Genomic DNA, 288358 nt, shown 5'->3' on the forward strand with positions numbered 1-288358 from the left:
AAAATAAAAATAACCACCTTACCTAAAAATGTGGTTAGTTACTTAACTGTTTAAAATATCTAAGATATTTTATGTAATAAATATAATATCTAAGATATTTTATGTAATAAATATCTTACTACATAACAGTAAAGTTACAATCAAAATAAACTAAATTGTGAAAATAGGCCAAAAACACAAATGGGGTTAAATTGTGTTTTGGGAATTTTAAAAAACAATTTTGCAAATCTTTAACTTGATAAACACAAACGAAGTTTAATGTCGTGTAAGAGATGTATTTGACAAAATTTATCATATTCAATTTCAATATGACAATTGTATTATAGCAACTTATTTAAAATTTCAAAAAGTTCTCATCTTTAAGTTAGTTGAAGATAAATGACATGAATATATAGTTTTATGCATTATGTTTTCATATTGGTTTGTTTTGAAGAAACATAAAACATTTAATTTTTTATTAACTTGATCAAGTTTCACCACTATCACTGCAAAATACAAATATTTTTAATCTCTAGTTCTAACTAAAAAAATAAGTATTATTTATATAATGAGTATCGATTGAGCACTATATGTATTCTTTGGACACAGCCAATTGCTAAGTTACAAATATTTTTTACATACAACCACTCCTAAATAAGTTACAAGAAATACTTGAAGACAATTACATTTGATTAAGTACAAGTATTATCTAGACAAAATCACTCAGTAGCTAAAACACTTTGATTATTTAAAAGATCACAAGTTACATACACTATACAACATCTTAAACATTTATCTCCATATTTGACAGAGGTTAAGGACATGTCACTAATCTTCTTTGTGTAATGAATAAGTATTTATAAATTTTCATTGTGTATAAGAAATATTAAAGGTTAGAAAAAGTATATAAATAAACCACTTGTGTCTAGTAAACATTTGATGAGACGCGATGTTTTTAAAAATATGTATTTATAGTTTATTGATTTTTAAGTACATAGTCGAAATCAAACAAAAAATTGGTTGAACTTTGATTTATTATACAAGATTTTGCTTATTTAAAGATATTCAAAACCATTCTTATCCATGCACTCGTAGCTTTTTGGAGGATTGTCTTTTTCTTTTTATCTTGGCTTTTGTCTTAGACTACCATCTTTGATGTGACCTAATTTATTTCACATTTTGGGAATTTTGTATGAGATGAAAGATAATGCATTTTAATGTGAGTTTGATGACTCTTATTCATGTTCTTATTCCACTTTGAGTATATTAGTTGGGTTGAGCTGGAGTGGCAAGCTTTAAAGATAATGATATTAATTTTCTTCTTGATGACACCATCTTATACGAATCATACAATAGGACTTTAAATAAAAAGTTGATAATACCCATGTCAATTGTGATGTAATAACGCGTCAACTATGCAAAATATAATAAAGTTAAACCTATTGAAATTGACAAACACACGTAATGAAGATAATGCTTATGCAAATTTGAATCTATATATCTGTACATTTGCTCACAAAAGAATTTTTTCATAAGATATTTCAAGACAATTGTAAATAAGTATCTTCAGTATGTAAGATAGTCATCGGAAAACGAATCTTTAAATTTTTCTATTCAATCTAGTATATATTTATTTGTTTATTTTTAAAAAATAATTATTAACTGATATAACAACAATTAAAGTGATGGTTACAAATAAAATAATTATATAGTTTTCCTTTCCAAGTTAAAGACATTAGAAACCCTGCTCGCGCATAGGAAAAAAAAAAACCCTAGATAAATAAATACACCAGTTCATCGTTATTTTATTAGAAGAACAACCAAAAATCGTTTCTCTCGAAGGTGGCTATGGTGGCGACGAACGTGAAGGCGGAAACCATGTCTCTCATGGACAAGCGTAGCGCGCTGGAGGCGGAGATGAACGCCGTCATCGCTCGCCTCTCCCGGCCCGGAGCTCCTGGTGTGTCTGGTGGTCTCGTCGATTCTGAGGTTTTCCCTTCTCTTTCTTTTCTCACACCACTAATTCCAACCATCTATTCATTCCAAAGTTTTGCATAAGCTTTTATTCATTCGTTCTTTACGAGACGCCGCTGCTACATTTTTTAGGGTTTTCCTCGTTCCGATATCGACATCCCCGTTGTTCGAGCCGAACGACGTCGCCTTGCAGGTTCGCAGATTTGGCTTCGAACTACTTTTATTTGTGTTCGATGGCTTTTTTACAAGCGTCAACATGCTGATGTTTTATGATTTCCGTTCTCTTTGTAGAGTTGCGCAATGACCACAAGGAGATAACTGAGAAAATAAACAAAAATATTCAAATTCTGCATTCTGCAAGACTTGAAAGTAGGTCATCGGTCTACAAGAATCCAGGTATCACCAAAGAGTTGGTGTTCTTGTGCATATAGATTTGCATGTTGGAACTTTGATTTTATATGCTACTATGAACTTAGGTTTTGTTTGTCAATAAGGTGATTCATAGTGGTCTAGCTGCTCCTTTTACCATGGAATTTGGGATTTTGAAATTCTGTTTCTATGTCTATCTTTTATGGGTTTTGGGTATTGCTAGCAGTGCATTTATTCTTTATGAATTATTATAGCATGAATTCATGATTCTTCTTGTTTTAAGGTTGTCTTTTTTTATGTATGATTTTTTCCTTGTGTATGTATGTGTCTTGCCTTGTAGCTTTCTTCTGCTTAGTCACCGAATGCACGTGTTAGGGTCAATTTTTTTTCTGGAGCAACCTTGCGCTCTGTCAAATTTGATGTTGGGTCCTCCTTACCCTGATTCCCGTGCCAATGCCGTAATTTTCTTTTTAATCTCAAATTATGACAACTTTTTATAGTCTATTTCTTTGTCATTAGCTTATGGGGCATAAATTGTTGTGCAAATAATTACTTGGTCTGTTTATTGTTTTAGGTATAATACTAATCATGTTGAAATGTTACTAAAATATAAAGTCTAAACCACTGTAGTATTTTTGTTGTTGAATCTGACCAACTTGAAAATTTTACGTCTATATGTTATTATCCATGATAGCACCCTTCTTTCCCCTGCTGCCAATTCCATCAGCATCAAAACTTTAACACACTCATAAAGAAGCCAAGCTACCACTCTATCTCATGAGAAGTTCCAGCATGTCCTACAATTACAAGCACATCAACCCTGCAGAACCCACCCACTGCAAAATCTTTCTTTCAAAGTCATGGGCATGCGTGTAAAATATTGGTCCAAAGAGGCTTAACAAAGCCACTCTTCCTTGAAGATGCAAAAAATCCCATTGCAAAGTTGCCTGTAAACCTGATGTAGGAAAAGATGATTGTTTGTTATTGTGTTTTGTTGTTAAAGTGACTAATCTTTGTTTGTGCAAAGCTATTGTTTTTGTTAGACTTGAATAAATGTAATGAAGTAAAACAGTGTATATTTCTTACACTGTTACAGCTTTACTACTGTATTTATAGAATGCAAAGGGCATAATACAAAGGGGCAAGACACTGCCTTAAAACCCTGACCCTAAAGTTGGGTTCCCATACATGAATAATAAAACAAAGTAAAACGTTACATTTCAGCACTCTACTCAAGCTGGAGTATATAGATTATATGCACCAAGCTTGGAACATATAAATTAAATTCTAGGCCTCCTTAGAGATTTAGTCAAATGTTTGCAAGTTGTTCATTAGAGCTGACAAACTTAATATAACATCCTTGCACAATAGCTTCTCTCTAAATAAATGACAATCAATTTCTATATGTTTTGTTCTCTCATGAAACACTGGATTAGAGGCAATATGAAGAGTTGCCTGGTTGGCACAATACAACTTTATCTGCTCATTTTCACAAAATTTCAACTCTTAAAGGAGTTGTTTAATCCACACAAGTTCACATGTAGCTAGAGCCATAGATTTATATTCAACTTTTGTGTTAGATCGAGCAATAACACTTTGTTTCTTACTTTTCCAAGATACAAGGTTCCCTTTTAAGGAATACAAAGTATCTTGTGATAGATCTTCTGTCAAATGGACAACCAGCCCAATCCGCATCACAATACCCTTCAATTTGAGTACTTCCCTTGTTCTCGTACAACAGTTCCTGTCCTGGGTTCCCTTTTACATATATGAGAATGCAAATCACAACATTCCAATGATCAATGTGGGGATTTTGCATAAATTGACTCACAACTCCCAGTGCATAAGAAAGATCAGGTCTTGTTATAACAAGATAGACGAGTTTTCCAACCAACCTTCTACATCTCTTTGGGTCTTAAAAAAGTTCACCTTGCTCTTTCAATGGGCTTGCAATTTGAAAGGTCTATCTCCTCCCAAATATCAAGAGCTATTTTCTTTGTGAAATGATGACACATTCTTTTTATTGTATCACTTCAATACCAAGAAAATATTTTAGACCACCCAGATCTTTGGTCTAAAAGTGGCGAACAAATGGTTCTTTACTTCAGCAATTTTAGTGACATCATTTCCTGTAATAACAATATTATCAACATAAACCATAAGATAAAAACATTTGTCAGGAGAAGTATGACTATAAAACGTTGAATTTCCATTCAAGCATGTCTTATAAGGTCTCAAAATATCTTGTAGTGACAATGGATTTCCACAAAACAACACAACTCAAAATCCAGTTTTTGCCACTAAGGTTTTTCTTCATCTGAACAGTAGAGACATTGTTTTAGATGATTATGGTATCCTTGACCAAGAAACCATAACTCCACAAATGCGAATCAAGATAAGTAATTTTTCCAATTGCGCTTTGTAGTGGTAATATAGGAGTATAGATAGAGAGGAAGTCATTCCAAAATAAAAAAGAACATAGCTTGGAGAGAAAACCCTAGGATTCCAAAAAACCTTAACTTTGAGAGGAAAACCCTAGGTGAAAGCTATTGCCACCAAAAAAGAAGAACAAGGACAAAAACACGTCCAGAAGGATGGGTTACCACGAAAGATGGCACGTGGCGGCGTGTCTGACAGATTTTGAGGTGGCGACCACTATGGATGGGTTGCGCTTCTCGAGGCACACCTAACCCTAACTTTGTCAAAGGAGATACGATGGTGGATGACGGACAACAATTGCGAACGGCGGATGAAAGACTATGGTGCTGATGACAGACATGAAAATGAACCAAAAAAGATGGTCTGAGTGTGATACCAACTTGAATAAATGTAATGAAATAAAATAGTGTATATTTCTTACACTGTTACAACTTTACTACTGTATTTATAGAACACAAAGGGGCAAGGCACTCCATTACATGAATAATAAAACAAAATAAAACATTACATTTCAACAATTAGTATTGGTATGAATTCTTGTATTAGTCTTTCTCCCTTCTTCTTTAGTTTGATTAAGATTACTCTCTCTATGAATAATAAATGATATTTATTATGACAATGTTTGACTTCATGCTAAGGTAATGTTGATGGTTCGGATAGTCAGACCTCATCAACTACAGACGCTGTTTCATTGATGACATCACAAAATGTCCTTATGAGACATTCCCCCAATTCAATGGATGTGGATGTGTTGATTAGTAGACCCTTTGCAATGGTAGACGAGATAGCAGATTCGTCTCCAGCAGTGGAGGATGGTTTACAACTTGGAGATCAAATTCTTAAATTTGGTGATGTGGAAGCAGGTGATAATTTGCTGCAAAGGCTTTCTTCGGAGGCTCAGTCAAATATGGGTCGTGCAGTACCTGTTGTTATTGTGAGGCAAGGCATAGTGATAAACTTAACTGTTACACCTAGATCTTGGCAAGGCAGAGGACTACTGGGGTATGCCTGTTCTCCCTCTATTTTTTTTTTTTTTTGCTTTTGTTTAGTCTGCCTAGTTAGTATCAATAAAGGTTTCCTTTAAGAAAGGTGATAAAAATAACGGAACGTAAACTACCTTTCCTTATACATTTTAAAAGAGCATATTTATTTATAAAATTTATCTTTAAACCTTAATATTTATCTTATACTCAAGTTTAAACCTTGGCACAATACCAATAAACATGTTGAGTAATTTAGAAATTACGCTCCTTTATTTTATGAAATCAATAACATTAAATGGATATAACTAGCTTTTTAATCTGTGTGAAATTTGATCATTTTTCTTATATTTAAGTCTAGAGGTTGAGTGTGTCTCTGTATATATATTTGGTTTTTAATTCTTTAAATTTTTAAAATGCTTTTTATATATTGAATTTATGATTCATTCATAGTATTTTAAATTTGAAAAAATGCATTTCTTTTTAAATTTAATCTTAGAAAAATAAAACGAATCAGCATTTCTTTAAATAAAAAAAAATTATAAAATTATGTTTTTTTGTGTGGATAAGTGAGATTTTAAAAAAATAATCTTAAAAAAAATTATAAATAAATTAAATCTTGAATATATAAATGATTCCTATAATATACCCACTTTTAACATTTTTTGTCTTTGTAACATAAAATTTTATTGTTTTGTTCCACCTCGTTAGTGTCATGGTGATGTAGTATTTTGATTATCATCTCATCATTTGAACAGAAGATATTGACAACGAGATAAAAATAGTAAAATTTTATGTTATAGGGATTAAATGGTCAACAAAGGCCAAAACGATAAGATCGATGTAATACAGGGACTAAAAATAAATTAATGCACTTTTTTTCATGTTATTAGGTTATTATTTCTCTTCAATTGATCTAGATACATACTATTTCTTGACTTTTTTCCCTTAAATTCTACATGTTTCTCCAACCACAGTAATCATACAATTGGATGTATACTTGATCTTCTTAGTATCATTTTTTATTTTTGGTTACTAAAGGAGATTATTGACATAAATGGAAGGGAGAGTAATAGAATATAATGTGCACAAGTTAAGAGACAATGGGATCGAATAGTTTCCAATAGTTACCATGATATTTAAAGTCTAAGTATTTTTGTGTTGATATTCTATCATCCGATTCTCTGTACCTGGGCTGATAGTTTGCTCATATAAGGTGGTGGTTAACTTTTCCTCAATTATAAATTAACTTTTCTAGGTGAACAAACTATATTACTCCAGGAGGAAAATGTTAATTTATGAATAATTCTTAATTGATCTCAATACAAGTATAAGGAATGATTGAATAGAGCTTAAAAGATTTTAACAAATGTATTGTTAGACTATGATGATTAGATGTCTATGAGTGATCGTTTGACAGTCAAATAATGTTTTAAGAGGGTTTTTGCAAGCTGCTTGTAAAAGACAGCAAAAAGCTGTTACAGGTGCAATACTTGAGGCAGTGGTGGTTAACTTTTCCTCAATTATAAATTAACTTTTCTAGGTGAACAAACTATATTACTCGAGGAGGAAAATGTTAATTTATGAAAAATTCTTAATTGATCTCAATACAAGTATAAGGAATGATTGAATAGAGCTTAAAAGATTTTAACAAATGTATTGTCAGACTATGATGATTAGATGTCTATGAGTGATCGTTTGACAGTCAAATAATGTTTTAAGAGGGTTTTTGCAAGCTGCTTGTAAAAGACAGCAAAAAGCTGTTACAGGTGCACTACTTGAGGCAGTGGCATACCTATGAATTTTATAACGATTTACCTCAGTACTGGGCTACGTATAGTTTCTCCTATTGTAAAGAATTTCACTAATCAATAATTGGTTACAATTATTCTAACTATCACTTCTGGCTTATAACAAATGTATAAAATCATTCTTGACTATCTCCTTTATCTTCCCAAGCTAAAGAACAAGTCTTTTTTTTTTTGTTCATGTAGCCACTTTTGACTTTCCCGAGTATTCTTTAAGTGTGACTTCTTGCTACAACAGAAGAGTTGTTTGAAAAGATTACTAAGATAACACCCAATAGAGAGGATACGGACTTAGTAAATTCACAAAGTGAAGGCTTTAGAAATAAGAAGCATTCTCTATTGTCGTGCTAGATGCTCCTAAGGTCTTGCACTAAGAGAAGCCTTATGACATTATTGCATGCAAAGAGCTTTAACTCACATAGAGTCATTTAGAATCGCTTGAATCATTATTCTTTTTCTGCTGCATGGGAGAACTTGTATATATAGATATATTGAATAAGACCGTAAGAGCTTGCTTGCAGATCTTCTATCTTTGTTTCAATGCTTTATTAGAGGTTGGTAGCCAGCCTTTTAGTTGACATGTGCTCAACTCGCAATGCTGATGGCAACTTTTTCTTTGAACATCCCTTCATAATACTGACAATACCAAATTAAGCATACGATCTCAAGATGAGTTGATATACTATGTTAGAATAAACTTGGGAACCTGTGTGTCCAGTTTGGTTAAGAGTAGACGGTCTAGTAAATCAAATTTGAGTCTTGTGTTACACATGGGTTTTCAGTGTCTACATTGTCGTCAACATCTTGTGATGGTTGTAGTCTAATCATTAAACGTGGTCTAGACTTTCTTGCTTTGAAGGGTTTGACGATCTTTGTGAAGGTTCATTTTGTTTTTTCTTTAAGAGTAAAAATTTGATTTATTTTGTTTTTTTGTGCATTTAATTAAGATCTTACTATTTATTATATGATCGAAATCATGGGTAGTCTTAACAAGACCATATTGATTGATGAAACTAAACTGTTTATGGTAGATTTTTTATCTACTTATCATAACATCTACGTCTTAAAAGTTAGTGCGGGTGGAATAATGTTACTTGACTAGCAATTGTTAAAATTATTCAATGTTCCATATGAAGTATGGTCAACTGATCATGTAGAGAAAATTTTCTCTTACCCCTGACATTAATTTAATTTATTTTGTTGAAATAATTGTTTTTTTTAATAAGCTTCTCGAGACAACTACTGACAATGGGGTTATATTCTTAAAATTTATTGTTACCCAATATGAAATGTAATTCCTTTGTTACTAGCTATATGTTCATATTTATTGCTAACATGTTTTCTATGTTGTATGTTGGCAGATGTCATTTTCGGATCTTGTAGGTGTCATACTTATTCTTCTCATGACGGTGGTGACGGTTGTTTCTTTTCCCATATGGATTTCATTCCTTTATCATATTTGTCTTGGCAAGACTATCTATTGTACAATTTGTTATGGTGCATTTCTCATACTCAATACCTAGTTACACTTTTTTTATTATCTTTCTTTTGGATCCAAATTAATTTTAGATCACCATCATACGCTTTTGCAACTGTCTCCTGACAGAAAATAATGAGCCTGGGCTCACACTGGGAATGGATCATATCCTTCATGTGACTTGTCTTGTTAGAACTCTCATTTCATACAGAGATTAAGCGGAAGTTGTTAGAATTTGTCAGGAGAGATGAAGCAAAATTTTCACCATGATCATCTAAAAATTCAGCATTAGGGAATTCATTCTCAGAAAAAGTCATACGAGAGAAATATATAACACTAACACAGCCCAACACCCTTTGATTATGGAGACTATAAGTAATAGCTTTCTAGGAGTACTACAAATTATAAACTATAAGTAATAATCATGTGTAGAGAAATATATAACGCTAATACGACCTAACACCCAGTTGAGTATTCACTCCACTTGAGGCTTTAAGTAACAACTTTTTGGGAGTCTTACAAATTATAGACTAACGTGTTCTTCAAAATTAATAATTATTACAATTGTTAAGCACTTATAATGGACTGGTAATTAAGGAAAATTTAGGAATTCAGAACTATTCTAAGTCAGGATGGATATTAACTGTAAAATAATTCTAGAAGGTTTAATTGATCTTTCTTATAATCTTCTACTTATAAGAATAAATTGATCAAGAATATATGATGAATAAGGTAATCCTATACACAATATGATAAATAGATTAATCCTGGACACAATATAATCATGATAAATAGGATAATCTTAAATATAATATAATCATGATAAATAAGGTCATCGTTGACACAATATAATGATGATAAAATAGGATAAATATCTTAAACTCATTTTTAAGTTTCATCATACAAATTGTATGTATCGAGCTTGGAACAAATAAACTCAATTCGATGATCTCTTAATGACGGTCAATACATTTACGAGTTGATCATTTGACCCAATCAACTCATTACATATTTTTTTAGTCAATAACTTTTCACGAACAAAATGACAATCAATTTCTATATGTTTAATCCTCTTGTGAAACAATGGATTTGATGCAATGTAGAGAACAATGTAATTGTTGTAATACATCTTCATAGTATGAGTGTCACAAAATTTAAGCTATTGAAGGAATTGTTTCACCCCACATTTAATGATTGATCAAGCTACTACATTTTGTTTCTAACTTTTCCATGAAATAATATTTCATCCTAGAAAAACACACTATCCTGGAGTAGACTGTTTATCAATATGTGAACTTGCCTAATCTGCATCACAATACCGAGAGACCTGGATGTTTCCTTTATCTTCATATAACAATCTTTGTCCTGACATACCTTAGAATGTAAATGAGAGTATTTCAATGGTCAACACATGGAGTCTGCATGAACTAACTAACCACTTCAACTACAAAGGATAGATCTGACCTTGTAATAGTGAGATAAATCAGTTTTCCAATCAGTCTCCTATACCTCTGGATCGGAGAATAACTCACTTCTTTTGTCTTTAATTTTTGGTTTGGGTCTATGAGATTGTCTACCGATCTGCAATCAATCATGTTTGTTTTTTGTAATATATCAAGAGCATACTTCCTTTGGGATATTATAACTCCATCTTTTGATTGCACTACTTCAATGCCTAAGAAGTATTTGAAACTTCCAGGATCCTTGGTTTGAAAATGTCTACACAAGTACTCTTTCAGTTGAGATATTCAACCAACATCATTTCCTATAATGACAATATCACCAACATATATTATTAAGTAAACACATTACCCAAGAGAAGAACGATAGTAAAAAAGATTTGTTTCATTTTGTTTTAGCTCAAATTTTTGAACAATGGAGCTAAACTTTCCAAACCAAGCATGTGGTGATTGCTTAAGGCCATATAGAGATTGATGTAGTTTGCATACCATATCAGATTCCTCTTGAGCAACAAACCTAGGAGGTTGCTCCATATTTCTTCCTCAACGTCACCATGTAGGAAGACATTTCTAATATCCAATTGATGAAGTGGCCAATGACGGATGACTATCATGGCAAAAAAGAGGTGAATAATAGAGTCATCTTAGCTATAGGAGGGAAAGTGTCACAATAATCAAGATCGTAAACCTAAGTGTAATCTTTTGCAACAAGTTGGGTTTTGAGCCGATCAATTTCACCATCAGGGTCAACTTTAACTGCATACACTCCTTGGCAACCAACCGCCTTTTTTGCTCGGGGGAAAGGGCATTGGCTCCCAAGTATTATTGTGGTTAAGAGCCTACATTTCTGCAATCATAGTTTGTCGTCATTTAGGATGATCAAATGTTTCTTTCACATTCTTGGGTATAACAACAAAAGACACTGAGGATAAAAGAGAAAAATAGGAGGGTGACAATCGATCATAGTTAAGAAAATTATAAATGGGATGAGGGTTTCGAGTGGAACGAGTACCTTTTCTGAGAGCAATAGTCCATGCTGAATCATTTGCACCAGGAGGTATGGGAGGAGGTGACGAGGGAGAAAAATCTGAAGTAGGAGATTCACCATTATCTTGGGGAGGTGGATTATCCATTGGGGCCCTGTGTGACATGATCTCAGTATGTGGAGAAATGGGTTCAGGAGGATTATGATCAAGACTTGGAATGATAGAGACAGTGAAATTATTTAACTCAGCCATTGGAATAAGAAGGACCTGTTGGAGGATATAAACATCTTAAACAGATGGAGATAAGTAAGGAGTTTGTTCAAAGAATGTGACATTGACAAACATGTAATACTTAGTTTCAGGAGAGTAACATCGATATTCTTTTTTAAGTCGAGAATAACTTAAGAAGACACATTTGAGAGCGGGAGCAGAGAGTTTGTCTAGACCTAAAGACATGTCATGAACAAAACATACATAACCAAACACTCGAGGAGATGTATGAAAGAGAGGATCATTAGGAAACAAAATGAGGAAAGAGACTTTATTATCAAGAGAGGAGGAGGACATTTTATTAATAAGGCATTCCCACAGTGATGGACAGGAATATGGGCACCAAGCAAAAGGGTATGGACAGTTTCAACCAATGTTTATTTTTTCGTTCTGATATATCATTTTGTTGCGGTGTATGAGGATACGTAGACTGATGAAAAATACCATGGGAACTCAAGATAGCAAAAAAAGAGGATGAGAAATACTCTTTTGCATTACCACTTCTTAATATTTTGATTATTTGACCAATTAGGCTTCAAGTGGCTAGTTTTTGCTTTCACTTGAAACAAGACAATCAGGCTTCACGTGGCTAGTTTTATGATATTCAAAGCATGTTGGGACAATAGATTATTCTTGCTTTTAGAATGGTCTCTTAGTTCCTTCAGAAGTATTGTTAGATTTATTCTTGTATTTCATAAATTTTGGAAACCTCTTTTATCATAAGATTTAATGCTTCATCTTTTAAATATATTCGGTTAGATTCAATCTTTCTGGTAGTATATTTTGCACAACCTTGGCAACAATTTTCAAGGCTATGGTATGCTTTTTTTTCTCCTCTTTTTTCCTCTTTAAGTTTTTCCAGTTCTAATTCCTGTTCTCTCAATTTTCCAAAGAGGATGACCATATTTAGAGTTGTAAGATCTTTTGATTGAGATATTGTTGTAACCTTGAGCTACCATGTTCTGTTTAAACTCGGTAGGATCTTGATGTTACCTTGAATAAACCTTTTCTAAACATCAAATATGTTCTCTCCAACCTTCATTATAAACATTTCGTATTCTTAGAAGATGTTGTTTTTTCTTGACCTATTGGCTTCACCTATGCCTTCTATGTCATCTCCAAGAAATTCCACATTTATTTGGCTATTTCACAAGCTGAGATAATGTAAAATTCATCCAATGTTAGTGTAGAAGATATGATATCTTTGACTCTAACATCATAATGTGTTCTCTTGTTTTCATCATGTGTTCATGAAGAAAATTCTTTAGGTATATTTTTATCATTTTCAATCTTTGTCGGTTGAAAGGTTCCATTTATCACAACATCTCATATATCTTTCTTGGTTAATTCTAAGAAGATTTTCATTATGAATTTTTAAAATAGGTAGTTTTTTTCTTCAAATAGAGGTGGTCTATTAATAAATGGTCCTTCAACAAATGTTTGAGAGATATTAGCTATAGTAGGATTTTTTAATTGATTAATTTTTTATTATTAGTTCTAGTGTCAATTATTAAAACAATATTCCTACCTAGTAAAAAGAGTGTAAAGAATGAAAAATACATAAAATAAAAGAAATGTATATACATGAAGTGTAAGCATTACAATCAAACAAGAATCCATAAAATTAAACTCATCTTTTTGTTTATGAATTTCTCAAAGACCTAGCTCTTACTCTCTTCAAGAACTTAAAACCACTTTCTTATAAGATTTAGAAAATTGTGTTGTTGAAATGAGAAGAAAACTTGTCTTTAAAAGAAAACCATCTTCATGATATTATTAATCGATTATAAAAATAATCTAATCAATTAATATAAGTTAGATTTGAATTCTAAAAGATTAGTTATGTTTTAATCTATTATTTAAGTATGTTAATTGATTAAAAGAATTGAGATGACAATTATGTATTTCAAATCATTCTTTTTGTGTTAAAAATGCTGTTAATTAGTTATACTTTGATTATAGAGAATTCAAACATGAGTTACAATCAATTTTGACCCTTGAACTGCCGGGTTGTTATGTTGTCGGTCTAGTAGCTAGGGACACTGTTAGTGTTCGGACTGGTCGTTAGTTGTTGAGTTCCAACATGATCAATAATCTCCTTCTTTCAACATTCAAAAGTTTTATTTCGTGAAAAAAGAAAATTAGATTGTATGATCTTGAAGTAATAAAAGTTATACAAAAAATATTTTTATATTGTAAAATTTTGAAATAATTTTTTTTTTTAGATTTTACAATTTGGAAGTTATAAATGTTTGTGGATTTTACAATTTGAAACTCATTTTTGGGACAAAAATTTATGCCAAAAAATGACGTATGATGTATAATCCATAAATACTTTCTAAGAACAAGGTGAAAAATTTCATATTTATGGGAGTACAGAAAAAAAGTATGGAATGATACGAAATGGTAACCATAACATCAATTAGAAGTTAGCCTATTAACGAAATAGGAAATTTGTCCAATTTTAGATTCTTGAATCAGAAATTTTCTTTTTCGTAAATACTTAGTTTTTTACAATGACTATTTATATGTTTTACTTATAGTACAATAAGAAAAAAAAAATAACCTTAATATAAAAAAATTTAGTTTTATTAATTTTGTTTGAATTGAGTAAATGATTAAACTAATTGTATGTGTGTTTGATTTTAGTAATTGTTTGTTATGTAAAACTTAAAGTTAAATATACAAATTATATATTACCATTAATATTTCTTTTCATAAACATATGTTACAATAGTTCAATTTTAAACATATGTGCAATTATCTTAAATTTTAACAGCTTAAATAAAATTAATAAAATTAAAATTCTATATTAAAATTGTAATTTTTTATTGTATTAAATATAAAATATGTTAAAAGTTATTGTATTGAATGATTATTTATTTATATATTTATTATATTATTATAACGTGGGCATGTTGCAAATATGGATGAACTCCTTTCAGTGCATGATCACCTGTCTAAAGAATTTTTAAAACCAACCTTAGTCGATATAATCACATTGGATGAGAACCGTAGGAAGCATAATGACGTGTTTATAAAATATTAAATTGTATTAAGCACCAAATAAACTTCATTAAAATAGATTTTAATGAAAAATGTCATTATCATATTTCCCCAGAAATGTTTATCATTAGTGAAAGAAATGTGAAAAATTATAAATCAGAGCCTCACGTGTATTAGAAGAAATGTGTTAAGTAATACGTTTATTAGAAGAAATATGATAAGGTGTTCACGTCACTCTTCAATATCATGTAATGACAAAATTGTATTAGCAATATCAAGTAATAACCAAAAATTGTGTTTGAAATATTAAGTAATGACAAAAAAAATGCATTTTAAACAGAAAACATTGACAAAATGTATTTAAAAAGTCTTGTAAGAGTTTTGTTAATAATTTTCATATTTAAATTTGTGGGAATCATTAAAGTAAAAGAACAATAACAACTTATATTACATGTTTTTGTTTTATTGAATGATAACATTACATATTATCTACTTTTAAATTAATAAATAATATTGTCCAAAATTTTGAGCATATAGGGTGAGTAATATCTTTTCAACATTATTTCATACTCAAAGTGATACTAAATCTCTGGACCATTTAATTAAAAACACAAAGTACAGTTTGCTAATTTGCTATTGAAGTTTATCTTTTTTAAGTATTATTCATTTCCAAAGTAATTTATTATTCCTTCATTTCACAAATTATTCAGACAGTAGCCTCTCAGCTTCGTGGAGTCTGCTTTTTACTCTGCGGGTTTCAAACTAGGATTCGGCTTTCGCTTCCTGCACCCCCAAAATTTCTTTTCACCATCCTCTAATTTTTAAAATAAGACTTCTGAAATATAAAATGCATTTTGGAATACTTCTCAGAACAAACTTTTGGAAACGTATATATTATATTTTGGAACGAGTTTTCTTCCATGTTCTCTCTGATGATTATTTTTCTTCTCTTTTTCTTCTTTTATAATGGCAACAATGATGACTGCAGCAGTGGAAGAAATATTTTAATCCTTTTTTACTAGTATGAGAGTATAGTTAGTAATTATAGGGGTACAGGAAGAAAACATGGGATGAAGGAAGAAATTCTCAGAAATATATGAAGGTGCAGGAAGAAAAAGCCCAACTTAAATTAAAGTATTTTGGCCCAAAAGCATTTCTTTTTTTATCCCTTAACTAAAAAAGCAGAAATTTAAAATATCATATCTACTTTCTACTCTTGCATTCCTTCTTATTTACACTCAAAACTATCAATGTGTCAGAAATTGAATGATAAAAAGATCTTCACCTATTCTCATTCTCCACGAGAGAATAAGATAGTAGTGAATTCCTAAACAAGCTGAACATGTGTTCAGTTAAACATAACTTCTGAACCAAAAAGCTAAACGGGTAAAAACACAACAAAGAGAAACATTGAACAGCACAAAAATTACATGAGACCGACCAATTAATTTATACATGGATAAAAGTTGCATGATTTCTGAAAGATACATTCAACAGGGTTAAATTTCAAAGCCAATACTTAAAAGAGTTCGAGCTGATTCGATTGCTTTCTCACCACCAAGGTCCAATGCTTCATCTTCTGTGTCCTCTGAGCATTGAGCAGAAGAAGTTTCCTGGTTTTGTACCAAACCACCTTTTTTGAAGTGCAAATTTTTCATTGAAGCAGGAGCTGCAGCAGCCACAAGGGAAGCCCTTGGTGGACCCTGTCGTTTCTTGGGCACAGGCATGTCATGATCATGCATTCCCTTGTATGTTATAATCACAGTTTTTGCGTTATCCACAGCAGTCTCAATGTGCTTTCGAACAGGACATCCAGCAGAAGTGCATCTGTAGTAGTTTCTGGAAATTCACATTGATAAGCACAGAAGTAAGATTTCAACAGTCATATTAAATAAAACAAAAGGGAAGTTAACATCTCACAGAAAAGTGGGTTTTTAAGTGTTTTTAAGTTAACACTGTACAAGAAAAAAGACAAATTTTTTGGGTTAAAAGTGATGTCAATCCTGATTGAACTTATGTCACTTATGTAATCCTTTATGTCACAAAAATTAAATTCAACATGTAAACACAGTATTTGAAGTAAAAGAGAATGAATACTAAAATTTAATTAATTATAAGTTTATATCTATTACAATTGATTTTTAAGTTATTGTATACATATAGTATCACTATTATTACTTGAAGAAAGATCAGATAATAATATTTTAGGGTAACATGTGTTCAATTAAAAATATAATTAATCATCTTCAATTTTAATATATATGTTTTAAAACTTGTTTTTATTTTTAAATAAATATAAAATACAATTATAAAAAAAAAGTACAATTTTAATGGACCTGTGCATACCAAGCATATCAGACTAGCTATATCTTGGAATATTAAAAGGAGACATGCAACCCTTGATTTAAAACAAAACACTCAAACACTTCTTAGCATTCCATTTATTGATTAACCAAAACAATGGCATCTATGAACATAAGCACGAGAGATTTTTTGTGAAACCAATATCTTCAATTGATTTGACCCAACAAATCAAACAGGAAATTTATTTATAAAATTCCACACTGCAGCTACGACTTCCATAGAAGAACAGAACTACGAGTAGGGGTATTATTTGAAATACAAAAAGAAAGCAAGATATAACCATGAACCTGAAATGTGGGTTTCCCTTCACCAATTTTTGTCCATATTTGCGCCATCGGTATCCATCACTTGATATCCCCATATCCTCTGCTGCATGTACAACAAACTTTGGTTTCTTTCCAGGTTTTATTGCTGAATCCAAGCATGTTAAATCACCTTTGTTCAGTCTAGTTATCATATTAAGGACAAGAGCATTAGACATTACATCCAGCCACATGTACAAGAAAAAGAGTAAATTCCTCAAAAATTTCCTATGAAAAAAATTAATTCATATGCAACTTGCCTTCTTTTTGGCTCAGGGTCATTAACATGCTCTTTTTTCAACAAAACTTTGTCATTCTCATCATGGGATGAGTTTTCTTGATTTTTATTGGCACTGCAAGGTGATTCATATAAAGGTTTTCTTGGAGAAGATGGATCAGAATCAATTTGAACTCTGCTAGACTGCTTTGGAATACTGCATTTTATTTTAGGTTCACTGTAAGGCAGGAATTTACTTTCCTTAGTAGAATCAACTATGTGTGGGGGATCATGACTATGTTGACTTTTGTAAACAATCTCTATCACATATCCTGAATGGTCACAAAATTTAATCTTCTTTGCACAACAATTTGAATGGGTACACCTGTAATAACTTCGAGAACCTGTAGGACTCTTCACTTGCTTCTGACCATACTTCCGCCAGTTGTATCCATCAGATGCAGATGTCCTTGAAACAGAAACTGAAGACAAGGTTGTATCACCAGAAGGAGTTCCTTTGTCCATTTTTTGCACTTTTACAGCTTTGGGAGATGGTCTCTGTTGTGGTACACTTGAACTAGGGGCAGATGATAAATACATTGATACAGAAGTTGGTGATAGTTTAGACGATGAAGTTGAACAAACAGACATCTGAAGTTGATTTTGTGTCTGTTTTTGAGGTGCCTCTACTGTCTCCTTTACAATAGTTTCCTCATCAGAATGCTGTGCTGACTGCTGTACATAAAATGGTGCATTTCAGTGCTGAAGAAATCAAATAAATGGGAAGCAGAGAAGGGAGAGCATGAATCAAAGTACAAACTCCGATCCATTTATTCATGGAAGATCTAATACCAAACATCAAAAACTGGATTTTGCAGCTGGATTCATGGCAGTTTTGGTCAAATTAATTTTTACTGTCAAGGAATAATTCTATAATTCGAGACTATTTGCTTCTTGTTTTCTTTTATAAGCTTCATGTAACCTCAGGTTTCTAAGCCTCACAAATACCTTTAAAGGCCAAGAAGTCACGAAACTTTCAAACAGTGACAGAAAAATACACTGAGGGTGTGTTTAAAGAGCTTAATCATAGCTTAATCGGGGTTATCTAATGACATGAACACTCATTCGGAAGAGATTACAACATAGCTTATGATACATTTAAGCTTATTTCAATAATACTAAACCTCATTTCGTCTTGGATTCTAGAAATATCTTATACACAAACACTGATTTAAAAAGCACTTAATAAAGCTGGGTAGCCATAGCCATAGTCATTCTAAACCTATATCTTCAGCACTCATAAGAACAAGAAGCAACAACAACGGCTCATAAACCACGTCCAGAATCCCTTTATAAGGTGACTGAGACCAAGCAGAACATTTCAAAATTAAAAAAAAAATAAAAAAAAATCACACCTTTGAAATTCACAATCTCAATGTTTTAATTTTTTTAAAATTAATAATTTAACACAGATGCTCTAACCTTACTCTCATCTTGACCAAGCTTACTTGCGGTAGAGCTTCTTTGCATATCTGCCGCATGAACACACCATTATTCAGTATTTACTACTATCAATACAATATAACAGAGAAGAGAAAAGTGTTATTGAAACGCAACTTACGAGCAGAAGAATGCAGAGATAGGGTTTCTGAGTGGAGTTGCTCTTCATCGGAAGCAGTGGAAGTTGATGAATGGGTGGTTAGCGACGAGTCTGTGAGCGGTTGCTGCATCGGTTCTTCCTTTTCCATGACAGTGCACGACAATTTTTGGTTTGTTCAGTTTACGATTCGATCACGAATTTTCATTTTCTGGTTTTGATTTGATCTTGTTTTGTTGATTAGCGAACAGCCGAGTGAAAGAAAACAAGATGTGTTGACTGCTATTGACCACTCTCTTTCTCTCTCTTTCAGGTGGGTTGTCGGGTTTTGCTGCGACTTGGAAACGGAGGTTGTCTGCACTGTTATTAACCGTTTGCCCGCGTTCGATGTTTGTCTTTTGGACCTGCTCATCTTCTATTCCATTTCACGGTATTTGTTAACGCCGTTTGTTTTATTTTATCGCACCTTCTTCAAACAGCATTTGAGTAAGGAACCTGTGAGCTGAATGAATGATTTATTTAAAAGTAAGAAAATGAATAAAAAGTTAATTAGTTTAGTTTAATTGAAAGATAATAGATTTGTTCAACATGCATAACATTAAACTATACATAGAAATCATTTCAAAAACTAATATGTCTTCCAATATTTAAACAAAAAATTAATTGTCATAATACTATTATATTATAATCAGCGTCATATACTTCATCATTTTAGACACCCTCATGAAAGTCTTGTTTGACTAATTTGAAAAGCATATATTCAACCTAAAAAAATAATTGCAGAAAAAAAGTGTTCTTGAACAAGATATAACTCTAATTGTTGTGTAAAAAATGGAAGAAAAAGTTACTAGAACTGAACAAAAAAAGCCAATACTACGGTGAAACTTGTACGTTTTGACCCTCCTTTTTCATTGAATAAACTATCATTCGCCACTTAAGAACTACAAATTGCAATAAAATTCTTAGATGTAATAACAAATTTTTACTTGCAAATATTTTTATGCAAGTAGATGATTTTATTAAAATCAGGTTGAAAGAACTAAAAAACAATTTATAGAATTTCATCTTAAGAGACAATAAACATGTAAAAAAATCCATATTTTAATCCTTACTTCATATAAGAAATTGTGCTGTAAACAGTAGTCATAACTTAACTATTAAGTACATATTTTTTCCAAGTTTATTCTTTTAAGTAACCATTTTCTAAACTAAAATAATTTTCTTACTAATTTTATTCTGACCATTTTTTTAAAATTTAACTGTTTTTCTTAATTTGGTTATTTTTTAAAATTAAAATAACCATCTGTGATTAAAAAAACATCTAAAAAATAAATAAAAACTATCTACGACAAAATTATTAGAATTATTTAAATTCATTTTCATAATTATAATAATGACCCTTTTATTTTTTATTATATTTAAAAGAATTAAACATACATGCACATAACAGTATTGATAAAGATTATTGTTTTATATTCCCTACCAATGGCTAGAACCATGTAAAGAACTTAAGTATCCTAAATGTATAATCTTACAAGATTAAAAGACTAATTTAAAAAAATCAAATTGTTATGTGCTTTTAAAAAAAATTAGGTTAGGAATTTGTTAGAAAACCAAAAAGTTGTAGTATCTATTACTCCGATCAGTTAAAGCAGATCTTATGTAACATTGTTGATCCTTCTTCATCCATTTTAGGAAGTTATTCAGTTTCCAGCCTAACAGTACATTTCGATTAATTGGTAAAATTGATTTCACCATCCTTCACGATTTAGAAATAAGAATACTTCAAATTTTAATCAAACACAAATTTGATACTGGTCATTATTCAACACTGATGTGTGCTATCTCAGAAATATCAATTTACATGTTTTAATTCCTGGGATGAAAATTTGAGTGACAACGCTGTCAAAATCTTGAATCAATAAATTGGCATTTCCCTCTACAACAATGGAACAGAATATTTGAGATATTCTTTTTCCCATCTTTTCTTACACCCAGACCTCTCCATCCGACCATCCCTTTTCACTTTTCTGTCTACATTACAACAGTGATGGATACACTTAATATATTGGCATATCATACAGTTGTTACCAGCGTAATGCAAGCATTTGATGATGTTCGCTTGCGTTTAGAGCCCCAACAGAAATCTAGCTTGCCAATCTTCTTTTTGGTCCCTAGAAAGCCTTGACAATTTGCTGCACCACAGTTGCATTTAACCTCTGGACCAAATTGCACAAATCTACAAAGCCAATAACCACATAACATTAAATCTCTAGTGTTGGAAGTTTCAGAGAAAAGCTACTGCAGAGTAAACAAAATTAAAATTATCTGATAGATCCTTTAGTTATTAGTTAGCTATGTTACTAGTTTAGTTAGTCAAAGAAATACAAGACATATGTTAGAAAGGAGAATGGGGCTGCAGCTAATTCACGACTCCTACTAGCTAAAAGTTAAGTGGGGACAGTCTTTGCTCCATTTTTCACTCAAGTAGTATTCAAAGACATTGGTATCTTCTCTCTTCAAGCAAGCTTTCTAACCTAGAGCATTTGAGTTTATGCCCAATCTATTGCATTCTGGCTTAGTTTCATGCCCAGGCAGGGAATTCGAAAGGAGTTTAAGCCAACATTGCACTTCAGTGAAGTATTTTACCAACCCATACCACTCTAATGGAGTCTCCAACTGCGCTTCACTGAAAGTAAGAAACTTTATTCTCTGGTCTCTTAACGTCCACATTTTATTTGTACAAACACTGTTTAACTTGTCTAACCCTTTTTTAATTAAAATTTAAAAACCTATTTTTTTGTTGCATTTACACGTCAACACCATGCAGACAATAGATGAGGTACATTGGTATTATTAAATGCTTATTAGTCTTTTAACTAGCAGAAGAGGAAGTACAATATAAAATAAAATAATGTCTCACTTTTTAGGTATGCAATCACAAGAAAAAATAAAAAAAATTTGAGTTCATCATCTTATTTTGTTATTCTACTCATTTCATTAGAATTTTTCCAATTGTATATGCAACTCTCGTCCCCTATAATTTAAACATTAATAGTGTCCGGTGTCCTGTATTTTCAATTAATAGTTTAAGCTTATAGGTCCTCATCCTTTGTGATGTGTTCTATTCATGTCTAAGAAGGGTCAGTACATTATTCTATATTCTTTCTTTCATGTATATAGGATGAGGAAGAATTCTTTTAAAGATATATATTATCATCATATTAGAATATATTTTTTTTTTATGTAAAAAGAAGTTTAATAATCTAAACTGATAAATTAAATAGAAAGACTGGATCAAAATACATACAATAAATTTTTTAAAAAAGTAATCAAACAAAAATATCAAACTCTAAAAGAACTCGATCATCTCATCACTCTTTCAAAATTTTTGTAAAACCACCACAAACATGTTCAACATCCACGGATTATTATTGTCTATCCACATTGATTATTACAAGATTATTATTATTGTCATTGTTATTATTCTCATTACAATCATCATTAATGTCATGATGATCAGTGTCACTTTTGCAAAAACCACTGCAACAACTACTGCTAACATCAATGTCATGATAACTATTGCAACCACCACCAACGTTCATACAGTGATAAATGTGGCAGTCATTGCATTGGCGGCAAATATGGGAATGGTGACACTAACAAGAACAGTGGTGATAAAAACAATCATGATTATAATTGTGATAGATTCATCACAATCTCGAAAAAAAAATAGCGTAATAATTGAAACCTTTTTATATTTTGATTTTTTTTAAAGAATATTATAGATATTCGATCTTATATATTTAATACAGGTTGTCCCTTTCAATTTAACAGTCAAAATCAGTCATTACCTAAGAAAGGCATGCTTAAGGGGAAGAAGATGGGCATCAGTCTATCAACCATCACCAATATTTAAACTTGGAAAGTGTAGTGATAAAATCAATCAGTTCCGATAGATCTAGAGGTTGTAGTAACTTCGATGTGGATTGAGTTTGGTAAATGTCGCGCCCTAACAAAAACATTAACTTCCACTTATGCCACACCAATAGACTTCATATCTACAAATAATTTCAGTATAATTTCTTTATTTCCTTACTCTTTCAACTCATCTATATAAGGGTATACAAATTTCACTACGTTTAGTTTTACTTCTATCCATCCGAACAACACTTTTCTTTATTTCTATCAAATTTTCCTTCATATTTATTTTGACTGTTCATTCCTAATCCAAACAACCCAAAATCCATTCACTATTTTTAACCAGACATGTTAAAACACAGTATATAAACTTTGACCCACAGATGGTATTTAGCCTAACTTTTTCAAGCTTTTTAAAAGGAAAAGTTAAACATAACATAATTGAAAGGAACTCTAGTATGTCACTTTTAATATTTGCCAAGTCTTGTAAACAGGATTAGCTAGACCCCTAATTTATTTCTTTCTTATTGATGGCCTGGACAGATTTGCGTACATTTGAACAGCTGATTTACTGGCTGTTTTATTTCATTGACGGATTTGCATAGTTGTAAACTAGGCAAAGTTTCCTTGTACAGTTATACACAGTTTCTATGCATAACATTAAAGATTCTCATTAAATGGGGTCTCTCAATGACGCGAGGTAATCAATCAGATTTGATATGGTACCAAAGCTTCAGAATGTGTTTGTCACTTTGATCATCTACTAATTTGATTTCAGTTGGATACCTAGTACATGATGATAACTACAATATCTTTTTCTCTAAGAAATGCTTATCCTGTACAACATCGAGTGTCACAGAAACTGATCATGAAGGGAGCTAAAGCGTGAGGACTATTTCCTCGTCCTATAACCTTGTTTTTGGCTTGTAAAACGATTGCTAATTGGATTGAGGTGCAGCATAAGAGATTAGACCACCCTAACACTCAAATTTTAAGATATTTGTTTCAACATGCCTTTCTTTGAAATAAAGACCAAACTTATGATCCTAAATTCTCATGAAATTTTCAACATTTCACGTCCTTGTAGACATCAACATATTGGAATGGCTGAAATAGATCTCTCACAATTTAGGGTAGAATAATTGATGTATTAAATTATGATGAGAATAGAATTATATATACAAGACTAGAAAGCTATTTTAGGAAGTATAATAATAGCACCTAGACAACTAGATCCCTAGGATTAAGGGATATTCCCATCATACACTATAATTGTAATCTGCTAAATAAGGAAACAATACAACTAATAAAACACAGATTCTGATAGAAATAATACAAGCTAATAAAACAGATTCTAACAAGAACCATCATTTTTATTGTTATGTATGCACTTTGCATCTACAGTCCTTGATGCCTTTTAAATTTTGGGTAGAAACTTTATAAATTGTTGTTTATCTTACGTTACCATCTGAATATGTGTCCCCATTGTTGGGAAGATAACAAAAAGCAAGCGGAAACCAAAACTCGGATCAAATCTTGCCTCAATAAATAATTGTAATGGTAAGATGCACAAAAAAGAGAAGGAAGAAATCAACAAGCACCAAAACTTTTAACATGGAAAAACTTGAATATAGAGGAAAAACCCAAGGAACCTAGTCCGGAAAAATCTTCCACTAATAATAATTAATATTTACAAATCTTGGAACTTCCAAGGATCAACAGAAAAAATATTCTTTTCACAAACAAGGTGGATAATGCAAGAAAGTACCCCAATGGGTACTTAATTAAACAATATAGAGAACCACTCTCTGATCTCACCAAAGGCACTCTCTAGTGACTTCTCCTTTTTCTTTTCTCAACACTCAAAGCTAAAGGAGTGGAGGATCAATTGCACACCCTATTGAATTTGGCTTGGCTTTTGAGTATTTACACAAATACACTGAACGAAGGAAAACCAGAAAGACAAGCTTTTGGTTGGTGTGCAAAGTAAGCTAATGCACTCACAAGTTGTAAGAAGGAACAAACTTTAGTTGATGTTGAAGTAGTTGGTTTGCTTTTTATGGAAACATTTAACGTGCAAACAAAACTTTCTTCTTCTTAAAATTAGTGTGGGCCCATAATTGGTGACCCACCTAACAAATCTCCCTTCACCAATTAATTGGAGCTATAGTCAACCAAACTGTCTTCTTCCCTAGAGTTTGCAATTTTTCTGCATGTAAAATCTTAGTCATCATATTGACCCGTTCTTGTTAGTATGGATTTCCCAACAATCACCGCCTTCAAGTGTCAATTTCTTCTCATTGGCACTTCCCTCTTGAACTAACCATGAGTACCACTAATTGTATTGTCGTTTATTATAATGAGACACGCTTGTCTGACTCTTGTCAAGAAGACTTTTGACAGAGGGACTCATCTAAACCGATCACCAACACTAACCATAGACTTTGATACCAATTGTTGAGAAGAGAATATTCTTTCTTGTCGATTCTTGAAAGTTCCAAAAGGAGTTTTGGTGGACTCATTAGTTATTATTAGTGGAAGACTTTTCTAGACTCGGTCCCGTGGGTTTTTGCTCAATATTCAGGCTTTCCCTCATTAAAAGATTTGGTGCATGTTGAATTCTCCCTTCTCTATTTTGTGCATCTTATCATTACACATATTATTTATTAAGGGAAGATTTCATCTAGGTTTTTGCTTTGGCTTGTTATTTTGTTATCATCCAAACAACAAGTATCAATGTCGATGGTTAGTGTTGGTGACTGACTTAGACAAATTCTTGTATCAAAAGTCTTCCTGATGGAAGGTCAAGCATGTGTGCCCCATTATAATGAAGGACGATACAAATAAAGGTACTAATGGTTAGTTCAAGGGGGAAGTGCCAATGTGAAAGGGCTCACACTTGGTGGAAGATTGTAGGAAAATCAATATTGACAAGAATGGGTCAGACATAATGAGAAAGATCTTATTTTTACAAAAATTTGCAATTTGAAAGGAGGAAGTTAGTTTGGTTGACTATGTCCCCAATTAATTGGCAAGGGGAAGATTTGTCAAATGGGTCACCAATTATTCGACCCATACTAACTTTAAGAAGAAAATTTTGTTTGCAAGTGAAATTTTTCCAAAGAAAGCAAACTAACTACCGCAATATCAACAAAAGTTTGTCCCTTCATACAATCCATGAGTGCATTAACTTACTTTGCACACCAACCAAAAGCTTGACTCTTTTTCCTTTCCTTAGTTCGGTTGTTTTTATAAATACCCAAAAGCCAAGATAGATTCAATAGGGTGTGTAATTCATCCTCCACTCCTTCAAATTTGAGTGTTGAGAAAAGAAAAAGGAGAAGCCATCAAAAGAGTGCCTTTGGTGAGACCAAAGAGTGAAAAAGAAGCCACTAGAGAGTGGTTCTCTATTGTTTAATTAAGTACCTAATAGGGTATTATTTTGTGTTGTTATCCGCCTAATTGGTGAAGAGAATATTTTTTTATTGATCCTTGAAAGTTCCAAGAGGAGTGAAGTATATTGATTAATTATTAATAATGGAAGATTTTTCTAGACTAGGTCCCATGCATTTTACTCCACATTAAGGTTTTCTCACATTAAAAATTTTAGTGTCAATTGATCTCTCCCTTCTTTGTTTTGTGCATCTTATCGTTACACATTATTTATTAAGGGTAGATTTGATCTGGCTTTTTGCTTCCGCTTTTTATTTATTATTTTTGTTATCTTCCAAAAACACCTATATTATTAGCTATTTGGTCAAGATTTGAGTTATCATAATTTACATCTATTAGTTGTTTCGTTCATCTATCGTCTTTTGAATGTCTTACACTCATTGAACAACCTGCTCAATGTGTTTTCTTGGAATAGTTCATGTGAAAAAGGTTATGTAGGTTATGATGATATGGTTAATCAAATTTGTATTTCTTTAAAGAACAGTACTTCTTTCAAAAACATATTTCACCTCACTTTGATCAAGTGTTGCTTCCTCAATTTGATTATATGCCCCTTCACATGAAGGCTTATAAAGAACATAATCATTTGGAAACAATGATTAAATCAATGATTGTGCCCTTTAGATCGTATACCATGCTCATGAAAAGTACAAGACATTCAATACTATTGACTAAGAAATGAGGTTACAAGGACAAGCATTGACAAGATGAATGTAATTTATGTTCAAGGAAGGAGAGAAGGAGAATTGACCAACTCCTTAAGAATCATGTTTGGACCTGTTGGCTAAAGTAATAAAAAGAAAAACTCTACAAGAGAAGAAAGCTTAGAAGTATTACCGAAAACATGATCAAAAGCATCTAAATCAAGAATACTAAAACTTTGGTTTTACCCAAAGATATTCCTAATATTCTTCATAAGAAAACTTAGGATCCACCATATTAGATTTGGAGACATTGGTTGTCTCCAATCCTCTTACAATAAGAGCATTAAGGATGACCACAACAACTTCATCCTCTTCTATATGTGTAGCCACCCTTCTGCGAGTACACACCATGACAAATGATTCAAAAAATCATGCAAATTTAAGGTAATGAGAGTGAGAACACGAAGCATTCATGTTATGAGACTTTCCATTGATGGAATTTCTTGACCAGTCAAGATTTGGTCTTGTACAAGATAAAAATTTGGGTGTGTAGCATGAAGAATTATAACCATGTAGAACTTATCCAACTTCTTAATCTCTTCTAAAGAATCAACTTCTAAAAATATCTTCAATTCCTCAATAGTTTATTGGGCTTTAGCAATAAGGAGGTCATGTCATCATGTATTTGTTTCAAAGATTCCAGTTTATGAGCATAATCATAAAGGTGTTGAAATCATTTGCAAGAAAAAACTCAGCCTTCTTCCAGAAGGAGTTACAAATTTTAATTGCTCCAAGAGTTCCCAATATATTGGGTAGCACAGGCTGTCATAGTAGGATACAAAGCTGAAAATCCATCTTCTTCCACTGTTCCACCTTGTCAAATGGTAATGATTATGGAAGCCTTGGCCAGGAAACAAGAGCTCAACTGATGAAGACCAAGACAAGTAATTTTCAACATAAGGTCTGAAGAAATTATTCGAGAACAAAAAAAAAAGTGGGCAGGTCTGCCAATAGCCATTTAAAAAAAAAGGCAGGTAAAAAGAAAGGAATCTGCAAGGTATTCAACTATGATTATGCGTGAACCAATACAAAATGAAGACAAGTTGGAAGAAAAGCAGTTAGTGAGAGCAAAAAGGGTGGTGTGAAATTGTTGTAGTGGTCAAAAGGTTGTGCATGGACAATACACACTGTTGCACGGGGAAGAGATGGCCTCCAAGACTGGTAGGATCCTCCATTGCTCAGATGGGCACTTCAGATCCAACTCTTTTTTGAAAAAAAGTCAGTGGGCAATAGCAACAGACAATAACATGTAATGGGTTTTGTGTTTCTAGACAAGATAGACACAACTGCTCAAAAGCAGCAAGGCAATGCAGCTATTGATGGTGGACAGCAACAGAAAGTGAAGAATGCACCAGATTATGACAAATTGAGCAAACTCAACCTGCTTTGATACAAACTTAAGACTGGAAAATATGAAAAATGACAAAGAGAGTTCAGTGATCTCTAAGCTAATTCATTCATTTATATGGATTCTTACATCAATAGAGAAATAAATATAATATGATGATCTACACATAGGTAATACAAGACCTATTCTAACAAGTTAACTCTTTTACATAAGCAATTATGGCATATACTTGGGTTGAAAAATGGATGTAAATATTGCACATTTACTGTACAATAAATATAGATAGATTTGTTTGTAAGAAATCCCTAAAATAAGGGATTGGGATTTGTAGATTTGCTCAAGATTCAGAGTCTTTACATCTGGAGATTTCTTTCCTTTATTTTAGCAGATTTATTTCCTTTTATTAAGGATTTCGTTTTTTCAAAACACCAATGCATTGTTTCTCTTTTATATCAAGAAAAGTAATTCCATATTACTGCTTACTACCTACACATTTTTTCACAACTTTTAGGAGTTAATCACTTAGGCTAGATTGTAAAATGCCAATTTTACCCAGACTCCCGTGGAAGTGAATGTGAAAGCACTATAAAGATGAAGGAAAACCCATGTCTAATCCTTCCCTATATAGTCAATGGGTTAGCAACATCAATTATTTAATTATTACTCATCTCAACCTTGCTTTTTTGTTCAACTAGTCAATTAATGCACTCTCCTCTTTTAAACTTGGTTGACGCTCACTGAATAAATTAGGTACTCACTAAGTACTCTTGCTCAAGGTGTTTTACTCAAAGTAGCCTGTCACTATATTCATGAAGCCTATGATGCCCACCTTATGTGTCTTCCTCATGTCTCCAACAATCTGAAGATTGTTGATGTCTTTTACTAAGGCCGTGTCTCACCTCGCCATCAACTTCTGGTAGGCAAATTCATGCTTCAAGATCCACCAGCAATATTTACTCAAAGAAAATTGCACAAATTAGAGAAGTTGGTTTAATTGCTTTATTTCATTGATTGACATATTTAAATGGCACTAAATTAGTTATGCACTAGGTAAAGTTTCCTTGTATAACATTAAAGATTATTATTATTAAATAAGATTCTCTTAGTAATGAGCCATTCAGTCAAATTTGACATGTCACCATTTTCTAGTCCACTTCTAGAGAATTGTCAACTCTCTCTCAACCATAGCATAAAAGGTAGGATCAAATTTACCTGTAATCATATGTTAATGGCTCTCCAGATTCTATTGAACGAGCAGCAAATACACCCACACGTGTTTCACCATCTACTTGCCTAGAAGAAACCAGATAAATTTAGACCTAAATATAAAACAGATGTTGCGACGAAATACATAAATAGATTCATTTTGTTAAATGGCAGTGAATATGCCAAATTATTCTAGTTATACAACATATCAATCAGCTGCAAAGAAGATTATCATAAAGTAGAAAACCTACCAATTAACAAGTTAAATGTCAATAACTTAAGCACAAAAATATAAACCACTTCATCAATAGCAGTATATGGCTTATAATAAAAACATTATTTTAGGGGAACATGGTACTTAGTACTAAAAATTTAATGGACGCCTAAGTCAGGAATTCTATATTAGAATACAAATTCTAAGCTGAGAACATACCAAATTAAGAACACAGTATAAGAAAAGAAAGATATGTTTCATACATGAGCATTAACAAACTCCTGTAGAACAATATGGAACACACAATTCACTTGTGCAGGAAATTGACTGCCTCATGCTCTCTATACTTCCTGCTAAAAGCATAAAGAAACTATTTCACTATATTACAGGTTGTCAAGCTACTAATTTAAGTTGCCTGTGCACTAACATGCCAAATCCTCCCATGTTGCATATATAACAAACTTTGGCCAACCTTCCTCCCTAAACAAATTTCCTACCTCCTAGGCAAACTGTTAGGCACAACCAAATACAACAAGTTGACAATAACACAAGATTACAGGTTTATTATAGGATAGAAGAAGGTTTAAAAATAATAACTAAGAATACAGTTGTAAGATAGCTTTGACAGCAATATTTTGTTGGCAAATAGGTTCCCTTTTATGGGAAGCTTAGAGGGAAAAGGAATTACTTTTGGGAGTTTAAAGAGTTTTGTAACTGGAATAATCTTAGTGAAAAGGAGAGTGCTTCTTTGTATCTTTTGTTGTACGTGTGGTGAATCAAATTTACTATTCATTGTTTTTCTCAAAAAGTGATGTTTCCTAACAATTTAAACTAACCTTCAAGATCTGAGTGCATAATGGAAAACGTAGTGGATACTTTGGAGAAATAGGCCAACAAATAGTGGAAGGAGACCTAAGAACAAACATGTCTTTGGTAAAAGAAAACATAAATGTTAAGGGGACTTTGAGTCTAAATCAACCTTACAAACTGGCTTGTAAAATGAGATTTACACGCATTTATATAATGTAAATTGGTATTATCTCTAGTCAATGTGGAACTTCTAACACACCTCTCTCACACCAAGACATATAAACCTGCCAAGATTAAACTAGATGATTTGGTATATTTAAAACTTTGACCACATAGACAGACCTCTATATCTAATCAACTTCTTCCCAAACTGTTACCACATTACTATGAATCATATTTGGTACTTTAGCAACTCAGTGAAGTGGCTTTCAAATTAGAATTACCACAACAAGCATGAATTCATCTTGTGTTTCAAGTATCTTGGCTTAAGAAGGCCAAAGGGAAACATTCAGAGGAAGTTGCTCTAAAATTGCAAGGAACTATCAAATTGTTCATTCAAGCTTACATCCAAGGAAGACGCAAGATCACTAAAAATGTTACTCCAGTACAACATGTGTTAGTCCAATGGAAAGGAAAACAATTGAGGGATTCACGTGGGAAGATTTATCTACTATTCAAAATCAATTTCTTGATTTTAACCCTGAGGACAAGGTTAATTCTAAGGAGGGTGGCATTGTTAGGGAAAAACAAATGCAACATGTTAACAATAAGACAGGATTACATGTTTATTACAGGAGGAGGTTTTAAAACAATAACTAAGAATACAGATGTACTGTTAGGATACAAGGTATATGAGAGAAGAAGCTATAGGAGAGAAGAAGAAGGCCGAACGGTGGAAGCAGAGAGAGGTTAGGCCGAACGATGGAAGGCGAAGAAAGGTCAAGCCGGCCGAACGGTGGAAGGCAGAGAGAGGTTAAGCCGAACGGTGGAAGGCGGGGAGAGGTAAGGCCGAACGGTGGAATGCGGAGAGAGGTCAAGCCGAACGATGGAAGGTGAGGAGGGGTCAAGCAGAACAGTGGAAGGCGGTGAGGAGTCAAGCCGAACGGCTGAAGGCGATGAGAGCTCGAGCCAAACAGTGAGAAGCATCAAAGAACCTAGGCGGGAAATATTTAGTATATTTAGAGTAATATTCTAGAGAAATATTTAGAGCGATATTCTAGGAAAATATATTCTAGGGAAATATTTAGTATATTTAGAGTAATATTCTAGAGAAATATTTAGAGCGATATTCTAAGAAAATATTTTATTTAGGGAAATATATTCTTGGGAAATATTTTATTTAGAACAATATTCCAGGGAAAGATTTAGCACAAGATGGGCGGGAAACAATTAGTATAAATAGAGGGAGAGTCTATTGTTAGGATTATGCTTTTGATTATTGAGTTTGTTGACAGGCGACTATGCTCCTATGAGGGAGGTTATGCTCCCAATTATTGTTTACTTTTGTTTATTCAAATATTACCATCAATAAAAGAGATTCATTCATCCATTATCATTCGTTCATTGTCTTTTCTACCTATTGTGATCGTGTTTAATTATGTCTCCTATTCGGATATGTAACATGTACGGTAGCTTGTACCACTATAGTTTCTTAGTAGCTAGGATCTCTTTTAGAGGAAGCTTATAGGGAAAAAGGAATCAGTTTGGAAGTTTTAAGAGTTTTGTAACTGGAATAATCCAATAGAAAGGAGAGTGCTCCTTTGTATCTTTTGTTATAAATTTGCAGAAATAAAGAGACTCAAATTTTTCTATTCATTGTTCTCTAAAAACAGTTTTGTTTAATAACACAAACAAACTTCAAAAATAATCTAATTAATTGGAACTTCAGAATCCAATTAGCCCATGTTTTGAATAAGACTTAAGCGAATTTACATCTTACAAATTGTGAAGCAAATTAGTCTTAATGGTCTTTATGAGAAATAGAGAAGATTGGGAGAGAATATCCCCTTGTGTTAAATACACACATAGGGTTATCTATTTATAATAAAAGAAATATGGGCTAAGCCCAAAATACAAATGAGAAATAATAACTAACTAACTAAAAGATATAATATATCTAACACTCCCCCTCAAGCTGGAGCATATAAATCATATGTTCCAAGATTGTTACAAAGATAATCAATTCTAGGTCCTCGTAAGGACTTAGTGAATATGTCTGCCAACTGGTTGCTTGAGTTAATAAACTCAGTCTTGATATCTCCGGATATGATTTTTTCTCGAATGAAATGACAATCAACTTCAATGTGTTTGGTTCTCTCATGGAAGACAGGGTTAGAGCTAATATGGAGAGCAGCTTGATTATCACATATAAGTATCATGTGAGTGACATCTCCAAATTTCAATTCACTAAGCAATTGTTTAAGCCACACAAGCTCGCAAGTAGCTGATGCCATAGCTCTATATTCTGCTTCTGCACTGGACCTTGCCACAACACTTTGCTTCTTACTTTTCCAAGATATCAGGTTGCTACCAATAGAGACACAATATCCAGAAGTAGACCTCCTATCAGAAGGGGAACCAGCCCAATCAGCATCTGAATAACAAACAATTTTTGTATCTTTGTTAGGGCCATATAGCAAACCTTTTCCAGGTGATCTTTTAATATACTTCAGTATGCGAACAACTGCATCCCAATGGTCTTCACATGGGGAGTTTAGAAATTGACTCACCACACTAACTGCGAAGGAAATGTCAGGACGCGTAACAGTAAGATAGTTTAATTTACCAACTAGTCTTCTGTACCGTTCAGGATCTGAGAAAGGCTCCCCCTGATTTGGTAGGAGTTTGATGTTAGGGTCCATAGGTGTCTCAACAGATTTACAATTCATTAACCCTGTTTCCTCCAAGATGTCTAACGCATACTTCCTTTGAGATATGACAATACCATCATTGGATTGTGCTACTTCAATACCCAAAAAATACCTGAGTTTGCCAAGATCTTTGGTTTGAAAATGATGACAAAGGTGTTGTTTCATCTGAGAGATGCCAAGATAGTCGCTTCCTGTGAGAACAATATCATCGACATACATTATTAAGTAGATACATCCAGCACTCGAGTGGCGATAGAACACTGAATGATCCGCTTCACTGCGAGACATACCAAATTGTTGAACAACACCACTGAATTTACCAAACCAGGCCCGAGGAGACTGTTTTAGGCCATATAAGGATTTGCGAAGACGACATACCAATCCAGATGACTCCCCCTGAGCAACAAAGCCAGGCGGTTGCTCCATATAAATTTCTTCATGCAAATCACCATTGAGGAAAGCATTTTTGACATCAAGTTGGTAAAGAGGCCATTGTCGAAGAGCGGCCATGGCAATGAAGAGGCGAACAGAGGTCATTTTTGCCACTGGAGAAAAAGTGTCACCATAATCCAAACCAAAAATCTGTGTGTAGCCTTTGGCAACCAGTCAAGCTTTCAGACGATCAATCGTGCCATCAGGACCAACCTTGATAGCATACACCCACCTGCAACCAACAACAGACTTTCCAGATGGTAATTGGACCAGCTCCCAAGTTCCATTTTCCTGTAAAGCACTTAATCATCCAGCATAACTTGACGCCAACCAGGATGAGTTAAGGCATCACTCACAGATTTGGGAATTGACACAGAAGAAATGGATGAGATTCAAGTATAAAAAGATGGAGAAGACAAAATGGGTGGAGCATCACCAGGAGGATCACATATAAGAGGAATATCAACAGTAGCAGGGAGAGGTACAGAACTAGAAGATAGATGTGAAAAGTAAAAAGAAGACTCATCAAAAGTGACATCAGCAGAGATAAAATGACAATTGAGGGAAGGGGAAAAACACTTATAGCCCTTTTGTGACCGTGGAAATCCTAAGAAGACACATTTGTGAGACCTAGGAGATAACTTATCAAGACCAGGACTAAAATCATGAACAAAACATGTAGACCCAAAAACTCGAAGAGGTAATGGATGCAGAGGATCTTGAGGAAATAAGATAGAATGAGGGATTTTGTTATCTAGGACGGAAGATGGCATGCGGTTGATAAGATAACATGCTGTGAGAACTGCATCACCCCAAAAACGTGAGGGTACTTGACCATGAATAAGAAGTGTACGAGTTGTTTCAATAAGGTGTCTATTCTTGCGCTCAGCCACCCCATTTTGTTGAGGGGTATAAGCACATGAGGTTTGGTGAAGAATGCCATGAGAAGCCATAAACTGTTTAAACGGTTGAGAAAGGTATTCACGGCCATTATCACTACGTAAATTTCGAATAGAAACCCCAAACTGTGTTTTTATTTCATTGAAAAAAGATTGAAAAATAGAAAACAACTCAGAACGATTCTTCATTAAAAACAACCAAGTACATCTGGAATAGTCATCAATAAAGGTAACAAAATACTGAAAACCTAAAATGGACTTAACACGACTAGGTCCCCAAATGTCAGAATGAACCAATGAAAAAGGAGACGACACCCGTTGTGAGACACTACGAGGAAAGGAACTACGAGTATGCTTCCCTAACTGACAAGGCTCACACGACAAACTTGATAATGTGGACAACCTCGGGACAAGTTGTTGTAATTTGGCAAGACGACATACCAATCCAGATGACTCCCCCTGAGCAACAAAGCCAGGCGGTTGCTCCATATAAATTTCTTCATGCAAATCACCATTGAGGAAAGCATTTTTGACATCAAGTTGGTAAAGAGGACGGGTTTGCTCGGTATACGCAAAAGAGCAGAACAAGTAGAAGTAAAGTTGGGTATAACAGGAGAACCCAAAATCTGATCACGGACATGAGAAACATCATCAGAGAGTCCGTATAATGCCAGCAACATGAAGAACTTTGATCGTTGTTCCAATTCTTCAGCAGGAGTGGAAGCAGGGGGTAATATATCATTAAAGTCATGAAGAAGGGCATGAATTTTACCCAAATATTCTGCCATAGGACCAGGATTACGCGGACCAATAACAGTTAATAGGTCCTGACAAACACCATAAAGACGCTGAGTGTCATTTGTGTATAACAAGTTCGCTTGTGCCCATACTTCTGAACATGTTTCATAGGATCGAAACATTTGTTTCAGTGAGGAGTGAATGGTGGACTTTATAACAATGCATAACTGAGCATCAATTTTCATCCAGCGGGAAGTGTCATCTATGGGAGCAGTAGTCACATTTTGAGTAAGATGATCTAAGTACCCTTGACTCTTCAACCAAAGTTTGATGTCAGACGCCCATGTTGCATAATTTGTGCCATCTAACTTGTCAATGGACAAGTGTACATTCACATAATTGGTATATATTGAAGGATCAGAAGATGAGCCACCAACAGAGGTGTTTGAAGACGCCATAGAGAAAGAGAAACCCTAAAAATCCAAAGTGCTCCGATTGAAGCAACGACCACAGATCCAGAAAGAGGGCGAGGAGGCGATCACGGCGGTGCTGATCGGTGGCGGAAAGCTCCGGCAACGCGCCGGCACGCGCGGCGGCAGCGGCGACTCTTGCGGCGGCGCGTGGAGGCGCGTGGGAGGTCCGTTCGCCGCGATCTTCGTACGACGATGGTCGCCCGGCCGAGACGATTCTGATGGTGTGGTCGCTTGTCGATTCTGGAACTCCGGCGGCGGCGGCGGCAGCGGCAGCGGCGATGGCAGCGACAGCGGCAGTGATGGGTGCCGGAGACCGTGGAGTTGACTGGAACTATTCCTGTGCTCTAGATACCATATGAGAAATAGAGAAGATTGGGAGAGAATATCCCCTTGTGTTAAATACACACATAGGGTTATCTATTTATAATAAAAGAAGTATGGGCTAAGCCCAAAATACAAATGAGAAATAATAACTAACTAATTAAAAGATATAATATATCTAACAGTCTTAAAGGGTCAAATACATCTTCAATCTCATTTAGAATATAGCAGCATAGCTTTATAGAAGACCAATTAATCAACAAAGCATAATATTGAACACAAATCACACCATATAGCAATATACAAGCTACGCTACAGAGAATGCTCTATCTACAAACTAAAAATAACAGTGTAATGAAGATGGGGAAATGGTAATTGTAGGATTGTTTTTCTCAATGTATAACAAGACTCCCACATCCTTTTTATAGACTTAACTAATTCATTAGGAATTAAAAAATGAATTAATTTGGTTACTATCGTAAATTTTATAAATTTATTGATTTTCCAAAATTATCCCCAACATTAACAAGACATTTTTTTCAAAACAATTGTTTTAACTTTTTTAATCTCACATCATGTATATATATACACACACACACACAAACAATATATTTCTTTAATTTTTGCTAGCTATGCATGTGAATAATCAAAGTAAATTTAAAAAAAAAAAATGATCTATACACAAAACGAAGTTAAACTCCCACAGAGCTAATACATTAACATACTTTACTTTCTATTACTTGAACTCAGAAAATGACTCGTAATTAAGGATATTTTTATGAAAAACAATTAATGTGGAAGACATACCAGATTGGTTTTATATAAAGGACCAAATCAAACACTATATTTGGTTCTTATAAAAAGGACCAAAGAGCATATTGGCTATTTTAGAAACACATCCGGACTCAAGATAGCTTATGGCATACTGAAGAATTCAAAAGAAATCTAATAATCTAAGAAACGCATCCCATGTCCTTTTGTCTTGATTAACAGAGATACACGATTGGCAGCATAAATGCTATCTATACCAGCCACTTTCTAAGAAGTTGAAATGAAAAAAAAAACAGTAATTCAGTATCTGATCTAAAAGCATGCATAGTAAGCATATCTTATTTGAGTACATGTTGTAATCTGGGATTGTTTAGGGCTTTCTTTCGGAGGCAATAAGGCAATAAGCACACCATTATAATGAACCTTCTTTTTCAGATATCGGCACATCTATGCCAAGGGTTGAGTTTCTATTAATATTCAGTTTGCCTGTAAAATAATATTTGATTACATCAAGGAAATCAAAGTACATAATATCAGGTCATACTTCTCACAAGTTTTTAATAATAATTTGGTCCAGTAGGAAATATCGAATATGTTGATTAGTCTCTGAAGAGTGAAAAAAAAATGCAGCCTAGGATGAGTATGATGGTATTTGACACTAACCATTTTTCCAAAACACAGTTGGGATCACAGCTATGGTTCAAAAAACGTGAAGTATTTCCTTTGAAAGTTGCATCAATTGTGAAGTCTTTCCGAATCTCACACATGTAAAAATTTTGTACACCCATGTATTTCATATCCCAGAGCCTCTTCTCACATAAAGCATCGTCAATTACTGCAGCATAAAATTTTCTAGTTAAATAGATTAAAGACGTAGCATAAAGACATAAGCTACATAAAACATGTGGTATAGAAGATCATATGCTTTTAAAACTTTCCTGATTAAATGACATTTTATATTTTATAAAGGGCACACTCAATTATGGTTACCAAAGAAGGGGACACAAATAATATTTGACAATATGAAACTAGAAGCCATATAGAAACTACCTTCTCCAATATACTCAACTATAAATCCACCTTTATCAATGGTTTCAGCAGCCTCCACTCCCCATCCACAATGCTCAGTCTATAAAAAAATAAGACATTTGATAATTTATAGCAATATTTTTTAATTCTTAAGATTAATAGAAGAGAAACCCACAAAAAAATAAAAACATGCTTCAAAATAAAAATATATTGTGTCCATCTTGATGCAGTAAAATTTCACACCTTGACTATCTTGATCTTTTTCTCCTTGCGAAATGGACGATTGTTGCAATTTTCAGAGCAGCGACACGCTTTTGAGCAACTTATGCATTGAACCCTGATGGATGATATGCAATAATTAATGTATAACCCTGTTGATTAAATCTTAATAAACTATTATATTAGTCTTACATGTTCACAACCAATTACAGTGACATGTCATATAATGTGCCACGTTATTTTAAGTGTGTAATTGTCAGTGTACAACACTACAACCTCTTCCATTAAAAGGGAGAAGGTGATCATAATTTTATAGACCACACAAATAATATTTCTCTATAATTTGTAAACTCAATAGGAGTAGCAGGCATCAATATTTCTATCCTTCATGTCTAGGATCAACAAATTTTCAACTGTTAAAAATCATTTATGCCTAGAATAAGCAATAGAAAAATAATTCATTGTCAACTAAAATTAAAAGACCTACACTATCTCTACATGATCCACATTTACAAAAGAAGTTTCATCCAAAAGAAAAAGACTCTGATACATGTACCTGCACACACAATCATCAGAACATGTAGAGCTGCAACTGGTGCACCCTGCACCATCATCCACATTACTACGTTTCTTCTTTACTAAGTATATATCTGATATTAATTCAGGCTAGCAACAAGATGAGCAGTGTAGTACTTAACTTCAAAACTATTAATTATACCAAGAGCAAAATCAAGTTGTTTGACTTAACATTCTAAAAGGACTACGCAAATTCTAATTTTATTGAATACAATAGCTGCTTCACTATAGCACACAAGAAAACATGTAGGATACTCCGTCTTATGTGTACATATGCTGGTGGCTGCTCCATCTTACTGTCCATGTCTTTCCAGGTGGAATCAATCTTAAACTCCTCACTGATAAACGGAAGAGGCAAGCGACAGAATACTTCCTGGAAAAAAGGTGAGTGGAAATTTTAAAAACTTATATTAGCAACATTACAAAAGGTATTATGCAAGTACCTGGCTTCACTCATTCAAAAGAAACCAGCATATATAATGAACAATCAAAGTCATTAAAATTAAAATTAAAATACAGATTCCTTCATAATTTCGCATTAATTAATTTAGTAATATAGATTCCTTTCTTTCTCAAACAAGCTATATATTTTTCATCTTACATCCATAAATATCACAAAAGGTCAGAACAGTAGACACACACGTACATAAGTGCATTAGATGTAAAATATTTTTCACAAGCCTTACCGAAATGTCACTTGTTGAAGCATCAGGCTGCTCATCCAACAAATACAACATTCCTGTCAGCCAGCCTAATCAATGAAAAATACCAATAAAAAAATAAAACTTTGAAAAGATATATCTAAATCAAGTGAGGCTCTACAAATATATTAATCCAAGCAGAAGCAGTAAAACCTTAAAAAGTATATTTTTGCACATGTGACAACTAAATCAATTTAGACATCAAGAAAGCTTATGACTGTGTAGAGCCACTGGAACCATACGCAATATCTAACCATCACGGTGAGATATTTATAAAAGGAGATATCCAAGTGGGTAAAGAAAGAAACGAAAAATTAGATATCCTAAGCAGAACAAATAACTGAATTTGAATATGGCCGGGAATCTAGCTGAAAGAGATACAGCAGTTTGCAGTATAAACAATAAGCAGAAACAGTAAAAGATTCTGGTGAAAAGAAAAAATTGACCTTCCTATCCAAGCGCCAATCAGAAGGATGCCTCCAGCAAACAGCTAGCCCAGGATGATCTTTTAGCGGCAACACTGCGTCTGGCCACGGTGCACATTTATTATGGAACGCAATTTTACAACGTACACACCTCAAGTGCTTTTTTTGCTTGCAAATGAAGCATACCTATTCATTGAAGAACTTGGTAAGAGAATTGCAAGACAAGGAAGACAAAAATAAAGAAAAAGACTGTGGTTGCAGTTCAGCAAACAGCTTAATTCAATAACTATTCACTAAGCTCTTGTTAAATGAGAGTTATTCATAAGTTTGACAGTGTACTTATGGAAGAGTTTAGCACACACACATCAACATTTTAGAACTGACCAGTCTCCATTTCCACGTGTGTTCATACCTCCCCGAGTTCATCATAAGAAACAAATACTCTAAAATTCACTCAGTGTGTTAAACTACGTATCAGAAAAATATAAATTACACATCCAATTAATCTTCCACAAATTTCATTAATCAGAAGAAAACCATAATTCACACGAGAAAAACCAATGCTGCATTCACTAAAAACCTACATGCTGTGGACACTTGTACTTTTTCAGACTGGTAGCTCCACCAGAATCTTTTGCACATTCAGAATGGCACCGCGCGTCGCATCCGCGAACCGAACACAACAATTCCTCCCCAGGGTAGATAAAATGGCGGCAAAAACAACACTCCCACTGAACCCACGCAAGTGACAGTCAGTTGCATGCAAAATCAATTAATCAAAAAAAAATTAAAAAGCTGGTTAAAAAAATAATACCAATTTGGGAGCGCCAACAAGAAACGGATGAGAGAAGGGATCTTTGAGGCGATCCTGAAAAGCTTTGTCGGAAGCGGGCTTCTTGACCCGATCCAGGGAGCCGCGGGTGCGTTTCAAAACCCGAGGCTCGAAGGCGGGCTCGGAAGCGAAGGCATTGGGTAGGGTTTTGACGGGAGCGTCGGCGACATCGGAGGAGCAGTGAGAGAGAGTGAGAGTGGAAGAGAGAACGAGGTTCCCTAAATCTGGCATTGCCGAAACAGTTAGGAGAAAGTTGCCGACAGAAGCGAAGGGAGAGTGAGGGAGAAAAAATGCAGAAAGAAAGAGCAAAAGATAGATGAAGAGGAGGAGGAGGAAGATGAAAAAAATGGGCGGGAAAGTCTGAATTTTCAGAGGAAGCGGTGAAATACCGAAGGATGCGTGTCACCAAATCTATATTTACTATTTTGCCAGATCCTTCCTTGCACCTTCCTCTCTCTAATATAAAGGGACAAAAGTGGCTATTCGACAGTTTTGGGTATAGAAATTAAATTTTATTTAACTTATATTTTTTTTAGAGAAACAGTTTGTTGAAAGGTTAAATATATATATATATATATATATATATATATATATGAAAAGGGAATTCTCTAAGTAAATTTATTTTAAAATTAAAATAATTATTTTATTAATAAGTGATTGTTTATTTAAATTTAATCATTTTTTTAATTTGTTATTTTTTTAAAATTAACCACTTTTTAGTTAAAAAATTGTCTACAAAATATATAAAAGTTACTTACAATAAATTTATAAAAAATATTTATATTTAATTTTATAATTATAATGATAATTTTATTTTTTTTATTATAAAAATAAATAAACACACATACAAAAAAATAAACATATAGCATATACGTTTTCACTTATTTTTGTAAAATAATGTAAAACATCTACCTGTATGTGTAGTGTTTATAATTATGATATAACAATATGAGTTTTATAAATGATTTAATATAGCTTTCACAATGTTTTACGTAATACAGGAAAAAATAATGTATATTTAATTTTTTTTAAATATTTTGGATATAAAAATATATTTAAGTCTTTATTTAATTATAATAGTGGAAACACGTCATTTGACAAAACATTTACCCATTTTTTACTTATGATAATGAAAAATAAAGTAGTAATATCAAAATAACAAAAATGCTATTAAATTTTGAGAAAAAAGTATGTTCATAAAAAATAATTACAAAATAGAAAAATTTATAATTTTATTTATCAATAACTTTTATCATATGTAATTAATTAAGATTAAAAAAACATAATTACAGTATTTAAAAGGTAAAATAACAAAATAAAATATACTAATGAGAAAAAAATCAATAATAAATTATGTACATTAAAATAATGGTTACAAAACGTTTATATAACAAAGTTATTGTTTTTAGGAGACACGAAGTTATTGTTTTGTTTATATATTTACATTAAAATAATTATATATAACAAGTTAATCTAACATATGTTGATGCGTTTATATTTATATGTTAGGTTGAAGAGTATATATTATTGCATATTTGTCAATATTGTAAACTCATGGACAAACTCACATATGTTTAACAAAATTGAAAGACCAAAATTTTATATTATATTTAATGTTAGCTTTTGATGATTAAAAAATGAAATAAAGCTTTTAATAAACTTAAATTTGTCATAGCATGTTTCTTATTTTAACCTTGTATTTAAATAAAGATGAATTTTAGATTTTGATGTCATTTAAATACATTGAAGTTTTTATCTTGTTGCAAATGTTTTATTTGGGTAATGATGGATTTGATAGCTTGAATATATTTAGTTGTTATGTGATCTTGAATGCAAAAGCCAATACTATGAGAAAAGTGTTTGACTGTCTTATTAAGCATTTGATGAGAAAAAACTTTATTTATAATATTTACATTGTTGTGAAGTTTTTTCGTAAAAATAAAAGTTAGTTTTTCTCTCTATGATAGTTTTTCTTTATATTTTAAAAATCTCTTTATTTTATGTTAAATAATGTCCATGTTCCTTGTTCTAGATAGGTAGAGGATATATATTGTATATTGTATAATATGTATATTGTTCATTGAAAATACTCGTATAATAATACGTATATTGTAGTGAAACTTTTCAAGAGTTTTTTGGAAGAGAAATGTATGTAGTTCATATTGAGTGATGTTGCTCTCTTTATTTACTTTACATAGGACTTGTCAAAACCTCTGTGAATATTTTTTTAACAAATAAATGTTGCTCATTTGGTTGCATCCTCTCACCTACAATGTGAAAAGCTTTGGAAAATATAATGAAAAGTGGATAATATGTTTAATAGACTTCATAGCGTATGTTAAGGCATAAACAATGTTTATATGATTAGACACAAGTCAAAACGTGGACTGCACTACCATAGTCTAATAATCCAACTTGAGAGATGAAACTTTCGTGAAGTTCGTAATGATGATAACTTTTAAATCAATTTCAAAGACAATGGTAACAAAATCCTTAGAGAATATTGATAGATTAACATGCATAAAGTATGAGAAAAAACTTGAAAATACGAGTAATATTCTTTTGTGGAGTATTGGTATCATGGCTAAGGATGTTTCATTAAATAAAAAAAACATGAATTTTTATAGGAAATTTATTAAAAAGGGTATGAGAAAAACTTTGACTAAAAAAATAAAGTTCTTAAGTTTGTCTATTGTAACTAACATTTCTTTCATATAAGTTTACTTAGCAAATTTTCAACAATATTTCTCTCTATAAAACTTCTATGCACCTCATTAGGTGGTTCCAATATCAACTTACACCATCATGTATTAAATGCTCAAAGCTTCACCAAAATCATCCTCATCCTTCCTCGTAGAAAAAAAGGGAATTACTCATTGCTAGTGTTTGGCAAGACAATACTTTGACGAGGAATAAAACAAAGAGGATAGTCACCTTGATCTAAACTTCATGTAAGACCCAGAAAAATTAAGTATCATAAAGGTGTTAGGCATTGACATTATTAATTAAAATCAGAAAAGATAAGTATTATAGATTAGGAGTGTAACACAGATGGTTAGAACTCTTAATTATAGATCGATGGTCATGCGTTTAATCTCTGTTGTGTGCATAAAATACGTTTATTTATTTTAATTATGCTACTTATTAACGTAATGCAAAAATGACATTTCATGTCTAGCATTCAACGTTTACATTGAAAAAAATCAATTTTAAAAATGACTGGTGGTATTGTTGTAAATAATTCTCCTATTTAGATGTTGGAAATTCCCACATTCATACGTCATATTAACTCATATGTTGCAAACTTGGTTTCCAACCTTTGAATAACTCAAATGGTGTCTTTAAGACGACCTTGGTTGGGACTCAGTTTAATATATACACAGTCGTCTTTAATGCTTCAGTTCACAAGAATTGAGGAATTTTTTTATTACTCCTCATACATCTCACCATGTCCATTAAAGTCATGTTCCTTCTCTCTGTCACGTCATTCTGATATGGAGAACCAGACATTGTGTATTGTGGCAACAATTCCATGTTTTTGAGGAAACTTCGCAAACGGACCAAGTGTTTGTCCATTCTCTGTGTATCTACCATAATACTTTTCACCTCTATCTGATCTCACAACTTCACCTTTAAAAACTTTAAAGGCATCCAAAGCTTCATCCTCAGAATAAAGTAAGTAGAGATACATATAGCTTGAGTAATCGTCTATAAAGGTGATGAAGTATACTTGCATTCATCTCTGGACAACAAATAATTTCCAACAGATTTGAACTCCTCTTGGCATCAATTTTAGACTTGTTAGTTTGCTTACCCTTTATGCAATCCACACAAGTCTCAAAATTAGTAAAATCCAAAGTATTAGGTACTCCTTCATTTATTAATTGCTTAATTCTCTCAATGGAGATATGTCATGATCTTCAATGCCACATTGTTTTAAATCGAATATGGGTCCTTGCCTAGTTCCATTCCAACCGGCAATGAAAACGAATACGGTGACATGAGAACTAGGCCAGGACCCAGGTTCAGTTTTGGATTGAAACGCTATAAGACATCCAAAAGACGCAAGTTTTTCTTACGAGGAAACTAGCAAAGGGAGAATGTGCTACTACGCTATCCAAAGACACGAGAAAAACTGCACCAAAACACAACGAAAACTCATTTTAATCGGTTCAAATGGAAGATAATCCATCAAAGACTAATTTAATCGAAGTAAAAGTAAGTTTAAACGGTTCAAAAGAGACAAAACACACCTGAAAATGCAATGTCGCGGAGAGAAAAGGCGAGAAGGAAGACAATGAAGTGCGCGTAACCGCATGTTCGATTTCTGTTTTAACAGCAAACAAGACGTCAGACGCAAAGGGGACATACGTCTATATGACGGAAAAAAAGAACTTTTCATCACTTGTCAGACATATACACGTCTGTTAGGAGGGACACTGACGTCTATAACATTATAGACGTCGGGTCCCCTTAACAGACGTCTATGTGTCCAACTTATTTACGAAAATGCCACCGATCAATTATTTAGGTTGATTATTTTGTGGTTCGACGTCTACTAGATGATGTTAAAGACAAATTTTGTACTAGTGATTGGAAGGTATGTCAAGTGGGTGACGGGTTGACGGCTAGGCTGTCGATAAAAAAGAAGAAAAGAAAAAAAGAGCATTGAATGAAGACCGTGCATCACAGCTGGGCTGTGAATAAGAAGAGAAAAAGAGAACAATAATGAGTAGTAGTGTTGACGAAGACGAAGACGAAGTGAGTGAATGAGTAAGATTATCCTCTGCGTTCCCTTGTTCATCTCGATATTCATTATTCTCTCTGAAAGGTAAGTAACTATGATCGGTTTAATTTCCAACAGGTTTCCTGTTCTTATCAATTTCTGCCCTTTCCTTTATTGCAGTACACAACTTCTTTCTCACCAACTCTTCTATCTTCTGTTCCATCTCTTGCTGGAATCTTCTATAGTTATCAACGACAGTATTTGAAAGAAGACGAGGTGAGCTTACCAATTTCTGCTCGTTTTCTATTTCCAATTCTTTTGGATCTCTCATCATTTAAGAGCCTTAAGAGAAATTCCAACAATAGATTGATTCCTAACTTGAGCAATTCTGTTTAGCAGGTGTTTTTAATAAAATTAAGTTAACAACTGATTCCTAACTTTAGCAATTCTGTTTAATAGGTGTTCTTAATAAAACTAATTTAACAAGTGAGTGTGATTCCTAAGAGCATATTAGCATATTTTATTATTTTTTGAATTGTTCTTTTTATTTGTTGAAATTAAAATATAAACGTGAGTAATTTCATTTTCAATTTTTTTTTCAGTGAAAAATGTTTTTCATTTCTAGTGTAATTTTCACATGTTTTTCTTCCTTTTTTTTATCCTCTTCTTCTACTTACTTTTTTTTATCAAACACATGATAAATTTTTGTATCAATTACATTAAATAACCTTTAGTTGCGATTAACTATTCCCGAAGTATTTGTATTCAAAGTATTTTAAATTGATAAATTGGTAAGTTTTGCGTATGATTTGAGAAATTAACCTGTTTTTTTACTAATAAAAATTTGTACTTATTTTAGTCCACAACTATTATTAGACAACTTTATTGAGTGGTGGAAAATTTGTTTGCCATTTAAGTATATTCACATTTGAATTTTTGCGTGGAGGAAGGCAAAACATTTTTTAAATAAATTTCATGCCGACAAAAAAAATCCATGTCAGAATAAAAAAAAGATAAAATAGTAGAAAATGTTATTTCATTTATAATTTTCTTTTAATTTTACTATAAGATTGTTTTTGGGCAATTTGAAAAACAAAACTAATCTTTTAATTTATAGTTGGTTTTTAATTGGATATAAAACTCATTTATTTTATCTTATATTTGTATTATCAGGTTAATTAAGTTGAATAGAGTGAAGTGAATTGATGGACATTCTGAATGATTTTTTGTCTGGAGTTTTGAAAGACGTGGCGTGTGGAGCGGTTAATCAATTGCAATACTCATTTTGCTTTAATAGTTTTGTTAAAGAGCTTGAAAAAGAAGAAGACAACTTGATCGAAACGAGAAGGAATGTAGAAGATCGTGTCATACATGCTCGAAGACAAACCTTAAAGAGTGCTCAAGTTATTGATAAATGGTTGGAGAATGCAAACATTGATTCAGAAAATGTGAATCGTTTGCTGAGAGAGACAAATGCCAAAAAGAGTTGCTTTTTTGGATACTGGCCAAATTGGATTTGGCGATACCGTTTAGGAAAAAAGTTGGCAAACAAAAAAGCAGACCTTCAAAAGATCATTCAAGAAGGCAGACAATTTATACAACTTGAACGCATTGCCTCAATTCCTTTGTTTAATGATGGAGGCGGATCATGAATGTGTCAAAATGCATGACTTGGTTCGTGATGTAGCGCATTGGATAACAAAGAATGAGAATAAGATCGTCCAGTGTGAACCGAAAAAGGATGTAAGTTTAGAGCAAGGTTCAATAAGATATTTATGGTGCGAGAAATTTCCAGATGGTTTGGATTGTTCCAATATTGAGTTTTTAACTATACAAACAAAATTGGAAGTATCGAATGGAATTTTTGAAAGAATGGGAAAACTTAGAGTTTTGATTATTACCAATAAATGCGACTATGGGTTGCAGTTGTCAACAACGTCTTTCAAAGCATTGACAAATCTGCGTTGTCTAGTGCTTCGATATTGGAAATTGAGAGACATCTCATTTGTAAGAGACATGAAGAAACTTGAAAGTCTTTCGTTTCATCGTTGCTCATGGCCTTCATTCCTTGACTTGCAAACTGATATTGCAGTTACACCACTTACAAACTTGAAGTTGTTAGAGTTTCAAAGTTGTGACATTAAAAGCAAGATTTTTGAAGAGATCAAAAGAATCCCATCTCTTGAAGAATTATACATTTTTAAACACACTTGGATGTATCACGAGGAAGAAAAGGTTAAATTATTCTTTAACTCGTTTAGTGTCCCCCAAACACTACAAAGGTATGGAATTATATTAGGATATGATTATTTTTATACTGAATATGTATGGCAAGAGTTTTCTTCTTATGAGAGAACTTTAGTACTTAATTATTTTGACATATCAAATGAGGTTATTAAAGGTTTGGCAAAAAAAAGCAAGAGTTATCTGTAGCAAATATTAAAGGAGGTGCAAAAAATGTAATTCCTGATATATTTCAAATTGAAGAAGGCATGAATGAGTTGAAAGAACTCATGATTCGTGATTGTGAAGAGATAGTGTGTTTGGTTGACACTAGCAATCATTTGAGTAAGATGGAAAATCTCTTCTCCAAGTTGAATTTGATGAGGATAGTCAACATGAAACATCTAAAAGCTTTATGGCATGGTTGTCAACCTGCCAATGGGTGTTTTGAAAAATTAGAGAAGCTGTATATAGAAAATTGCCCACAGTTTACATCTCTCTTCACATATGTCATTGCTCAAGGTCTGACAGAGTTGAAAATATTACGCATATGCAATTGTGACATATTGGAGTATATAGTAGCTGATGATGGCAAAACAAAAAAGAGTGAAGATAAATTCACAATTGAACATTCTGTGCAATCCAGAATTTTCCAGAATCTTCAACAAGTGGAGGTACATAAATGTGGAAAATTAAAACATGTATTCTCGGCCAGTGTTACAGGAGGCCTAACTCAATTGAAAATGCTTGAGATTATAAACTGCAATATAGAACAAATAATTGAGGATGCTTTTCCACCAACACACCATGAAGAAACAAATGAAATTGTTGAGGAAGATGACCATCAACGTTTTGAATCTAACCAATTTAGATTTTCGGCCAGAATCACTTCAATTCCATCAACACCCTCAGGTACCTTTTCCATATTGCATATCTCAAAAGAATGTTATTTTTTTCTTCAAATTCAATAAAGTTTTTGGTGATAGAATTAAATATCATTATTAGCTGATTATTTGATGTTTGAGTTTGTGATTTTAGTTCGTCAAGATCAATCTATTGAAAACAATAATGAAACTCTTAATTGACTAACATTTTTGTTATTAATTATAATTGTTTTTCAGGATCGTTTTTTCTGTCTAGCCTTACACTTCTTAAGATATATTCATGTCCAATGTTAGGCTCATTGTTTACGACATACGTAACTAAGACCATGACTTCATTGGAAAAATTGAAGATATTTGACTGTCATGGTTTGAAGTATATAATAACTCCTACAAGAGTCAAAAGAAATAAAAAGAAAAACATGGCTGAAAATGAGCATGAATTTGAAAGTGATCTTTCAATGTTCTCAAGTTTGAAAAAGGTAAGTATCAAGAAATGTGAAAATTTGGAAGTAATATTTCCTCAGTGTATGTTGAGATCCCTACTAGAGTTGAATCATCTAGAAGTAAGTGGATGCGAGGAATTAAGACAGATCATTGAAGAGGATTTGGAGGATAAAAGGCTGTCCAATATCGTTTCTCCAAAACCATGCTTCCCCAAACTAGCATCATTGCTTATTCAAGAATGTCACAAGTTGAAATGTTTCACCTCTGTATTTGTATGCAATGATCTTTCCAACTTGAAGATTCTAATCATAAAGGGACCCATTGAACTACAAGAGTTTATTTCATGCGAATACGATGAGACAGGAAAGACCGAAGTTAAACTTTCACAACTGAAACTTATAATATTTATGCATCTTTCAAATTTTCACCAAGAGACTATATTTTTAAATGTGAAGCATCGCATTATCCGCAATTGTCCAATACTCTCTTTGACTTCAACAACTACGCCAGAAGAACTCCAACAAAATTTTCCTTTGAAAGGTAAAATACTATGCATGGATATGTTGTTGCAAACATTACATGTTACTATGGATACTTCATATATAAACGATTCATAGTGATTTGTGCTTAAATATAGTTGTGAAATTTGAAATCTTCAACTAACATTTTAATTGTTTATAGAATTTGAGCATAACTACATTTCAAATAACCATCCTCAAGTGCCAAATCATTTATGTTTCTTTGTTCCACCTAAAGAAAATATGTACAAATTAACTATTTAATTCATATTTCAAACCAAATATTTGTAAAAAAAAATCACTAGTATTTTTAATTGTTTACACGTTAATTTCTTTTCCATTTTTTTTAATTGTGACAATATAATGATCATTCATGGAATATTGAACTTGCATTATTTTTTGTCCTTGATTATACACTTGAGCTACAGGTTTGGAAGACACTAAAATTTCTTCCTTGTATATTGAGTCACTGATGGATGAAATTAAGGAATTGGATAAAGTTTCTACAAGCAGCAATACCACTGAGTTGCCTTCTTCACAGGTCAGAACTAATCAACCTGTCCAACTTAACCTTGTGAATTTCAATCATAATAATAATTGCTTCACTAAAATTTGACAAACTTCATTTCATTTTTCTGAGACTCAATTCATTAATTGAAAAACAGTCTTTTCATATATAATTACTGTTATTCTAAAAAAACTGACTTATTGAGATGCTCCTTTTCATATACTTTATCATTGATTAGATCAATGAAAAGTCAGATAAGAAATTTATCGAGAAAGATTATGGTCCAAAGGAAGTGGCTCCTACAACTTCAATAAATTCAAAGGTGGATGGTAAGTCTAATCATGAAACATATTCACAGGTAAATGCACTTTATTAAGCTCTTCTAAATATTTGAGGAAGTGAATGACTCTCAACACTTTTTATCAGTTAACATTCATCACTTCATATAGGAGTTGTTGGGTGGAAAATCAACGACTGGATCATACTTCACAGACCAACAAATTCCACTTGGACAAACTCAAAGTACCATCAAAATGACATCAGACCCGCAAGCGATGGAGCAAAATTTTCCAGTCATTTCTTCTCCAAACATGACTCAGGTATTTACATATTTTCTTTTAATCTTCTGAAAATGATACATTAGTAAACTACATGATGGTAGAAATTAAAACAACCACAACTAAACTTCACTTACTAATCAATCAACATAACTTTTGGAAAAGCGTACTGATGAAATAGAGGCAAAAAACATTGAAAAAACTATGACATCTGATAAACTTGCAATACCAACTTCTATTTTAGAGGTAAGAAGTTCATCTCAAACTTGTATGGTAACTCCCTTGCATAAAATACTTTTACTTGTAAACATGGTAATATACACAAATGTGGTACCAATACATGATGTACATTATGAAACAAATGTTTTTAAAAAGTTATAACTTTAATTATACAAAAACATTACTTTTCCATTCATGATGAATAGAATACTGAGGAAAAAGGAAGAGAAAGGAGCAGAGGTGGACCTGCAACAGAGGGAGCTACAATTAAAACCTTTCCAATTGGTAGAGATAACATTAGCTTGGTTAATGGTGTTACAATTCACAAGTCAAGCGGTGCAAACATACTTCCACAAGATTCCCAGGTTGTTAAACAAGATAATGAGATGAATGAAGACAAGACAGAAATAGCACCATACAAAACTATCAAAATCCAAGAAGGGGTGAACTTGTTGGATAAAACAGAGGGAATAGGAATTGTTTCCCATATTGACGTTGTGGTTACTCCAGGTTATTGCTCTTTTCTTGTCTCCTGTCCATCTTATATATATATATATATATATATGTATATATATATATATATATATATATGTATGTATATATATATATGTATGTATATATATATATGTATGTATATATATATATATGTATGTATATATATATATGTATGTATATATATATATGTATGTATATATATATATGTATGTATATATATATATTTATGTATATATATATATATGTATGTATATATATATATGTATGTATATATATATATATGTATATATATATATATGTATGTATATATATATATATATGTATGTATATATATATATATATATATATATATATATATGTATATATGTATGTATATGTCACGTACTTCTCAAACGTTTTACAGCTTTTGCAGATACTCGTACAAGATTAGAAAAGTATAAGCACTTTGTTGATCTCAATGATTCACAAATTTCTCTGCTAGTGGAGGCGATGGAAGCATATCCTTATCTTTGGAATGCGTGTGAGAAGTTCACCGATCGCTTTCGAGCTTGGATGTTGAAAACATTGGCAGATATGTTGTTGTTCCTTCGTAGTGAAAGTGTTGCAAGTGTTAATCCTCATAGAGAAAAGGACTTCCTTAAACTGTGTGATGAAGTTGTTCAACTTGGATTTGAGAGGTCGTGGGTTGATGAAATGCGTCAACGTGTTGTGGGAAGGGATCCTAAGTTGGACCATGCAAGGGCAAAAATGAGTGAGCTTCTTAAGAGACATGACCATTTAACTGAGGAAGTAGATAGTATAAAGACGCCAATCGATGAACTTCTGAAGAGACATGATCATTTAGCTCAAGAACTACACGATATGAAGAAACAACTTACAAGTCTTAATGACTTTTTTGATGTTCCGAAAAAATGTTTCGACTTTTTGTGATTAGCAAACACTTTAGTTTTATGCATTTTATGTTTCTCCTTAGACATACATTTCGTCTTAGAAGAGTTAGAGCAAAGCAAAAAGTTGAACGGTGGTACAACACGTGAATAAAGGAACGAGTTCAAGCTCGAAGAAGCGAGAAAAGATAAATTTGAAAAGGTTTAATAGCCAATTTAGTCTCCACTTTGGTTGAAAAATCTCAATTTAGTCCCTCGTTATAAAAGTGTTTTACATTAGTCCTAACTTTTAAAATAGTGGGTCAGATTGGTCCTTTCTGTTAAATATAAGTTAACGAAATTAATGGATGATGATGTGACACAGCTTAAAGCTAAGCTTTAAGCTGTGTCACATCATCATCCATTAATTTCGTTAACTTATATTTAACGAAAGGGACCAATCTGACCCACTATTTTAAAAGTTAGGACTAATTCAAAACACTTTTATAACGAGAGACTAAATTGAGATTTTTCAACCAAAGTGAAGACTAGATTGGCTATTAAACCATTTGAAAATAACTGAGGAACTAGATAGTATATAGATAGAATTTGCAATTATTTAGTTCTGAACCCGGCCTCTAATATACTTAATTATAAAAATTAAGTATTTTAAAATTTTATTCAATTTTTTCTATATTTAGAAGTAACATTTTCTTTTGAATATATAAATCACTAGTATGTATAAATCATCTTCTCTTTCATACGAAAAACCCTATGATTAATTTCATAAAATAATTCTTTACCCACAAATATTTGTATGAAAGTATATGAATTCACCAAAAAAAGTTTAAACAACTAAAAGTTGATGGATTTTCATCTGAAAAGACAATATATATATATATATATATATATATATATATATATATATATATATATATATATATATATATGGAATATGTATGGAATATGTATGGAATAATATATAGCTTAATTATTAATAAAATATTTTTTTTTGTAATTATTTTCCAACCAAACAATTTTTTTATTTTATCTTTATCAATATATTCATTTTGTTATTTATATTTTATAATTATTTTTAATTACATATAATAAATCCATTTAAATTTGAAATTAGTATTAGAGTGTGAGTCACTCTATTTACTAAAAATTTATAATAATCACATTCTTTTATCAAGATATTTAACAACACCATGTGCTTTTTGTTTATTTTTTTAATTATTATTTTAGTCACTTATATTATACTATATCTACATTTATTTATTTTCCTTAACCTTAACACCAAATTTAATTGGACATAAAGCAAAAAGTAAGAAGCCATTATCAAAAGTGATTTTTGCATGAGCGGTGACAATACATTTCGTCACGCTTTAGAAACGAGCTCGTTAATTTATCGTTTGAAAAATGCTATTTCTTCGTTCACAGAAATCTCACTCTTCACCTTCTCACAAAACGTGATTCCCCTTTCCTTAGTCTAAAATCACAATCCCTAAAAAAAACACATTTTCAATTTACGGTAATCTTAGTGTATTCCACTAATCCCTGCACGCACGCAATCAAATTGCCTTCAAATTCTATTGCTTTGCGTCCACAACCAAACAATTTTTTTAAGCAAAGAAAAATGGTTCACACTTCAGATAGCATTGTCTTTTACCCGATGCGCATAAATAGAAGGAAGGGGGAAGAAAATGGATTAAGGCGTGAGGGGTGAGAGCGAAAACAAAGCGCTGTTGACCCACTCGCCGGAAAAAACGGTTAGTTATTTTCCGGCGAGCGTGGAGGAACGGTCGCGGGAAAAGAGGGAAGAGGAAGAGAATGGGGAAAAGGCGATTGGTGAGGTTTGAGGAGTTGCCGACGTACCTGAAAGACAACGAGTTCATCTTGGATCATTACCGGTCGGAGTGGTCCGTGAAGGAGGCATTGTTGAGCGTCTTCATGTGGCACAACGAAACGCTCAATGTTTGGACGTGAGAATTTCTTCTTCACTTGTTTATGCGTTGTTTATTGGGAATTTCTTCTTGCAACCTCTTTTTTCTTCTTGTTCCTTACACTTTCTTAAATTTTAATTATACTTACATCGAAATTAACTTGGGTATTTGGATTGTGTAATCCAGAAATATTTTTAATTATCATCATGATTCAAATGTACATTTTAGATTATGTGAATCGTAATATAAATTTAAAAAACATTCAATAATATAAATTATATTTTGAATAATATACTTTGTGATCAAATTTACATTCATAATTTTACATATAAATTTGAAATGCAAATTATGTTTCCTTGAAACAATATGTAATATATGTAATGTAAATTTATACTACAAATTCTACCCTCTGTAATACAAATTTAAAAAAAAAAATGTTTCAAATTATGTTTCACCAAATTGTAAAATTTTGAATTTATATTCCAGATTTATATAATCCATAATATAAATTTGGAAGTCATGTGAAATTTTTTAATAAGGGATAACTAAGTAAGATTATGGCACAGTGTTTTCTCGTCCAATCGTTTTGTTCTGCTGCGAACACAACATGTTTGTTTCTTTGTCTGTTATTGGTGCAGGCATTTGGTTGGGTTTCTTATATTTGCGGCGTTGGCAATGCTGGGATGTTGTTTTCCGAGTATCTTCAGGTATGATTTAAGGGTCTTTGTTTGGAGAGAATATGATAAAGATGAATGAATGAATGAAGTGATGCGATGCTACGTCGTATTGTAGGGTAGGGGCGATGGAGATGGAACTCTTTATTATGGGAAAGGAATTCAATGGTTCTCTTCCGATCACTACTGGATTCTTGGTTTGTTTTCTATTTATTTAGAGCCTAGTATATTTTTTTTTCAAAATTGAAAATAATTTCTCCAGTCCAATTTCAAATAAATAATTTACGTAAAATTAGTATTTTAATTAGTTAAAAGCTTTTAAGATAATTGGCTAGAGATGTTATAATTTTCTGATTTTGGAAACTACAATTGGATGATGTATATGTGGGGTTAATAGATTATTATTAACAAGGGCGGTGAAACACAAATCATCCATCTTTACCTCAACTCCATCTAACACCGACAAAATAATACTTTTAAATTCGGGAAGGTGCACAAAAGTTTAAAAGAGGTCCATGGAAAATTTTCCTATTAACAAATACTATAGAGATTTAAATTTAAGTTTGATGATATGTTTAATTTCTATATGTATTTTAAATGTTAAAATAATGTAAATTTATATTTTACTTAAGTTTTTAAAATCTCACATCTACGATATTATATTTATATATCATTATTATAATAATTGAATTAATATCTAGTCGATACTAGTATAGTTTTTGGTAACTAGGTTTTCTAACATATTCTTTAAAATATATTTTATCTGCTCCAAAACAACTTTAGTCTTTTAAGCCATTTTTCAATAACTACATAAAATTAGGAGTAACCAATGCAAAATCACTTGTGTTAAAAATAGATACAAAACAATAAAAGTCAGGAATAAATTTATATTAATTAAATATTTTTCTAATCAACGTGTAAAAGTTTTAAAACTATTATTATTTAAAAATAGAGCAAACACCTATTATTAATTTTTTTAAAGAAAATAAAACTGTGACAGTCACTCTTTACATGATAAACTTTTCATGCATAATTTTGTACTTTTTAATCGATGATAGTAGTGGATTGGCTTGGATGTATTAGAGAGTCTTCTGACATTACTAAATTGTTTTTTGCATTATGTTTGATTACTTTTATGATAAACTTAGTAATTCATTCCATGTTGGTGATTTTATTTATTTATTTAATTATTTTCAGAATTCGCATTTGAGCTACTTATTGGTACCATCTATCATTCCTGACCTGGGAGATGGCGCAGAAGCAGAAACAATTCCTAGATGGCCGTGGTTTGTTTTCTTAGCTGGAGGAATGGGCTGCTTGGCTTTCAGTAGTATTTCCCATCTAATGGCATGCCACTCAAAATGCTTCAACCTGTTTTTCTGGCGTCTAGATTATGTAGGAATTTCTCTCATGATAGTTTGCTCCTTCTATGCTCCAATTTACTATGTCTTTTTCTGCAATCCTCACATAAGGACATTCTACTTGACCTCAATAACTGTGTTTGGAGTCCTCGCCATCATCACCCTTCTCGCCCCTTCACTTTCTTCCCCTCACTTGCGACCCTTCAGAGCTTGTTTATTTCTCTCCATGGGATTTTCAGGTGTCATTCCTGCAGTTCATGTTCTTGTGACCCATTGGGAGCACCCACAGGTTGTTGTTGCACTAGGATTTGAGCTTCTAATGGCCATTCTATATGCCACTGGAGCTGTGTTCTATGTCACTAGAATACCAGAGCGATGGAAGCCTGGGGCATTTGATATTGCAGGTCATAGTCATCAGATTTTTCATGTTTTTGTTCTTCTTGGGGCGCTTGCACACACTCAAGCCACGCTGCTAGTCATGGAATTTCGACGGAGATCGCCCACATGTGCATTTTAGAAAAGTTGGCATCATTGTTATTTTTTGGTGATTGTTTCCGATTGGATCATCATCCTTCCAAAAATGGCTAACTTATTATAAGCCGCCACCAGTTGATGTAGATATTAATTCAATCATTCTGTAATGTTAGAAACAGAAAAGTTTAATACACAGCCTTTCAAACAACCAGTGCCAATAACGAAGTTTAAAAATGTGAACCTAATTCAAAACAGTTTATTAAAATAGGAATTTGAAGTAAATCATCGCTCCGTCACTATCAAACCCGGAATTTTAGTGCCAAACACTGTCACCGTTTAAAAATAAAATTATGGACAAGTTCGTAAGATCTAAGGGTTGCTTCTACAACTTGAAAAAGTTAAACACAGGCCTGACAAATGCAGCCTTAATTGTCCGGCAATTTCAACCTAGTGATCAGCCGTAAGAGTATTTCCATTTTGAATAAGCAAAAAGAAAGTAGCAGGAAAAATTAAAACAATTCAAGACATGGCCAATTAGCTACCAAGAAAGCCTTTCCCCCTCCATTATCATGGTGACCTTCACAAAATCACGCACTAAATTTGAACCTCCAGAGAGAAGTATGTACCGGCGTGAGGCCTTTCACAAATCCTCAAATAATCAGTTCTGCCTCAAAGACCTCCTCAGTCCAGTCTATTCTGGCATCCCATTTTGGTATCTCGATAGGCATACAAATCCCCTAGCTAAGAGGAAACGATTTCTTTTTTATTTTATTTTTATCATTTTAATAAGAAAAGCTTACCACTCCTTAGCTTGTGACCTCAATCATATCAGCTTCACTGTCACTGTAATCTCCCCAGCACTTGCTTTGCTTTTTCTGATCCACTGCATCCTTCTTGATCACTGTATCTTCGTTACTAAAATCAGACGGGGGGCTGAGATCTGCCTGCTTTTCTTCTACTTTAGGAGTAGAGTTTTCACTGCTGGCAGATAGTTCTTGAGGATTTTGCTCAACATGTTTCTTTTCAGAACTTACATCTGGAAAAGAACTTTTACTTTCCTCATCCAGAGTTTGACTCTTGTCTTCAATATCAGTTTCAACACATGCAACTTGTGATGAATCAGTTGAAATGGTTGGAGATGGTACAGGCCCGTTGTGATTCACTTGGATACCATTTAGAGTAGCAGGATATCCACTAGGTGACACTGGCATGGCATTGGGAGACACTGGGGCAAAATTATTTGGAGACCCTGAAATGGCATTTGGAGAAGTCACATATCCGTTGGGAGAAACAACATAGCCATTAGATACCCAATGTTGGCCTGGTACAAACTCTGTGGCATGTGGATTCATTATTCTAGGAGGACTATTGGGGTTACCATCAGGGGAGGGTTCACCTGAGAGGAATACAGCTTTATTCCGCGGAACACGGTTCCCATATCTGTTATAGCCACCAGATATTCGTGGACCATATGGAACCCTAGCCGTAGCTGACTGATGCGGTGATCTTCGGGGACTGACTGGAAGCAAAGGAGCAATATTTACTGGTGGGGGCAAAATACCTCCGTGATCCTTAAAGCCTGGAACAGGAACAGATCCAAAAACTGGAATTGTGGATGGATTAAAGGGTGGTGCAGCTGCAGAAAGTTTCTTGGTCGGTTCCTTTCCTGTTTCTGTTTCTTGCTTTTCTCCTTCTAATGGTAGTGGCTTACAGACTGCATTGCTGCTAGATTCATGTTTGTCATCTCCCTCGTTACCCGTATCTATCAACAAATAGGACTCGTTGTCAAGTACCTGTTTTTCGTCTTCAACTAAAATGGTTAGGGGGTTTGGATTGTCGGATGTTGCTTCACAACTTTCTTGCAGTAGTACCTCGGATTCACCTTTAGAGGTAGTCTTGTTTATATTATCTATGCAACCAGAATTCGCAATCTCGACAACTGTGATGTTTCCAACTTCACTTTTCTTCTCTATTATGGAAACAACGCTAGCTTCCTGGATTTTAAGTGCAACCTCGTCGTCGGCCTTATTGTTTACTGTTTCTGTATTACCGTTCACCACCGTGGTTTCCCTTTCTTTTTTTTCTTCACGGACAGGGATTTGTATTTTCTCAATAATTGATTTCTGACCAAAATCTTCCACGTCATTCGTTGCCACAATATTTTGAGTGTCCTTTATTGAAACTATCATGCCACTAATCTCAGAATTTTGTTGGATAGGATTTCCTTTTGGTGACTGTTCAGCCACCGCCTTCACAATTGTTCCAGGTGGGGCTAAGGCTACTTCTTTGTAGGAATAAAGTTTACCTGCTGATTGAACACTGACACCCGTGCTAGAAGGAGCTGGTTTAGCAATTTGATCACTTGGAGCAGGGGTGGCTGGAGCTGACTTAGAGTCTGTTACTGCTCCACCATCGGGGGCACTACCGCTATTCAGCTTTGGACTGAAGCTTGCACTCTTAACAAACTTTTTTGGAACAGAAGGAGGTGGTCCCACAATGGTCTCATTTAAATTTGTTCTTGGAGAAGAGAAGTTATTAGGCTTGGCTCGATATCTTGACTGAGAAACATTCATGAAGTTAGTGTTTAGTTTTGCTAGGGTGGGTCTTCTAGATGAAGATGACTTGCGCCCAGTGAGTGACCGACTCTTGGGAACAGCTTCCTGCCACCCTTCATCCGAGCTGTCATCCTGTGCCAGTTTATTATTACTTTCATTGACCATCGTTTGGTCTATGTGAGTGGACTCAACTTTATCAATCCCGTTGTCTTTAATTTGAGCTTCAGATTTATTTTCTTTATCACTAGTAGTCTCTGTAAATGAATAATCTTTAGACATGTCTTCATCCTTCTGATTTTCATCTGAAGCTGTTTCCCAGTTTTGGCCCGGTTTTCCCTTTAACTGTAAAATAGATGATAATTTAGTTTGTTTCACAACGAGATATAAAATTAATTTTACAAGTATTAAGTAATATAAGAAAGGCGAATGCATTTGCAGCCTGGGTAAAAAGAAGACATGTATTACCTTGGCACGAGCCTTTTTCTGTGCTTCCCGCGCTTTCTGATCTGCGTCCGGTGTTATGTAGTCCAAGAGGTCTGACACACTGGTAGAAGGCATTTTTTATTGTCATGAACTTTGAAAGGAAATGAAAAGATTTAATAAAACCAAAGTCATATAGGACTGGATGTAAACAGTGGTTAAATTTTTCAGTAGACATTAATGATGGGATTAGAAGTTATGACAGTTATTGGAAAAAAATAGGAGCAGTTACATATTATCATTTGTGTATTAATTTATTAGGTTTAGGAGCAATTATTTTAAATATGGTCTACGTAGGAAGTTATCAAGTTTTATGGAAGTTATTATGTTATTTGTATAAACGATAGACTGCAGGATAGGGGATACAGAAGTGTGTTCTTTTGGCAATGATCATTCTGAGGTTGATGTTCCTTTGGATACAGTTGACCAGATTCAGCAAAACATTGACAAAATTGGTCCTATAAAAAATCTGTTGGATGCTGAAAACTATGCTCTTCTGGAATTAGATAAAGTTTGCATGTTTGAAGAGGAATTAATGAATTAGATAGAGTTGGCATTTTTAAAAAGCATATATTCTCAACATAATGTAATCCTGTATTTCAAAATTTTGTTGTAAAATCAAAACATAGGAGAAACTGTGATTGAACTGGCATTGTCCATGTTTACTTTATTCATTTAAACGCTCAAGCACTCCACAACATTATCTTTTTACTGTGTTTTTTAAATTATAACAAATAAGCTTGCTTATTGTTCCACCAACTTATTAACCTTGGCCTGTGATACTGATAAGTGCATATGCTTACTCAACAGGAAGTCTAAACACATTCCAATTGGTGATTTTATAAAAGATGAAATATCTAGTAGAGGTCAACAAACACAGATCAGCTCTTATGTTATATCATTCAACCAAAATGCATAGAGTGAACCAGCTAGATTGACATAAGTGGATCTTGTTCTAAAGTTCGCATGTTTAAAAAGCATATATTCTCAAATTTTGTTGTAAAATCAAAACACAGGAGAAACTGTGATTGAGCTGCATTGTCCATGTTTACTTTAATCATTTAAATGCTCAAGCACTCCACAACATTATCTTTTTACTTTGTTTTTTTTCAAATTATAACAAATAAGCTTGCTTATTGTTCCACCAACTTATTAACCTTTAGCTTTGGCCTGTGATACTGATAAATGCATATGCTTACTCAACATGAAGTCTAAACACATTCCAATTGGTGATTTTATAAAAGATGAAATATCTAGTAGAGGTCAACAAACTCAGATAAGCTCTTATGTATAGATCATTCAACCAAAATGCATAGAGTGAACCAGATAGATTGACATAAGTGGAGCTTGTTCTAATTGTAATCACTACCTTAAATGACCTTTGCTGGAGATTGAGGCATCTGGCTTAGGTGTACCATTCCGTGCAGCCTCCTGTTGCTCGAGAGCCTTTGACTCGAAGTATTCCAGCCATGCTGCCGCATCCTATAATGAATTCAAATATTTGCATAAGTAACAAGGATTACCATTTATGTGACTTAATCCATCATCAAAAAGGGATATGTAAGACTACCTGTGTCCTTAGATCGTCAGAACCAAGTTTAGCCTGCAGGATCTGGAGGGTGGTCTGTTCATGCTGAACACTTAGAGAGTATGCTTCCATCAAAGAAAGAGCAATAGCTATTGCATGATAGCTTGCAGCTGTCTGAAAAGCCAAATATGTGTAAAACAAGTTAAAAATGCAAACTACCCTACTCTAATGCATATTTGTGAAAAAATCGAGCATGAACAAGTGCTTTCATGAACTTAATATTTAGCCTACACCTTACATAACATGACTAGTACTCAAACAAAATTGCATTTCATATGTTAAATAGTGGACTTTAAGCCTAACTCAACTTCACAAAACCGACTTGTAAGGTGAGGTTTGCGCCCACATATACTCTAAATGAGTCTTATCTCTAGTTGATGTGAGACTTCCAACACATTCCCCTCACGCTGAGGTATATATATCTCGAGGGTGCGACTAGACATTAGTGGATGGTTTAATAGTGGTCTGATAGCAGGTGGAATAATATACCCAACAAACATCAAATTTTGTTAAGATAGACTCTAACCCATGACTTTGATACCATATTAAGAATTGAACTTTAAGTCTAACTCAACCCCACAAAATTAGCTTGTAAAGTGAGATTTGAACCCATTGTGTACTAGGAAATTGTTTTATGTCTAGTCGATATGAGATCTCCAACAAAACCCCCTTACATCGAGATATATATCTCGAGTGCAAGTTTGAACAATAATGGGTGGTTCAATAGCGACCTAACAACGGGTGACACGATAGGCTCAACAAACAAGAAATATCTTGATAGCGGGTGGCACAATAGGTGGAACAAAAAATAAATCTCATTAGGATAGGCTTTAACTCATAAGTAAAATAAGGGAATTTAGTTATTTAAAATTGATTTCTTTTTGTAGGAAATTGTAGTATTAATTTGTTTTGAACTAAATGAAATTGGGGATGAGATGAATTGGTTAGGATGTGCATTTGGTTGACTTGATAGTATTATTAGAGTTTATTATTTGTAGTTGTTATTTGTTGGTGTGTTGGCCTCAAGGATTTTGTAAATTGGACTCAATTGATTTCAAATGGTGCATTTGATGAGGAAATTGACTGGGAAATCTATTATAGATTGGCATGTTATAATTGATTAACTCAGTATGATAAATAAAGAGTGATTGAATGTGAAATGTGTTACATGTTAACTTAACCTTTGATGTGTGAAATTTGAATTAAAATTGTAAAGTGATACCTTTGGCCGCTAATAAGTCATGTGAAGTGGTACGATTTTAGAGCCAAAGGTATCAATTTTGGGTGTTTGTGCTATGCAGACTCTTGGGCAAGCCAACCATTCGTTGAGCGAGTGCCAAATTTGAGTCTGGTAGAGAGGCAAGGGAGGCCTTCTCGTTGGGCGATGACTTAGGGTTAACTTTACCCTTTCTATTTTGTTTGCTACTATCTTAACAATATTGAAGTTATTATAGTTTAGTAGTGTTAATTTGATTGTGTCAACGACAGCATTATCACCTAGCAAAACCAAGCTCTGATACCATGTTAAGAAGTAGATTTTAAGCCTAACTCAACTCTATGAAACCAGCTTATAAGGTGAACTTTGCACCTACATATATATTCTAAATTGACCTTATCTCTAGTAGACGTGAGACTTCTAACATCATAGAATGAAAGTCACTATATTTGTCAAATTTTACACTACTCTTGATGCCAATCTCCTCTTTTGAAATTTCCAACAATACCCCCTGCTTTAGTGACTCCAACACAATCTCTTGTTGCAATCAAGCACTACATTATGTCAGTACTAGGCAAAAGTTACGCTAAGTTAGTCAATAGGTTTGAGACTAAGTAGTTTTTGAGAAATGATACTTTGATTCACACATATTTTTTAATTTATTTAACACTATCCTTTCTTACTTTTTTCTTTCTTCTTTTTTGAAAAAATACAAAATTCACTTTTCTATGACCATTTTACCTTTATAATGTGTGTCAAATGAATGTAAACGTGTGTTACCCTATCATTACTCATAATTTTTTTTAAATTTACAATGGGCCCCAATTGTTTTTTAAACATGTAATCTCCACAGTTTAAATTGTGTGTATGGGGTTGCTACAATGCTTTACATGATAAGTTGACACTAGGAACTGAATAGAAAATTCACACGATAAGGTTAACCTACATATGATCAGGTCAGGACAACAACTCAAATATGTTAGTAATTTGCTGTTGTAAGTTAAATAGTTCAACTGGTGACAGAACTATAAAGTTAAAATTGTCAAGTGAAATTCTTCAAAAATTTCCAAAGCATATGTTTCCTTCAACCAAGGCCAACTATACAAAAGACTGGGTTAAAAAGTAGAATACATCAGCTATTTGAAGCTGGGAGAGCAGATGTTAAACAATGTAAGATTTCATCCTAAAACTAATTTACATTACAGGAAGTTTCCCGGTAGATAATATATAAGATGCATTCCAAGAAGTGAGACACGTACAAAAATCAATTGGAAAGTTCCATAACTTCATTCAATGTAAATTAGTTTAAATATGAAATTGGATTTAGTATTGGAACCCATTATTATCTTGATAATTGCCTATTCTAGTAGGTTTGCCTAGTTTGACAAGAATCTGTGGAGGGAGGGGTATTGGAAAGTTCCATATTGCCTGGGTGAACTTTTGGGATGAGACTTATATGTCTATTGGAATATTTCATTTAATGACAATTGGTTTTAAGATGAAATATGACAACGGAAAAGAGTAAAGGCATGTACAAGACAAATAAGGTTGTATTGGTAGTGGTGTATAGCTAGTTTTCTGCTTTGAATCTTGAAATAATGCATGGGTTAACTGATCCACTATTTCAGCCAGTTGTAGTTCAATCAGCCTAAGAGCTCAGGTCAAGATGAATGCTGAAACAGTGATTTGTTCCAAAGAATTAATAATCAAGTTGAATAGAAATTTGAACTGTCATGACTGGTGAAGTAAAATGGATAAGTAAGTTATTGGCTTAGAGTCTTAAGTCAGTCACCAAGTGAATTTAGTTTTTCATTTTTTCCTTTATGATCTATTCATAAGTTATATTTATCATATTACCAGACCAACTTATGAACATGAAGTCTCATGCGATAGTAACCTGTAAGGTTCGTGCAAGGAATAAGGGAGAACCTGAATATGATCAGCTCCAAGTAATCTTTTGTTACATTTTAAAGCCTCATGAAGGTATCTGAGAGCAACATGGACATTCCCTAATCCTTCTTCCATCATTGCTACGTTAATGTAGGTGGCAGCCGTGTTTGGATGTGAAGGTCCGCAAGTTAAGTGCAGAAGATACAAAGCACGATTAACATACCTAGAAACAAATAAGATAAAAAGATTAGTGTAATTATTTACAGGAGTTTTCTTATTTGTTACGTAACTAGACAAAGGGAAATTTTTACTAAACCCGAACAGCATAGTATGTATCCATCAAGAAATTCACGTGTCCGTCAACAAATTCATAATAAATGAGATCCAATTCACGCGCTTTTTATCTTAAAAGCCCTATAATGATCTAAGATGAACGCAATTATAGATCAACAACACCAGCTAATTTTGGAATTTTCTTAATATTCTTTCATGAGACAATATATAACATAGGAAACTGGCCCAGTTCTGTTGACTTTTCTAGGATGTTTGCCTACTCATTTTTATCCAATAATATTAGTTTTGTTGATTTTTACTAATATTAATTTAAGTTGTGTTGCAATTTTGAAGAAAGCATTTTCATAGTAAAGCCTTCAGGAATTTCTGAAATGCATAGAATACTTCAATCAATTATGATCTCTATGTAACCCCACTATCAATTGTAACAATTTCTATCATCAGAAGTAGAAAGGGTACCAGATTCTCACATGAAGAACCGTGAAAGCTATTTCCATTATTACAATCAAACAGTTTATCTTACGAATATGATGTAAAGAAGCATACTTTAAAGCCAATTCCGTATGTTGGAGTCGATAATAGAAAACAGCAAGATCCCCATAACTTTTCATCGTATCAGGATGGTCCAGTCCAAGCTCTCTTTCGTTAATATCTAGTGCCTTTTGCTGATAAATAGTTGCCTAGGAAAAGCACATATAAAGTCATTACAATGATACTAATTTGATTGGAATTAACTCGGAACCTTTTTCAAAAAATGTTTCTTGATTATGTGAAGCCTCATTTATTCTTTGATAGTGTTTGCAGTTACTAAAATGTACTTCAGAAAATTGATGCCGTCCCCAAGGGATTCTCTGCACTGACCTAATATTGATTTTCTTTATTCACTAATGTCATGTTCTATCAAAACTAAGCAAAACAACCACCAAAAAAAGTGAAATATTTAGTTCGCAAAAATACTTTTAACACTTTTTTATGTATGATTCATAGAAGAAAAACAATATGTAACTAGTATTGATAAATTAACGGAGAGCACTTAAGGATATAAAAACATACCTGATTGAAATCTCCAGTATGGTACAGCACAACAGCCAAGAGACTATATGCTCCTGCTGTCATTCTATGGTAAGGCCCACATACCGACACTAATTTTGAGAGTGCCTTCAAGATTCAATGCAAAATGTGGGTAAATATAGTTGTTGGCTTCAGGAACAGATATAATCTGAGATGGAATAAATTATTTATACCTTTGTGCCATAATTGACAGCATCCTCCAATTTACCTTTATCCAAGGAAGTCTTGGATGATTCCAAAAGTGTGCGGCCATCAGCAGATGAGCAAGCTACATGCTGCGAAGATAATTCAAGTTGTAATTTAGTGATTAGGACTTTAGAAAGTATTAGTTTCCTGCGTAAAAGTGAAGGTGTTGTGTATTTCACCTTATATATGGGGACCATGCTTACAATATCCGTCTTTCTAAAAGGACATGATGTATCTATATCATAGTCCCTAGGAACCAGTTCAAGCCCCACCTGTTAGAGGATTTTTTTTTAATTGAAATAACAATGGAGTAAAGTGATCAGAATCAATCTATTACAGAATGGGCCTTTTATTTTACCTTATGGCAGAGTCCCCGAAGAATGGCAAACTTTCTTAAATCTTGACCATTTTCATCCTTCCATTGCCATCCAAACCTCTTCAGAAGAAAGTTTTCTACCCATTTCCATTTCAGTTCATAACTAGTAATAATATCTTCATCACTAGTTTCAGATGTTGGTGTTCCCAACAATATATTTAGGCATGATGCAATAGATGGAGCCAATTCAGAAACATTATCAACTGCAGCAACAACTGCTTGTAAGATATGCTTGTAGGCTCGAACAACCATCTCATGTATACATAGAGATTGCACATGAGGGAGTTTATCTGAAAGCTCAACCTGGCAGGCAGAATTTGAATGAAAAAATAGTATTGGATTATTAGTGAAGTTTCCTATTGTTAAATGGCATGTTTAATGTTAACATTAGAACATCACATGTTGATATGAGCTGCTAATAGTCAGGGATTTGATCGTATTATCATTTACGTCTGATTCTTTTTGTATAAACAGGGTAAGTATAAATACAGCTATGTGTGTTCTCCTTTTAGACACAATGAAACAATACTACACCTCTGTATATTTAAAAACATTCAACCTAGACTTCATAACACATGCACATGGGAGAGAGAGCATATAGTTCATTATTATATTTAAGGGTGTTCATCCATTTGGATCAACCAGACGAACTCAAGAATACAAATCAAACCAATTAAATTTATTTGGCATTTTAGCTTAATCGCATCTAATTCTAACCAAAGAAATAAAATCCAATGTTAATTGGTCCAAGCATGATGAACCAGAACCAAACCAAGGATGAATTTTTCTATTATTAATTGTTATATATCAGATTTTAAGATATAATTATATAATTTTTTGTTTTTATTTAGTTGATGTAAGTCAATTACACTTCAAAAATGTTGTTTATCTCTTTTAATTATAGAATTATTGGCGAATTTTGGACAAAATTTTGTATTCTGACATCTTCGCAAAAACAAAATTTTGTATATTTAAATATAATTGGATCCAATTGGTCTGAACCAAATCGAGAAGATCAAGAATGGGCAGGTTGGATTTCGATTTTGAATGTTTTTTTTGAAAAATTCAAAACAATGAAAATTAATTGGTTCAGATTTTACTTTCAACTAAATTTGGCCCAAACAGACCTGTGAAAACCCCTACATATATTTATGAACCTAATAAATACTGCAGAAAAAAATATATAATTAAAAAATAAAAATATTATTCTTTAGTATCCTAGGGAATGGGTAAGGAATCAATAACTTGGTTTTCTCATTGGATGTGGTGCATTTGTAGCATTAAATATTACACTTTCTTATAGAAACTTTCCACTTTTGATTCCTTGACCAATGCCTTAGGACATTAGTTAACATTATCGTAAGAATATTACCACTTGGCCTAAGGAAGACATTTGCAAGCCCCTAGTATGCATGAAATCAGTCAACGTCCTTCCATCAACAGGTGAGAGTTCAAGGGACGCAAAATCTGCCACCTATGAATTTGAAGTAACAATCACTAAACACATTCCAAAATAACTCAGTTTAAATATAAATAGGTTCAATGTTAGGAAACTCACCAGCTTTGGAAGTGCAGTATCAACATAATATTTATGTGCCATCTCCATCAATTCATCAGGTGACTGAGAATATGGAGAAGGTATCAAATAAAAATATATTAATAAAAATGAATACATAGAATAATAAGCACATTGCTGACTAGAAATCATAAAATTGACATATTCCTATTGAGAATAACATTCCAGTTACAGCGTCAGAAAAATAAAGCATCATTTAAGTCAAAAAGCAGAGATGAACCTTCAGATGAAGATCAGTTTTAGATTCTTTAAGACGTGTAAATGCAGCTTCAGAAAGTAGCTTTCTCCATATAGTTTCCTTTTCTTCCCCTTGTCTCTCTAATTCCTGTTTCGTGGCTTCTTGCTTGTTTATGTCATTGTCATTATTAGATGGGGAAATATCCTTTCCTACTTCAACTTTGGAGTTTTTGTTATCAATTTTTTTCTTTAATTCCTTTAGTAATCCACCTTGCCTCCCAAGACCTTTAACAGCTGGCTCAACCTTAGCCTCTTCTTCCTTTTTTGGCTCAGTTTTCCCAGTAGCTTGATTTTGTAAATGTTGTACCCAACATGCCCCAAGCTCCCATCTGATAGATTTTCTGTGTCTAGTGGTTTCTTCCTTCAATTTTTGTAAACTTTCTTCTAGGACTTTCCTTACCAATGATTGAGTTGAACGTGAATATTCAATGTCTGTGCCTTGGATTCGTTGACTTGCATTTGATGGTTGGAGTGTAGATGGCCTATGCAATATCATCCGTAAGCTGAGATAATTTTGAAAAGAAACTTTTATCAGGTGCTTTATAAAACCATATTTACCCAAAGAAAAAAAAAGTAAAAGCACCGTTAAGCTAAAGCTAATCATACAAAATAAATTACCAAAATAGATTAGTACTGCAGCATTATAAGTTCCAAATGCAACAAGTTTTCCCCGTTATTGGTGTATGAATTTTATAATTTTTATGATGCAAAAGTTTATTAGAAAGTAATGCAAGAACTAATTTTTAATTAAATAGTCCTCGTGATCCTCTAGTACTAAAATAAATTAAATGGTGCTAGAGAATAAATGACCTGTTAACATTCAATGCGTTTGCACCTCCTTCAGGCTGCTCTTCAACATCAATTTCTGACGAATTAGGACTCCCCTCCAAATCTCTGTCAGCGGAGACCTTTACAACAGCTGTGTAGCCACAGTGTTTTATAAGTACTGCACCTAGAGTAGGAGTATCCTACAACAAAAGGCAAGAACAATTTATCAAAACAAAAACCATTTAGTGCTACAATAGGTTCATGACACTTAGCTAACTTACATGAACAGTTGCACTCTCATCAGCAGTTATGCCTTTGAGAAGGTTTCTTTGAGCTAGTTCTTCTTCAGACAATCCAAGAACTCGATTTCCATCATTTTTGCAATCCAACTTCAAACTAGCGTCGGAAACATCTCTTGTTACTTTAATAGTTAAATCCCCAATACTTTCTTCATACGAAGTTGGCAAAGAAGAGTTTTGCTTAATATCCACTAAATTTTTTATTGCAGAAACAGCTTTGAAGACTGATACATCAACAAATAAACTATGAAGTAGAAAAGCTTTCCTATCCCGAATCTGTCTCTCCTCTGCAGTTTGACATGGCATTGCAGCTAGAATTGCAAAGTCTCTCGCCCACTGTCTATTTTCGTGATTACAACCTCTGCCTTGTCCACCCCCATTTCCTCCCCAAGTTTCATCTTCCACGGGAAGTGGTGGAAAGATGGATGAATTATCAGAAACAACCGGAGGAACAACCCATGTGTTTTCACGAAAACCGTAAGGAAGATTACCAAACTGAAAGGAGCCACTGTAACAGTAAAATCATCTGGTACAGTTAGAATAGTAATGTGAAAAATTGTGGGAAGTACTTACTTTGTTGTGTTCCGTGAACGCCTTCATAAGTGCCTTGTAAGCCTGCAAGAAGGGTTATTATTTATTATTTTCAATCATGCAATATAAATTATATACAACATTAAATATTGGAGGATGACCCCAGCATAGCAGTAAATTTGTGTCCTGGTGACCAGTTGGTCATGGCTTTTAATCTTACTTTTTATAAACGGTTACTACGAGAAAAGAAAAATGTTCTGGAATTGTTTAAAGCAGCAACAGTAACGAAACATCAATGAGTTAGAACTTACAGCATCAAAAACCCTGCTTATCTGCTGAAGCAGACCCACCAATGTATGACTCACAAGTGGATGTTTTCCAGCAGGATAGAATCCTATTCTAGAAGCAACAATTGTAGTAGGTTTTCCACTACAAACTCTAACCTGCATACGCGAAATGCACAAAAAAATCACTTCAAAGATAAATTATTTGCTAGAGCTCATTCAAGAGAAAGGAGCAAAACAGTATGTGCATAAAGCTTTATCTTTTCACAACTCAAATTTATTCTACCCTTATAGGTTCCTCTCCTATATCCTCCTTTTAACATTGCCTAACACATCTACTATTGATTATCTCTCTTTCCTCCAAAGGTATATCACATTCACCACCAGTGGTTGTGGAAATTCCTTTTGGGTTAAAAAATTTAGAAAACGCGAGACAAAAGTTAGCAAAAGAATAAATCTCACATCAATCTGAAAGAAATCATCTTCTGTTTTCTCCTCAAGGAAAGGTCGATTTGATTTCCGTATGTCTGCATCAAAACCAAAAGAACATTAATAAAAACAAGGTTTCCAGCTCAATTTACTATCAAGCATATTCATATTGCTTAAATAATTTGAATTATATCCAAGCTAACCGAAATCCACTGGCACAAACCACTATTCATGTATCTAATTGCAGTGTAACATATCCATGGAAGAGGAAACATAGTTTAACAAAAAATATACTCGGTCGTAAAGTTGTTGGAGCTAGCAGCTTGGCACAACACCATGTTTCTAGTTTGTTGAGCAAAAGAGCATTCATCACTAAAACAAAATACAAAAAGAAAATAAAAATTCCAACAGCATCGCTACAGTTCGAAGTATAAATTTTACCCAATTGTTTTCACAGAAGATTATTTCACCAAAGCAGAGGAAAATAACCAAAAACATAAATAGATTTCATTAAAATACGCATATAAGATGCACTATCACTCGAAACAACCAGTTCAAAAGTCACTTTTATAAGGGCAAGAAAAAAATTACAATGTATACTTTAAGATTAAACTCAACATAGATTTCCACAGCAATTGAATTAAAACTATAAAATTTTATAACTACGGTTGTACCGGTTTAGCATTGCAAAGCCCATACATTTCCTCAAGCAAATTTCATCGGGCTTCAAATAAGATGAAAAGGCAACTAACTAAAAGGAAAACACAGTGGACATTTAAAATACGGAATACACATTTTGCATACTTTTATACACACATACATTCTATATATATATATATATATATATATATATATATATATATATATATATATATATATATATTTACACACACACGCACACACACATATAACTTACATTGAAACGGCGGCGTAAGGTGAGAAAACGAAAAGAAATCGTAGAACTGTCCAAGCCTGGGAGGTGGACACATGGAGATGTCACCGTCCACTTTGTCGGTTTTGGCATTGCCCGAGTCCGAATTCGGATCCACGGGTTTGACTCTTGGGCTTGTTTCCGATCCATTTTCTGAACCCGGTTCGGTGGGGTCTTTGGACTTGCAGGCGGGAGGTTTTGTGGCGGAGGCAAAGGAGGTGGTGCAGGCCACGATGTCAAGGAGTCGCCGAATGTGTGCGACGGCAAGCTCTTCCGTGTAGTCCTCTGACAAAAGAATAAAAAAACTGTCAGTGGGCAGTGATAGTCAAAAGAGGGCTCTGGTTTAGTGCTGTTCGTTACCTTGGACGATGGTCAGATGGCAGGGTTTCAAGGAAACGATTTCAACCGTGTCTTTCAGCCTCGCGCCTCGTACCTGTCCAACTTATTCTGTTAGCCGTTATTATTATTTATTGTAGTTATTTTATTTTATTTTTCAGAAAGACAAGGGCATTGGGAGGGTTAAATAATTCGAGACTCTCTTACTCTTTGTAGTAAACTTACAAATTTTTATTACTTTAAAAAAAATATAATAAAACATTTCTCTACCTTTAATTAGATTATTTATTATTATTATCACTTAGTCGACGTTAGATTATTTATTTACAACTTCCCAATAATTGCATCGCGTTTTCTTCTTTGTTTTTATATTATTCATCATTAGTTTTATGTAAAATAGTTTATTAAATTAATCAATATTTTATGAGATTAGCTGAAGATTCCAATTTTTTAGAAATTCTACACGTAATTCTCTTTTATTGTAAAAGATTACAGAGTAAAATTGTTAAATAATCACAAGTTATCGTATGTGTGAATTTTTAAATAACTTTTGTAAACGTAAATACATCTATTACATACAATAATATTTTATTACATGTACACTGTTTTCGTAGAAAATTTTTCTTAAAAATTTCACTCAATCAATCAAATTTCCTAATTATGAAAAAAAAATTATGGTATATGAAAATTTGTAAATAAACAAGGATGTAATTTATATTATTTATCTATGATTTATTTTGACATAAGCTAATAAGGTATGGAGAAATTATTGCTTCGCCGTCCATGTTATACACATCTACAGAAAAAAAAAATGTTAACTGTCATATTAGGGGACGCCGCCGTCCATGTTATATACATCTACAGAAAACTTGTTAATTGTCATATTAGGGGACACGCATATGCTTCACGCATTTGTTTCCTTTCCTTTATTAATAATAATTAATTTAGTTTAAAAAACGGTTAAATTTAAATAAATAATTTTAAAAAAGATAAAATGATAATATAATTATTTTAATTTCAAAAAATAAATATTAATAATGTAATATATAAAAAAATATATACAAATATATATATATATATATATATATATATATATATATATATATAATTTTATGAATAATTAATTACAAATAAAGGAAATATAATTTAAAATATATAATTATTTATTTGACATAGGAAAATTGCGGATAAGTTAAGTTATAATACACTTGTGGAAACTCATACACTTAAATGTATCGACCAAAATTGTTATCACTAGCATTTTTTAAAACCTTTTCTAACAAAATTATAATTGTGACTACAACATCAAAAACTTTAAAATCTCGCTTTTAATTTTCCACAGAAGAATTGTACAGTTTCCACAAGAAAGAAAAAAAAAACACAAATGAAGTATATGGATGTGAGCAGTAAAAACAGCTAGTATAATAAAGAAAGGAAGATTAATTGAACATACAAAAAGAAAGAAAATAAATTAAACGTTTGTAAGAGTTTTATGAAATAACAGTTAAACAAGTTAACATAAACAGTTGTATTATAAAAAGATAAAATAAGAAAACTAAATGTGTATATAAAAGAGATGTATCTTTTTTTATGTAAATACAAATATTACAATTATTTATTATTATTTAATTTTATTATTTTTTAAGAAAAAATAGAATGATAAAATTAATTCAATTTTATATAAACACTTTTTGAAAGATATTTTAAATATGTAAAATATTTTCTTATTATATAGAAAATATATTGTTCCATTTTCAAAGTCATGATACATGTAATTCCCAATAACAAAAAAGAAAACATGTTTATATTACTGTAGCATTATAATCATGAATATGATTTAAGAGACATGCCAAAACAACTTGCAAAACACGAGTATGTATGCATATATGCATATGCAAAAGATGGAGAAAAACTGTCCCACGTTCCAAATCCTCGAGTGGTCACTAGCTATAGTTGGAGAATGGTAAGACACCAATTAATGCAACTGCACGTCGTCCTCGGCCATTCATTATCTTACCATTTTTTTCAATAAAATATTAAACTAAAATATCTAAATTTGGTTTATCAAAATAAATGTATTTAACTCTTGTACATTTTATCAATCAAATTGAAGAATCGATTAGAAAAAACAAAATGCAAATATATATTTTAGGAAAATTAGAAATATTTAGATTAAAAAATATAAAAGTTGTATTATTTTTATAATTATTCTATGTAAGACTAAATTTTTTTAAAACTGAGCCAAAATAACAAAATTTTCAATTATTATGCAAACAATGTAGTTTTCTATATATTCAATTGCGTGAGAGCAGTTATACTTTGATGTAAACAATTTATTTTGTTAGTAAGTCAGGACAAGATTTACCAGAAATGGAGTAGAATAAATGGCCTAAAAGGTAAAACTAGTTATTTAATCCTTCGTTTTATTTTTATATTTTCATCGAGTTTTAATTTGTAAAAAATAATTCATTTTAATATGATAAAATATTTAAAAATGAATTATGTTTGTAAGATAAAAGTTTGTAAAGTATGAGTAAAAAAATAGCTTATAAAGTCAAGAACTGAAATAATTATATTTACATTATCTTAAACAATATTTAAAAAAAAAAGTACAGAAGAAGCTTACCTCATGAGATAAGGAAAAATTGGTCAAGGAACAAGTCTCAACGTGTACCGCTAAAAGTTTTCTCACGTCTAGGATCCTATCCGTGGAGATGCCCTGCCACACACAAATGCAAATAATTGTTATTGAAAAAAAAAATACATGGTTTAAAATAAATTAAGCATACCATATACGTGAATAATCTTAACTTCCTGTGAAATTTTGCATGAATATACTATATCTAAATAATTTAAATATAAAGTGAATTTAAATATGAAAACATAATATTATACGAGGAAAATGTAATAACAAAATAAATGTGATTAATTTGGATTTAAAATAAAAAACACTTTTAGTTTTAACCATGACGTCATATAAAAAGAGAAAAAAATATAAGTGTTTGTTACAGAATAAAAAATGATTTTATTATTTAAGAATGATTTATAGGACCATTTTCAACTTCTTAAAATTTACAAACACTAAAACCCCGAGTTACACTGTGAATGTGTCAATATCAAAAATTAGGTATTCTTGAAACTTAAATCACAAATACATTTCGGAAAATAGACATTATCACAACCACCAAGTTGATAATGTGTAGGAAAGCCAAAAATATTTCTCAAACTTTTGAAAACAAATGTTGACATTTTGATATTTAGTTTGAAAGGTGAAATTAAAAGGAACAAAATCACAGTCCAGAAAACAAAAATTAAAAACGAATCTCTATTACACACACATATACGTACATACATATACATACATATATATATATATATATATATATATATATAATATCGATCTGACGAAAGAGCAGAAAATTAAGCGAAACGACTCCATAGGCGGTACCTTGAGAGTAACTTGTGATTCGTCTGGTGTTTCTACTGTAATTTCGATGACGGTGGGCAAAACTGCAGAGGGAAATGTAATTTATATGAGGAGAGGATAAGGTGAAGAATTTGGCGAACCAATGAGATTAAAAGATAAGCAATGCATTGGATACCAGAACGACGGCGTTTGAATGTTGATTCTGTTAGCACGTACGTTAATGGTAATGCAACAAGAAAAAGCGAAAAAAAAAACCGAAACTGATTTGATTCCGTTTGGATTGAAAGCAATATTTGAGAGTTGGAAATACGAATTAACCTTTCTCTTCTCTTTTCTTCTTGTCTCCCTTGGCCTTGTGCGGTTTGGTTTTGCCAGTTTTGGGAGCCATTGCAGTGGAACGGAAGGAATCAATCAGTCGAATTAATAGTGATTAGACGTTTCGGAAAATTTATACACCTTCGGCAGCTAGCTTCTCGTGGACGGAAATTACTAAGAAACAATAGTTGGATTCATCGAGTAGAGAAAACAGAAATATCTGTGCATGTGAAGTGAGAGACGAAATAGAAACAGCATCTCCGTCGTTTCGAGCTCTGGAATTTTTCTTTATATTAAAAGAAAGAAAGTAAGAAGATATATATATTGTTATTATTTGGATGGCGCAAAAGAAAATTAAAGCACCGACGAAGCTGCTGTATAAGAAGATTGATATATAGTGTGGAAATGAATGAGATAGAAGAGAGATGGTGAGGGAATTAAGAGAGAAGAGAAAGAGTGGTTAGGGAGAGAATATAGATTGCGAGAGAGAGAGAGATAGAAAAAGAAATAGCGTGAGTGAGGATAGGATAAGGTAAGCGAAAGCCTGGGATACGCAGGTTAGGGAGAATGTAAGGGTAGCGATTTGGGGCCTCATATATATTTTTGTTCTTTTACACCTCATCGTTCTCGATCTCGCTATAACAACCTTTCACCCTTGTTGACACGCATAAGAGTCTCATTTGAGGCTTTTCTTGTCCTCTTCCACGCTCTTTGGATTGGGCTGCCACCGTTCAGTGGCACCCTCACAAATCACCAACACTACACACGCCTTTATCTATCTATATAATTCTCGCAACAACTCTTCATTTTTTTTATGCCTTTTCTATGCTTTCTTAGGGATAATAATTACGGTTCTTGTGTCCTACTCTCGACCCAAACTAAATTGTCATTCTTCGTGTCTTTGTTCTTGCAAAGTTTGTTATTTATATACAAGTGGAACTTTAGAGTGTTGCTTCTCTCCATCAAGTGAGATGAAAGTTACTAAGGATAGTTTTATCTAGCTGCTTCTAATGTTAGTGTGTGTTTGGATTTTAAGAGAGAAAAATAGTTCATGTACAAAAGTTTTATTATTGTATAACTTTTTAAAAAGTCTTGTCATGATTAAATATTTTACTACACATGTTTTGAGCACACCTTTACCGTATGTGTATGAGTATTATTTTCTTCTAAATAACAATAATTTGACATTGATAAATTATGATTATGTTAAAACAAAATAGTCAGAGAGAGATTGACATATAATTAAGTCATGTTGTCTAGATCCATTAATAATATACATAAATAACACATTCTATAAGATACATTAATTATATTCATTAATTACTGTATTTATTGTCATCTAATGTATTGATTCGAGTATTGGAGTGTCTTTTATCGACATAATCTATATTTGACTTGGAAAATATGATATCTAAGGATTGACATGTGTGAAAGTTTAGATATTAAAATACAAAGAAATGATGGCTGAAACAGGGAATTTTATTTAACAGAATGAATAGTAAACTCTATGAAATTTGTTTACAACAGGAACAAGAATTAAACAATATAACATTATAGAAAAAATTTAATATTCTTCAAGCAAGAATTCCCCAAAGTGTATGATTCAACCTGAAGTAGAAGAAGAGAAGAAGGATGTAAAGGAAGGTGCATTTTCAGAGAGAAAGAGATTAAGTCAGATCTAGCAGAGGAAACAGAAAATAGATCATACCAGTCATGCTTTCCTCATCGAACAAAATCCTTTAATAGCACATTCTCTTTACGTGCTCTCACCCTTTTACAGGTGTCCATTCTCATAGTTCCTTCTTCCACGTGTCCCTTCCTAGCAGCTGCATTTCCCTCCACTTCTCCTTCACTCGTTAAAATACCCTCCCTTTTATGAGCAACCTTGTCCTCAGGGTTGAAGTGAGGATAAGCTTGTTGAAATTCATTAATATCCTGCGAAGTAGCTTCCTAGGGTGCAGTAAAGTGCCATTGAACCAACACATGTTGTATGTCAGTGGAGTTACACTGTATGACTCTTGTATCTAGCACTTTCATTGGACTTATAACAGAGCCAAACTCATTAGTGGTCAAAGGTAAAGGTAAGTATGGTTGAGATTGATTTCCCAAAAACTTTTTGAGCAAAGAAATGTGAAAAATAGGGTGAATTTGAGCTGTCTGAGGCAACTTTAACTTGTAAGCCATTGCACCGATCTTCTCCACTACTTCAAATGGACCAAAGAACCTCATGCTCAGTTTTTTATTCTTTCTAAGAGTCACCGAGTTTTGTCTATACGGTTGCAATTTCACTAAGGCCAGATCACCAATTTGTAGTTGCAACTCTCTTCTTTTTTTTATCAACTTGTATTTTCATGTAATTTTGAGCTCTCATGAGATTGTGCTTGGGCTGTTGCAGCAATTTATCCCTATTGCTTAGAGACTCTTGAATAAGAGAAGGATCTTTAGCATTAACTTCATAAGGAATAATCATAGGGGGTTCCCGAACAAAAACAACTTTAAAAGGACTCATTTTTATACTGTGATGGTAAGAAGAATTATACCAATATTGTGCCCACGGAAGCATAGAATACCATAGCTTGGGACTCTAAAAAACATAGCACCGCAAATACATCTCCAATGTCTTGTTAAATATCTCTATTTGTCCATCACTTTGAGGGTGGTATGTCGAGCTTATTGCCAAAGTAGTGCCTTGAGCTTTGAATAGGTGTTGCCAAAAAGAGCTGATAAAAATCCTATCTCTATCCGAGACAATAGTTCTAGGGAAACCATGAATCTTTGCCACATTATTAATAAAAGCTTCGACAACTGTCTTACTGGTATAATCAACTTTTAAGGGAATGAAATGCCCAAACTTGGACAGTCTATCAATTACCACTAGGACTGTAGAAAAACCGTGTGAAGGAGGTAGATTTGTAATAAAATTCATAGCTATGTCTTCCCAAATCTGTTGAGGTGTTGGCAATGGTTGTAATAACCCATAAGGCAAAGCTGATTGCAGATTCGGGCTATAGTCTTAATAGTTCCAGCATGACCCCCAACTTTAGAATCATGACACTACTGCAAAATTTGATTCTTCAATGTCGTGTCTGCTGGTATCATTAATCTTCCGCTTTTGAAAAGTATGTCATCTTTAACCACAAACTTCTGAGTAGGTAAAGTGCCTTGGGTATGCTGCAGCATCAACTTGCTCAAATCTGCATCCTCCTTTGTCATCTTAGCAATTTGTTCCAGCCATTTGAATTTGGACTCAGACCAAGCCAGCAAACAACTTCTAGACAAAGCATCAATTGGGATGTTCTCTTTTCCAGGCTTATATTGTATAGTAAAATCATAGCCTAAAAACTTAGGAAGCCACTGTTGCTGCTCTGAAGTTTGGAGTTGATGCTCAAGCAATTCTTTCAAGCTTTTCTGATCGGTTTTAATAATGAACTTATGGCCCAGCAAGTAATGTCTAAACTTAGCCAAAGCCTCTGTGATGGCATAAAATTCTCAGATATAAACAGATTGTTTCTGCATTCGAGGAAAAAGTTTCTTTGAAAAGTAAGCAATTGGATGTTGACACTGGCTAAGAATAGCTCCAATTCCTGACCCCGAAGCATCTATTTCCAAAACAAAGGGCTCATCAAAATTTGGAATGGCAAGCACAGGAGCAAATGTCAAAGCCTCTTTCAACCTTTCAAATGCTAGGGATGCATTTTGAGTCCACTAAAATGATTCCTTTTTTAGCAAATATGTTAAAGGTGCCGCTATTGTGGCATAACTCTTAACGAATCTCCTATAGTAACCCGTGAGGAATGGGAAAATTATCTTTAATTGTAATTGCATTCAGAGCACGATAATCATTGCATACTCTCCATGGGCAATCTTTCTTCTTGAACAAAATGATTGGAGAAGGAAATGGACTTTTGCTTGGTTGGATTATGCCTTCCTCAAGCATGTCGTGCACCAATTTTTCAATCTCAGCTTGACAGGTTGAGACCCATCCATCAAAGGAATAGAATGATCCTAGAATCTAGGAGGTGGCAAGGATGTAGGGACATAAAAAACCAAACTATAATTATGTAACAGCAAGGCCAAATCTGATGCAACATCCACAGGCAGAGCAAACACAGGGGACTAAGATGGATTGTCTTGGAGCAGTTGCATACTGAAAACCTCAGCAATAAAATCAGTGTTCACCATTCTTCTTATGTGATGTAAATGTGCTTGCGTAGGTGAAGAATCAAGATTGCCTTGTAGAGTGATAAATTTCCCCTCATGTAAAAAATTCAATTGCAATGCATCATAATCCGCAATATGAGATCCTATGGTTTTTAACCATTTGGCTCCCAAAATCATATCAACACCTGAAATAGGTAGCAAAAATACAGGTAATTCAAATCTTGCCCCTTGAACTTGAATATGCAAAGCTTTAATCAATCCTTCAGGTTTCATATAACTTCCATTTCCCACCATAACTTTGAACAAAGGAGCTGGTTCTATGTCCAACTTAAGAAACTTAGCGATCTGTGGCTGTAAAAAATTATCCGAACTGCCTCCATCTACTAATATCGTGACTGGCAAAGAATTAATGTGAGCAACAAAACGAATAGTGCCAACTCCCAAACCTCCCTTCATAGCATTTAAAGACAAATGATGAGTATCTTCTAATCCATCTTCACTATTTGTATGAGTCACAGATTGGAGATTTTCAGTCTCATTATCATGATCAAAATCCTCTTCTTCAGCTTGTAACATCAACAATTGTTTATTAGCACACTTATGATTGAAAGTAAACTTCTCATCACAGAAATAACATAAACCTTTTTCTCGCCTCAATTGCATCTCCGCAGGTGTAATTTTTTTTTACATTGGAATGGCATATTGGTGGACTGGTAGGTGTGGGAAGTAGCGGAGGTAATGATTGTTTCACTGTATTTTTTGCTGCAGTAAGATTTGCAATAGTAGATGATAATGGAGAATATTTATGAGTATATGTGGTAGAACGTTGCTGCACAACATGAGCATACTTTTCTTCATACAATTTGGCCAAAGACACTACACGCAGAAGATCAGTAGGACATTGAGCCACTACGTCCCTTCTAATATCCCTATTTAAATCACTTAAGAAACAATTTAACACCGCGCCATCAGTAAGACCCTTAGATCTATTAACTAGGGCCATGAATTTGAGGTAGTACTCTGAAACAGTAGTACTCTGAAACAGTGTCACACTGATACAGTTTGAACAATTTTGTAGTTGACGAGTCGAAAGGAGATGGTCTGAAATGGCTCTTTAAAGCTCTCGTCAAATCTGACCATGTACGAACTACCGCCATACGGTGTAACATTTGAAACCACGGAATCACATCCTTCTCAAAATGAATAGAAGCTATGTCGACTCTCTCTTGATCCGAGGTATGATGATAATTAAAAAACTGCTCGGCTTTGAAAATCCATTCTAAATCCAGTTTGTGCCATCAAAATGAGGAAACCCCAATGAGATGTTGCGTACCGACAGCGCAGAAGCGGAGGGAGTCACTAGCAACGACGACCCATTTGAGTTCGAAGCATCAATATGCCGATTGTCTCTATGCGTTAAAGAATCAAACAATTTATGCATTTGATCCATACGATCGTTGTTTGCAGTTTGAAATTGAAGGAGCAAATCTCGATTTGTTTTATCACGATCCAATTGTTTCTCGATCCAATTCAAAATGGAAGTGAGTTGGGTTTGCATGTCCTTCATCTGAGTATTCTCAGCAATTGACGTCAATGAAAGCATCAATGAAATAGGGAAGTTTATTTAACATAATGCAACATTAAACTTTGTGAAATTTGTTTACAACAAGAACAAGAACTAAACAATATAACAGTATAGAAAAATTCTAATATTCTTCAAGCAAGAATTCCCCAAAGTGTATGATTCAACCTGAAGTAGAAGAAGAGAAGAAGGGTGTAAAGGAAGGTGCAGTTTCAGAGAGAAAGAGATGAAGTCAGATCTCAGCTGAGGAAATAGAAAATAGATCATACCAGAGTCATGCTTTCCTCACCGAACAAAATCCTTTAATAGCACATTCTCTTTACGTGCTCTCACCCTTTTACACGTGTCCATTCTCACAGTTTCTTCTTCCACGTGTCCCTTCCTAGTAGCTGCATTTCCCTCCACTTCTCCTTCATTCGTTACAATGGCTAATGAATATATTTGTAAATTATAATTGATTTTACAAATAATAAATACAAAGAATTTGGAGATTATTTGGTTGATTCACTTATCTTTTTAAACAATATCTTTGTTTTTAAATTATGAACTAATAACTAAAATTCTAGTTGAAAAAAAGAAAATGTATTTTATAGTTTTTTTATTTATGAAGATGTTTAAGGAAAATTTTAGACACGTATTTTATTCTAATATTGTATGCATTTGTGTTGTAAGTCTTCTTTAATAGTTTTGATAATGTGTTTTAAACTCTTATTGTATTTATTCTCTCTTTTGCTTTTTGTACCAATTCATTCTCTTAGACCTTCTTTAATTAGATCTTATCATGTGTTGTTTCTACTATTCAGTCAAATGTTTTAAAATTTTACCAATACGATTATAATTATCATAATGTTTACCAAGCTTACCCATTATGATTTGAAATATGTTAAACATCTTTTTTTTGTGTATTTTTATTTTTAATGAATAGTGTTGAACTTGAATAGTTTATTTGATGTTTTGAACCCCTTTAAACAAGATGAAGAGTTTATGATTTTATGTATTTGTTTTGTTTAAATTGTAAGCCTTAGGCTTAGATTAGTGTGAGTGAGTAGATAACGTTTGATCTTAATATATAGTTTATGTTTTAAAATTGTGTCCGAACTAACTAAACTATTGATTTAAATTAATGTCAAATTATTTATCTAGTTAAAACTTTCTTTTAGCCGGTTTAAATGCTTACTTATAGCATGGTGAGATTTCGTTTTTTACATAGAAAACAAATAATCTTTTTTATTAAATAATTTTGTCTTCCACGAGAATTCTATAACTTATGCCTTGACTACAAAGAGAAAGAAAGTATTCTAACCTCTCATGGTTGATAAAGGATTTTTTTACAGAAATAGTATATACATACTTGTGTACACAAATTACTAAATTGGTAGATTCAAAATTAATTACAGAGCTTTTGAGTTCTATGAACACAACTTCAACTTTAAATTTTATAAAAGTCGTTAACAATTTTTAAAATTAGAAGTCGTACATTCCTTTTACGATAATTTTATGAACACGACTTTTAATTTCAGCCTTCAAAATTAGAAATCGTCTTGCCCTTTACGACTTCACTTAAACTGAATTAACACTTAAATTGTGTAAGGAACACAATGTCTTTTGATTTAAAAATAAAATAAATTAAAATTCGTTCTTTATCTTTATGACTTTGGCAATCACCTTTAACACAGAAATCGTGAAAGAGGTATACGACTTCTCGTATTATAACTATATTCAACGTTGAAGTCATATTCTATAAAATTCAAAGTTGAAGTCATGTTCATCCAGCATAGCTTATCCAAAAGTTGTAATTTATTTTGAATATGCTCATTTCAGTAATTTGTGTAAAAAAATACACTATTTCGGTAGAAGAAAAAAAACTAAATACCTTCACATAACTGAATACATTATCAATTTTGCATTTGGTATCACTTTGTAACATTTTTATAACACTTTGGAACATGCAAATATATCAATGTGTGCATTTATGTAAGATCATTATTTATTGCTCCATGGAAAGACACTTATATTTATAAGACTGAAAAACTTATAATTGTTGGTTGCATGTTTACGAGATACATTTATCTGAAAGTCTTTCAATACATAGAGCTGAAGAGATACAACACTAATAAAATGAGTTTAACTATATAAAGAATTGACATTACTTTCTACTAAAAACTTTGAAACAATGAGTTAATAAATATGCAATTTTATATGATGTTTTATTTTCTCAATTTTATCCAATATGGTACATAAACTCACATTTGGAATTCTAACCGTTAGTTATCATTGTACATAATTGGTGATCTTTTTACAATAGTTACTTTATTTGTAAACTTTAAAATAATTTTGTGATTTGCTTTTGATTTTAATGTAGTAGGTAAGAGGATTCTTTTTGAATATAAATATTATATCATTTAGATTACAATACCATTAGTGCGATTATGATTGATTATTTGATGAAAGTAATATATCCCTGCAATTGATTTAGTTTAGATTTACTTTCATGAGAATTAAATGTTAACATAAGTTATGCATTTGATTTAGTTTATATTTATTTTTATGAGAATTAAATGTTAACATAAAGTCAAATGTATAAGTTGTTTCATAATTAGACCATGAGGAAGATAAATAAGACAATATATTAGACAACTTATCTTCTTTAACATAAATAATAATTAAGTTTAATTACATTTTATTCGAATATTTGAGGTTTCTCTTATCATTGTTTGCAACACTATGTAGTTTAATTACAATTGTTTGGTTTTAATTACATCCTGGATATGTACGAGTAAACTTTTGCATGTTGTAGATGGTTTGATGTTCAAAAATGAATTCATGTTTTATGTAGGACGACATGTCTTGTAAGTTCTAACTTGCTCTATTTGGGTCTTCTTATGTTTTCTTTGTTGCATACAATTTGGGCAAGTTCTTCCCACACTCCCGTACATTTCTCCTTGCACCTCCATAAGCTAATTGAAAATATACTTTTGCCCTTATAAAAAGACATTTCTTATATTGTGAATTATACAATTTATAATGATTTTTCTTTTACATTTTAAAATGTACATTCCAAAATATATTTTTTATTTTATATTCTAAAATGTGTAATTTAAAACATTTTTTTATTTTATATTTTGACACAATTTAAAATATAAAATTTATATTCTAGATTACAATTTTTGTAATATACAATTCCAAATGCAATTCTAGATTAGATCATGTTTTTCTTTATTATCTCACTCAGATGAGATACTCATTCCATCAAAACTTACTATTATTATTTGTTATCATCGTACATTAATGGTAGATGATAATTAATATTAGACTCCAAAACCAATTACTTCAAATTTTCTTTGACTCGATGTTCTTTTAAAAGTAGCTTCTTCTATAATTATTATTTTTATTGATCTCTTTTATCGATTTCACTTTTAATAAAAAACAATACATATCACCATCTTTCATACTCCTTGATTTTTAAATCTCATAATACTAATAATAACTATATATATATATATATATATATATATCACTGAATTTAATTAAAAGTATGCTCAATATAACCATTGAAATATATACCATTTTTATACTTTTTTTTAAACTCTAGTCAATCACTGTTGCCAGACAACAAAGTCACCAAACAAAATTTAACAGAAATTAATATATTTCACAGATTGAGCATTAACAAATTGAAATGCTTAAAATAATTTGTTCTTATTTTCGTTGAATTTATTTAATTCAATAGTAATATTTTTTTTTTCAATTTAATTCTAAATTTTATTAATTTTATTCAATTAAAGTTAAATTAAATAAAATTAACAAAAAATAGAACTAAATTGATAGAAAAAATTAGAACTAAATTAAATAAATTTAATGAAAATATAAACCAAAATAGTATTTAAATTTTAAAAGAAATGGAAAATAAAAAAGGTAACTAGTAAAAATGTATCGAGAAGATATCAAACATGTATATTAAATATCAATGTAGCAGAGTTGTAAAAGGAAGAAAAAAAAATAGACAAATTGGTACAATTTTTTAGAAAAATTAATGAAATGGATGGATTTAAAAAAGTTACTAAGTTAAGTATATAGTTCTAAAACGATATGACTTTAATTCAAACATTTTATAACACATAATATTTTATATTGAAGTTGTACTAGCTTAATACCATCCAAATTTAAAAATATTTTATACTAAATTTGTGTGACCCTCCTTATATATACAACTTAACTTATTCATATTAATTTTTTTTAAAAATCAATAAATAGTTTTCAAAAAAATTATAGAAGAAGGATGCTTTTGTAAAAAAAGAAAAAAACTACAATAAATGATTGACTAAACGCGTTGCATAACTGCCATATTAAGAGGTTGGTCAAACATGAAAAACATACTTTGAATATTTGAAGCGATTTACATTTACTTCATGGTTTGACGTGACACTCATTCTCCTACAGTATCAAAAGTCAAAGTGATAAAATGAAAAGAAAACGACAACATTTGTTTATGGTGATGCTAATTAGAAGGTTCGATGTCTTTAAGAAGTCCAAGTACCTGCTGCATGCTGGGTCGCTTGGAAGGAAGATCGGCAGTGCAGAGATAACCAATCTTAAGGGCTTCTTCCATTTGCTCTTCTGCTCCAGTATAACGAATTTTTGGATCAATGGCTCTTGAACCTCTGTTCTCTCTCACTAACCCTCTCACCCAGCTAACCAAAGTTGCTTCCTTTACATCAGGATAATCATCTGCAACCGGTTTCTTCCCAGATAGCAGCTCAAAGAGAACAACCCCAAAGCAATACACATCAGATTTTGGAGTTGAGGTGCAAAATTCTTGTTGAGAAAACTCTGGTGGAACATAGCCAGGTGAACAAAGTGCACTCTCTTCATCCAAGCCACTCCCAAAAATCTTAGCCAGCCCAAAATCAGAGAGTCTTGGCTCTAAGTTGTAATCCAAATATACACTGCTAGCTTTAACATCTCTGTGAATGATTGGTGGGGAGCATCCATGATGCAGAAATGCCAATGCTCGAGCAGTGCCAAGTGCGATTTTATGGCGAAATCTCCAAGTTGTGAGACCTCCTTCTGATCCAGAATTTTCAATCCCATTACTCGCATCTTCTTCCCATGTATCTGTGCTCCAGTCATCTGTATTTTGAAGTACACCAAGTGGCAAGTCATAGAGCAAATTTTGCAAGTTTCCATTCTCCATGTAGTCATATATAGCAATTCTCTGATCCCCAGCTACACAATATCCTGTTAGAGGAACAAGATTGGGATGCTTTATTCTTCCAAGATACTCAAGTTCTCTTGCAGCTTCTTTATCCGTAAGAGTGGATCCAACCACCAGAACTTTTACTGCTACGTGAATACCACCTGGTAGAAATCCTCTATAAACTGGCCCGAATTTCCCTTCAGCCAAAAGGGTACCCCTATCAAAATTTGAAGTTGCGGCCAAGAGGTCTGCAAATGTGATATTTAATAGTGGCTTGTCAAAGATTACTACTGGGACTGATGTTGCTTGCTTAACATCAGCCACCCATGTTGTTGAATCAGTGTGGAATGAAAAGGGACCTGACATGTTATGCACTTCATTGTATGAAGTTTGTTTAACAGGCCATGGTTTTGTTTTCTTATGGCAACGAAAAGCTAGAAGCATAAGCCCAGCAATCAAGCAGATCATTGAGAAGGTCAATGCTAGAGCTAGCTTCATTCCCTTATTTTCGGTGGCTCTTTTTTTCAGAAGACTTGGGTTTGCAGCAATGGGGCAACTGTTCACTGATCCATAGAATGCTCTTTGGATGATGGCTGATTTGATTTCCAAAGCACAGAAGGATAAGTTATTATAAGAGAAGTTGTATTTCTGCATTGAAGGAAGTTTCTCTATGACTGATGATGGGATATCTCCACTCAGATTGTTGTTTGAAAGGTCAAGAACTCGGAGGTTTCTATTTTTTAGTGAAGGGATTTTCCCTGTTAGATGATTCATAGAAACATCAAGTGTACTCAAATTTCGAAGTTGGGAGATTTTAGCAGGAATGTAACCAATGAGACTAGTTTTGGACAAGTTCAGATATTCCAATCCAGATAGCATTTCAACCTTGGGGAATTTCTGTCTGCTAAATCTATTGTGGGCAATATTAAGGTGTTTTAGGTTCTTGTATTCAATCAAATTTTGGGAAATTTCTCCATCCAGCAGATTCTCTGACAAATCCAGATAAACTAAATAAGACCAATTGTAATTAGAGATGGAATGTACCTGAGAAATGCGACCTTCAAATTGGTTTCTTCTAAGATCCATGACCTCAAGCCTTCCCTGAAATAACTTCATCACAGAACCCTGAAAGGAATTTCCAGATATATTCAGACTCACAATGGACTTCAACCCAGAAATATCAGAATCACTGCCATTAATACTATTCCCAGCAAGGTTCAAGGTAACGAGATTAGGAAAAGCAGCACCAAAATCATCCGGAACTGTCCCACTTAGCTGATTTGAAGAAAGATCAATTGAAACAAGAGAACGACACTTAAGAATCCCAGAAGGTATTCTTTGCTCAAACCTGTTGTGGTCAAGTTTGATGACTTTCAGACTCACGAGGGAACTGATAGCTTCAGGAATTGGCCCAGAGAAATTGTTGCTGGACAAGTCCAATACTTCCAGCAAACCAAAGTTTCCTATGTTGTTAGTCAATGAACCAGAAATCTTATTGCCGGAGAGGTTAAGGTTGTTGAGCAAGCTAAAACTCCAGAAATCAGGAGTCAAGTCGGTGATTTTGTTGTGGCTAAGGTCCAAAGATCGAAGCTTGGTGAGCTTACCTATGGTGGTGTCTGGAATGGGACCAGAAAGGTCCATGCCAGAAAAGACTAACCCAATAACATGTTCTTTCTTGGCATCACATGAAACCCCTCGAAATGAACAGACAGAATCAGAAAAGTTGTAGACCTGGGAGGATGCTAAGCCCATCTTCTTCAAGAACTCAGACACAAAGAAATCATCAGTGTTTGGTTGCTGGGATGATAAGTGCTTGAAGAAGAGTGTCAGAACTAGAACAGAACCGAACACTCCCAAAGCCATCACCAAGGAGAGATGTCGGTTACTGAGAAATGATGCAAGATAGTTAGTCACTCACGGCAAAGCCTCCACCAACATGGAAAATGCCCCTCTCAGAACTTCAACACTAGAATAATTAAGCATACTCCAGTGCTTTTCTACATTCCATATCTCCATGCACTATCTGTAATACTCAGTCTCCGAAGGAAAATACTGATAAAACAGAAAAAAAAAATCATGCTTTATGTTTTTGCTGTAGTGAAGAATAGAGTAGAAGGATTAACTTACAACAGGGTTGCAACTTGCAATTACTAGTACGAAGATTTTTTAAGGAAAAATGAAGTACCTCTGATGTAACATAACACAAAGGTTGTGGACTTCTACAAAAAACATCTGAGAGACCCTTCTTTGACTGGATTTATAGAGTTTAAAGAAACAAAACCATGCTTTAAAAAGTCAATTTTAACTCCAACTCAATCCTATACCATTATATTTGTTGTAAAATGAGATTTGCAAAATTCCCTTCTGTAAATTGGTTTTATTTATACTCTATGTAAAACTTCCAAATACATTTCAATCACGTTGAAACATATAATTTGTATACGAGAATAGACATAATAATTAATTCAATAATAGTGATTCGATAATAGATAATAAATAATAAATTTTTCAATAACAAAATAAATTTTAATAAATAACAAATATTATTAAGGTATATTTAAATTTATGATTTTAATATCATTAAGAAATAAATTTTAAATCTAACTTCATCTTACATAATCAAATTATAAAATAAGATTTTAACTTAATTATATATGGTAAACAAGTGAATGTGTTCTAACCTAATGCAAGAAACAAACTATATATTGATGTCTTTGTCTTAAACTTAAAGCTAGGGTACTTTATTTCTGTGGCAGAGCATACGGAGCAAAGCTAGATCTCTAAGAAACAAAACAAGACTTTTTTAATAGATTTTAAATTTTTTGACTCAGTAAATGAACAAGGTAGAGACTGTGAATCATGCAGGACAATATGAATGAGTAAGGAAAAGTAAAGAGCAAGGTTGGGGTGTGGTCGGGTCATAAATGAGAGGGAATTGAATGGGAATAGCGTTGAGGAAGAGGTTGGTGAATGTATGAAGAAATGTTGGTGGGAATTCAATGATTCTTCATTGAGTATTTATCACTTTTTTTCTGGGTCCATTGGCTGTTGTTTCTCCGTTACGGTTCAAAGTAAGAATATAATAAAGCATGCTCTTCTCATAATGATTCATTCCTAGAAGGAATATAATAAAAAACATGTAAAATAAAAATATTTTGCAAAAGAAATTAGAAAATAGATGGAGACTTAAAAATGAGAAAGAAAATGCCTTCTTTGTAAGGAATTCCGAAGGATAACTCTAAGAAAATTAGCCACTTGAAATAGTATCTCAAGATAAGAATCAAGGTAAGGTAAATAACTCTCATAGCTTCGAAAGTGAACTCAAAAACCATAAAAGGAGTTGAATCTCTTTAATAAGGACATTACAGGAAAAACATCTATCTTTAGAAACATAACAAACCCAAATGCATATATAAGACTATTTAAATTAAAGTTAACTCAACCAATTTTACATTTGACATTTAGTTAATTCTTAATTAACCCTAGCATACGAGTGATTCTTTAAAATTAGGAAAAGACACATAACCCTATTAGCATGGTAATGGAATATAGTTTTTATGATTTGAGTATTTCATTTCAAGTATGCATGATGAATTTTATAATGATGATATGGTTTAGTTATGTTAGAAATAAATGACTTGGTGAAAATATTGTTTTGATTAAGTGAAATTAGGGGTATGATGCTCGATATATTTTATGAGTATGTGTATGATTGGATTAACCTTGTTGATGATAATTTAGTGAGATGGTACTGTTATTTTTGGTTGAATTGTTGAATTTAAAAATTTAGATTATAAAGATTTTAGATCATTTGGGTCAAAAGGGAAGGGTTGGTAGTTGACTTTTAGAAGATATGATAAAATGAAAGAAATGATAATTTGATATCTCTGGTGGGGTCATTTAGGACTGATTTGGATGATGATTGAACATATAGATGGTCTAGAATAGCATAGTAAATGATAAATTGTGTTGTTTATTGACTTTTAAGTATATTTTAAGGTTTTGAGTAATGAATTTTAGAAATAGAAGAGTTTAGGTAGAATGGAGAGTTTGGGGTTTGGTTTTTAGTCCATTTGGACTTGTTCAGACCCCTAAGTTGCTTGGTTATGAGTAAGAATTGATAGATTTGAATTTTAGTCTATAAAGTGGAAATTGAGTTGATTTTGAATGGGAATTTCATGGTAGAAGGATTTAAAACTTGTTTAGATTGGGTTATGTGCATATATACAGGTTTGCTGTAGCTTAGATTACCATTTAGAATTGTTAGAAATTAGTGGAAGTGCATGGGAGAGGACATGTGAGGTTGGAGTGGTGTCTTTGGCATAATTGAAGGCCTGCTGGTTTATGGAGAGGGGCTGAGTGAGCAAATTGTTCGCAGAACGAGTAAATAAGGGTTTTGGCAATGAGTTTTAGGGGCTGAGCGAGCTTCCTTGCTGGTTTATAGGAGTTCTCTGTTTTCGCACTACTTGAGCGAGTGATTTTGACTCGCTGGGCGAGTTTGTAGGGTATTAGGTGTTGGTTGCAGGAGAAGCGAACCAGTTCGCTTAGCTGTGAGAGCTCTCTGGTTTTTCTCTCGTTAAGCGAGCAAGTCTAGGTTTTCTTGCTAATTTTAAGAGTTTCTTTACTATGTTTATTTGTGAATGGTTTAATGATGTACCTTATATTTTGTGATATGATTGAAAGGTATGATGGCATGTGAATGATGGTTATAAGGAGTTCATGGAGAATTCCTTTAAATGGTTATGTGTGTAAGTGTAAATATTGATATAGGAAGCTAGTAATTAGAGGTTATCCTAACGCTCTTAATGACCTCTAGTCTCAAGAAGAGAAGGATGATTATGTGGTAGAGAGTAGTTGGACGTTCCTAGTCTATTAGTTATCTGTTAGCCATAGATGCTTGAAAGGATTAACCTTGGAGTGTGGTGATTGTTGATGAGGTTGTTGTTGTTGATATACCACCTCAAAGGTAGAGCCTCTATAGTTCGATATCGATACATGTATCTGGATGGTCAGTCTAGAGTTAGATGTTGAAATGTGTGTGAATATTGTTTAGTGATTGATAGTTGAATTGTTTGAATGATGGATATAAATGATGCTTATGTGTGTTTCTTTGATAAACTAACTTACCCTTTTTTTTTGTGTTTTTATTTGTTCATCTCTTGGGTTACAATGATCATATTCATGATGTGAGCAGATGATAAGCTATCTCTAGATTAGATGTTAAGTGTTTCTGAGTATTTTTTTATCAATTTTGTGTTTATTCTTATGAATTAATGAAAGACCATGGAGCAAAAGACTTGTCTTACACTTCTTAGTTGTTGATGTTGTATATATGTTTATATTTTAGTGTAGTTTCTTTTGATAAACTTCTACCTATGCTTTAACTCTCAAGTGTTACAGAGTTGTGTTGAATAGTAGTTTATCTCTTCTCCTAATATATGTTATACTATTATGGTTACTCTTGGATAACTATAAAAGTTCATATATGTTTTTCTTCTGACTGTTCTAGTTTTATTGACGTGTGAACTATCCTACGATAGTGTTAATACTATTGCAATTTTGGGATGTTAGAAAAGCATAAATGTTGTATGCACTTCGATTCCTACGGAACCAGAACGTATAAATTCATAAAAACTTCAAAATTTCATTTTTTTTAATTATTTTATTTTAGCATAAGATATAAGTTGCGGTTCTTTAGAAATCAAAACCTATATATCTTATATGCTTCGATTTCAAGAGAGTCAGGACCTAAGCATTGAAGAAAATTTTAAAATTGTCATATAAATTTGTATTTTATTATTTTAGTGGAAACTTTTAGGCTTTGATTATTAATAGAACAAAAGCCTAAGAGGTATATAGGCACCAATTTTATAAATAATCGAAGCCTAAACGTTATCTAGGATAAATTTACGCAAAATTTTTACGTCACTTTTCTTTCGTCAGTGCGAAAGTCATTTTTGAAACCTCCATTGTTCCATTCCACCATTATCACCTTCCAATTGCTTTCTCCCTTCCTCCACACTTCGCCGCCACTCTCCTTCCTTTTTTTCTTTCTTTTTTCGATCTGCACTGCACCCTTCCCATTTTGCTTTATCATTCTACACTATCGCCATTGCTTTCACGTTGCCATTACCCTTTCATCCCTTCCCTTCTCTCCAATTTCCTCCTCGTTGTTGTTGTTACGACCACCACCAATCTTTTTCCTCCCTTTTCTTCCCATTGCGAAAGTGCAAGGTTCGTTCATCATTTTTTTCTTAATGCTTGGTGTCTAATGCATTGTTTCTGTATTTTTGTTCAGGTTTCTTAATTCCCCACTTACTACTCCAAACATTTGAATGCCAAGCTATAAGTAGTTTCACGCTCCCAGGTTCATAAATTTTATTTATTTATTTTTACATATGTTTTTAATATTTCTTTTGTATATTTATATTAAAGTATTTCTTTTATGTTTAATGTATTTTTTTGTATGTTTGATATATGCTGCATTATTTATTTTTTATAATTCGTAATATGCTTATATTTTGTTTATGTGATATTGTTATTGAGTTAACCTTAGTTTTTCGTTTGAAATTTAATATAAAAATTATGTACAATCTCCAAGTTTTATGAAAAAAAATGGAACTTTTTAAAAACACATTATACACAGATGACTTGTCACATCCACCCCTCTTTTGGACAAGTTGAAACTTCATTAACTATTGCAAAACTGTCAAAAAATATTAGTGTTTGCCCATTATTCTATTTTTAATTTTGTTGTATGTTGATTTCTATTAATTAAAAATGACAAGTGTATCGGTCGCACCTAACAAGTAATAAATATAGTTCACCTCATAAGGACTAACACATGACAACTATCACAATTCACAACTTAATTAAACGACAAAACACAATAAAACACAAAGAAACTCTTTTTGTATTTTTATCAAACAATTGGAGTGCAAGGAGAAATGAACATAAAATATTTACAAATGTCAATACTAGATTTCATCAACTTCATTCTCATGCATATCCAATAATTTCAATTCTAAATTCATGTCAAAATCAACTCACAATATTACTCAAATCCTATATCTAGTGACTTTGAGTTTATGATAACTTATCAAGTTCCAATTCCTTGAATCCTCAATGAGCAACCATGCATTAAGTTCAAGAGTCTTAGTTGCTCTAAAATGATATTTTCTTATTTGAAACATGCTTCCTTGAGTCTTAACTTGTTTTCCTCCACTACAATGTTTCTTATTCACTTTGCCCAGTCTCCATTTCCCGTTACGTAATAAAGCTAGATTAAACACTTCTAAGTCTCTCACATCTAACTCACCCTCTTCCTTAAGTAGTGAATCAAACTTCGTTCCTAAATATCAATTTCATTAGATATTTTGTTTCAATTCTAAATTAAAAATTATAATTTTTCTCCAATTATGGATAATTAAACCACAACCAACATTAAACATAAAAACTAAATACTAATGTCAAATAAAAGTTTGATATAAAAACATTACCAAATACATAATAATTTAGTTGATTACATCTAACCTCAATAAAATGAATAATTTTTCATTGTCATAAGAACCTAAAAAGAAAAAAAAAATAACAATGAGAGAGGATTGATAATTAAAGAGGAGAATAAAGGACTAAAAAAACCCTAACAACCCTAAATGTCTTCAAAATTGTGTTCACCACTTTAGAATTACCAAAAGACCCCCTTTCCTTTAAAAACTAGGGAGAAATTAGCCATAGATGCCATGCCATCAAAATTGGTGCCCAATGCCACATGTTATGAGCTGAGCACGTGCACTTACACGAAAATGGTGCTCGGCACGAGTAAAGTTGCACTCAGCGAGTTTTGTGGTGCTCAGTTCATATCACCACTAAGAGTTAGTGTTTATAAACTTGAGGTGTGCCTTTTCATGACATTGGGCTTGATTCATGTGGCACCCAACATACACTTCATCATACTATTTATTGCAAAAAAAATTCAAAAGTTTTTAAAATAGGTTTCAACTCTTATATTTTATGTTTTGACTTAGATGCATTTTATATGTAATAAACACAAGATAGAGTTACAAGTAGACATCTTAAAGTGGTAAAATGTTGAATTGAAACTCATCCTAAGAATGATTTTGACACAACATTATATGTTCAATCCACAGTTGATAGAACAACTAATGAGTTTTAAAAGAAAAAACATGTCCCTAACAAAATATGTTAGATAAGACAAACATCTTAAAAAAAAGCATCAACATAAAGACAAACATCAATGGTCCAATTTAGGAAGTTTATAAAAGGAAGTTTTTGCAGGGAGAATCAACTTAAAAATGTATACGACATACCACTATGTAAATTCTTACATAAAGAAAACCGTAAAGCTTTAAGTCCTAAGTAGAATCATTGCATGTTATAAACAAATTTTTAGAGATGATTTATACTTATAAATTCTTTACTCAATAAAGTTAAAATTCTAGATAAAAGGTTTGTAACACCCTCTCAGTTAGAATTTCCTCGTAAACACAAAATAACTTGTTATTTAGTCTATAAAGACTTGTGAAGTTAGTCTAAAGAAACGTATACCCAATACATCTTAAGAAATTATTAGTAAATAAGTTAGAGAGACTCGTACTCTTATAAATAAATAAAAGTGAGTGACAAAGCATACTACTCAAAATTATATGTAATTAGTGAAAGATTTAATCATACATATAGTTTCTATTTTTAGTAATTTTTCTCAGATAAGGCTCTTGCTTATTTTTTGTCTTAATTGGGTATTTACTTTTGAAAAGATGAAGTAATTAGGTTATTGTCGTTAGTTTCATACTAACACGGTTAAAGAGGATATCACGCGTCAGTTTGTATTTTTTGAATTTTTAAAATATTTTTAGTTTAAAATTTTTTTAAAATAAAGAAGTATCACGTGTTAAGCTCATATGTGGTATCTGACAATGACAATATGATGTGATACTATTAGTACAACGTGTCATTGTCATTGGCAAACTATATGTCATTGTATTAGTCTCAACTTGATTCCTGTATTTTGATTTTGTCTTAATTCAGTTTCTATATTTTTATTTTGTCTCAATTTATGTTGGGTACAAACAAAGTCCCACATCCGATAAAATAAGAGATGGACATGGGTTTATATACACATAAGATACCTCCATTGCTAAGAGGCTTTTTGGAGTGATACCAAAAGCAAATCCGTGAGGGTTTGGCCCAAAGCGGACAATATCTTATCAGTATGGAGATCTAAAAAATAAATAAATAATTTTTTTAAAATAAAAAATTGGAGAAAATTTCATGAAAATTTTACTTAATATAAAATAGGTTTAATAGCTTTAAGTTGTGTCACATCATCATCCATTAATTTTGTTAACTTATATTTAACAGAAAGGACCAATCTGACCCACTATTTTAAAAGTTAGGACTAATTCAAAACACTTTTATAACGAGGGACTAAATTGAGATTTTTCAACGAAAATGAGGACTAAATTGGCTATTAAACCTATAAAATATCATAGAAGAAGAAACAAAAGTTCTAATTAATATGGAAGATCATAGAAGAAGAAACTATCTTCAATTACTCTTCTCATGAAAAATTTCTCCATTTTTTTTAAAATGTGAAATTTCACATCAATGATATGAAATTTCATTTTCAGGTCAATAATTTGTTCATTGAGTCTCATCATTTAAAAATTCCACATGTCATGTCACTGTTTTTTAAAGAACATAATTATCCTTTATATAATTAACTAAATATAAATATAAATAAATTTAATATTGTTAAAAATATTTAATAAAATTATCAATTTTAATAAAAATATTTGTAGATATTTATATACAAATTAAATTTTGTTTGAATTTATCAAAAAACAAAATTGTTTAATTTTTAAAAAAAACTAAGACTAAATTGAGACAAAATAAAAATACAATACAAGACTAAATTGAGATAAAAATAAAAATATAGAGACCAAATTGAGACTAATGCATGACACGATGACATGAGAATGACAAGACAAATTTTTTATTTTTTTAAATAAATTAAAAAGTAAAAATAATTAAAAATATTGAAAAAGTTAAAAAGAACAACACATCAACTAACATCTCTTTAACGGTAAGGAACTAATAGTAATGATTTAATTGTTTTAATTTTTCAAAATTAAAATTTAATTAAAATAAAAAATAGGTGGAAGACTTATTCCAGACAAAAAAAATTACGTGTACGATTAAACCACAGTGAAATGGTTGGGCGGGATAACTAGACGAAGGGAAGGGTATAAAATTAGAAAGTTCGCTGCTTTATTGTATAAACCCATTTAAAGAAAAAGCTAAATTAATTTTTTAAAATATAATGAATAAGATTTAATTAAAAACCAAAATAAAGGGCTAAAAAATATATTTTTTTATTTATATAAAATCCTTTAATGAAACCAATGCAAAGGGTGTGAATTATCTGTAACCAGTGACAGATCCAGGGAGTTCCGGCGTCGAGTGGCAAATGGCGCAACGCGGGTGGTCGGAAATGTTGTGCATAGCCACTCTATTGTTATGCGGCGGTTTTGCAACCTCCTTTTCCACGGACCCTCCGTTGCTCCAACAACAAAAGGACCGGGTCGGTACGCTCCCGGGTCAAACCTTCAACGTTAGCTTCGCACACTACGCTGGGTACATCACCGTCGATGAAAATGCTGAGAGAACACTCTTCTACTGGTTCATCGAGGCCCTTGAAGATCCTCATTCCAAGCCCCTTCTTTTATGGCTCAATGGAGGCCAGTTCAATCTTACTCTTCACTAGCTAACTATTCACCTTTGTTTTAGTTCTTCTGCTACTACATATAACATTGTTAACGATCGATTGACACGAAATCAAACATTTGGTGTTCATGCACGCAGGACCTGGTTGTTCATCCATTGCTTACGGACAGTCCGAGGAAATTGGACCCTTTTATATAAATCCAGATGGCAAGACTCTTCATCCCAATCCCTATTCTTGGAACCGAGGTGAGGTGTCCCCAACCTTCCTTTTCCACTTTCAGGTCATGTTGGGAGAAACTTTTCCGTACAATTTTGTAGGAGAGAAAATGTAAAGAAAAAAAAATTGTTTTGGAAGAGTTATGAGAAAACTTATCTGAGAAGAAAACATAGAAGATGAAAGTTGAAGAGGTTATATTATATGAGAACAGTTGTATTACTTAACCACTTTTTTGTTTTTTAGTTGCCAACGTTCTTTTTCTTGACACTCCTGTTGGGGTTGGATTTTCATATTCAATTAACGGATCCGACCTGCTGAACAATGGCGATAAAAGGACAGGTAGTGCAATTTTCATTCAGCTTCCTGTTTCAGGTTCACATTTGCACATGTATACACACATAAGCATATTAGGAGATAGCAGGGATCTTTACCGTTCAGTGATTATTAATATTGGTTTTGGTTAAATCAAAGAAGATTGAATGGTTAAGGTTAACTCCCCTACAGCTGTCACCTTATATTGCTACGTATAAATTTGTGCAAGTTAAATTAATCAAGCTTTTTGTGCAGCTGAGGACAATTTAGCATTTCTGCTGAAATGGTTTGAGCGTTTCCCTCAGTATAGAAGAAACGACTTTTTAATTGTTGGTGAGAGCTATGGAGGTAAACAATGTTGCTCAGCTTAAGTTTGTGCTCAAATTGAAAGTAATTGATATTCTGATCTTGAGATTTTTCTGTTTTTCTGTTTTGTTTCATTGTTTTTTTTTAAAGTCATTGTTTGCTAGTAGTGGTTATGTTGTCAACTGAAATAGATTTGGCACTTCAATACTGCTCTGTTTGTTTTATGTGTATGTTCGAGTTCTTTGATTTTGGTCTTAATAGATTTTAACATGCTCTAATTCATATTGTTCAATCATTAATCTCATGTATCAGGGCATTACGTTCCTCAACTTAGCCAAGTTATTGTTAGGTACAACTCAGCTAGTAAAGAAAATGCTATAAATCTGAAAGGTTTCATGGTATGGGTTCTAATTTTGCATAAAAATAAATATTTGATTTGTGTCACTTCTTATTATTAGTTTAATCTATATATCTCTGCTGCAGGTAGGAAATGCTCTGACGGATGATTATCATGATCAATTAGGGATGTTCGAGTTTATGTGGTCAACTGGTTTGATTTCGGATCAAACATACAAGCTTTTGAACCAACTTTGTGATTTTCAATCAGTTGAACACCCGTCACATGCTTGTGATAAAATTTGGGATATTGCTTATAACGAACTTGGAAATATAGACCCATACAGTCTGTATACACCACCGTGCCATGGCAATGTTAGTCAGCTAAGTGGGCTGGTGAGAAGAAAGAATGTAAGTGTGAATATATTTTAAATATGATTGTACAGTGCACGTGACAGGTTTGTAGTACATATAATTATTATTGTTGTGTTATGTCATGCTACAGAGAATTGGTAGACTCGGTCTCAATGCACCATATGATCCATGCACCGAAAGTCACTCCACTGCATACTTCAATCGACCTGAGGTCCAAACAGCTCTTCATGTTGATCTAGATCATAAGCCTGCTACATGGGATACCTGCAGGTAATGATCACTTGAGAAGCACTTGAAAATTTTCTATTTGCATCCACAGTATTTGATGCGAATATAAAATGATTTGATTTAAAACAAAAATATAGAAGGAAAAACAGAAAAGTGTAAGCTCCAAATAAGGTTTATGTGAACTGGGATGGGAAAGGCTTTAGAATGTCACAGGTGAAAATATTCTGTCTTGCTTTCTCTCCTATGGCAACATCCACCCTAAATTACTCTAGTGATCCCTTACCGTCTCCACCACACTGGACATATCTCATTCACCTTCTCTCCCATATCCATGCAATTTTTTCATCATTTCGTTGCTGCCAAGTGTTTGTTTGAGACACAATGGCACATTTCTCTTGAATAACTTTGCCCTACTCTTTGACTACATTTCTTAACTCATTCTCCGTCACCATGATTTTGTATGGTACTTAATACTGATCAATGTATGAATGATGTCATCGTACATCCTTATCTGTACAAAGCCTACACCAATTGTCTTACAAGAAGTATCTCTGCCCACCAAAATGTTATAACCTTTCAACTAATCAAATATGGTAAACCAGTCCCTTTGAGGACTCATGTGGTTCAACACCCACCTATCAAATCACTGTTGTCTTGAGACAATGCTCAACACGTGATCATCACAAATGACTCCACTTTCTGAGCTATAGTTGCCACCTAATCCTATTTTCCCAATATTGGACAATCTATCTTCTAATGCCCCGACTGCTTGCAATATATGTAAGCATCTTTAGGATTAATCTATCTTCCTCGACTTTTGGATGTTGGGTTTTTCTTGAAGAACACCAACCCAAAAGAAGACGCATTTTCTACTCTCTCAAATGTTAAGGCGAAACTGCCTTGTCTAGAGGCTAGACTTCACCTCTTCATGCGTAATGCAATCCTTTCCTATACTCAAAAGAACTTGCCAAGTTCTAGTAGGATGATGAGCATTATCAGTGCATCTTCATCTTCTACCTTGATATCGATGACTTGGAGCTGCTCCATCTAGATTGAATTGAATTCATCAAGATGAGCCTCGAGTACACACTCTTCTGTTGGGAATCCAAGTGTGAGTCTAAGTCCCACATTAAGTAAAAATGAGAAAGTTGAACACCATATAAGGATGAAAACCCATAAATTCATTGTCTTAAGGTTTTGGGTTGGAGGTAGTGCTAATCCCTTATGTGTGGATTGGGCTCATGTCTCATTGAGTTGTATCTCTATGTGATCTCTCTCTCGAAAGACCCATTAGTGGTATCAGAGTCAAATGTTTGTCTTGGTGACCGGCTCGAACAAGTTCCTATATCGAGAGTATAATTGACCTAACATGCTTCCAATCTTCTTCTATTGGCCCACTACCATATTTTTTGGACAATTCAACACCAAAATTCTTGTCTTACATATCCAACAAATTAAAGGCATCTTTAAAAGTCAAGAATGCCTCTAACATTAGGTAACTTGAATGCCACCTAGTTTCATCTTCGAGATAAAGACGACCTTTGTAAGAATTTTTCTCTTGCTCTTTTTTTCAAATATAAGACTCTAGTGTGGGGTTTATAGGGCTTTGGTCTCCAACTACCATAGGTGGTTCTCATCTGTCCTCAAGTCATTTTAACTGATTTTTTGTTAATCTTTTTTCACAATCGGTGCCAAAGCCCATATCTCCTTATTTACAAATGTATCTTGTCTTGTCATTTTTCATATGACCACACATGTCTTGATATTTTCATTTCTTGTTATTTTTACTATCGTTTTAATAATTTAAGAATCCCTGCAACTACATCATTTCGAGATTTTGATAATTGGTAGCAACTTTAGGGATTGTAGGAACAACATAAAATGTATTGTCGTACCTTTTGTTTATATCTCTCTATTTGCTCCTGTTTGGTTTCTTTTACCAAACTTACAGGCAACACAATCCTCTTATTCTCATTTTTTGCAGTGACGTGGTAAATTCAAACTGGAAGGATTCTCCAATAACAGTGCTCGATATTTATCATGAACTTATTGACGTGGGTTTGAAGATATGGGTGTTCAGGTTAGTGTTATTTTCTTATATCTAGATTTAAACCTATAGGTTACAAAAACTTTACCTTTTAGTCTATATAGGTAAAGGATCCATTTTATTCTTACACCCCGTTTTAAATTTCTCTCTCCCTATAAATATTTTTTTTTACACATACCGTTTTAAATTTCTCTCCCTATACATATTTTTGTCTTTTAGTCCCTATGAAAAGGAACAAAAGGGATTAAAAATGATATATGTACAGACCAAAAGGAGTTCTTTTAAGTGTAGGGACTAAAAGGACAAGTTTTTGTAAAAGGATCAAATGGTTAATTTAACCTAATACCTCTGTCTTTATACGGGTTTACTCGTTTGTTTGATGTCATAAATATATATGTAAAGTGGGCCAAGAGCTTGAAAGTGATTCTCAGCATCTGTTACGCTGCCTTGTACAATTGGCTAATTACTTATGATCTGAAACCCTCTTGATCAAATTCATGATTTCACATCATCTAAATGTACAAAATAATTTCAATGTCCTTGATCATATCAGTGGTAATACGGACACGGTGATACCTGTCACGTCTACTCGCTATAGCATAAATGCTCTGAAGCTACCTACCGTGAGTCCTTGGCGTGCATGGTATGATGATGTGGAGGTAAGTGATTCCACAATGAGTTTTGTATTTCTTGTGACTTGGTTTCTCTTAGTTTATTTTCTGTTATTAAGACCCATGTGCACTGCTACGTGATATAAATGAAACAGGTAGGAGGATGGACCCAAGAATACGATGGCCTTACGTTTGTGGTTGTAAGGGGTGCAGGGCATGAAGTTCCTTTGCATAAACCAAAACTTGCTCTCACACTCTTCCAAAACTTCTTAGCAGGAACATCAATGCCTGATCTTGAGCTTCACAGTGCCTCTTGAAATTTACCTTTACCGTTACCACGGGACCCTCCTCTGTTGCATTATTTTATGTTTAAAAATGTTCTCTATTGACTCCATTTTTTTTCTACTTTTCTTTTTTTATTTTTAATATTGCGTAAGTCAGACTTGTGCTGTTCACTGTTTAATTTTAGGATCATATGTAATGATGGAAATAAAATGGATGAAGTTTGGTATGATAGATTTATCCAAGAAAATTATTGAGAAAAACGATCGCTAGGAAAAGTTAAGAAAAAATTAAATGAATTGAAATGGAAATGAAAAAGATCGCTTGTTTGATGAAATTTTGAAAATATATTAAATTAATTTATAGTGTAATGTCCATAATTTTTGTCTAGCAGTATTATTCTATTTAAATAAATTAAATCTCACATAATAAAGTTTAAGAAGAATCAATCTGTACATTAAAAGAATATCATCAGCATACAATTTAAATTAACTCTGCATTAAATTAATTTAATGAAGGTACGAAAGATTATGAATACGTAAAATGGTAGATTTATCTTTACTTTTAAAACATTTAAATTTTATATTCGCTTTCAAAATAACAATAATTTGTTATAAATAGGCTAGATATAAATAGATAATAAATTAAAATAATAAATCTCATGCAAAAGAATGATTTAGCTTAAATATACATATATATAATCATACACTTCTAACAAAAAAATACCTCTAGATATAATTTTTTTTCATTCTTTCAGCTTTCAAATGATTTGATCTTAAAAATATTGTGTTTTCCCCTGTTTTGGTTGTTTGATGTTTATATATTACATACAACCTCAAACTCTTTTGTTACAGGTACATTCAGAGATGAGAAATAGAAATATAATGAAGCTGTAATGAAGAGTGCTCTTCCAATGGATATCAGCATAAATCTTTTGGCCACTCACTAGCCTATTGCTTCAATCCCTCGTGGAATATTCTTCAACAGCATATTATCATCACAACCTTTTCCAACATTTTCATCCAACCAACTATTTCATCGAAGCTTTAGAAGAATTTGTCTGGATGTTGATTGTGTGTATATATCAAAGAATTATGACTTTTGAAACACAGCTTCATGTTGTAATATGTAGTTTATCTTTTGAAGCGTAGTTTCCTGTTGTAATATCTAATTTATCTTTTGAAGTAAAGCTTATTGTTGTAATATCTATTTTATTTTATTTAAGGTATTAAAAGCTTTGTATTGTAATAATGTACAATTTAATTGGTCTAATAAAAAGTTGTTGATGGAATTACTTCTTTTTCATTCTTGTTTATACAATTGATGCTGCAAAGTTTATCACACAATCATATCAGTAAAAAAAACATTAACCTACTCATATCATACAAACAACTAATCATGAGTTGCCTCAATTTCTAATAAAGCTTCATTGAATTGTTGGAACGATGCAACAGCTAAGATAGTCTAACTAAATTCTAATTATTCATTTGATGCAATATTGCAGTTATTCTGAACATCCGAAACAAAATAAAATAAGATTTATGTTAGTAACTTCAATAAAATATCTTGTAATTTATTGTTACATTAAAAAAATACATATACAAACCATAAGCACGTGAAACTCATTTGATATGGTTGAGACAAAGAAGGTACTAAATATGACTTTACTGGGAATGAAGTTGATGACTCTAATAAACTTCATAATCCACAGTGTATGCTTCTGGATAATCTGATACATTATGAACTAATCTTAAAAGTATTGAACATCTTTGTTTGCTTATATTGTTTTGAGCTTTCCAATCTAAGATCAACATTAATTGGCTTTCCACCATGATCAATCATTGTATCATTTCGTGCATGTCTTATCCAATTCTTTAATATATATTTTTCTTCAAGAAGCTTGATATCCTTACAAAATAATATTCTTAATGAATGAAAACACAATATTATTCATTGTTCAAATTTTCTACAACTACAAGTAATTGTCCACTCCCTATTCTCTCTCTCTCTCTCTCTCTCTCTCTCTATATATATATATATATATATATATATATATATATATATATATATATATATATATATATATATATGACGCATGTGAAACTCTCCATTCTCTTTTTCATCCACCATTGTGATAACATAGTCATAACATGCATTTGTTTCTTTCTTTTCAATTATGTTTGTTGCAATTACTATATCTTGTTCTCTTTGAAACAAGTTGAACATAAGAGGAATGTATACGTGTGAGAGTGATCAAAATAAGATTAACTTTGTACTATCATTTCTGATAACTTTGTATATCCTTGTAACTCATTATAATTTTTTCTTAAACAATATGTTCAAATTGTTGAAAAAGTTTATTGATATTCAGATTAAGCGTAGTGCAACTCTTTATATCTTTATATTTGAATTAATGTGCTTTTACTTAGTTGTGTGCTTCTCATGCCAAGCAAAGCAATCTTCGTATAAAACGTTGCCCCATTTCTCTTTTTTCTTGATATATTGAATTCAACCATGCTTTTTCTTTAACAAAGTCAATCGAAGTCGTCGAAGTTTGAGTTAATCGATCCAAGACGAAGGTCAAGCCAAATTGGTCTACATAAACTTCAGTATGCTCGATCGAAGGTTAAGTTGAGTTAGTTGGTACTAAGAACCGACATAAGTTGGTTTCAATTGAAGAATTGAACTTAGTCAACCCCAACCAAAGGTTGAGCCGAGATGGTTCCAACCAAAGTTCTAGTCAAGTTGGCCTTAATCGAAGATCAACTCAAGTTGACATATGCCAAAAGATCAAACGAAGTTAACAAAGGTTGAAAGTCAAGTCAATATGTTCTAGGCTGACAGGTTAGAGGTTGAGTCAAGTTGGCTAAGACTGAAGAATTAAGATGAGTCAACCTAGTATGAAGGTCAGGATGAGTTGACCCAAGCCAAATAATTGAGATGAATTGATTCGAGTTGAAAGCCTAGTCGAGATGACATGAGCTAAAAGTTGGGTAGAGTTTGCCTAGGTCGAAAGTTAAGCTAAGTTGACCCTAACTAAAAGTTAAGACAAATTGGTCCAAGTAATTAAAGGTCGAGACAAATCAACATAAACTCAAGTAAAGGCATGTTGGTTTAGAAGCTTTAACTGATGTTGAGACCTAGACCCAAGTCGAGCCAAGTGAACCAGACTCAACTTAACATAAGTCAACCTTAGTCAAGTTAAGTCAAGTCAATCCAATCCATATCTAATAAATAGACTTAATAGTCAAATATATTATATCAATATCATTGTATTTAATTTAATTGACCAAGTGAATTCAATCTAAATTCGATCCAATTTAAGATAGATTAGAAAAATCTAAATTTTGTTGACTTAGTTAAAATGAATTTGGATTATGGATCCAATCTATTTTATTTTATCCAAATTAGATCTTAGAGAAGATATTGATGAGAAAATCTCACAATATACACACTCAAATATTTTCCTAAAGTTGAATCTTATTATTCATTGATAATTGAAGGCTTTAAAATAATTACAGGAATAAAAATATTACGGGAATAAAAATAAAATCTGAAAATAAAATATCAAGTATCTTAAAAATAAAATCTGCTTCATCTGTCATAAAATAATATTGTACCTAGATAAACCAAAAATCATAACTACGTATACCCAGTTTATCTCTATCAAATCAAACGAAATATTACTATACCCAAAAACTAATAAAATAAGATTTAAACAAAATTATTAATAAAACCCTAAAATTTAAGTTTATCCCAACAAACTTCCCCATAAACTTAAATCCTTCCTTCCTTCATTCGACTTTTCATGTGCATCATCCCACACCGGGGTTACTTCTTCCAATCAGATTTGACTTCTTCTTTTTTCTTATGGCCCTCTTGTCTTTTACCTTGGTTGTCCTCTTTAATGCTTTGACTGACTTTGTTATGTCCGACTTCTCAATAACCTTGACCAACTCGTTTCTAACCTCAGGCGATTTCTCAATAATCTTGGCCGACATCTTCATCGGGTTCTTTTCAACATCTTCATCATCTTCTCTGTCTGGTTCAAGAACATTAGATGCTTTCTCTTCTTTTCCAAGAGTCGCCTTCTTCAACTCCTCAATCTCAACCTTTTGTTTATTCATAATTTCATTAGCTTCATCTAGAAACCTCCCTATCCGTTGAATCTCTTCATCTTTTTGTTTGAGTTCTTTCTCCAGGTTTTCCTTCTCCACAATTGTTGCATCCTTTATCGAGATCACTGCATCCACTGTTGGGATTGGGTTCTCCATTGTCCATTACACCCGAGCTCTTTGCCATCAACAGAATTCCACACTCTTCTTCAACATCTTCAGTAACGAGATTTGTCTTTCCCATTGTCTCGGATACCATTGTTGGATCTATCGAGGAGGAGGTTCCCTATGTGTTACACAAACACCAATAACATCTGAGTCAACTATATAAGGGATCGACACCACTCTTTACCCAAAACCTTAAGACAGTGGGTTAATGGGTCTTTCATCTTTATATATTGTTCTACTTTTTCATTTTTATCCAATGTGAGACTTGAACTCACACTTGGATACCCAACAGATATCTCAAGAAGGCAACTCAGAAAATAAATATTTATAAAAATTAGAATAAAATCTCTCGCATAAAACAAATAGCTTATAAATTAACTCATAATAGCTCACCCTAAGTTTGAATAAGAATAAGAACGTGTGCTGATACTTAGCTGGGAATTCAAGTCTTACATTTGCAAATAAAGTTTGAACGGTCACTGCAAAAATCTCATGAATAAGAGGTTGTGTGAGTGTTTTGAAATTCTTTTTGTGTTTCTTCTATGTGTTGTTTAGCAAGTCCAAAAATATATGTAGATAATCAACTCTTAGTGGGCCTAATATTGAAACCAAGACCTTCAATAGAACAGGAGCAAGTTAAATCTGGATAAATTAATTATTTAAATTCAAAATTTTCGGGACAATTGAATCCAACCAATTAAAACATAACTGATGTCATTCCTGTTAAACTTAATTTAGTGTCAAATTGTAATCCCTCGATTTTATGGCTTACTTTAAAAAAAAAAACAACTTTTTAAATAAAATGACCAACTTTTTATTCATTGTTGCTTATCAAATATGCTTATTTTAAAAATATATAATCTCTCGCCTATATAAATAGGTAAATTCTAGCTACTTCCAAAAATGGTGATTTAAAAATATACTTTATTACAGAAATACTTATTTTGTGTTTAAATAATCTGCCCTTGGTTAGAAAGCTGCTTGACCCTTGTTCATTTAATTTTCCGCTATCCGTTTGCGTTAAAGAATGACAAAGTGACAAACAAAAACCAAGGTAAAGAATTTGTAAAGGCAGAAACTGCAGAAACTGATGAATAATGAGACTAGTATTTTGAATTTACAGACTGAGATTGCTAGTGCGATAGTATTAGCTCAAGCTTATCTCGATTACATAGAAAGATAGGGATACCAACCATGAATAATAGCCTGATAGAACAGGCAACACAAGATTTTACTTACAAGTAGACAAATACAGATATAAATCTTTCAAAAACAAATACAGAGCTAAAACATCTACTCTGACAATTTTTTACATGGGCACTACTTGGATTCTTCATTAAAACAACTTTTCCAAATCCCAGTGGTTCCCAGGGTAGAAATTAAACCTGCACTGCTACAAAGACACAACATACTCCCCATGCAGGTAAACACTGCTAGGTAGCTCCGTACTTGCCAAATTTGAAAGTTCGGAATAAGAGAACTAATTGGCATGACTGTCGCCATCCTCTTCTGATATGTTAAACAAGAACTTTGGAAGAGATGCGATTCTAGGTAGGTGGAGAAGCAAATCACTAAACGAGTCTTTCCTAGACATGCCTAGTGCTTGCTTGCCACCAGAAACATCCCTTAATTCCTCTTCGGCAGGCTTGACATCTTTTCCATCATCAGGTCCTTCAATAGTACTACTATCTTCAGTAAAATGAGAATTCTGCACTGTTACAGGGTCCTTCTGCAGAAGACAGCAGAGAGAATTAACCCTTGACATGAGTGACTTTTCATCAGAAGTTGCTGCAACCTGATTGTCATTGAGAAGATGTTGTGCAATATCTTCTAGGATCTCCTTGTACTCTGCTCCTCCATCAGAGAATGGTGGATTCCCAGAGGATATTTGCTCTGATAGACAAAGTTCAATTTGGCCAATAAAATCACTAACTGACATAGAAGGTCGAAGTCCAGGAAGTTTTATCTGATCCCTATTTCTTGGGCCCTTCGAATCAGTTTCAGAGCTTGTACTCCCTTCAATTGAACTACAGTCCATGACTTGTGTATAAAATGCAAACAAATAAAACAAGTAAGCCAAACAGCACCAGAAAAATCAAGGTACTGACAAATACACTAGAATAATATCTAAAGATGAAAAAACATGGACTGGCAAATAAGGTACAGAAATGACTAATCAATCAAACTCAACTATACAGATAGAATTTTTGCTCAAGAAATCCTCATCATATTGGAATACTAAGTAGAGCCCAAAATGGAAAACCAAAGCTGAAAGTTCTGGGATACACCCCAATGTGAACAGTACATTAGAACCTTTGGATAGAAGTATGCATTTCATTTTTAAATATCTTGTTAGAATACTTTCCTATTTTATCATCATTATTGTGTCAAGGATTATCCTATTTATCATGTTGTGTCTAAGATTACCTTATTTATCATGATTATATTGTGTCTAGGTTACCTTATTTATCATGATTATATTGTATCTAGATTTACTCTATTTATCACTGTTATATTGTGTCCATTTATTCATATAAATAAAAAATTAGGAAAGGGATCAACTAAAATCCTCTAAGAATTATTTGAGTTTAATTCTCAAGTCATCTGTTTCCTTTTTATTTTTATATTTTTGGGGGCAAAGTGAATTGGTCATGAAACAGAAGGCGGAGTGAACTTAGTTCTTGTATTAATACCTGAACTGGGTGAATGTGCATCTTGCAGGAGACTATCCATTGTGATTCCAGGTGGATCGTTGTGTTCAATCTTAAGTGATGATGACAGGGATGTCACAGGTGATCCACTGTCTTGAAAACAAGATGCGGAGGATCCTTTACCACTGACTTGAAGCTGCTCATGACCTTTTGAATTTTCTGGATCCTCAAAAGCAGAAGGTTGTGGGTCAAAATGTGGTGACTCCAAAATTATCTCTGGCTGTTGGCTTAAGAAATTAAGGCGCACGTCGCACTGAATAAGCTTTTCAAAATGTTTTGCCAACAGCCCTTGTGGACATTGCAAAAAGTGCAACCTACAAACCACAATATCATACTTTCAATCTCATTCACTCAATTACTCCAGTACACTTCATACCGCCTTTTCAAATTTCAAAGCTGAATAATGGGTTTATTGAAATGCTTTATTTTTTTATGACAACTTATGATAAATGAATAAAATCATCAAACTTTTCAAAGGGAAAGAGCTGAACCCATCCCAGAAGAAAACAGTTTTAAAGAATATACCTATGTTTGCTACACTGTCCATCAGTAAAATCCGCTGTTGCCTGCCATAGTGTATGCTTTCTAGGCTGAGGATTAGTCTCCCTGAAGTAAAGAGGCGGTCTAGCAAGCTGAGACAATAATTGAAAAATCATACTCTAATCTCAAACCCATACATATACATAAATGATTCATAAAACTCAAACAGCTAAAACAGATAAATAAATTACCACAACAGTCAATGTACTAGGCCCATTATCAGGACAATGTCCCTTAAGTGCGGCGATATCTGACCATTGGATTTCTATTTTGCTCTTCAGACCACCTTCAAGAACTTCCCAGACAAGTTTATGTTTAGCAAAGTAACACTTCGCAACCAAGTCACCCTCATATCTCGATTTATACTGCCAAAAGTAGAACCTTCAGCCAGTCAAAGTTGAATAACAAAAATACAGTTACAAAACATAGCCCCAACAAATCTCAAATATACCTCCCATGCACCAATCTTAAGAAGCGAAGCCGGAAAATTTGAAGCTTTAAGCTTGTCAGCAGCACTAGCAGCCCTGTTCTCCCTTTTCATTCCAGGACTTAAATTCTCGTCTTGCTGCGCTGTTCCCTGAGAGAGCTTCATCTGAATCAAATCCAGCAGCGAAGGACTCTTTCTCAGGCGCAACCCTAAAGGACTCGGCTCGTCGAGAATATTCAGATTGGGAGGAGAACTGGAAGCACTCCATTGCTACACGATTAGCACAAAATTTCAATCTCTCCAACTAAACAATACAAAACGCTTGCTCTATGATTTGGAAAAATACAATTAGGCAAATTAGGCAATTTAGATAACGTGTAAATTAATACAGTCTGGAAATAGCAATTGCCAACGCAAAAGAAGGATTTAACAAAGAAATAAAAAAAAAATCTTTTGAACACAATTTAGGTCACTAAAAACGCGATCCATGAAAGGGAGATAGACAGTTAGATAAAACGTTTACGAAATACCTGAGACGAGGGTTTGTGACGCTTGTTGAGGGGGCCATGCTCTTCTTCCAGTGGGTCCTCGACGATCTCCAACTTGACGGTGTTCTTGTTCTTCGCATCACCGCACGAAATGGTTTCGGCCTTTCCAGAATTCTTCATCAGCTGAACCATTACCACTAACGAATTCAATCGAAGACGGAGAAGAAGGTGTTGGAGATACCGGAAACCCTAATTGCAAACGAAGAGTAGCGATGGGCTGGGCTTTCGAAATGGTTGTTCGTTGAGGAAGAAAGGGGTGTCTATGTCCACGTAATGTTTATTTCCTTTTCTATTTAAATAAATTTTTCCAAAACATATATTTTAAGCATATGAATTATATTATAATTAAAATTTACATGTGTTTTTAAATATAGAAAATTATATTATAAATTTATAATAGATTACTAATAACTAATATTGTGGAGTAAAACCGTTGGTTATTTATAACTTAATTATTTTCTTAAAATAATAAATTTTCAATTTATAAACAATATATAAAAAAAAATCCAGAAAAATTCTAAAAATATTATTTTTGAAGAAAAATATTCATATTTTTTTTAAATAACATATTATAAAATACACATTTTAATTTATATGTAGAATTACTAAAGGAGTTTAATAGGTATTTATGAAAAAAAAAATATAGTTTTTAAAATAATTATTATTATACAATTTAACTATCACTATTTATAGTTAAATGGTAATGTAAATTACATATTATTATTATTAAAAATGGTAAGAACATTGAAAATAGTCTAAAAGTATTAGCAATCTTGAAAGATAAAATTCTATCATTTATTTAATTAATATAAGATAAAAGTTGTAACATCCCAATTATTATAGCATTAAACTATAATAGAGTTCTTACATCATTGATACAATAGAACAGTTGATAGAAGGAGGAATAACAGTTTTCCTCATTATTATACAAACCATCACTCAAATTTCAAACCAAATACAATTCACGCTTAAAACAGAGACTAAAAATATAAGTCTCATTCTTATAACTAAGCTTCCGTCGATCCTCCGTCTAAAGCTTGCTCCACCGGCATATCACCAACTTCTGCTCCCATCCACCGGATGATCATCGCCAGACAAAATACATAACACAAAATAACAACCACACAACAGACAAAGCAAGGGTGAGCTAATGCAACATAAAATGTTATGGTAAATTAAATTAATAACCAAATTTCCAACTTACAAGTTAAATTACTCAATAATACAATAAACATACCATAATCATCGTAGACTCACTCATCCTGATAATCGTATGAATATTGAACTCTTAGCTAGTTCTACACTTACAGTGGTACTTTACTCAGCTACATCCTTCCTACTCTGTCCCCCAAACTGGATTTTCGGATATGGATGCACTTATTCGCTAGCTCAAGTATTCTATCCTACTCTGTCCCCCAAATTGGATCTTCGGATATGAATACAACCCCTGAAGCTACATCCTTCCTACTCTGTCCCCCCAAACTGGATCTTCGGATATGGATGCACTTACTTGCTAGCTCAAGTATTCTATCCTACTCTGTCCCCCAAACTGGATCTTCGGATATGAATACAACCATTGAAGCTACATCCTTCCTACTCTGTCCACCTCACTGTAGATCTTCGGTAAGGATTTCCCACTCTCCACCACATAGCTTTCTCTCTAAGTGAGATCGAGACTATTGAGAGCATAAGAATGAACCCCTAAATCGGAGTTCCTATATTCATACGTACGGTACTTGACACAAAATCAACAAGGAGTTCCTTCTTGGAACTATATTCCACATTTTCCATTCATAAATACACATGTCAACATATTATCATTTTTAGTCATATCTCAAGAAAATAACTCTTACATACTCAGACATTTCACATCCTTACAGAAACATCACTTATTAACACATAACTCTTTATGGTTTATTAATTCGAACCCTTAAGTAGTTCAAACAGCTTGGATACCCTCACCAATGGCTCCGGAAGGGTCAAAAACCCCCATATCGACCTAAAGAACGTCCAAAACGGACATCCAAAACTCCCAAAATGTCAAAAACATCAAAAACACTAAATTTGTCACACATAACTCGCTCCAGCGAGTTGACTCATTCGCTCAAGCGAATTTACTATTCCAAAATCACAAAAATTCACTTCTCGGCTATACCGACTATTCCTTTTATCATACAGACTTTCTAAACATCCAAAAACTACTCTCCGATCAACAACCCATATTCATTCAAAGCTTATAAACATCTAAACTAAACATATAAATAAAAGGCAGCGGATGAATAGTACAATCCAAAATTTTCTATCAATAACCTAGTCTCCTTTTAAATCCATAAACAGATTCAAAATCTTCGATATATACGTATACCTTAAAAAGAACTTCCACCGATTCAAAATACTTAATACGAACAAGATCTCTTCAAAATTATCAACACAGAAGCATATCCCAATTCCAAACCGTACATCAATTCAAAAGATACAACAGAAGCAGAATTTCATTCTAAAATCATAAAGAGAATCAAAATCCTAAACATATACCAAATTTAGATCATACAGAAACAAAAAGACTCAAGGTTAGCTCCCCTTACGGTTTTCTCCTTAGCTAGCCTTTCGAAAAAAAACTTTGCGAACGTTCTCCCGACTCAAATCACAGCTCTAAAGTCCCTCTGCTCCAAAACCTTCGTACTCTAGCCTCTGGTTCAACTTAGGAACCATTCCAGCCCCTGGGACGTCCTTAAATAGCCAAAAACACGTTTAAACAGTAAAACACGTTTAAACAGTCAAAAACACGTCAAAAACGTGTCCACTCACTCGGACAACTTTGCCAGTCTGGTTGAACTCCTTCCCGATGTCAGAATTACACGTATGAGTACTCAAATCGAAGCTATTCGAATCTACTTTCTAATGAAGAAAGAATTAACTCAATATCTAATTTATAAAAAAAAATTATAATTGAAATACTAAACCTTGTCAAAGTCGACAACATTGTATTTTGTACTATACTTCGTACTTTTGTTGCAACTTGTTACATCTTGAGTTTCTTAGTATTCTAATGACTCAAAACTTACTTTTTCTTCTAATTTTCAGGGTCTTACAAAAGTTATAAGGGTTAAATATGTTTTTAGTCATTTAACTATTACACGATTTTGGGTTTAGTTTCTATTCCAAAGTTTTGTTCCTTTAGTTTTTTTAGTTTTGAAACTATTATAATTAGTCCTTAAAATGTGTTAAGTTTTTTGTGAGGTGACAAACAACAAGTCACGTGTGATAAAAAGCATTTTACATGATAAAAAGGACAATCATAATGAAATTCGTTAATCAATTGATAAAAACAAGTGAAATATTTAATACTTAAGATTTGAATAATAATTTTGATATTTATTTTTTATGATTTATTTTGATTTAAAATGACTATTTTGAATTAATTATCATTTTAAACTTTTAAAAGAGTTAATTATTATTCATTTTATAATTTATTTTTTATATTCATATATCTACCCATAGAATGCAAAACATATTAGAGATATATGAGTTTATGTCGAATATGATTATATTTAAAAATTAATAACATTCAATAAATTTAATCATGTTATAAAAATATTAAATGACAATTATTGTCAAACTAAAAATTGTAATTCATTAATAATTAATAATTAATGAATTTTATAAAAGTTTCTTTAATAATTCAATTAATGCTAATATATATTTTTTTCATAGGAAAAGGTTAGCTTTTACTTTTGAGTATTATATGAGATCTCTCCTTCAATTTTCTTTAGAATTTAGTGAAATGAATAAGGTTGGTTATAAATTGGTGAGTTGAATATTAAGACAGATACTTAGATTAGGTGAAGAATAGTTATATATGGTAAATGATTTTGTTTGGCAACTTTGTCTTTATTGTTATATTTGATTTTTGATTTGTAAAAAAAAATGATGAGTAAAATATTAAGCAAAGATTAGGTGGAGATTAGATGTATATTGTCAATGAATTTGTTTGGCAGATTAAGAATTTGTTCAATTTTTATTTTATTTTAAGAATTTAATGTATTTTAAATTATCGTTGAATTTATACGTAACGTATTTGTTGGACATTTAATTGATGAATGAACATTAAATGCCTTTTAGAAATTTAATGCAACAATAATTGCTATCGTCTGAATTGATTTATTGAATTTTAATGGTGGTTTTGATTATTCGTTTGGAAAGAGTTGGGAAGGGGTGTCTATGTCCACGTAATGTTTATTTCCTTTTCTGTTTAAATAATTTTTTACAAGCATATGAATTATATTATAATTAAAATTTAGATGTTTAAATATTTTATTATTTAATTAATAAAAGGTTAAATTTATAAATAATTTTTTTAATTGATTTTTATTTTATAAAATTTATTATTCTTTTATAAATTTTTTTAAAGTTCTTTTCCATCGTATTTATAGAATTATAATATCATTATTTGTCTTTTTAAAGATCAAATACCATAAGATTAATTCTAGTAAATAATTTTACAAATTCATTTTATCATAGTGAAAAATAAATTAAGTTCACTTTTTTTTAAGATCAATTTGCATTCATTTTCACTTTTATGTGGGTTGTTATTTAACTCATGTGACTCAAAGTGAATCTTTGTTTATTATGATCATAGAGATATGCTTAGATTTCTAATTTTAACTTCGTATGCATAGTTAAATCATCATGTGAGCAATAGAACTCTAAGAAACAACTTTTAGTTAAAGAGTTATCTACCTTAGGTAAGAAAAGCTAGTATTAATTCTTACTTGTAGTACTTGTTAGACTGTAGGTTTATACTTGATTAGATTTGGTTTGAATTGCTAGATTGATCTAATATGTAAAGAACTATGTTGAATGAATTAGTGGTGAAGGAGAATTATGTTAAAATATGTATATGCTTAATTATTGTTTCAAATTGTGAAATGTTTGAATGTGAGTATTCGAGTTTAAACAATTGACTTCTAATGATACATTCAAATTTTTTTTTTCGCACAATAAAAGGAATAAAAGTGCCCATTAGAGTTAACTGAACAAGCTAAGATACTCATGTTCACTGATTTTTTGATATGGCACCAGGTAGTAGGTTAGTATTGTTGGGTGTCACCTTAATATCTAAAAGCAATGAGTTTTACTAGTGATAGCGTTGGGTGTCACCCTAAGACTGTTAGGCATTCACTTAACAGTGAGTTTTAGAGGTGGCTGACATTGGGCATTACTTAGGTTTTGATGGGTGCTAATTGGATTTTAAATTCCAAAGAGCTTCAGGGGCTTGAGGCATTGGGCACAAGATAATTCATTAGCCAATGCTAGGCTCCCATTTGTATTTGTTGAGCGATTTTAGTGAATTAACATGTAAATTGAAATAAATAATAGGTGATTGATGTTGATAAATGAGTTATGTGTCATATATTATTTTTTTTTCTTGTGATTGTGTTTTTTATATTCTTAAAGTTATTGTAAATAAATATGCTTGTGAATGGAATGATGGCATAGTTATTCCTAAGGTGAGAATACTGGAACAAGTTGGTTGTGTGTTATTGATGTCAGAGACAGAAATGAGATTATCTTAACTTTACTAGTAATTGGAATCATATAAATGAAGATAATTAGTTGTGAGAGTCGAGGGATGTTCATATATCTAGAGTGAGTCGAAGAAGTTGAGCTTGTAAAATATATATAATTTACCTTATCATGCTCTATGGATGGGAAGATCCTCGAACATGTTATAACTATAGCTCATGAGAAGTAATAGTGATTGAGTAATGATAGATGTAGGGTATTAAAGTGCTAGTCAATACACCAATCTGGAGAAGTTGTGTCAGATGAATGTTTGAATGTTTGTGTATACATGTGCCACGAAGCTTGTATATATGATTTATGTTATTTAAATGTTGTTCCTTTGGATATGATGTATGATTTGTTAAAAGGTGTATGTATGTACTAAAGCCATTGTTTAAATTTAGTACTATGATTTACATTTATTCTGTTTTATATGTTTGTTTGTGGTCTATCTGTCTTTAATGATTGTATGTTATATGTGAGTAGAGAATGTTGTTTGAGAAGTAATAAAATAAATAATGAAAGATTAAAGTATAATTATTATTTAGTTATATAGTTTTTCATTAAAAACACTTTTTATATATATATATATATATATATATATATATATATATATATATATATATATTGAGATTTTTCTTAAGTTTCACGGCTCAAGGGTAAAAAAATACATATTATATGTTTACATATTTAGTAACAAATTAATCAGTACCATAAATATGCTAAATGTTACCCTATGTATTTTGTTTATTAAATTCAAATTTATTAAGCAATGATTGTGTACATTATATATAAGATTTTATAACGTTAGTTTGTAGGTTCTTAAGTCATTTGCCATTTTTTATCTCTTTACTTGACTCGATAATTCAATTTCTCTCTACTTTCTTGCTATTTTAAATTAGTTTCTCTAAAGTACTTTTACTTTGGGTACTTTATAAAACTTCGGTACTTTTAATTCAATTAATCTACTTTGTCTTTCAATTGGTTCATTCTTCTCTACTTTCTCTTTACTTTCCAATAATGCAATTTGACTTTCTGTAAATTACTTTTGTATTGGTTTTCTAATTTTTTAATTGATTCTCACTTCATTAGTTGGGATTTTCTATTCTATGATTTTAATTGCGTTTGTTTCAATGATCTTAATATCTAGCTAGATTTGTTCAGTTAAGCGTTATTTATAATTTCATCATGAATTGAATTTCGAATTTTGGTATATGTGGTTACTTTTCTTATATTTAATTCATAACTTTTTTTTTAAATTACATAGATGATTCATTCATAGATAAATACAAGTCTATATCTAATTATTATACCCAAAACTCATATATAATTTTAATGATAATAAATACGATAATGATACTTTAACAACATTTTTTTAACAACATTTTAACATCATTTACGTGTCATTCTGTGATTGGTCCAAAATTAGTCCACAATCAATAATAATAATAATCATAAACACTAACATGGACCAATCATACAATGACACGTAGATGATGTTAAAATATTGTCAAAAAAATGTTGTTAAAGTATGATTATCATAATAAATAATATTAATTCATGATTATCTAATGAGTTTATGAATGCGTTACAAAGTTAATGCGGCAATCCGGATTATGATGAGACAATGAAAAGAATTTAGAAAGCAAGTCATCATTGAAGTTTATTAAAGAAATTACGAAAGATCTTAGAAAATTTATAAATATATATTTATTTCTCTCCTTCTATATATATATAAATAAATTAAGACGTCCTGCAAAATTAATGTAAATTTTTTAAAACATTTATTTTTCTCTTAATATTAGTAAAATATATATAAAAATATTACATTATTCTTTAACTAGTTATTTTTTAAATAAAATATTTAGTCTCATACAAATTAACTACTACAATTTTTTTTAAGAACTACAATTAAATATTCTTATCCATACAATTACAGATTATGCAATGAACAAAGATAACAAAGATATCATTTTGTTGTAGATTTTGTATGAATTTTATTTAAAAGAAAATATGAGTTAAAATAGAGTTTATTACATATTAATTATTTTAAATAATTAAATGTTAAAAAAACACAAATGATTCTAGAAAAGATTAAATATACATTTCCAAACCTATTTTTAAAGTTTATTTATTGAAATAATTTTTTTAATATATATACACACAACCTAAAACTCTTTAAAAATGTTAGAATTTACACGAAGATGTTTTTACAAGCCAATTAACATCAATATTAGATGTACAATTATAAATCAAACAAGACCACCTCCACTAATTGATGCAATTTCACATTTATTCCAAACAAGGTAAAAACTTTGTACAAAATTTTCTATCTTGAAATTGATTAATAAATTGATACTTTTTTGAATTCAATCTTTCACCATTAAACTAGTTTTAATCTCTAACGTCAGTCCAAAAAATTCTGATTCCATTCCTCCAACTTCATTTTGCATCATAATTCATTAAAATACATTCATGTACATTGTTTAATTCGTATATAAAAAACTTTAAAAAGGATGCTCACCTAAACTTGCTTAAGTGATATCTTGTAAATGGAGACAAAAATATTAAAATACTCTACTTAATAATAATAATAACAATTAATAATAACTATTAATAAGTAGTTTACTTATTATTAATTAATTTATTTATAAACTTTTACTCAGTAATATTATTGACAATTAATTTACTATTATTTTATTTTAATAGCATTAATATCGTAATAAAGTACCATGATATTATTACTTAGAAATTTAATACCATTTAATAATTAGAAATAATAAAATAACGTTTCATCTAATACTATTGCATATAATTTTTTTAAGATATATAATAATATGATAAGTTTCTTAACATATTTCGTTACTAAAGTATATCATATGATCAATTATCTATAAACCAAAGGGAAAATTAAATTTGTAAAAAAGAAAAAACACAAAATGTTACTTTTTAATATATTTTTCATCTAAAATGTCAATTTTCTAAATATCGAGTGAGCATCAAAGTTACAACTATATTCCTTTATAGAAATAATATTAGTAATTAAATACATATACGAATATAAAAACATAATTGTAAGTTAATTGTTATATTTGGTTAAAACTGTGCAATTAAACTATTTTTAATTTCCTGCCTCTGTAATTTAAAATGAAAAAAAAAAGAGTGCAACAACTTTAATTTCTTCCATAAATTCACTCTCCATCTGAATCAAAAATGTCATTTTTGCCTTTATAGAGAATCTGACACATTAAGAATCTTTGATTGAAAATATTTTCTGAAGGATTACAAGAAATCAACAAAGCAAGGGAGGAGAAAGGAGAAATGATTTCTTGTAACTCTATATTATAATAACATGGTTTAATAGTAGAAATTTTCACTTATTAAGGAATTAAAGGCTTTTAAAAACTGAATTAACCATCATAATAAAACTTGTTAATATTCAACCAAAGGGTGAAACTGAGAAATCACATGGTTAATAAAATAAACCAACAAGAGTAATTGAGGGCATTCATTTACATCCACTTCCATTCAACACTATGATTGCCAAAACCTTAATCTACGAATAGATATCATTTAGGTTTATCTGTCTAAACAAGATTATCTCAATCGATAAAATGATATGAAGAACAATGCCAAAGTGTCTTGTACATCCCTTTTTCAAGAGCTCGATTCATACACAAGGATATCTCTGTCTTTGTGTACAGAAACCATTATCAAAATGAATACATTTGTTGGCAACTGTTCAGGTTAGAGGATCTAATTCTATCTTTTTGTAACAACTCCACTACCAAAAAAATAAAACTGTGTATACAAACCGTATGTACATGTAATGCAGTGAGTTCATTGATTTTGTGAGATGGTCATTCTGCAGGTACTTCATCAAAGCCAAAAGTGCAACATTGCCTGTTCATAGAAATTTACTTTCATCAGTTCTTATTTGAAATTTAAGAGCACAACTAATGCATAGCTTCATGAAAAGCCAGTACCAACCTATCCTACCCCATGATCATCACATTCAAACTGATACTAAATGTAAAGTGTACACCACAAAGAATCAAAGAAAAACATGAAAGATTCAGTCCAGCAATATAGTATTTCTTGTTCCCCTCAAAAGTCAAGGGAAAAAAACAGGAAATTCTAACTACCTCTTGGAGAGAAGCCAAAGACACGTTGTCCCTAGTAGCAGCTTTTTTGGTTTTCAAGTCTCTCATCTCTGATTGTATTGATTGGAGTTGACTTTGTATGTCCTTTAACAGTCTCAACTGTTCTTCATCATTCCCTTCATGGATAATCTCTTGCTTTGCAGTAATTCTCTCCTTCTCAAGCCTCTCAATTCTCTGATTCAGCTTACGAAACTCAGCTTGAGAATTGTAAACTTCATTCATCCCTTCCTTTTTATGGTCACTGACTGCCATCATAACTGTAGGACAAGCAGCTTTTATTTCACTATACACTTTAAACACACTCTTTCTCTTTTCTGCTGCGCCAAGTTTAACAGGTTTTTCAACCATTCCCTGATAGTCAGAATCTGGTTTTCTTAATCTGTTCTCTGCATTCAAATTCCATTTCTCGTGCTTTTCACTAGTTTGTGGGACTTCATATACATCATAGACATTACGCAAACAAGGAGAATCATTTGCAACTCCTCCATTATGTGTACTTTCACCTTGACTAACTTGATCAATGCTAGCCTGCGATGAAATTGAATAGGACCTCCCTCTTCTACTACTCAAATTTGCACTCTTTTCTCCTTCAGCACAATCTGAAATGATCTTCACTTGTTCATTCAACTCCTTTATCTGGTTCAAATAAGAATCAAGAGTTCCACTACCACCTGAAAATTCAACTGGTTTTCTTGCCAAATCCAAGCCAGATTGAGCTACTTCCTTGTCAGTACTCTCCTCCTCTATTATCTTAGGAATCACTTCAAGAACTGGACTAGGTGATCTTTCCCTGGTAGCAGCTCTCAGGGAACTCAGAAACTGAATTGCAGGCATTGATTGTAGCCTTCTAACAGTGCTACTCTGACCCCCATTTTCTCCATTTCTTTTATCACTCCTATTCAGAAGGAGATCCTCTTGGAACTCAAACTCGTTAGCACTAAGATCACACCCCAAGCTCATAAGTTTGTGTCTATAAGCCTGGACTTGAAATTCGAGAGACACAATTAACATTTCCTTCTGATACATAAGTTCCTCAAAAGCCTCGAGAGAGGCCTCAGCATGGCCTATCTTCTCTTCTGCCACTCTCTTGTAGTGACTGGCCTCCATCTTCACCACAGCCTTCTCTCCCTGCAAACGCAGTATCATGTCCAGTGCTTCATTCGTTGCAGTAGCTGAAGCTTCTCTTTCCTCATCCAACTCAGCATATAGCTTTTCCAGAAGTTGCTGCTGGGCACGAAGTGTCTCCTTCATTGCTATTTGATCACTTTTACTACGAGATATCATAGAAGAACACCTCATACTTTCTGCCATTCTAAACCTTTCTTATTGAACCTATCACCAACCCAGAACACAGAAATCAAGTACAGCACAACCACCCTTCGATTCACAATCATTCAAGAATCATAGGGCGAAATATTATTATTCAAAACCCACAAAAATTAAGAAAGCTAGACGAAATTTCAATCGTTAAATAAAACACTATTTGCCAAATTCCATCAATACTAAGAAGATCCATTAACATATATATCAAAACGAAGAACAAATCGATGAATAAAACAAGCACTTACCAGTTACCACAACAGAATCTCAACCAAACCTAAATTCAGGAATCAGATTTTGTGAGAAAGAAGAAAGTAAGTGCAAATGGGATCTTGCAGGAAAAGGGTGTTTTGAGGAAGAGGAAAAACTTCACAAACAAATGAAAAATATTGGTTTGCTTAGAAAAGAGGAGAACTAGAGTGTGAAACTGTACAAGCTTTTCAAACAAGTAAAAAGACTTCACACCACACACGGAGAATTTATGAACCTTCCAATGGGACAAGACAAACATGAAAATCTCACAATGGAAAGAAAAGAAGCAATCTGCTGCAAAATTGGGTCAGAAATTTGAAAGAACCACTCACTCAGTGTGTGCACAATCCTCCCAAAAAGTAAAAAAGCTAGCCTTTGGTGTTTGCTTTTGTTATACGTGCAGGAACTGTACTGGGTCACGCGCAAAGCAGAAAAGGACAGAGTGTGGCTTTCTGTTTCCAGTTACGCGCATAAGACAAAACGTCCATGATTGCTAAGGTTATTGGTTGGTTGGTTTTAATGCCGACCATATTTCATATTTTTAGTAAAATTGCACTGAAATTTCGGTGATTTTAAAATTCTATCAAAATATCCTATTTTATTTTAAAAACATTATGCTGTTTTTGCTTATTTTTTACATTACATATATATTTTATTGGTGATTAATTATTTCTCATTTTCTTGTAGTGATGGGGAATGGATTCTTATTTTTTTTTGGAACCCTGGTCTTAATTCTTTTTTTATATTTGGTTTTATTGAGTAAAAAAAGAGAAAACTCGAAAGAACAGGAAATTGTTTTATTGGAAATAACTCATTGAAAAAAATAATGAAAAGTAAAGATAATTATTGAAAAGGAAAAGAAAAAAAAATATTTATTAGTGTTGTTTATTAATGTTAATACTTTTATTTATCAATAATGTTTTATTATAATTAATATATATACATATATTAGTGTTATTAATATTTTTTGTTTTTTAATAATTTATAACTATAACTCTGTAATTGGCCGCCTTAAAACTAAAAGAATCTCGGGATTAGGGATGGCAACGGGTTGGGTCGGGCACGGATAGTGCCTACCTGCAACCCGATCCGACAAAAAAAAATTCACCCGCTACCCGACTCGCTACCCGACTCGCTACCCGACCCGCTACCCGCACGGATCCCGCTTAAAAAATATCTGGGGGTGTTTTAAAACCCGCAGATACCCGTGGATATCCGCGGACCCTCAAATATTAAAAATATATATATTTTAATAAATTATTAAAATAAAATTTAAATAGAATTACACAAAATATATAAAATATAATATAAATTAAATTAAATATAAATTTAAATTCAATTTTAATTAAATTTAATCTTGTAAAATATAAATTAATGTTAATTTTAATTAAATTTAACTTAATAAAATATAAATTAAATTTTTATTTTTATTTTTTACGGGTAGCGGGTATCCGCGGGTACGGATAGTATAATACCCGTATCCGACCCGTTTATAAGCGGGTATTAAAATATCCGCTACCCGCGGGTTGCGGGTAGTAAATATCCGCGGGTATCAACTATCCGTCGCGGATTTTATCCGCAGATATCTGCGGGCGCGAATTTTTTTGTCATCCCTACTCGGGATGAAGTGGCCGCCTTAAAACTGAAGTTAGAGGAAGAGATAAATGCTCACTCTCAAAGTAAGAAGAAACATGCAAAGACAACCCTTCTACTTGCTAACATTGAAAGCGCCATGGCGGACATCCGCAAGTCTGGCCGCGAGCTCCAAACAAAAAATGAAGAGCTTGTAAAAACAAATGCAAAACATACCGCCACCATCGAGCATTTGAAGGAGCAGAACTCCAAGCTACTGGAGCATGGCAAGCATCTTGATACAGCTTGTTTGGATGCTCGTAATGCGACGCCTTGAAAGCAAGGGTTCAAGCCCAAGATGTCCAAATCATGGATATGGGAAAAGCTATAGTTGAGGAGCATACCTTGGGCTTTCAGAAGGCACTGAGACAAGTTCCCTTTTCTCCTTAATGCATCCACCGAGGGGGTTGGCTTCGACGTGATGAAAGATGTTTATCAAGGGAAGCTGATGCCCATGAAAGACATTCTGGATGAGGAGTTTGTAGAAGCAGTGACCTCAACAGCAACTGAAGAAAGGGTTGAAGGGGAAGCACTTGCGGAGGTGCCCGCCAATGAAGGTACTGGGAAGGAATGTTAAATAGTGGCTCCAAAGGGTAATGTTGCCCTTGTGATTATCAGTTAGTTTTAGCTTTTCCTCTTTTGAATGATTATGTAACAGTTTAAGCGTATCCTAAACATTTGAACAATTTTATTGTTGTGCTGTTGTGTTTCCTGTCTTATATTCTGAAGTTGAACGTCTTTGTATTTGACGTTGTTTCATGTGAGTTGAAAACAACCTTGTATGTGTCATTGCCTCACATTCATTAGCTAGGTGGTCGAGACACCATTATTATGTAGTTGATAAACATCAATCGGATGATGTTGAATGTGTTATAAGTATTCGCTTGAAACTCTTATATTGATAGAAGAGGTTATGGGTAACATTTCCTCCTATGTAGTTGATATTTTAGGGGCTTTATGAAGAACTTTTCTTCAATGGACGAGAATGATAGTTCATTTCGACCTAGGAGTTATTGGGAACTTCCTAGTGAACGAGAGTGACAGTCCATTGAGGGCTTCCTCCACTGTTCGATTTTCGACCTAAGAGTTACTAAGAACTTCCTAGTGAACGAGAGTGACAATCCATTGGGAACTTTCTTCATCGCTCGATTTTCGACCTAGGAGTTACTAGGAACTTCCTAGTGAACGAGAGTGATAGTCCATTGGGGACTTCCTTCACCGCTCAATTTTCAACCTAGGAGTTATTGGGAGCTTCCTAGTGAACGAGAATGATAGTCCATTGGGGACTTCCTTCACGACTCGGTTTTCGACCTAGGAGTTATTGGGAACTTCCTAGTGGATTCGCCACTTCATTGAATAAAAATTGTTCGGCTTTATTTATTACAACATGCAAACACAAAAGAAATTAAATAACAAAAGTCTATGTCATAAGAAACTTAAACATGACAGTAATGTTCATCTAAAGTAGAATTTGAGATTAGTCGCATTCCAAGTGTTAGGGATAACTTTCCCATTGAGTAACTCGAGTCGATAAGCTTCATTCATCAAATCTTCTGTGACGCGAAATGGTCCCTCCCAATTAGTTGCTAGTTTTCCATGCGCTCGATTTTTCCTGGCTTCACCTCTCTTGCGCCATACGATATCTTCTTCTTTGAAGCTTCTTGGTTTCACCTTGGTATTGTACTTTCTTGAAATCAACCTTTTCTGGGCAGCGGCACGAATGACGGCTACCTCTCGTCTTTCTGACAAAGTATCGAGGTTAACCTGCAGTTGTTCATCGTTGACATCTATATCCTTGATGTCTCGTCTCAACGAAGGTTCACTTACTTCAACCGAAAGCATGACGTCTTTTCCATAGGTTAAGTTGAAGGGGTTTTATCAGTAGAACATTGCGGAGTACATTTGTATCCCCATAACACCTCGGGTAACTCCTCTACTCATAAACCTTTTGTTTCGCCTAATCTTCTGTTAGCAAAATTATGAAGATGAAGTTTTGATAATGTCCAAATCAAGTCAAGAAAAATCAAGATTTAAGAAGATCTTTGAAGACTTGTAGTATTACAGAAAGCTTTTGTAGTAATTGTAATTAAATGTTTAAGTTCACCCGCATGATTTTTATAATTCATTTGACATGATTTTTATAATAAGAAAGTAAAAAATAATTACCTACACTAATTCCTTTGACATGATTTTTATAATTCATTTGACATGATTTTTATAATAAAAAATAATCATCCACACTCATTTATTTGACATGATTTTTATAATTCATTTAACATGATTTTTATAATAAGAAAATAAAAATAATGTGTAAAATGAATATAAATGTATCTCAAGAATATTTTCTCAAAAATCAATAATTGCTAAGATTCTTGGTTGGTTTCAATGTCCACCATATTTCTTATTTTTAGTAAATTAAATTATATTTATTTTTATAAAATATTTTCTTGCACTGAAATTTCGGTGATTTTAAAATTCTACCAAAATATTCTATTTTATTTTAAAATTTTATTGTAAAAAACTCATTCAGATAATTATTAAAAATGAAAAGAAAAGAAAAATATTTATTATTATTGTTTATTAATGTTAATACTTTTTATTTATTAATAATGTTTCATTATAATTAATATATATAGTTATTAATATTTTTTATTTTTTAATAATTTATAACTATAAATACATAGTCAACTTTATTAATTTTATTATAAAGTTAATCAATTTTATTAATTTTATGATTGATAATAGAGCATCATTGAAATTAATAAACAACATTAATTTTATGAAGAAATCCAACCTAACAACACACTATTATGAAAGCGGTTAACACTCTAATACCGATGCTTAAAACAAACAAGTAAATCTTTACTTAAAATTCTTTGGTTATCTACAGTGTTAGGCCAAAAGACACACTTAAATATATATACATGTTCCTTAAAGACAACGTACTTACAATTTGGATTAAAGCATACCTTGAGATATTGGTGCACTATCTTTCAATTTTTTTTTCTCATCTTTATTTTTGCAAAATTTCTTCCTCTGCATTTCTTCCTCTTCCTTTACCCAAAAAATGTATTTATATGTTCTTTTCCTTCTTTTAAAGATATTTTGGTGTATGACAAGTATGACTCAAATGACCTTTAGCACATAATGATAATTTATATTTTCATTTTATTTGTCATCATTTTCACCTTCTATTTTTTCTTTTTTCACATTATTATTTCATTTATGATGATAAAATGTTTCTTAAATTTTTTTTATAGTCATCCACAATCATGAGTACTAGCATGATCACGACCAATACAAAAGCCACGACCATGAAAACATGAATAAGATATTATTGCATTCACTTTTAGGAATGGAGCAAAGTCAATTTGGATGCTCTTTGTTTTGTTTAGCAACCAAAAGTCATGAAATTAATTTAAAATATTTGTAAAATTCTTTTTTATATTGTTATTGCAGGAGTAAATGAGTTGCTCAAATGTTTGATTTCTTTCTTTAATAACATCACCAAAATTCATTGTATCTAAATGTATTTCAAGATATAATACCCAAGATAAGTAATTCTAATATCAAGGATCACAAATTCAAATTTTGGAAGAAAGTTTAACATATTTAAAATTAGCACATAAAATACTAATAATAATAATCAAATATTAAATTATAAAATACTAATAATAATGATGAAATATTATACTAATAATATTTTATGTATGAAATTATAAAATTGATATAACAATATTAAATGCTAGAGAAATAATCAAATATAAATAATAATTAACATAATTATCATAATAATAATCACAATAAAAATAAAAATAATAATAATAATAATAATAATAATAAAACAAAGATGAAATTTGATAAAGTCAAATAAATTTTATCACAAAAATAAAATTATAAATGAGGAAAAAATTATAAATTATATAAGTTATACGCTTCTTTTTCACTAGTGTGAGCAAATAATGTCACCAAGAGATTAGAATATAGTTGACTATATCTTTAAGAACATAAGAAACAAACATATTAAGAAATAAATATTTTATCTTTTAAAATGTTTTTAGTCAAACAAAATTTAAATAGTTCACTTATTTTAAAATGTTACAATAATGAAAAAAAAAGTAAAAGAGATAATGCTGTAATATCGCCGACAAATATGCTTTTTCAAACGTTGAACATGTATGTTTATTTCCACAAAAATTGTCACCTAGGATGTCTTGCACTGTTGAACATTTCTTTCACCTTTGAACATCTCCAACGGCCAACTTGATTCAGATGTAAATTTCTTATTGCTTTTTCATTACAGTAATAGTACAATTCAATAAAACCATTTAAATTCTTAGAAGCTTTTTTTCATCTTGTTTAAATTCTTGTGTTCTTGTGTATATTACTCAATTTGTTAATTTGATTCTGATATTTATTGTTTTAAACAAGTTTATAATATCTAATATGCTTGAAGATGCATTTGAATTCTTTTATCGGAACCTTCTTGAATAGTTTGAACAATATTATATTCTTCAATATCATTTTTGCCACAACATTGTATTAAAATGATCTCAGTAAACTGTCATAGCTAGCTAGAGGTGTTAGATATGTATATATTAATTGATTAACTTTATCTACTCCATGCAAAGCTGGAATCTACGTGAAACGTAATGCTCGTTCGTTAACTTTGTTACATGAGATTTTTTCGATCATAACAATGTTTTAATATATATTAAAAAAACTATATATATATATATTAAAATTAGTGTGTTTTGAAAACATAATAGAGAGAAAATATAAAAAAATATATATAATTTTTATAACCATTCATTGTGTTCAAGCTTGAAATAACATTATTATTCGATTTGGTTTGTGCAATGTTTACAAGTTTAATATAATGAATTTATTGACTGTATTCATTCATGATTAATTATAGTTATATATAGTACATAATTTATTTGTCTTAATTTAAAGTTATTCCCATTTGAATGTTAGATGAAAAAAGTGAGCATGAAGAAGGCTTTAAAGTTGGCAAAATTCAGTGGTGAACTTAAGGTATACTGCATCCAATTTCTTTTGTGACTAAATTTGTCTGTGAATGTTGCTTAAAATGTGGTGATGAATTGCAGGGACTAGATGCAGCAATTGCTAAGGCAACTAGCTATAAGCATAAATTACCAAAGGAAAAGCACATTCGTAGTAAGTGATTTCTAGTAAATGTTTAATGAGTTTTGCTTAAAATATAAACAAAGTTCTACCTTAGATCAAAAAAAGATAAATACGAGTTTATATATATAAAAGATATTTTGATTGATAAAAGATTTTTTAGGGTAATATAAAAAATAGGGTTAAATATGTTTTTAGTCCCTAAACTATTGGCCGTTTCTGGTTTTCGTCCCTCTTCCAAAGTAAGGTACAATTTGGTCCTCATTCTTTAGAAAAACGTTCGTTTTAGTCCTCAAAATTTTGTTTTTAGTCCTCGTTTTAGTCCTCAAAACGAACGTTTTTTCGACTAAAACGAACGTTTTTTAAAGATTGAGGACTAAATTGTACCTTACTTTGGAAGAGGGACGAAAACCAGAAACGGTCAATAGTTTAGGGACTAAAAACATATTTAACCCTAAAAAATAAGGACCATGATATTTTAACAATTTTTTTATAACAGACTATGTGTCACTATTTTATTGGTCCTTGTATTTGAAATGGATCAATCACAAACTATCACATAGGTTGTTGTAAAAAAATTATCAAAATTTTTTTTTTAAAAAGATATTTTTCAAAAAATAAATATGTTAGAGTTTGATTCAAAACGAACAATGTTCATTGTAAACATTTATGCGTGTTGATTTTTCCTACGGTTTTTTATTTCAATATTTTTAGATTTAATTGAATATGATCACTTAATTTTTTTTATCTTCAACTCAGTCTAGAAATTGACACTTTTTTTTTTTAATGTTTTCAGCAATTTTTCATTCACTGTCTCCGTCAAAACCTCGCAGTGAGGTGATTTACTGTATAGAGGGTCTTACAAAGCGTTTTAGCCATTCTAATAATTGGAGTGTATGTTCCTAATTAACGATTTTCCGATCTGTTTTTGGTTGGTACAGTAGAAGCTTGTTCATTGTGTATTTCTTCAGGTTGCCATGAAATCACTTTTAGTCTTACATCGTGCCATAAGGGAACTTGACTCTTCCATTTTTGAAGAGCTTCTCCACTATCGCAATGCTAAAGGTTACATCATTGACTTCTCATTCTTTCATGGAAAATCAGCCCCCAGCGGTACATGTTTTGCTCATTTTCACTTTTCCAACCTTCTCTTTCTGTTCGTTTCTAATTTATAAAGTTCGTCGTATTTTTACATTTATTTGATAAACAGTATAGAGATAAAATATCATAAAATAGTTAAATTTTATATTTTTTTTTATGAAAGATGTTAAGAAATGAATTTTAAACTTTATTTATCTTATAAAACCAGTTTGTAAGTTAAAATTTTTGCATTCATTTATATATTTTAAATTAACCTTATTTCTAATCAACGTAAAACTTTCAATAAAGAATAATAAAAAATAGTATCAAAATAAATATAAAAAATTTATGTGTTAAAATATATTTTTTCATTTAATTATAAGAAACTATTAGGTATAATAAGTATGAACTTGGGTTTACAATTTGTATTTCATGAGTGTTACTTTACTAACTTGGATATTTTGGTGAAAAACACTAGATTTTTCTATTTGGATTCGTCATTATGCCCTCTACCTTGAAGAACGCATACAATGTTTCAATGTAATAAACTATGACGCTGCAACAAATAGCTCGGTGAGAAATTTAGGTCGTAATCTTTTCCTTAGTTTTTGGATTATTTGACATAACAAATTGTGAAATAGGTTTTGCACATTTATTTGGTAACTCTTATTAGGGTGAGCAAAATTGAACTACATCAACTTTGGATTGAATTATTTTAAAATTAAATTAAATTTAAACGTGTTTTAAGATAAATGCATTGAACTGTGTCATTATTTAAATGAATTAAACTGAACTTCGTCAAGATTTGAATGAACTAAATTAAATTGAACTAGGGTAAATTGTTTGAATTATTATTCATACACATTCTATTTTAGGCTATATTTCTCAATATCGTAGGTTGTATTTTGTTTTGGTTTAAATGGTGTTATTTAAGAATGTTCAATTTCCATGAATCAAATTTATAGAATATTTCAATGTAGATTTTATTTTAAACAGTCGAGTTTTTTTTTTTATTAAGTCAACTTACTATATAAATTTAGTTTCGTTCACATATTTTTTACAACCCTAACTCTTCCATGTCCGTCATTGATTTTTGCATGACATTCTCTTTCTATGTGCTGCATTTTATTACTTTCATTTTTCAACTTTTCTGTCGCTTCCTTTGCATTTTTCCATTGTTTTAGTTTGATGACCATGCGATGCAAAATTCTTGAGATAGAGCAGTTGGTCCAAATTAATTATCTTGTATTTAAAAAAAAAATATTCATGATAACAATTTTGGTGGTTGAATTATTAAATTTTTGTATGCGTTTTCTATTTTTTACTCCTTGTCCACAAAAGTGATTGCTTTATTTTTGTGCTGTAGTATTATATGAATAATTTTCATTCCCTCTTGCTCCAAAAGTATATCTTTTCTTGACTTGATGTCTTTTTTTAAGGCTGAATATGTTTTTTGTTTAATATTTCATGGTTTTATTTAGACTTAATACCCTATTTTGTCCCCAGTTTCGCTCGAAAATGTCAAATTAGTTCATCTTTTAAAAAATGCGTCAATTACGTCCTCATTTAATAAAATTTGCATCAATGAAATCCCTTCCGTTAAATCTGTACAAACGGCGTTATTTAATAAGAGAGAAAAATAATTAAAGCCGTTTGTACGGATTTAACGGAAGGGATTTCATTGATGCAAATTTTATTAAGTGAGGACGTAATTGACGCATTTTTTAAAGGATGGACTAATTTGACATTTTCGAGTAAAACTGGGGACAAAATATGATATTAAACGTTTTATTTAATATGATTTCTCAAATTTTTTTCTCAATTTTATCCTCATTTTATTTAAATGACCACGTGTAAATAAACATTTGATTCTATGGACATTTAGAAATATAGTGACAAGCTTGACACCAAAATCTTGTTGGAGCAATTGCCAGCCTTACAAAATCTCCTCTCCAGACTTCTAGATTGCAGGGTAACATTAATTAGTACAACAACCTAATCATGATGTTTAATTTCCATTTGATAATTTTAATGTATGACTCACAAGAAAACCACTTTCTATTGACTTTTACAGCCAAGGGGTGTAACTGAACAAAATCGCTTAATTCAATATGCTACTTCAATAGTAAGAAATATCATCTTTTATTAAATGATTTTCTTCGTTTTAATTAGATCTCTTAAGAATTTTAATTCTGTGCATATATAGTTTTTGATATTGACTATTTGATGAATCTTTAAAATATAATTTTTACGTTTTAAAATATATTCAATTTTTTTAATATATCAATTTTAAAGATTCAGTAAATAATAAAAAAAACTCGATAAATAATTGTACTCATCTTTTGATGACGTGTTTGTTTGTGATATTTATCAACTAGGTTGCTGGTGAAAGTGTCAAACTATATGTTGCAATAACTGTTGGAGTGGTTGAATTGCTTGACAAGGTGAAAAAAGCTCAACACTTTAAGAATGCAATTTAATTTTATAAGTAGTTGTTAAATTTTATTTATTTCTATTTTGGCACAGTTTTTCGAGATGTACCATAATGATGCTCGTAGTTCACTTCGAATTTATAAAAAATCAGTGACTCAGGTACTTTACATATTGTCAATTTTTTATTTGCATTTATGCATGCTTAATTCTTTTACCAAATTCGTATTATGCTTGCTGAGTTATTTTTTACTGTAGGCAGAATGGTTATCTGAGTTCTTTGAAACTTGCAAAAGATTAGAATTTGGAAGGGGGAGAAAATTCATCAATATTAAAATGGTATTATTAAGCTTGTATTTTTAATTTATATATTGCTTCATAGTGAAAATGTTTGACATTTGTTTTGCAGCCTCCTGCTTCTTTTATTAGTACCATGGAGGAATATATTAAGGAGGCCCCAAGCTCCTTAATGCTAGAACACAACAACATGGTATGATGCTGAATTGTGAATTACATCATATGTTTTTTCTTCTAAGAGGTTGATGGGAAATAGGTTTCAATGAAAAAAAAAAAGTACACCTTACTTATCATTTAGTTCACATGTTTTCATTTTCACAGTATTTTTTCAATGCATGTATCTTTTAGAAGGGTTGAATGTGTAGAGATGTTTATTGATTCAGATTACTCAGAGACTCAACTTATTCAATTAAATCTAATTAATTTAGGTTGAATTTTAATTATGATTGAATCAATTCCAATCCAATTCAAACTAATTTATTTTTATTAGGTTAGACAATGAGTTAAGTATGGAAAATCCAAAACTCAACTCAAAATCCATCCTTACATTTATATTAATTATGAACAAATTATGTCTTGAGTTATTAATTTAATTTTAAAAAAAATGGATTGAATTAGATTTTTTAACATAAAATATTTAGAAATTCAATTCAACCTAACTCGATATTATTTTAAAAGTTGGATAATGGATTTATTATCCTATCCTACCCAGGTATATCATTTGTATCATTAGGGATTTTATCAAAGTAATATGATTGGTTGGATACAGATTACATTATCCAATAAGGTAGGTTTGAAGTTCATTTATTGGGAGTTTAAGGTTGATTTTTTATTTGGGATTTAATGGGTTTATGGAACATTAACTATACGTATGCCTAACATGCACGCTGGATTTATGGAATCATTAAACTCCTTTTGAAATTGTTAAATATATTAGGATTTCATTGCTCATTTACTTGTTATTAAAGTGTACAACTTGCTCTTTCATCATGTTTATCTCATTTATCTGTGCACTACATATTTTTCTTTGTTGCTTTTGGGGTAATAGTTTATAGTATTAGGGTCATATATGTGTATGTGTGCGAAGACAAATACTAGAGTTATTCTTTGATGCTATTTTAAATCTAAAGAGAAGTGAGTGTTTTTATAAATTAGAAAAGTCTCTGACTCTCATGAAAGAAGATCCAAGCCATGACAATTTTCTCATTCTAGATATTTTATAGTTAAGCACTAATTTACAATGAAATTAAGAAAAAAAAAGTCTAGGTTATTTCGTTTTAGAATGAATAAAATTAATAAATTAGTTTGAAGAAAAAAAGTTGTAATTTTTTTAGTTAAGTGAGTCTATCTATTTAATTTACCAATCTGTAGTGGGTCGAGTTAGACTCTCAACAGTAAGATGGTTTGAATTGACTCACTAAGTGACCTATCCGTAATGAATTTGACAAGTTAGATAGCTCGTTTTACTACTCTACCAGTACATCACTATTAGTTTAGATGGAGCTGTAAAGTTGACTTAATGATAATAGTTGGAACGGAGGATGAGAGAGGTTGTATAGATTCAACTCTCTCCACCAACAAAATACTAAAAACTAATACTTATTGATGGATTAGTATTCGTTGGTGATGAAGGCACAAAGACAATGCAATGACAGGGTAATGACACAACAACAACAAAAGTCACGACTAAACTTGTCACTTTGATACGTTCTTATCCATTGAAAATTAACACATCATTAGTTATATTTTTTCTAATGATGATCTTGATGGAGTAATTCCTTACAAACATGGCTTCATTGTGTTTGATTAAGTTTTGTCACAATACATTGTAAAATATAAAGATATGTCTTTCGTAAGACTGAAAATAGTAGATCATGTAAAAATGCAAGTGTTTCATTTGACAGATGATACATCACCTTGCAATCTTCGCTTTGTCTAATAAGCGAAGCCTTTATGATATGGTGAGCACACAAGATCTTTAAGCTTACATACCTAACAAAAATATTCTTGAAACTTATTTTTGTATGGAATGTCTTTGTTTTTTGTTTACCTAGATGATTCGTGCAAGCATGGTCTACATCAAGATCTCTTGGGATATAAGCTAAAGTTGCTTTATTTCAAGAATCATCTTGACACAAGCTTGTCTCTACTCTGATTCACCAATTTGTCTCGTACACTCTTAGATTTTATTTGTTGAGTAAAATTACTCTTCAAACTAGCGAAAAGACATTTTATGTTGCATGGAGTTCTTTTAATGCATCTACATCCGCACTCGTTAAATGCTGGAAGATTAAGTTATCTTAGTTCAGAAGCCCTCAATGACTAGAAAAGGATTTTCAATGAGTCTTTCTTTCAAGCTCTATATAATTTGAAGAAGAAGAATATATAGAAGAGAACAATTGTTAAGTGCTGAAATGTTACTAAAATCATTTTGCACCCATAAAATTTACAAAAGAACACTGTTATGTTTGGTTAACAAACTAGAAGAGAGTTTATATCTTTGTATATGTCGTAAGATGGTAATTCTCTCTAGTGAACAAATTCTTATGATTTTTTATCACATATTTATACAAACCTTGTTTGCTTAGTCAGAGGTGACTATGTTTCAAAAAATACTCATTGTCTTAGTCAAGTATAATTGTTGTCCAAAAATTACTCTATCTTGACCAAGAAAGATTGCATTTCAAACAATATTCAATGGGATAGAGATGACTGATTGGAGTTTAAAAAATACTTGATTTGTTTAGTCAAGAGTAGATGAGGTAAAAATATCCAACATTTTAGATACATGTTAACTTAAAATTGTGTGCTTATCATGAAATCAAAACTCCATTTATTAGATAAAACATTTGCAACCTCTATGATTTGTTGTATATATTAAACAACAAATCATGTAGGTTTAAGAAACATTTTCGTTAAGCACAACGATAATTTAAGATTGTGTGCATATCATTGGATAAAGAATCTACTCATTAGACAAAACATTTACCTCTTACATAATCTGTTATATATATTAAATACATAATATTTACAGATAACATGTTCATGTTTTATATTTTGTTGTGAAAATACTTAATTAAAAGGAAACTTGTTGAACTTTATTTTAACATATTTAATTATGTTATTTCAGTTACCACAGATAGATAACTTTAATAATTTGTGTATTTATGTAAAGGAGATATATATTCTCAAATGGGTGGGTGGTGGAAAGGAGATGAATAAATATATAAATTGTTATATTAAAATAATAAATCAAGATTATGGGTAATGAATGTCACACGATAAGGATGAAACTCAAGTTACTTCGAGAATTTAAATAAATCTTACTCAAATTTTTATTAAATACATATATCTGTGTCTTATAAATTTGTTATTTTAATATTACTTTAAATACATTTTAAATTAATATTCTTATTAGGATGACAATAGTGAAAGACTTATCAACAACAACAATGCAAGTTCAACGGGTGATATCTTGACTATAAATGACGATGTTGTTGATAAGCCAACAAATGCTTATACCGAAAACAACATGGTTGTGCCACAACCTGCTGAACTTATGGTAAATGTTGTTTCTTATTGTACATTTTCCATTTCCTTTGACAACAAATTCTAAAATTCAATGTTTTGTTTTTATTAGGGTTTGCATGACTTACTCACAGGAGCATCTGAATTTGAAGAGAAATCTCTAGCAATGACATTTATCCCAAGTGGTAAATTATTCTCTTACCATAATGTAATGTCATGCAACAAAACATTATTAAAATTTATTTATTTATTTTGTTGAAATATAATTGAACAGAAAACGATGAGAATCGGACAAGCCCAGAACTAGGTTGGGAGGTTGCACTTTTTGCTGAACCAGAAAATTATAATGGGAATATAACAACTGAGATGGAGAATAACAGAGAGGTTAGTAGTTTTTGCGATTTAACTATAATTATAATGTTCTTAACTATGAATGTTTTGATAGAGTGATGTGCATGACTTTTGAAAGAGAAAAAAAATTCTGACTGGTTTTTTTGTTGTGATTCCTTTGATGTTTTGAAAAAGAAGGTTGGTGGAATGGAGTTGTGGAAAGATGATGATGAGATGAATGCTGAGAAAGAAGAAAGTGTAAGTGAGTTTAGTAGCAAAGTAAGGTTTAATCCTTTTGATCATGATGATGAGCAATTTAAGATGGCATCTCCAAATTCACTTCCTAACATTCCATATGAAATGGGTGAGATGCCTTACCAACATTTAATGCAGCAACCAAGAAAAACAGTCAATCCTTTTGATCCTTCAACTGTGCCAACACACCCAACCCAAACTACATAGCTTTCTTTAGGAAAATTGGAAAATTGATTGTTTCTTACCATCAAATGGGTCTAAAAACTTGTATGTTAAAATGTCATTATCAATTTGTTTGTGAAGGTAGGAAACTCCCAGGATATATAGGTTTATGCATGTAGGAAACTCCAAGGATGTTGTTGTACCACTTTATGCATATGTATCACTTTAAATTAGAGTAAAAACACTGTTTGTAATTTTTGTTCTACCACTTTATGCATATGTATACTTAAAAAAAAGCAATACCGAACTAATTTATAGACATTCAAACTATTTATTTTTTAAACATGTATTTAGATTTAAAATCTAATTCTATTATTTAGATTTGGATATGTAAATTTTTAAACTATTTTAAATATATATATATATATATATATATATATATATATATATATAAACTTAGATTTAATTTCGATTCCATTCAAATATATATTATATATGTAACAATCAATTTTCCTTCATTTTTGTCAATCTTTTCAAGTTAATATTTTTTGTTGATTTCCTTTAAAGAATTATCAAGACAATAAATGTATGATTTGTGACAGTTTGTGATTTTCTTTTTAATTTTAAAAAAAAATATTTATGTGTCAAGTCAATATTGTCTCACATGATAATAATAACACTACATTTTAGAGTCAGTGACACACGTGTTAATATTAATGTTATATGTTAGTGTCTTGTCTTCAATATAGTCCCTATATTCTTTATTTCTTGTTCAATTTAATTTTAATTTTTTTTTAAAATGGAGCAATTTTTTGTTCTTTTTCAAATTGAAATGATATATTATTTTCTCACATTTCATTAGTGTCAAATTTCTTTCATGTCTTCTCTAAAAAAAAGTCTAACATAAATACCACTATTTCAAAATCATTCACATATTTATTAAATATTTCTAATTTTGGGTTAGAGTTGGTCTAAAATTAGAATGAAAATTTTAGAAATGGGACTAACACCATTTGTTTAAAATTTTAAGAGGTTAAAAATCACATAAAGTATTTAAATTAAAAATCAATTAAACAATTTAACCTAAAAATCAAGATAACATTTATATAAAAATTAAATTTGCTCTCAATTTGGAAATGGACAAAATTGATCACTCTAAAAAAATTTAAAACTGAATTGAATAAAAATAATGAACATAGATATCGCATTGAATATAAGATACTGACATGTGACATCGACATTAACATATGACATTCCTACTATGTGACACTATTCTAGTTTGAAATATATAATTTTTTAAAATTAAAAAAAGTAAAAAATAATTTAAAAAATAAAAAATAAATAGAAAACCACGTGATATACATTTTTTTTTGTTAATTATTTAAAAGAATCAAACGAAAAGATAAACTAAATTATTATTTTAACCTTATTCTTATCCGTGAAAACATAAGTATTTTCGCATTTTTTAGATATCTATAATATTGTGTTAACTGGTAAAAGTATTGTAATTTAATTAAGTTAATTTTGTTTGTATTTATTATGAGAAAAATATAATATCCATTTATATACATGTATTTTGAAAAGAAAAATATTAATTTTGTTAAAAAGGCATAGTATACTCTTCAATAAAAAATTTAATTTCGTATAAAAGACGTCATCTATAATTTTTTCAAATTTTAAAAACCGAAAACAAAAAGTAATATAATTTATCTATGACACATTAATAGCTCGTGAAAACACAGACAACTTTTTTATAATAACTCAAATTATTTTCATTATTTATGATTCACCACATGTTTTGTTTTTCAAATATCAGTCCTCATTACTTGTGTAAATTCTACAATATTATTTTATTATAAATACTATCATATTTTTAATTTTATTAATATTATAATTAAGAACATCAATTAAGTTATTTAATTATTAAATAATTTTTGAATTTAATAAAAAATAAAATTATTAAACCAATATTAACCATACGTGATAGAGAGATTAACCAATTATTAAAAAATCAAATTTACGAAATTGTTTTATTTTAACCGTCCTAAACAAGCATCACCACACTCTAAAAATAAATAATCAAAATAAATAATCTGATACTCATATTTGTACTGAAAAGTAAAAGGAGACTGTCAAAGTAGTCCAGAACAAACAAAATAGGAGAAAAAGAATATAGGAAGAAAACCTGAATGTGAACAATAAACAGTACATAAATTCGTGAAATGAATAGATTAAAAAAAGAAACTGATAATCAGTTTTATACAAAAAAGAATATCTCAAAATAACTGTTAATGTTTAAAAAATCAATAAACAATTACATTAAAAATACTTAAATAGAAATACTAAATGTGTACACAACAGAGGTATCTCTTTATAATAGTTATAGATATTTGAAATAAACATATATCTCCCGTTAATAAAGGATCATGAAATTTTTTGTTTCATCTTTTTCTTTATAAAAAAATAAGTATAATTATACATGTATTATAACAATAAATTATCATATTATATTAAATTAAATAGTTTACATAATTTTAATTACAAAAGGATAAAATTACATTTACGAGAAAGATTAGAGAAATAATTAAATTTATTACACTTATCATATTAGTTAAAATATTATAAACCAGAAGTCGTGTTGACTAGATGAAACAAAAATTATGAGAATATTATCTGTAGATCTAAAGAAGTAAAATTTATATAATTTTCTTAAAGATTAGTAAAATTTCTTAAAAAAAATTTAAGGAAAACCAAACGTTTAAATATCTTACTCAGATTATACACTTTTTTTAATCCATTAAACAATGTTGTGCGAAACACTATTTTCAAACACTATTAATATACTAATTCCTGAAAAATATTTTTACTAACAATGATCCTTTTGTTAACATGGTTGCATTAGTTAATTATAGTTTTGATATTCTTATAAGTACTAGAAAAAAAAAAGGAGATCTAATGTTGATAGACTATTATTTACAATACATAAAGGTTGGTCAATTTTTTAAATAAAAATCAATAAAAAATCAAGAAATGAGAGCAATTATAGAGTGTAACAAAGTAGTGAATAATTGTTAGAGATGAATAATGTTCTCGTATACACGTACTTTTTACACCTTGTAACTTAGTAACTAGAAAATAAAAGACATATAATGTAACATTTAAAATAATACAATTTTCTCAAAATAATTAAATAATAGATGTAATAATGAGTTCTCAAAAGCATAACTATCTCAAAATAAAATAAACACATGTAAACATAATTCTATTATCATAACTATTACCTAAACATGTGACACTAACTGCAGTAATAGAATAAAATAACATGATATATTATACAAATGATCATAATTCAGAGTGCATGATTCAACAAAACTTTATTGGATTCAAAACAGTAAATTGAATAATATAAATGTGAAAAAAAAACTCAAAACTTATTATTTTGGGTTTTGGATTAAAGGGTAGTATCAAATGTATTTATGTAATTGAATAATCAATTGATAAATATCCCTCCCATATTTCTCCTTCATATTATTCAACAAGTTATATTAGTGTTGATAATTAGTGATAGTTTATCATTAAAATCTTGAGGTCAAGTGTGATTGAAAAATAAATAAATTGAAGAACATATAATTAAGATAAATCCTTGTATGTGTTGTCTTTTCAAGTTTTTTTTTCTAAGATGGCTTTAAATATTTTGGAATTAGTTTTTTTTTTTAAGTTTTATCAAGTTGATTTCATGTATATTTAGCTTTTTGTTTTTATTAAATTGAATTTGGGTTCCACTTAATGATTAAAATATTGACAAGAAAATTTTGATTTGGGAAAAATTACAGCAGTTGATATCTTTTTGGGAATTCTATTTTGATGAATAATTGAGTTTAATATGATTATTGAATTTAAGAGATTTAACTAACAGTTTAAATAGAAATTCATCCGAATTTATATTTACTAATTCAAACTTTAATTTAATTTGTATTGATTTGTACCGGATAAGGAAGATTTTCACGGTGAAATTCCATTAGAAAAAACAAAATAATTAGTTAGTAACAGTAACATGGTCGTTGTAGTATAGTGGTGAGTATTCCCGCCTGTCACGCGGGTGACCCGGGTTCGATCCCCGGCAACGGCGTTTTAATTTTTACAGCCAAAAAATTATAATAATATTATATTATAAAAACGGCGTCGCCTGAGAGATTCGAACTCTCGCGGGAAAATCCCATGTACTTAGCAGGCACACGCCTTAACCACTCGGCCAAAGCGACTTTACAATTCATACTTTATTTTTAGTTCAGTTTTTGAAAGAAGGTCGTTTATAGTTTTGTTGCAGGTTAGGATTATAATTCATCCTCTTTACTTATATAATCTTGCCTGATTATTATTTATATTTCAATACATTGTGATCTAATAATCAAACAGGACAGAAAAGGAGATTGTCCTCATTGTACAACCCGGTGAAAAAAAAAACGTAATTACACACGATTAATCATGATAAATCAAACATTAATTTTATGGGTTAAATTATTAAAACCATAATGAAAATGAACTTGTATTAAAAAAAGACTTTAAATATTACATCACAAATTATGTTAACATAAACATCCATTTCATATATATTAAATCATAACTCAATTAAAGACAAATTCACTTTAGAGAAGAAGACTTATATGATCCTAAAAGGTTTAAACCCTCCCTTGGTCCTCAAGTTTGTATGAAAATCTCAGTTGGGTCCTCAAGTTTTTTTCTGTCTCAATTGGGTCATATTTTTTGTAAAAGTGAACAAATTTTACCCTAACCGTTAAATTGTAACAAACGGCGTTAGTTGGTGCTGACGTGTTGCGCTGATGTCAAAATATTTGATTACGTGGAATTTGTATTTAATTTGAGAGATTATGACATGGCACGTGGTGATGTTTTGACTACCTCCCTCCCCCTCTGCTTCCTCCTCCATTGCGAAACGTAAATCTCAAGAAAACAGAGAGAACAATTAAACATGTTATTATTATGTATTATTATTTATTTATATTATCAGTTGTGCTTCTACCGATCCAAGATGAGAAGACAACATGGTTTAAAGGGAAATGGATGTACTGATTGCTTGATTCATTGCTGCTGCGAGCCCTGCGCTCTCTGTCAACAATATCGTGAGCTTGAAAGCCGTGGCTTTGACATGATTATTGGTATCTACCGATCAATTTTCTTTTCAATTATTGGCTTCTTCTTCACAAAGGAATTTTCCTTTTTGTTTAATTTGTTTCGCTTTAAACTTGGTATATATGGTTAGGGTGGCATGGAAATGTAGAGCAACGAAGTCGGGGAGTGGCCATGACTGCATTAACAGCTCCATCAGAGGAACAGAGCATGAACAGAGCATGTCTTCTCATTTTAATATTATTATTTGGTGTTGTTCTGTAACTCCAAGCGCTACCCTGAGAGAAACACCCTGTAACCAGAAAGCATCAAAAATCAAAAGCAAATACAACAAAAATCAAAGGGACTTTTCTCCAAACTCGAAAAGTAACAACACACCCGAATAAGGAAAAACAATGAGTTCCACTGACAATAACCTACACAACCCAACAAAAATATAACAGGATCATAAAAAACGTGTCATCAGCAAAACACCAGACCCAACAAGAAAAAAAACGTTCAAAGATGAAAACTTTCCCCCAGTAAAACAATAAAAACACCCTTTTTGGACAACCCCAGAAATCACTGGTTCAGTTTCAATGGTAAAAGTGCATAGAAAGAGAAAGAGAGACAAAAACAAAAGGGGTGCGTTGTTGATTTCAGAGCATAAGTGGGTTTCCTCTTATAGTTATTTGCATGGAATTTTGATTTTGAATTGGTGGGTACCAAGCGTGGAAGCCAAACCAGTTTCGTTCGACACACATTTTTCGCATTGGTTTATTGGGTTGAAGTTTAACTAAGATGAGGCCTGGTGCGGAGTTGTATTTCTTTAAAGAACAGCCAAGGAAGGTCATCAATGGTCCTCGTCCTTCTCCGCAATTCCCAATTCCAATTTCAAATCCCTAATTCTGAAAAGGGTACTTATGCCACATCAGCACTATTTTTTTAAACAAAACCGTCCACGTAAGAAACCCTAAACACATCACCACATTCTCTGTGCTCCAGCTCACACCAATTTAACGCCGTCTCACACCACTTAACGGTTATGGTACAATGTGCTCACTTTTACAAAAAATATGACCCAATTGAGACAGAAAAAAACTTGAGGACCCAACTGAGATTTTCATACAAACTTGAGGACCAAGGGAGGGTTTAAACCATCCTAAAATACTTTGCATTGCAATTTTTTTTAACACAATATCATTCGAGCATGATTCTTTATCCCCTGATCTCAAAAGAAAACAAAAAAGAGAACAAAATGATATATGTGGTTGTGGTTGAAAACTAAATGACAAATGAAACAATAGTCGTGAAACAATATTCTCCTTTTTTTTCTCCTAAAGTTTTGATATTGGAATCATGAGTAATTTACACAGCTCTCAAGTTAACAAATATCTTAAGATGTGGATTATTATTTATTAATCTTAAGTGTCCATTCAAAATACATGTTGAATATTATGAGAAAATAATATAATTGTAGATATAAAAAACGAGAACTACATTTACACGTTAAATTATTGATGCACTAAATTTAAGTATATTTTTTCACGCTAGCATAATATTATTTAAATATCATTTTTAAATATATATTTTTTTTCAAAATCAATTTCTAAAAGTTGAGATTGACTAGTAAGAGAAGGTTGAGATGAGAGGTTTGAAACTAAAGCTTAAGATGAGTCCGATTGAAAGTCCAGAGACAAGATGAGACTAAATATTGAGATAAATTATTTTAGGTTTAAACTCTTTAGTTGTCCCTATTTATGTGAGGTTTTTTCATTTTGATCTCCTTTTATTAAAATCCCCAATTGAGTCTTTAAAAGTGTTAATTTGAATTAATTGAGCATCTGTCGTTAAATTTACTTAACAGGGTTAAGTTTCTGCACAAGTGGAAGGTTGATGTGTCTATCTTTTAAGACGTGGCATTGTGAGAGTTGAAACATCGCATGGTGAGACCTGAAATTTGGTAAAATGTAATAATTTAATGTTTATGTGGGTAAATGAAGAAAAATTATCTTCCCCAACAACAGAACCATTTTCAATGGAAAAAAATCCATCAGGGGAGTTCTTTTGCCTGAAGAGATTGGAGCAATTCCTGGCACCCATTTTAGATTGAAGAGGATTCTCGGAGGCCATGAAGTTCACCACATCAAAAGAGTCACCAAAAGCATTGTCAGAAGCACTGGAAGAACCATTTAACATTCAGATCAAACTGATCCGCCCATAAATTCTCTATCCTAAACAAACCCAGTAACCCCATTTAACATTCAAATCAAAGCCCACAGAACTGTTCTTCTTCAAGACATTCTCAACAAAAACAATTAATTTTTTTCTTTTAATCTGTATTTTAATCCACTCACATTGATTCCAAATCTCCTACCATACCTATTATCCTTCTCTGTTTTAATTTTCTCTAACTAATGCTAATTTTAAAAAAAGATACCCTCTTTAACGTGAATCGATTGAAAAATTGGAACCAAAGGTGAACGAAAAATGATACCTTGGAGTTGAAGGGCATTAAGGTAGAAGGTAAAGATGTCAATTTTAGTGTTGCAGTGATTGAGAAATGATAAGAATGGATATTGATTTTGTTGTTGGATTGTTGATGATGAGAACCACCATAAGAATATTCATTTTGTTGTTGTGGTGGTGGTCCTTGTGGTAGTTTCTGGGACTAGAAAGATCAGAAAATCTTGAAAAGCAATAAAGGGCATACATCAGATTTTGCAGATCAAATCCAAAGTTGAGGTCTTTGAACTCTTTGAGTCTGGTTTTGAACTGAAAAGTACAGACACGAACAGAGATGAGAAGAGGAAGAAAGTAAAGAGGTGTGAGGGTATGATAACTTTTTGGCAAGTATACCAAATCGTTCCAAGTAATATAGAGTAAGTTCAAAGTATCGTCTCCCAAGGGACTTGTGCAACACAGGACAATTCTTCCTTTTATAACTCAATTAGACATCAAAGTGTACAAAACAACACAAGAAAATCTTTTTGGTATTTTTATCAAACAGTTGGTGTGCAAGAAATTTATATTTAAATGAAACTTCGTTGGAATTGGGTTTCATGAATCATATGAAGATAAAACTCTGTTCAATATATCATTACTTCATTCAAACATTCACATCAAGGCATACTAGTCCTAATCCCTTAGTAACTAGTTCTAAATTAATATATTAAAATGTTAATCCCTTAGTCAATTTAACATACAATTTGCATTAAGTCCGATGTTAAGAATGATCAAGTTATTGAGTCTATCCCTAGATCCCAATCACTTAATTGCTCTATCTACGTTCATGTTCAAAGTTACTTTCCAGTAATCAAAGACATTCAAATAACATTATATTTTCATACAATGATAATAAATTCAAGAAAAAGCATATGAACGAACAACGATATATTGAACAGGAAAATTACAGTGAGTTCATTACATCCAATCCCAACGAAAGAGAAATTTAACTACTCCTAATCATCTAAAACGTACACATTTGAAGCAATCCCTTGCAACAATGGTGTCTTGATGCCTTGGAGCAGTCTCTGGAAGTTCCTTAAGATGTTTTCGTTTCTTTCTTTTGTCTGGAACTTCTGTTCGAAGGAGAGAGTTTCTGTCGCTCTGTCACGTCTTTTAAAGCTACTTAAATTCATTAGTTCGCTTAGCGCACATGTACTGGTGCGCTATGCGAATTTTCTTAACTGTTGTATTTTAACTGATGTTATTCGCTTAGCGCACAGGTACTGGTGCGCTATGCGAATTTTCTTTTTCTGGCAGTGCGAATTTTGGCTTTCGCTTTGCGAAAATTGGCTGACAGAGTCTAAATAATATATCATTTCCTGTACAATATTTTACATAACAATCTACTACCTATTACAACTTTTCAATGAGGAACAACATGAATAATTACAAGATTGAGTTCATTTATAAGTATAAAAACAACTCTTTTTCACACTTATCAGGGTAGAAAACGAAGATTATTATTTTGTCTTTGGATCTAACTTTGCCTTTGTCTTTGGATCTAACTCTTGTCGTTGACCACTAAACTCCTTCAACATTGAGGCGCAACGAGATGGTGGATGTGTGAAGAAGGTGGCGGTGTAGCGAAGGCGCTACTAGCGTTCTCACGATGGCTTCACGGTTGCGGTGTAGCAAGGTGATGAAGGCGAGACTGAAGGCTTCGCAACGGCTTTACGACGACGACACTAGGGAAATTAGGTTTGTGCTGTTGGAAAAGATGACTCTGAGGTAGTATGAGTGATGTGGCAAAAACTGGTCACGTCAACGTTCTAACATGTGCACAAACTTAACCCCGTTATATAAATTTAACGGTAGGGGCTCCATTGGTTCAAATTAGCACTTTTAAGGACTCAATTGGAGATTTTAATAAGAAGAGGATCAAAATTGGAAAAACCCGCATAAATAGGGACAACTAAAGGGTTTAAACCATTATTTTAGGCTGAAATTAAATATAGGTCATTTAAAACCAAAGGTAGAGATAAGTCGCCTCATGTCCAAGGTTGAGACAAGTCTTTCCAAACCAAAAGTTGAGATGGACCAACTCGGGTTGAAGGTTAAGATTACGAATGTCAAAAAAATTCGCGCGCCACAGATATCTTCAGATAAAATCTACGACAGATAGTTGGTAACCGCGAATACTTAGTACCCGTGGGTTGCAGGTAGCATGTATTTTAATATTCGCTTATAAACGGGTCGGGTGTGGGTGTTATACTATCCGTACCTGCAAATATCTGTTACCCACAAAAAATAAAAATTAAAATTTAATTTATATTTTAATAAGTTAAATTTAATTAAAATTAACATTAATTTATATTTTATAAGGTTAAATTTAATTAAAATTAAATTTTAATTTACATTTAATTTAATTTATATTATATTTTATATATTTTTGTAATTTTATATAAATTTATTTTCATAACTTATAAAAATATATTTCTTAAAATATTTGCGGGTATCCGCGAGTATTTTTTTAGCGGGTATTCGTGCTGGTAGAGGGTCGGGTTGCGGGTAGGCATTATTTGTGCCTGACCCAACCCGTTGCCATTCCTAGTTAAGATGAGTCGTCTAGGACAAAATGTCGAGACAGGCCATCACAGGTTGATGGTCGAGACAGGCCATCACAGGTTGATGGTCGAGACAAGTCTTTCTGAGCCAAAGGTTGAGATTATCCATCTTGAGTCGAAGGTCGAGAATGGTTAGCACAGATCGAAGTCGTGATGGGTTGGCCTAAGCCAAAGGTCGAGATTGATGGGTCGGGTCGAAGTGCTAAACAGGATATCTTGGATTGAAAGTTGAGATGGTCGTCATGGGCCACCTAGGTCGAAGATCGAGACAGACTATTCTAAAAGCCAAGACAAGTTGGCTGAGGATGAAGGTCGAGACAAGCTGTTTGGGTCGAAGTTCAAGACATGTTATTCTAGGTAAAAGGTCAAGACAATACGTGATGGGTCGAAAGTAAAGTCATTTAGGTCCAAAGGTCGAGACTGGCCGACAAGGTTAAAGGTCGAGAGAAGACATTTTGTACCAAAATTAGAAATGGGCTATCATGGCTAGAAAATCAAGACTGACGTGTCCGAACCAAAGGTTGAGATGTGTTGGATTAGGTCGAAGGTTGAGACAGAGTGACTTGGGTTGAAGTTCAAGACAATTGAATCTAGCTTGAAGGTCTTGACTGGTCGTCTCGACCTAAAGGTCTAGATTGGTCGTCTCATGCAAAGGTATAAAACAATCGTCTCGAGCCAAAGGTCTAAACGAAATGCCTTGGGCCAAAGGTCGAGATGACCTTCCAAGACTGAAGATCGAGATGAGTCATCTTGAACTGAAAGTTGATATGGGTTGTCTCGAGTCAAAGATCGAGATGGGTCGTTTCACGCCAAATGTCAAGATAGGTCATCCTAGGCCAAAGGCCAAGATGGGTAGCCCTGGGCTAAGTCGAAGAGGAGATAACTCATACTTAAGGTTGAAATGAGTTGTCCCATGCTAAAGGTCGTGACGCGTAGGTCAAGGATGAAAACTAAGACGAGTTGGTTGAACAGAAGGTCGAGACGATCTATTATAGGTTGAAGGTAGAGGTGGGTATGGCCGAACCAAAAATTCAATACTGACTAACTTAGGCTGAAAGTTGAGACTGGTTGTCCTGAGTCAAAGTTCAAGTTGGAATGTGTTAGACTAAAGGTCAAGATGAGTCTTTTGGACCAAAGGTTAAGAGGAGTTATCCCTAACCAAAGTTTGAGATGGGATAGCTTTGACCAAAGGTCGAGACTAATCTCTCATATCAAAGTTTGAAACTGGTTGTTTCAAGTCGAAGATATTTAAAAAGATTAATATTTTTTATGTGTAAGAAAAATCCATATTAATCGGTTCTAATTCATATAAGATTTTTTTAGATTTTAATTATGTAAACTTTTTTTTAATAGAGGTCTTTTAGTTATGTGGGTCTCATGTAAGTAGATAACAATATGTAATATACCAAATTTACATCTCTACTAAAATAAAAAAAAAAATAAACAAATCAAATTTAGGCTTTTTAACTATTACCAATAATTAAACTTGTAACCAAAAACTAGTGTTAACTAGTATAAGTAATCTTTAACTAGTTAATTATACTCTTTGGATATTTATATATATATATATATATATATATATATTAATTATAGTTATATAATTAACTCATTCACTAAATACTAAGGTAAATGTAATGTAAAAACAGATTAAGAAACAATAAATTGTACATTAATGACAAAACAAATTATTTTAGTGGTAAAACTTGTCAGTAATTTGAGACAAACGTGACACGAGTCACCGTTTTTGACAAGCTCATTTCCCAAGAGAAATGACAAAATAGTGTAAAAGAGACAGAAACAAAAGACTGACATAGTTTTGAAACGGTAATAAAACAAAACAGTGTCTGCATTTATTGTCCCCCAAAATTCAAAGATCACTTACCCAAAAGCTACAGGATTGGCTGTTACAATGTAGAAACCCAACGTTGAAATAAAAAAACGTCTTCTTCCCAATTTTTTCCTTTCCATCGCAGAGTTTACATGGTAAAATTTCTCTCAACAGTGTCATCAAATATATACTTTTTCTGAATTTTATATAGAATAAAAATAAAATAAAAAAGTTGAATAACTTATAAAATAAACATCATATATTTATTTTTTAAGCTCAAAAAATTCATATGCAGTGATTTCAGAAGTATACACTCTACTATTAGCCTTTTACAAATATAAAACATTAGAATTATACCAGAAACCCAATTGAAGATGCAGAAATCAATGCTGAAAATTACCAAAAACCTGAGATCATAACAATAAATGAAAAATATGGGAAGAATAAGTTAATCTCCAGTTCTTCTTGCATATTAACATTGGTCCAAGAACAAAGAGAAAAAGGAAACAAGAGAGTAAGCTAACAGATTGAGCCGTCTTGCCAATATCACGATCGGCAGCATCAGAAATCAAAACTCAAAGCAGAAGATGAAAAGAACAAAACTTCACATCCACATCAGCTAAGAATGCACATTTGCCTGAGGAAGATTCTGCAGAAAAAGACTGTATTCTTCGATCCAGTAGGCTCTGACAGCTACAATCCTCACCATATTCACCTCTCTCAGCTTCAGCAGCTGCCACCACAATCATAATGGAATCATCAGATCAATAAATATATATATATGGGGCAGGTAAAGAAAAAAAAAACTAAAACTTTATAGCAGTGTTTGAAGACAGAAGTGTGAAGGGACCAAATAGTGGGTGGGGATGAATATTTTGGGAAGAAATAAAAAGAAAAAGAGAACAAAGAGAAAAGGTTGCATGAAGGCTAAGAAATGTGTATGTTTGAAAATGAAAGTAGTGTTGAGAATTGAATGTGTAGCTGTTAGCAGCGAGTGCAATTTTGTCCATAAAAAATTATAGGACCCCATGAAAACGAAGAAAGTATAGAAGAAAACAAGGGAAAAATGAATGGTGGGTGCGTGTGTGGGCGCAGAGTTTTAGACATGAGATAAATCTGCTTGGTTCGGCTTAACAACCACATTCTCTCATCCCGAATCACTTCTTCTTCACTTTACCATTCCTTTTTCTTTTCATTTCTTTTCTTTCTTTTTTCGTTTCTTTTCTTTTCAGATGATGCTCGACACCCAAGACCAAATTACCTACATTTGCGCAAGCAACCTCTGTCCCTCTTGTTCCCCTTCCCTGCCCTTCTTTAAAAGTTCCCAACTTTTGACTTTCTTCCCTTTTGATCTTCAAATATTTATCATTCTTTTACAAATATAATTTACATACCTTATACAGATCAACTATATTGTAAGAGAATTAGATGGTGCTAATAACATAGTGTCTATCAATTTCACTGTCTTATGTTGTGATATCGATCTAATACTTTTAAAGGTTAAATATGTTTTTAGTTCCTAAACTATTAAGCGAATTTATTTTTATTTCCTCTTTCAAAGTAAGGTACACTTTGATCCTTCTCCTTAAAGAAACTATAATTTTTGGTCCTCCAAAACCAACGGCGTTAAAAATCCGCTGAGGTGGCTAACGGTAATACCAAGTCATTTTCTTTTTTCTGACATGAATTAACTTTTCCCAGCTTTTTTCCAATCCCTCTCCCTCCCTCTTCCTCAATCTTCTCCTTAAACTCCTTCTCAGAAATCGTCACATCCTTCAACCTTTTCACCGCCATCACCGGCCTTGCCTCAAGCACCGCCTTCCTCCACGCTGTCACAAAAAACCCTCCGCAAGGAGAGAATGGAGAAGAGGTCAGTAGAGAAAGAGAACAAGAGAGAAAGTTAATGGTGCGGTTATTGATTCTTAACGAATCATTGATCTCTATTTGGACTTTCTTGACAAAATTCCCTTTCTTCTAATTCTTCTTTGTTTGTTGTTGTCTCTACCTCTTTGATCTGCAGCTTCAACATCCACATGTGTTTACCCCTCAAGCCTTGGGTATGTTCTTGATCATGGATCTTGCTGATTTGTTTAAATTAATACGCAATCATTCATTTATTTCTCTGAATTTCAAGTTCAATTTTTTATTTAATTTTTTCCTAATGGCAAGTTGTTGGTTGCTTGCGTGCTGTATTAAACCAGTTTTTTCTTCCATTTACAGAACATGAAGAAAACCCTTCTTGCCTTTTTCTCTCTATGTTGAAGTTGCCTTTCATATTAATCAAATTGCCTACTTTGATGCCCTTAGATGGCTTTGGTTAGATTCAACTTCAATTATATCATTTGCAAAAGCAAAAGCAAACTGTAATTTTCTTACACACTTTTAGTTTACAGTAGCCAAAAGGCCATTTTTTGGGGTTCATGTAGCCACCTCCTGAATCAAATTTACTCAAAAGCCAATGACATCAAGATTAACCCTTTTGAAACATTAGTTGTTATGATTATGATGTTCCACAAAAAATAAACTTATTCTTAAACTTAAACACAACTCAGAGGGGACTCACATAGCTTCCACCTTATGCAAATGCAACAGCAGCATCAGACGTCGTTGGTGAAAGTCGAACTCAAACACTTCATTATGTCTATTCTCGACGACCCTATCGTGAGTTGCATCTTCGGCGAAGCTGGTTTCAGAAGCTACGACATCAAGCTCGCACTTCTTCAACCACTTTCACCTTCAAGAATCTTCTCACGGTTGACCCCTCCGGTTTTCCTCTATAACCTCGAACCGGTTTAGAAGACTGGTTCTCAATTGGACGAGAATTGCCGCAGAATCGTGGAGGTGGTGACGAGGAAGAGCAAAAGGAATCCTCTTTTGATGGGGTGTACGTGAAAAGTGCTCTGAAGAGCTTCATCGAATGCGTGGAAGCTCATAAAGGTGGGGTATTGCCCTATGAGCTGAATGGGTTGAGGCAGGGCTGACGGCTAGGGCGTTCGATTTGGAGGATTTGCCCGGGGCTTCGATGGAGGTTTTGGGGAAAGGGACTTTCGAGATGGCGTGGAGGAAGGCGGTGCTTGAGGCAGGGCCGGTGGTGACGGTGAAAAGGTTGAAGGATGTGACGATTTCTGAAAAGGATTTTGAGGAGAAGATTGAGGGAGAGGGAGGGAGAGGGAGGGAAAAAAGCTGGGAAAAGTTTATTCCTGTCAGAAAAAAAGAAAATGACGTGGTACCACCGTTAGCCACCTCAGTGGATTTTTAACGTCGTTGGTTTTGAAGGACCAAAAATTATAGTTTCTTTAAGGAGAAAGATCAAAGTGTACCTTACTTTGAAAGAGGGACTAAAAACAAATTTGCTTGATAGTTTAAGGACTAAAAACATATGTAACTCTATTTTTAATTGAGTTTATATTAATTTTTTGTGTTTATTTAGTATTCAAATGTTTTATAGTTTTTAGTGGAGTATATATTATTTTACTTTTTTTTCTTTTAATTGGATGATGTGATTGTTATTATGTGGCTTAATAGTACTAATGGTCCCAATTTTTGTCAGGTTTGTTCGAAATGGTCGTACTATTTTTAAAATATTCAATGTAGTCCTAAAGATTGTAATTTGTGTTCAATTTAATCCTTTTTGCAAACACCGTTTAAATCGTTAACGACCAACTGTTCAGCTGTGCAAAACCCACATGAGATGACATTTAACTGCCCACGTGGACACCTTAAGGCATAATGAGGTGAATTTATTGATTTTGGAAGTGTATTTCTGATATTAGGGTTTTTGTTTTGAAAATTAAATTAAGGGTATTGAGGATGAAGATTAAGACGTTGCAACCTTGTCCTTGTGATGGATGTTGATGGTCTTGCATTAGGTGGATGTGCAATTTTAGGGTTATGTGGGTTTTTGATTTGGGAATTTTTGGGTTGGTTGTGCTTCCTTGCAGGTATATGAAAGCATGAGGGAGAAGTAGGTTCGCAAATATGGTGGTTCTTAGGTGCAATTGGGATGAAGATTTCGAACTGCTAGACTACGTCAATAAAGAAGGACGAACTCGCGAAGACATCGCGAATCGCAACGGTGTTGTTTCTGGGTTTTGGTGGGTTTTCTGGATTGGATTTGATGTAGGTTTATGGTGCAATTGATGATGGTGAAGTGCACTTCGCGGCGGCTGACCCAAGGTTGATGGTGAAAGGAGAGGATGATGGCACGACGGCATGGTGCCGGTGGCTGCGCTATGGTGGCAGCGTGAACTAGGAAGAAGATAATGCTGAAGGCGCGCGATGAAGATGGTGACGTGTGGAGGTGGTCGCAGCGGCGTCTTGGTGGTGGTCTTCTGGGTTGCGTTTGCAGGTCTGTGGTGATTGCGGTGGCGGTCTGAGGGTTTAGGTGTGGTGGCGCTAGGGTTAGGTGGGCTAGAAAGAAATTAGGGTTTCAATTTCTGTTTGGGCTGAAGGTTGAAGAAGATGGTGACGTGGCAGCTTCTTAATGCCTAGATCTATGTGTAGAGGATTAGGACACGTGGCAGAATCTATTTGGTCCACCTTACTATGCCTTAAAGTGTCCACGTAGGTAGTTAAATGTCATCTCATTTGGGCATTGCACAGCTCGACAATTGGTCATTAACGATTTAAGCAGCGTTTGCAAAAAGGACTAAATTGAACACAAATTACAATCTTTATGACTACATTGAACATTTTAAAAACAGTGTAACTATTTCGAACAAATCTGACAAAAATTGGGACCATCAATGCTATTAAGCCTTATTATGTCTATATATTGTTTTCTTTGTTTTCATGGATTAATGTATTAATAAATATAAGGTTTTGTGATTTCATAAAATAATATTATGAGTAGTCTAATACATGGCAAAAGAGTATGGTAACATGGCAAAAATAAATTTTTAAAGTTTACATTTATGTGGTTATAAATGGGAGCTTATATGTAGATATCCTAATTATAATTATAAACAGATTAGGGTTGGATTTTCCTTTTAATTATAATTAGAAATAAATTAAGAGTTAGGATTTCTTTTGTTAATTACTTCTAAAATTCATTTTTTGATTAATTCTAAATCCCTCTATCATTACAATTGAATATGACAAACCCTAATTTGATCCTCAAACATTAATTTTCTTTCTCTTAACCGAAAACCTAAATTTTGGGGGAAGGGTTTATGTGGCGGTGGTAAGGCTCTAAACTTGTTATTCATGGCGTGGAGAACTTACAATTCCCAATTGCACGAAGAAGACTACAGTGATGCAGTGTCATGATTCGTGTGGGGTTCTTCGTCGTGCATGAACGGTGGCTAGGAGGGTTTCGTTTCCCCTTTTCGGTCTGGTTATTTTCGCAGGGAGGGGAAGCACGCTCAGGTAGCACAGGTGCGACCTCTTCGTGATGCAATGGTCATAGCAGTTGCATCTCCCCGATACAAGGGTTTCTCTCTCCGAGGACTTCGCGACAAGAGTTTCTATTTGGGGTTTTTGGGACATATGTTCTTGGGTTCCTTATTTCTTCTCTGAAAGTTGGTGGAGCAAGGAGCAATGGTGAGGGAGGCTCCTACTATTCTCTATTTTGTGTTCGGCCTTTTGGAAAACCATTTCTTCCTTTTTTTTCTTTCTGGTTTTTATTGGGATTTTTTTGTTTCTGGTTTTTGGCTCATGTTGCACGCAGGTGTCGCCACGAAGAAGACATGGTGGTTGTAAATTTGGGGTTCTTGGTTAAGTGAATTTGGGTGGTTCTTTGTTGTGTTATGATAGGTTGAGGTTGAAGAAGGTGTATCATGGTGGTGACCGGCGGTGACCTCTAATTCTATTAGCATTAAGTTTTTTCCCCAAATGTAAACCCTAATTCCACCACATCCTCTTATTGGCTTACACGTCACAATCAATATCACAGGACAATGTCATGACAACAAAATATGCACAATACAGATTCCAAAATAAGTCAACATTATCGGTTTAAAACAGTATCAATAGAATTAGACTTGATTGATGCACATTATACACTGTCAATAGAATTGGACTTGATTGATGCACATTATACCATGTGTGGACGAAATTGAAACTTTTTTAGAAGGATAGACCAAGTTGACACACTGCAGCAAAACTAGGAATAAAGTAAACAATTAAACCAAATAATTATCATAAACTCAATTAAAAACATTCGAGAGACTTGAAACTTAGTTAAATTTATTTAAATTATTTATCTTATGATAACTAATTTTTTCTAAAAGTAAATAAGGTTTAATAATTATTAATTTTGATGATACCAAATAATATTTAAGTTTACTATCACAAATAATGTTAAATATGACTATATGATAACTTTTTAAAATAATAGTTTTTCATGCTATAACATGATAGTTATATTACCTTCGTAATATCATTTAAAGAATTATTTTTAAGAAGTGATTATTTATTTCTTACTTAATTATATTGTCTTGGGTTACTTATTATCTTGACAACTATTTTTCCCTTTGCCTATTTAAAAAAATATATTTTCTTTTTCGAATTCCCTCACTAACAAAGTGATTTATTTAAAAAGAAGTAAAATTTTGATGATGATCATAAATGAAGGTAAGTTTAAGACTTAATAATGATGGAGATTTATCGAGAATGGTTGAAGAGTTAAAGTGATTTATGAAGAATTGTTGAAGAGTTAAAGAATGTTTGGATTCAAGAGTTATATTAAAGACTAATAAATTTAGTTGTTGAAATAAAGTAATATATGTATCTTAAGTAAGATAATAAAAATTGAAGGTCACAAGTCAAAACTTAAGAATTGATTATTCAGAACAATTGATACAGTGATACATAACAATTGATTATTCAGAATATTTTTTAGACTAACTTTTTATTTTCTTAACCTAATTTTGAAATGGAAAATTAGTGATACAGTGTCATTCAAAAATTGAGAGAAAAACTTTCTATAGCAAAGCTTTTGAAAAGTCTAGTTCTTATGAATGGCTTAAATTTCATCAAGTGTGACTGTTGAGTGGTAAGGTGTTGTTGTCTACTATATTTTGTAAACTTGTTCATTTGTTATGTGATTCATTAGAGGTGTGTGATAATCCTTTGTGTGATTCAAAGGAGGTATTCATTCATTGTAACATCAAGGAAGATATTTCTTCATCTTTTGTGGCTCTTCAATAAAGGTATGTTCTTTCCATATTCTAAACTGCTTATTACATTGGTGATTGTAACTTTCAGTTTTAATAGTGTTTGATTAATCACTTTAGTTGAGTTTGTAACATCCAAATTTCTCACACTTTATAATTCATAGTCGATATATTGTAGCATTATGTCAAACCCATAAAAACCCCAACTTAGTGGAGTACAGGTGTAAGCGAACGGAACGTCTGGAATTCAGAAAGTGGAAGACATGTATGTGATGCAGATTGGACAAACGATTTTGACGGTAGGAGTAAAACTGAAACTTCCAAATTTTCGTGCCACTCCTCTGCATGCATCATCCATCTTCAACCTTCTGATATCTCCTCCTTCTCTCTACCATCTTCATCTTCTCTCTAAGAAAATCTCATTTTCTCTTCTTCTGATCACCTCTCAGGCACCGTTTGAACATTCCCGACGTCAAGATCTTCTGTTTAAACCGATCGGTTTGTGGTTCTAAGCCGTTGAGTTCCTTTCTCTTTAGCACGATCGTTTATTCTCGCATGCAAACCTCTATTTCTGGTCGCCTGAGCGAATCGTATTATTCTGAGTGTTTCTGGTCTTCTGTTTGGTTCATTATTCCTAAAATGTGACTGTCGAACGTAAAGTCTTTGGTAGTGGGGATTTCTATTCTACATCGTTGAGCGTTCGGTTACGTTTAGAGGTAAAGGAAGCTTATATAATTTGATTAAGATTCTTGTTTGGAACGTTTGTATGTTTGCATGATACATTGTTTGATTATTTGATGAGTATGAAATATGCGTGTTACTGCTTGTTTAGATGTGTGGATGGATGATTGATAAATGGTGTGAACTGAGTTGAGATAGGTTTGGATCTTCAAACTGTAGTATTCTGAGTAAATGTTGTAGTATGGTCGAGCGTCATTAGTGATCGTTCGATCCTTCATGGAAGTGCATGGCCTTAACTGATTTCTCATGCTTTAGGGATATTGTCTAAGAGTCATTTTGTAATACTCTATAGGATTAGGTAAACTGTGACCGAGAGTTAGTATTAACCGTTCAGTTTTCCTTTGAGCGTCCGTCTATACTAAATTCTTCTTCTGGAAAGAATTTCGTTAATGAAGATCGTTTTATAATATTAGATATATGTAAATGAGTGTTCGGCCTAAGTGTAGTCCTTCTTTAGGTTTCCTAAACAATTTAGTTAATGTATTCTATACTACTTAAAGCCGTAGACGTTATCGTTATTTTTCATTAAAAATAAGTGTGGCGCAATTGTGTGTGTGTGTGTATATATATATATATATACATATATATATATATATATATATATATATATATTCGTTCGTTTTATGTAAGTTTATTAGTGCTCGGTCTTGGACCAAGCGTTCGATCTCAGTAGCTTTCGTTTCTGAGTACTTGGTCTTGGACCAGTGCTCGTTCAATAGTGTACGGTTTCTACAGGGCTTGGTCTTAAACCAAGCGCTGGGTCTCGCTTCAGTAATCTATTATTACCGTTTTTAGAATAAGAGTCTTCAGCCAAACTGGATAGCGTTCGTTACTTCATAGTTTCTCATCAGTATTAGTATTGGGTGTCAAACAATGTTGGTTTTTAAAAGGTGTTCGGCCTAGACTCTTAGTACTCGGCCTAGGCTTCGTGGCGTCCGGTTTGAACCCTTAGGGGTCTGTTTATTGAAGTGGATAAGTAGCGATCGGTCATGTTAGTTTCTAAGAAGTGTTATTCCAGTCGGACTTATGTTATGATGAGAAAGTGTGATCTTATTTCAGTTAAATATATTGAGGATAAAGTATGAGAGAATGTGAAATGTGATGTGAATGAAATAATTTGGTTATGAACGAGTATTCCAGGAAGGAATATCTCAGAAAGTGGTTATTGATTTGTAAAGTATGAATGTGGGCAAAGCTTAGCGGGCATTTATCCTGATATTCCATGATTACTCATTCTCAAGTAGAGAGGAGTAAGTCATGTGTGGGAATGGCAGGAGGTCCTAGTCCATAAGGTTAACTTGGACGGAATGGATTAACCTCGGGTGGCAGCTGTTGAGGGTATCCCAGTTACTACATCACCCGGGTGCACAAACGTCGTAGCTACACAGGATTCATACAATCCGGATAGTCAGAGTCAAGTTGTCGGTCTTTGTATGCCATTACGCATGAATTATGATTTAGGTGTTGTTGATTTAATCATGAACGTTATATGTTGTTATTGAATTAATTAAATTACATAAGTTTACCCTATTTATCATTGTTATCTGTGTTGGGCGTTCGGTTGTTGTCCTGTTGCAATGATCATCCGTGTGAATGAGAGCAGAAGGAAAAGAGCTGCTGGAAGAAGCATTGAAAGAGGCGGAAGTGAAGGCCGAACCTTAGGAACGTTCGGTCTGTTGTTGGTTTCATCTTTTGTAAGACCGTTCGGTAATAGTTTAGTTTGTAAACCATTCGGTCTAGTTGTAGCTAGCGTGCAGTTTTAATTCCCTACTATTATGTAAGGTCGGTTGGCCATAATAGTATCTCATTATGTGTAGAGCTGATCTATAGTATTATTAATATTTGATTATTCTCATATATGGTTTTATACTGTATTTTTGGGATGTTACACATTACATAGTCATTCATAAGAAAATATAAAGAAGATCACACTAGCAATACATATTTTTAAACTCAGATTTCAACTTATAAAACTCATAAAGATAACTCGAACTCTTGTATATTATTCTTCGGTCTCTTTCTTCACTTGCACTGGATCAGGCAACATTCTCTCATCTAGTCCCGTATAATGCACATGTTATACGATCATTGCATAAGATATATATATATATATATATATATATATCAACACAAACACAAACAAATAGGCTTCACATAAAACATGTTAGACGATTTATAAAACATGCTTAATTATATTACTTCACATAACGATAATCATATCATCATGTAGTAATTAAAGTAGACTTAATGATCACAATATATAATAATCATGTCAAACACATTCATCTCATCATACAATAATCACACCATACACACTCATCTGGATGATACGTTGATGTGCGATCACGAGAGATTGTGCACTTGTGGTGACCTCCACTTTAGATACACTTCAAATACAACACTTCATGTCATCTACAAGGTAAATCTGTTAACACCTATGCCCAAAACCGGCACATAGACTAAGACCTCTTGCCCCTCTCATCACATAACTCATCATTCTCTACTTGAGACTGAATGATTAGTAGAGTATCAGGATAACCTCCAACAATGGGACCCTTAACATCAATGTGCACACTAATTACTTACAACCATAGAGTCTCTCCATAAGACCCTTGACCAATCTCACATCATGTTCATATCTTAACATAGAATAATATTCAAGTCAACGATACAATCAGACATACCAATCAGTAAATAAAATTACTCAAAATTCTACTCAATATTATCAAATATTATTAGAAATTTAACCAGTTATAGTATTTCATATAATGATTATTCTCATTACAACCTTTAATTAAATATCTAACCAATCAAAATAAATAATAACATGTTTAGAACCTACTGTAAAAATTTTAGTTTGATCCAACGGTTAATAAAGTGAAAATCTTAATTTTACTCAGTTGACTCAAAAACATAATTTAAGGTGGGACTAAATTATATAATAAATCCGAAATTATTTTCTCTAAATATATACAACCAATTACAAATATGAGCGGTCAAGGTGAATAAATATGTCTTAGGAACTACATATTAAAATTTTAGGTTAATCTAGTGGTTAACTAGGTTGAAATTGAAGTTTTACCGAAGTAACTTAAAAATAGAATTTGAGTGATTTTCAAATCTAACCAACATGTGAAATTAATTACATTAAGCATAGTAATCCAGTTAAAAATTTGAGCGGTCAAGATAATTTAATACGTCTTATGGACCATATATCAAATTATCAGGTCAATCTAATGGTAAACAAAGTGGGGATTGCATTTTTTATTGAGGTAACTTAAAGGAAAAAATTATAATGTTAATTATGTTACTCAAATGCGAAATTTATTCCAGTAAGTACAAATCTCTAATTAAAAATCTAAATGGTCAAAATGTCGGAAGTGTTACAAGATATTTATCATTTGACCTACTGTAAATTTTTTGTTTAACTTATCACATAAATTAATCATATTTTTTACCCTTCAAATTATTACTACTAATAGTAATACTTAGAGAAAATTACTACATTTTATTAAGATAAATATATTTATGGCTTTACATAGATGATTAACAATTAGACACAAAATCTTTTTATCTGAGTATAGAATAACTGTATAAACTTTTCTTATCTAATACTCTTTATTTTACTATTGTGATTGCTTAGTTGAAAATAAAAAAGTTAAGGTTTCCATAAAATTCTGATTTTTAAATTTTAATTTTTAAGTTTAAAGTCCAACAATTTTAATATTTTGCGCTACTATTCTAACACTTTCTACTTCCTCATATTGCATATATATCAAGATTATATCATTTGAATTGAGTTTTTGACAGATTTTTTACTTTGTAAGTTTGTCTTTCTAATTTTGGATTAATACTTTTTTTAATAATGCGTTTCAAATCTTAGAAATCATATTAAGATTCGATAGACTCTTAATTTAATAATTGGATAAAAAAGTAATTTTAATTCATATATTTTGTTTAATAATCTTCATTCAATTGAATTAATTAATTGAATTAGTTAATTCAAACTATAATTTAAATATTTTAAAAAATTATAATAAAAAATTGTATAAACTTTGAATTGGAAAAAGTTAAACTCAATTTTTTCTACTCTATCTTCCAACTTTATCACTAAATCACATTGTAACACATATTTGTATATGTTAATATAAAATTGTTATTTATACTATAGATTCTAAAATCATTATTTATATATTTATTGGAAATTGGATATATGTTCACTTAATTACATAATACTAACTCAAAATTCTTCCACAAATTATCTAGAAGCTTGAAAATACCACGTTTTTCCTGTGTACACCTATGAAGTAAACCACTCTAACTTTTCAATAACATGTGCATTATCCACCTACATAGATCGTGCTGCCTAGACAATTTTATATACTTATATATAAAGCTGTCAAAACGGATAATTTGACTCGATCCGACCTGGTCCATTGCGGGTTGGTCACTTAGTGAGTCAATTCAACCTGACTCACTTATTAGTAAGCTAAAAAAATTCGAACTCGGTTCGACCCACCATGGGTTGGTGGGTTAAACAGGTTGGCTCACTGACTCACTTAATTATAAGTTTTTTTAAAATAAAAAATTATAATTTTTTTAAATTCAAATTTAAATAAATTTCACTCTAAAATGATGTTAAACTTCAAAGACAATTTAAAATTAAAAAAAAATCATACAATTCAAGCTTAATCCAAAAACAAACACAAAAGGCGAAAACAAATAAGTTTTTAATATTGATAATTTTTATATCATTTGTCCATCTATAATATTAGAGTTTTGAATAGATAAATCTATAATATTTTTGTCTCTTGAAACATTTTTTTTATCTCATCTACAATATAATAAAAAAAAATGTTAACTAATAATATTGAAATACAAAATAATAAATAATTAAATTAAATTAAGTGGATTAGTGAGCCACCACGGGTTCAACCCGAATGAGCCGGGTTTTAAGTGAGCCGGATGGAAAACTAACCCGTATAAAAAAATTACATATTTTCAAACTCAACCCGGCTCAAACCCATGGTGAGACAGTTTGATTCGCGTGTTACAACTCATTTTGACAACCGTGTTTATACATATAACTCCTTTTTCTATTTTTCTCTTTCTTATCATATCATATAAATATAAAGAAAAAGAAAATCGTGTATACGAAAAAGAAAAACACATTATTTATATACAATAAAAAAAATAAGTCTAATAGTTTTGCATAGTAAACATTAAAAATACACTCTGAATATATTATTTTGATAATTCCAAAATTATTAGTAAAAAGAATCCATAAGTGCATATATTTTATAAATTTTTAATTTGTATTTTGTGTCTATACGATGTTGATGAGGATTTTAGGAATTTGATAAATGATTTTGATTAAAGATAAGATCTGTGTGAATGATATGAGATTCCTGTTTCCAACTTTATGTTGGTTTCTATTCGGGTACATGTTCTCTCTCGTGCTCCTATTTTCTTCTCCCATAGTAAAATTCATTTCCTTTATCTAATATGTGACTTTTTCTCAGACATTATGTCCCTTGTCGTGACAGTATTGCACAGAAGCTTTGATTTGAACTCAAACTGTTTATAAGAAAAAAAATGCAAATTTAGCATAGAAAGTTGAATTGGAAGTTTTCAGCAAACTCCGAAAGATAATTTGTTGAAGAGAAAGGTTGGAATAGTTATTAGAGTGATTAGAGTAACATCATCAATTACCCGAAAGGGAAATAGCCGCATAACCTTTTTTTGTTCTGTTTCCTCCGTGTTCCTTTTGGTCATTTCATGCTTCTTTTACTTTACAAATAAAATGACTCAAGTACCCTGTTCATTATTGCCACTGCCAAAAGCTTTTTTTGGATCAAATAAGGTTTCTTCTTAAAAAAATAAATTCTTACACCCAATAAATTATTCAGTTTAGGTTTAAGTCTATGGAAAATAAATTATTTATGGTACATTTACTATTATATTTACTATATAAACTTGCAATTGTCGTAGCTATTTTGTCGTAGAATTAATTTATTATATGACTCACTTGTATAAATGTGATTTAATAAAATATAAAGATTATTAATTATTATAGGATGTTATAATAGAATAGAATAAAAATCAATTTGATTAATGTTAATCTATAAAAGGGATTATGATTATGTATTTAGTTATAATGTTTTTTCACATTAGATCAGTGAGGAAAAAGAGAGAAAAAAAAAAGATTGAAAATAAGATATGGGAGAAAATAGAAATAATAGAAATTGAAGAACTCATTTTCATTAGATCTTTCATGTATCAAGGTTAATATCCCATCAAGATTATATTGTGAAAATTGTAAATCTTAAAATCCTAAAGTAGTTTTTTGCAATGAATTAAGAACGTAGGAAAGTTAGAAATTAATTTACACGTGGTATCAGAATTGGATTTATGATTTTTCATATGATGTTTGTTCTATATTATGTTTTACCTGTAAGACCCATGAAAAATATTTAAATTTAATAAATAGTTGTTTTATTTTTATTTTTATAAAGTTAATAAAAGTATGGTAAGAAAAAAATAAATTAAAATTTATGATAGGTAACAATAATAATAATTTCAAAGGAAGGAGTTTAAAAATTTGAGAATTTATTTTAAAAGTTAAAAAAAAAATGAATGAATAGTAAATAGTAAATAGTAAATAGTGAATAGTGAATAGTGAATAGTGAATAGTTAAAAAAAAAAATATTAAAATAAATTGTGGAAGAGGACACTCCACGTAGAATCAATTATTCAGAGATAAGAATGGTGAATAAAAAATAATTTTTGAATAGTAAAAATGAATAGTAAAAGTGAATAGTAAAAATGAATAGTAAAAATGAATAGTAAAAATTTTTGGCTATAAATAGCCAAGGGGGGGAGGATGAAGATTTGCACCAAAATTCTAGGGAAATTGTGAGAGGAGAGAGTTGGAGGAAATTCTAGTTGAAGAGGGGAAATTCTGGAAGTTTCTGGAGAACGGTTTGAGAAGAGGAACCTAAGTCTGGAATAGAGGTAAGGGGAGTTACATTTTGTTTGGTATTATTTTGAGTCTTGTATATGTTGCTTTTGGTTGATCTTAAATCTTGAGTGTGAAGTATTTTGTTTCTGTATGATTTTGAATTTTTGATGAGAACATGCTTTTGTGCTTAGATCCAAGTGTGATAGTTGTAAAATGTGATGTTGATTATGTTATGCATATGTATGCTATTAATTGTCTATGGATGGATTAGAAGTTGTCTAACCGGCTCTGCCAGATTCAACTTCTTGTTTCCCCATACTTTATATTGTTTTCCTTTTTCGTTTTTATTTTTGGAAGGATTAGAAGTTGTCTAACCGGCTCTGCCAGATTCAACTTCTTATTTCCCCAAACCTGTTATTATTCTTATTATTTAATTACGTTGTATTCTTGGAAGGATGAGAAGTTGTCTAACCGGCTCTGCCAGATTCAACTTCTTGTTTCCCCATACTTTATATTGTTTTCCTTATTCGTTTTTATTTTTGGAAGGATTAGAAGTTGTCTAACCGGCTCTGCCAGATTCAACTTCTTATTTCCCCAAACCTGTCATTATTCTTATTATTTAATTACGTTGTATTCTTGGAAGGATGAGAAGTTGTCTAACCGGCTCTGCCAGATTCAACTTCTTGTTTCCCCAAGAGTTTTTATTAAGTTTATTTTAATGATTGTCAAACATTTGATTCTTCTCCGTTGACTATTTATAGTAAGATTTTATTATTGTTAATTTGTTTGTAATATATTTATCTTGTATGATTTCTGTGTTGAATATATTTTATGATGTTGATATGAAATTATGAATCTGAACATGATATGAGTTTTATGAGGAGATTTTGTAATAGTATGACATGAGTTGAGGAAAATGAGCATGATATGAGTCTCATGGAGAGATTCTATATTGGTATGGTATTAGTGTATATGTTGATGTTGAGGGTCCTGTTGTTGGTGGTTATCCTAAAACTCTAATAATCTTCCAGTATCAATTAGAGAAGGATGTGTTATGTGGTGAGAGTAGTAGGAGGTCCTAGTCTATGTTTATAGACATTAATGGATTAACCTTGTGGGTGATATGATATATTATATTTGGCCAAAATTTTTGTTGTTGAAATCACCACAAGTGCATGACCACCCGAGACTTCCATCAACATTATATCCGGATAATAGAGTCTAGAATGATAATTGCATTTTACATGAATTTATGGTGAATGTATTACGTATAGCAATAGTGTAATGTTTTTCTTTGAATGTTGCATGGTAGCTCACCCTTACTTGTTTGTTTGTGCCGGAAAAATCTTATTTTTGCGATGATCGTATAATGTTTTTGTTATACGGGAGCAGATGAGGGAACGACGTCTGAACCAATTCAAGTGAAGGAGGAAGCAGCAGAAAAATGAAGAATATTTTAAGAAAAAAAAATAAAACATAAATAAAATTAAGAGTGTTTTATTTATGTGTGAAATTATAATGTATTTCTAGTGTGAACTATGTTACTCCTAAATGGAGGATTGTAATATTGTACGATGTTTTCTTTATTAATGAAATAAATTTGGGTGTAAGATGTTTTATATTTTGGGGTGTTACATTCAGTGGTATCAGAGCGGTTCGTCCTTAAGACGACCTAAGAGTTGTGGATTAATCCTACAAACTCATATTATAACTCATAATAACAAAAATTCTCTGTGTGAACAGAGAGAAATGGCTCGTAGACAACCCAACCGTGAAACCCCTGAGGTACCCAGCCTTGCAAGGGCTTTAGAATCTATCGCATCCGCTCTTCAACAACAAGGAGCTGCTTTAATGCAACAACACACAACGGCCCTACAACAGTTAGAAACGGCCAGACTAAATTCTGAAGCAAGCCAAAGACAACATGTGGAAACCTTAAGACAACTAGCCGAGAATGGCACCCATGTGGAAACTCAACCTCAGAGAGTTCAAGAATGGACCTTAGAAAATTTTCTGCAACATCGTCCAGCTATTTTTAATGGGAAAACAAGTCCGGATGAGGCTGATCTCTGGATAAGGAACATGGAAAAGATTTTTGAAGCGAAAAGGTGTCCACCCGAAACTAGGTTGGCATATTCTGAGTATCAGCTATCTGGGGAAGCAGTACACTGGTGGAACAACACAAAGCTAGTATTAGAGGAAAGCGGTGAGATTATCACTTGGGAAATTTTTAAGAGTAAATTTTATGCTGAGTACTTTCCGGACAGTGTGAGACATTTGAAAGAGGTGGAGTTCTTGCAGCTGGTGCAAGGCAACAAATCTGTAGCTGAATATGCAGACAGGTTCAAACACTTGGTTCGTTTCTACACCCAACCGTCAAATGAAGAATGGAGGTGCAGGAAATTCAAAAATGGATTGAGAGCAAACATTCAACTAGCTGTGAATCCTTTAGTTATTAAGGAGTTTGTTGCTTTAGTGGAACATGCCAAAGCTGTGGAAAGGTTAATAAGTGAGATTGAAGTTCAGAAGCCACCAAGGGTAGGAGGACCATCTGGGTTACGAGTTGGACAGAACATAAGGATCCGTCCTTATGAAAGACCGCAACCTCAAAGGAATCCTCATCAACAACAACCCCAACATAAAATAATCCGATGTTTCGTCTGCGGAGGACCTCATCTGAAGAGCGTCTGTCCACAAGTTAATATGCACAACAAATGTTTCCTTTGCGGAGCAGAAGGACATTTTGCTAGAAACTGTCCCTCTAAAAGAGAAGCAACTCAACCTCAACAACCGATTCAACAGAGAAGGACTGACAATAGGCCCCAAGCAACTGGAAGGGTCTATGCTTTGACTGGAGCAGAAGCTGCAAAATCAGGTAATCTCATCATTGGATGTTGTATGATAGCCGGTAGAGAGTTAAATGTGCTATTTGATTCTGGAGCGACACACTCCTTTTTGTCTGAAACTCTTATTCAAGAGTTGAACCTACCCGTGAGAGAGTTACAATATGATCTCATGGTATCTGCACCAGCCTCTAAACTGATAAAAACATCGAGGATGTGTCCTCAATGTCCGATAGTTATAGAAGGACGTGGGTTCAAAGTACATCTTATATCTTTACCCTTACAAGGTTTAGATGTAATCTTAGGAATGGATTGGTTATCTGCCAATCGTATCCTTATTGATTGTAGCAAAAAGGAGTTGATTTTTCCTAATCCTGAAGAAGTGGAATTGCTGTCAGTACAACAAGTATTAAAGGAAGTCAAAGAAGGATCTTCGTGTTTCGTTATCTTGACTCATGTGGAAGTCGAGAAAAATGAACAAAATCTCGATGTTCCTATAGTTAATGAGTTTAGTGATGTGTTCCCAGAAGAAGTACCAGGACTGCCTCCTCAACGAGAAATAGAATTCTCCATTGATTTAATACCCGGAGCTGGACCAGTATCAGTAGCCCCATATCGAATGGCTCCGGCGGAGTTAATTGAATTGAAGAAGCAAATTGAAGAACTAATGGGGAAGCAATTTATTCGACCAAGTGTGTCACCTTGGGGAGCACCTGTACTCTTGGTAAAGAAGAAGGATGGAAGCTCTAGATTGTGTATCGACTACAGACAGTTGAACAAGCTAACCATCAAGAACAAATATCCTCTACCTAGGATTGATGATCTGCTGGACCAGTTGCATGGAGCTCAGGTGTTTTCAAAGATAGATCTCAGGTCTGGATATCATCAAATTTTGGTGAAGCCAGAAGATGTACAGAAGACCGCTTTTAGATCCAGATACGGACACTACGAGTATGTAGTTATGCCATTCGGTGTAACTAATGCTCCAGCTCTATTCATGGATTTCATGAACAGAATCTTTCAACCATTCCTAGATAAGTTTGTCGTAGTCTTTATAGATGACATACTTATCTATTCTAAGACTCAAGCAGAACATGTTGAACACTTAAGGACCATCCTTGGGATCTTGAGGGAGAAGAAATTGTATGCAAAGATGTCAAAATGCGAGTTTTGGATGCAAGAAGTGAAATTCTTAGGACATGTTATATCATCTCAAGGCATAGCGGTGGATCCAACAAAAGTTGAAGCAGTGTTGCAATGGGAAAGACCGAAGACTATAACAGAAATAAGGAGTTTTGTGGGATTAGCTGGCTACTATAGAAGGTTTATAGAGAATTTCTCTAGAATAGTAGCGCCTTTAACACAACTAACTCGTAAAGATCAACCTTTTGTCTGGACGGATAAGTGTGAGAAGAGTTTTTTGGAGCTGAAGCAGAAGCTGACTAGTGCACCGGTTTTGGTAATCCCTGAACCAAGTAAAAAGTTTGAAGTTTATTGTGATGCTTCTCATCAGGGATTAGGTTGTGTGCTCATGCAAGAAAGAAAAGTGGTGGCATACGCTTCAAGACAATTAAAAACTCATGAGAAGAACTACCCTACTCATGATTTGGAATTGGCAGCAGTGGTATTTTCCTTGAAGATTTGGCGGCACTATCTCTATGGAGCTCAATTTCAAGTATTCAGCGATCACAAAAGCTTGAAGTACTTATTCGACCAAAAGGAGCTGAATATGAGGCAAAGACGGTGGATGGAATTCTTGAAGGATTATGATTTTGAACTCCTATATCATCCAGGAAAAGCAAACGTGGTAGCCGATGCTTTGAGTAGAAAGGCAATTCATGTTTCTCATTTGATGATCAAAGAACAAGAGTTGGTGGAGAAGTTCAGAGATCTGAAGTTACAGATGGAGTTTGGAGAAGATTTCATTAGATGTAGTAGTCTGACTATATCTAGTGATTTTCTTATTTTAATTAAAGAGAAGCAATTGTCGGATCCTGGCTTGAAAAAGATAACAAAAATGATCGGTACAGAAAAGGCGAAAGAATTTAGGCTAGGATCTGATGATGTATTAAGATTCAGAAGTAGAATATGTGTACCAGACAATGCCGATATAAAAAGACTAATCTTTGAAGAAGGACACAAAAGTCGTTTTAGCATACATCCCGGTATGACTAAAATGTATCAAGATCTCAAGGAGTCCTTTTGGTGGCCAGGAATGAAGAAGGAAGTAGCACAATTTGTAGCGGCTTGTTTAATTTGCCAGAAGGCAAAAGTGGAACATCAGAGACCTGGAGGATTGCTACAACAATTAGACATACCAGAATGGAAATGGGATAGCATTGCTATGGATTTCGTCACCCATTTACCACAGACAATAAGAGGTAATGATTCTATCTGGGTTATCATTGACCGATTGACAAAAACTGCTCACTTTTTAGCAATAAATCTGAGAATGTCGATGGCTAAGTTGGCACAACTGTACATAAAAGAGATAGTAAGATTGCACGGCGTCCCTTCAAGCATTGTGTCAGATCGAGACCCAAGATTCACTTCTAGATTCTGGCAAACTCTACAGGAAGCTATGGGCAGCAAGTTACGAATGAGTTCTGCGTATCATCCCCAAACCGATGGACAATCTGAAAGAACCATCCAATCGTTAGAAGACCTACTCAGAACGTGTGTATTGGATCATCTGGGTAGCTGGGATGAAGTACTTCCTCTAGTGGAGTTCACCTACAACAATAGCTTTCATGCTAGTATTGGAATGGCACCTTACGAGGCTCTGTATGGAAGACGATGTCGAACTCCTTTATGCTGGTACCAGGACGGTGAAAAGGCTCTGATAGGACCTGAATTACTACAACAGACCACGGACAAAGTAAAGTTGATACGAGAAAGAATGAAGGCTTCGCAGAGCAGACAAAAGTCATATGCTGATCAAAGGAGGAGACCATTGGAGTTTGCAGTCGGAGATCATGTCTTTTTGCGGGTGACTTCAACTACAGGAGTAGGAAGGGCTCTTCGTTCGAAGAAACTTTCTCCTAAGTTCATTGGTCCATATCAAATTTTGAGAAGAATTGGGCTTGTCGCTTACGAGATGGCGTTACCTCCTCAGCTAGCCAAACTCCATCCAGTTTTTCACGTTTCTCAACTAAGAAAATATGTTCATGATCCTTCTCACATTTTAGAAGTAGAAGATATTGAAATCAGAGAGGATCTATCTCTAGAAGTGCAACCTGTTTGTATAGAAGACACTAAAACCAAAGAGCTTAGAGGGAAAACTATCAACTTAGTCAGGGTAGTTTGGGATAGGAAAACAGGTGACTCTACCTGGGAATTAGAAGATGATGTAAAACATTCTTATCCCCATCTTTTTTTGTGAAGTGTCGAATTTTCGAGGTCGAAAATTTTTGTTGTTGGGGAGAATGTAAGACCCATGAAAAATATTTAAATTTAATAAATAGTTGTTTTATTTTTATTTTTATAAAGTTAATAAAAGTATGGTAAGAAAAAAATAAATTAAAATTTATGATAGGTAACAATAATAATAATTTCAAAGGAAGGAGTTTAAAAATTTGAGAATTTATTTTAAAAGTTAAAAAAAAATGAATGAATAGTAAATAGTAAATAGTAAATAGTGAATAGTGAATAGTGAATAGTGAATAGTTAAAAAAAAAATATTAAAATAAATTGTGGAAGAGGACACTCCACGTAGAATCAATTATTCAGAGATAAGAATGGTGAATAAAAAATAATTTTTGAATAGTAAAAATGAATAGTAAAAGTGAATAGTAAAAATGAATAGTAAAAATGAATAGTAAAAATTTTTGGCTATAAATAGCCAAGGGGGGGAGGATGAAGATTTGCACCAAAATTCTAGGGAAATTGTGAGAGGAGAGAGTTGGAGGAAATTCTAGTTGAAGAGGGGAAATTCTGGAAGTTTCTGGAGAACGGTTTGAGAAGAGGAACCTAAGTCTGGAATAGAGGTAAGGGGAGTTACATTTTGTTTGGTATTATTTTGAGTCTTGTATATGTTGCTTTTGGTTGATCTTAAATCTTGAGTGTGAAGTATTTTGTTTCTGTATGATTTTGAATTTTTGATGAGAACATGCTTTTGTGCTTAGATCCAAGTGTGATAGTTGTAAAATGTGATGTTGATTATGTTATGCATATGTATGCTATTAATTGTCTATGGATGGATTAGAAGTTGTCTAACCGGCTCTGCCAGATTCAACTTCTTGTTTCCCCATACTTTATATTGTTTTCCTTTTTCGTTTTTATTTTTGGAAGGATTAGAAGTTGTCTAACCGGCTCTGCCAGATTCAACTTCTTATTTCCCCAAACCTGTTATTATTCTTATTATTTAATTACGTTGTATTCTTGGAAGGATGAGAAGTTGTCTAACCGGCTCTGCCAGATTCAACTTCTTGTTTCCCCATACTTTATATTGTTTTCCTTATTCGTTTTTATTTTTGGAAGGATTAGAAGTTGTCTAACCGGCTCTGCCAGATTCAACTTCTTATTTCCCCAAACCTGTCATTATTCTTATTATTTAATTACGTTGTATTCTTGGAAGGATGAGAAGTTGTCTAACCGGCTCTGCCAGATTCAACTTCTTGTTTCCCCAAGAGTTTTTATTAAGTTTATTTTAATGATTGTCAAACATTTGATTCTTCTCCGTTGACTATTTATAGTAAGATTTTATTATTGTTAATTTGTTTGTAATATATTTATCTTGTATGATTTCTGTGTTGAATATATTTTATGATGTTGATATGAAATTATGAATCTGAACATGATATGAGTTTTATGAGGAGATTTTGTAATAGTATGACATGAGTTGAGGAAAATGAGCATGATATGAGTCTCATGGAGAGATTCTATATTGGTATGGTATTAGTGTATATGTTGATGTTGAGGGTCCTGTTGTTGGTGGTTATCCTAAAACTCTAATAATCTTCCAGTATCAATTAGAGAAGGATGTGTTATGTGGTGAGAGTAGTAGGAGGTCCTAGTCTATGTTTATAGACATTAATGGATTAACCTTGTGGGTGATATGATATATTATATTTGGCCAAAATTTTTGTTGTTGAAATCACCACAAGTGCATGACCACCCGAGACTTCCATCAACATTATATCCGGATAATAGAGTCTAGAATGATAATTGCATTTTACATGAATTTATGGTGAATGTATTACGTATAGCAATAGTGTAATGTTTTTCTTTGAATGTTGCATGGTAGCTCACCCTTACTTGTTTGTTTGTGCCGGAAAAATCTTATTTTTGCGATGATCGTATAATGTTTTTGTTATACGGGAGCAGATGAGGGAACGACGTCTGAACCAATTCAAGTGAAGGAGGAAGCAGCAGAAAAATGAAGAATATTTTAAGAAAAAAAAATAAAACATAAATAAAATTAAGAGTGTTTTATTTATGTGTGAAATTATAATGTATTTCTAGTGTGAACTATGTTACTCCTAAATGGAGGATTGTAATATTGTACGATGATTTCTTTATTAATGAAATAAATTTGGGTGTAAGATGTTTTATATTTTGGGGTGTTACATTCAGGATTCATGTGACACCCGGGCACTGACGAGGGCGGGGAGTGACGCCGGTGCAGGGAGCATGGTGCAGGGGGCACAGACAATGAGCGGCTCCTGGCAAGGCTTCCGGTGGAAGGGGTACATGAATGAATCGAACATACACCGGAATGAGAGGGATCTGGAGACTGTGTAGGTATGGGACTATACGGTTGAAGGATAGCTTAAAGGAATTGATTTGACTACTCATATCACCAAAATGCATTTACTTTTCGGTAGCCTGACTCATAAGAACTCCATGGTTAAGCGTGCTTAGCCTGGAGTAATTCTGGGATGGGTGACCTTCTGGGAAGTTTTCCCAGAAAGTGTGCGAGTGAGGACAAAGCACACTGGAAAGCCTGGTGGTGGTCTGTGGGGGCAGTCAACGGTCCCTGTGAGTTGCCGGGACGTTACAGATGGTATCAGAGCCTAGCCTCTCCCAGTACGGTGTGGTTCGAGGACGAACCATTCGGAAGTTGGTGGGCATGTGACACCCGGGCACTGACGAGGGCGGGGAGTGACGCCGGTGCAGGGAGCATGGTGCAGGGGGCACAGACAATGAGCGGCTCCTGGCAAGGCTTCCGGTGGAAGGGGTACATGAATGAATCGAACATACACCGGAATGAGAGGGATCTGGAGACTGTGTAGGTATGGGACTATACGGTTGAAGGATAGCTTAAAGGAATTGATTTGACTACTCATATCACCAAAATAGGTATGGGACTATACGGTTGAAGGATAGCTTAAAGGAATTGATTTGACTACTCATATCACCAAAATGCATTTACTTTTCGGTAGCCTGACTCATAAGAACTCCATGGTTAAGCGTACTGGAAAGCCTGGTGGTGGTCTGTGGGGGCAGTCAACGGTCCCTGTGAGTTGCCGGGACGTTACATTACCAAAATCTAGATACATTTTAATTATGAATTTAGGAATTTCTCTATAATACTTTTGAACTCTAATTTAAGTTTTTATTTTCAAATTAGTAGAACCCTAATTATGAAATTTAGAAATTATATATATATATATTTTTTTATGTTTTTGGTGATGTTTCATTGCATGTTTTATTTATTAATTTATCGTTGTAAATTGAAAAAGTATTTTTCACTTGCCATGGATGGATGTGTTTTTGAAAGCAATTCAAGAATTGACTTTGTTACTTGTCTTGAATTGCTTTATTTATGCGCTTGAATTGCTTTATTTATGCGCTTCAATCGCATTTAATAAGCATTGAATAAATTAAATCCTAGTGTCATGTGTTTTAAATGATGAAGAAAATTGCACCTGTTAGGATGTTAACGTGGATTAAATGCAATAAAGGTTTTGTGTTGGAAAACAATTTTCTATTATGCAATTTGAAAATCGATCCATCCCTATTATGAAAATCTAAATGCCTTTATTGATATGAATTGCAAATAAAATATTTGAATTGGAAAATTTCTATTAAATGAATTAAAATTAATTTTTTAATTTTATTATGTAAATAATGTATCCCTATTTTTATTTAAAATTAAGGAAAATGCGGTTTATAACCATTAAGGATATTTATTTATTTAAAATCAAGTAGGATCAATTTTGTTGGTCATGTGGTCAAAATTTTAAAGTTATTTGATTTTAAATTATTAATGGCTTTATTTCAATTATCTAGATAATAAATAGTGAATAATTGATTTATAGGTCAATTGAAATTATTATTATAAAACATTTTAGGACTGTCTAAATGTTGATTAATTGTTCTTATAATATATGAGCATGGTTATAGATAATTTTGTATGCGTCACTAGTTTTGTTTATATATCCAAAGGAAGTAAGTGACACAAATTGATGTGTATTTTAATTATCATTAATGTAATATGATTAACATCATTATATTTATATATTAGTGGACCTTTCAAAGGAGAACATTAGTATACATAAAATGATTATTTTCCTTTGAATTTGTATTTATGTTTAGTTTTCTTAATCAAAGCATTAATGTTTGACATGTGTGAATTGCGGTATCTATTATGATATCTTTACATTCGTTTGCTACTTTGTTTCAGTCTTCAATGGATTGAATTTACTTTACTAGAGTGAGCAAGTCCAATTTTATTTAGGTGTATTAGATCTTGATTTGGCCTTTTAAATTTGTTGATATCATTATTGATGATATTAGCAATGAAGAGAAAGTTTATTACAAAGCTTGGAAAATTTCAATCAGGCTTAACCTAATATTTAAGCACATGAGCATAGTGAGCAACAATATGTTCGCTAGAATTTAAGAAATTTGTGGAAGAGCGCTCCCAAACTGATGACAACTCCCTCACTATGACATTGATGAGTACCTTGACCACCATGAAGTTTGATGGTTTGCTTACTATGCACGATCATGTGATCGTGACGACAAACATCACAACAAGACTCAAGTCTTTAGGAATGACAGTGGATGAAAGTTTTTTTGTGCAAATCATTTTGAACTCATTATTGTCTAAGTATGATTTGTTTCAAATAAGCTATAATACCATGAAAGACAAGTGGAATGTGCATGAATTGCACAATTTGTAGTTCAAAAGGAGATCAGACTCAAGAACTTAGGAAGTCATTTTGTTCATTACATAAGAAATCAAAGAGTTGGAAAGAAATTTGTAAAGAAATATGGAAAGGATAAATGATCATTAAAGATTGGCGAGTCCTGCACAAAAATTGAGAAGAAAAATGACAAATGTCATTTTATCAGAAAGTCTAGACATTTTTAGAAAGAGTAGATAAAACGTAGAAATTCAATTCCTTTGTATATGCTTGATGTTGCTGGATATTCTTTTAAGATTGTGAATGATTGTTTCAATTTGTTTACACGTACTTGTTTGATTGTATATAATACATTTTATGATGACTTATATAAATTGAATTTGGATAATTTATATGTTGAAACTCTTTTGACCTTCATCATAATGTTGACAACATAATTTAGTGGATAAATGATCTGCTTGCATATGGCATAAGTGTTTAGGACACATTTCCAAAGAAGAGATGGAAGGATTAGTAAAAAATTAAATCCTTTCGAATTTAGATTTTAGTAGTCTAAATGTGTGTGTGGATTGTATTCAAGGCAAATAGACAAAACACATAAAGAAAATATCCATAAGAAGCACTTAGCTTCTCCAATTCATACACATTTATACATGTGGTCTGCTTGACATAAATTCTTTCAATAAAAGAGAAGTACTCTATCACCTTTATTGGTGATTGTGTTATGAACATGGTTATCTGCTGCAAGAGAAATTTCAGTTAATGACTATAAAAGTATGGCCTCAGCCGGTGGGCTGCTATGAGTTGCACTAGCATCACCTTCTCAATCTAATGATAACATGTCTTTGGAACTTGCAAAACACTATTAACAAAATAGATTGTTTTATGTTCGGGGTCGTCTTGGATTAGGGTTACACTTATCGCTTCATTTGAGACGACCAAGTAGAGTTACAACTCATTCCCTACGACCGGTCGTGCCATGATAAGTGGGCTGGCCAAGAGAGTCTTTTTCCCGTAAATGAGGCTTCACACTGCTCGTCCCACTTGATATGAGAGCTCTTCTTTATCGTCTTTAAGATAGACTTTATTTTTTCCATCAACTTGGGGATGAACCGGGAAAGAGATGTCAGACGACCCACTAACCTCTACACCTCCTTGAGATTCTGTTGACTCCTCATCTCTAGGATGGTCGTGCACTTGTTCGAATTTACCTCAATGTCCTCTACATTGAGCATGAAACCCAAAAACTTGTGCACTTTGAGCAGTTTAACTGCATGTTATAGCATCTGATCTAATCAAATACCTACTTCAGATCTTTTGTGTGTTCTTTGACTGAATGAGACCTCACCACCATATCATCCATGTAGAAGTCCATGCATTGGCTTATCTGATGGTGGAAGATCTTGTCCATCAGTCGTTGGTACGTTGCCCCACCATTCTTCACATCGAACGATATAACCATGTAGTAGTAGTTAGTATGCTCGGTGATGAAGAACGTTTCGTCCTTATCTGGATGGTACATGGGCATTTGGTTATACTTAAAGTATGCATATAGGAAACTGGTTGGCACATCATCCACCAATCTGTCAATGCTAGAAAGGAGATAGGCATCCTTTTGTCATGTCTTGTTTGGGTTAGTAAAGTCAATGCACATCCTCCACTGACTGCTCAGTTTTTTAACCATGACCATGTTTGCTAGTCATGTGGTATATGTGACCTCCTGAATGAAGTCGGCTTCTTCTAGCTTCTTGACCTTGACCTTTACGATTCTTTTTCCTTACCAGGTGATGCTTTTTCAGTGTCATCAGGTAGGCCTTCTTGAACAAGACGAGCTTGTGGGACATCACTCTATGGTGAATGTCTAATATGTTTGTTGTAGTCTAGGTAAACAAATTATTGTTGGCCTTCAACACTTACACCAAAGCTTGTTTGTGGTATTCGCTCACACCATTACCATGTTTGTTAATTGGTCTTCTTATTTCCTTAGGCTCAGTTGTTTGATTTCATTTTATGGCTCCATGCGATCCTTTGTATTTGTCTTGGGATTTAAGTAAGTCATGTCCAAATCTGATCTTCTTATCTCTGAATTGAGTCGGCCAATTTTTAATAACTATTTTTTAAATATAAATAATTGTTTATAATAAAAAATTATATAATAATAAAATTATACAAAGAATTTTTTATAATTATTAGTAAAAAACAATTTGTTGAATATGATAATAAAAAAACAATATTATTATTATTATTATAAAATTAAATATAAATAAATTTTACAATATTATAAATAATTTTTGTTTATTTTGTGGAGAGTTTTATAATTAAAAAGAGTTAAGTTTAAAAAACAGTTAAATGGAGAAAAACGGTTAAATTTAAAAAGAATAATTGTATAAAAGATAAAATTAATAAAATAATTATTTTAACTTAAAAAAATTATATTTAAAGTATAAAATTATAAAAGAAATGTCAACTCCAAAAGGGAAAATTCTCTTTACCTATATATTGTTAACAAAGAAAATTTGTAAATTATAATTTAATAAATATTTGCTAGAATAAGAAAAATGAACATACACACATTTGTTTTTATTTTATCTATTAATATATACATATTTCTTTTAAATATTATTTAATAAAGAATTAAATATATTTTTATCTCTTAACTTTTGAAATAGAATTATAACAAATTTTAGCATCAAGTACGATTATCAATTAATGTTGAAAAAAATATATTAAATAATATAAATATTAAATAAATTTAAAAAAATTAAATTAAAAAAATTAAATTCACATATTTTCAAAATTAAAAATTAAATTAAATTACAAAATAAAATAAAAACTAATTATAATTTTTACTTAAAATTAAAAAAACAAAACATGTTTAACTTTTAAATAAATTGTTTTATAGAAAAAAATAAGTCACTTTTATAATCTTTTATTGTAATTTTATCTTATACATATTTGTAGTGATTTTTTATAATAAAAATAATAATTACATAATTTTTTAAATTATATTTAATACCATAACAATTTTAAAATGTTTACATTTACAGGATTTATATTTTCAATAATAATAAAATAATCTTAAAAGTTGCCACTACTTGCTTTTAACCTTATTCTCGGAACAAAAGCCACTTCTCACTGTGCCACTTCTTCCCTGGCATGCCCAGAAGCAACCCAAAACTCCAATTCCTCTTCGTGTTCTGCCACCGCCACTAAATGGAGGCAGTCGGTTCCAGACTCGGCCGCGCCTCCTCTCGTTACGGTTCCACCACCGTCTTCACCGGCCCCGTCAGGAAGTGGAAGAAGAAGTGGGTCCACGTCACTCCCTCTTCCTCACCCAGTAACAGCAACACCAACAACAACGCTCACGCTCCTGCCAATTCCAACGCTTCCTCTCTTCTCCTCCTGCGCCGGTGGACCCCAACCACCGACGATGACGCTGCCGCCACCGATGAGCCTCCTAGGAGGAAGTTCCGTTACACCCCTGTATGTCTCTCTCTGTCCCTGTCTTTTTCTGGTTTACCCTTTTGAATTTTGGGGTGAATATTTAATTGGGGTTTTGTTTTGTGGTGAAAAGTTTCCAATTTTGTTCCTGCGCTGTGTTGATGGGGTGTGGTGTTTAAGTGGGTTTGGATTTTTGCTCTGTAATGAAGGAGTGAGTTGGGGTTTGGGGATGTGATAAAGGGTTTGTTAGCTGCCTTATGTGTGGATTTTAGGTCGTGATATATGTGTGACAGAGAGGGAAGAAAACAGAGAAAAGGAAGTACAGATTAAAGTTTTTCTTTTTTTTTGTGGAAAAATGTGTTTAGGACCTCTGCTTTGCCCGAAACTGAATTTTGGTGCATGTAATCTCAGATTGATGAATTCTGATCCCTAATTTTTCAAAATATGTAATTTAGTCCCAGTCAATGATCAAACTTCAGTTACTGATTTTGATTTTTAGTAAATTAGAAAAGGGATTAGAGTCATATCTTTGGAGACTAAATTCTAAATTTTGAAAGTATAAGAACTAAAATGTAGTTTGACCAAAAGTGGGTAAAAGAATACATTTCTCTTTTTTATTTTGGGTGAAGGAAAATGAAAAAAATGAGTTTAACTTCTAAAAGTACAATAACAACAATAACTAAGTATTACAATTGAGAAATAAGGGAGAAAAATAGAGAGGAAATGATATAGGAGAAAAAAGTGGACATATGCACAAGGTTGCTTTAGTCCTTATTTGGGTGGAAATTGTGATTCCACTGAGGGTTGAAATTTGTATCTTTTATTGTCGGTAGAAACTAGTTATGTCATAAATTTGTGTATGGGATGGTGGATGGGTGGATCATTGTTTCTGTCAAATATGTCATTTTCATTATAGTGAGGATTGGTCAATTTAATGATGCAGATTGCTGTTCTAGAAGAACAGAAAAAGAATATGGTGAAGGATGAAAATGAACCTGCAACTGAGAGTGATCAATCCGAAGCTAGACAGACAAATGTCATTCATGAAATGCAAGGGAAATTGAACATGAATGAAATGTCGGAGGAAACAAAGGTAAAGTAACAGAGTCCTTCATTCCTGTTATGAATGGATTAGGACATTACTCTGCTTTCGATTTTCGGGCTTTCAAAAAGTTGACGGTATTTGATATGCTTGAAAATTTTCTTTTCCTCTCTTTCATTATACTGCGCTTAGATTATCGTTTGCTTACTAAATTCCAATATTGACACACAAACCTAGTGTTAACATTCAAGAACAATCATGTGTGCTTGCTATAAACCATAATGCCATGTAAAGATTGCTGCTATTATTTGCCTCTAGTAGATTAGAAAACCATTCTTCCAACTCAAGTATAACACTATAAACATTGCCTATGTTGTACTAAATAAAAGAGGAGGGTTTTGTTGCAAAATTGAGAAGTTGATCATTGCCAACTTGACCTTATATTTGAAGATTTGGAATTTGATTGAGGTAACTGATATAGTGTGATTCATAGAATGCATAGTACATTGGTGATTTTTGTAGCCAACTGCTTATCCCACTTAATAGAAGAATAAGACTTTTGTTATCGTTATTGATGGTGAGTATAGCATTAGGATCATTATTAGCATTGGTCTACATATCAATGTGTTGCAGGATTCAAACATCGTTAGAAAGGATGATGATGGTTTGGTGGACTTGCAAAGCCACAATGATGAAACCAGCCAGAACAGTGATACTCAATTGGAAAATAATGTGTAGTGGTTGGTCCATGAACTGAGTATGTGATATGTAAGTAGAAAATCAGTGTGAGGCAGCGAAGTGTTCATTCAAGAAATACTGAGCTAGTATATAATACCTCTTATCTTCTACCTTTCTACCATCATACATTGACATGTAATGTAATTAGCCATAATCTTGTTTATAGTGCTGCCAGTAGTATAGGGATGATCAGTGACTAGTTTTGGTCAACAAGGGATGATCAGTTATTTTTCGTGATGGATCATATGTATGATGTGATGTTTACTGTGTATTGCCTTCTTATTGTGCATTTCAGCCTTTGGAAATTAATTACTGTGGAGGGCAAAATTTAGATGCAATTTCTCAAGTTTTAATTTGAATTTTAAATGGAAACATCTGGTATAAAGGGAGTGTGGGGGAAATGACAAACTCTGTGACAGTCTTTTTGATTGTGGTATGCTTTGTTTTAGTGTAATGCTTGGCTGGGAGGGGAAAATGGAGGAACAAAATTTCTCTCTATTTAACGGTGAGTTTCTTTCAGTATTTTTTTTTGAGAAAAAGTCGCTTTTAACAGAAAAAGTTGCTTTTTACCCTTGATAAATGCACATTTAGTGTATATGATTAGACGTTTAAAGGGTTGTTATATGAAAAATAAAAATGTATTCAAAATAAAAATGAAGTATATAACAATTGAATTTAAACTAAACCCACGTTTAGTATTGTCAAAACTATCCACATCCACATAATTGAATTTAGAGCTATATTATATAGCTTTCGGCGTCTTCGGGCTTCTTTCAAACGTTTTACTAAACGTTAAAATAACTTGTTCTATTAATGTGCATCGAAATTAGAAGATCGAACGGTCATTGATCAAAGTATTTTCACGACGAAATATTACTGTGATTATGTAATTATGATTAATAGATCGAATAATTATCTTACATGAAAATTAGGCTTAATATTAAATAATGTAAGATAAAACATAATTACTTTCTATTGAACTGTAATTAGATTATTGTTAATAATAAAAGTAAGTAATCACATTTAATAGCTTCGAACAGTGTTAGAAGAATATGCGGATCTAGAGCTAAGGACAATGTTTGAGTACTTGACGACGGTAATATTGCTTGAGAGATAATCTCCACCTTATATTTCGAAACAATTTTATTTCTTAACCTTTATTTTTTAAAATGACAAGACACATTGTTTAAGTACAATACAGATTCCTTTCATTATATAACTATTTCAAGAATAAATTCTATGTAAATGTTAATAACGTTTTTCTGAAATTAAATGAATCTATAATATGAATCAATTTTGTTTTAATTTGGATTCAAATTTGTTAATTTACATACAAAATCAAATAAAATTAGTTCTCACTTTAACCTATTATCCGTCTTCCTTTCTATATCACTAACCTACTCCGTTTTCTTTTTGGATGAGTTATATAAAATACCCATAAACTAAATCGACAATTAATGTTTGAAAAATGACAATTTTTTCACTTTTTACTGATAATAACAATAATAATTGAATCTTTATCGCATACATAAATTCTCAGAATAAACTGTAATTCTGCAATTTTCAGCAATTCTGCAATTGAACATATTAAGGACGGGTAACACATTCTTGCTAATAAGGCAGAAGAAATTAGATTCCTCGGCCTAATTTTTTAATAACACCATCTAAGCAACCTCAGTGAAACAAAATAATATAAAGCACAAGATTGTAAAAAATGTGATATGTAGAACACCATCTAACCATCTATTTTTTGACAGTAAAAAATCTTTATACTGACCAAGTATTGACCCAAGTAATCATTACATATAATGGTATGTAGAAAACCATACAGAATCTTTATACTGACCAAGTATTCATTAGATATAATGGTATGTAGAAAACCATAGAGAATTCAATAAATGGACAAAAATGGGGGAAGGGGGAAGCTGCATGTGAAAATTAACCATCAGGCACAAAAGTCTTACAATTTCACCCCTTGTAAAATTATGATTTGCCAAAAGGGACTAAAACTCCTGAACTCAGTGCGGGTACTCAGAGGTTACAAAAGATGTTACTATATTGAACATGCAAACAGCATGTATACTATCAAAATCTCATGGAATCAAGATCGTCGTACATGGTATTTTTTTTATTAAAAAATAAGAGTCCGAATAATAGAAGCATATTGCAAAAAGACGTTGAATGGTATTCAACAAGAACTCACTACTCAGGCTTTCCTTCATGCCATCATCACTCAGTTGCTTTGCTGTCATCTACTTCTTGAGTTACACCAACTTCTGCCGGACGAAGAACACGATCATAGAGCATATATCCAGCCTGCAAAAATGACCAAGGGTTAAGCCATGTAAGGATTGATGGTAAGGGATGTAAACAAAGGAAATTACTAACGGTGGCATTGTTTGAGTGTTTATGAATGAACCGTCAATCAAACCTAAGAACAAGACCACATTTATTCCAAACTCTCAAAATGGATTTTAAATCCAAATCACCCTCATCAAAATGTCATCAAAGATGAAGTTTGCATTCGATTATATACTATAATATGATTATATATTTAATTAATGTGTGATTTCCATCACACTTCCTTACACTGGGAATGAAAATCTTGAGTTTGAAACTTAATATCTGCGAGTGACGCAATGACAGCTCAATAGCAAGTGCCACTATAGACTTATTAAACCTTACCAAGATAGGTCCTAAATTTAGACCTAACTAAATCCTATAAAACTAACTTGTAAGGTGAATTTGCACTCATTTATAAATTATAATTTGGTTGTATCTCGGATCAATGTGATATTTCCAACACACCTTTTCTGTCAAGGACACAAGCACAAATACAATAAACATTGATGGAAATAATCAGTGGAAAATATGATTAATAATGAACATTGATGGAAATAATCAGTGGCAAATACAATAAACAAAAAGCTAATCATTAATAATGAAACACCTCAACCTAGACTTCGTATAGTTTCCGAGTTCGAGAAGGTTTTCCAAATACAACACAATTTTGAAAAAAATTGTCGACATTGGGAAAAAAATCACAGTACTACAACAAGGAAGTATATAGAATACCTTTAGAACAACTCCAACAGTGCCAGGGGCCTTGGTAGCATCAGGGATTTGAAAGATGGCATTGTGCCTGTGTGGATCAAATGGCTCATTTGTAGGATCATATTTTTCTACACCATGCTTTTTCAGTACCTATAAGCAATAGTTGTCAACCAAAATGAACAAGATTACACACTGGAACTATTTCTAGGAGCACATTAAGTCAAGCAAACAATATAAAAAGGATTAACTTAGCCTCACTTCACTCCCTTACGAACCACTCTCAAATCAACTCTTTTCTAACCTCCCTCCCAAATGAACCACTCTAAACATTCTAACCACGGACCTATTGTTAGGGTTGATTTTAATATTCCATCAATCACTACATGACTGTTACTTACGTATTAGCCTAACTATGCATTCACATTTCTTGTACTGGTCTTTCTTGGACTCAGGCTTAAATTGGGTTTTAATGCGTTCTTTAATTTGTGTCCAAGCTTCTCTTAAATCTTAAATATAAGGGACAATAACATTAGGATTTCAATCATAATGCTTGAAGGACGTCTAATTGAAAACGCTTTTAAAAAAACAGAATGATTAACCAAAAAGTTATTACAATTCACAGCAAATTTGTATCTTCTAGAGGGTGCTTGCACAATCAGACCCTAGGTTTGATTCCCTAGTTTTCTTCTAATCTTTTCTATTGTTTTCTTCGATTTTCACTACAACCAGGCTACTTCCCTTGCAGACAATATGGACAATTCAACCCACCAAAACCAAAGTACCAGAATTAATTTTTCCTTTAAGATTTTCTAAAACCAGTATTAATCCTAGAATGTGCGGATAACACCCTGACAGCTTGACAGTCACCAACTTAGCCAAAGTCCACTTCCTATTCCTGGCACATCAACTCCCCAAAACCCCTTTCATACAGACCCAAAGAACCTTCAAATCCACCTGTTATCTATCATGTACACAGAAACCCATCTAAACACTGCAACAAGAGGTAAAACAACTTTATAAATGACACTGAGAAAATACATTATTCTAGCTAGGACTATTGCAAATAAACAACATAGCCATAGAGTATAACAGTCTACCTCTGCAAGTTGCTTCTCGGTCATTTCCACACCTTCAAGAAGTGTTTTCAGGAGTTGTGCTGCTTCCGAAGACTCCTTAGGAGATTCAATTTTTGAAAAACTCTCCTTTACAACAGAGGAAGCTCTTCCTAAATTGTCAGCAACATCTAGTAGACTCTTCGCAAAATTCTACATCACATTAAAGCCACTCAGCACAAAAATTGAAGAGCGAGTACCAAGAGGTGAAGACTCTTCCCAAATCAAAAAATAACAATTTAAAAAAGGTAAAAAATCGACCTGTATAGCAAATTTTTTCGAATTTTCTGCTTCACGCTTTGTTCTGGCCATGACATTCTCCATCTCCGCATAAGTTCGCAGAACTTTGTCCTGCATTTGCGCAATCTCCTTGTGTTTCAACTTCAAAAGCTGTTCCTTCTCAGCAACAAGCTTTATTAAATCATCCCTGGATTGATCACATTCACTCTCTACATCTGAAACAGAAAACGCAGTTCACTCAAAACTTCAAATATTTCTTTCGACCAATCAAGCTTAAGACCGAGATTTCGAAACGAAACCTGATTCTTCGGTTTGATCAGCAGCTTTGGTTTGTTCAGACTGATCAGTCACCTTTTCTTCCTCACATGCCTTTACAGGGTCATTACTAGCAGGTTCAGATGAGGCCGAAGAAGAAAATCCGAATCTCGAAGTCAAAGATGAATTCAGTGGATTCCGCAAAGTAGCTTCAACTGGAATCAGCTGGAACATTAGAAATATCACATGATGAGAATACTTAACCAAAGCTAAATATCCTGAACGCAGAATTCTAAGGAACAAAATAGAATAATTACAAAATCTACAAAATAATTCATTGCCAAAATATCATAATGATAAACTCAACTCACACATGGAATACAAAATGCCAAAACGGTAATGTTTTCGATAAACCCTAGTTAAACCCCAATACTAAAATTAGCAAAAAAAGAGAAAAGAAAACTGTGTTCAGGTTTTTAGAATAGGGTTACCTTGTTGGGTGATGGGTGGAGGAGAGAATGAAAGTGATTGGAGAAAGGTTGGGAATTTCGTGAAACAGAAAGGGTGAAGCTTCGACAAAGGGTTGCAGAGGAACGGGACAGCACCCTGTGGAAGAACATGGCCGAAGAAAACGGATTGAACAGAGATTCGAGTTGGGATTGAAGAGAGAAAGTGGTTTTTGAGGAGAAAAGTGAGGAAATGAAGAAGGGAAAATTTGCTTGGACACAAAGAAAACAATGTTTGTGGGGTTAGGGTTTAAGGGAAACATTTATGTGTTGACGATTTTACCCTTCTGTTTTGGGTTTAGAAACTGCAATGTTTAGTTTCTGTTGTGTGATGAAATGGGAATTTCACTTTGGGTTTCAAATTAGAAGAATCTAGACAAATAGAAGATATGCAATCATCTATTGTTCTAGTTAATGTTGTTTTTCCTTCTTTTTTTTTTTTTTATAATGTTTGGTGGGAGAAATCTATAACTTCTAAAAATATTTCATTACAATCTTTAGGTGTCTATATGTATGTCTCATGTATTAAATAATAAAACATCAAATAAATTTGTGTTAGTTTGAAAATTAATATTTTGAAGAAAAATATGTTTTTAACATCAAAATTAATAAACATGTAAATATTATTGACATGTTTTAACAATATTACAAAGGCTAATTTCGTATAATTATTAAAGTTTTGGAATAAAGAAGACTGAAAAAAATTTAATATCTATTAATTTTTAGAGTTACTCAATTTATTTAACCTGATGTTAAATTACATTAAGTTACTTTTTAATTTTTTGTAAAATAATACAAATATCTCTCATTCTTTTTATATTTACCGTGACTCTTTTCAAAGTCCCGTTATAATGTTTTCAAATACTTAAAGAACAATAATATAATATACAAAGAGTTTTCGGTACAAAATGTTTTAGAAATGAAAAAAGTACATATATAAAAAAATTACATTTACAATTTATTATATTATCACTGATTCTTTATGTTATTTTAGGATTAAAAATATTTTTATTCTTTTAATTTTGACGTAAAATTAAAATTTATTTTTGTTCAAATTTTAATACATTTTAATTTTCAAATTCATATATATATATATATATATATATATATATAATTTTTTAAACTTAATTACTTTAAATATTTTAACGTTAAATGTTTTTGAAATGTTAAAAAATATAATGGAATTGGATTAAAAGAATTATATTAATTATTTTTAAAGTTTAATAATCAAATTGTATTAAAATTTTGCATAAATTCCAATTTTGCATTTCGTGTATATATATATATATATATATATATATATATATATATATATATATATATATATATATATATATATATAGAAATAATTACTTTTTTCATAATGTAAGAAATTATGATAAAGAAATAATCTCATGTTTTATCAAATATAATTGATACTCTTATATCACGTGACAAGAAATTTATCTTACTAAAAAAATTACAAACACATACAAGTAAGATTTTAGGATAAATGTCAAATAGGAAGAGGACATCATGATTTTGGATGATAGTAGAAACTTTTTTTTTGTCCCTCAATTAACTTGTAAATTGTTTTCTGTATTACAATTAGTAGATGTCTCTAATTTAATCATTCAATTATAAATTGTGTGTAATATAGGATAAAAGATAAGAACATTGATCGGAGTGAATGAACAGAGGAACGGACTTTTTCTTTTCATATTCCAAAGATGCAAGCATTAACATTTGACAAGGATTTGTCAATTAATTTATGGTATAGATATTTAGGTTACTCATCAAACAAAGTGTTAAAATTCATTCTTATGTGAATTAGTTTAGTAAGAGTAACAAAATAGAATAGTGATGATTTTCTTTGTGCTAAACAACAAAAGAATATTTTTTTACTGTAGTTTGTTTTTATAAAAATTTCATGATATATGTCTCTTCACCTTTGCAATTTTTCCGTAGCTTTAAGTAATAAATTACAACCCATCTATTTAAAGTGAAATCATCTATTCAAAGCTTCAAACTTTAAATCCAAACTCATCGGGTTAGTTGGCCCATTGTGACACTTCTTCGCCTAACTGGAATTTCTCTCCGACTGTTAGCTCAAAATTCAACATTGGATCATTTTTTCATTTTTTTATAAGATTGAACATTGGATCATAAGTAACAAAGGAACATGATGAAAAGGAAAAAATATACAAAAGATAATTACAAGAACATGAGATCACAATCTATTTACAATTTCACGTACACACAGATAATTTTATCTCATGCCCTTGATGCAGGTTGACACAGTAATCCGAGAAAATGAAGCAAATGATCAGAGGTCTTGGTTTTTGGGTCCTGCAAAAGATGATTTGACCACACTCTTTATGTAGAGTCCAATAAGCAACACAAGAAAGACAAGAACAACTAAGTTGGCTACTTTATTCTGCTTCTTAACCTCCAAAACCATGTCAGAAATCTTCTCCAGCCTTGTGTTCATCTTGGCCACACTAATTCTACTTAACCCATCAAGAACAGTTCCTTGAACCTTAGATGCTACAACTTCCCTCATCTCTTTCTCATCATTATCTGTTTTTATTTGTGATTCTGTGAAAGCAACCGAAGGTGACAGAGGATGACAGAATAGAAGAGTATCAGAAAAAGAGAAAGAATGAATGCAGAGGGAAACACTTTTCTATTTCTTTTCTTGCCTCCTTTCCCTACAATACAGTGCTATATATGCACTTTGGTAACAACCTTGCAGTAACTAATCATTTGTAATAATAAAAGAAATATTAGGAACTTTATCATTCATTTCTTCCTAACGGTTTTCCCCTTTTTACGGGAAGACGTGATCACAAAATCCTTGAGGTAGCCTGGCTGGCGTGGAATCCTTTTGGTATTTTCCTCACAGTCCTCATCTGTTGTAACTGCTTGGTTCTGACCTGTAGTGGGGCCTGTATGTGAAGTGGTTATTGGGCCTGTAGGTGACTCAAGTAATATGGGTCCTGCAGTCCTTACATCCCCTCCTTGATCAAGAAGCACCTTGTCCTCAAGGTGAAATTGTTGTTGGAACTGAGACCAAGATTCCCAACTTGCTTCTTCCAATGGCAAGCCCTTCCATTGGATCAGTACCTGAATATCGGATGTGGGGAAATCAGTATTGCTCTTCCAATCCACAATTGCAACTGGTTCTAGAATTGGTTGGTGATCCTCAATGTTAGGTGGGAGGGATAGAGGAGATGACGGTAGTGGCCCCTTGTGAGGGCGGAGGAGACTTATATGGAATACATTGTGAATTTTGGCAGAAGGTGGCAGGTTTACCTCATATGCAACTTCACCAATCTTCTTGGTAATTTGGAAGGGACCAAAAAAACGTTTCATAAGCTTTGTAGTGGTTGCACCGGTAACAGTTGATTGTCGACGTGGCCGTAGGCGGATATACACCCAATCACCTACTGCAAAGTGTAAATCCCTGCGATGTTTATCTGCCCAATGCTTCATAGACGACTGGGCTTTTTTGAGATTAGCTGCTAGTTTCTGAAGTATTGCAGTACGAATGGAGAGTTCAGATTGAGCAGCTGCATTGGTTGTGTCTTCGGAAAGCAGGGGAGGAATTAGAGGAGGTTTTCGACCGAACATCACTTCAAAAGGAGTGAAACCGGTGGAAGCATTGACGGATGTATTGAAATTCCATTCAGCCCAAGAGAGAAATTTACCCCAAAGGGAGGGCTTGTGATGCACAAATGATCGAAGATACTGTTGTAGTACCTTGTTGGCCACCTCTGTCTGCCCATCTGATTGGGGATGGTATGCTGTGGACATTCGAAGCTTGGTGCCACTGAGTCTGAAAAGATCTCTCCAAAATTGACTCAAGAATATCGGGTCACGGTCGGAGATAAGGCTGCGAGGTAACCCATGATGTTTACAGACAATGTCAACAAACAATTGGGCCACATTTGTAGCAGTGAAGGACTTGGGAAGCATACCGAAGTGTGCCCCTTTTGAAAATCGATCCACAACCACGAGAATAGTAGTGAAATTCTTATAAGGAGGAAGGCCAATGATAAAATCAAGTGACAAATCCTCCCAACAGTGTGATGGAGGAGGAATCGGTTGGAGCAAGCCGGCAGGGCGTTGAGTAGGCAACTTCGTCTGTTGACAAACTGTGCATTGCTCGACAAATTGCTTGACATCTTTGCGAATGTCGTGCCAATAAAAAGAGGACAAAATCTTGCTCAATGTACGGGAGATGCCTGTGTGGCCTGCTACAGGAGTGCAATGAAATTCATGGAGGAGCAATGGTATATAGGAACATGTGGATGGCAGCCAAATCTTATCCTTGAAGATAATGAGGCCTTCCTGGATCGAATAATGAGGATAGTCATGTGGAGCAGTAACGATCTTGTCTTTGAGAGTAACAAAGGCAGGGTCATGTTGTAAGGAGGACTTGAGGTCCTGCAGAAAATCCAATTGGGGAATTGTCAATACAAGAAGGGACGTGGGAAGAGGTTGAGCTGGGTCCTCCATGCGTGATAGAGCATCGGCTGCAGTGTTGGTCTTGCCTGGTCGATACTGGATCTCAAAGTCGAAACCCAACAACTTAAAAAGGTAATTCTGTTGTTCAGGTGTGAGAACCGTTTGAGATAAAAGTTCCTTGATCGACCTTTGATCAGTTTGAATCACAAAACGGCGTCCTAAGAGGTATTGACGCCACTTTTGAACAGCGGAAGTAATGGCACACAATTCCCTAATGTAAGTGGAAGAGTTGCGTAGCTTTGGACAAAATTGCTTGCTGAAATAGGCAATTGGGTGACCGTTTTGCGAAAGAACTGCTCCCATTCCAATTCCCGAAGCATCTGTTTGAACAGTGAACATTGAGTCAAACTTAGGAAGAGCTAGGACAGGTGAAGCCAGTAACCTATTTTTGAGGGTGGTGAATGCAGCTTGGGCATTATCGTTCCACATAAAGTTGTCCTTCTTGAGGAGATCGGTGAGAGGTTGAGCAATGGAGGCGTAACCTGCAACAAATTTCCGGTAGAACCCTGTTAATCCCAAAAAACCTCTAAGGGACTTGACTGTATTGGGGGTGGGCCAATTACTGACTGCAGCCAATTTAGCAGGGTCTGGTTGAACGCCTCTGTCGGAGACCACATGACCGAGGTACTGAATAGACGAAGTGCCGATGGTGCATTTGCTACCTTTCAAACGAAAACAATTGGAGAGAAGCAGTTTGAAAGTGGTTTCCAAGTGATGTACATGATCTGTCAGTGTGGAGCTATAGACCAAGATGTCATCAAAAAAAACAATGATGAAACGTCGTAAATGGGGTCTAAACAGATCATTCATGGTAGCTTGGAAGGTAGAAGGGGCATTGCACAGTCCGAATGGCATGACCCGAAATTCGAAATGGCCATTGTGAGTCCTGAATGCGGTTTTCTCTGTATCAGCTGAGACCATGAGGATTTGGTGAAATCCTGAAAAAAGGTCAAGTTTGGAGAACCACGAGGCATGACCAAGTTCATCCAGAAGCTCATCAACGGTAGGGATTGGGAACTTATCCTTGATGGTGGCAGCGTTTAGAGCCCTATAGTCAACGCAGAATCGCCACGTTCCGTCTTTCTTTTTTACGAGAAGCACAGGAGAAGAGTAGGGACTATTGCTTGGCTTAATGAATCCCGAGTTAAGCATTTTCTGTACTTGATTTTCTATTTCTTGTTTTTGGAAATGTGGGTATCTGTAGGGTCGTACGGTTATGGGAGGAGTGTTTGGGGCTAAGGTGATTGCGTGGTCTGTGGTGCGTGGTGGGGGAAGGGTTGTGGGGGTAGAGAAGATGGATGAGTATTGGGAGAGAAGGGATTGAAGAAGTGGTTCGGTGGTGGAAGGTATGATTTTAGATTGGGATGTAAGCTCTGTAAGTGGGGTAGTGGGAAAAGGGTTGTGATCAAGTGTTAACTGAAATAGCGCTTCAACCCGGTTGGTGTTGTGAAGACGACGGAGCTGATGGGCCGATATAGGGAAAGGGTTTGGGCCAGAATCCCCGTTTAACTCAACAAGCTTCTCATGCCAAGTAAAGCGCATAAATGGACCATTGTAATCCATAACAAAGGGACTGATCATTGAAAGCCAATGAACACCCAAGACTACATCAGTGCCCGATAGGTCCAATGGGTACAAGTCGATGGAAAAATCATGAGTGTCCAAGGTGAGAGTGATATTAGGACATAATGAAGAGCAAGGTAAAAAGGCACCATTACCTACCATCACCCTTAATGGGCTTGGTGTTGGCTGAGTTGGCAAATGAAGGAATTGGGCCACCTTGTTTTGAATAAAATTGTGTGTTGCTCCACTATCAATTAAAATTTGCACTGCATAACCCTGAATAGATCCTGTAACCCGAAATGTTCTTGGGGACCATTGACCTGAGAATGCATGGAGGCTTATAAGACCTGCCTCTTGAGTGATCTCCTCTGAATTAGGAATGTCCTCCGTGGACGCATCCTCCGCATCATCCTCTGCGTCGAAGGTAGTAAGCAATAGAAATTGTGGTTTGCAACGATGACCCCTAGTATAGCGTTCATCGCAATTGAAACAAAGATTCTTTTCTCTACGAGATTGCATTTCGGCTTCTGTTAGCTTTTTAACGGGAAGCTTGGTTGTAGGTGTGGGAAGTAGCGGTGGAAGTGTTTTGGCAGGAGAGGGTGTGTTTGGTGGAGGTGGGAAAAATGGCGGTGGACGGCCAAAGCGGTTAAAGGGTAAGGGTGATGAGCGAAATTTTTCTTCGTGGAGCTTGGCTAAGGCAATGGCGTGAGGGAGATCTGGGGGTTGTAAGGCGGTGACCTCACGACGAAGATTGGGCTTTAAACCCGATAAGAAACAGCTAAGGTAAAAACTCTGTGGGTAATCGGAAATGCGGTTGGCCAATGTTTCAAAATCCGAAAGGTAATCTTGAAAGGTGGTGGTTTGTGTGAGCTTACAGAGGGAAGCAATGGGGTCATCAAATTTGGAAGGGGCGAATCGCAGTTCCAATGCGCGGATGTATGAGTCCCAAGATGACAACAACCCGTTATTGAACATCCACTGGAACCATGCAAGAGCTTGGCCTTCAAGATAGAAGGAAGAGATCTGGATGCGTTGATCAGTAGGGGTCTGGTGATAATCAAAGAATTGATTGACTTTGAAGATCCAGCCAAGAGCATCAGTGCCATTAAAGGTGGGGAGGTCAAATTTGAGTGGTCTGGATGGGAAGTGTGGAGGGTTGGGGGGCGGCTGGGATTCGAGGACTGTTGTGCGGTTGGCTATGTCATGGAGGGTGTTGGATAGATTGGCATGGGAAAGGAGTAATTGTTCCAGTTTGACGTTAAGTTTGGTGAGCTCATCATGAGGAGATGCGGCCATGACGATAAGTCAGGATCAATGAAAGCACCAATTGAAAGCAACCGAAGGTGACAGAGGATGACAGAATAGAAGAGTATCAGAAAAAGAGAAAGAATGAATGCAGAGGGAAACACTTTTCTATTTCTTTTCTTGCCTCCTTTCCCTACAATACAGTGCTATATATGCACTTTGGTAACAACCTTGCAGTAACTAATCATTTGTAATAATAAAAGAAATATTAGGAACTTTATCATTCATTTCTTCCTAACGGTTTTCCCCTTTTTACGGGAAGACGTGATCACAAAATCCTTGAGGTAGCCTGGCTGGCGTGGAATCCTTTTGGTATTTTCCTCACAGTCCTCATCTGTTGTAACTGCTTGGTTCTGACCTGTAGTGGGGCCTGTATGTGAAGTGGTTATTGGGCCTGTAGGTGACTCAAGTAATATGGGTCCTGCAGTCCTTACATTCTGCCATCTTCTTTTCAGAATCTTCATGACCTTCCTTCCGCTCCTTCGTTGTTGTTTGTGTGGTTTCATGCATTTCTTCTCTTTTGTCTTCAGTTTCTGCTTTGCTCATTTCCTTTTGCAGCATCACTTGAGAGATTTCATGAGCTGGCGGTGGTTGTTCCTCGATCTTGGATTCTTCATGAGTTGTGTCCTCTTTTGAGTCTTTTTCAAGATGATGTAGTTGAGTAGCATCTGGTCTGTGATCATCATAAGTTATTGGACTTGTTGGTCGGTGGGGCGTGGAAGGTTCTTGTGGTCCTGGTGACGGTGGTGGCGGTGGTTTGATGAGTTTGGGAAGCTTTACATATAGCATTCCAGCTTCAAACTTGGCATTGATTCCAGTGGTGTCATGAGAATCAGAAAGCTTTACTTCCTTGTGAAATGTACGCCATTTGTTATCACTGATCTTTCTTTCACCTCTCAACCTTAGCACACGGTTAGAGGAAACTTGAACCTTCAATTGCTCTTTTCTAAACCCTGTTAAATCAAACATTCATTATTTCATTTCAAACAAAAATTACTTTTCCTTTGTATTTAGAAAAATATACTTTGATGTTATTTTTTTTTTCTTTTTTTTTTGAAAAATTACTTATTGTTGTGCTTTTATTTTGTCTGTAATATTAAGAAATGAATTTAAACCTAATTTATACAGGATTCCTTTAGTCTTAGAATCCATTCCTTAATAGTAATATTACGAAAATGATACAAACTAAAAGAAGTGAACCTGGAAGCATAAGAATGAGGGTGTCACTATTTTCCTGGCGATCCCAATCGGAGGGTGGTATAAAATCTTCATGAACAGGTTCAGCTGCTGCTTGTGGATTTGTCCTTTCATCTAACGACATTCTCACACCTTTGTTTTTTCTTTTCTTTTTTTTAAGTGTAAATATCTTTGTTTCTTGTCTTGGTGAATGAAATCTGAAGTTAGGTTGATTATATAGACATTGGAGAGCAGATAGATTTGTTTTCTTGGAACCTAGTTCTTCCTTTTCGTGCAAAGATTGATTTAACTATGTTGAGGATTTTTCTTTGTTGTCCTATGCAAGAGAAGGAGAAACTAACACATTGTTTCTCCAAAGAATACTTTGCTTGTATGCTTGGCAATATCAGTTTTTTTTCTCTCTCTTCCTCATGCGTCCTCTCCAAAATAAACATTAATGTGTAAATTAAGATAAGAACTTTACATTGTTCCTTGCTAAGGGTTTTCTTATTCTTTATATATTGTTAAAACCAAAAAGAAAAAAAATATCCTAGCCACCAAATTTGCAACTCTACTTTTTGGTGTTTAAATTTCATTCATTCTCAATTTTAACTTATTACATTCTATTTTATCTCTTCTGACATTTTTTTAATTTTTTTTATTGAATATATATATATATATATATATATATATATATATAAATAAATAAAACTTTCTATTTATAATAAAAGAAATATGATTAAACTCAAAATATAAGTAAAAAATAATAACAAACTAATTTAAGATAAAATATAAAAGATAAAGAAAAGATAATCATCATATATCTAATCATTGTAAATTTTATGAATTTAAAAAAGAAAAAATTAAAGTAAGTTGATATATAATAAAAATAAATAAATAAAAAATAGATAAAAGAAGAATTCATCAACCTATTATCTTAAATTATTTTTTTTTGAGAATGGCATATTCATATATTATATAGACTTATTCACCTTTCATTGATAATCTTCTAGTCTGCCTCTTAAAACTTAAGACTACGACTCTCTAACTTTGCACGATTTTTATACTTCTTCTTGTCTAAGTGTAACTATTTGATTTTTGATTTAAAAAGGTTTGCATGCCTAACTGTTCAATTTCTCTTATTTTCTATTAAAACATGTTTTTGTAATCCTTTACAACACATTTTTAAGGATAATATTATTATTAAAAAAGATATTTTTATACTGTGAAATAAAAATAGTGTAGTTGACCCATAACAATAAACGGAAGCATTGTCCAAAATAAAAAGTAAAATATCTAATTAGAATTGTCTGAATGAAAATATCAATAGAAGGGTAATTCTAGCATAAAACAAATATTTATAATTCAAAGAAAAGTTTTGAAATAGATAAAGACAAAAAAAAATTAAAATATATACATAGATAAATATATAAATAAAAAAAAAGTCAAAAACAACTTCGAAATAGTGAAGGTAAGTTTTTCTTTTTTAAATATTTGATAACAAATAAACGAATGATGAGACAAAGAGTATTGTATTTTACAAATTTTTTAATTTTTTTTAATTATGTGGAGAAATATTTGTAAGTATTTTATTATAGTTTTATAAAAAATCTTAAAATGTTTTTACTTTTTTCATTATTTTAAATCAGTTTTTTTTAACCAGTAACTCTCTTTTATATAGTATTGTCTATTTCCTTTTTTTTTATTTCTTTAAGATTTACATAAAAGAAAATAATAGCACGGTTTATGTTAATTTTATGTGCACATTGTCTTTGCATTTATATATTTTCAAAGTAGCTACTTAAAAGTGTGAAAAAATAAATAGTCTGGCGTGAATTTTTTTCTCACATTATTATAAATAAATATAGCTATTGATAAAAGAGTTACAAGATATTGAATTCTCTGGCCTTTTTTTTATCGTTTTTCAGAACTTTTAGAATTTATTAAGTTATTATATCTTAGAAGAAAAACATACAAAGATTCTATACATGATCTATTCGTGCAAGGAGACTCGTAATAGTCTTCGGCAACTGAATCATCAAATCTGTACTGTGTGTGTAATGAAAACCTTAGACAAACAAAATGTAGCACAGACATTTAAAATAAAATTTACTGTGATGTATAGATGATCTTGTTTTATGAATTTAAGATTCTAATCTGTTCAGATAATCAAATAATACTGGTGATTGTTAAGATCGAGATGAAATGATTTTTCAACTTACAGATTCAAGGAGCAGTCCTAAGAAAAAAAACCTTGGAGACACATCTGTATTAAAAAATCTTTTAATTTTTGGTAGAGGCTAATGGAAGTAAAATGCTTGGGATTAAGGCTTATTATTGTTCCAACATTTCTGACATTGAAAAGGGGTAAGGAAGGAGGAAGAGCATACAGAAAAAGAGTACTCAATACCGACTTCGAGAATTACAGACATACAAAATTGAAAGGATAGCGTACGAAACCCAAAATCCTCAAAATTTGTTAAGGATTATAACATAAACGACCACTAAATGTTTGCTAAAGTATCATGACCCCTAAAAAGCAACCTTTCTAGGAGGAATCACAACATTCTTGTTTCCTGGAAATGCATTTCGCGATACATCAACCAAAGACTTGAAGCTATAGGGTTCATGCATAGATAACTCTGATAGAACCTTTCTGTTAAGTTGGATGTTTTCCTTCATCAGCCCATGCATAAAGTTCCCATAATTGACCTGGCAAATAAAGGAAAAAATGTTCAACAAAGAAAATGGCAGAAGATTAAATAACTCGTGGCATGCAAATATAAACTCAAAATAAAGGTGTTAATGCATGAGAAAAATTACAGATTCTAGACGCATGTTTACCTAATATTCAATTCGTTTGAGGTTACATATGTATCAGTCACAGACACCGTGTATTCAGTCCGTTGTCATTTACTACAGCGAATAAGGTTCAGATGCAAGTTCACCAAATAATCCAATCTGTCTACCAAGTCAGCTAATTTACACCAAAGAACACTTTCGTTTCCATAGTATACTACTATTACACATCAAAGACAAAATCCATCTCTGGATGATTTGCTCATCCCGTGCATCCTCCTATGCTTCCTTGATAAATAAAGCATTAGCGGAACATAAATTCATCGATCCCATTTATCATCAGACAAAGCTCACATCCTCCTGAGCTTCTAACTAAAACCAATTAACTAGAGAGGAGTAGCAGTTGCTCGGTCCAGAGATGCTGGATAAATATGACAAGATTGGGGAAAGAGAAGACTCATAGAAAGTTACTTCATATGTTTGCAGACAATGCTAAAGCAAAGAATTATTCTTATAGGTAACATCATAACAAATCAAAATTAGTACGGCAATGTGACTATATTTTTCATGCAGCCTATTTAAAGAAGTCATAGTTTAACTATATAAAGCACAGGTTTTACTTCCACAGCTTTCAAGTGAAACTGTTGCTAAAGTTAGACATCTATGTGTAATCACATCCTGATAATAAGAGCTCTAGCAGAAGATTCAAGTGGAGAAGTTGTTAGAGTTATATGCGTATACATGTGTTATGTATAAGAAATAGCACAAGGCTGATAGTCATAATAATTGGATCACCAACAATTTAGACAATGTTTGGTTTTCTGATAGCACAAATCCCCAAACATGCAAGTGCAACAGTAATAACTATTTCTCTCTAATAAGCATATTTTAGGCTCTTTCTCAATGAAAACCTAACACGCACTTAGTAATGACAGTTTGAAAACTTAACACTGAATTTCTTGGTCAACAATAAAATTGTAAAAGATTATGGATTTGTAAGAGAAGAAAGAAGCAAGAAGACATACCCCATGTACACGGGTACCAGCATTGATCCTTTGGATCCAAAGAGATCGCATGTCCCTCTTTTTGTTACGACGATCTCTGTAAGAATATTGCAAGGCCTTCTCCACTCTCTCCCTTGCAATCCTTATGCAATTCTTGGCTCTACCCCTGAACCCCTTTGCTAACTTGAAGATCTTATCCTTGTTCATTTTTCCCCTCTTTGTTTTTTCTACAATGAAAAGCACATATTCATCAAATTTCAAACTAAGGATGAAGTAAGAACACTCCCTATTATAATTTATCAAACATTGCTCAAACCATGCCCACCCCAGCAGTTGTGGATGACAACAGGTAGAGACGAATTGCGAATATACAGACACCCATAAAAAACACCCTGTTACATGCTACATTTCAGTTGAAAATTATTGATATAATTTTATACCTGCAGGTATCCATAGACAGCTGTGGATTTTAGGAGCTTGCTAGGTAAAAGTTTATCCTGATTATGTTTCACAACTAATATCCCATCAAACAAAGCAGACAGAAGACAGTAAAGGAGGCATATTTTGAGATTGAACTGAAAAAAAATAAAGGGATAAAGACTGAGAAATCTAATCTGGAATAAGATTTTGAGAGCAGTGAAGAGTGCAAATCAAATTCAAGAATCAGAATCAAGGGCAGAATTCACCAAATATGTAACCACACATTCACTGCTTCTCTCCCCTATGAGGTTGAAGTTGTAGGAATAATGGAAAACTAAATCAAGTTAAGACTCTGCAAATTTAAGAATTCAAAATCTAAGATGATAAAGATCCAGAGTCTCGCAAATGAATAAACTTCAGCATTTTCATTGCCAAAATCTCCACTTAAGGGTAGTCAGATAGTGTATCGATAATTGAGAGTAGTTAACAGTGTGATTTGTGATACGAAATTGGTCGTAGTGGTGAAAATAAATTAAACTTATGAGTGTGATTTGAGCAAAGAAATTGGGTACATGATCATACCCTGTCATTACAGTACCAGAGAGGGACTTGTTCTAGTCCTTAAGGCAAATGCTGTCAAGCAAGAATTATGGTGGTTGTTATGTTACCATAAGTTATATTTCTCTCATTCAAAATATCAAGAATAATGACATGGACGCTTGAACTGAAAGTACTGAAAGTGAAAGTGTCACCGACACACAAGCTTGAGTATTACACTGCAGTTTAAAAAACTTACAATTATGAACCTAAAACCGTATTTCTTTTCTGGTAAGGGAAGGAACAGTTAATTCGGCAAGCAAAAGGTGTCAAGGTGTTCAATTATGATCAAAGTGCAAACTTTTGATTTAGACGACTATATGCTGATGCAATATGCCACTCACATAACATATAACCCAAACCCATCCATGCTTAGGGACATTATTTATCTAACATTAAGCATACATCACCCATATATATATTACAGAAGAATAATATTAATTTGATTGATACCAAATAGAAAAATAATTTCTGATTTCTTAAAACCTGCAAACGGAATTTGGCTGAAGAAAAAGAAAATGTCCTTCAAAAACCCTAGAAGAGGCAAAATAACTCACAGAAATCACGCGGATGTGATGTAAGTTTCTCACACGGATGACAGCGGACGAAAGTTCTGACGGGTTTACTGGCGGAGTAGAGCGGAGACGAACGGGTTGCGGGATGAAACAAAGAAAGATCGAAAGCAACCAAGTCGAGGCACCGCCGTCACGATCAAGCACGGAGGAGAGCTTGGTTTAGCTTACAAAAGGGTAAGATATTAAGAACGGATAGGAGGAGAAATCACCTTTGTCAGTACCAAGTTAATACAAAATACCCTGTTCTTTTTGTTTTAAATTTAATAGTTTGAAGTAATATTATTTCATATTATCAACCATAATATTTAATATATTTTTCATAATTTAAAAAATTACATATAAAGTTCTGAAATTTTATAAATTTATTTTTTAATAGGAATGAAGTTATTATGATAAGTGATTATTAATATTTAATTTAAATTTATGGGCATTATGTGTAATAATAATAAGTACTTACTATTTTAAAATTATCTTTATATAAAATATTAAATATTTTAATTAACTACTATTATTATCATTTAATTTAAACAATTAATATTATAAAAATGTTATAAATTATAATTATGAATAATAATAATAATAATAATAATTTTATTATTCTGCTAACATGAAAATAATAAAAACATAAGGTTACCTTTAAATTACTTTATTTAAATTTTGATAAGGTGGATTGATTTTTTATTTAAATCGTACTTAATAATTCTTTTAATATAAAATTAAAAATATTATTACAGAGTTGACATGATTGATACATGTTAATATAAAAGAATGAAGTAATTGAAACATACTAATAAATTAATTTTTTGTTATTGTATATGAAGAGGAAATGTTATGCTATCCACTCTACATACTTGAAATAATATTAAAAGTAAATATTTAACATTAATAATGCTACAGCTAATGTATAAAAAGAAACTGTTACAATAAAATTTATCAAATTTCATATATTTTAATTAAGTATTGTTGATATAAAAAAGTATACACTAGATTTGGTCTATAAAACATGTTAGAAATGTAATGTGTTTGTTATTATTAATATTTATGTAAAGGATTTTACTTTTAGGGTTTTGTGAGGAGTTTTTCATCTTTTTGCTTTTCAAAACTACGGTCTTTTATTCATGCAGTAATAAGTTGTATCAAATTTTTGAAGTGAAATAAAACTTTTTTGTCTTTCTAAACTCTTCAATGGTATCAAGAGCTAAACTTTTGTATCTTTCTTGTATATAGTTAGCATTGTGATTTATATCATTTTTGTTGTTCGTCGTTGTTGTCCACCATTGTCACCATTACTGTCTGTCATCGTCGCTGTTGTCAACCGACGCTTTTTTCGGCAAAGTCAAGGGTTAGGTGTCCTTTAGAAGCGCGGCCCAACCTTAGTGGCCCCTTCCTCAAAAGCCTCTACATGTGTCGCTACGTGCCGCTTCTCTCCAACCAGTTTCGAGCACGTGTTCCTCACGTGTCGCCTTCTCAATCAGAGTTACAGCGCACCATTGTCGTTCGTCTTGCCGATGCTTCCTAAGTGTGTTTTGGTTATTGTTTCTCAGTTTTGTTGGTTAGGGCTAATACTCAGGGTTTCCTCCCTCAAGTTATTTGGAACCCTAAGTCATGTTTCTTCTCACAATATTAGAATGACCTCTTCTACTTGAATTAATTCCTCCTTATTTGCTACCCCTATCATTATGTCTGCAAAAATCAATTGGAAAAGTTATTTATCACGGTCTTCTACTGTGGAATTTTGATTTCTTGATCAAGGACACTATAATCACCTTGAACAAGATGTTTCTATGGTCCCAGTTGAAGAAAAATCTCGATGACATAAACTAGACTTTCAGTTATGTGTTGTTTTATGGAAATCGGTCGAGCAAGAGGTTCTAAATATCTTAAAACCCTATAAGACATGCTCCTCTTTTTGGAAAAGGGCATAAGATATTTTTGCTAATGATGTACAATGTCTTTTCGATGCAACCTAAAGAGTAGGTTCTCTCAAACAAGTCAACCATGATATGATTTACCATATAGCAAAAGTTAGGGTTGCGGCAGAAGAGTTAAAGAACTTCTTTGTAGTTGATTCATTAGAAAGTATCAACAAAAAGCTTGACAAGCATTACATGGTCCTAATTCTTAAAAGTTCACACTCAAATTTTGATCATGTACATGATCAAGTTTTAACTCCCATCGATGGATGGCTTAGTTACTAGACTTCTTCCGATACCTACATTGGTAAAAGACGAGAATTTAAGTGATATTATTGAAACATCAGCAATAATGGCACCACGAGGAAGAGGGGGAGGTATGATCAACTGAGGGGGATGTGGTGGTCGAAGTGGACATCCTCAACGTGTAAGAGAATGGTTCATACCTAAGATAAATGTTATTCCTTGCATGGCTTTCCAGACAAAGCCGCTCATGTGTCTAAATCTGATAATTCAGAATTTAGAATTTTTTATGAAGAGTACCGAGAGTTTTTGAGCTATAAGTCTGAATCTTGGTCAACTCTCCTCAATGGCAAATGTGTCAACTGTCTGCATCTCTCAATTTGTGAAAGGTTACAGTCCATGGATTCTTGTCTCAGGTGCCTCAAATTATATCTCTGGTAACATTCTTTCATTTTCTTCCATGTCCTCTCCGAAAATTCCTCATTTCATTACCGTTGTTAATGGATCCAAAGTGAAATCTCGAGGAATGGGCAAAGTTTCCTTATCTCTTTCACTAAATTTGAATTTTGTTTTGTATATTCTTCATTGTCCTTACAATTTAATCTCTTTGAGTCAATTGACTTGTTCCTTAAATTGTTCTGTAATCTTTTTTGCTAATTTCTTTATTATACACAAACATAGTACGAGTTGTCTTATTTGAGGACACGAGTCATGAGGACTTTATTTCTTAAAACCTAACTCCTTAGTTTCTTGTTTCGCAACTTCATCCCCAAATTTTTTGCATGATTGGTTGGGCCACCCAAGCTTATCCAAGTTTAAAATGATGGTTTCAAGTCTCAAATACATTCAAGTCTTACATTGTGAGTCTTGTCAGTTATAAAAACATGTTAGATATTCCTATCTTAAAAAGTCTAAGACATGATGTAATTTTTTCTTTTTAACTATTCACTCTAATATTTGGGGACCAAGTCACGTTACTTCTTTTGGTTTTAATTATTTTGTAACCTTCATTAATGAATTCTTTCAATGTACTTGTGTGTATTTAATGAAAGTGAGATATGAACTTTTGGCTATATTTGTGTCCTTTTTTAATGAAATTAAGAACGAACTTGGGAAGACAATTAAAATCTTCAAAAGTGATAATACTAAGGAATATTTTTCTGCATCATTTTCTTCATTCTTATCTTCCCAAGGAATTTTACACTAGTCAACATGTCCAAACACTTCAAAACAAAAATGACATTGCAGATAGAAAGAATAGACATCTCATTGAAATTGCATGTTGCCTAGTGTTGAATACTAATGCTCTTATTCATCATTGGGGTGATGCAATCCTCATTACCTATTTTCTGATCAATAAGATGTCTTCTTTCTCTTTTGAGAATAAAGTCCCTCACTCTATCATTTTTCCAAATGACCCTTTATACCATATCTTTTCCTCGTATATTTGGGTATACTTGTTTTGTTCATAATGTTTCTCCAAGTCTTGATAAACTCTCTGCAAAAGCTATTAAGTGTGTCTTTTTGGGATACTCTCGCCTTTAGAAAGGGTCAAATGTTATTCTCCCTCAATCGAGAGGTATTATATGCCTGTTGATGTCACATTCTTTAAGGATACACCTTTTTTCTTTTCCTCCATGGGGATCATTCATGTGTTCAACAAATGTTTCCTCTACCATTATGTGATCCCTTAGTTACTCCTGCTTTTTTACCTTAAACTCAAAATGTAAATGACATTGTTCCTCCACCTTTTTTCACATATCATTGTCAGATACAATCTCAAACTCAGAACACTGAAGATCCTCGAGAATCAGATCCTCCTCCATCAGATTCTCATACCATGGATCCTTCATCCTCCTTACCCTCTCTTGACCTGGATAGTAATTGGCTTATTTCCCTTTGGAAAGGTATTCACTCTACTCGTAATCCTTATCCTATTTATAATTTTTTGAGTTATCATCATTTGTCTCCTCCATATTTTTCCTTTATTTCCTCCTTATCTTCCATTAAGGTTCCTAATAATGTTCATGAGGCACTTAGTCATCTTAGATGGCGACAAGCTATGATTGATGAAATGTAGACACTTGAACACAATGACACTTGAGACATTGTTCCTCTTCCTCCTGGTAAGATGTCTGTTGGTTATAGATGGGCCTATGCTATTAAGTTTGATCCTACTGGTGCAATCGATCGTCTAGTAGCTAAGGGTATACTCAAGTCTATGACCTCGACTATTGTGATACCTTTTCTCCTATGGCTAAAACTAATATTGTTCGTATTTTGCTTGCTATGATTGTCATTCGTCAATGACCCTTTTAGCAGTTGGACATTAAAAATGCATTTCTTCATGGTGATCTAGAAGAAGAGATATACATGGAGCAACCTTCTAGGTTTGTTGCTTAAGGGGGGTATGAGTTAGTTTGTAAATTACATTGTTCCATCTATGGTTTGAAGCAACCACCTCGAGCTTGGTTTGGTAAATTTAATTGGGTTGTGCAGAATTTTGGATTAAAACGATGTGAGGTGGATCATTCAATAATTTATGGTCACTCTTCTCCTAATAAATGTGTTTATCTTATGGTTTATGTTGATAATAATGTCATTACAGGAAATGACGTCACTAGAATTGCTCAACTAAAGAATAATTTGTTCAACCACTTTCAGAACAAAGATCTGTGTTGGCTAAAATATTTTTTTAGTATTGAAGTGAGACAATCAAAAGAATGTGTCATCATTTCACAAAGAAAAGTATGCTTTCAATATTTTGGAGGAAACAAGCCTAATAAATTGCAAGCCCATTGATAGTCATATGGACTCAAATAAAAAGTTAATGAGAGACCAATGTGAACTTTTCACAAACTTAGATAGATATAGAAGGCTGATTGGAATACTCATCTGTCTTACCATAACAATACCTGATCTTTCTTATCCGGTGGGAGTTATGAGTCAATTTATGCAAAATCTACATGTTGATCATTGGAATGTAGTTATTCGCATTCTCATATGTAAAAGGGAACCCATGATAGGGATTGTTGTATGAGGACAAGGGAAGCACTCAAGTGGAAGGATATTGTGATGCATATTGGGTTGATTGTCCAATTGATAGAAGATCTACCATAGGATATTGTGTATTACTTGGAAGGAACCTTGTATCTTGGAAAAGTAAGAAACAAAATGTTGTTGTTTGATCTAGTGTTGAAGTTGAATATCAATCCATGACTACATGCTAACTTGTGAGGATTAGACAACTCCTTCAAGAATTGAAATTTTGTGAAAATAAGCAGATGAAGTTATTTTGTGATAATCAAGTCGCCCTTCACATTGCCTCTAATCAAATGTTTTATGAAAAAACAAAACACATAGAAATTGATTATCATTTTATTAGAGAGAAGTTGTTATCAAATGATATTGTTACTAAGTTTGTCATTTTAATTCATTTATTATTAAAAGCTATTGAATATTTATCAAACAAAATCACTTCTTATTTATCAAACAAAATATTGTTTAAATCTTAATCACTTAAAGATAAAACACCAAATATTCTTTGAATTGTACTTACTCGTGGTTAAACAATCATATCACAAGCATTGTGATATAAAAGGCCATAGGCTTACTAACCAAAAGAAAAGACAATGTCCTTCAACAAATATAAATATAATTTACCCTTCTATATAACTTATGAATACAAGAGTGTTATTTCTAAAAAAACTAGGGTTAAATGAATTTCTCATCAAGAACACAAGAATCACTAATTTCATCAACTTTTCTTTTTCAAAAGTATCTAGAAGATAAGAAGAAAGAATCATTGATAGTCTTTTTCTAATCATTATAAGACGTTAGAGAAGTACTTTTTCAGGTTATGATTATCCAAGTTTAAACTTAAAAATACATTATATGGTCTTATAATTCGCGTGCAAAACGCAATGCCTTCTCTCTATCATCTATCCAAGATTGGCATACAAAATACTATGCCTTTGTAAATTAAATGAAACATTCACATATATTTAAAAATGATATATTATACTTTATTATAAAACCAAAAAAAAAAAATAGAAATATATTGGACTTTATTCTAACAATCTTAAAAGTTAAGTATATCATTTTTTATTTTGTATATAGAAACACATTATCAATAACAATATAAGATAATAGTTAACAAAATTAATAGATAGAAACTCTTGCAAAAGTATAAATTTTTTAGATACTTACTAAAATGAAAATTTAAACTTAGTTAAAATCTTTCAAATTTAAAATGAATTTAAAACTTATTAACCCGCAGTAATAGTTAGATAAAATCTCCTCAACAAAGACTTAATATTCAAAACCTTAGACAATTCAGATATAATTCATTTAAATAATATTCAAACCCATTTTGACTAATCATTAGCTATTTCGAAGTCCATACATACGCAAATGGCAAAATTGAAAGACTATAAAATCTAATATTTAAAAAGTGAAGTCAAGAAGTTCTTTTTTTGTCAAAGTATAAAATAAATCAACCTAACTGCCTCCTTCTGTAGGCATATTCCCTTTACGTGACCTTTTCCTTTTCCTACTTCTCTTCGGTGCATTGTCTCCTTTAGCTTCCTGCAAAAAAAAAAGCAACGTGTAACAAAATGTGGAAAAAAAATTTCAAAAAAGTATAGCATAAATTATATGATTTTAATCTGAATGACTGATACATCAACATAAACTAAACTCATCCAATGATTTACATAAAAGTTGAAACAATTAACTCCAAGATTTCCAAGCCAAGTGTATGTGCTCACATTAAAAAATAAATAGAAATTGCAACCCCTACCTTCGAAAGATCAATGTTTTGGCTTTTACTTTTCTTCTTGCACGAAAGTGGGTTTGGACCCTGCAAAGTTTAAAAGCACTGTTACCAAACTACAAGAATACTAAATGGAAATCATAAACTGTTAGAAGTAATATAGTATAAGAATCTTTCCCAGTAATTAACGTAAATACTTTGGTCATCAATCTTTCCTAAAACAATGTCGCCAACATTTCCTGTTAAGGAATGCCTGCATATTGTCAAACTTTCCATAAATAACCTTAATGCATGAAAATACTTTGTTTTCCATTGCAAGAAATATGTCATGAAGATGACAGGCCCAATATACATGATAAAACACAATTGAAAATGCCTCACAATACTTTGTTTTCCATTGACAAGAAATAGGCCATGAAGGTGACACGCCTAATATACATGATAAAACCACATAATTGCACACAACGGAAATAATACATTGACCATATGTTTTCTTAGGACCGTGTGATTAGGCTTTTTTTTTTTTTAAATGAAAAAAATAAGAAAAAAGATAAAGCACAAGCTTAAATTATAACCTTAGCTTTTTCTCTCTTGAACTGAGGTTTATCCTTGATTTCCATCCGATTCTTTGTAGCAGTACTACTTTTAACTGCCTGAATATTTGTGGTCTGATATCCTGAATCTACATTTTCCATTATTTCAGTAATCGAATTGTTAGCTTCCTCGTCCGTCAGTCTATTCATCACCTTATGCTTCAATATCTTGTACTCTTTCTCAGTCATATGCAACCGTCCTTCTTCAGAAGTTTTGACATACTGTCGTTGAAATGCAGATGGGGATTCAAGAAAAAGAGCATTTCTGAGACCATATATGAGAGGCACACCAGGTACCTGATACAAGTATTTAAAAAGAATAATATGTAAGAAGGTACAATTCTTCACATCTTGCAGCCTTTAAAAGCATTATAGCACTTGAACAGATTTTAGACAAAAATATGCACAAGTTTTCTATTTTTTCTTTTGGTGAGAATATCACACCAAAGAGGTGCATAAAAATAATGATAATATATCATTTATAAGAAAATTAGGAACCAAATGAAACACATTAAAACTTAGAAATAAAAAAAATTATAGATGCCAAGGCATCAAGATGTTAAAGAAAATTCTATTCAACCGTTCTAATTAGAGACAACTATTCCAAATGGCTAAATCCGCAACCTCAGTACGAAGATGCTTCAGGCAAGGTGATGCAACACAGGGTATTGATTGAACGAGATTAGAAATGCGAGAGAGATAATAGTAAATGAGGTATTCATTGAGTCTGTGTCAAGAAGTATAAAAAATAAGTACCGGGATAAGGCAGACACTCTAGACAAGACAGTATCTTGTTTTACACACTTCAAATATCAACTATTTTCAAATAGTGTCACAATCTTGGATTTAAAGTAGTTCCACCTTCAAATTGGTTGTTTGGATAACTTCAAGATTATGTAAATGTCAACTAAACACTAAGCTCATCAAATGACCAATATTCCATATTCGGTAACATTATATTGTTGTTCAATTCAAATCCACCTCATTCCCACAAACCAAGATTTTCACACAAAGTTTTTCTCAGATAATGAGCCCGCTACAAAAAATCTAATACCAAGATAAATGTATTTTAAGTCCAATAGGAGAGATAATTATGATTGGATATTATACAAAAAATAATTCAACATTTATATAAAAATATTACCATGATTACAAAGACAATACTAAAATGAAAAACGTATCTAATAATTGGAATCAACTTTTCAAACAAATAATATATGATGCAAACCTCTTGCAACTTTTTCCGGAGTTCAGTGTCCTGACTAGCAACAAAGAAATGTTCAGAATTGTTTTCTCCAACAACCTCCTTGATGCATACATCTGCACTCACACATTTATCATGCTCACATCTGCAAATTGGTTGGAGTCAAACATTTCAACAGACAAACCAGCAGTCAAAGTATTAAAATAACATCAAGTGCTCATCCTAACAAGTTTAGGATGAATTTAAAATATAAAAAAAAAAATACAGTGGTCAGAGAGTACAATTAATAATACTCTAACTATTATTCTGTATTGAAATTTTCATAAAAGCACCACATCCGTTATTTTTCTCGTGGACTCAAGTTCAAAGTAGAGTCAACGTCACTTTGACACTTCACAGAGTAGGGTCAACGTCCAAAGTCTCAGTTGTTTTAAAGAATGACCCTCCAACCTGCACTACATAAATTTTTCTTATAGAGTAGTGAGTTGGCTCATTTGGCCAGTTGGTTGTGGGCTCAAATCCAACCACAACCTCTTTACCTATGCTAGGGAAAGGCTGCATACAATTACCCTCTGACATTAGGGTACTTAAGTTAGTTAATTAGGTATGGAAGGGGGAGAGATAAGGACAAAATACCATGAAATTAAAATTAACTTAAATGATATGATATATTCCAACGCAATTATGATATGACCATTAGTCCTAAGAGAAAGGGGAAAATGGGAAACAGAATCTAAAGGATAATCTATACATTCTAATAGAATCAAATAATAATTTAAGTAGTAGAGTCTTGCATCCGCATTCCCAACGAGTATCAAATATTTTAGCTATTCCAGTCATTGTCCAGGGTATTTAATCCAAGGGTCTAGTTATGATAGAGAACTAGACCAAGGGTCTATTTAATCCAAGGGTTTAGTGACCAAAACAAGCATAAATCCAAACGGTCTGAGTTATTTGCATTCAGTTATCATTCATTGTGCATGAAATACATTCATTGAAACAGTAAAACTAATGAAACAATCCACATCACATCATATGTGCTAGAGCAGTGTAATTACCTAGCAACTATGAGTTTATGAGCCGCCTCCAGAGTCTCCGAATATGAGCTACCAAGTCGCTTCAACTCATCCAGAACACACCTGCATCATCTTCATCAAAAATCCCTAAGCAAAGTAAAAAACAAAAACAAAAAGATCCAATCCCAACAAAAACAATAACAATTTATAGAAATAAATCTTGACACAAAAAGAGAGAGGAACCTGGTAGTGTAGAGTTTGACAGTAGCACTGAGGATATTGCCAAGTGCGATGTCAGCAGGGGTTATTCGATTCACAAGAAGGTGGTGCACAAATGTCCCATCACATAAAACCTTGAAAGGCTTCCGAAAAGCAAAGCACGCAGTGTAAAAAGTCAAAGTTTTTCTATGTCTCTTCTGCTTTTTCACCTTCATCTGCAAAAATGCATCGAATCATGCTTCGAAAACAATAATTACCTCGGATATTAAACCATTAGTTTTGTAAGATTGAACCAAAGAAACAAAAAAAAAAAGGTTAATAAGCAAAAGGTAAGAATCGGAATAAGAGTAGAGATCACCAAATCATGTAACCAGACAACTTTTACTGCTTCTCTCGCCTATGGGATTGAAGTAGTGGGAAAAATGGAAAACTAAATCAAGTTAAAACTCTGCAAGTTTGAGAATTCAAAATCTAAGATGATAAAGATTCAGAGTCTCGCAAATGAATAAACTAGAGCGTTTTCATTGCCAATATCTCCACTTAAAACAGAAGAATAATATTAATTTGATCGAAAGAATCTCTGATTTCTTAAAACTGCAGACAGAATTTTGCTGAAGAAAAAAAAAAATTGCCCTGCAAAAAATCTGAATTCTTACGGGTGCACTTGAGTTTGCTTACATATATACCAATCTTAACGTGAACTAAATACAAAGCACCTACCCTTTGAATTACACGAAAGTCAAGACTTCACGTCATGAAACAAAACAAAACCCTAGAAGTGGCAGGTCACACACAGACGAAAAACTAAATACAATCAAACCACAAATGAAAATGAAATCCAAATAAAATCAAAGTAAATGCGAAAAAACTCTATCTGATCGTGGGCAAGTGATAATCGAATGCCAAACACGATTTATACTGAACCTATGAAAATCAATACCGAACTTGTGAAAATCGTAAACAGAGAGCGTATGAGTTGTGAGTGAGCGTGAGTGAGAGTGAGTTGGGAGCGAAAACAACAAGAAACAAGAATGAGAGTGAGCGCACTGAGACCAGATTTCAAAGATGTAGTGAGAAGGTGAAAATTCTAAAGTAAGTAGAATGCATTGCAGAAACTTGCAAAATTATGAATTACACAGCAATATTTATGACAAATACATATTTGATACTTCAAAATTCATAATCTAAATGCCAAATAAAAAATGAAATACAGCATCGTATGCAACAATGTTCCAATAGCGAAAAGGTAAAAAGGAAAGCCTAACAAATGGTAAATGCCAATAAAACTACTGGCAAATCTTCCTGAGAAGGATAGTACTCATCTCAATGAATCTTCATATAAAAAACGTGAAGAAAAGCATATTTCCATGAGTATTCCTGAATAAATTTACCTAATAAGTTGCTTCCGAAGTACAATAGAAAAGAGACAAAGAGACTGAAACTTGAATCTTCCGAAGTGCAGAAGATTCGGTATGGTTCTAGCAGCAATAATAGAAAAAACCTCGCGATGAGCCTGTAGGTTGAGTTTTTGCTACTGTGTTTCCAATTGAAAGTATTGTATTTACTCATGAACACTTCATAATAATAAAAAAATGTTCCAAAGGTTTCAATAATTTTCAATAACTGTTAATTGAATGAATATAAAAATAATTTATATTTATCATTACGTATCTTTTTTTTATTTATTTATCATATAAGATTATCTCATAAAAAATTACATTAGAATTTTATATGTATTAATAATATTAGTAGTTTATGATAATTTTCAATAGAAATATTTAAATAAAATGAAAATATAGGCTATCAATTTTGATTAAATAAATATTTAAGATTAAAATATTTAAAAAGTGTTTTACGATTTAAATACATAAAGCAAATATATAAAAAATTAATAAAATGATTATAATTACTTTAAAAAATAATCTATATTTTATTTTTTTTGTAAGAAAAAATATTATTCATAGGAAAACTACAAATAGATTGTAGATTTCCAGTAAATTTTAAAATATTATAAAGTTTATTTACCAATTGTTTTTTCCAAAAAAATATGCATTAAAAACTTTAAAAAATCAGCAACTTTTCTTGCTTCTTTTAATCCGCGAAATCAAATAAATAATAGTAACACTAATGTAAAATTCACCAGAATTTTATACAAAATATTTTTGCAAGATAATTGATAAAAAATTCTTATAAATTAATATGCATAGCAAAAATTATAAGTATTTCTTGACTAAAAGTTTTACACAAAAAAAGTTGACAAGAAATATACAAGTACAAAAAAGAGTTATCAACCTAGAGATTTTCATAGTATAACATATTGATGTTAAGTATGTTTTCTGAAATGATTTCACTGTTTGAATTCTCTTGGTTTCGTAATTTTGAAGTAAATCATTAAAGAAATAAATAATCATGTCATAAAATTATAAGTTTTGTTCCAATATATTCAATAATATATTTAAGAGTTAGGACATATGATAAGTTAAAATAATTTTTTTTCCTCCTATTCTTTATATGTATTTAAGAATAAAAGGATCAAACTTCAAAACAGACAAAAAAAATTAAGTAAGATAAGAATTAAGAATGTAAAATATTGATTGTATACATAAGAGATATTGTACAAATTAAATCTGAAATTATAAAAGGGTCAAACTTCAAACAGACAATAAAAAAAGTAAGATAAGAATTTAAGAATGTAAAATATTTATTGTATACATAAGAGATAGTGTAGAAATTAAATCTGAAATTATAAATTATAGGAATATATAGCTGAGATATGGAAGATAAACCTGTCATTTTAAATAATAAGAATGTATGATATAGATATGTAATTCTAAAGTATAGGAATACAAACTTATTAATTATTCTAATAATTGTTAATTTCAATCATAACTAATTTCATTATCTATTAAAAAATTACTCACAATAAAATTCTAAATAAAATTACTTTTGTAATATTTTTTATTTTAATATTGACTATAATAATTATTTTATTATCCTAAAAACGTGGATATAGAGCTCATATTGTCTATTATTCCACTAATATATAATAGTTTTTATTTTTCAATTTTTTTATTTAAATAAGTTTTGCCTTTTCTTTTTCTGAAATTAAGAACTATGAAGGAAACATGTCGTGCAACATTTTCTCAAATTATATTCTTTTTCACTTTTCCTTTCCCTCCACGCCCACTCTCGGACCAAACGATATTAAAGTTTGCAACCCAAACTGATCGCTCCAACTTCAACTTTTGCGACAACCACTCCTTTCTCACTAAACATTCTCAGGTACTCTTTTTTCGCTCTCTTAAACTCATACAAATTATTCGTATGCTTCTGCTTCTCTTTCTTGTCCGCAATCACAGTTTTTGCTCCTCAAAACCCTAATACCATTCACGGAGTTGACTTCGTTTGAATTTCCCTGTTCTTGTACTTTGATTTCACTGCTAAAACTCTTTATACCCCGATTTTGCCCTAGATTGTTCATTGTAACAGTATGTTTTGTGGTTTGGAAGTCAAATTGTATTGATTTTTGAATTTCCATTTGAACTAGTACGTGTGGAGGATTCGGTCATTTCATCTCTGACTCTGTGATAGCTGCAGTGACTTCCTATGAATATGCTTAATTATATTTTTTTTAATGCTATCGTGATTGATAGTTCCTTGTCTTCTGTTTTATAAAAAAACCGTTGTTGTGACTCAAGGAAGCGTGTACAGTACTGTGGCGTGGTTGTAATGTGATTGTGCTTATGGAATTTTTTTCATTTGCTTTTGTAGTTGCGGGTAAAAGTACGGTTATGACACTTTGAACATGTACATCAAACAGGTAATTTAATTTTGGAGTTTGTTTATTTAATTCACTTTTCACGGTGAGATAAAGTATATTAGATTTGACTAGATTCTGTTTTGTATTATGATTCATAAACACTTCCTCTGTCACAGATACCACATATTATGCTAATATTTGCTTGTTTGTGCTTTTAGGTTGTGATCGAAGGTTTTAAGAGTTATCGAGAGCAAATTTCCACAGAGCCTTTCAGCTCTAAAGTGAACTGTGTTGGTAATAATTTTATTGACAATTTTTTAGATCCTATCTTCTATTGATTCTGGAAACTCTTCGGCATGTATGATGTGGGCATTTCATTCGTAACATGTTATGATGACAGCGAAATGCAACATGTAAATCAACATAAAAAGGTGTTTGGTCGATTCTTATTTGAATTCAGACATATTTTCTTAGACTACGTAATAAGGTAGATATAATAATAGTTCATATTTATCATCAAAATTAGTAAATTATTTATTGTTGCAAATATACATATAATAGTACTTATTAGTAGATATCTAAGAAAGAAGGTTATTCGTCAATACTGTGATGAAAGACTACCCATAAAAAAAGTGAAGGATATGTAAGAAGAATTTTATTGTAAAACTGATAACAATGTTATGATTCGGTAGTACTTGATTATTAGCTGATACGTTCTCACACCAAGGTAAAGGGCACATGCGGTATTTTTGGCATAAATGCATTATTTGCTCTCTTCATTACCTTCCTTTTCATTACTTCCTTAGTTTTTTCAACTCTTACACATCATTCCTTTTTCTTAAATTATATTTTAAAGATGAACATCATCTTTTCTTTCAGCTCAAATGATGAACGCATCTAAATTGTATTTATTTGTAATTTAATATATCTGTTAATTTTTTATTTTTGCAGTTGGTGCTAATGGATCTGGGAAGACAAACTTTTTTCATGGTAAAAAATGATCACCGTTTCTTCCGTGTGCAATTTGGAAGTAACTACAGCCAAATCTCTGATCTTCACTTTGCTACACCTTTTTTTTTCTTTTGTAGCCATCCGTTTTGTATTAAGTGATCTCTTTCAAAACCTACGTGGTGAAGATCGACAGGCACTACTCCATGTATGTCACACTTCATCCATTATTTATACTTGTAGTTGTCGCCTATAAATAATCACCTATAGATTTTGAATATGCTTAAATAAATTATTCTTTGTGCACAGGAAGGAGCTGGACACCAAGTTTTATCTGCTTTTGTGGAGATTGTCTTTGATAATTCAGACAACCGTATCCCGGTAATATGTTGAGGATAATAACTTGTTATTCTAGTGATCAATATCATGATTTCATATTTATTTGATGGTGCATATTTTGTACTAGCTGAGAAGTAATACAATTAATGACGTGATTTGCTGTGTTTTTTGTTTCACAGAGCTTCTACACCACAATTTCAATTAAATAACCTTTTCAGCTTAAACTGTAAAATTTTGTTAGTGGTTGTTGATGTAATAATTGCACTGCTTTGAACTGATTCCCTTTTACTTTTTTGTCAGACCAAATGTGCTTTATTTTTTGTGGCAATAGTGATTTTTGCTTGATAAAATATGCTCTATCTTAGCATCTATCTGTGTTGGGTGAATAGGTTGACAAGGAGGAAGTGCGATTGCGTCGGACTATTGGTTTAAAAAAGGATGAGTATTTTCTTGATGGAAAACACATAACGTGAGTTAAATAGAGCGATGTGTCAAATGTAGTTTGCTTTTATTTTTACTATTGAGAAAAATTACCTATTTTATCTTATTTTATTTGGTCATATGAGTATTTACTCTGATTCTAAGCATCATATACTATCTGCAGGAAAACTGAAGTGATGAACTTGCTGGAGAGTGCTGGGTTCTCCCGTTCAAATCCTTATTATGTTGTACAACAAGGAAAGGTATTGGCTCTTGGTGGCAGTACTTGAATTTGGTTTGGGGTTTATTGTTGTTATATTCAAACACTTTGAAGTTGATTTCTAAACTTGTTCCATTTATATATTGTGTAGATAGCATCATTAACCTTGATGAAAGACTCTGAACGACTGGACTTGCTGAAGGAAATAGGTGGTACTAGAGTTTATGAGGAGAGGCGCCGTGAAAGTTTGAAAATAATGCAGGAAACTGGCAAGTTCATGATTTTATTTTAAGTTTATGATTTATCTAGTCTTTCCTATTTATTTATCATTCAGTTTTTGAGTTCATGATTTCTAATCTACGTATAATGATAGGGTTATTCTTCTAAAGTTACCACATGACACTTTCTCATAATTTTCTTTTCTAAATTCTGGAGTTAAGAAATGGATTATGATTTTTAATGAAATATCATATTCTTACACACACACATCAAATAAAGAACAATGAATATATACATTAACATAATGTCCATTTAGTACTTTCTTTACTTAGCTGTAGATTCATACTTGCCAGACCTGACAAATTTTACAAGTTTATTATAAAACTGAATTGTTGTGTAGATATGATTAGTATCAGCTAGTTAGTACACTAGTGGAAACACATGCACTATGCCCATGTGTGTCCACTTTTTTCTTATTATAGCAAAATCTTTATTAAACTATAAAATGATTTTTAATTATTGGAATAAAAAATATTAATAAACTATAAAATAAATTTCACAAAAAGGTAATTATAAAAATAAATTATTCTTATAATTCTATTATAGGTAATTATTTTATTGTGTAAATGGTTTTTTTATTATGAGTAATTATTCGAATTCAAAAAAGTAGTTACTAAAAGGGTAAAACTGAAAAAGTTTTGGACATCAAAAAGGAGAATCCCCTTTATTAATGGTATAGATACAAATTCTTGAAAGTTTCAATAGAAGAATTTGATAATTTATTTTATTATACTTGATTTTTATATTCGTAATGTATTTGAATTTTATTTTTACTAGGCATTGACAAAAGAAACACATTGAGAACTTGTTTGATTCAATGCTACATGTGTCTGCATTTTTTAATAATCTGGCTTATAACTTTCTATATATATATATATATATATATTATTTTCTATTTTATGTGATTTTATTTATGTGAAAATATGATGATTAAATATATATTTTATTCTACATTTTATTGAAGTTATGTTATAATAAAAGGTTTAATTATATAGAATCAAACATTCTAAACTTATAAAGCTTAATTGTACGGAGGATTCCCACTACATGTTAGTCTCTTTGCTATTTCTTATTTTTTCTCCACCATATTTTATTTTATTTTTTGCTTTTTTACATCGGTTTTGAATTTTGCATTGTGACTTAAAAATTATTAGAAGTAAAATAGGAAAACAATATATGTACACCAAATGGGGGATAACCGTTATATATTATTATAGATTATTGGCAAATGAGGGAATCCCCATTATATATTGTTATAGATTAAATTGTTTTTATGTAATTTTCATGTATATTGTAAATTATTTATTCAATGCAATAAGATTTTTTTTTTGAAACAACTCAAAAGTAGTGAAGGTTAATTAAACTGTTAGTTGCATTTGAATGTATTCAAAATTTTCTATCTTTGAGTTTAGAACTAATTGTAGTTATAATGTTAAAATTATGATCAATCAAATGGATTGTAAAATAAAATTTTGTTAATTTATTTGAATTAAATTGATTACTATTAATTAATGAATAAATATATTCATTGGTTTAAAGTATCCTGATGGGATGAGAGTAAAAAGAGATTTTAATAGCCTTCAAATTCTTACCTTTAAATTTCTTTCGACGAAATTCAATTTAAATTAAGTTTGATTAGATTAATACGTTTTTTTACTTGTGAAAAGAATTCTTTGGTTTAGGCTAGGGAGACATAATTTATTTTTTAATCAATCATTTCATATGTATGTATATATGTGTATATGTATGCATGTACGTGTGTACTTGATGTAATATGAAAATTATAGTAAATTATAAATTAAATTTTCAAACTTAATACTTTAACATTTTTTTAGGAATGAAACGTTAATTTTCTATTTGCTTGATAATTATATATGTGAAAAAGAAATAACTAATACATCAAGATCAATAAAAGTGGCTAGGTTAGTTTTTCGATTAATGATAGCATAAATTCAATTTTTATTCCAAGTATACCCTTATTGTTAAATGTTTGATGTAGTGAGTGCCCTACTTTTTATATAGAATAAGTGAATACCTAATAAATGAACTTTACAATAAATTATGGGAATAAGAGAAATTTAATACCAGGTAGGTTTGAAAACGAGTCATTGTTTCTTTGACATAGAAAAGCATCTTTAGTTTCTTGTACATATGGCCAGAGGTAGCATTAATTTAATCCTCTAAGAATTGCTATTAAGTTCTTCCAATAAGGAATTAAAAGGTGTATAAAATATTATTTTGATTTGTAATAATTAGATTAAAGAACTATTTTTATTATGTGAGAGACATTTTATATTGTAAGTTTATAACTGAATAATTTAGTATGAAGTTTTTAAGATTCCAAACACATATTTTAGTATTTTAGGATTATGCATTAAAATATATTTATATTAAAAATAAAAAAATTGGGCTAATATCATCATTGTTAGTAAATAATGGATAATATGAAAATAAAGTATCACATTGTAGTGTTTATTACAACTTATAGTGTTTATTATTCCTGTTATTCTCATGCATTTTTCTGTTATACAGGTAACAAAAGAAAGCAAATAATCCAAGTTGTACAGTATTTAGATGAAAGGCTGAAAGAACTAGATGAGGAAAAGGAGGAACTTAGAAAATATCAACAGCTTGACAAACAAAGAAAATCATTAGAATATGCTATTTTTAGCAAAGAAGTTCAAGATGCTCAGCAGAAACTTACAGAGGTTACGGGTTAATTGTTATCTCATAATTATTTGCACAATTTCTTACTGTTGGACTTATTGGTTTTTTATTTTTGGTGATTATTCTTTTGGCTTGGTTCTTCAAAATCACAAGTATATAACTAAAGATAAGACAATGAAAGTTTAAATAAATTATTATGGATATGCCAATTTATGTTTTCATGAGTGTGCCTCTCTGCAATCATGGATTGTCACCGAGGATTGGAAAGAACAAAAGGAAGGTGCCAACTTTTGATAACTAAAAAGTCTAAATAGGATGTGAATTACTAATAGAAAGAGTACCTTTTCAATGGGCAATGGGCCAGGTTGAATCATCATCACTAGGAGCCATGGTTTTGATTGATGATTGAGAAGAACTTGAGGAAGAGGATTCATTTGGAGCATTGGACTGGTCTCGGGTGAGAGGAAGGTGGCATGTGAGTGTCACGGGACCAACAATGTTTGAAAAGTGAGGAGTGGAACAAGCTTCTGGGACCGATTGGGTTGGTTGTTATCTAAAGAGACGCTCTAGATCCCGTGGACACAGGAGAAATCTGAGATAGTGGCCGACAGCGAACAATGGACACAATGCCGAAAAGACTGTGATTAGCAAAGTGGGATCAACCTGCTTTGGTATCAACTTAAGATAAATAAATGAGAAATAAAAGAGACAATGCATTTTATAGTGCTGGAAATCATCTCTTATGATCTCATATTTATAACCATAGAATTTTGGTGCAATGAGAAGAAGGAAGATTTAAGATGAAAAGTATGAACTATAACCTCGGTACTGAACTAGGTACAATTTATTTGTGTAGCAGGTAGTAGTTTCCAGTACAACTACTTCATGTTTAATACTTATTCTAATATTACCCTTAAATAAACTATACCTATTTATCTAAACGATGTTTGAACAGTTCTCATTTAAGAAATATGTCAGAATAATTTTTAGATGGAAATATATGTATAAAACATGATATAAATATTGGAATGCTAATATATGCTTATCAACATTCTTGAAAATGATCTAAACTCAAACAAATGTCTCCATATTATAATTTTGTGTGTGGGTTTGGGTACTTTGCTACAGACTCGTGTTGGGTATCGAAATGACATGTTAGATTGGGTTATGTGTTCGGTACAATTATAAACACAAGTGTTTGTAAACTGTGTGCCGAATATTAATATTTCAAATGTATACTATAAATAACTAATAATAATAATATAATATTATTGGAGTAGGCTAACATCTGTAAGTCACTTTTTGTACTGAGAACATTTTTATTTTTACTGTGAAAATAGTTTTCTGATGATAGAGCTTCGAGTTTGAATAAATGATGATGACCAATAGAGGAAATCTTGTAAACAGTGAAAATAAAATTATAACATGAAAGTTAAATTAGAAAACTTTGGTTAAGATAATCACATATGGTCTAGAGGGTTGTGACATGCAGAACTGTTGTCGAACTCAACTTTTCCTCCAATTTCAAATTTCCTTCTTTTCATTTTCCTCTGATTCCTTTCTGCTTTCCTTCTCCTTTTATTCCCAAGTCATCCACCTCACGGAAAACCCTAACTTCTACACAATTGGTGTTCTGGCAGTTGTCCACTGTGCTATTTCACTTTCTATCTTTTGATTTCTCAATTTGACCCTGGGGTCCATTCATAATTGCCTTGATATCCCTGGCTCCTCTTTCTTGCTATAAATACTGGTAAAAGGCCTGCTATATACTTGATACAATTATTTGGAGTTTATAGTTGTACACTTTTATTTTCTCTGCTGATTCTTATGTCAATCATAATATTGAGTGTCAAATATTTATTGTTCAGACATTTTTAATCCCTTTTCTGTTATTCTGATTTCTATAATTGAATGCTTGTCACCTTGTTTTAGATAGAAGATGTTCGGGCCAAGGTTTCTGAAACATCAGCAAAAAAGTATAATGATGTTCTTGATGCCCATGAGAAATCCAAAGATTTAGAGAATACATTAAAAGATGTATCAAAAGAACTTCAAAACTTTAACAAAGAAAAAGAAGCTATTGAAAAGCGACGAACAGTTGCATTAAAGAAGCACACAGAACTTGAGCTTGATGTCAAAGACTTGCAAGAGAAGAACTCTGGAAACATCCGAGCCAAGGTACTAATTTGAAGAAGACCTTTTGTGAGTTGTTTTTGATGGGATTGTTTTGTACATGGCTCATCTTTTTCTTACATGCTTTCAGGAAGATGCTGCAAGACAACTGGAGATACTTGAGAAAGAAATTCAAGATTCAACCATTGAACTGGGCAAAATCATTCCCTTACATGAGGATCAAATTCAGAAAGAAAAAGACATTGCCATGCAGTATGTTTATGGTTGAATGTATCGTTTATTTGCTTGAATCAGCTCACTGTATCTAATCTAACTCTCCTAGTTTATTGTCTTTGACTCTTTAACATGGTAGTTACATATTTTAGTGCACTCTATTATACTGGAATAATCTTATCTCTTTTAGTGTCTCATTTAGCTATAATCTTGGATTAGGTAGGATATAGGACAGTAAAATATATTTTTTAATCTTTAACATGCTTGTACTGCTTTCAACAAAAGAAATATAATAGTGAAAGCCATTTGAAGATGGGACTGGGGAAATATTATATTTGAAGAGTTAGCACAAGAAACGGAATTATAAATTATACACCTAGCAGAAAGAGAAACTTGAGAATGTGGATGCTAATGTAGATTTGAAAACTGGTTCAAGCCATCAGCATGACACTTGAAAAATACAGTTGTCTTCGGAAAATTTACTCACTAGGTTTTTTGTTATAAGCAAATTATGTAATTGGAGTACGACAGTAAGTTTAAGATGGGAGGGAAAGTAAGAACAGAAGGAGGTAATATGCTGACCATGTCTATTACTAATGTGAATCTGGTCCTTTCCTTATAAAGGATCCAAGTTGATATGATGTGAGGCACCTTAGGGGACCAGGCTGTGCTGGTCGCAGGGCTGGAGTTACTGATATTGACGCGGGGTTTCTTATGTTTTTGGGAGACCCAAGTAATGCAAGATTCTGAAATAATACAGGATTGTTTATGTGTTAGCATTTTGAGGCAATATGACCATATTTGAAGCATACTTTGCATTGCATGTTAGCGAAGTTACTGCAATAATGACTGCAAGAATTACAATCTCTGACCTCTTAGAGGTGGTTGTGACTAGGAGAATTGGACAGTGCTCGAGTAAGATGAACTTTAGCAAATCATATAGAACTTCCTGGAAAAACTTCTGAAGTTGCATTTAATGAGCAAGAATAACACATTGATTTCTTCAATAGGAAGAGGTTTACACTTGCTTCTGACAATTGAAATATGTTCTTGAAGTGAAATTGGATCGCAATTGAAGCAAGCGCATCAGCAAGCATTTTGATGTGAAGGAGAGTGTTGTAGATTGCAGTTCTGTATGCAGCTGTGTACTTTTGTGCATTGCTTTTGAAAAAAGTCAAGAATTTTATCCTTAACATGATATGCATTGCTCACTAAAAGGCTTGTGAGAGAAGGGAACTATAAAGTGAAGACTGAAACCGTGATAAGAGTATTTTCTGCTGTTGTTAGGCTTTGTACACTGGACTAACTTTTGCAACGTTGCAGTTGGCTTCACTCAGAAATCAGAAATGAATCTTAGTCACTTAGAAATGTTGATTCAACATTCTTGAAGTCATTTAGCCTGGCTTATAGGTTCTACTTGTTGTTGGCATAGGAGAAAATTCTTGTCATTAAGTTTCTTTGAGATCGAGTGCGGGAGACATTTTTTGAGGAAGAAGATAGAGTAGAGTATACTGCCATCAGGATATTGGTTCCCAACTGTGTCAAAGTTTACAAAGAGTATTTCATTCTCTTAGCGTTCTGTTACAAGTTAAAACAGAGATTATATAACTCAATGTCACTTGCCAGCTAGTTAGGGTGAACTAACTTGACTTAAGTTCCTTTGAGATTGGGTATGAGTGACAGTGTTTGAGGAAGAAGATGGAGTACAGTATTCGGCCAGGATATTGATACCCAACTGTGTCGAAGTTTACAAAGAGTTTTAGAGACAGAATTTTGAAAGAAGAAAAAGTGTATTTCATTCTCTTAGCATTCTGTTACAAGTTAGAACAGAGATAATATAACTCGATGTCACTTGCCAGCTTGCTTAGGGCAAACTAACTTGACCCAACAACCCCGCATAATATTCCCATTCTACAATTCTTTAATATTTGTTACATGTTTATAGCTAGTATATGTTTTGGCACATATTTCTATCATTTATTGAGGATATTCAACAGGTCTAATCAGTATTTCTCTTAAATAAATGAATTGTTAGAATAATGGAGCGTGAAAAGAAACTCAGTATACTCTATCAAAAGCAAGGTCGAGCTACCCAGTTTTCAAGTAAAGCTGCTCGTGATAAGTGGCTTCAAAAGGAGATTGATGATCTTGAACGAGTGCATTCTTCAAATAAGGGGCAGGCAAGTATTCATTTATCTATGTGAGCTCTAATTAATTTTGTCCTAAACACTCTTTTAACAGATTCATGACATGAAGATGTCTGTTTTTATTTAATCTTGATTTCTATTAATTTTAAGTGTGATAACAAAATCATTTTCCTACCCTGTTGTATATGCTTATTTTAATTAATGTTTTTTCTGATTAACAGATTGAATGCATATGTCTATTTGGGAGAATTATTACCTACTTTTGCCAACTTCTTTAGATAGCTTTTGATAACAAGGTGATTATATCTTGTGAATGATCGTATTTAAGATGCAGTGTGTTATTAGGGAATAAAAAAAATTAAAAATCATGGGAGGCTCCCCATCCCGAAACATTGTTTGGCTATCATCGTTGTAAAAATTGAGATTTCAAGTAAACTCTTTGGGGTTCCATAAGCACAACTTATACATTCAGAATATTTAATGTTAAAAAGTGTTAAAATACCAATAAATAGCATACTTATTCTACATTTTAATTCCATAATAAAGCTAAATATAAAACTATAATATCCACTATTACACTAAAAAATTGTATATACTTTTGGATTGAAACGAACATGACAAATCATTTAGTGTTTTGTTGTCATACTTCTCTTCGGAAGTGTGATTATCTTATGGTTTGTGTTGATGATATTGTTATTATAGGAAATTAGAATAATAAAATTGTTCAATTAAAAAAGCATTTATTTTTACCACTTTTGGACCAAAGATCTGGGCTATCTAAAGTATTTCTTGATATTGAAGTGGTGCAATCAAAGGTGTCATGATTTCACAATGACAATATGCTTTTTATTTTTTTGGGGGAGATAAGCATGGCAAATTGCAAGCCCATTGATATATGGACTCAAATATGAAGTTAATGAGAGACCAAATTGAACTTTTTCCAAACCCATAGAGATTTAGGAGGTTAGTACAAATAAATACTCATTTATCTCACTGTAATAAGACTTGATGTTTCTTATCTGGTGGGAGTTGTAACTCAATTTATGCAGAACGCCAACATTGATCATTGAAATGCTATGATTTGGATTCTTAGATATATAAAAGGACCTCGGGACAATGATTGGTATAGGAGAATAAAGGAAATACTCAAGTCTTTGGATATTACGTAGATTGGGCTGATTGTCCCATTGGTAGGAGATATACCACCAGATATTGTTTATTCCTTGGATGGAATCTTAGAAAAGTTAGAAACAAAGTGTAGTTACTTGATCTAGTGCAGAAGTTGTGTATAAATCTATGGCCCTAGCTAATTGTAACCTCTTTCAAGAGTTGAAGATTGTTGAAAATGGGCAGATGAAGTTATATTGTTACAATCATGTTCTTCATATTGCCTCCAATCTGGTGTTTATGAGAGAATTAAACATCCAAAGATTGATTGTGATTTTGGTAAAGAGAAGTTCTTGTGCAAGGATCTTATTAATGAGTTTGAGTTCTAACGATCAACTCACTAACATTCTAACTAAATCTCTAAGAGGATCTATGTTCCAATCTTTGGGCTATGACTTGTATGCTTAAGCTTGCGAGTGAGTGTTAAAAATTGATGTTCTTTTAATATTATTTCTTTTGTATGTATCGAACTTTAGGGTTAAGGTTTAAGGTAAGTGTCGTACCTTACTTTGTAACTCCTATATATACATAAATTAAAATCACACCAATGAAGGTTGAATACATTGCTTTTTCTTCCTTGTTTTTTCAAGTAAGATGAACAAACATGAAGATTAAACCAATATACACTAAGAAGGAAGAAGGAAAAGAGGATAAGAGGATGAGTGTGGGGGAGAGGGAGAAGGGGGTAATTGAAGAAGGAAATCTATTCAATAAGATTGAATGGTTTTTCGGATACATGAATTGTATGTTGCCTTCTTGTCAATCCTTAAAAGCGTCGAAACTAACCTAGAGTAAGATCTATCTTTCACATTTGTCTTTGTAATAGATTTAGTTTGATGATGCGATACGATCAGTGACATATTAGTTGCCTCCTTGCCTCAACTTGGCATGATAGGCGGCAATTGACCTGTCATTTAATGTTGCCGACGTCCTTAAAAGCATCAAAACTAAAATTTGGTAATAAGAGAGTGAGACCTTTCTTTCGCATTTGTCCTTTTTAATAGAGTTAGTTTGCTGATATGGCATGTTAAGTGACATATTAGTTGCCACCTTGCCTGAATTTGTCATGGCAGGTGACAACTCACCCATCATTTAACGTGTGATGTCAATGAACTTTGTTAACTAACATTATCCATATAAAGAACTGACGTGAAAGATGGATATTACACTTAAGAGTTGGGAGAGAAACCAAAAACTTCATTATAATTTTCTCTTAACCCTAATACATCACTAATCATACTTATATAAGAAAGGAATAGTAGTTCAGCATAAACAAAAACAGAAGGCTCCTAAAAAGCCTACTACCAAAATACATTACATATCAACAGTTACTAGAGTCTAGTTTTTAGTTTCGACATTTATATGGACTGACTAGAAGGTGATAACTACTTTCAAGGACTTGAAAGACTATATAGCCTCTTGATTTATTTAGGATTTGTGAAGAGTGGCGCAACATATATATATATGAATATCCTTTCCACATTAGTACGTGCTCCCCATCCAGTGGTAGCACATAAATAATTCCTAATGTACTTCTCAGTCACCAGGATGAGACTAACTCTGATACCATTATCCTATGGTAGATCTCTGATCAATGAGTCATTGGCCACCTACATAAGAGAATATGACACCATTGTCAACTAAAAATTTTAAGATAGAAGTTTTATGGGTCCTCCTTATATTTGCTCATCTTGCCTATGTCTATTGAACGTGAGACTTTAACTCACTTTACACCAATAATCTCCCCCTTAAGTATGAGTTTCTTCCATAATTATACACACTACCCCTATAGCGGAAGCACAAAAGTACTTTTACAATGTTACCCATGTTGTCTGGCATATTGTACTTCTACAGCAAATTATCCAGACGTACTTGTCGATTACCAGAACAGAACTGGCTTTGTTACTAGTTTGTTGTGTTCCATGAGGGTGAGCAACATATGGTCATGAACCAACTACATAAGAAAACATGATAGTACTTCTAATCTAAAACTTTAAGGCAATAAGTTTATGGACTTTTTGCCTTATACATTGGTCATCTTGGGGGACTCAAGTTAACAATTTACTCCAACACTATCAATATCTCAGCCGATAATTCTCACTAATAGTCATTAATTTTTTTCCTTATTGCTATATCTCTTCTATGCTGTATTGATGTAATGGTGCTCAACTTGTTAGTGTTGACATATGAGTATTCTCAGTAACTTTGGATGCGGTCGTGACTCTTGCCATAATTTCCATTATTTATTTCTGTATTTTCAAATTTAAATCATTATTTTTATCTTCTGTTGAATGAATAGTGATCTTTTAAACCATGCTCCCATGTTTTTAATTGTTGTTTTGGTCTGCAGGAGCAAAAGCTTTTGGATGAAATTGATCGGCTTAAAAAAGAACTGCGTGATTGTGATGAAAACATAAATAAACGTAAATCAGATATTACTGTTTTCGAATCTGGCATTGCTGAGTCCTTTAAAGGGCTTAATCATTTCAAATTGGAGAGAGACAAGTTAAATCTTGAGAGGAAGTATGTAAAAGTCCTCCTTTTGTCACCGTTTTTTATTTTAAATTTCTAGATATACCTTTTCCCAGATTAAAGAAGAATTAGGTACACTAAAGAATGAGTACACTGAAAGTGTAGGATACCTGCCCTCCTAACCAACAGCAGAAAGGAGGAACACAGTAAACTGCGAGTAAATATAATATTGCTAACGAGTGTATTAAATTGTTACATTTTAGGTCCCTATGGACAAAGGAGAATGAAATTACTGCTGAAATTGATAAGCTGAGTGCAGAAGTTGAGAAGGCTGAAAAGAATCTTGATCATGCAATTCCTGGTGTGAGTAATCCCTCTTTTGTAGCTTCTTTTACATCCCTTTTCGTAAATACCATTAAATTATCAAGCATTCTCAACATGGTATTTCTAGGCATTGCATCTTTCAACATGTACAGCCTAATACGGGCTTATTCAGTGTAGAGTTTTATTTTAACTTATAACCTACTCGATGTGAATTAACAGTGTTATGACTCTCTAAAGTATATGAAAGATTTTGACATGGCTTTTGTTGGTTTTTCACATCTTTTATGCAGCATATAGATGAAGGGAATTGCAGAAACACTTTTCTTCCATATATTATGCGACACTTAGAATGATAGAAGATATAAAATCATTTTGTTCTGTTGGAAAATGCTTTTAATTTTTTGATTTTGTAAATGAGTTGAGTAATTGCTGGTTTGCTACCACTTAGTACAACACTAAAATGTGACAAGGTTGCAACCTGTGTAAGTCAACATCCATTTAGGAGTTTCTGAGAAAATTAAGATTGAGTCTCTTAAACAGAGACTATAAAAGAGCATAATCTGACTTTGTTATTTTGTTGGAGCCCATCTAACCACAACCAAGTAACAAAATATTAGAACACAAATAGATGTGTTCTTTGGGATATCCTAAAATCGGCATCTTGTTGGACTATAATAACAGGTTGAGAGGGAGAAATGGGAGGATAGGGTAAATTTAATGTTTATAGACCACAACTGATAGGTTTCGAATAAAGAAACCTATTCGAGACCCTCTAGAAACAACACTTAGGCGCCAAGAAACCAGAAAGAAAGTAAACAGAACTGGATATTATTCACAATGACAAGTCTGTACACTCACAATAGCAAGGGCTTAACCCCTTTCACAGGCTTAATCCTGTTAACTGTCAAACTGTCAAAAGTCCCCAAACAACTAACCCCTCTACTATTTATACAACAGCTATTCCCGCCCTACCCAACTGTAATAAGCAGTTGGGTTGCTCAACTAACTCATTCTTTTCCTTCTCTCATAAACTCTCCAACTCTTCTCATTCCTAACAACAACAGATCTATTAAATTTATAAGGGTGAAAACATAATAACAAAACATTCAGTTACCCTATTTTAGGGTAATAACAAGTATATATAAATTTAGTTAGTGAAAATGTTCATTCTTGCTATATTTACAGCATTCTGACACAATTTTAACTCAACCAATGCAAATAGGTTACGGCTTGTTGTATAAGTGGTGTGCATTTGCTGCATTGGATTTGAATATTTATAAATTTACTGTTGTGGAAGTGTATTATATAAGTATTATGTTTGTAATCTTTTATAGAAAGCATACTTGAATATTTGTTTGATTACTCTGTTGAAGTTAATTAAAATGTGGGTAGCATATACAGATATGCTTAAATAGATATCCAACTGGTAAGGGGTAAGATGATTAAAATTATTATCGACACGAGTATGAGTCCAAGTCCGTGTATATATTTTTTTGAATGTGTACGGGTACTTAGATCTTATTCCATTGTTTATCTGTTGAGTGTTAGGGTTAACTATCATGATATTTGGATTTATTATGACTTCAGGATGTGAGAAGAGGGCTGAATTCAGTTAGGAAGATTTGCAGGGAGTATAATATTTCTGGAGTTCATGGTCCAATTATTGAGTTGCTGAATTGTGATGAAAAGTTTTTCACTGCCGTTGAAGTTACGGCAGGAAACAGGTCATTTCTCACTGATATTTATTTTAATACCACTTGTTGCATTAAGTAGATTTTCCTACATTGTTTTGGGTGAAGGGAGAGAAAGGAGAATTTGCCTCATCTTTAGCATGTAGTTGTTCAATATTTTTATTTTCAGTCCTTTGTTGGGCTAATTTCTTGACTGGTTTTATACTTTTGCACATTTGGCGTAATGTTTTTTATTTTTAACATCTTTGTTTGAACAGCTTATTCCATGTTGTTGTTGAAAATGATGACAAGTCAACCCAGATAATTAGACATCTTAATTCACAGAAAGGTGGTAGAGTTACATTTATTCCGCTTAACAGAGTAAAGGCTCCACGCATCACTTACCCGCAGAGTTCTGATGTCATACCTCTTTTGAAGAAATTGAATTTTAAACATGACTATACTCCTGCATTCAGTCAGGTTAGCTTCTGAAAATTGTTATATTTTATTTCACGCAGGTACAACTTCTTTAGGGGCTATTTGGTAATAAAATAATTCTGAAGTTTTGGTCTACAAATGTCAACTTAACATGAAAAAATTGATGCATAATGGAGAAATGTAATTATTGTAGTTGTGATATTTAATGATTATTATTTATTGTGTATGGCATATTGTTATGTTTTTATTAAAAGTAAATATAACATTATCTCTTATTCAAGCGATCTTCCCTACTCTTAGCCTCCTAGGACAATATTTATCATGTTGGATTTCGTATTTAATTTTGTTTCATTAGGATACGCTTTAGGAAACTAATTTTATATTGGAATTGTCTAGGATTTTTATTATCTTTGGGTTATAGGTGCCATGTGTTATTCTCTTAATGAGTTGAGTTGATTTCCTAGAGGATTGTGCTTTGGAATTGTGAGAATTTGTGGTTGTTGGCATGCTTTTTCTTAGTGCTGTCAAAATGGGTTGTAACCCGCGTGTCAACTCGGCCCACCATGAGTTTGAGCCGGGTTGGGTTTGAAAAAAAAAAAAATGTAATTTTTTTTATGCGGGTTAGTTTTCAACCAGGCTCACTTAGAACCCGGCTCATCCAGATTGAACCCGTGGTGAGCCGAGTTGGCTCATCAACCCACCTAATTTAATTATTTATTATTTTGTGTTTTAATATTATTAGTTAGCATTTTTTTATTATATTTTAGATGAGAATAAAGATGTTTCAAGAGAGGAAAATATTATAAATTTATCTATTCGAAGACTCTAATATTATAAATGGACAAGTGATACAAAAATTATCAATATTAAAAACTTATTTGTTCGCCTTTTGTCCTTGTTTTTGGATTACGCTTGAATTGTATGATATTTTTTTTTTATTTTGAATTGTCTTTGGAGTTTAACATCATTTTAAAGTGAAATTTATTTAGATTTGAATTAAAAAAATTATAATTTTTTTTGCTTTAAAAAAAACTTATAATTGAGTGAGCTAGTGAGCCAACTCGTTTAACTCACCAATCCGTGGTGGGTCGGGCTCGGTTCGAATTTTTTCAGCTCGCTAATAGGTGAGCTGAGTTGGCTTAGCTCACTAAGTGACCAACCCGTGGTGAGCCAGGCAGCTCTACTTTTTCTTGTGATTGTGGGTTATAGGTGCCATCTCTTTTTCTTGTTTCATTGAATTTTTTTTATGTTCGGAAAAGAAAATGAGTTAAAAGTCTGACGTTGAGTACAAATAAGAAAGTTTAGTAACATATAAAGAAAAAAAGACTGACAAAGACATTGTTTGCTCGTGACTCGTTGGTGATGAATCTTCTCAGAATATCCTTATAGAAAAATCTGACAGCAGTATCTGAAGTGATGATTTGTCTTGGTGACCGGTTCAGATTGAGGTATGCATGTCTTGTTGTGCTAAAAGTCAATAGTAGTTAGGGTCAGGGTAGTGTGCTGAGATAATTGGTGGGAGCAAGCATGTCCTGTGTTGGAAAAAACCTGTGGTAAAGAAAACCAAACTCACTTGAGGGGAAGACTGATAGGAATCTTAAGTAGAAGTTTAAAGTCACATGTGTTGAAATAATGAAGTTGAGTAACATATAAGAAAAAATGACCTGCTAATGCAACCTTAAGGTTTTGGGTTGAAGTTAGTGTCATAATCTATTATATGGTTTGCTCATCACATGGTGGTGAATCTTTTCAGTGTATTCCCCTAAAAGACATTATTATTTTAACAAATGGTTAAGGCGAGGAGGGTACATGTAGAACATGGAAAAATGTGGCTGACCCAATAACTATCCCCTTGATCTTAGACATTGACATCTAAAGCATAAACAAATATAGACGTGTCCATCAGTGGATATAAGCTATGTTATCAATAACTGCTGGAGCGGCCACCATTGTGGTGGAGCAGGGTTCTGTGACAGAATCTGTCATGTTGCTTTTTGGAGTTGTGGTTGGATAAGCTGCAATAGTGGCAGTGTGGGGCCACTAAGGGTATTTGAGCATTGTGGTTATGAAGCCGAACTGTAAACTGCTGTGCCTGACATTCAACAACCTCCGTTATGCTGTTGTGGACCTTCACTGTGTTCTGTCACAGAACCACCGCTTCAATTTGAGGGTGTGGCACTAACTAATATAACTGATGGGTTGTGGGTCCTTAGTCTTTCAGTATGTAGTTTTTTCATTTCTCATTTTCGGGCCTCAATTTGAGTCCAACATCTTAGATGGGTTGCTTTTAAACTTATAGTATGTGAACAATTAATTTTAGTATACTGTAATAAACTAAATAACAACAAAAATAATAAGAAATATAATAGTTTTAAAGACTTAAGATTAAAACTGTAAAATAATTCTAGAGGGCTTGATTGATCCCTCTCACAATCTTCTATTTATAAGAATAAATTGATACACAAGTACATGATAAATAGGGTAACCCTAGACACAATATAATCATGATAAATAGGGTAATCCTAGACACAATATAATCATGATAAATAGGGTAACCCTTGACACACTATAATGATGATAAAATAGGATAAATATCCTAACACTCCCCTTAAGCTGGAGCATACAAATTGTATGTACCAAGCTTGGAACAAATAAACTCAATCCGAGGACCCCTTAATGACTTGGTCAATACATCTGCGAGTTGATCGTTTGACCCAATAAACTCAGTACATATTTCTTTGGTCAACAACTTTTCTCGAACAAAATGACAATCAATTTCTATATGTTTAGTCCTCTCGTGAAACACTGGATTTGATGCAATGTGGAGAGCAGCTTGATTATCGCAATACATCTTCATAGTATGGATGTCACAAAATTTAACCTCTTGAAGGAATTGTTTCACCCATATAAGTTCACATGTTAGTGATGCCATTGCCCTATACTCGGCTTCCGCGGTTGATCGAGCTACTACATTCTGTTTCTTACTTTTCCATGAAATAATGTTTCCTCCCAGAAAAACACAATACCCAGAGACATGAATGCTTCCTTTATCTTCATATAACAATCCTTGCCCGGGAGCCTTCTTTACATACCTTAGAATGCGAATGAGAGCATTCCAATGGTCAACACATGGAGCCTGCATGAACTTACTAACCACTCCAACTGCAAAGGATAAATCTGGCCTTGTAATAGTGAGATAAATCAGTTTGCCAACCAGCCTCCTATACCTCTCTGGATCGGAGAATAATTCACTTTCTTCTGTCCTTAATTTCTGGTTTGGGTCCATGGGACTGTCTACCGGTCTACAATCAATCATGCTTGTTTCTTGTAATATATCAAGAGCATACTTCCTTTGGGAGATTACAACTCCATCTTTTGATTGCGCTACTTCAATGCCTAAGAAGTATTTGAGACTTCCAAGATCCTTGGTTTGAAAATGTCTACACAAGTACTCTTTTAGTTGAGATATTCCAACAACATAATTTCCTGTAATGACAATATCATCAACATATACTATTAAGTAAACACATTTCCCGAGAGAAGAATGACAATAAAAAACTGAATGGTCTGCTTCACTGCATTTTAGCCCGAATTTTTGAACAATGGAGCTAAACTTTCCAAACCAAGCACGTGGGGATTGCTTGAGGCCATATAGAGATCGATGCAATTTGCATACCATACCAGACTCCCCTTGAGCAACAAACCCAGGAGGTTGCTCCATATAAACTTCTTCCTCAAGATCACCATGTAGGAAGGCATTCTTGATATCCAATTGATGAAGTGGCCAGTGACGAATGGCTGCCATGGCAAAGAAGAGACAAATAGTAGTCATCTTGGCTACAGGAGAGAAAGTGTCACAATAATCAAGACCATAAACCTGAGTGTAACCTTTTGCAACAAGCCAAGCTTTGAGCCGATCAATTTCACCATCAGGGCCAACTTTAACTGCATACACCCATCGACAACCAACCGCCTTTTTTCCTGGGGGAAGGGGCACCAGCTCCCAAGTATTACTGTGGTCAAGAGCTTGCATTTCTGCAATCATAGCTTGTCGCCATCTAGGATGATCAAGTGCTTCTTTCACATTCTTGGGTATAACAACAGAGGACACTGAGGATAAAAGAGAAAAATAGGAGGGCGACAATCAATGATAGCTTAGAAAATTATAAATGGGATGAGGGTTCCGAGTGGAACGAGTACCTTTTCTGAGGGCAATAGGTCATGCTGAATCATTTGCACCAGGAGGCGTGGGAGGAGGTGACGAGGGAGAAGAATCTGAAGTAGGAGATTCACCATTGTCTTGCGGAGGTGGACTATCCATTGCGGCCCTGTGTGGGATGATCTCAGTATGTGGAGAAACAGGTGTAGAAGGATTGTGATCAAGACTTGGAATGACAGAGACAGTGGAGCTATTTGACTCAGCCATGGGAATAGGAAGGACCTGCTGGAGGATAGAAACATCCTCCACAGATGGAGAGAAGTAAGGAGTCTGTTCAAAGAATGAGATTGGCAGACATGTAATACTTCTTAGTTTCAGGAGAGTAACACCGATATCCTTTTTGAAGTCGAGAATAGCCTAAGAAGACACATTTGAGAGCGCGAGCGGAGAGTTTGTCTAGACCTGGAGACATGTCATGAACAAAACATACATAGCCAAACACTCGGGGAGATGTATGAAAGAGAGGATCATTAGGAAACAAAATGGAGAAAGGGACTTTATTATCAAGAGAGGAGGAGGGCATCCTATTAATAAGATAACATGCAGTTAAGATGGCATCCCCCAGTGATGGACAAGAATATGGGCACCAAGCAAAAGGGTACGAGCAGTTTCAACCAAGTGTCTATTTTTTTGTTCTGCTACACCATTTTGTTGTGGTGTATGAGGACAAGTAGACTGATGTAAGATACCATGGGAACTCAAGATGGCAGAAAAGGAGGATGAGAAATACTCTTTTGCATTATCACTTCTTAATATTTTGATTACTTGACCAAATTGATTCTTGATTTCATTCAAAAAGGATGTAAAGATAGCTTACAATTCAGAACGATTTTTCATAAGATAAACCCAAGTACATCTTGAATATTCATCAATAAAGGTAACAAAATATCTAAAACCAAAGGAGGAGATACGACTAGGTCCCCATATATCGAATGGATGATGGAAAAACTAGAATTACATATTGATTGAGACCTTTTAGGAAAGGAAGATCTACATGTTTTCTTAATTGACATGACTCACATTCTAAGGTTTGGAGACCACTAAGTTCAGGACACATCTTTTTTAATTTGGACAAATGAGGATGGCCAAGTCGATCATGTAGCACTTTAGGATTAGGAGCAGCAACACAAGACACCCTTGGACGAGATCCAAAATGGTATAATCCGCCAGCTTCATATCCTTCTCCAATCTGTCTCCCCGAACCACGCTCCTGTATAATAAAAGATTTATGATCAAAGGTTATTGAACAATTTAACATTTTAGTCAACTGGCTTAAGGAAATTAAATTAAAAGGACAATTAGGGACAAAAAGGACTGAGTTGAGATTGAGGGAGGGAGACAAAGAAACATGACCGACTCCTTTGGAAGAAGTTTTAGATCCATTTGCAAGGGTTATGAAATGAGGTTTTTCTCGAAAGGAAATAGATGAGAACAAAGAGGTATTACCAGAAATGTGATCAGAAGCACCTGAGTCAATTACCCATGAATTTTGACATTCCATAGATTGAGAAACGCAGGCTGTTGATGTATTGGGAGATTGAGATGGTTGTGCCAAGCTGTTAGACTTTAACCTTAAATACTCTTGATATTCATCCTCAGAAAACATAGAAGTGGAGGTTTCAGTTTTCGAAGTGGAAGTTTCAGTCTTCGAAATATTGGCGGTTTTGGAAGGGAAACCATGTAAGGAGTAGCAATTCTCTTGAGTATGACCCATCCTTTTACAATATGTGCATTGAGTACGTCCCCGACCTCCTCGTCCTCCTCCTCTATTGCAACGTCCTCCTCTTCCTCGTGTGGCAACCATAACAGATGGTTCCACTAGTTCATGCGCTTCTTGAGTTTGAGATACCGGGACACGCAGAAGGCGAGTGGTCAATGTTTCCATAGAGGGGACCTCATGATTAGTTAGAAGTTGATCTCTGAGATGATCAAAATCGGGATGTAGGGCACGAAGGATCAACACCATGTAAAATTTGTCTAGTTTCTTTTTGATATCCTCTAATGGATCTACTTCCAAAAACATCCTAAGTTCTTCGACAACAGATTGGGCTTCAGCCATGAAGGACACCATATCATGGTCTGTCATTTTAAGAGATGCAAGCTTGTTTGTAGTGTCATAGAGACGTTGAATATCATTGGCATAAATGCTTTGGGCTTTCTTTCAAAAGGAGTGACAAGTTTTGAAAGCCCTCAAAGATACAAGAAGTTTGGGTTCCACTGATTGCCATAACAGGGCACACAACTGGAAATCTGCTTGTTTCCACTGATCAGCTTTTTCAGTAGGCACATGGCTTCCATCTCGCTCAAGGTGGTCATAATGTCCTTGGCCAAGGAACCACATTTCAATGGCAGTAGACCATGATAGATAATTTTTTCCATTTAGCTTCTCGGAGGTAATTGATAGACTTCTAGAGAAGGAAAGAGTACTGCCAGACGCCATTTCTGAAAAAGATGAATAGTACTAGCGAGGAACAAGAAAACCCTAAGGGTTTAGACGAAGGAAACTGTGACAGTGATGGACGACGGTGGCCGGCAACGGCGGGCGGTGGTCGACGGTGGCCGGCGACGGACGACGGTGGCCAGCGACGACGGTGGCCGGAAGGTGGCCAGAGACGGACAACGGTTGCCGACGGTTGACGGTGGCCGGCGACGGGCAGCGGCGGGCTGCGGCGGACGGTGGCGGACGGTGGCGGGCGACGAAGAACTGTGGAGCCGGACAGATATATATTACGAGACAGAAACCAGAGCGGGACCGACCCACTCTGATACCAACTTAAGATTGAAACTGTAAAATAATTCTAGAGGGCTTGATTGATCCCTCTCACAATCTTCTATTTATAAAAATAAATTGATACACAAGTACATGATAAATAGGGTAACCCTATACACAATATAATCATGATAAATAGGGTAATCCTAGACACAATATAATCATGATAAATAGGGTAGCCCTTGACACACTATAATGATGATAAAATAGGATAAATATCCTAACATAAAGTATATAAAATTTATTTAAGTCCTTAAACATTAAATAATATACAAAATAACAACAAACTAAATAAGGTGTAAAATATGATATAAAAAAATAAATAATAAACAAGTAATAAAAATAATAGGAAATGCAAAAAATAATATATATATATATATATATATATATATATATATATATATATATATAGTAAGCAATCTAAAATGATTTATCTTAAAAAAAAATTAGAACATTAATCATTCACTATCTGCTATCGTACTTTTGTGGTCAACAGAACTATGGATATAAGATTAATCATTCATACCATATAAGAATGTAAGCATAGGGCATAATTCCCTAGAAACAAAAGGTGATGATTACCCAAAGTATTACAAAATGTAGGATGAAATTTTTGACTTTTCCACAAAACGCACTATAAACTTTGCTTTGTCCACCTATCTGTGTCAGAGTGGCTAAATAACCTGGTTGTGTTGCCCTAATGGATTCCTCTGCCTTTGTTACAATGTGTAAATACTTTCAAACTATGTTGGCTCAAATAGGTTGCTCTAAGAACTAAGGTTTTCCGAAGTTTTGCATATGGCTATCATGTGGCAACCAAGCTGCCTTCATATTGTATTAAGCCCAATATTTAATTTTTAGACCAAACACATTGAGATAAAATGTTATTTAGGGGAAAGTTCTTATTTGGAGACATGACTGTGGATTTGTCAATTCAAATGATCTAGCAGATGTTCTCACAAAGTGGTAGAGGTTTTTGCATTAGTTATATATTTAATAGGCTTGGTATACATACAGTTTGTAAACATTATATAAATAGTTGTAAAAGATATTTATGAGATATTTTGAGTTGTACATGTTTATGTAAATTATTGTAACTATGAATCGGATCGACGTATTATGAATAAGAACCTGTGTGTAAATTTGATGTAGAATTCATCACATGTCTCTTGTTTTTTCTTCCTTAACAGTTTCCTACTGTAACACAACACACGCATCTAATGATATGGCCTTATCTTAACTACGAACCTGCTTCAGGTGTTTGTAGTGATCCAGATTACGCTTCAATCAGACTCATCTCTTCACCTTTGTTTTAGATTTTCACTAGACAAACATCCTGTTTGGCATTTATAGATTCATACAATCACTCTGTATTTGGATGAAAATTCAAAGGTACCGTGTTGAGGGCCGATCTATGTAATGTTCAAATTAAAATATGTCACAGTTAACTTAAAAATGTCTATGTAAACATTTTAATTAATAATAATAGTTGATCTTTAATAAATTTTTATTGTATTTTTTTCTTCATGAATCTAGGGTATCCCTTGGCTAAAATCCAATTACTAATGCTTTGAAGTATTGAGATTCATTTAAGGGATTCATGTCTCCCTACATATGTTACTCAATATACATGAACCAAGACTAATATTTTTTAGTAAAATTATAAGATGTATTTTTCTGTCATTTTGATGTAATGGTCAATCGCCCGGGATTTGTGCAAAATGTTGTCTGGGAAAATTAAAATTATTCTTGTGAGATACACAAGATGGGATTTTAACACCTTTATAGAAATTTTATAGATTTATTGATCTGGATTTTGACGGAAGTTAATGTTGTTCTGCTTGTTTGTTTATCTTAGATTTACAGTTACATATGTATGCTGATGTAGGGAAAAATATTGGATGACAGTATATTAATACATAACTATTCAGTTGTTTTTTATGTCCCTTAACGTCACTTGTGATATTTCTTTTAGGTTTTTGCGAGAACGGTCATCTGCAAAAATCTGGATGTGGCTTCAAGGGTTGCTCGTACTGATGCTCTGGACTGCATCACACTGGATGGTTGGCCTACATCTTTTCATTGTCTGTCTTCTGTATTTGGGCTGGTCTTGTGTTTCCCCTGACAAACTCACCAACTTATTGCAGGTGATCAAGTAAGCAAGAAAGGTAGTATGACTGGAGGATTTTATGATCACCGAAGATCAAGATTAAGGTTTATGAATATCATTACGCAGAATAAAGGCACTATTCGCATTAGAGAGGAGGAATTGGAGAAAGTTAGATTTAATCTACAGGATATCCTTTGTGTTAATAAATTTACATTAATTTTTTAATTTTTGTTTCTCTTAGGTGAAAACTCATTATTTATAAGTTGCAAATTAAATGATTGATGAAACAAAGGAAAGAACATCCAAATTATCTGGTTTACCTGATCATATTTTGGTCGGAAATAATAGTTCCAAGAGTGAGTATAAAGGAAACTTTAGTTGCATTTGTTTAATTTATGTTATGATGCCTATTTCTCTGATTAACTGCAGTTTTACCACTGTAATTTTATTCCAATTTTCTGGTTATTTGTTTTTGGTTGTTGGGGCATGTCATATTCATCTTGATGCCTTAGGTAAGATGTTTAGTGGGTAAAGGGCGATTGGTCCATAAAATTGTTTTATTTCAAATTTGTCAAGCTTAAGTTAACCATAATGAGATTCTCTACCTGGGTTTTCAGGGACAAAAGTTAAGTTTTACTGCACTATGCATTTTTCTTTGGGACTCTATTATCTAGAACTTTTTTTTTAATTATTTATTTATTTATTGATGATGGTTACTTTTCCTTTCTATGATTTATTTCCATCATCTTGTGCTAAAAGTTTTGCACGAGAGTCTCAATTTGTTTTTGTCCTGACAATGTGGGTTATGTCTATTTCTATTTTGTGAATGTCTTCTCTGATGCCTAAGCTATTCCTTGTCATGAAAGAATTTCCTCCCATTGTTTTTGCTGAATTAGTCTTACAGATAGACCAAAAGATTAATGAACTTGTGGCTGAGCAGCAGAAGATTGATGCCAAGCGTGCTCATGACAAATCTGAGATAGAACAGCTTAAGCAAGATATTGCTAATGCTAATAAGCAGAAGCAGTTGATTTCTAAAGCACTTACAAAAAAGGTGTTATGGAATTTTTAGGTTATACTTAATTATTGTCAGGGAGCTACTTTTAGGTTGTTTGTTACCTTGAGGAATTTTTCACTATTTGTTTTACCTTTTTTCCTTTATTGCTTGTAGGAGAAGTCTGTTGGGGATGTCCAGAACCAGATTGAACAGCTTAAGGCTAGTATCGCAACAAAAAATGCTGAGATGGGCACTGAGCTAATTGATCATTTAACACCAGAGGAAAAGAAACTCTTGTCAGATTTGAACCCTGAAATCAAAGACCTTAAAGAGAAGCTTGTTGCTTGCAAGACTGACCGTATTGAGGTTATTCAATCAATTGTATTTGTGTTCACAATCTTTTGAAGTTAGTATTATTATTTTGACTTGAAATTTTAACAGACTGAAGCAAGGAAAGCAGAACTGGATACCAATCTTACTACTAACCTTAGGAGAAGGAAACAAGAGCTGGAGGCTGTAATATCGGCCGTGGATTCTGACTCTCTGGTTGGTGAGGCTGAATCCAAGGGGCAGGAGCTTAGTGATGCTAAAATGTTGGTTGATGACTTAACAGAGCAGCTTAGAAGTAAGCTCTTCAAATTTTAAATCAATATAGTCTTTTATCTATATCTTGAGTATGTTTCCTTTTCTGATCAAATTTCATCCTCAGGAGTTGCTGAAAATATAAATGATCGAATGAGGCAAATTACAAAGATTAAAGATGAATTGAATAAATTGAAGGTAATGATTTTTTTAATTTGATGCTGGTTGTATGTAATTTTGCTCCAAACAACGATGAAATCTGTTGGCTGCAGTCTTTGGAGGACGAATATGAAAAGAAACTTCAGGAAGAAGCAAAAGAATTAGAGCAATTGCTGAGTAAAAAAAATACATATGCAGCTAAAGAAGAAGAGTATGCCAAGAAAATTAGGGAACTGGGACCATTGACATCAGATGCTTTTGAGGCGTAAGTATTTTCTTTCATCGTATTTTCCCCTTTTCTGTGTGCATAAGATGAATTATATTAGAGGGATATGAAAAGATTAAAAAAATGACAGTTCAGTTATATGGAAAGTATTAAAGCTCTCCATTCTCTTTATTAGCAATATCTCAGCGTAAGGAAAAGTGACAATTTTCATCCACAATGAATTTGATGTTATCACATTCTTAAGTAGTCTTGTGCTCATCAAGATTCTGCTTTGACACATGTCCAGTGAACACATTCGTTTTGCTTCATTGTCTTTAAATATGTCAGTGGCAGAAGTAACTCCTGCAGCCATGGAGACAGCTTATGAACAAACAAGAGCATAAAGTCCATTGGAATTGTTTAGCTTTTTTTAATAGGTTAACTTGTTAGGATAGTTTAACTTATTTTTTCAGTACGCATCTGTCACCTAGGTGTAACCTTTTCAGTCTTTTTGTATGTGATGTAAGGATTGTTCTAAACAAGAATTAGCTAAAAGATAAATTAATTTCTTTAGCCTTCTTATTTTCACTGTCAAGTAAGTCCATAACAAATTTCCAAAATCGTTATCTGGATTGTTTTGTTACTTCGTTTTTTATACTTAATGGTATTCAGTCTTTCCTTGGGGTTAATCATGACTTCTATACCATGATAGTTTGAGGATCTGGCGGATATGATGCTATTACAGTTTATTTCTAGTTGTGTAGCTATATATCACTTCCTTTATGCTTTGGTTTTAGCTACCGTTAATTAATTTTTTTTCCTTTCCTCATTGCAAATGACAGGTATAGACGAAGGAATATAAAAGATTTGCACAAAATGCTGCACAGGTGCAATGAGCAATTGCAGCAGTTCAGTCATGTAAACAAGAAAGCACTGGACCAGTATATAAATTTTACAGAACAACGAGAAGAACTTCAGAAAAGACAGGCCGAACTTGATGCAGGAGATGAGGTACTTTACAGGGATTTCAATTATGAATGCCCTTTATAATTGTTTCCAGAGAAAAAAAATTGATGGCTACACTGCCTAGCATATATTTTTAGTTCTGCACTTTGCTATCTAAATGATTTGGGTGCCACTGCTCTGTAATGATTCAAATCATTGTTGTTTCTTTTTGTGCCTCTTTAGTAGGTTTTATTTACCAATCCCCTAGGAATGTTTGTATTATTTGGTTTCAAGCTTGATTTTGCTCATCAGACTGATTCCATTGCCAAGTTTTTCATTTTTTGCTATTTTGTATCATGCATTACTAACTTCTTTGACCAACTGAATAATTACAGAAAATTAGGGAGCTGATATCAGTGCTAGATCAGCGGAAGGACGAATCTATAGAACGCACTTTCAAAGGTGTTGCTAGGCATTTTCGGGAAGTATTTTCTGAACTTGTGCAGGGTGGCCATGGTCATCTGGTTATGATGAAAAAGAAGGTCTGTGATGGTTCTTGAATTATACATTAAGTTCTTTTTTGCATAGGAAAAAGTAGTGCTTTATAGCTCGTTCTGTTTGTTCATGTTTAAAAGTTAGTGCCATTGTTCTTTTTTATGTTTTCATGTCCTATTTTCATTCTGTTGTTTCAATGTGGTGCTTGATTATTGCTTTATTTCGTTGTGCTTTGCAAAATAGTGAGGATTCTCCAGAAAGGTCATTTAGTTATCGTAATTGATATAACTGTGGTATTTCTGTATTAAATTCTGTTTCCCTCAGGATGGTGATCATGATGACGATGAAGATGAGGATGGTCCTCGTGAAGCAAATCCAGAGGGGAGAGTAGAAAAATACATTGGAGTGAAAGTGAAGGCAAGTGTATTCCTTTTGTGCCATTTTAAAAAGAAAATTAATGTAATGTTTCAACCTGAAGGCTTGTGGGTTTGTTTTGTACATTAAACAGACAAAGAAAGGTGACAGAAGCATACTGCATTAAAATGTGACAGAAGCATACTGCATTAAAATGTGACAGAAGCATACTGCATTAAAATGTGACAGAAGCATACTGCATTAAAATGTGACAGAATCATACTACATTCAGATAGCCATGCCTTATTCACTTATATTACAACTACATAGCATCTTAGTTCTGACATTTCTTGTCTCCTTATTGCTTGCAGGTCTCATTTACTGGACAAGGGGAAACACAGTCCATGAAACAGTTGTCTGGGGGTCAAAAAACTGTTGTTGCCCTTACTCTTATCTTTGCCATACAGCGATGTGATCCTGCTCCCTTTTATCTATTTGATGAGATTGATGCAGCTCTGGACCCACAGTACAGAACTGCTGTTGGAAGTATCCATATTTATGTTTGCTACCATATTGTGTGAATTGATTGGTCCTGTGCATTTCATCCATCTCTATTGACTGCATACCTCATCTTCCATTGAAAAAGTGGCTCAATTCAGAACTCTGTGGACATTTTACTGAGTGAAATGGGATGGGATGCAATGAAATGGAGTGGAATAAAGTTGTCACTTAATTGTTTGGATGCTTATTTAGGATAAAAGGTGGTTTTATATTTGTCCCCTTAAATTGGAGGGGAGGGAAAAGAAGTGGTTATTAGGACTGAATGGAATGCACTATCATTAGATTCCGTTTCATTCTATCCTATTTTACAAATTATTCTTAACTATCTCGGTAGACATGATTCGTCTCCTATATTATTTTGAAAATCTATTATCATATCTTAAAAGAGTATCCTTTAGGGTTAATTTCCCTATTTAGTATATCATGTCAAGTAAGTATATGTAAGCCATATAATGATATATAGTATCTATTCTCTCCGTTTTGGTGGTTCTGGTGAGAAAAAGCTTTTGTTATGGTTGTCTGTGTTTCTGGTGCCATTGAAATATAAAAAGTTAATTCATGCTTGTGATATTCTTTCTGAATGACACGTAGATTTCAGGGTTTTATCATGTCTCTTTTGGGATTCTTATCTATTGAAATTTAAAAAAATAATCCATGCTTGTGATATTCTTTCTGAACTGCATATATAGATTTCCTGTTATATCGTGTCCCTTTTGGGATTCTTAACTATCCGTAGATATGATTCGTCGCTTGGCTGACGTAGCAAACACTCAATTTATCACAACAACATTTCGCCCAGAGCTAGTGAAAGTTGCTGACAAAATATACGGTGTAACACATAAAAACAGGGTCAGTCGTGTTAATGTTGTATCCAAAGAAGATGCATTGGAATTTATTGAGCATGACCAGACGCACAATGCTGAATAAGGTAAGCCTTATAACTTTCCCACAATTTCTCTTTATGATTACTTTAGGGTTTGTTATGATCCCCACTTCTATTTGGGGTCATTCCTTCTCTTATTAAAAATAATTGCATTTTTATGACCTTTGTTGCATGCTTTTCATTGATAAATTACAAGGCTTTTAAGCGTCTAACTTTTCAGTCGGTTATGTTTGATCTGTTTTTGAAGTGGTGTTTATGTGCTCTTAGGTGCTTTCACTCACACGTTATGAAGTAGATGTCAACACTAGGCACTCTTGGAAGATTGTTTTTGTAGAGATTGCAGACTCAAGTTCATTCAAATTCCTCGACCTACTATTTTTCTGTCGTGTAGTGGCTGGTGTGAGGCCAACCCTTGGCCAATTCTTGTCTGTTGTAAGTTACGATTATGTGAAAGTGAATCATGATTCCAATGAACCTTTCCGAATCCTAGGGAAAAAGTACTTTATGTAATATGATTACACTATTCCTAACTCCGTAGATGGTCTTCATAATTTAGTCAATATCAACCTAAATCATAGATCTACCATCAATTTCTGAAAATATTTAGATTCATTTTTATTTTTAAATATTTGAAACAATATTCGTTCTTAAGTCTCTTCTTTAAAATAGAAATTAAATTGAAAATTAAATGCTTTTAAATAAATGTATTCTGAAAAAGAACTTATAACTCTATTATATTTATCTATCCCAAATATTTAAATATCCCATGTACAAATAAACCGATCAAATACACTCTTTACATAAAAATGTTATAATTTAATCAAATTGTTAATTTGATTACAACGATAAAGTAAAGTAAATGTTTTCTACAATAATATTCAACTATAAATTGTTGTGCAATAAAATATAACCTTATATAATAACTAGTTTTAGAGTCTAATATTGAGTACCTTCTAGTTGATCAATGCATGATGCATATATCTTTACAAAAATAAACTTTTGAACCTTCTTTCTTTAATTTATGTACGAAGCTAATTGTAAAGTAGTGCCATGTCTATCGGTTATAATATTTACAATATGGTTTCAGAAATTATTTGTGATAAACAAGAAGTGTATATAAGTATATTAGCCTAAGCATAAACATATTTGATTTTTATTTTGGTTCATCCCATCATTAAATCATTAAGTGATGTTGAGTTTTTTATAATTTGTAAATGATTTTACTTACAATTATTCTTTTATGGTAGATGTGAATACACAAGTCACTTTTAAATAATTAAGTCACTTCTGGTATGAATATTCTATTAGTGTTACTTTTGACAATAATAAAGGAAGTTGATTAAGATATATTAAAATTATCAAAAGAGAGGATACACAAGTATACTCTCCTTTGTTAAAAGATATCTTTCACAAAATAAAGATTTTACAATGACACACTCTCTATATCTCTATAAAGTAATATGTTATTTAATACTTATATTTGAACCCATGGCTCATGTGAAGTACGTTGTAATTGTACGTGAGATTGTTGTATAGATTATTATTCATTTGTTCTCTACGATGAAACTTCTATTTATAGACGCATTGAATAAGATTGTTGTAATTTTGCATACTAAAAGTTGTATCAAAGGTTGGTAATCCTTTTAACTAACATATATCTATATTGCAGTCAATTTATTATTCTTAAAAGTACATTTTATATTATTTATCCCTTTCTGAACTAATAACTCCAAATTTAACTTATAAGAACATGAAAATTGATTTGTTGTGTTAGATCCTACTTAGACGTGACTCAACTAAAGTTTCTTTCAAAGCCAGTTTAACAAATTTGTAAAATGACATATCGTTATAATAGAAGGGGTTGAATACAACTTTAAAAAACTTTTAAATTTTTTTCATACGGTAACCTATTATAAAGGAAGTTGTTTGACTGTTTATAAAACATGTTCAAAATACTTTTGCAACATAGATAAAAGAGACGACCAATAATGTCTCTCCAAGATAAGTCAGTAGTGCAAAAAGCAAGAATTGATGATACGACAATAATTCCTTACAACCCTAATTGATTCTTGACCATTGGTATTTTTTAAAATTCAGGCAACTATATGACACTAGTTGCCATACAATTGTCGTCATAAGTGACATATGACAACTATTGCATTTGAGCCATTGTTGTATCCATTTTACAATGAATATTTCTTAAGAAACTGCTGTCGTTTGATGAATATATCTACAATGATTGAAATGTAACCATCGTCATAGGTAATCTTTTGGGTTTAATTTGAAGTATGGACAAGTATATCCTCCATAGAGTTGCTCCTTTTTCTACTCCTGAGCTTCTCTTATTACTCTATTTTCCTTATTGCCATCGTCGTAGGTTCATATTTCTATCAATGCCACCTTGAATTGAGTTTCTTCAACCATGTCGTTGGTCCTGAACATTGTAGCTCCACCACAATTGTTGTCATCATTACGAACATTAGGTTATTCACTCCATGCATTCTTAAATTCATGCCTCATAAGCCATCTAAATTTCATTGAAAAAGACATCCCGACATACACTTTTTGAATCATGACTCAAGAATCATGACTTCTTGATAATTGTATGATCAAGGTTTTAATACAAAATAGGAGTATAATATAAAGGTATTAGGAAGAAGTTAATAGAGATTATGCACAATGTTTTGAAAAACAGGTTCAAGAAACTACACTAATTTCATGTTAACTACTGTTTTGTATCTAAATTATTGGTCAATTTTACACCCAATAGCCTTTATTTACCAGTGAGATTTTAATATTAGATGATAGAGTTTAATATAATTTTGTGGAAGTGATCACGATTAGCTCCTTCCATAACACAACAATGGAGTGGCTCATGTTTATGTTTTTTTTTTCTTAGAATGTTCATAATAAGCAACGATTTTTGGATTTTCTATCAATATTTTTGGGTATTATAGTTCTCTTAACCAGTTGATTGATGGATTTTTTTAAAAGAGATTTAAATAAAAAATACAACACAAATAAAATACAAGTCCGACACTAATAAGAAATTAAAATCAATTCTAATTCAAAATTTTAAGTAATGAGTTTTACACTGCTTAGAAACTGATATTAGAATAATTTAAATTTATATTTCTCTTAATGTTTTTTCAAAGATAAAATATTAAAAAAAATTGTTTAAAAACATACAATATATTAAAATGTAGTAATTGATACTTATACTATCTAGTTGGAATTTACATTAAAATATATTTATTTTATAGTTATTGTTTTTATTAGTATTGTCAAAATAAATATCGGACTCAACCTGAATTGATCTTTTATGAGTTGGTTATTAATGAATCAATCTAACTCTGCTTACTTATTAATTAGTCAAAAAATTTTGAACCTCATCCGATCAAACACGGGTTAGTGGATTAAACAGGTTGACTCGCTAACTCACTTAATCACAAGTTTTTTCTTCAATTAAAAAAGTAACAATTTTTTAATTCAAATATAAATAGAGGGGAATTATCTTAAATTATATTTATGATTAATCAAACATAAAATTTCATTCATACAAAGATATCACACAAAATTCTCAACAAAATTTGTAGTTGTTTCATAGGGATTTAAATTTGTTTTTTGCATAAAAATTGAGTTACTAAGTATATATTTGTGGATTTTTCATGTTGCTTAATTATTTCATACAAAAATAATTTCATGTGAGTCTCCATTTCAATATCTTATAAAATGATTAATCCAACAAAAAATATTTATTAAAAAAATTAGGTAGGTTGATAAACCAACTCGACTCACCACAAGTTCAATCCAGGTGGACCGAGTTGTTAATGAATCAAGTTCAAAATTAATTCTATTAAAATTTCAAAAAATATTCAACTCAACCCATCGAAATTTGTGATAAGCCGAATTAACTTACAGATTTCAATCTGTTTGGACTGGACACTAATTTTTACGCGTATATATATATATATATATATATATATATATATATATATATATATATATATATATATATATATATATATATATATGTATATATTAAGGAACACAGTGAAATTGTTATTTAAAGTGGTTTTAGTTAAAGAAAATAAAATGAGCGATTATGATTGTGAAACAGGAGCATGCATATATAGATGAGGATCTTAAACAGTGGTTTGAGACGTTTATGCAGGAACTACCATAGTTGATTTAATTATGCACCAACTACTTTGAATTTGAACAAGTTAAGCATGGTGTAATTATTGGAAGTGAGTAGATAATAATGAGAAATAATAGAATCTGACTGAGCGTCAACTTCGTCATGATGTATTACATGTGCCAAATGGTCCCAACAATATGCAACAATATATAAATTGGATAGCAACACTTTAACCCTAGTTTTTGGCTACTAAATTAGCCGACTAGTTTGAAGAGTTTAGGTACAAAAATCTATTCAACTTTCAAAATCATTTGTTTATTGTGCCTCAGATCAAATATATGCTCATTTCTATGTCTTCACGGAACGCAACAACCTATACATGTTCACTATATCTAGTATAGGTCTCTTCATTTTGTAAATTCATCCACGACATATTAAATAGCCTCTCATTTTATAATTTTATAGATTATATATATAATCACAAAATTATATAATTATAAAGTTATAAAATAATAAGTTACATCATCCAAACTCGTATCTCTGTATTAATCAAATCATCAATATAAACAATATTATTGAACTTTGATACCCAAAATAAGATGAAATATATCAATCAAATAATGTTTATGACCATAATTATATGTTTATAAATATGATTAAGAATATACCTCTTAATTAATAGTTAAATAAAATAATAATCATAATGATTATATCACTTAAATATGAAAATCTTGAATGTTTAAACTTACGTAAAATATTACCTAGGAACATACGAGGAACAAGAAGTCAGTTGTTATTTTATTACGAACAAAATATCAATTAACTTGAATATGTTTTATTCTTTTATGGAAAACTCAATTTTCATATGCTTGTGATGGGTTATTACAATACAATTGAATTCCTTAAAATTAGTAACCTCAAATTGTTGAGTAATTTTAACTCATTTGTAGTTGTTAATAAGCATCACTCAACTAGTCAAAGAATGTCTTATAAGTAGACAACTCGCTTAATACAATCACACCATCTTGTAGTTCTAATTTACAGTATACTGCAGTAGAATACCTTATATATCCCAAATGTGTGTTCAAATATCTAATAATCCTTAATGTTGTTTCTCATTGTTCTGTATGAGATTTATGTATAAACTGAGATAAAATGTTTACAAACTAAGTAAAACAAAATATATTCATAGACAAATATTAATTGTCAAATTAGTTTTTGATAAAGTCTCACAAGTCAATGGTAACTTATGATGTTGCATTGAAAAATTTATAGGCTTAACACCTAATACACTCTTTAATAAATTTCATATTTTAGCTGACAATATAAATTTTCTTGAAGTTAAAGACTATCTCCAATCATAAAAAACATTTGAAGACCATCAAATCCTTCTTATAAAAGTTTGAACCTAAGTAACCTTTAAAATATATATATATCTATTTATATTACTTTACATAATTTAAAAAAAAATTAGACATTATCTATCTATCTATATATTATGAAAATGATAAAGATGTTCTAATAAGATTGTTTCCCTAGCGCAGAAAATGTACATTAGGGAAGGATTGGAGTGGGTGGAGAGGAAGTGAAAGACGAACATTTATTGAAAGGTTAGTTGGGTTTTGGAAGGAGAGTATCTAGGTGAGCATGTTTAAATTCAGTAAGAGAAAAAGGTTTTCATTAAACTCACCTGCTTCCTCTTACTTTTCTCTCCCTTTATAACTTCTCATCACTCTCAATCCAAAATCACTCACTTCCATTTTCAGTATCATCATCATCATCATCATGGTGCAAACAAGGAAGTTCCGAGGTGTCAGGCAGCGCCATTGGGGTTCTTGGGTATCGGAAATTCGCCACCCACTTCTGTAAGTTCTTCTCTTTCTCACACTCACATCCTATTTTTCACTCAAATTTTATTATTTTACTCTTTTTACCAATGATGTTTTATTGGGTGCATGAAACAGCAAAAGGAGGGTGTGGCTGGGTACGTTTGAAACAGCAGAAGAAGCAGCACGAGCATACGATCAAGCTGCGATTCTGATGAGTGGACGAAACGCGAAAACGAATTTTCCAATGCTTCAAACACCAGAGGGTGACCCAAAGACGCTAACAGCCACGCACGAAACCCCATCAACCTCAAAGGAACTGGAAGAGATTCTTCACGCAAAGCTTCGAAAGTGTGGGAAGCTTCCTTCACCTTCCATGACTTGCTTGAGACTGGACCCAGAGAACTCCCACATCGGCGTGTGGCAGAAGCGCGCCGGTCACTGTTCTGACTCCAACTGGGTAATGATGGTTCCCTTTGGAAAGAAGGGTGATGAAGGTGGAAACAGTTCTACGAGTGGTGCTTCGTTTGATTCGTTTTCTGAGTGTGATCAGACGGTGCAAGTCAGACGACAGGAACATGTGAGAACAGAGATGGACGAGGAAGAGAGAATCGCTATGCAGATGATAGAAGAACTCCTCAGCAGAAACTGGCCCACTAGCCCTTCTTCATGTAATAATAACATCTGTTAATTAAGGTTTCTTCTCCAATCACTTTCTTTAAGAATATTTTCTCCTCAGTTGTTGTCGCCTAAGAACTAGAACCACTATCTTTTGTTCTTGCTTCTGTTTTTAGTCTTCTTCTTGTACTTGATTTTTCGAAACTTCCATTTTACACTTGATAGGTTAAGTCTCGCTTCTTTTTTCCTTCATGTGTGTAAATGAAAAGTAAAGAAAAATCATAATTTGGATCATATATGCTATATATATAGATATATTATTATTTCATATAAACTTCTTAAACACTTGCTGCATTTTATTTTTTCTTATTATGTCCTATGTTATATAGATATATTGTTTTTAATTACTCTTTTTCTAGTATTGATGAATCTTTTTATGTATAGTTTTACTAACTTTATTATCAACTTTTCATGCAAAAAAGTATTAATGTAATTTATTTGCTACATAATATGATACGATTTGTGTTAATTTTACGTTGTATGCGAAGATGAAGGTTATGCGTATACAAGGGTAGGTTGTCCCAATCACATACATGGTTGGGGTTGTTAAGGGTACTTGCAAGTCAAGTGTTAGAGGAGATTTAATACTATCATTCAAAATTTTGACTGTGTATTAAAACTGACATTAATGGCAGATTCACTGTTGTAAATATATGAGTTAATTATACTCATAAATTATTGTTATAATGGAATAACGTAGCATATGACGATCATATTTTTAAAATATTATCAAAAGTATAAATTATGATTAAGTAGAGACCCCACAACGCTATAGCCACAGCGTCGTAGTGTTCAAATAAAAGACAAAAGGGTAGGAATGATATTAAAGAAATGATGGGATGTCAGGAAGCAATTGGTAAATCAATTGAGGGTATGAAAATAAAAATGGAATGGGCTTACTAGCCCATAGAAAGAAAGTGGAGGGTTTCTTCCTATATCACCCCAAATTTCTTTCTCCACCACCTTATTCCACAATTACCCCAGACAGAAAGTTTAAACAGGATGCAGGAAGAAATCTGGGATGGTGTAAAGAGAAACTTTCAAGAAAGTGATGTCAAAAGAAAATGAAGTGGGTATTTGTGTAAAAATGGGTCGGGTTTTTAACAAAATAGAAACAATGTGTAAAAAGGAAAACTAGGTGTCAAGGATTTAGAATGTGGGTTGGGTTGCTGGCCCATTGAAAAAAAATATAAAAGAAAGGATAAATGAGATTTAAAGGACCCTTCTTCCAGCACTCCTATTCATTTAGAAAAATTTAAGTTTTGATACCTAAAAAAACACTTATTAATAATACCAGTCAAATATTTAAGTTTATAATATTACATTTATTTGTAATATATTTTTAAACATTAATATTATTTTTACAGATTTAATATTAAAAATAACTTTACCTTAATAATAATATTAGTAATAAATTCACAGAATGGTTAAATTAATAAAATATAATCACTAAGTTTTAATGTAAATATTAATTTAAAGTTCTTTTTTGCATATTTAAATTATATTTGTATGTTTTAATCTAATACATTCACAACTTTTTAATATTAGTAAATTCAAAATGTTTATTTTGGCTACATAAATTAATTTGGTCAATAATTTAAAATAATTGAATATATAATTATAAATTAAATATTGATAATAAAATAATGAAAACATGTGTTTATTTTTTTATGATAATAAAATTATTATTATTATTATTATCATAAAATTAAATATAAATAATTTTGTTGTAAGAGAAATTTTCCTTATATATAAATATAGATGATAACATAATTATTTTAATTTAAAAAGCTTTAGTTTAAAGAGTATAATTGAAAAATAAATGTAGACGTCAAAAAAGAAATTCTTTTTATATATACATATATGGATATAGACATAGTTAGGTTATAATAATAACTATAATAATAATAATCTGTATTTCTATTATATTATATAGTAAGGATTTATCTTTTAATTGTATATTGTTTTTTCCAAGTTTACACTTTATTAATCGTTTATCAATTCTAAGTGTTTGTTTTAAATTTAACTATATTTTTTTTTTAAAATTTGATCATTTTTAACCTAAAATTACTATTTATAATAAAATATTACCTACAAAAAAGTAAAAACTATTTATAATTTTATATTTTTTATCATAAAAAAATAACACACATGTACGTGTGTTTCAATTAGTAAGAATAATAAAATTATAGTATGTTTTAAATCATAAACAACAACTTTATATGAAAAAAATAACAAATTTAAAAGACGGTCATAATAATCTTTTAATATTAATTACATTACAACTAATTGTTCTATTAATAGCTTTAGTACTATACTGACAAATATATCTTTTAATAAAATAATTCCATTGATATTTTAATTAGAATTTCAAACTATTTTTCATTTTTAACGAAACATAAGAAAAACTAATTCAGTGTAATAAAAAAATTATCGTTAAAATTTATTGTTTTTAAAAACATTTTTAGTTTATTATTTTATAATTTTAATTTTTTTTTTCAGTAAAAAGTTGGGATTGGATGATTGTCTTTACAAAAGTGGTATACTGTGGGAAAATATTCTTCAAGATGAGTACATTAACAAGTTGGTAAATTCTCCTATTCAAAAAAATTAGAACTGAGACAAAACTTAACTAAAAGAAATAGGTTTCTGTTGTTAATAAATTTTATTTAATATAAATTTTCGACGGAATAATAGTATACAAAACATGTTTACTTTAATGGAAACAAATGTCTTAAACCATTTAGGAAAACAATTATTTAAAATAAAATAAAATATTATTTTATTGAAAAGTTAGAAGAAAGAAGGAATAATCTGTGAATAGATAACTAAACGACCACGTTCCAAACGGAAGGAATAAAACCCTAAATATACTCTTATTCGCATTGGATATCCAAAAACACCCACGAATATTCTCTTCCTCGTTACCCTTATACCCGTCACACGATTCCTCTTCCCTCCTTTTAACCCCACCATTTCATTCTTCACCACATTCACTTTCTTCCTTTCTCAAAGTTTTTCTTTTTCTCTCTCATTTCTTCAATCTGTTAACGTAACCATGAAATTCGGGAAGAGTTTGAGCAACCAGATCGAGAAAACACTGCCTCAATGGCGCGACAAGTTTCTCTCCTACAAGGAACTGAAGAAGAAGTTGAAACTCGTGGAAGCCGCCCCCAAATCCTCGGAGGAACGCCCGGCGAAACGCCCAAGGCTCGATGCGGACATGTCTGTGGAGGAAATCGACTTCAGGAACTCGCTCGAACAAGAACTCCACAAATTCAACACCTTCTTTGAGGAGAAAGAGGAAGAGTGCATCATCAAATTGAAGGTATTAGAGTTTTCATTTTCTTATTTTCTCATTGCATAAATACCACTTCACTCAACTCTTTTCAAGTTGTTTATTGTGTGATTTGTTTTTTTGTAAAATATATCGAATAATGTTAATTGAAATTATTTAAAAGTAAACTGTTAACAAATTGATATCTGGATAGCTTTGGAATCTGATGCGAATATAGCAGACATAAACCTTTATTAATAAATAAAAAATTGTTGATATAAAACTGTAAGTAAATGATAGAAGCGTTTCAGTGTAGTTGTATTTATGGAAGCGGATACCCCCTTAATATTTGTAGAGGGATACCATGGTAACTTTTATAGAATATTGTAACTTAATGTGGCCTACGTTTTTTAATATATTCACTGTAAAACATTGTACCACTTAAAAAAATTGATATGAATAATGATGAAAATAGTGAATTCTAATTGAATGATTGGATTGACAAAATTAATCTTTTATGAGTTCATATATATAATTTACATTTTGTGTTAATATTTTTTTTATTTAATTTCAGTTCTAAAAATAATATCTTGGTATTAATTGTTATTGTTTTTTTTATATCTGATTAGGAAAATATTAATCATTGAAAAATTATTTAAATTTTAATTCTATAAATTGATATTTTCTTAGAAAAATATTTCTTTTAAAAAATTACTAAATTTACTAATCCAATCTAATTCAATGATAATTAGGTTTGATTATTAATTAAAAGAAGATAAACCTTACCTAATGAATTGAAAATTTGGCAGCACCTTTGCCCCTACTTATTCTTAACCTTTAGCTTAATAAAGAGCACCCTAGATTTGGCGCGCAAGTAACAGTGAGTTGTGGTTGAAACGTGCAGGAGCTACAAGATAGGGTGGCCAAAGTAAAAGATTCTAATGAGCAGTTAATGGAAATTCGCAAGGAAATTGTGGATTTCCATGGAGAGATGGTCTTGCTCGAAAACTATAGTGCTCTTAACTACACAGGTACATTCAACTTTTGACATATTAATGTTATGTTTTTAAATAAGATTCCCACAATAGGCACTATTTTTTAACATATGAACTGAAGCATGCTATGTAACTAACGGTCTGACTAAATGCAATAGAAAGTGTAGTAGTATATTAGAAAAAGGGTTTCGTTTCCCATATAAAGATTTTCTATAGATCATGACATTTGTGTGGGCAGCTTTGTAAAACAATGAATATAAAGAACGTTAGCAGACAGACTTACATGTGTTTCCAGTTAGATATGTGTTTGAGTTCGGCATACTGCCTATACAAATTACTATTTAAATTTTCAGATGTGTGGAAATATAATGGGCTAAAAAAAACATTTCGAAATATCAAGCATAATTTTCATTACTAGAGGATCAATGAGATCAAAATTTGATCTTTCAACCGATTTTGAGTTGAACATTTTGGTAAACCCACTGCATGAGTTAATCACAATAACGAATTCCACAATTATTCCGGCATTAAATTTTCGGAGATGACATCAACTAAAAGCCAACTTGATATTTCGCCCTTTAATGTTCGGACATGGTCCTATAACCAAAGACATACACAACCCACATGTTATGTTGGGGGATAAAATCTGTTGCTTAAAATTGAATTGCAGTGATGTTTTTAATCTAAAGTATTTTCTGCTACAATGAACTTTGATTTGCCTAAGAGTCATCTCAATGCTTCAATTTTGTGCGCACAGGACTAGTGAAAATACTAAAGAAGTATGACAAGAGAACTGGTGCTCTCATTCGCTTGCCTTTCATTCAGAAGGTCTTGCAACAGCCTTTTTTCACCACTGACCTTCTCTACAAACTTGTGAAGGAGTGTGAAACAATGCTGGATCAGCTTTTCCCGGTGAATGATCCTTCCATTTCCGGTGAGGCAACTCCCCAAGCTGAGGGGTGTGAGGCTTCAACTTCAACCAGCACAAAGAATAATGAGGATCCGCTGATGCCTAAAGAGTTAGCAGCCAACCAGCACATTGACGATAGCCTCTACATGAAGAGTACCATTACAGCTTTACATGTTTTGCAGGAAATTAGAAAGGGAAGCTCAACAGTAAGCATGTTTTCATTGCCACCGCTGCAGATGAGTGGTTTGGAAGAAACATGGAACAAAATCCCAATTCTGGAACAGACAGCCAAGTAATCTGCTGGATTACATTGGTTGATTGAAGTCGAGTTAGTGTGCCATGAGAGTTCACCTTTTTGTTGATTTCAAAATCCAGTTGTAACATGCCGCAGATAACAAACAACACGGATGTAAAATGCTGAAGATAGAGAATATATTGACACAAAAGAATTTTAGACTCATATAAGAAAGACGAAAAACCTTCTCCAACTACGATCATGTGCAAAAACATGTATTTATACTTGAAGCTCACGTACAAACACTTTTATACGCACACACGTCTCATAGTTGATAAGAATTCCTTGAGTTCTACGCATAAATTTAGTTTATAATGTTATTGGGTCCTTCTGAAATCTTTGCAAGCCTTTATCAATTTGGTTTATGGTGTAATGATAAAGTGTGAGTTCATATACTTGGGAGAGAAACTTTTCTTAGAGAAGGAAGAGAAACTTGTTATTTGTTGTAAACTGGATCATAAAACAGTTGTAAAATACCATCTAGAAAAGGAATATAAAAAGGACAAGGTATTCATTTGCATTTGGACAAGGAGATTATTTCATGGATTATCAACTAAGAAAAAACGTATTCTCCCTATAATTTTTGTTAGAATATGCCGCAGACATTTGGGTTGGTTTAGATTGTGAAGATTCTCGTCTAGCTTGTACAGTAAGCCTTTTACTTCCTCTACCCCCACAACTTTTCCACACATCCTTTAAAACATTTTACCTTTCGTAAAATTGATTTTTAATTTATATGTTCTAAAAAAATTTTAGGACAAGCTTTTCAAAATTTTCGAAATATGATTTTTGAAATAAGATTTTCTCAACAAAAGTTTTGGAATACATTTCCTTCCAGAACAATACTTAGAGGTGCAGTTAGTGATCAGGACGTAGAAAGCAACAGTCGAACAGTAAACATCTTCGTGAAGTTGGTTCCGTACATAAGGAACATTATACAGAGCTGTCTGTAGAGCCCAACAAAAATTTCAAAGTTTTTTAAGATAAAAGATTATTAGAAAAAAAAGAGTATTTTTAGAAAGATAGGTATTTGATAATAGCTCTAATATTTCTTTCCCGTGATTGCTTTCTTGATTGAGAGTGCTCAAATTGTGGGTTTTGAGAATGGCGGATTAGTAGTTAATACTTGAGGAAGATTGAAGAAAAAATGGAGGAAGAGATAAAAAAATCACTAAATGAGAATTCTAGACTTATGACTAAACTACTTCTTCTTTCTTTAAAGTTAGTAAAAAAATGCTTAATAGTTTTTACTTTACAAAAACTTCTCCCAATGCCCCAAATACAAAAACTAATAACTAATGTTGTGATGTTAATATCTGTATTTTCCCCTCTTAGCATAGATATATCGGATCTTAAATTACATATATGTATATTGAAAACATGAAATAAATAATTCAAAATTGGCTGAAAATTTACTCATTTGCACAATGAGAAGAAATAAATCATTTTGCAATGAAAACAAACATATTAAATTAATAATTAAAATTATTATTTGTATACTATAAAGTATAATATAAGATGTTATAACTATTTTACCATTTTCGATATTTCGTCCCAAAATTTTATTGATTTTAAAAATATTCAAATATTCTTTTCTCATTGTATTTTTTTAAGATTTTTATGTAGAATATTTTTCATTAAGATTTTAAGTTACTTTTACTAGAGAAATTATTTTAGAGCTCAATTGCTTGATACATTAATCAACTATGTTCATAAGAAATGCATCATAAGTGAGGTTATCTCAAACTTTGATAGGTTCAAGTTCAAAGTTTGATTACATAGAATGAGTCAAAGATGTATTTTCTATTACATGGAATGAGACAAAAATGTATTTTCTAAGTTAATTTACGAAGAAAACAAAGTGTAAGTTTGACAGATTTGGTGGCAAATCAATTTGGTAGATAAAAAAAATCCTTTTTAAGACTTTGTAAGGTCTTACAAATTCAGGTAAGGTTTCCTAGAATTTAAGGCTCTAATAACTTCTATAGTGAGTGAGACCTCAAGAAAACATAATATACAACTTTAAATTTTAATGACTTTCTTCCATTATCATAATAATCTTATTGACTACCTCGTAAAGTCTTTATCTTTTCTCCATTCATTTTAACTTGTTCATGATGTTTTTGTATCATACCTAGAGCAAGTGACAATGTCTCTCCAAATGATTGACTTGTTTTCTTTGTTATAGTTAATCAACAATCACTCATATTTTTGTTTGATGAGCCTAACCACATAAGAGATTGACACCACTCTCTACCCAAAACCTTAAGGCTACAAGTTAATGAGTCTTTTATCTTTATATAGTGCTCTACTTCCTCATTTCCATCCAATGTGGGACTTAGACTCACTTGGATTTCCAACAATTTTATCGTACTTTTGTACTTTTTGTCTTGTGTTTGACAATCCTAACATCAAGCCACTTAAATATTGTCTCCCTTCAATATGAATTTTTTTAGAGATTATAACTGTTTTAACATACTTTGATATTCAATCTTAGATTTTCTAACAATTTTAGAATCCAAATTTAAAAAGGAGGTCAATTCAACAATACAAATTATTTGAAATAATAAGATGATAAATTATTAAAGTTGATTGAACATATTACAATGGATCACACTAAGTGCATATTAAATATCACATCTAAAAAATATCAAGACACATGATATACTATGGAATATAAGGAAAGAGAAAGAGAGAGGTATACACAAAAATTCATGTTGGTTTACTATATCACAAAAACTACGTTTAATTACTCAACCACATTAGCCTAGTGTTACACTGTATACTTTCAAGTTTTACAAGTAAATAAAACAACAACAAAAATACAAGACTTTATTCCATAAAACCCTGTTACAAGATCGACTTGGAAATTCTATCCAAGTTGTAAAATCAATACAAATACACGAGAGAAAAATAAGTACAATATTGGCTAGAAAATAGATAAGCACAACAATATTAAAATACACCAAGTGAATAATTTTTTTCTTGCTCCAACCAAAATATTGATCACAATTTGCTGAAATAAAAAGCTTCAAGAAAGAACAAATTAGTTTTCTCATCACCCATTCTCTCTCAAAAACTGATTTTCAAAATATCTCAATCCAATATTGGCTCGTTTTCACACTTTATTTTGAAAGTAATATATATATATATATATATATAAATTCCAATCTAATATGTTATAATTAATTAAACTTATTAAAATAATCAAATAATCAATTAAACTTTATTTGGACTTTTGAAAGGTTGTGAGAGTTATTTTAGAGTGGATGTCCTCTCCCATGCCTTTGTCACCTATATAGATCTTATTTTAGTAAATGTAATTGATACTATTTTTCCCAAAGCTTCTAACCTTAGTAAGAATGAATGTTAAAGTAAATTATAAAATGTTAGTATATTTTGTATAGGCTTGGGAGATGATCATGAATGTATAGAGGTGTGATGATTTTTTTCAAGTTGTAATGCCTTTAAGGGTGTGTGGTAAAAGTTTTAAAGTTTTTCGTTCATCATGAAAATTATATGTTGAATATATGAATCATGTGCTATGCTAAATAAATATGTCAAAATTGTTTTTTATCTTATATTTAATTTGCAATGTGAAAACTACTCATCGTAATTACACAAGATATGCTTCAAAGTAGTATAGGATCCTTGTGTAACCATGGGGACACATGTGTCATCATTACCTTGTATCATAATGAAATAAAAACATCATTTTAGATAACAAGGGTAAGTCATTACAAACATTACTTAAAGATGTTTAGGTCAAATTGAAAAATGGCAATATATGGTCATTGTAATATTCTCTGATATACTCATTGATATGTGAAAGCTAAGTAGTTGTATCAACACCACTATAGTTATTATTGCATCTAAATTTACCTCTGCAAATAATTCTCCTATTATAAGTACTTACAAGAGTGCAAACAAATGTGATGATGATCCATAACAGATAGATGGAAACTGTTTATCTTTTTATTTTATCTCTCTACAAATGGAGGACACTAACCTTTTATTCTTTGTCTCATAATCATAATTAATGTTGTAGAAGAACAAGCTAAACTCCTACACCACAATCACAATTTTCTCTTGTGAGACATTATAAAGTTATCATAAAAAACAATATTCTTTTATCTTCGTACACATAAACACATTTCTTAGCGCATAAGAAACATGTCAATAAAATTAATTTCATTTTATCAAACACTTAATTTTGTTTGGATAAATAATTTTTATTTCCAAAAATTTCAAAAATAAGATATGTAAATAAAAAAGATTGAGATAAAATATTTAAAAGAAAAAAATAAATAATTAAAATTAAAATAAACACAAAAAAGAAAAAAGAAAACAAAGGAAAAAATAAAAATAAATTAAAAAAATTAAAATGAAAAATAAAAAACACAAATATAAATAATGAAAAAAAATTAAAAATAATAATAATAAATAAAAATAGACAGAAAAGCATAAAAATAAAATAATAAAAAATAAAAACAATAAAATAAAAGAGCAAATAGGAAAAAGAGAAGATATAGATTATTCACTCTAAACATTTGGATTTTGAGAAGTCTGTACTCAAAACCCTAAACATTCTCTCCTTATAAAATCATAATTTACAAGAGGGAGAAAATTAGGAATGACAACCCATCATATACAAATAATACTTACCCATGTTAAATAATCAACACGTTAATGTCAAATACCTATTTAAAATTTATTCGTAGGTTTAAAACCTGTGATTATATGTAGATACCCATGGATATTTAGAACAAAATATTTTTTACTAATTTTTAAAATAAAATAAAAAAAATAATGTAAATTAAATTACATCTAAATTAAATTTTAATTTTAATTAAATTTAACTAAATAAATTATAAATTAAATTTTAATTTTAATTAAATTTAATTTAATAAAATATAAATTAAATTTTAATTTTAGTTTTTTCGAATAACAAATACTCAGGTAAAGGTAAAAGTAATATGTTACCTACATCTTATTTGTTTATAAATAAATATTAAAATATTCATTATTTACTTCCAGAATCTTTCACAAATTTTATATTGTCCTTCCTAGAGGAAACACCCCTTTGATTGAAATAAAAACCTTTGAAGCGATTCAACTGTTCACACAGTTTTGCGAGCGAGGAATTAAGCTCGTTATGCGTTTGGTTGAAGTAAAATGTGCGGACGGATTTGCGGTGAAATGCGAGATGGTTGCACTGTTCAGTCACCCGCAGTTGTGATGAGATTTGAGTGGATTGTCGCAAAAAAGTCGTATGTGTCCTCCAATTTAAGCAATGACGAGGGTGGCGTAACCGGTTACAGCAGAGTGTAACCGGTTACAGAAGAATGAAGTTTTGGCTGCCACAAGTGTAACCGGTTACGCAAACGCATAACCGGTTACAGGATATATATTTTTCAGTTTTTTGTATAATTATTTGAATATTATAATTTAAAAAGATCCACATCTTAATAAAATTAGGTATATTATATTTTCTAATTTATTAAAAATAAGTTGATTATTTAATTTTTATAATTTTTAAACATTAATTTTATAAATTATTCATAATTTTTTTTTCTTTATAAACATTTTTACAATTAAATATAACATTTATAAATAACATTTTATATTACTTTTATAACTAGGGGCATTTTGGTAATCTTTAATTTCTACCAATTAAACTAATTTTTAAAATTTATCACATCAATCAAATCATACACTAATTCTCACAAACTTTACTTCCAAATCCACTCTCAATTACCCACAAATCCACTCAAAAAAACAACTAAAAAATTACCCTCAAATCCACTCAAATCCATTCAAATCATCTCCCTGGAATCATCTTCTCCAAATCTACCCAAAAAACAAAGCCTTAGAGAGAAAGAGACAAAGAAGAAAAAAAGAGAGAGAAACACACTTGAATTGTAAAAAAAGAGTGAAATAGATATAAAAAACAACAAAAGTTTGCACTAGTAAGATTATTTATCCATTTATTATTTTAGCATTCCTCATTACTATAGTCCTCCAATAATTTTACAAATTAAAAGAAAAAACTGTTTCTTATTTATTCATGTTGCTGTTTTGAATAAGGGATATATGTTTTTATTCCTTACATGCGAAAATGCTAATTTTTTTCTTTTTAGTTATGCATTTATAATTGACCATTATATTTTTGTTTTAAACAATCTTAAAAACTTTTGTATGCTTAAATTATTATGTTATTAACTTTTTTTTATTAAAAATTTTATATGAGATAACACTAAATTGTAACATATAAACCAGGACAAACCTCACATTAGTGATATGGTTTAGTGAGATTAAGTTAAGTTTAATCATTATATTAATATGATATCATAATTATTTAAAATTTATTTTTATAAAATTTATAATTTGTTGGATTTATTACATAACCATTGATAAATTTTTAGACTTAAATTTATTATCTTAATATCTTTTGATCAATTTATTTTACTGTAATTACTTTTACATATTATGTAAGAATTTAAAAAATAGAAAATTAGATTTGACAGGTATTTTAAAATAATAAAACCAATTATTTTAATGTTAACATAATTCAATAATATAAATAGAATTTCATAAATGAGTTTCATTATTTAAAATACTAACTATCTCTCTAAAACTTAATTTTCTAAGTTATCTCCCTCTTCTGTCTAAGACTTCTAACTCATAAGATATCTGTTTGACGATTAGGAGGTACCTAAATGATCATGAGAGCAAGACCTCCATTTCTAACCGATTGGTTTTCTCTTTAGAGTAAGTTAGTTTTCACTCTTTTTCTTTGTTTCGTTGTTTTAAGAGGCATCGAGTTTTGTGTCATCACATGTAGCATCCATCTTTTCTTGTTAGTTTCTTATCCATCAGTGGTCCTAAGAACGTATTCTGATCATGATTCTATGGTCTATAAATACTAATAGAGTTATTTGAGTTGAGGCAAAAAGAGTTTGCTTTGTATAGTTGTTTGAGTTTTCCAACCAAGTAAGAGAAGCTAATTTTATCCTTAAATTTGTGTTAAGATGAATGAATTTTGGTTTGATATGTTATGAGAAATTTTGTTTGGTTGAATATATTATAATTGAGTTTATTGTTGAATGATGTTTATATCTTGATGAATATTGTTGGGTATGCTTGAGAATTTGTACTAGTTTGAATATTTGATGATGTTGTGTCAGAGCCTAATTAGGTACAAAACTAATGTAGGATTGTAGGTAGTGAAAAGGAAGTGTTGTGAGATTGTTTTTAGTTTGGGGTTTTGGTAGGTAAAATTCTAGAGGAGCGACTTTGGTGTGATAACTGATGTTTGGGATTGATATTAGAGGCATTTAAAACTTGTATAGAATCTTAGATAAGAAAAAGGGATGATGTTAAATTGAGGAGTAGTGAATTGGTAAGAGTTGTAGGCTAGTTTAGTGCTAAATGAAAGTTTTGGTAGCTGAGATTTTGAGACAAGGGTGAGATGGAGAATCTTGAGGTTTAAAGTGTGTTTCTAGACTATTTAAGACTTGTTTAGAAGTTAAGTTTACCAATTGTGATAAGAAATGAGTATAAATGAATTTTGAGCTTTAGAATGGTGTTTTAGTTGAGTGAGTTAAAAATTCATGAGAAAATAAGACTAATAGAGTTTAAGTTGAATCATAAATACTTGGATGAGTTCAATTAAGGTTTAGAATAACAAATGAAAGCTATAGATGTATGTGGAGGTGTCGAAGTTAGAACATTTGAAGTTGATGAGTGTAAATTCTGTAGAATTGATGTTCTGTAGAATTTTATAAACAAGCTGGGCGAATAGAAAAGTCGTTGGATGAGTAATATTGATGTTTGATAATGGATTTCGATAGGTGAAATTTCAAAACATTTATTTCTTTTTTATATACTTTTTGACTTGATTTGTTCTAGTTTATTTTTTTTATGTTTCCATAATATTGTTTTATATTATTCAGATGAAATGTTACATTTTAATTATGAAATGATTACGTCCTTCAATCCTTTTAAGTTATTAAAGTGAATTATCATAAAAGGAAAGTCTAATTAATTTTTAAATTTTATTTTTTTAAATCAAGCATGTTTACCAACTAGTAATACAAAAAAAAGTTATTGATATGTAAAATTGTACTCCAAAAAGAAGTAATATAAATTGAGGAAGAGATTTATACGAAAAGTAGTTATACTGTGGTGGGCATTTCCTTGTGTTGCCACTGTGTGCCTCACATTGACATCAAATATTATTGGTGGACTAAGGGAGATTCTTGAAATGCATTCCACGTTACATTTTCTTTCTCCCTGTTTAAGACATCTGAAAATTGCTAAATTTATAAACTATTATACTCTCATACTACCAAAATGCTATCTGACTCTACCAAAATCAATTAAATAAATTAAACTCAATTCTTCTCTTATTTTGTATTTATCTGACATGACTGAACGCACTAGGCAGATAAATTGTGATTTGTGACTGTAGTGTCACTCTGCAACAGTGACAATTTTTTTTTATTGACCAAATTGAGTTAATCTCAGAACTAATATCTCTATTATTATATTAACTATTTTAATTATACTTAGATGTTTTTTCACTTCTAATTTTTTTTTTTACTTATATATGTTCAAGATCATATGATATATATCTTGTAATAAAAAAGACTTAACATATATTATCTTTAAACGTTTCAAATAATATAACATATTTTTTAATATGTATAAAATGACACTTTTACGTTAAAAATAATATTAAATAAATGTAAAAAATTTATGTATATAAAAAGTATAATTTTTCTATACTTTTACTTAATATAGAAACATGAGTTTAAATCGATTTCAAATAACTCAATATACTTAAACTAAAATGTTTAATCTATTAATTCTTCAATTTACAAAATAAAATTAATGATCAATACTGAAAAATAATCACAGCCATATTAAAGTTGGTAACATGACACATATTAAGAAAGCCTGATTAACAATATGATGATGGAAGATCCACTTCTTCCCACTTAGAACACCCTTATATAAGTGAGCAAAAATGCTTGCAACATATATGAAGAAGGGAAAGTGAATAATCAAATACCAAATTGTTTGAAAGTTAGCACCAAATGGGAGACTTATGGTTGGGTTCATTGACCATTTTTTTGACCATTATGGGTTCACAGGGCCAGCTCAAAACCGGGTTTTACTCCTCTTCCTGCCCAAACGCAGAGGCCACGGTTCGGTCCACTGTTCAATCCTACTTCAGTAAAGATCCTACCATTGCTCCTGCCCTTCTCAGGCTTCACTTCCATGATTGCTTTGTTCAGGTTTCCTACTTTCATCTTCATCTTCAACCCACAATAACAAATAATATTCATCTTCATGATTCTTTTACATAACTTTTTTATGTTATTGTATGACAGAAATGTTACATGTTTGTTTATTTAGTTATGTTACATGTTTTCCCCAGGGCTGCGATGGTTCAGTTTTGATTGCAGGCTCTTCTGCAGAGAGGAATGCGTTACCTAACGCTGGTCTAAGAGGTTTTGAAGTGATTGAGGATGCAAAATCACAACTTGAGGCCAAGTGTCCTGGTGTTGTCTCATGTGCTGACATACTAGCATTGGCAGCACGTGATGCTGTAGACTTGGTACTAAATAAATACAATCTCTAACTCCACACATTCAATTCATAGAAACATCACTCTATCAAATGATTCATCATATACTGAACTCTCACTTAAAATGGCAGAGTGATGGTCCAAGTTGGTCAGTAGCTACAGGAAGAAGAGATGGGAGGGTTTCTTTATCATCTCAAGCTTCAAACTTGCCATCTCCACTTGACCCTATTTCTGTGCAAAGGAAAAAGTTTTCTGACAAAGGCCTAGATGACCATGACCTTGTAACCCTTGTTGGTGAGCTTTCTAACATTGTTATTGCATGTGTTATACTTGTCATTCATTATTATGCTTATATTAAATGATAGAAAAGATTCAGTAGAGAATCTTGACTCAATACTAAATGGTGTAGAAAGAATATGATCGTGACACTTGAAGTTGTCTCTCTACAGGGGCACATACCATAGGTCAAACTGAATGCAGATTCTTCAGCTACCGATTGTATAATTTCACCACCACTGGGAATTCAGATCCAACTATAGACCAAGATTTCTTAGGCCAACTTAAAGCACTGTGTCCAAATAAAGGAGATGGCTTGAAAAGGGTGTCGTTGGACATAGATAGTCCGACCAAATTTGATGTTAGTTTCTTCAAAAATGTGCGCGATGGTAATGCAATTCTAGAGTCAGATCAGAGGCTGTGGGGAGACCCTGCTACACAAAGTATAGTGCAGAATTATGCAGGGAATATAAGAGGGTTATTGGGGTTACGATTTAATTACGAATTTCCAAAGGCTATGGTTAAACTGAGTAGTGTAGAGGTGAAGACTGGTACTCAAGGAGAGATTAGAAAGGTCTGCTCAAAAGTTAATTTATATTAAACAATTATCTGTGAGTATTCAGTAACTTATGCTTTGCTTGGGTTGAATAATTTGTAATGTTCTAATTGTGGAAATCTAATAATATTTCCCTTGTTTCGTAAAAATGTTAAAAAAAAATTAGATTTTAAGTCTAACCTTATACTATAAATTGGTCTTAGTGAGACTTTTAACACACCTATGTGGTCCATAACAGGTGAAAGAATCTAACTTGCTTATAATACCTTATTAAAAAGGAAACTTTAAGTCAGATTGAATTAAATTAAAATAAATAAAAAAACAAAATTAGGACATATTTTGTTAAAGAACATAATGAAACTTTTAAAAAACATGTGGAAAAGCCGAAAATGAAAAGAAAAGGTCAAAGGATACAGATGTCGGTTCATGAGGCTTTGTCAGCAGCAACCGTGCTGAGTTTCCTTTGTCTCCTTCTTACATCACCGTTGATGGAACAATCATGCTGAAGCTCCTCAATCTTCTTCCATCCTCATCTTCTAAACTCTTCTCACGATACATTCTCTCACTCTCCACCAAACTCCCACCACCGCTCACACGACCATTCTCTCACCACCCCGCCACCACCACCATGTCCATAAACCTACGCACACACGCCTTCGCCGGCAACCCGCTCCGGTCCCGGACTCCTAACCGGGTCGAACCGCTTTCCCCTGCCGCGGCGCACGAGACCTTGAAAACGCGAATTGCGGAGACCGCGGGCGAGTCCGTGTCCGTGAATTTGAAGGTTTTACCTTTCAGAAACGGGAGGCCCCTGGCGTCTTCGGGCAGCAGTGACGCGTGGCGGCTGGCGTGGTTGGGGTTGGAGGAAGTGAAGAGGCTGCTGGGCGCGAACCTGAGCGCGGACTCGTTCGTGTATTTGGGGTACGACGCGGACGAGGATTCGGTGTATTGGGCGATCGACTTGTCAAGGGAGAGTATTTTGGTGGCTGAATTTGGTGCCATGAAGCTCTGCTTTGTCGAGCTGAGAACGCTCATGGTTGCTACCGACTGGGTCGATTTGAAGGCCATGGGGAGCTTGGCCATTGCCGGTCATGTAAGTTCCGTTTCTCTATTGTTTCTGACTTGGGTTTCCAATACAGAAGTACATCGTATTTACTGGCATGATCTCCGAATTTTCAATTTGGTCATTGAAATTGTGTTTAAATTTAGTCCTACAATTTAAGTAAGCTAAATAAACGCTGAAAAAATCTCTCATTTCTCAAGTCCATTCAGTGCTTTTATATTATTGTTAATGTTAAACTCTGACATAACATAGAGAAACATTGGGGTATATGTTATCACAAGTATTTTATTTGTAGAGAAAAGTAAATACCACCAGTATGTTGTCTATAGAGAACAATGAATCAATACGTTAGACTTTTCATTGGAGTTCACAAATATAAGTGTGATGTTTCCACATTCCGTTCTTTTACTTTTGAAATGACAATCTACCTCAATATCTTTGGAAAAGACAAGATTAGAAACAATGTGTCATGCATGCTTGGTTGTCACATACAAGGTGCATTTAAGAACTTTTATTCAAATTTAAGGCCTTTGAGGAGTTGTTTTAGCTTGATGAGCTCACAAGTGCCTAAAGTCATTGCCCCATGTTCTTCTTCTACACTTGGTTTTGCCACAACTTTTTGTTTTTTACTTTTCCATGATATTAAATTACTTCCATCAAGAGCACAATACCATGAAGCAGAGCATCTATTGCTTGCTGGCTTTGCCTAGTCAACATCATAATACCCAACAATTTGATTTTTTCTCTTATCTTCAAAAAATGAGTTCTTTTCTAGGGGCTTCTTAATATACTTGAGGATCTATATGACTGCATCAATGGTTTTGACAAGGAGAGTTTGAAAATTGAATTACTACACTCACTACAAAGGTGATGTCAGAAAGACTTATAGTGAGGTAATTTAGCTCACCAACTAAATTTAGCTTGCCTATATGGGAGATGGTGTTGGGGGAAACATTAGGAATGACCTCTACTAAATATCTGTAAAAAATTGATCCTGTATTTTAGACATTAATGGTTAAATATGCCTTACAAATAGTTATAGTGTTTAAGGATTTCTAGTGATAATTAACTTTGTTAACTCAATCTTACATAGAAAAGTGTCAGGGGGTGGGAAATTGATTTTGGTGTTTGGGCAAATAAACTTTGATTCCCTCAAAGATATAGAATGTTTTTGTTTTAGCCAAATTCCACTTTTTAATGCTCATCCAATGTCAATAATTCTCTCAATGAATTGACATTCGATGTGGGATACATTGTACTGTATTACTACTTACGAGCTTGGAATCAGTTATACATTGTACTGTATTGTTTTATGGATCAATCATATTCTTTGAAATAATTATGTAAGCTGCTTGCAGTTAGTTAATTTTCTTGGATTTTTGACCTTTTATCCTACTTCAGTTTGCAATACTGATAGGCAAAGGGAAATAGGCAATTCTACTTTTCTAATTACTGTGTTTGGCCAGGCCAGGGCACTTCTTGAATGGTATAATATATCACGATTTTGTGGACATTGTGGAGAGAAAACAGTGCCAATGGAAGCTGGGAGGCGGAAACAATGTTCAAATGAATCATGCAAAAAGAGGATATATCCACGAGTTGACCCGGTTTGACATCCTGTATTCTAATAGTTGAGTGATCAATGGTTGATCTAGTTTTTCTGAATTTCAGTGGTTATCTAAACTTATGCAGGTGGTCATTATGCTAGTAATTGATTCAGACAATGATCGTGCCCTTTTGAGCAAACAATCAAGATTTGTACCTAGAATGTGGAGCTGCTTGGCAGGTTTTATAGAGGTGCATGCTTGACCTAATCTAAGACCACTTAATATTTTTAGGAACTGAACTTGTGCTGTTATTACCTGAAACAGTGTGGCTTATTCCAGTAATTTGACTACATGTAGGGGGAACCTAATTTGAATTTGCGTATCCACTGCAATAGCCAATAGTTACCTTAATTCCAATACCATTTATTTTGCTAAAATGACAATATTTGGTCTTAGATCGTATAGGCTCTTGTTTATTTAGTCTGAACACCGGAACTCTTCCACTTCCTTTTACTGGGTACCCTTAGCACTAACATCCAGAACATGTATGAATAAGCTTCAAATTTTTTTCCTTATCAAATATTTTTTATTATAAGTTACTTTGAAAGCAAAATAAGCTAGCTTTAATGAACAGCTGCACTTAGGATATGTATGGGTAAACAGTTTAGTTAATTTCATGTTGAAGATCTTATCACATATTAGATCTTAAGTCAATAATTGCTAGTTGCAATTCAGAGGGTATTGAAATAAGCTTGTTTTGATAAGATTCATTATCATGCTTATCAAACCAAGCAAAAATAAACTTATCGGGACAAAGTGCTACTTGCATAAACTTAACCAAGTATGTGTATGATAAAATAATTCTAATTGGTGTCCATAGAAACCCTTGCAAATGCTTCCTTAGGTGGTTTAAACAGTCAAAAGTTTCAACCTTCTACTACCGATTAAAGGATTTCTTTAAAGTCAGGTTTCTTTGATTTGAGAATTCATGATACAATTGCTTTTTTTTTTTTTAATTTTATTCCTCCTCGATCAATACAGTAAAACTTTTCTCCTGTGTACTCTCATTGCCTATAGCCAGGAGAAAGCTTAGAAGAGGCTGTAAGAAGAGAAACATGGGAGGAAGTTGGTATTGAAGTGGGAGAAGTTGTATATCATAGTTCTCAACCATGGCCTGGTATAGTGTATTCTATATAACAATTTTCATTTTTCTAGGCTTTTGTACTTTTATCATTTCACCAGTGTTTATATGAGATAAAAATGTGAAGATTTGTCTGTATGAACATCTGATAGTAAACTTATAGGCTATTTGTGCCATTAAAATTTTGTTTGTGATGACTTGATGATTCTATCTATAGAGTATCATATCCAAAGAATTTAATTATCAGTATTCTTTTGGAGTCAGTTTGAATGAAGCTTTTAAGTGTATAAAAATAAAATATAATGAATCAAGAGGGTAAAAGAAACTTAGCTTCTTTCGTAAGTTTAAATCAACTTATACCTCAACTTTGTAAGATTGTATTTCATTTAATGTCTTGATAAATATTCATAAACCAAAGAAAACTTAGCTTTTGTGAGCTAGAAGTTAATTTAAAGTGAGACTTACTTCTTTTTGTTTATTTTGCTTAACTACACGAGGTTAAAAGAGGATGGTGTTCGGTCTTTAGGTTTTAAAAGAAAGGATAGAGAACTGAGTAGAAATAATCAATGACTTAATGTTTGCTTCCAACTGAAATACAGTTCAATTACAAAGAAAATATCCGCTCCTTCTGTTAGGAATCTCTTGAACTAAAATGAAAAAGATATACAAAGATACCTCAAGACATAAAAAGAACTGTGTAACTTCTGCATTGATTATCAACAAACCTCTTACAAGAACCAAGGTATACAAAGTATACCCCTAAAAGGAGTGCTCTCCTGAAGAGGAAGGAATCCTATATGTAAAAGACTTCCAACAGACTTAAAGGAAATAACTAACTACTTGACCTAGTCAACTGTACTCAACTTTTGTTTACAACCCTTTTTTCTCTTATTTTTCGTTCTATAATAAACCTGTAAAGGCTTTTTCTATTTTAGATGCTCCCTAAATTCATTCTTAACAATACTCCATCCCTTAGAAACAACCTTGTCCTCAATGTTGAAATCTGTAAACTGATTACAAAATAGGAAAGATCTTCCCTAGTAGACTCTTTGGGAAGCTTGTCCTGCCAATTCAGCAACACCACAGGAATTTCTGTTTCCAATTTATTCACTGTTCCAGTGCCTAAAATCAGTAAAGGTTGATAATTGTCCTTTGTTCACTGCTACGCTCCTGGAAAGTCAGGTTCAATTGGATGATCTCTTATAGCCTTAATCGGCCCAAACATAAAGCCCATTTCACATATCAACCCCTGCACACCCAAACCCTATGTTCACTGCCAATTTTCTTTTATACGTAACCCTAATCACTCGCTTGATTCATGCAACTAGACCCCACCGCCTCTACAATAGACTAAAACGTCACCAATGATCTAACAATTTTCCACTCGAACTCACTATCTGTACAAGGTGCGATCTTCTATGCAATTGAGCACGAAACTCACCCAAAACTCGTAGGATTGTATGAGTTCACGAGTTTACTTGTGATTTTGACAATACTAATTGTGATGCCTACTTCTTGATGAACTCTCTATTGGAGATTCTAAATTCTTGACTGTAGCCTTCATCACGGTGTAGAAAGAATCAATAAACTGTTGAATCAGAGACTAATTCTCTACCTAGTGAAATATTCCTTACAGCTGAAATACAATTCAATTACAAGAAAAAACCCTCATGTACCCCGGCTATTCACTCAATTTATACTGTTCCTCCCCTATTCATTCTCCGTAACATTGATTAATTTTTCTTTCTTCTGCAGTACATTTTTAATAATGGGCCTTCTATGTTAAGGCCTATGTTTGGACCCTAAGTTCTTAAAAAGATGAGAATATTTTCTTCCAGATTTCATGTTAGTTCAGGATCTGTTTGTTGCAGGTACCCTATTTCTTCCTTTACAATAATATAGCTAGTAAATCAATCACTTGCAGTCCAATGGTGGTTAGATCATGTTTAAAGTAACTTAAGTCAAAGTTAATGTCTAGAATATGTTTAACACCATAATTCTAAAATGTAAGTACTGTTGTGATTCTTTTAACATACAGAGAGCTTTGAAGAGTTATTAGCTTTTATTGTGTTCAAAGATTCTATCCAATGTAATTTAAATCGGAGTTAATGTAGATGTTTGTCAAAACTGTAATTTTTTTTTCTTTTGTACACAGGATTTTCAAATGCAAACAAGTAAAGTTTAAGATAATCTAGTGTACTCAATTAGCATATTTTTGTGTTTTCTTTCTCATCAAAACTACAAATTTTAACGTTTCCCTTCTTTTATATTTATTGACTGTTGCTTCTATTGACTTTGTTTCTAGTTGGACCAAATAGCATGCCATGTCAGCTGATGGTAGGGTTCTTTGCATATGCAAAATCCCTTGAAATAAATGTGGACAAAGAAGAGTTGGAAGGTATATCCAGCATTTACGTGCATTGACGTACTATTTATTTCTCACCTGACGCAACTTTCAATTCATTTAATTATAATGTGTGACTGTAAATTGTGTGTGGAGAATCTGTACTTGTGCCACACACTCGGTATAGTTGCATTGTCTGGCTGAAAATTGAGCCTTAGAGGATGCCAGTAGTTTTCTTTTCTCATGGTGGCGTGGTAAACCTGAACCTCTAGAAGTCTTGCCGGTTTGCAATCATTGTTGGCCTTTGTTTTATTTCTTTCTTTTTCGAAGCAACAAGAAAAAGATTGGGGAGGATGGGAAATATTGGATATGCATGGAAACTGTTAAGCTTAAGTTTTGTTCTCCTTCACTTCAATTTGCATTCCTATCTTGGTGACAATGTAAATCATTCGCCTTCTCCTCACTTTGCACTTTCTACCTCCTCTGCTTTTGTTTTTGGAACTGTGACAAATGATATGTTGCAATTTTCTGACCTAGATGCTCAGTGGCATAGTAGAGAAGAAGTAAGAAGAGCTCTGACATTTACTGAATACAAGAAAGCCCAACAAACTGCAGCAGCAAAGGTAGAACAAATGTGTAAGGGAGTAGAAAAGACTCACAGCTTGTCTACAGAGTTCAATGTGGAAAGTGGTGAACTTGCTCCAATGTTTGTTCCTGGACCCTTTGCAATAGCACATCACCTTATATCCTCCTGGGCATTCCCAGATAAAGATGTAAATGGCATTGAATGTCGTTCAAAACAACCTAGTGGCTCTATGTCAAATTTGTAAGAGTGGCAAATTATTTTTCAAGGCATGTTTAGTTATAATGCTTTTCTTATTATTGTCGTGTATCTCACGAAGGTGAAGGGGTGTCCTCACCAGTGACGAGATTCTCATGAAAAATTGTGAATAATCCACACACCAAGAATTGGAGACACCTACCTTTCATTTTACATACCTTTGATTTTTTTACATTGTTTTTCATACTAAACACGTTCGATATTATGAATCATCATAAGACTGACTACATTATATTTCATTTTTCTTTGCTGAGCACAGACTATCTAGGGCAGAAGTTTGACATCAGGTACGAGTCTTTACGACCAATGAAAGCTTAATTTTTAGGCAAACTACACCCTTTCTTCATGCATTCCAAATGACTATTTTACTTTTAATAAAAAATTAAATTATTTCCAAATCTTGAAAGTATATTTTGGATTGTACAATCTTAAAATGTAAGAAAAGTTTAGACGAATGCATGCTTATTACAAGAGTGTCTAAGAAGTTTCATTTGTATTTAGTTTAAGTTGTATTAGCTCATGAATTTCAATGATTGAGAATTATAGAAGCTAAAGTTCAACTGTAAAAGCTACAATGTTATGTAAGCTTCGTTTGTATTTCATTTAACTTACATTAGTATTTGAGTTCATCTAGGATAGAGTACGTGAGAAGTTGTCCAAGAATATTGTTAAATATATTAGATTATTTGACATTTTAGATAGATATATTATTTTTGTCTTTTATTTACAACTACTTAGATTGTTAGGCCTTGGAGGGTTTATGAGAGGAAAAGGGTGAGGAATAATACCTAACTGTTATCTAACAGAATAACAGTTAAGAGGGCGGGAACAGGGTCTATATAAGGACCCTGTATTTGTTCCTGAAAGGGGAGTTAGTGACTTGTATGTAGTTGACCGGTCTTAGAACCTGGTGAAGGAGGTTAAGCTCCTGGGTACACTGTATTCTTGATTTGTTGGTGTGCATGCAATTCCATTCTTTCTCATTGTATTCTGTTCTGTGTTGGTGTAAGTGAGTGAGAGTTAGAGAGCTCGTTAGGGATTTCATCTTGAATACCTAACATAGATATTATTTTTTATTTAAATTTTGGACTTAGTTCATACTTTTTTTTATTATAAATACAGTATATCTTATATGTATTTTATATATAATCTCTATCCTTCTACATGCTTAATTAAGTTATTTATTCCAGTCTTTTGTGTCCAACTTATTTAAGTTATCCAATTTATTTGTTGAGTTTTGTCAACTAAAAATTGTAGTTTCTTTTTTCGTAGAATCTCTCAATGTATTTCATTTCTTTTTGTCTTTTAGTTCACTTTGACATACAGGGGTTTAGTCATATTAAGTTTAATTTAGGTTTTTAATATTCTTTTATTTGAATAAGTTATCCAATTTATTGTGTTGAGTTTTGTCAACTAAAAATTGTAGTTTCTTTCTTCGTAGAATCTCTCAATGTATTTCATTTCTTTTTGTCTTAGTTCACTTTGACATACGGGGTTTAGTCATATTAAGTTTAATTTAGGTTTTTAATATTCTTTTATTTCTATTGATGATTATTCTAGACGTATTGTTGTTAATGAAAAATCATTATGAATTATTTTATATATTATAATATCTTTTTAATAAAATTAAAATTTATTTTGGTGTTTTGTTTGAACTTTGTGAAATAGTAATGACTGAAAATATTTTTCTCCTTTTTTAAATAATTTTTGGCTTCTATCAAATTTCATATGTTTATACATCTCAACAAAATAGGAGCTTTTAAGAGAAAAAGTAAATATTTTATTAAAATAATTTATACTCTGGTTTCTCAATATTTTAAATATTTTATTAAAATAATTTATATTCTGGTTTCTCAATATTTTAAATATTTTACTAAAATAATTTATACTCTGGTTTCTCAATATTTTTATGATGTTATTCTTACTATATATTATTTTATATATTATCTTATTAATTGCATGTCTTTTTTAGTTTTAGATAAAATATTTCATTCTACTTTATTTTCTCATGAACATCTTCATCCCTAGTCTCTAAAAGTTTAGGTCTATAAGCTTTGTTCATAAATATTTTTTTTTATAATATAAAATATATAAAGAATAAGTGGTTAGTCATGCCATGGATTGACCGGTCTATTTTCTCACACAAGTTTTCTGTGTAATTGTACAACTAGACTGAACTGTTAATCAACAAAGATATAAAGAAATAAATTATTTTTCAAATATTTAGAAACTACTACGCAAGCATCAATGTTTAAATAAATCATCTTCATTTGAATCTTGTATAATCCTTTGATTTTATTATTATATTGAACACATGTTGATATATTAACGAAATTGTCTCAATTATTGAACATTTAATATATTCATATATTTTAATACAATATATGGATCTCCTTTAATGTTAACATGACATTTAATAAAATTACTCATTACATGCATTACTTGATTTACTATTGAAATAAAAATAAAGTAAAAAGAAGAATAACAGCAACATATATGTCTAATTTAGTGGTTGATCAATCCTTAAATAAGTTTTATTCTTCTACTTCTGAATTTCAAATTCTAACAAGTAGTATTGTTGTATGGTTGTCATTTTCGCTTGTTTTCTTTTTTCTAATTCCATTTTTTCTAAATTTAGTAGTCACGTCATTGTTTTCTAATGTACATTTTCTTAAGTGTTTTTATGTGCAAAATTTTCCTCTTTTTGTTGGCTATGAACCTATGCACGAAAAGGAAAGGAACCTTAAAAAGTTAAGCCTATAAGCTATTTCAAACTAGGGAGAATCAAATTAAAGAGGCCGTTGGTATTTCCCTATAAAATAAAATTGCACTTTTTAATTATGTGCATATTAATATTTTTAGGTATATAAAGTAGTTTTAGTATAAATTTTCAATTTTATTCCAGTGAAGATATATGATTTTTTATAATTTCATTTTCATTTTAACGGTACGCCTCATTTTTAAATTTTAAGTAATTTTTATGAGTTTTACAGTAGTTCTTTTCTCTAATATTATCTAAAGCAAGTGAGTTTATAATACCATTTTTTATGTCTTTGAAGAAAATTATATTCTCTATATTGAAAATCAAAACTCTTTTGACCAATATTAGATCTTCTAAACTATATATATATATATATATATATATATATATATATATATATATATATAATGTTTAAGATCTATAATAAAAAATATCACTAAAATTAATTTTGCTTTATGTATTAATTAATTAAAGTTATGGGAAGAATTTAATTTATTTTGTCTTTTATCTTTATCTCTTTAGTCAATAGTTTCAAACATTAAAAATAAGGGAAATAATAAATGAATTTTTACATTATTATTTTGACTTGTAAATTTTATATGAACATATAAAAGAATTCAAAAAGAAAAAAGAAACTTAAATGTTTGTACTTGGCAGAACTCGTAGACAAGCAAATTAAAATTGAAATATTGGCTGAGAAGCTAAAATTGCTAATTGAAAGTTGAAATGAATGAAATTTATCGGTAAAGCTAATTCTTGATAAGTTACATAATGAACACAAAATCACTTAATTAATTAAGATCTGAGTGATTCATTTATTTTATTTTAAAATGTTAAGACAATCAACCAACGTGTAAGTTTTTTTTTCTTATAGAATATTCAACTTTCATATTTATTAAAAACTGACATTTGATTCTCAAAATAAAATGACATAAAGACAAGAATAGATAAAATGATAAAGAAGAAAAAGACTACAATGAATATTTTAATACTGCAAGTAGGTTCTGATAAACTGGTAGTAAAATAATCAGAAATGGTTAAAAGCTATACGAAATGAGTATAATTTTAGCAAAACAAGTTAAACCATGAAACAATCTAAAAGGGTAGCTTGAAAGGCAAAGACACCGAGTTCATAGTGGAGTGACAGAAGAAAAGACTATGAGAGCTTTCAGAAGTTTAGCTACAGATTAATCAAAGTCATTGAAATGGAAAGGAAAATTAGAAAGACCCAAAAGTTTTTTGGAAATAAAATGCAGTTCCTATCATTTGGTCATAAAAGGAATCAAGGTAGGAATGCATCAGACCCATCTCAACTCCTTGATGGGACACAAAGCAAAACATTTACTTTCATCAAATTAAAGAGATTTTCAGAATCCTTGTTCAGACCAATATATATGTATATGTTTTTGTATGTGTGTGTGTGTGTATGCAGCAAAATTCTGAGGCAGAGACAGGACCACATAGTAAGAATGGTTGGAAAAGCACAACAACATCATAGGAATTCAGTGAGCTTAAGTGGAAAAGGAAAAGGGAAATGACACTAAAGAGTGGTGGGAGTTATATTCCTTTATAAGAATGTTGTTAATTCTTGTTAGGCACTCTCATAGGATGGTTGTTTTCACTGGAAATTATTTATCAGATTCATGGTACTACAGATATTATTCTTTTTAACTTAGATATTGTTAAATACTATAACTTTTACACTATATGTTTGAAAAAAAAAGTGTTGGCAGGAACCATTTATGTTGCACTTTTGTGATTAGGGGAATGATTTTCCAGCTATGCCTATGGTGGGTAGGTGCTACTTATAAGCAGCTAAAATCACTCCTTGAGGAACAATGAAAGCAAGAATTGTCAAAAAGGAGGCACTTTGTTTTTAGTGGTTTGAAAGTTGTAACGGTAACTTCAGTTATAAATTATTACACTTGTTCATTTTCTTTTACCTAATTTTATCTGGGGTACTGCTAGAAATTGGATGGAAATGATCAGAACTTTTAGACCATTACTTATTGAATCAAGTAAGGAAAAGGAGTTTGTATAAATGAAGCTGTTTACGTTCTTTTATTCATCACATGTGTTGGAGTTGTGAAAGCTGCAGAAATGGGAGTTCCTTGCAGCCCAAAGCTTCCATGCACAAGTTGCTGTAGTTTTGGACTGAAGGGAGCTCCTAATTCTTCACTTTTTCATATACTTTTTCTTTTCCTTTACCATATCAAAGCCTTCTCAAACTTCTTGTCATTAGATATTGGTGTTCCTTGAAAATTTGGCCAAGTAATGAAGGGAAAATCCAAGATAAAAGTACATTATCATTCTCCTTTCCTTTTTTCTCTTGTAACTTTTGCAATTTCTTTCTAAGGGGTCAAATTTATGGATTGATTAAGTTATTCACTTCATGTTCTTGTACCTTTATGCAGGTGGTGCCATGATTATGGTAAGGTCACCTTTATCATGTTGCTTTTGCTTTCAGTCTTCTTAGTTTTTCACTATACTTAACTTTGGTTATGTAACCTGAGTTAAGGTTCATTAAGAATGCTCAACTCATGATTCAAAACAACATCTTTCTTTGGAGCTGTATTGTTTTAATCACAACAGTCCTTGCTGTTCATTTCATTCCCTTGGTTTTCAAACACACAAGATCTGAACCTTAGAAAACAACATCAGGGACTTTTTGAAGAACTTGACTAATCTCTTTTTCCACATGTGATTCAATAAAACATCTAGCCATTTTCTGCCAGAATCAGTTCAGTGTCAAATTTTCCATTGCAGAACACTAAGCATTTCTTTCCACCTGAGATTCTAAAGGAAAACAGATCACTTATGCAGAGAAGCCAAGCTCCACAAAGATTTTGAGACAAAACTCAGTGTACTATAGTATAGACTATGAAAAAGTGTTCATTCATATGCAGTCCAGAACTCATGGTAGGTGAATACTTTCAAGTTGATTTCCTTAATTTCTTTCTCCTCCAAGTATATATAGTAACAAGGATTATAATATTATTATGTTTTGATTACTCTTACTTTCTAAAACTAAACTTGAACAGCTTGTCTTAAGATTATTCATCTGTTAAAAAGAACGACTTTCATTTTGGTATGAAGACATACTGATATATATAGTACATGGTTAATCTAGGAAAGCCTCTGCATTATGGCTCTTTTCTGCTTTTAATTTCGTTTCGTTTGTCATGTTTGACCTGTTTATCGGAATTATAGCCTCAATTTGAAAGATGAATAAGAGGTTTGTATTCATAAATTTTTCAGAATTCAGTTATTAAGGGTAGACTGTGTTACTGTGTCTTCTGCTGCTCCATGAGATCACTATGGTGATGGTTTTGGATATCAGAATTGTAGAGTGAAAAAAGAAGAGGAAATTTGATGATCTGATGAATGTACTGCATGTATGTCACAGTTTCAGATTGCATCATTGTACCACTTTAGCAGCAATTAGCAATTCATTCAGTTATGAAGACACATGATAGATGAATATGGTTGGAAAGAAATGTAGTTGTCCTTATTATAATGATATTGATATGACATCAAATCTCATGCAAAGATTTGTTTTACAAAATACAAAGAGAAAGAGAGATAATGTATATATATAGCAGACAGAAAATGTTCCAGCAAAAACTCAATCAACTCATCTTTCATACATTCATGGATTGAACTTATTCCGATGACCAAGAGTCTAACTTAAATTAATTTAATTAAAGATAAGAAACTTGAATTTAATTTTACAGTTTCATAACTTGAAATACAAAATCATGAATCTCAAATATACTAAACTAGATACAAATTTAATCCATAAGCTTATATAGTGTGAAAACTTGCATTTATGAGTAAAATGAGGATTTGAACACAATAACAGGAACAAAACAACACGAGATAATTATTGAACACAAGTTTAATCCATTAAATTATATAATTATGAAAGCATGCTTCAAAAAGAAGATGATGAACATAAGCATATAACAATACTTTAAGACGAGGAGAAAAATTTTGAATTTTAAAAGTCAAATTAAAATCAAAGAAATGTTCAATAATTGGCCTAAATTTGAGAGCATGTTACTTAGTCTAGGTCATGTTTTATATGATTCCTTTACACCTCCGTGAAAATCACTCCTTAACTTTTTTCTGTTTTAATTTTTCATTCATTTTTGGGTTAGGATTTATGATAAATTAGACTCCGTATCCTTTACTTATTTGTTTTTAAATAATGATAAGATAACATACATTTGTATTCATCAAATAAATATTATAAAAGAATAAATATTTATAATTTTAAAAAAATGATAATGTCAAATAAAAATAAATAATTTGTGTATTAAAGTATAATTTATTTTGTCTTTTAATGTTCAAACTCCAATATCATGCCTATTAGACAAAAATACAAAATTACTATTTATACCTATTTAGACATGAAAGAAAACAAAAGCAAATTTCTAATTTTAAAAACTGATAATAAAAATAAACTATTCTACCAGCACTTATTCCACTAGTGAAAAATATACATTTTTTATACCTTTTAAAATTTATCAGCTATAAAAAGTGGTGTGGTGGCAATTTTGTAAATATAAAAAACTTTTTTACACGGGTTATAATAAAAATAGGTATAAAAAGTAGTATGGTGGCATTATAGTAAAAAAAATACAAATATTTTATACCGATTATGATTCAAATAGGTATAATTTTTTTTTATTTTATCCCTCTTAACCTAATAGCCGGTGTAGATTAATATTTTCTCTTTTGAATTATGCAATTTCTTTCTCCTTCTCATTCTTAGTCCTTCGTTCTCCTCTCTTATCCTTCCTTTCAGTGTCCATTGTAGCCACCTAGCCTAGATCCGCAACATCTCCTGCGTCCACGACGGTGACCTCAACCCTAGCCTAGCTCCTCTCTTACCTCAGCCAACTAACAGTGGCGGTGAATTCGAAAACGAAGAAGAAAGAACTCTTGTCTCGGTGTGCAGCGCCGAATCCATGGCAAGGCTGACGGAGATGGCGACGTTCTGAGTCCCGTTCTGTACCGCAAAGTTGCGCGGATTTGTGAAGTTCCACAACCTCGCTAAGATTTCGCGGCCAAACAAGAATAATAAGAGGAAGGAGGGAATGGAAGTGGAAGACGGTAGGCCGTGGGGCATAACGATTTCCGTGGTTGAGGTACAAAGACCAGTGGAACAAAGACGAACAACTAACAGCCACGACAACAGATGTTCTCTCTGGAGGTACAAAAAATGTTCCTATTTTGCTCTTAGACTCTAATTTGGACTGCAATTGTGTTAGTTATATGGGTAAGTTGTCTTTGTTTGTGTGCTAAACCAAGAAGCTGAACATAGAAATGAAAATTCTCGTGGAGAATTGAAAGAGATAAAGTCACGAAAATTTTGAGTCTATTACAGGTGTTTGAGATTATAGAGGATTATTTTAGGGTTTTATATGTTAGATTTTGAGTCTATTACAGGTGTTTAACTTTTCATGTGCTATATTATTTTTAATGATTTTGTTGACTCCAGTCTTTGAGGTTGACTTTAAGCCTCTAAAAGTTTTTTTGTTGAGAAAGAAAGCATGTATTTTACATCAATATTTCCAATATGGTAAATGTTTTCTTTCCAATCATGAAATTCACACTGCTTGTTAGAATTATAGTCGACAATGTACATATACATGTACCAAAGAATCATGGAGTGTTTGTGGTATGATGATATGGGGATTCTTTTTTCTTACATGTATTGGGTTAGGGATCACTTATAACACAAATCTGCATCAATTTTAAAGTACCAAAGCTTATCAATTTTAAGCTGACTATTGACTTTTCTTCTAGGATATTACTTCTAGCTCTTTTGATTGCAGAATTGACTTTCTTATGGAGATCTCATCTATCAGAGAATTAGCTGATATGGTAAGAATTATGAATATCTCTTGTAAATAATGATATTTGAATCTAGGGTAACTTTTTGAGTATGAGAAACAGAGCCAAGTGTATGTAACACACGTCCAGTACTTATTTTTGCTTCTTGCTTCTGATTGATCTATATTGGATAGTCTATAATACTATGGCTCAATCTTCAGACATGATGCCCTTGCAGATGAATTAGCCATGCTGAAGCAAGTAAATGAGTTTGCTGCAAAGGGTCTCAGTCCTCCAAGAAAGAATGGATTTGCCAGGTACTATTTCTTTTGAAAACAAGTTAATTTAATTTGTCAAGTCTTCCTCTTAAGTTCTCAAAAATATTTGATCTTTGAGGTACTGATGCATAGAAGATATGATGGATAACATATGTTTTCCTGGCTGCTTTTAAAATTGTATTTCCCAGGGCATCCTCCATGTCACCAAATGCAAGAATGACCAGAATAGCTTCACTTGAGAACATGCTGAGTATATAATCTAATTCACTTGTTGCAATACCTTCTAAACTTTCTGAGGCAGAAGAACGAGAAAGAGCCATCTCTAATCGTGGACGCTGGAATCAATTGCGTTCATTGGGAGAAGCGAAGAATTTGCTTCAATATATGTTTAATTCTGCTGCACATGCTAGGTCCTTTGACCTATACCTTTTCTCTCTATAATTAATTATATTTTTTTCTTCAATTCTCTATAAATAAGATAACTAAACAATTTTCTAATTGAACAAAGCACAATTGTGATATTGTATACTGTTATGAATTTGTGTGTTGACAATAGGTGCCAACTCTGGGAGAAGGACATGGAGTTAAGGGAATGAAAGATCAAATAAAAGAACTTGTTGGTCTCTTACACCAAAGTGAGATGAAGAGAAAAGAAGTTGAGAAGGAACTAAAAGTGAGAGAACAAGCTAATGGAAGCACACTGGCTACACCACCTTCCGTAAGAATATTGTTACTGAGTTATCTGCTAATTACATTTACTAAAAACTTTAATTAATAAGATTGGAATTCAACTTACTTCCTCATAAGGTAATTTCTTCTTTTTGATGGACGTATTCAGCGCGTCAATTTTGTTATATTTGGTATAGCTAGTTATAGATTCCAAGTACCATAGTTAAAGATTCCAAAGTAAAAAGTTTGTTCTAATTATTTAGTTAAAAGTTTTGAAATTTTGATAGGAAATTTTATTTGGTCCAGAGGGATATTGAAAAAGGAAAATTAATTACTGCATTAAGCTTTAATAAAACTCATGGATTTTATTAAAGTTTTAGAGAAAATCTCTACAGGGAAAATTTATTCATGTAATAATAATAGATCATATATTCTAACTGTTATTTTGTTCCCCTTGACGTGCTCATGAATTTCTTGGCTTTCATGTAGGTTATGCAGAGAATGATATACGTGCTGAATTTTTGTATGATTATAGAAGGAAAGAGTTAGGCTTTGCTATATATTAGGTGATATGTTTTAGGATCAGTCCTATTCATGTGGCTCAGTATTTTTCGAACCACAAGAATTATCTTAGACACATGCATTGGAAATAATAGAGCACTAGGTGCAGGTAAATTAATGGTGACCATTCTTTTTTAAATTTGTCTTCAGTTAAAACTTCTTGCAAACCACTGTCAAACCTGTGGTCTCAAAAAATTGTATTGTCCAATATTCTTTAAACGAATACATAACTGACCTTTCAACTTTTCATTTTGCTATATTTTGTGCTAATTATTAGTTATATATAATTCGAACATTATTATCCAAAAAAGTTTAGTATGGTATTGATCTAACATCCATCGTTTCTTTCAACAGAGTAATATAATTGGTTGTTGAAGTAATGTATATGCCTGCCAGTCTTCAATAATGTTGTCCAAATCTTGGAAATTTTGCCATAATTTTTCACATATGGATGATCTTGGAGGTATGTTGCAATGTAATGTTTGGACAAAGGTACCCAAATAATGAAAAACGAAGATGTCGCTTGCTTGAAGACAATCGTAGATTCTGGACAGACAAACTATCTTGGAAAATAGTCTGTTCATACTAACAGTACAAGTACAAGACACAAAAGAAAGACTTTTTTGTCAAGTCTTGGGAAGCTTATTGTGTATGTTATTCTTTATTGCAAGTTCTTACGGTCCTATGGTGTTTAAGAAAATTGATTTTTGTATATAGGTTCTATGTTGTAGCATTTTTCACATAACAGGAGGAAATTCCTGTGTAGTTTTTTAGTTCTCTAGTACTGGACGTGTGTTATTTTATTATTTAGTAGTTTATGATATGTTTTCTTAGTTATTTAATTGATCATGGTCACTGTTACTTTATAATTTTATATTATTTTGATAATATTTGTAGAAAACGTATATTATTTGTCTTGGAAGTACATAGTATCAATCTTATTTAATAGTTCTTTACAAGTTTCAATGTACATGTAACAGGATGTTCACGAGGAGTAGGCGATATTTTTTTTAACATTTTGTAGATGGTTAGATGTATTTAATATTATATTTTGAGTTTAGGAACTATTTTTTTGTGTAACTAGGTTAGGTAAAAATATTTAGGAACTTTGTTAGGTAAATATAACATTGAGTTTAGGAACTATTTTGATGTGTTAATAATAGAAAATATATTGATTATATTTTGAGTTTAGGAACTATTTAATATTACATTTTGAGTTTAGGAACTATTTTTTGTGCAATTATGTTAGGTAAAATTATTTAGAAACTTTGTTAGGTAAATATAATATTGAGTTTATAAACAATTTAGATGTGTTAATAATAGAAAATATATTGATTATTTTGCTCGTTATAGATTATTTAGACTATATTTTGGGATTGATATGGATAGTAGCACATGCAAATCTACATTTTAAAAGAACTCACTTTTTACACTGGTTATGACTCTAATAGGTATTAAAAAAGTTTCATTTTTTATACCTATTTTAATTTTGACAGGTATAAAAGTAAGTCTATTTATGTGAGATTTTCCATACCTGTTCTACGAACATTAGGTGTAAAACCATTCTTTTATACCTACTCTTGGATCGGTATAGAAAAACAAATACTTCTATACCCCCTACTTTTATACCCGCTCAAAAACAGGTATAAAAAGTCATTTTTAACAAGTATAAAAAACGTTTTTTGGCATAGTGTTCATTTAAAACTATTCCATACTCCTTATATACAAAGATAAACACCCTTTCTATTTACTTATATAATGATGTAATGATGTAGCGGTTAACAACTAAAGTAAGAAAATCGTTCTCAAGTATATTATCTTTCTTTCTTTTCTTTATGTTCTTTCACCTTTATGTTTTCTCCTTAAAGCATAATTATAGAAGATAAAAAAAATAAACTACTATCACATCCAAAAGGTACATAAAAGCTAAATCTACGAGAATTTACAGGAAGCATGTCATGCTTCTTAAGTTTAAGTCTAACTAATGAATGTATACAAGAAAAAGAAACTAAGGTCATTTAAAAATCATAAGAAACATGACAAAAGACAATAGCTTTTTTACTCATGAAATTAATTATTTGTTTTCTTTATTGCGTATTCATGATCTCATAAAAATTAGGAGTTACTTTCTTTTTATTGCATTTCTTTTGGATTTTAATTCTAGTTTATTACTTGTAATTCAACCTGGATCGACATGTGTTTAATGAAGGACCAAATGCATTTGATTCTCAACCAATAATGAAAATAAAGCACACTTAAATAATCGGGTGTACCTTGGAGAGCAAGGAAAGTACGAAATCACATGTTTCATACCTCACATTCTCTATAAGGTTGGGTTAAAAATTCTAATTGTAAAATCTAATCCATAATAATTCAAATTTATATTAATTAGATTTATGTATTTGAATTGTAATTACAATTCACTTAATTAGACTTAGAATGAATATTTTTTAGATTTTGAAAATCCAAAATTAAATTGTGTTTAAATTAAGCCAAAACGATTAAGAACTACATCAAGTAAAGTCGAGATAGATCCAAGGTTGAATAGAGTCAATCTAACCACTGATTGAGCCAATTTGACCACCGATTGAGCCAAGCTGATCTAAGATGAAGGTTGAGCCAAATCGGTCTAAGTAAAGTCAAGTTTTCCTAAGTTGAAGAATAAGATAAGTAGGTGTAGGTAGAAGGTCAACGAAGTTAAAAGGTCAAGCCAAAAAAATTGAGTTGACTTGACTTGACTCAAAAGTCAAGTAAAGTTATCTTGGATCGTAAGTCAAGTTGAGTCGGGCCTTACTCAAAGTTGAGATTAGTCAACCTGGGTCGAGAAATCTAAATGAATTCACTTAGGTCAAAGGTTGAGCCGAGTTGGCCTCGAGCGAATGTTTAGGCGAGTCGGTCCAAATCGAAGATCAACCTAATTTAGCCTAAGCCGAAGTTTAACCTGAGTCAACCTAAGCTGAAGGTTGAGTTGAGTCAGTTCACGTTAGAGGTCGGCCAAGTTAGCCCTTGCCAAAGGTCAAGACAATCAACCTAGGCCGAAGGTTGAACATGGTCAACTCGTGCTAAAAAATCAAATTGAGTTGGCTCGATAGGAAGGTTAGGACGAGTTGGTCATCGCTTAAGATTAAGGCAAGTTGGTCCAAACAAACGTTGAATCTAGTTTTCTTGGGTCAAGGAGTGGATTTGAGTTGGCCCAATATAATTTTTGAGAGGAGTAAGCCTAAGCTAAAGAATCGAGCCACATAAGCCCAAGTTGATGGTCAAGTTGAGTTGACATTAACCAAAGGTCAAACCGAGTTGACTCGGTATAAAGGTTGTGATGAGTCGACCATATCAAAGAATCAAAACGAATTGGTATTGACTAAAGGTTGAACTAAGTCACTCCGATCAAAGATCGAGTTGAGTCGACCTGACCAAACATCGAACTAAGTCACCCCGATTGAAGGTTGAGTCATGTCAGCCCCAACCAAAGGTCGAGCCAAATCATCATAAGGAGGAGGTTGAGTCGAGCCCTCTGAGGTCAAAGGCATTAACTGAAGACCGAGTGAAGTCACCCTAATCAAAGGTCGGATTGAGTCAGCCCCAGCCGGAGGTCAAACCGAGTTATCCCTAGTAAGAGTTCATGTCAAGTCGTCATGGGTTGTAGATCAAGGCGAGTCAGCCCAAGTCAGTGCTCAAGATGAGTCGACCTAAGTTGGAGGTCAAGATGGGTTGACCTTGACCAAAGGTCAAGACGAATTGGCCAATGCCAAAGATTGAAACGAGTCAACCTTAGACAAAGGCCGAGATGAGTCGGTCTCGATCAGAGGTCAAAGCGAGTCGGTCCTGGTTGAAGATCAAGACCAGTCAGTTTGATTCGAAGGTGAAGGTGAGTTGGCTCGAGCCAAAAGGTCAAACTGGGTCATCTTGAGACCAAGGTCTAACTGAGTCCTTCCAATCGAGCTCAAACTCAAGTGGAGCTGAGTTGACACGGTCTAGGTCAAGTCAAGTTAGTCTAGACCGAGGTTTATTCAAGTCACCTTTGGCTATTGTTGAGGTGAGGTGTCCCAAACCCAAGTCAAGTTTGAGTAAACCAAACTCAAGTTGACACAAGTCGATCTAGGTTCAGGTCCAACTTAGTTGGTCTGGTTCATGTTTAATGGATCTAGTGCTCAAGTATGTTAGATCGATCTCATTGGATGTAATCTAATTAACAAAGTAGATTTAATCTAGATTTAATCTAATTTAAGTTGGGTTGAGAAAATCTAAATATAGTTGATCTAGTTAAAATGGATATGAATTATTTTTTCAATATATTTTATGGGATGTAGATTAGAATGACCAGAATTTTTAAAATCTATTTCATGACCACCTTTAAGGTAAACGAATATAAACATCAAATCATAAGTATTTTGCCTTGAGGTGCATCTCATTTGTGGTTCTTCTTAAATTTTACATTTGAATTTGGGTTTTGAATGTCTCTCGTTTTGTATTAAACATTGTATTAAAACCTTAGTTGTAAAATGCCACACTGAGTCATTGTTTTACCCTTTCAAATGAAATGAATTTCTTAAGTAAACTATGAGAACTTTTATCTTGTAGGTGCGGTTCTTTTTTTCTCAATCATATCTTGAAGTTCTTAAAAAAAATCTAGTTAGTCTTCATCTCACTTGTCTTTATTTATTCTCTACTTCTAATCTTATTCCATATTTTTTCATTTCTTTTGTTTCAAGTTTTGACACTAGGATATGTCATTGAATTTGTTTTAAGTGTAAGGTCAAACGTTCACTTAAATTTCTTTTTTAATATTCATACGCTGATTACGTACTCTCCATTTTAAGGTAATATGTTCGCCAACCAACTAGAGATACCTATTATAAGTGCTCTGATACTAAAGTTTGATCTTTTAAAGTAGTTAATGCTAATAAAAGCGTAATTAATGTCGTAACAATTATATATTTATAATTTTCTATTAACTTTTAATTAGGTTGAATTTAATTGGGCCTAATTCCCTTTAAACCTAATTACATTTATATATATTAAAAAGTTATATTAAATAAAATAAAAAATATCAGTATTAACTACATTAATTAAAATAAATATAACTATTAAAAAATAGAATTAATTAAACTAAAATAAACTTTAATGAATATTGCAAATAAATTAAAAAAAATAACAGTGAACTTAATTAACATATTAACCTAAATAAATATAAATATTAAAACTATATAAAATTATCGCTGATTAAAATTTAATTTTGTTTAGTCTAATTTGAAGTCGGAGTCAACTCTATTTTTAATATATTTACTAGTTAACTACAAATATTTTTATAGTTGAAAAAATGACGATTTAATTATATTTTTTGAATAAGAAAGAGACTGTGTAATAACAGATTTAGACCAACTTCAAGGTCAACGCATACAACAATGCAAAATTATATTGGCATGCATTCTCATATATGTTATTTAATTTAATTTTAAGATTCTTAATATAAACAATTATTTTAAATAAAAAGCAAGAATATAAATAATTAAAATACATTGTAATTGATATTCAACTAAAACTCTTGAAACAAAAGTTGACCATAATATTTTTAAAACAGTAATTAATTAATGTATTAATAGGTTAAGATGCAAAGGAAACACAAAAATAATTAATAAGTTTTAAATGTTTGACTAAACTATAGTATGACTCCAAGGAAAAAGGAGATAAAATATGAGAAAAATAATATGAATTATTTCAAGCTTAATATGAAGTCTATATAAATAATGGCATGCTAAGAATGATAATCACACGTTGGTAAGATTGAAAGCTAAGAAGCTGACATAAATAAGAGAAAAGATGGTGAAGAAGGTTTTTGCTTTGGTCATGTTTGTTATGGCTTATGGTTTGGCCATAACAAGTTGGAGTGAAGGTCAAATGCCTGCTACATGTGATGAATATAAGCCATTGTTTGCTCCATGTGTGCCTTATTTGGTTAGTTCAGAGTTTGGAACTCCAACTCCAAGATGTTGTGCTGGAGCTGCTTCGCAGTTTAGTAAAGCAAACAATCCTTTAGCCATAAAAAAGCTTTGTACTTGCCTGGATGCCTCTACAGCTAATTTAGGGTTTCGTTTTCAGAACCTCATACAACTCCCCAAAGCCTGCAATATTAAGCTTTCATTTTCTATTGAAAAGTGTATAAATGGTTAAAATAGTTATCAAACTATTGAAACCATACATTCAGAACACTTGATGGGATATGTGTGTTGATGCATGTAAAACAACTAAATATTATGTAAGGAGGTATCATCGATTTATAATA

At 32.3% G+C, this 288358-nt stretch overlaps 18 protein-coding genes, 3 long non-coding RNA genes, 2 other non-coding genes and 3 pseudogenes across 35 annotated transcripts; 14 read left to right on the forward strand and 12 right to left on the reverse strand.

The window, feature by feature from the left end:
* Nucleotides 1–1751: 1751 nt before the first annotated feature.
* On the forward strand, nt 1752–9089 carry LOC148204325 (uncharacterized). Its single transcript, XM_088107521.1, has 5 exons — nt 1752–1968; nt 2086–2146; nt 2245–2349; nt 5400–5763; nt 8911–9089. Exons 1-5 carry the CDS (start codon nt 1828–1830, stop codon nt 8930–8932), a joined length of 693 nt encoding a protein of 230 aa, XP_087963647.1. The 5' UTR covers nt 1752–1827; the 3' UTR covers nt 8933–9089.
* Nucleotides 9090–16137: 7048 nt separating this feature from the next.
* Nucleotides 16138–19645, reverse strand: LOC148204326 (putative WRKY transcription factor 32). Its single transcript, XM_088107522.1, has 5 exons — nt 19253–19645; nt 19114–19163; nt 17675–18366; nt 17400–17558; nt 16138–16587 (listed from the first exon to the last, which is right to left on the reverse strand). Exons 1-5 carry the CDS (start codon nt 19377–19379, stop codon nt 16248–16250), a joined length of 1368 nt encoding a protein of 455 aa, XP_087963648.1. The 5' UTR covers nt 19380–19645; the 3' UTR covers nt 16138–16247.
* Nucleotides 19646–21067: 1422 nt separating this feature from the next.
* LOC148204327 (histone-lysine N-methyltransferase ASHR3-like) lies at nt 21068–41525 on the reverse strand. The gene is made up of 11 exons (XM_088107527.1): nt 41153–41525; nt 40923–41069; nt 40360–40524; nt 39899–39925; nt 39468–39585; nt 39193–39286; nt 38661–38754; nt 38439–38517; nt 38052–38223; nt 29867–29947; nt 21068–21467 (listed from the first exon to the last, which is right to left on the reverse strand). Exons 1-11 carry the CDS (start codon nt 41399–41401, stop codon nt 21305–21307), a joined length of 1389 nt encoding a protein of 462 aa, XP_087963653.1. The 5' UTR covers nt 41402–41525; the 3' UTR covers nt 21068–21304.
* Nucleotides 41526–45793: 4268 nt separating this feature from the next.
* Nucleotides 45794–57285, forward strand: LOC124834510 (heptahelical transmembrane protein 2-like). Of its 4 annotated transcripts, XR_015784479.1 has the most exons (11): nt 45794–46001; nt 46077–46172; nt 47070–49031; nt 49241–49987; nt 50394–50506; nt 50712–50831; nt 50923–51072; nt 51456–51759; nt 55195–55263; nt 55349–55427; nt 56428–56488. XR_015784479.1 is itself a non-coding variant. In XM_088107525.1 (9 exons), the coding sequence occupies exons 3-9, from the start codon at nt 48389–48391 to the stop codon at nt 52672–52674; spliced, it is 2604 nt and encodes an 867-aa protein (XP_087963651.1). In that variant the 5' UTR covers nt 45794–46001; nt 46077–46172; nt 47070–48388; the 3' UTR covers nt 52675–52718. The 4 variants fall into 4 exon arrangements, 3 of the variants coding, with proteins under 3 accessions (XP_087963651.1, XP_087963652.1, XP_047165174.1); XM_088107525.1 differs by lacking the exons at nt 55195–55263; nt 55349–55427; nt 56428–56488 and adding an exon at nt 52148–52718; XM_088107526.1 differs by lacking the exons at nt 55195–55263; nt 55349–55427; nt 56428–56488 and adding an exon at nt 52157–52718.
* Nucleotides 57286–57428: 143 nt separating this feature from the next.
* On the reverse strand, nt 57429–76397 carry LOC124834511 (protein REDUCED CHLOROPLAST COVERAGE 2-like). Of its 2 annotated transcripts, XM_088107524.1 has the most exons (23): nt 75858–76395; nt 75561–75622; nt 74739–74831; nt 72137–72209; nt 71762–72061; nt 70879–70943; nt 70444–70575; nt 70175–70216; nt 69584–70096; nt 69345–69502; nt 68518–69037; nt 68280–68342; nt 68094–68195; nt 66704–67024; nt 66525–66617; nt 66333–66434; nt 66142–66246; nt 65635–65768; nt 64834–65017; nt 61671–61802; nt 61470–61582; nt 60086–60164; nt 57429–59962 (listed from the first exon to the last, which is right to left on the reverse strand). In XM_088107524.1, the coding sequence occupies exons 1-23, from the start codon at nt 75925–75927 to the stop codon at nt 57872–57874; spliced, it is 5547 nt and encodes a 1848-aa protein (XP_087963650.1). In that variant the 5' UTR covers nt 75928–76395; the 3' UTR covers nt 57429–57871. The 2 variants fall into 2 exon arrangements, with proteins under 2 accessions (XP_087963650.1, XP_087963649.1); XM_088107523.1 differs by having other exon boundaries at nt 66333–66617; nt 75858–76397.
* A 2511-nt stretch (nt 76398–78908) lies between these two features.
* Nucleotides 78909–80678, reverse strand: LOC148204328 (uncharacterized). Its single transcript, XM_088107876.1, has 2 exons — nt 80003–80678; nt 78909–79324 (listed from the first exon to the last, which is right to left on the reverse strand). The coding sequence occupies exons 1-2, from the start codon at nt 80676–80678 to the stop codon at nt 78909–78911; spliced, it is 1092 nt and encodes a 363-aa protein (XP_087964002.1).
* Nucleotides 80679–85955: 5277 nt separating this feature from the next.
* Nucleotides 85956–89074, reverse strand: LOC124834513 (putative LRR receptor-like serine/threonine-protein kinase At2g24230 pseudogene; annotated as a pseudogene). The gene is made up of 2 exons (XR_015784480.1): nt 88980–89074; nt 85956–88846 (listed from the first exon to the last, which is right to left on the reverse strand). The product of XR_015784480.1 is annotated as a putative LRR receptor-like serine/threonine-protein kinase At2g24230 pseudogene (transcript).
* An 8147-nt stretch (nt 89075–97221) lies between these two features.
* On the forward strand, nt 97222–102488 carry LOC148204329 (serine carboxypeptidase II-2-like). The gene is made up of 10 exons (XM_088107528.1): nt 97222–97554; nt 97679–97786; nt 98001–98096; nt 98325–98417; nt 98688–98773; nt 98859–99122; nt 99217–99356; nt 101299–101394; nt 101915–102020; nt 102128–102488. Exons 1-10 carry the CDS (start codon nt 97284–97286, stop codon nt 102287–102289), a joined length of 1422 nt encoding a protein of 473 aa, XP_087963654.1. The 5' UTR covers nt 97222–97283; the 3' UTR covers nt 102290–102488.
* Nucleotides 102489–107607: 5119 nt separating this feature from the next.
* On the reverse strand, nt 107608–111028 carry LOC148204330 (uncharacterized). Its single transcript, XM_088107529.1, has 6 exons — nt 110746–111028; nt 110240–110485; nt 109980–110153; nt 109774–109880; nt 109231–109562; nt 107608–108577 (listed from the first exon to the last, which is right to left on the reverse strand). Exons 1-6 carry the CDS (start codon nt 110893–110895, stop codon nt 108018–108020), a joined length of 1569 nt encoding a protein of 522 aa, XP_087963655.1. The 5' UTR covers nt 110896–111028; the 3' UTR covers nt 107608–108017.
* Nucleotides 111029–119868: 8840 nt separating this feature from the next.
* LOC148204331 (uncharacterized) lies at nt 119869–122529 on the reverse strand. Of its 2 annotated transcripts, none has more exons than XM_088107531.1 (3): nt 122396–122529; nt 120474–121823; nt 119869–120231 (listed from the first exon to the last, which is right to left on the reverse strand). In XM_088107531.1, exons 2-3 carry the CDS (start codon nt 121800–121802, stop codon nt 120208–120210), a joined length of 1353 nt encoding a protein of 450 aa, XP_087963657.1. In that variant the 5' UTR covers nt 121803–121823; nt 122396–122529; the 3' UTR covers nt 119869–120207. The 2 variants fall into 2 exon arrangements, with proteins under 2 accessions (XP_087963657.1, XP_087963656.1); XM_088107530.1 differs by having other exon boundaries at nt 122060–122427.
* LOC148204332 (uncharacterized) lies at nt 122321–124272 on the forward strand (annotated as a pseudogene).
* Nucleotides 124273–128687: 4415 nt separating this feature from the next.
* Nucleotides 128688–136970, forward strand: LOC148204333 (putative clathrin assembly protein At5g35200). The gene is made up of 13 exons (XM_088107877.1): nt 128688–128732; nt 128807–128876; nt 129640–129737; nt 129815–129956; nt 130402–130496; nt 132302–132367; nt 132450–132515; nt 132612–132692; nt 132763–132843; nt 136069–136212; nt 136291–136363; nt 136453–136562; nt 136707–136970. The coding sequence occupies exons 1-13, from the start codon at nt 128688–128690 to the stop codon at nt 136968–136970; spliced, it is 1335 nt and encodes a 444-aa protein (XP_087964003.1).
* A 4012-nt stretch (nt 136971–140982) lies between these two features.
* TRNAD-GUC (transfer RNA aspartic acid (anticodon GUC)) lies at nt 140983–141054 on the forward strand. The gene has a single exon. It is a non-coding gene; the product is annotated as a tRNA-Asp (tRNA).
* Nucleotides 141055–141105: 51 nt separating this feature from the next.
* TRNAS-GCU (transfer RNA serine (anticodon GCU)) lies at nt 141106–141187 on the reverse strand. The gene has a single exon. It is a non-coding gene; the product is annotated as a tRNA-Ser (tRNA).
* An 8140-nt stretch (nt 141188–149327) lies between these two features.
* On the reverse strand, nt 149328–150224 carry LOC148204336 (uncharacterized). Its single transcript, XR_015784565.1, has 2 exons — nt 150130–150224; nt 149328–149685 (listed from the first exon to the last, which is right to left on the reverse strand). It is a non-coding gene; the product is annotated as an uncharacterized LOC148204336 (long non-coding RNA).
* A 21975-nt stretch (nt 150225–172199) lies between these two features.
* Nucleotides 172200–172986, forward strand: LOC148204337 (uncharacterized). The gene is made up of 2 exons (XR_015784558.1): nt 172200–172845; nt 172913–172986. It is a non-coding gene; the product is annotated as an uncharacterized LOC148204337 (long non-coding RNA).
* A 4830-nt stretch (nt 172987–177816) lies between these two features.
* On the forward strand, nt 177817–180215 carry LOC124841745 (uncharacterized). The gene is made up of 3 exons (XM_047318070.2): nt 177817–178188; nt 179090–179239; nt 179822–180215. The coding sequence occupies exons 1-3, from the start codon at nt 177919–177921 to the stop codon at nt 179924–179926; spliced, it is 525 nt and encodes a 174-aa protein (XP_047174026.1). The 5' UTR covers nt 177817–177918; the 3' UTR covers nt 179927–180215.
* Nucleotides 180216–181825: 1610 nt separating this feature from the next.
* Nucleotides 181826–185310, reverse strand: LOC148204338 (grpE protein homolog 2, mitochondrial-like). Its single transcript, XM_088107532.1, has 6 exons — nt 185079–185310; nt 184632–184812; nt 184354–184547; nt 184078–184245; nt 183002–183130; nt 181826–182242 (listed from the first exon to the last, which is right to left on the reverse strand). The coding sequence occupies exons 1-6, from the start codon at nt 185205–185207 to the stop codon at nt 182156–182158; spliced, it is 888 nt and encodes a 295-aa protein (XP_087963658.1). The 5' UTR covers nt 185208–185310; the 3' UTR covers nt 181826–182155.
* Nucleotides 185311–187194: 1884 nt separating this feature from the next.
* LOC148204339 (uncharacterized) lies at nt 187195–193933 on the reverse strand (annotated as a pseudogene). Its single transcript, XR_015784481.1, has 3 exons — nt 193671–193933; nt 192905–193423; nt 187195–187670 (listed from the first exon to the last, which is right to left on the reverse strand). The product of XR_015784481.1 is annotated as an uncharacterized LOC148204339 (transcript).
* Nucleotides 193934–205523: 11590 nt separating this feature from the next.
* LOC148204340 (uncharacterized) lies at nt 205524–210554 on the reverse strand. 2 transcript variants are annotated; one of them, XM_088107533.1, is made up of 7 exons: nt 210395–210554; nt 209028–209218; nt 208827–208907; nt 207793–207913; nt 206547–206861; nt 205999–206058; nt 205524–205784 (listed from the first exon to the last, which is right to left on the reverse strand). In XM_088107533.1, exons 2-7 carry the CDS (start codon nt 209216–209218, stop codon nt 205698–205700), a joined length of 855 nt encoding a protein of 284 aa, XP_087963659.1. In that variant the 5' UTR covers nt 210395–210554; the 3' UTR covers nt 205524–205697. The 2 variants fall into 2 exon arrangements, with proteins under 2 accessions (XP_087963659.1, XP_087963660.1); XM_088107534.1 differs by lacking the exon at nt 210395–210554 and adding an exon at nt 209949–210290.
* A 1589-nt stretch (nt 210555–212143) lies between these two features.
* On the forward strand, nt 212144–243131 carry LOC124821318 (structural maintenance of chromosomes protein 3-like). The gene is made up of 30 exons (XM_088107535.1): nt 212144–212285; nt 212775–212823; nt 212982–213057; nt 213715–213753; nt 213852–213919; nt 214021–214092; nt 214440–214519; nt 214655–214733; nt 214842–214959; nt 217502–217677; nt 219569–219814; nt 219900–220021; nt 222018–222162; nt 225647–225819; nt 226032–226131; nt 227680–227816; nt 228041–228242; nt 237165–237252; nt 237337–237486; nt 238202–238353; nt 238471–238662; nt 238738–238921; nt 239006–239076; nt 239151–239302; nt 240085–240253; nt 240583–240729; nt 241007–241099; nt 241408–241582; nt 242334–242525; nt 242748–243131. Exons 2-29 carry the CDS (start codon nt 212809–212811, stop codon nt 242522–242524), a joined length of 3612 nt encoding a protein of 1203 aa, XP_087963661.1. The 5' UTR covers nt 212144–212285; nt 212775–212808; the 3' UTR covers nt 242525; nt 242748–243131.
* Nucleotides 243132–248296: 5165 nt separating this feature from the next.
* On the forward strand, nt 248297–249385 carry LOC124845498 (ethylene-responsive transcription factor WIN1-like). Its single transcript, XM_047322599.2, has 2 exons — nt 248297–248486; nt 248586–249385. Exons 1-2 carry the CDS (start codon nt 248407–248409, stop codon nt 249136–249138), a joined length of 633 nt encoding a protein of 210 aa, XP_047178555.1. The 5' UTR covers nt 248297–248406; the 3' UTR covers nt 249139–249385.
* A 2639-nt stretch (nt 249386–252024) lies between these two features.
* On the forward strand, nt 252025–255122 carry LOC124845499 (SPX domain-containing protein 1-like). Its single transcript, XM_088107536.1, has 3 exons — nt 252025–252453; nt 253307–253433; nt 254155–255122. The coding sequence occupies exons 1-3, from the start codon at nt 252184–252186 to the stop codon at nt 254601–254603; spliced, it is 846 nt and encodes a 281-aa protein (XP_087963662.1). The 5' UTR covers nt 252025–252183; the 3' UTR covers nt 254604–255122.
* An 8555-nt stretch (nt 255123–263677) lies between these two features.
* On the forward strand, nt 263678–265074 carry LOC124824680 (peroxidase 25). Its single transcript, XM_047297141.2, has 4 exons — nt 263678–263904; nt 264048–264227; nt 264329–264491; nt 264647–265074. The coding sequence occupies exons 1-4, from the start codon at nt 263704–263706 to the stop codon at nt 265072–265074; spliced, it is 972 nt and encodes a 323-aa protein (XP_047153097.1). The 5' UTR covers nt 263678–263703.
* A 405-nt stretch (nt 265075–265479) lies between these two features.
* LOC124824682 (nudix hydrolase 19, chloroplastic-like) lies at nt 265480–272118 on the forward strand. Its single transcript, XM_088107537.1, has 6 exons — nt 265480–266122; nt 267559–267699; nt 267785–267889; nt 268717–268816; nt 271086–271178; nt 271662–272118. Exons 1-6 carry the CDS (start codon nt 265529–265531, stop codon nt 271952–271954), a joined length of 1326 nt encoding a protein of 441 aa, XP_087963663.1. The 5' UTR covers nt 265480–265528; the 3' UTR covers nt 271955–272118.
* Nucleotides 272119–279449: 7331 nt separating this feature from the next.
* LOC124824683 (uncharacterized) lies at nt 279450–282917 on the forward strand. Of its 5 annotated transcripts, none has more exons than XR_015784485.1 (6): nt 279450–279944; nt 280541–280618; nt 280806–280884; nt 281034–281255; nt 281402–282184; nt 282430–282917. It is a non-coding gene; the product is annotated as an uncharacterized LOC124824683 (long non-coding RNA). The 5 variants fall into 5 exon arrangements; XR_015784484.1 differs by having other exon boundaries at nt 279454–279944; nt 281402–281563; nt 282004–282917; XR_015784486.1 differs by having other exon boundaries at nt 279454–279944; nt 281402–281563.
* Nucleotides 282918–288358: the final 5441 nt, after the last annotated feature.

This window comes from Vigna umbellata, chromosome 2, assembly GCF_029865625.1.
Source record: "Vigna umbellata cultivar VRB3 chromosome 2, Vumbellata_1.0, whole genome shotgun sequence".
NCBI classification, from domain to species: domain Eukaryota; kingdom Viridiplantae; phylum Streptophyta; class Magnoliopsida; order Fabales; family Fabaceae; genus Vigna; species Vigna umbellata.

Excerpts from the sequence above, each read along its gene's own strand:
- LOC148204338 (XM_088107532.1), bottom strand. The coding sequence starts at position 185,207 with ATGTTCTTCCACAGGGTGCTGTCCCGTTCCTCTGCAACCCTTTGTCGA. Across the intron at positions 184,246-184,353 it reads CGAAAAAATTTGCTATACAG|AATTTTGCGAAGAGTCTACT; the intron begins GTCGATTTTTTA and ends AATGTGATGTAG. Across the intron at positions 182,243-183,001 it reads CTGTTGGAGTTGTTCTAAAG|GCTGGATATATGCTCTATGA; the intron begins GTATTCTATATA and ends TCATTTTTGCAG.
- LOC148204328 (XM_088107876.1), bottom strand. The coding sequence starts at position 80,678 with ATGCAATTGAGGCGAGAAAAAGGTTTATGTTATTTCTGTGATGAGAAG. Across the intron at positions 79,325-80,002 it reads TTTTATTGCTGAGGTTTTCA|AGGCTTTGGCTAAGTTTAGA; the intron begins GTATGCAACTGC and ends ATGCCATCACAG.
- LOC124834510 (XM_088107525.1), top strand. The coding sequence starts at position 48,389 with ATGAATGAGTTGAAAGAACTCATGATTCGTGATTGTGAAGAGATAGTG. Across the intron at positions 50,507-50,711 it reads CTGAGTTGCCTTCTTCACAG|ATCAATGAAAAGTCAGATAA; the intron begins GTCAGAACTAAT and ends ATCATTGATTAG. Across the intron at positions 51,073-51,455 it reads CTTCTCCAAACATGACTCAG|AATACTGAGGAAAAAGGAAG; the intron begins GTATTTACATAT and ends CATGATGAATAG.
- LOC124841745 (XM_047318070.2), top strand. The coding sequence starts at position 177,919 with ATGGAGGCAGTCGGTTCCAGACTCGGCCGCGCCTCCTCTCGTTACGGT. Across the intron at positions 178,189-179,089 it reads GGAAGTTCCGTTACACCCCT|ATTGCTGTTCTAGAAGAACA; the intron begins GTATGTCTCTCT and ends TTAATGATGCAG. Across the intron at positions 179,240-179,821 it reads AAATGTCGGAGGAAACAAAG|GATTCAAACATCGTTAGAAA; the intron begins GTAAAGTAACAG and ends AATGTGTTGCAG.
- LOC148204330 (XM_088107529.1), bottom strand. The coding sequence starts at position 110,895 with ATGGTTCAGCTGATGAAGAATTCTGGAAAGGCCGAAACCATTTCGTGC. Across the intron at positions 109,881-109,979 it reads CTAGTACATTGACTGTTGTG|CTTGCTAGACCGCCTCTTTA; the intron begins GTAATTTATTTA and ends TTATTGTCTCAG. Across the intron at positions 109,563-109,773 it reads GGACAGTGTAGCAAACATAG|GTTGCACTTTTTGCAATGTC; the intron begins GTATATTCTTTA and ends TGTGGTTTGTAG.
- LOC148204333 (XM_088107877.1), top strand. The coding sequence starts at position 128,688 with ATGAAGAAGGCTTTAAAGTTGGCAAAATTCAGTGGTGAACTTAAG. Across the intron at positions 128,733-128,806 it reads AATTCAGTGGTGAACTTAAG|GGACTAGATGCAGCAATTGC; the intron begins GTATACTGCATC and ends GATGAATTGCAG. Across the intron at positions 130,497-132,301 it reads ACGCTGCAACAAATAGCTCG|GTTGCTGGTGAAAGTGTCAA; the intron begins GTGAGAAATTTA and ends TTTATCAACTAG.
- LOC148204326 (XM_088107522.1), bottom strand. The coding sequence starts at position 19,379 with ATGGAAAAGGAAGAACCGATGCAGCAACCGCTCACAGACTCGTCGCTA. Across the intron at positions 19,164-19,252 it reads ATCTCTGCATTCTTCTGCTC|ATATGCAAAGAAGCTCTACC; the intron begins GTAAGTTGCGTT and ends TTCATGCGGCAG. Across the intron at positions 17,559-17,674 it reads GACCCTGAGCCAAAAAGAAG|ACTGAACAAAGGTGATTTAA; the intron begins GCAAGTTGCATA and ends TATGATAACTAG.
- LOC148204325 (XM_088107521.1), top strand. The coding sequence starts at position 1,828 with ATGGTGGCGACGAACGTGAAGGCGGAAACCATGTCTCTCATGGACAAG. Across the intron at positions 1,969-2,085 it reads GTGGTCTCGTCGATTCTGAG|GGTTTTCCTCGTTCCGATAT; the intron begins GTTTTCCCTTCT and ends TACATTTTTTAG. Across the intron at positions 2,350-5,399 it reads ATCGGTCTACAAGAATCCAG|GTAATGTTGATGGTTCGGAT; the intron begins GTATCACCAAAG and ends CTTCATGCTAAG.
- LOC124824682 (XM_088107537.1), top strand. The coding sequence starts at position 265,529 with ATGCTGAAGCTCCTCAATCTTCTTCCATCCTCATCTTCTAAACTCTTC. Across the intron at positions 266,123-267,558 it reads GCTTGGCCATTGCCGGTCAT|GCCAGGGCACTTCTTGAATG; the intron begins GTAAGTTCCGTT and ends GTGTTTGGCCAG. Across the intron at positions 267,890-268,716 it reads GCTTGGCAGGTTTTATAGAG|CCAGGAGAAAGCTTAGAAGA; the intron begins GTGCATGCTTGA and ends CATTGCCTATAG.
- LOC148204329 (XM_088107528.1), top strand. The coding sequence starts at position 97,284 with ATGGCGCAACGCGGGTGGTCGGAAATGTTGTGCATAGCCACTCTATTG. Across the intron at positions 99,357-101,298 it reads GCTACATGGGATACCTGCAG|TGACGTGGTAAATTCAAACT; the intron begins GTAATGATCACT and ends CATTTTTTGCAG. Across the intron at positions 101,395-101,914 it reads TTGAAGATATGGGTGTTCAG|TGGTAATACGGACACGGTGA; the intron begins GTTAGTGTTATT and ends TGATCATATCAG.
- LOC124824680 (XM_047297141.2), top strand. The coding sequence starts at position 263,704 with ATGGGAGACTTATGGTTGGGTTCATTGACCATTTTTTTGACCATTATG. Across the intron at positions 264,228-264,328 it reads CACGTGATGCTGTAGACTTG|AGTGATGGTCCAAGTTGGTC; the intron begins GTACTAAATAAA and ends TTAAAATGGCAG. Across the intron at positions 264,492-264,646 it reads TGACCTTGTAACCCTTGTTG|GGGCACATACCATAGGTCAA; the intron begins GTGAGCTTTCTA and ends GTCTCTCTACAG.
- LOC124821318 (XM_088107535.1), top strand. Across the intron at positions 225,820-226,031 it reads AAGTTAAATCTTGAGAGGAA|GTCCCTATGGACAAAGGAGA; the intron begins GTATGTAAAAGT and ends GTTACATTTTAG. Across the intron at positions 240,254-240,582 it reads AACTTGATGCAGGAGATGAG|AAAATTAGGGAGCTGATATC; the intron begins GTACTTTACAGG and ends GAATAATTACAG.
- LOC148204327 (XM_088107527.1), bottom strand. The coding sequence starts at position 41,401 with ATGCCAGATTTAGGGAACCTCGTTCTCTCTTCCACTCTCACTCTCTCT. Across the intron at positions 40,525-40,922 it reads AGTACAAGTGTCCACAGCAT|GTATGCTTCATTTGCAAGCA; the intron begins GTAGGTTTTTAG and ends TTCAATGAATAG. Across the intron at positions 38,518-38,660 it reads AAAAGATCAAGATAGTCAAG|ACTGAGCATTGTGGATGGGG; the intron begins GTGTGAAATTTT and ends ATTTTTTTATAG.
- LOC124834511 (XM_088107523.1), bottom strand. The coding sequence starts at position 75,927 with ATGGCTCCCAAAACTGGCAAAACCAAACCGCACAAGGCCAAGGGAGAC. Across the intron at positions 74,832-75,560 it reads AATCACAAGTTACTCTCAAG|GGCATCTCCACGGATAGGAT; the intron begins GTACCGCCTATG and ends TGTGTGTGGCAG. Across the intron at positions 72,210-74,738 it reads ATTTTTCCTTATCTCATGAG|GTACGAGGCGCGAGGCTGAA; the intron begins GTAAGCTTCTTC and ends TAAGTTGGACAG.
- LOC148204340 (XM_088107533.1), bottom strand. The coding sequence starts at position 209,218 with ATGAAGGTGAAAAAGCAGAAGAGACATAGAAAAACTTTGACTTTTTAC. Across the intron at positions 207,914-208,826 it reads CATAAACTCATAGTTGCTAG|ATGTGAGCATGATAAATGTG; the intron begins GTAATTACACTG and ends ACCAATTTGCAG. Across the intron at positions 206,059-206,546 it reads TCAAGAGAGAAAAAGCTAAG|GGTCCAAACCCACTTTCGTG; the intron begins GTTATAATTTAA and ends TAAACTTTGCAG.
- LOC124845498 (XM_047322599.2), top strand. The coding sequence starts at position 248,407 with ATGGTGCAAACAAGGAAGTTCCGAGGTGTCAGGCAGCGCCATTGGGGT. Across the intron at positions 248,487-248,585 it reads GAAATTCGCCACCCACTTCT|CAAAAGGAGGGTGTGGCTGG; the intron begins GTAAGTTCTTCT and ends TGCATGAAACAG.
- LOC148204331 (XM_088107531.1), bottom strand. The coding sequence starts at position 121,802 with ATGGCAGAAAGTATGAGGTGTTCTTCTATGATATCTCGTAGTAAAAGT. Across the intron at positions 120,232-120,473 it reads CTTTGGCTTCTCTCCAAGAG|GCAATGTTGCACTTTTGGCT; the intron begins GTAGTTAGAATT and ends TTCTATGAACAG.
- LOC124845499 (XM_088107536.1), top strand. The coding sequence starts at position 252,184 with ATGAAATTCGGGAAGAGTTTGAGCAACCAGATCGAGAAAACACTGCCT. Across the intron at positions 252,454-253,306 it reads AGTGCATCATCAAATTGAAG|GAGCTACAAGATAGGGTGGC; the intron begins GTATTAGAGTTT and ends TGAAACGTGCAG. Across the intron at positions 253,434-254,154 it reads TAGTGCTCTTAACTACACAG|GACTAGTGAAAATACTAAAG; the intron begins GTACATTCAACT and ends TTGTGCGCACAG.